Source organism: Panthera leo, chromosome A3 (genome assembly GCF_018350215.1).
Source record: "Panthera leo isolate Ple1 chromosome A3, P.leo_Ple1_pat1.1, whole genome shotgun sequence".
Classification (NCBI taxonomy): domain Eukaryota; kingdom Metazoa; phylum Chordata; class Mammalia; order Carnivora; family Felidae; genus Panthera; species Panthera leo.
The window spans coordinates 114,712,216-114,982,942 of record NC_056681.1 but is presented as its reverse complement, the minus strand read 5'-3'; the positions used below and the strand labels follow the sequence as shown (position 1 = coordinate 114,982,942).

Below are 270,727 nucleotides of genomic sequence, written 5' to 3'. Positions count from 1 at the left end.
AAATTCATAGAGACAGAAAGTAGAATGGATGTGACCAGGGGCTGGGAGGAGGGAGCAATCAATGTTTGATGGGTACAGAGTTTCAGTTTTGCAAGATGAAGAGTTCTGGAAAGGATAGTGTTGGCAGTTGCACAACCATGTGAATGTACTTAATGTCACTGAACTGTACACTTACAAAATGATTAAAATGGCATATTTTATGTTATATATGTTTTACCACAATTTAAAAAATTACTTTTACAGGATTTGAATTAAAATCCAGGTAATACTAGGGTCTCAGCTAAAGTGATGAAGTTAACAAGTTGGAAGGCAGTGGGCCAAACTGTGGAAGGTCCTGACAGTCCTGCTGAGCTGTTAGGTTGGAGGAGGCATGGGGGAGAGAAGAGTGAACTGTGGGAGAGCCAGCATAGCAGTCATGCCTGGCATGGACCGAGCTGGAGTAGAAAGAGAAGGGAAGGAAGCCAAAAAGCCACCTATATCCTGGATGCTCTACTTATGCCTCCCTATTTACGTCTAAAGAGATAAAGCCAAGAGAAGTGACTTGCCCAGGGTCCCAGAGCTAGCAGGTGGCAGACCCTTGTCCTGAGTTCAGATGTCTCAGACCCCACATCTCTGCTCCTTCCTTGAAACCACACTATCTTCATATATTACAAATGAAATAAAGGAAGGTCTGTGGGAGAGGAGAAGAAGACAGAGGAAACAGGAAGAATGTAGGGAAAGAGAAATGAAAGAGAATGTCAGGAGACCGGAAGATGAGATTCAAAGCTGCAAACAAGAACAAACTTTTAAATAAGGCCCTGAGTCTGCATTGAACTTTTGACAATTATGGTTTGTCAGCATGGTAACTGATTCATAATTATTTTATGGGAGTTTAGCAACTCTGTATGTAACTGGCTCAGAGCAGTTGCAGAGCTGTTAATCCTGAGTGTTTATTACCCACCATTCAATAAATAGCTTAATAAATCTAAAGAAGTCCAATTTATGGGGATGGTTATGGCGTGCTATTCAAATTCCAAGCAATTACAATAAAACCATGTATATTGAGGGTAATGTAGGTTTTTTTTTTTTTTTTTAATTTGATATTGGAGGATGCTGGTACTTGACACCCCTTTGAGCTATTCTTTGCTCTCTCTCTGGGCCATAGGGGGCCAGAGCAGGACAGAAGTCAGAGGCTGCCATTTTGCTGTCTGCCAGGGTGACAGCAGGGTGAAGGAGTGAGATTGCCGGGGTGATGGAGTGAGATTGGACATAGGCTTGTCATCTTCCATGCTGAATAAGGATCTAGGTTCCTGGCAACAGTGACATTACAAGGCTGTTGGATTTCTTGTCCAGGGCTCACCTCTGACCTTGGTGTGATGCAGCATGTCTCAGCCAATGAGCTTTGGGCATCTTCTAGAAGGTGAGTGATTTGGGAAGGGTCAGGAGTGATGACTTCTTTCGTCACGGCTCCTGTCAAAATCAGGGACTTCTCTGCTCCCTTCTAGAAGTCTAATGAAAATATACAGAGGGCTGTGGGTAGATTAGAAAGTAGACAAGAAATGGGGTGCCTGGGTGGCTTAGTTGGTTAAGTGCTCGACTTTGGCTCAGGTCATGATCTCACGGTTTGTGGGTTTGAGCCCTGCGTTGGGCTCTGTGCTGAGAGGTCAGAGCCTGGAGCCTGCTTCAAGTTCTGTGTCTCCCTCTCTATCTCACTGCCCCTCACCCACTCATGTGCTCTCTCTCTCTGTCTCTCAAAAATAAATACACATTAAAAAAATAAATAAAAAAGAAAGGAGACAAGAAACTACATACACACACAGACATACTTCATGTCATTACTTACACTTGGCCTGTGAATTTCCTCTCATTCCCTGACATTTTTGCCTTGTCCCCCATTAGGAAAGCAACTGGTTGGAAGTGATGCAAAGTGGAAGTGATGCAAAGAAAGATACTAGCCTGAAAGAAAGCAGATCTGGTCCTGGCCTTGGCTCTTACCCTTACTGTGTGGCCTTGGACAGGTCACTTCAATGATGGGGCCTCAGTTTCCCCTTCCAGTTCTGACACTGTGGTTTGATGCTTCAGCGAAAGAGAATTGTAGGTGAACAAGAGAGACAGTCCGAAGAGGTACTCTGCAGAGGAGGATTCCTGTCCGAATTGGGAATGAGACTTTATGTCATCCAAAGGCAGAAGTCTCAGTCCACCTTCTTTCAGCTCAAACATTTATTCTGATTGAGTACTTTATTCAGTATGAAGTTCGGTGCTTGAAACTGCCCATGAATGAGACTCATTGCCCTCCCTGCTAAGAGTTCAGGTCTAGTGAAACAGAACTATGAAACATACTTAAATAATTATAGTACAAGAGGTAAATGCTAAACTGGCATTTCGGAGAAAATGTTTTAGGAGCCCAGACAAAGAAAGTCATTCATTTTGAATTGGGGAAGGATGTGTTTAGGTCAGCCTTGATGGAGAAGTTGGTATTTGAGCTAGGCCTTGAAGATAGGGAAGAGACAGACACTCACCACTGAGAAGATGTGGGAAAGGGCAGGTAAAGGGAACAACAAAGGTGAAGAAGTGTGGAAGTGCATTCATTCACTTGCAACCTGCCTGAAATGGTTTGGGGGCACTGAGGATAAAACAGTAAATAAGACAGACTCTCTGATTTCATGGAGCTTGCAGACAAGTGGACAGGTATTAAACAGCCAAAAATATCAGTGAATAATATGGTCTTAAGAAATGGACAATCCTGTGTGCCTGAAGTGTGGGGTGCATAGTGAGGAAAAACTGGGCATAAACTTGATAAGATACAAACTTAAAAGATTGTACAGGGTCTTAATTGTGGTCCTTAAGAGATTTCACTTTGTCCTTTGGGGTAGTAGGGAACGAACAAAGACTTTTTTTAGTGGAGAAACATTACCAGATTTATGTTTTAGAACTAAAACAAGAACTAAAACCAAGTAAAGAATACATTAGCGTGAAAGAGGCTGGCTGCTGAGAAAGCAATTAGAATGTTATTACTGTAGTCTAAGAAAAAGATGATGAGAATGGACGCAGGGCCATAGCTGCGGTAATGAAGACAAGGAGACAGATTTGAAAGGCATTTCAGAGGCACAAACAAGATCTGATGACATGAGCAGTGAACGAGAAAGAGGCAAAGATGTACCATTTACAGACTGAGTGACTTGAGAACTATTTAAATCATTCTCAAAGACAGAGAATACAGAAGGAAAATCATGCAGTTGGATATGAGATGCCTATGGGACAGCTAGTAAGTTCAGTTAGCAGTGTCAGCTTCGATCTCTAAGATGAGTCCAGGCTGGGGCCAGTGGTTGGAGAATTGTCACCCCAGGTATATAAATTGAAGCCATGAGAATGCATGAGTCCAATCATAAAAAGAATGAAGAAGACTAAGTCACACTGATGAAAATCATGCAGAAGGAGACAAGAAATTCAGAATGAATGCTCGGGGAGAATGATGTCCTAGAATTGAGGGAAGAAATAGGGATATGGGGTATAAAGGTGATGTAGCTTGGAAGAAGAAAAATTTGTTCCATCTGGTGGAGAAGTCAAAAAAACTTTCCACAGGGGTGCCATAAAACTGGGTTTGAAAGACCAAAGATTTTTTCAGGTGGAAGAAGATGGAACATTCATTCCAGACACAGAATCGTACATGCAATAAAATGAAGGCAAGAAAGAGAATGTAATGTATTTTGGGAACTACAAGCAATTTGGTATTGTTGGAGCATGAAGTGTGTTGGGGAGTGCCAACTGATGGGGCTAAATGGCAAATAGGGAACAAATCATAAATGACTTTAGGTGCCATGCTCTAGTCTAAGAAATTGGTCTTCACCTGTAGGTAGAGATAGAAGATATAAGCAAGGAAGACTTGGTATTTTGAAAGATCTCTTTGATTTTAACTTTTATCTTTATTCTTTTTTTTCTTCTGATTGGTTTATTTCATGGTTCTTCTAGTTTAAGATGAGTACTTGGTTTCATTTTCTTTTTCAGTGTCCTTCGATAATTAAGTTCTGCTTGTATAGTGTCTTGTATTGCATTGTTTTTGTATAGAGTGTTCCATTTTTCATCGGTATGAAGGTAGTAAGTAATTTCTTGTTTAATTTCCTCTTTGAAATCACCAAACTGGAAGTTTTAAAAATAGAAAGAATAAAGAAATCCAAAATCTGATTTTTTGAGAAAACCAATAAAACAGATATACTTCTTGCAAGCTTGCTAAGGGAGAAAAGAAGAGAGTATAAAAATAGACAAGATTAAAAGTAAAAAAAGGAGACATGTGCTGCCATTACCCATTACATGCCTGGATTGTATACTAACAAAATTTAAAGCTTAATTTTTAAAAATTTTTAAAAATTTAATTTTAGAGACAGCACAAGCCAGGGAGAGGGGCAGAGAGAGAGAGAGAGAGAGAGAGAGAGAGAGAGAGAGAATCTTAAGCAGGCTCCACATTCAGTATAAAGACCAATGTAGGGCTTGATCTGACAACCGTAGGATCATGACCTGAGCTAAACAAGAGTCAGATGCTCAACCTACTGAGCCACCCAGGCACCACAAAATTTAAAACTTAGAGTAAATGTATTAATTCCATGGAAACATATCATATTAAAATTGATTTAAAAGGAAATGGAAACCTTGACTTAATCAACTATTAGAGAAGAAATAGATAAACTGATTAGTGAGGGTTTTGTTTGTTTGTTTGTTTTGCTTTTTAGACAGAGAGAGAGGAAGAGAGAGCTAGGAAGAGAGGCAAAAGGAGAGAGAGAGAGAATTTCAAGCAGGCTCCACACTCAATGCAGAGCCTGACACAGGGCTCAATCCTCCAACCCTGGAACCATGACCTGAGCTGAAACCAAGAGCCAAACATGTAACCAACTGAGTCGCCCAGGTGCCCCTGATTAGTGAGTTTTCATTGAAAAAAGTCACCTGGCCTATAAGCTTGGATTTTATATAACATAAGAATAGGTAAATTCTTACTTAACTACTCCAGATGCTAGAAAGAAGCTTGACAAAGACAACAAAGAAGGAAAACCATATCCCAATATCACTTAATTTGTAATACCTTAATTAGGTGCAAAATTCCTAATACCTTAATTAGGTGCAGATTCTAAATGAAATAGCAAATAAAATTTGGCAGTGATCTAAAGAATAATTTATTATGATTAAGCATATTTTATAGTAAGGTGGCTTAATATTAAAGAATCTATCAGGTGCCTGGATGGCTTAGTCGGTTGAGCATCCAACTTCAACTCAGGTTATGATCTCACGGTTCATGAGTTCGAGCCCTGCATCAGGCCCACTGCTGTCAGTGCAGAGCCTGCTTCAGATCCTTTGTCCCGCATCTGCCCCTCCCCCCCCCACCCTTCCTCTGCTTGTGCTTTCTCAAAAAAAAATGAACATTAAAAAAAAATCTATCAAAACAACCCACTATATCAATATATATTATTATATCAACAAATTCAATATATGTGTATGTGCATGTGTGTATATATACACACATATATAATATATATGGTATTTATCTATATCTATAAATATTAACGTAGGAGACTACAATGTAAGGTTGAAGAGACTCTACTAATGCAAGTGAACACCCTGAATTAAGAAAGTACAGCATAGACATATTTGATTATATATAAATTAAAGTCATTATATGAAAATACAAATTAAAAGTAACTTTACATGAAAAAAAGGCTACAATAGAAATATCAGTGAAAATGGTATAGAGTAAGACCCTCTAAAATTCTCTCCTCGATCAAGGCAATAATAACACTAGTAAATGTTCAGAATCAACTTTTTCAGAACTCTGAAAATTAACCAGAGGCATACAGAAATTCAGTGGGCATCTATATAAGAAAAATGGCTAAAATTTAGTAAGAACAGCAAACATTTAACTTGTCATATTCTCATCTCCCTCACCCCATGCAGCTCTCATGAAAACCAGCAGCCCACTGTCACAGTGGAACCCAATAGCCTGGCAGCCACCAGGGTAACTACTCTGAAAATAACTACAAAATATATAGTGAAAGAAGTGACAAAGAAATGAAGGTATGCAAGGAGATATTTATTTAGTACAAAAGGACATAGAAACGAAGGAACAGAGTAACAAAAAAGACATGTACAAAAAAAAAATAGCAGAGTGGCAAAAATAAATAATACTTTATTAGTAATTAATGTAAATGAATTAAATATTAAATGTAAATTATTAAACTCCAATCAAAAGGCAGAGATTGGCAGAATAGACAAAAAAAACACCACTATATGCTGCCTCTAAGAGACATAATTTAGATTCAGAGATATACATGGGTTGAAAGTATAAGGATGGAAAAGTATAGCATGCAAACAGTAACCAAAAGGGCTGTAATGGCTATAGTCATACCAAAAATTAGACTTCAAGACAAAAATTGTTATTAGGACAAATATAAACACATATACACCTAACAACAGACCCAAATACATGAAGCAAAATCCATGACAAATTGAAGGGAAAGTAGATAACAATAGTAGTTGAGCCCTCAATATCTCACTTAAAATTTTTTTTTAACGTTTATTCAGTTTTGAGAGACAGGGAGAGACAGAGCATGAGTGGGGGAGGGGCAGAGAGAGAGGGAGACACAGAATCCGAAGCAGGCTCCAGGCTCTGAGCTGTCAGCACAGAGCCTGACATGGGCCTTGAACTCACAAACCATGAGATCATGACCTGAGCCCAAGTTGGGTTCCCAGGCCCCCCCATATCACTTTTAAAAATGGATAGAACAACTAGACAGAAGAGGAGTAAGGAAACAGAAGACTTCTATATAGAGAGCAACACCATGAGCCAATTAGATCTAACAGGCATCTATAGAACATTCCACCCAACAAAAGCAGAATAGACATTCTTGAATGCACTTGAAATATCCTCCAGGACAGGCCATATGTTATACTGTAAGACAAGCCTCAATAAGTTTAGAAGGATTGAAATCAACAAAGCATGTTCTCCATCCACAATGGAATAGGATTAGAAATCAAAAACAGGAGCCGATTTGAGAAATTCACAAATAGTGGGAATTACACAATATCCCTAAATAACTAATAAGTCAAGGGAGAGGTCATAAGGAAAATTAGAAATTAGAAGCAGTTTGAGAAAAATGAAAATGAAGAAATTATTTTCTAAAACTTATGGGCTACCGTAAACACACTGTTTAAAGGAAAATTTGTAACTGTAAAGCACTATATTAAAAAAGAAGAAAGATTTCAAAACAAAAACCTAACCTTCAACTTTTTAATTAAGAAACTAGAAAAATAAGAGTAAATGAAATGCAAGGTGAAGAAAGGAAGGAAATAATAAAGACTAGAATGGAAATAAATGAAATAGAAAATAGGAAAACAATAAATAAATAAATAATAAATAAATAAGTAAAGTTAAAGTTGGTTCTTTGAAAAAAAATCAACAAAATTGATTAATCTTTAACCAGATTAATTAAAAAAAAAGAAGACTCAAATTATTAAAATTAGGAATACAAAAGGGAGCATTACTATCGACCTTATAATCAACAGGGTTATGACGTAATTCTGTGGGGGCGCCTGGGTGGCTCAGTTGGTTAAGAGTCCAACTTTGGCTCACCTCATGATCTCATGGTTCACAAGTTTGAGCCCTGCATCGGGCTCTGTGCTGACAGTTCAGAGCCTGGAGTCTGCTTCAGATTCTGTGTCTCTCTCTCTGCCCCTCTCCGACTTGTGCTCTTTCTCTCTCTCTCTCTCTCTCTCTCTCAAAAATAAATAAGCATTAAAAAAAAATTTAATGGAATTAAAATAAGGTAATTCTGTGAACAATTATAGGCTGAAAAACTGAATGATCCAAATAAAATGGACATATTTCTAGAAAAATTCATGCTGACTCAAGAAGAAATTAAAAATCTGAAGATACCTATAACAAGCAAACAGTGAATTAGTAACAACAACAAAAAACCCTTCCTACAAAGGCAAACCCAGGACCAAGTAGCTTCACTGGTGAGTTCTATCGAAGTTGTAGAGAAGGATTAGCACTAATCCCTTTACAAACTTTCAAAAAATTAGGATAGTGTGGGAATTAGAACCCTCATACATTACTGGTGGGAATGCAAAATGATGCAGCTTCTTTCGAAAACAACTAGCGTGGCAGTTTCTCAGAAGTTAAATATAGAGCTAGCATATGACCCAGCAGTTACACTCCTAAGTATAGACCTAGGAGAAGTGAAAAACACACGTTTGTGCAAAAACTCATATCTGATGTTCACGGCAGCGCTATTCACAATAGCTCACAGGTGGAAGTAACCTAAATGTCCATCAATTGATGAATGAGTAAGTAAAATACAATGGAATGTTGAGATGTAGAAAAGAAATGAACTTTTGACACGTGCTGTGTGAATGGACCCTGGAAACATTATGCTAAGTAAATGAAGCAGACACAAAAGGCCACATATTATAGGATCCCATTTATATAAAATATGAAGAATACACAAATCCACAGAGAGAGCAAGCAGATTTAGGACTGTCAGGGTCTGGGGGGAAAGGGAAATGAGGAGTGGCTGCTAATGGATGCAGGGTTTCTTCAGGGTGATGAATTAGGTATTAATTAGGATTAGGTAGTGGTGAGGGGCGCACAACCTTGTGAATACGTTAAAACCAGTGAATTATGCCCTTAAAATGTATATGGTATACAAATGATAACTCAACAAAAAATCTAGGTTATGCGTTTTGACAAAAACAAAGTAATAAGACATGCAATGTTCAGAAATGTTTGCAATTCAGATGGTAGGTATGGGGTGAATTCCTCTACTCTGCAGAGAGAAATTCTAAGTTGACAAAAAAAAACTAAGTCACAATAAAGAGAAGAAATTGTAGCAAAATTACAATTCATAGAAGGGCATATGCAAATGGCACCAAATATACTCAATTCACTGATAGTCACAGAAGTCTAAATTATAATAACAATGAGGTATCTTTTTGCACCCATCAGACTGGCAAAAATTAAAAAGAACTATCATATCTATTGCTGGCAGGGATGTGGGGAACAGAGGGTTCTCATATATTGCTGGTTGGGATAGTGATAGAGCTATTTTGGAAGCTAGCAAGCAACAATTATTAAAATTCAAAGTACATATATTGACCTAGCAATCGTACTTTTGTTAATCTATCCTAGTAAATAAAAATAATATTTTCTAAGGGCATAGACATAGAGATATAGATATAAATATGTATAGAATATAAAAAATACATACATAATATATATAATATATAATTAATAAATTAAAATAATACATAAATAGAAATAAATATGAATATATTAATAAATTAATATATTAAATATATATAAGAATATAAATATAAATATATATAAAAATATATATATATTTGCTGAATTGGCTATTGATGTTTATAGTGGCCCCAAATTGAATAGGTTGTGGCACATTATATTGTGGAATATTATGTAATCACAAAAAAGTATAAATTGGAGAACCACCAGCAGACTTAGAGGGAATTCCCTGGATTTTATTGGATGAGAAAAGATACAGAAGGGTGTGTATAATATAATCAATCCCCTTTCAATAAAATAATTACAAAGAATAGTATATGTATATATTCATACATTGAATACATAAATCTATATATGATTATACTTTAAGTTTATTTATTTTGAGGGAGAGCGCATGCACGCACGAGCAGGGGAGGGGGCAGAGAGAAAGGGAAAGAGAGAGAATCCCAAGCAGGTTCTGTGCTGTCAGCTCAGAGCTGGATGCGGGCCTCAAACTCACGAACTGCAAGATCATGACCTGAGCCGAAATCAAGAGTAGGACACTTAACTGCCTGAGCCACCCAGGTGCCCTGATTGTACTTTTAATATACCTGTAAAAACAGAGCAAGGGAAAAAGATCACTCTGGTGACAGTGGTTGGGAAGATACTTAACAGGAAGCAAAAATGGGTGGTACAGAGACCAGTTGGCAGGCTCCTCCAGGAAAGGCATGATTAAGACCCTGACTAAATCAACGTCACAGCCCAGAGAATCGAGCACCTCTCAGAAGTTCCACCGGGACATCCTTTCTGGGGCTTTCTTTTGGATGCCAGAGTCCCTGCTTGCCTCTACTCCTGCAGACGGGGTGACAGGCCTGCTGGTTTACTGTTCCACTGTCAACACCTATCCCTCCATCTTGGATTCTCTCCTTCCCACAAGGCCAGGACCAAATGAAACCATCTTCACAGTTTTACTATACCCGCAGGCTTGCCCCAATCATTGTCCTGACTGTCCTCTTATATCCTTTGACATTCTCCATGAATTCGGATCATGGAATCCCCAAAAACAGACCGGCTCAATGAGACATCTGCAATGATATCGTCATGGCCTTTTGCTATATTTATTCCTCCTCTATATGGATAACAAGGACATCCAGCTGTGGCCTTCCTTTACCTCCGCATGTTTTCTGTCTTCATCCTTCTTCTGGGAGTCAACTCCACTCCTTTTACCACCATATGAACTTCCAAGTTCTCCCAGAACTCCATCTCAACCCAACTCTCTTTTTAGACCTAGACTAGCGATTCTCACATTGTAGGTGGGTTAGTATATCAGAATCCTTTGGGGAGAGATTTTCAAAATACATATGCCTGCCACTCTCCACCCTGCTCTCATCCCCAGTGTGCCATGGGTTCTGGAAAAATGAGCTTTTCTTTTCTTTTCCAATGATAGCATTAAGATGGTACCATGTACTATCTTCATTTTGCAGACTACGAAATTAAGGATCATTGAAATTAAGTGATATTGCTAGGAGCTTCTGACTCTAGAGCACATGCTATTTCTCCTGCATACCCAGCTTTTTAGGAGAACTTACCAAAGGCTCTGGGGAGGTGCTTTACTTAATTCTTTTTATGTTTTATTTTTAAGTTATTTTTGAGAAAGAGAGAAAGAGACAGAGTACGAGCAGGGGAGGGACAGAGAAAGGTAGGGGCAGATTTCAGAGACATCTGAAGCAGGCTCCAGGCTCTGAGCTGTAAGCACAGAGCCTGATGTGGGGCTCAAACTCGTGTACCTGTGAAGTTGGATGCTTAACTGATTGAGCCACCCAGGTGCTCCTGTTTTACTCCTTAGAAGAACCCCTGGGGTCTACTGCCTAATATCATGGTTTAGTTTTTACTTTTCTGCAAGTAAGCATTGAGCTTGTAATATATGCCAGGAATAATGGGGGTGAGGAAGCTGAATGATAGAAAGGGAAACATAAAGATAAACAAAACTGGCCATCTACTTTTTGATGAGCGCACAGCAAGTAAGAGTAGACCAGTGAAAAGAGGCAGTTCCAATCAGTGTGACCGGTACCTTTACAGGCTAGAGGAATCGGGGATTTATCTTTCCTGTGAAGTCTCCTGGGTGAGCAGGTGTTTAAGACACACGTAATATAAATGGGTCTATTTGGGATTAGCTGTTTCTAGGGGCGCCTGGGTGGCTCAGTCAGTTAAGGGTCCAACTCTTCATTTCAGCATAATATCACAGTTTGTGAGAGGGAGCACAGCGCTGGGCTCAGAGCTCAGCATGGTGCCTGCTTGGGGTTCTCTCTCTCCCTCTCAAAAATAAGTAAATAAACATTAAAAAAAATAGAATTACCTGTTCCTAAAAGGGAGGAATCCTATCCCTCCCTCTGAACATATGAAGCCTACAGTCTTAGGGGCCATCATATTTCACCCTTAACCTGGGAGCAACTAAAAATAGAACAAAGTCTACTATTTCCCTGTGATTTCTGAGGCTCTGCATGAACCTGGCTGCCATAAAGCTTTAGCAGCAGGGCCTTCAGATACTTCCTAACCTCAGGCAGATAAAACACATGCATGAATGAACACACAAAGTGAGTAGGTCTTTAAAGTATTTAAAGAAGTGAGTGTGATCTTATAGGAAAGAATAGAGGTTCAGCAAATGAAAAAAAAAAAAGAAAAGCTCATTCAGAACAGATCGGGAAGTATAAGCAGAGGCAAAAGTTCAAAATGCTGCCTGAGTTGTAGATCATGGACTGTGGAGCTAGCCTGCCTGGGTTCGAAGCCCAGTGCTGCCACTCCCTACATGTGTGGTCTTGGGTCACTTGTCCAAAAAGAGCAGGGCATTTCTGATTCTGAAACAGAAGTTTGGGGAGGGAAGTGGGAGGCAGTGGTGATGCTCAAATTATAGCTTGGTCTAGGTTATAAAGGATCTTATATCAATTTGGATGTTAGTTGGGGAGATTGGGAGCAAGGGTAGATTTTTAAGGTGAGTGTTGCAAGGTCAAAAAGATTATTCTTGCTCATTTCTCCACAACTCTCCAGTGGCTTCCCTACCTGGCAGGGACCTCTGTGAAGCATCTGAAGAATGCCTCTGCCTCTGAATGGAATCAGCCACAGAGAGATGGCAATGTCCTGCATCGTGTATCTCTTCAAAGCCGAGTGGAATCCTGGGAAGGACGGGGGTGTCCCAGCGTTGGGGGCAGGGATGGCTGTAGAGCCAAATGTTTCTGCAGCTTCTGCCTTTTGGGCCCAAGGCTTCTGAAACATCTGCTCTCCCTCTGTGCTTTCAAACTATAAAAACTGCCGCTTTGATCCAAAGAAAAAATGGATTCAGCCTCTGGGTTAATGCTGTTGGTTAAGGATTTCAGAGAAGCAGGACTGGAGCCTGAGCAGAGAACCAGGGATCAGAAGAAGCTGTGGAAATAAAGTCAATCCACTTAACCTGAATGAATCACAGGTGCTCATTTATAAAGTGGGTGAGGTAACCCTGTTCCACGTGCCATTCCAAGGAGGGGACATAGGAGGTCACACAAGGCAGGTCTCTTCATCAGATAGAGTGATGCTTAACCAAACCCTCAAAACCACAGTCGCATACAATGGCAAGCACTGACTTAGCTCCAAGTCTGGGGGGTCCAGCTGATCTGAGCTTAGCTGCTCCTGTCTGTGTGTCCTCATGTGACTGTGGTTAGCTACAGGTCACCTAACTGGCTCTGCTGAGAGGGACTCTCTTTCATATGACTGAGAGTCAGTCAGGTATTGCTGATCTAGGATGGCCTTGGGACAGTTGGGATCCTTGGCTCTGTTCCACAGGCATGTTCTTCTTGTGGTGACGGCACAGGGAAGGATGAGTAGAAACCCACAGGTGCTTTTCAAACCTCTGCTTATGTCACGTCTTCTAACATCCCATTAGCTAAAGCAGATCACATGGTTAAATCTTGCATCCGGGTGGGAGGGAGCTGCAAAGGTACAATGGCATAAAGTGAGGGTGGAGGGAACCGAAGTGCAGAGTTAGGGCTATTTTTGCCATCTACCATGGCCTCTATAAACTGTAAGCTATGCAAATAAATGTAAGGTGATATTACTATCCAAAGGCAATTTAATCCTTGTATGCTTGTTGAATTGATTTACATGGGCATTGGTCTGTCTCAGACCTGATTACTTTCACAAGTTTTTCCAATTGCCCCATGGTTGTTCATAGCTAAAATAAAACTCCATTTAAAAATGATCTATAAATTTTCCTCGGACAGCTGAAGCTTTCTTCTTTCTCTCCATCTGATATGAGAGTGTGTGTGTGGGGGGGGGGGGTGCGCTATTGGTGGTGATTTTCTGTTTCCATCTAGCTTAAGTCATCAGCGATAACTTTAACTTGGCAGTTTTCATCAGGGCTCTTTCTAAATGTGCTGACATTTCAATTAAATGTCAGTGGCATCATTCTGTTTACCAGCTGGAAGATTTGTAATGGAGAATACTGGTAGTGCCAGAGACTAGAGATTTCCATTTGGTGAAATGCCAGCAAACGCCTTTTGTCTCTACTACCCCCTGAGGGTTCCCTGCATGTGTGTTTTGACAGACTGACTGTCCCTTCAATATGTCCCTGGTGCTCTAGGTCAGGAATTTTCAAATTGTTCCCTGCATCCTAATGGGGGTGCTTCTGGGGTTAGGTTATTGATTTATTATTTGTTTAGGGCACAAATAGAACCCCTTCTGCCCTCCCAGTTTAATGAAAGAATAGCCTGAGTTTGAAGGGCAGGCAGTTAAAAGTTATCATTTGCAACTACATATTTAGATGTACAGCTGACCCTTGAACAACATGGGTTTGGACTGCACGAGTCCACTTATAACTGGATTTTTTTTTCAATATAAGACAGTACTATAAAAGTATTTTCCTTCAGACTTTCTTTAAATTTTTTTTAATGTTTATTTAGTTTTGAGACAGAGAGAGACAGAGCTTGAGCAGAGGAGGGGAGAGAGAGAGATGGAGACACAGAATCCGAAGCAGGCTCCAGGCTCCAAGCTGTCAGCACAGAGCCCGACGCGGGGCTCGAACTCACGAGCTGTGAGATCGCGACCTGAGCTGAAGTCGGACGCCCAACCGACCGAGCCACCCAGGCGCCCCCCTTCAGACTTTCTTAATATTTTTTCTCTAGCTTAGTTTATTGTAAGAATCCAGAATATAATACATATAACATACAAAATATGTGTTAATCGATAGCTGACGTTGGTAAGTCTTCCAGTCAACAGTAGGCTAATAACAATTAACTTCTTGGAGAGTCAAAAGTTATATGTGGATTTTTGAGTGTGCCGTGCCCTAAACCCCCTCCCCATTGTTCAAGGGTCAACTCTATTAGGCTTTTAATTGGGAGCCACAAGAAAATAGTTAATCCAATCATGGACAATGGAGCAAGTCAACCTGGCCACACCTGGCCCAGCTCTGGCCACACCCCAGCTGTGTGATTTGGGGCCACTTTCTCCAGGTCTTTGGGCTTCCACTTCCTCATACGAGCATGAGAATATTATCTATTAGAGTTCTGAGGCTTAAGTGAGTTAAAATGTTTGAAGCACTCAGCAGTGCTGAAGTGTTAGTTATTATGCATATTAATATGATACAAGCAAAAAAAACTATAGATATAAATCAGATGCTGAAACTAATATAAAAAAATGCAACTGTCATAACCTGGTTCATGATCTAATCTTATTTGTTAATCAAAACAACCTCATTATTGTCACTGGTTGACTGTCAAAATAAATATTATTAATTAGAAATTATACAATAAACACATAAGTTTCAGATGAGATGTCATTTGAGGAAAAAAATGTTCTGCTGCTTAAAAAATTTAAAAGCCACAGTTCTTAGCTATCTCACATGATTCTGAATTAGGGGCTGAAAAGGCAAATCAGATAAGGGTCCAGCACCAAACCTACTTGGCCCGGGGGGAGAAGGTTCCAGGCTAAGTGTTTAAGCACAACAGTACAGAGATGAAATCATTCCCCAACATTTTCTACTAACACATCCTGTTGAACCCAACAACTTGTGAGAGCATTTGGTGATAGTAATCTTCCATGGAGTTAGTAATTGCCTTGTGCATTGACCAGGGTCTGGGAACAGTCCTATGAATGGTTGCCAAAGCCCCCCGGGTTATGTGTGGCTATTGCCATCATTGCTCTTAGGCTCTGTTCTAATATTCTGGTCCAACAGAATCCACAAATGCTGCAGGGATCTAGGGGGAGCCATGACAGTTTTCCTGCCTCTCCACTTCTACCACCCTGTGTACAGACTGCTGCAAATCAATTTGATTCAAGTTCTAGAAGAGCCTGATGGGCCAGCAAGTCCAAAGGGAGTGGTGGTTGGCTCCATCTTCTGCTGGGGTGCCACGGTGAAGCTGCCCTCACTCTCCCTGTGCTTGGAGGAAGCACGGAATGGTGTTTCTTCTTCACCAAAGACCAGCAGGGGGAAATACTAGTGGGAGTGCCACCTGCTGCCAGTTTGTGCTCAACACAGTTGCCTGCAGTGGATAGAATCCTCCCCGTTTTACAGATGGTCACACTAAAGTCTCAGTGACCCTGCTGGGCCTTCAGCTAATGGTTTCTGACTCCAAGTCCATTGTGAGTTTTATTCTCCCAGCTAACCCCAGGGACTGCTTCAAGGAGGAGCTGGCAAGGGCTGGAAACTTGAACTTCTAAATTAATGCGAAGCTTGATTAACCCACATTATCTCTCTTGTTGTTATTCAGCCATTTCTGGTTTTGCTCAATGTCATATATGCCCAGGAGGCCTCAGGGAGATATGATCTATTCTCCTTCAGCGGTTTCCATTGTGGGGAGGCAAATGCTCCCTCGTCATGGGCTCCTACTTCCATTTTAGTGGCTTCATATTAATCTACAGAATAGAATTACTCTATTCTTAACATTTCTGTTGTAGTTGACCATGTACATTGTTTTTATTTTGCACTTTTTACTGTAATGCATATTTCTGTAATAAACATCTTTGGGTTTTGGGTTTAATGCCAAAACATCTTTGTCAGTATACAGGTATGTAATTCATATATATATATATATATATATATATATATATATATATATATACACACACACACACACACACACACACACATTTTATTGTGGCAAGAAAAAAAGCTCAATTCTGAAAGTGTTGAAGGAATGTAAACACCAGGCTTGCTGAGGCACCTCCCTTGACTGAGTGGGGCTGGGGGCTGGGGCAGGGGAGGTTGGTACCAAACTGTGGAGGGGCTTGAATGGCAAATGAATGTATTTCAACATTTTTTTTTTTTTTTTGGTAAAAGGGGTTTGCTAAAGAGAAATGTGACATGTTCAAGTTGAGTGTGGGGTTATACATCTGAAGTCGAAGGCTAGAACTGAATAGAGCAAAAAGATATGAGGTCAGGCCCTGACTGCTGTGTGATTACAGCTCTCTGGGTTTCTGTATCCTTATCCATAGAATAATTGGAAAGCTCAGAGCACAGAGGAAGAGTCCCAGTTTCAGAGCCAGCCAGACCTTGATCTAAATTCTAGGTCAGCTATTTACCTACCTGTAAAATGGGGGAGAGTTTTACATACCCCAGAGAGTCATGGGGACGACTACGATTATGGTATAGAGAACATGGTCCAACAGTTGCATAAGCTTGGATAAGCAGTAACTGTTTCATCCTCATTAATTTTACAGACTGGAGATTGTCTAAACTATCCTCCAGCTCACATGTGCCATGGTTCTATTATGTGACAAGATAACAATTTAGAAGAATGAGGGTCCAGAAATTAAATCAGTGGCTAATGGATTCATGGTTTAATCCATCTTGAAAACAAAAAAATCCTCTCCTGGAAAGAACCCAACAGAAAATAGTACTAAAGATCCGAACATTTCCCTGAGGAAGAGCGATGTTGCCCAGAGAGGTTACCTTTAAAGTGTGTTTAATTCACATGACTGGTGTCCAGGCCTTCCGGGTCAGCTTCTCCCCGCTCCCGGGTGAAGAATGGAATGACAAGAAGAATACACCTTGAAATTCTTGGATGGTAAAAAGGATTAAAAATCAATAGCCTTTCTGCTTCAACTCTCCCAATTTTGTTTTCATCTCCCTTCTGTAGATAGAAGCCTAGCTACTGAAGAATGACTTGGTGCATCTGGCGGGGAGGGGCTGCTGTGTTTTGCCAAGGGATGTGGGGAAGTTTCTCTGAGAGCCACTGCCAACAGCATCAATGTCTGGCAGAGATTGTGGTGCTGGGCCTTGGGGAAGGGAAAACGCTAGAGCTGTGCCCTCCCACGTGGTAGTCACTAGACAGCTCCTCAGTGACACCAGCCACATTCCAAGTGTCCATAGCCACATGTGGCAGGTGGCTACCGTATCCGCTCAGCTCTACAGCGTTCCTATCACTGCAGAAAGAGTTCTACTGCACAGCACTGGTCTAGAGAAGGATTTGTGGAGTCCCCAAATATTAGAGAGCACAGAGGGATGTTAGAGATTGTCTAGTCTTGCCCCCAACCAGACCAGGAGGCAGAAGGCCTAGTTCCAGTCCCAGCTCTGCCCAAACTCCTATGTTGCCTTGGCCTATCAACTCACATGTCTTGGTTTTCTCATTTATAAAATGGGTCTAATCATTCATTCAGTCTGTCAGCTCATTATTTTCTAATGCCTACTAAGGTTGGGTACTGTGCTACAGACTATGAACCTGAAGACAGGCTCTACTAAATTTCTGGCAGCATCCCTCAGAGCTGATTGAAACACACCAGCGTGTCACAGCCCTGGCGGCAAGAAACTCCCAGATAATGTGCACTGAGTGCCTTCCACTGGGCTTTACCAAATTCAGGAGGGGCTCAGTATGCTAACTGTGCTGAGAGAAGCCACTGGGGACAAAGAGCTCCTTCCAGAGAACTCCTTTCAGGTTTTCCTTTCACATTATGCTGGTCTTTGGCACATTTTTTGCAAGATGAAAATGGCTTAGAGAAGAGACAGAGCAGGGATATAGAAGCTCTGTGTCTGGAAAAAGAGAGATTAAGGTACATTTTGTCCAGACACAGAACTTCTACACCCTGCTCTGTCTCTTCTCTAAGCCATTTTAATCTTGCAGTGAGGTTACAGGCTGCAGGAACCAGTGGAAAGAAGCAGCCGAAGGGGCTCCCACCCTACTCAGATGCCCCTTGCATATCCGCTCTGGAAGGAGAAGCTGGAGGGATTGCCTCCACAACACATCTTGGCCGTACAGCCTCTTAGCCATACCAGCACCTGCTATTTACAAGACATACAGGTGAGGAGGTGAATGGAGGACGTGAAGCCCAGACAAAATAGAAGACCAACCACACTCATGGCTGCTGGTACTCAGCCTCCTTCAGGAGCCAGCATGGGCCATGAAGACCACACTCCAAGTGCTGAGCCCCATGTGGTCCTTCCTGCCCACATCTGGGTGGGTCTGCTTTTGTCATGTGTATGACCAAATGAGGACCCCTCAGCCCCACAGTTGGTGCCTCCAGAGGAATGTTCTGGGCTAGAGGAGGGGAGACCCAAGGTCCCATCTCAGCCCTACCAACAACTTAGCTGTGTGATCTGGGAACAAGGCAACCAACCTCTCAGGTGTGTGAATCAGTTGCACACACTGATTAAGCCCCAGGCAAAGATATTCATATTTTATGACCAGGAAGGATGCTCTAGAGAAAAACTGCCAATGCCTGGGGTAATATCCCATGTAAGGAATCCGAAGCTTCAGGACCATGGAGAAAAATACAAAAGCTAGGACAAGGCACTCAAATCCTTCCTCTGTTGCTAATCTGAAGCCTGCTTTAATGTCCCAGCTTCCTTCCCTGACCATCTGTAGCCACCGAATCTCAGGGACAGTCGGGCCCCAAATTTACCTGTGATCAAATCCCTATGACAACATCTTTGCACACAGGTCACATAGCCTGTGCTTAAACACCACCAGGGATGAAGAGCTCACTATCTCCTATGCCTGCCAATGCCATCTTTGGGCTGGCCTAGCCAATAGAACAGTTTTTGAGATCTGTCCCTAATTTACTGTGAGTGACTGCCTGGACGACCAAGTTAAGGCAGAGGCTGGGGCTGTCCAGGCTCAGTGGTAGATGATAGACTAATGAACTATGTTCGTCATTGGTACTGAAATGGGCAGCTGTATCTGCCCCCTCCCCCTCCCCAGTACTAGAAACTTTTCTTCTGAGACAACTGCTTAAAACCATTGGTCCTTGTTTTTCCCTTCAGCAGCTCCATGTTAGGACACAATCATCTAACCACTCAAAATAATCCCGTCTTTCCATACTACAACGATTAATTTAGAAATGAATGTGTGACCCAATTCCAGCCAGTGAGATGTGATCAGGGATGTTAGCTGCGAGCTTCTATGAGCTTTCCTCATTTTTCTTAGGGTTATAGGAGGCCAGTTCTTGCTTTCTTACTGGAAGTGAACAAGAGAGCAGGTAGCCCTTATTGCTACTAATGGCCATCACAGGCATGCTACCAATGAAGGATAAGGCTGACACAGTGGATAGCAGAGTGGAGAAATGAAAAGAATCTGAGACCTAGATTATATCACCGAGCCCCTGAATCAATCAGACCCAAAGCGCATCTACCTCTCGTCCTCCAAGTTATGCCAACTAGTATATGTTCTAGTTATTTAAACCTATTAGGGTAGGATGTTCTGTTATCTGCACTAATTGGGCCATGTGGATGTAACAAGTCTAGTTCATGTTGGAATGTCTAGAGATAGCCACCCTCTGTTCTTGTGTCTTCTTACTCCAGGTTTCACTTTTTTGGTCGCTTCAACTATTCCTTATACAGATTGGCTGGGAATAATTTAGTATTTTGCAGGCTCGCTTCTGAGTATACTCAAATTATTTTAAGTCACTCTATAACACCTGATAATAGTTTCTATTTTCCATCTAAGCATCTGGTGAGGTCTGTAGAAAAGTGAATACCAACTGTGTATTCTGCCACCCAGCCGCCTGACATTGTTCCTGGAATCCATATGCTGTTGATGGTCGCATGGGGTTTCTCTTTCCCCAGAATGGCCAAGGCAGCCGAGTTCTTCCTGGCTTCTGGGTAAATAACTCATGTTCTCGTCACTGCGTGTCACAGATAGAGAGTTTTCAGTGGGATTCAATGTAATTGCCACCATCTATCACTTTAATAGCCTAATGAAGGTGAGATGTAATTAGAAAGGGTGTCAGTGGAATATGGAGTTTGTTTTACAATTATCTATATAGCCGGGGGGACCATCAGCACAGAACATTGCCTTTTAAAAGCCCAAGAAACATGTGGCATAAATGTTCATCTTTGAATGACTTAAAGGGACCTGTGGTCAAATTCCACTGGGCTATTTTGTAGGTCCTTTAAATACTTATGCAGGTTGTTTGTGTTGGACACTAGGTGGGCTCTGAAGAAAGTCTCACAGATTCTTGTTTCCTATTGACTTCTGGTGACATTGCAGAGCTGTTTCTCTTGTCACTACTTGAGTATCTTTGGCTGCCCCTTCCTTGATGAACAGTTAATGATTTCCAAACAAACATTATAATCATCCTGGACTCGCTAGTGAACAACATACCTCTTCTTCAACTGAAGAATTTCTGCCTGAGGGCTTTTTTTATTGTAGTAAATATACATAACATAATATTTACCATTTTAACTAATTTAAGTGTATAGTTCAACGGCAAGTATATTCACAATGTTCTGTAACCATCACCACCATCCAGTTCCAGAACTTTCTCACCATCCCAAACAGAAACTCGCTTCTTGTTAAACAATAACCCCCATGTCCCCCTCCCCTCATTCTGGGGAACCTCCATTCTACTTTCTGTCTCTATGAATTTGATGACTGACTCTAGGTACTTCAAGTCAGTGGAATCATACAGTATTTATTCTTTTGTGTCTGGCTGCTTTCACTTAGCATAATGTTCTCAAGGTTCATCTACATATGGCACGTGTCCAAATTTCCTTCCTTTTTGAGGCTGAATAATATCCCATTGTAAGTATATACACATTTTGTTTATCCATTCATCCACTGATGGATACTTGGGTTGCTTCTTTTGGCTATTATGAATAATACTACTGTAAACATGGGTATATAAATGTATGTCTCAGTCCCCTTTTAATATTTTGGGTTATATCCAGAAGTGGAGTTGCTGAATCATGTTTTAATTCTATGTTTAACTTTTTGAGAAACTGCTAGACTGTTTTCCACAGTGGCTGCACCATTTCATATTCTAACCAGCAATGAACAAGAGTTCTAATTTCTTTTCACATTCTCACCTGCACTTGTTATTTTACACTTAAAAAAAAATAACTGTGCTAATGGGTGTGAAGTGGTATCTCATTGCGGTTTTGATTTGTACTTATCTTTGGGGTTTTAATATCCAAATCCTTCAAGAGGAAAATACTTGTCCTACCACAATATGGTAGCAAGGCCTCCAGAGATGGGGCAGAATCCATAAGCAGGAGTTTCCCAGAGCCTCAACTGCCTGGAATGTGAGCCAGAGATTTTCATTTCTCCTTAGAAATGAGTCAGAGCACCAGATTTTACTATAGTTGAGGTGGGGGAGAGAATTCTGAGCTTGGGAATAAACAGATATGGCCTTCATCACTATCTTGCCATTGCGTTGTTCTTGGGTGGATCACTTGGCTCCTCCAAATTTCCATTTTCTTATCTGTAAAATGAGAGCACTCTGTACTCAGAATGGAGTGTTAAATAATATGATGATGTGGAAGCACCTGGCAAAGTTTAGCACATGTCAGGCCCTCAATAAATATGATCCAACTACAGAGATATTCATAATTGTACCTTGGCTTCTTATTGGGCTCAATTTGTCCAATAGAACCTTATAAATCCCATGAAGGCACACAGACTAAATCATATATTTCTCCCAACTCCTTGTAGCCTAGTACACCCTGGCTAGATAGGGCTCTATAGTAGCTGATGAACACATTGTTTGGACTGTAGTTTTCAGTCAAGATCATAAGAGGTAGAACAAGAGAAAGAAGGCTAGTCTCTAAATCAGGAGGACTCAGGGTGACATTACAAGGGCAAACCACTTCAACAACATCAACAAATGCCATAGACATAGACAAGACAAAGGTACCTTACATGTGGAACATCCTATAGTCAACACAGCATTTCTGATGTATTATTCTCTTTTCCAATTCTCACAACAGCCCTGTGAGCAAGGGGTCATTCCCATTCTCATTAGATGGATGAGCAAATCAAGGCTCAGAAGTTTATGTCCAGGATCCAGGACCTAATTCAAGGTCCTGGTGGTGTCTGGACTTGAACCTAAATCTTCTGATACCAAGTCCATCAAAGCTCTGTGAATCAAACCCATTCTAGATCCGGTTTGATGACAGGAAGAAAAGAAACAGAGATCAAAAGCCACAAGAGGCTTTTCTTTTCACCTTCTTCACACCCAGAACTTCATCATCCAGGTGACTTACTGGATGCTCTGTTACATGTTATCTATGATGGTTTGCCAAAATGGAAATAGAAATTCTCCTTAGTATTGATTTCCATCTTCTCCCAAACATGTGTTCAACAAATATTTCTCTGAACCAAAGCTCAGGCCAGTTTCTTTGGCTCAACTGTGGAAGGACCACCTTCCCTGAGCACCTTCTCTCTTCCCGCTCCCCTGCCCTTGTGCCCCCGCTGCCGTGGTTGGAATGTGGTTTAGTTCACAGGAAGAAATCAACAGCAGACAGACCGCTGGATGGCTGACCCTTATTTAGAAGATACTGTCAGTGGGAAGAACACTGCCACCAGATAACGATCACTTGCTGCTAGATAAATGCCAGGGCTTATCTCCTGATGGATGTTTTGCAAAGAAATAACAATTATTCACCATAGTTTTGTTGGATTGCTGTGGTGTTCACCCTTGCCAAGGGGCACGGGCACCCTTTTGGGAACTGAGCCACTGGGGACAAAGCACAACCTCAGTTTAACACCCAGTGTCTAGACCAGGAGGCAGGAGATGCTAAATGGACAAGGAAGAGGGAGATAGGAGTCTCCATCTCCAACCTGCTGTGTGACTTTGGGGTACTTGATTTATCAATGCCTCAGTTTCTCTAGCCTAAACTATGGTTGTTACTTGCTACCCTGGGCTGTTTTAAGTGCTTGGGAAACACTTGAAACCAACATTAGGATGTCAAATGGCATTTTCAGCACTGTTGAAGTGCCCACATTAGCTCCATTTTCACGGAAAGGGGAAAGGAGGCATGGCAACAGGAGAGTTGGAAGGAGAGAGTATGGGGTGGGAGGGGGCCATGAAATGGGGCCGGGTGGCAGGGGGAAGTTTGAAAGCTCCGCAGCTGTGAGGACACTGGAAGTAAAGGAACTCTCACTATAACACTGAGCCCAGTTTTCCCTTCTGGTCAAAAGAGCACTGGATTTGGAATCAGATGGTTCTGGACTCAAATCCCAGTGCAGCCATTTATTAGACATGATTGTGAGCCAGATGTGAGCCTGCTGAGTTTTAATTTCCTGATTTTAAAATGGGAATATGACTCTGTCCAAACCTGAATTATTGTAATATCCTTCTGACCTCCTGCTTTTCCCGTTACCTTTTATCAAAGCTTAAAATTATGACACTCCTATACTTCACCCCCTTCAATGATTTCCATTTCTTTCTTTCTTTCTTTCTTTCTTTCTTTCTTTCATTTATTTATTTCACATAATGGCTTCCATTTCTCAGAGAAAGTCTGTCTTCATGATGGCCTAAATGGCCCCCCAAGACCAGATCCTTGTTCCTTCTCTGATCTCATCTCTACTCTGCTTGTTTTCCTCAGCCTTCCTGGCCCCTCAGGACTGCAGCTCAGTCCCTTTGCACTGACTGCTCCCTCTGTTTGAAACACTCTTTGCCCAGATATTTGCCTAATTTACTCCCTCATCTTCCTCAAGTGTTTTTTTTTAATTTATTTTTATTCAAGTATTATTAACACAGTGTTAAATTGTTTCACATGGACAATATAATGATTCAACAATTCTGTGCATTTCTCAGTGTTCAAGGTAAGTCTAGGCTCAATCCCCTTTATCTATTTACCCACCCCCACCTACCTCCCCTCCAACAATCACTCTTTTGTTCTCTGTATTTAAGTTTGTTTTTAGTTTGTCTCTTTTTCTCTTCCTTTGTTCATTTATTTTGTTTCTTATGTTCCACATATGAGTGAAATCACATGGTATTTGTCTTTCTCTGACTGACTCATTTCACTTAGCATTATATCCTCTAGATCCATCTATGTTGTTGTGAATGGCAAGGTTTCATTCTTTTTTGTGGCTGAGTAATATTCCCTTGTGTATATATACTGTATCTTCTTTATCCACTGATCTATCAGTGGACACTTGGGTTGCTTCCTTATCTGGGCTATTATAAATAATGCTGCAATAACCCTTCTTAAGGAAACCTACCCAAATCATCCTTTTGAAAATTGTAAGCTCAACTCCCTCTGATCTTCCCAATTTGCTTTATCTCGCTGTTTTTTTTCCCCTCTAACATATACCACCTTCGACCATACTAGATTCTTACATTAACTACTTACTTATCCTATAGGTATTTGTTATTTTTGTTGCCTGTCTCTCCTCATGAGAATGTTTGACTCCTGAAGGGCAGGGATTTTTGTCATTTTTATTCAGTGGTATATCCCTAGAACCTAGAAAAGTGGCTGGCACATAACAGAGGATCAATAAATATGTACTAAATAAAATACAAGTTGAGTTATGTCTGTCTGTTAGGGCTTTGTGGAGGATTAGAAATGATACATAGAAAACACCCAGCATAAGACTCTGTTCCTGGCAGGTGTTCAAGCATCATTAGTAGATGTGCCTGCAAGGGATGTGGTGTGTGCGAGGTTCCAAGTTCTGCTAGCTCCACTGATGGACACACAAGACTTTCTGGGACCCACACAGGAATATGTATATCAGCCCAGAGGGACTTACACATGCTAACAATTACTCTTTGCAGAATGTATTATTATCATAATTTTCATCGGAGATGAGGTGAAAGCCTCAGAAAAATTAAATATCTTGCTCAAAGTCACACAGCTGGGCTTCTAATGGAACCACTCCCCGCTTCCAGTAAGAGGAATAATTGCACTCATTTTGCACAACTGGTGGCTCACATTTTAAAAAATGTTTCTTGCAGAAAAATTTGAAAATAAGAGCCTAAAGAAAATTAAAATCACCTACAATACCACCACCCAAAGCTAAGTACAATCAGAATTTTGGTATGTATCCTTTCAGGCTTTTATTTTAAATATAAATTATAAAGAGCTTTATTTAATAAAAGCGGACTTGTACTATAAGTATCATATATCAATTTTTTTAAAGAACTATATTATGGACATTTTTTCATGTCATTGCATTCAGATCAAATTCATTCTTTTGAATGGCTATATAGTATTGTATATAGCATGATGGAAAATTCTATTGCTAGAATATGATTTTTCTCCAGTTTTCCCCCCATTGCAGATACTGCTGCAGTAATCATCCTTGTACATATTACTGTTTCTGTGGGCTAGAAACCTAGAAGTGGATGTTCTAGATTGAGGGCATGAGCATTTTAAGTTTTGGTTAAGTGATCTCATTGTCCATAGTAGTTTCTCAAAAAATGTTTCTGTCCAAACTCATTTCTATACTGTATCTCTCTCTTCAGTTTGAAGAAGAGGCAAACACTTCAGCTTGAGAACATGATTTTAGAACATTTCCTCCTGAAATCCTAAATAATCAATTGATGACTGCCCCATGGCCCACTAGGGTTCTACTGGAAATCTCCCTGCAGAAACAGTAGACTCTTTGCTTAGTGAGTATCCAATGTCTACCATTAAGTATAAGGTAAACCATAAAAAAATTGTATATGTATTTTATTCAGTGGAAGAATTTCCTTTTCCTCACTTGCTGAGTATTTTAATCAAGAATGGGTGTTGAAGCTTGTTAAATTCTTTTTCTGTATCTATTGAGATGATCAGATTCTTTTTCTCTTTTATTCTGTTTAAGTGGTGAAATAAATACATTGCTTTTCAAAGGTTGAAACAACCTTACATTCTTGGGACAAAATGTACTCAGTCATGATGGATCATCTTTTTCTGGATTTGACTTGCTATGGTTTGCTTATGATTTTAATATCCATGTTCATGAGGGATATTCATCTGTAATTCTCTTTTCTGTAAAGGCTTTGTCAGATTTTTGTAGGAGGCTTATGGTGACCTCATACAATGTAGTGGGGCATGTTTCCTCATCCTTTACTTCCTGAAAGCAATTGCAAAAGATTGACATTTCATATTCCTTAATCTTGATAAACTTCAACAATGGAAACATCTGGACTTAGAGGCTTTTTGTGGGAAAACTGGAGATAAATCCAAGGTCTTTAACCGATAGGGCTATTTAGATTTTCTATTTTGTTGTGTCAATTTTGGTAAATTTTGTTTTTCAAGGAATTTTTCCATTTCATCTAAATTATCAAATTTATCAGCATAAACTTGTTTATAATATGTGCTTATCACTATTTTAAAGTTTGTGTGATCTGAAGTGATAACAGATCCCCAGTACAGATTATTTGTGTTTTCCTGATATAGTAACTTGTGTTTTCTCTCTTTTTTTCTTGATCAGTATTGCTAGGGGTTTTATCGATTTTATTCATCTTTACAAAGAGCCAACTTTTGGTTTTGTTAGTTTTCTTCATTGTTTTATACTTCATTTCTTTCTGCTCAAATATTTATTAGTTTCTTTCTTCTATGTGCCTAGGGTTTAATTTGCTCATTTTTCTTATGGTAGAAACTTAGATCATTAATTTTAAACCTTTCTTCTTTTCTTTAATGTTTACTTATTTGAGAGAGAGTGGGGGAAGGGCAGAGAGAGAGAGGGAGAGAGAGAATTCCAAGCAGGCACAGAGCCTGATGCAGGGCTTGATCTCATAAACTGTGAGATCATGACCTGAGCTGAAATCAAAAGTAGGATTCTTAACCAAACTGAGCCACCCAGGCGCCCCTAAACCTTTTTTCTTCTCTAATAAAGACACTACAGTGGTAATTTCCCTCTGGTGCCACTTTAGATGCATTACAAGTTTTGATATGTTGCATTTTCATTACTATTTAGTATGAAATATTTTCTTTTTTTAAGTTTATGTATTTGAGAGATAGGGAAAGTGACAGAGAGAGAGAGAGAGACAGAGACAGAACATGAGTGGGGGAGGGGCAGTGGCTTTTTGTTTGTCTGGAGTTTATAAATCTACCTGGAGAGTGGTTAGTCTAAGATGAGATACTCTACCATTACCAAAACCAAATACCAGTGGCACAAATTGCCTGTTTTACATCTTCCACCCTTTTGCTATTGAGATGTTTAGCTTTTCTTATTAATTTATAAACTCTTCCTCCTGAGCTCATTTCTGCATCTGCTCTGTTCATGACCTAGTTGAACCGGCTGGTAAAATGGCTCCTATTTCACATTTCTCAAAGAGATCATAAAGGATAGCCTAAGAGAACATTTACAAATGGATCAAGAACAAATACAAATACGAAATTAGAAATCACTTCATGGTGGTATCTACCAACACACTGCTATATAATCCTCTGCATTTAGAATTAATAGTGCCCTCACTGCTGGCTACACATGACACAACTTTTCCTGTCCCCAGACAATTTCATTTAGGCTATTTTTTCCCACTGTAATGTTCTACACATGATTTTAAGGCAAACAGACTTTACTCACTACAATGTCTGTAGAACAAACATCACTGAGCATGGAGTCAAGAGACCTGGATGTTAGTCATGGTCCTCACAGTCACATCTGTGTCACATCACATCACAGTCACTTTCCAAGAATCAATTTCTCCACCTTGCAAACAATCATAATGAAAGAGTATTGTGTTGTAGATAGAAGGAGACAGGTGCAAATACCAGCAAGCTCAAGGTGTGGTGCACAGGAAGAGCTCAATGGAAACTGAGTTCTTTCTCGAGTTCTGACCTGTCCAAAAATGGACAACAGAGGTGAAGCTTCTTGGCTATGGGTGCTGCAGATTATACCATGGGAAAGATGTGCATGTGGGCGGAGGTAGCAGCCGGGCACGGGTACAGGAGAGAGCAAAGGGGATGGGGAAATTGGGACCAGAAATCTCTAACCACTGGGGTTTGCACTTGCTCACTGGAACGGTGTCAAATAATTACTGTCCTAACCCATTACATTTCAGATGGTCTACCACGAAGAATTATTGTGGGAATAACAAGCAAATATAGGTGACTTGAACACAGCTAGTACGGTGAGCCTTGGGTTCAATTTCTGGCCTATCTTATCCACGATGCCAAGCGTTTTCACACACATGGATATTCCTGACAGTGTACCTGGTTTATAAGACGCACTCCATAAATCCTAATATCTGAGTCTGAATCCAACCTGCTTTGCAAGTATCTTCCAATGAGCCACACAGAACTGAACCTGGGACTCTGGACAATCTCAGCCACAAGGCTACCATGTTCCTCTGCACCTGCTGAGCTGAGTGCTGCCTTGGATGTGTGCGGTACCTGGGTACTGGAAACGAAATCCACTTAGGTGGGAGATTTAGAGCCAGCTCTCATCTCTACCTCTCCCAGCTGTCTGACCTCTAAGGTACTGGGGACAGTATGGGATGGTGTCTCCGTCTGCTTGAGCTGTCATAAAAGAACACTATAGACAGTGGCTTAAACAATAGAAACTTAGTTTCTCACAGTTCTGGAGACTGGAAGTCCAAGATCAAGGTGCCATCGGTGTTGGTTTCTGGCAAGTCTTGTCTTCCTCACTTACAGAGGGCTACCTTTTCACTATGTCCTCACATGGCTTTTCTTCTCTGTGTGCACAGAGAGAGAACGAGAGAGTAAGAGAGAACTCTGGGGTTTCTTTCTCTTCTTATAAGGCTACACTCTGATCAGATTAAGGCCCCACCTTTATGATCTCATTTAATCTTCATTACCTCCTATAGGCCCTACCTCCAAATACAGTCATTTAGAGGTTAGAGTTTTAACATATAAGTTAGTGGGGACACAATGGGAAAGTCAGAGCCATGAAATGAAGAGGAGAGGGTCAGAGGTGGCCAAGAACAACAGAAAGAACACAGCAAACCACGGGCACGGTGAGCATGGCAGCCTGATACAGGCAGTTCTCCAGGCACTGGGCCAGTCAGTTCAGAAATAGGCATTTGGTTTGTTCCAAGATGCTGGCTATTTCTCTTGACTGAAGATCAAACCAGGCCTCTCCAGGGACCAGAGAGGCCCCCTCTGTGGCCCCAAAGATCTGGCTGAAAAGCCCCCTGCCCCACACAGGGCATAGCAATCTTAGAGGGAGGTTTTGCTTTCTGCTTGGAAGAGATAAGGGAACCAACAGAGTCTGGAGAAGGGCAGAGAAGAGTGAGACATTTTAATAAAGGGCCTTTGGTAACCTCTAGTCCCAGCAAGGTAGCATGCCTGTGTTTTCACAGGCAAGAAAAAAAAATACAGGGAGCTGAGATCATCTTATGGATCCCCCAAAATACACAAATGGGTTAATGACCAAGTTCTTCAGGGTCTAACAATCAACTGAGCAGGGCTGAGGACACCTGACATCTGAAAGCTTCGAAGAATGTGCACAGACATATAGGACAAACCTGATCCAGCTTCCAGAAATCCAAAATTAAAAATGAAAGGATAACTAAGGGGGTGATTCTCTCTCTATAGTCAGACTCTCCATAGGGTTCCCTTAAGCAGTGAGCTCCCCTACTGCCATTAAAATATTATTCAATTTACAAAATGTTAATTATATCTAACTTTTTCCTGAACACGTCAATTGTGAACCTAGCTGCCCTGGTTTGACATAGATTCATTTCCTCACGTTTATTCGAGCAATTTTTGTCAGGCACTGTGCTAGGCTCAAGCATGTGGGGTGAGTAAGTCTCTTGCCTGGCCTCCAAGGGACCAGCGTTTACTAGTCAAGCTGCTGGGTGTGCGGCCAGCTGGAGCGCCATAATAAAAATGTCCACAAGTGCTCTGAGGACACAGAGAATGAGGCAGTGACTTCTGTGATGGCGATGGTGAGGACACATATCCTGGGAGCCTCAGCAGTGGAGGCAGTGCCCGAACTGGAATTTCCCCACTTGACCATTCGAGTCACAAATATTTGGTGAGCGCCTACCGTGTGTCAGGCATTGTGTTTGGGTCTGCAGTACCACAGAGATGACAGGCAAGGTTCCTGCTTTCATGGAGCCTCCAGTCTAGCCACAGAGATAGTGAACAAAAAACAAGATAATTATAGATTGTGAAATGTGAATTAGAAGAAGAGGGCAGGTGGTTCCTACGTGGGGGAGGCTTACTTTAAATCCAGTGGGTGGGGAAGCGCTTGAGGAGAGTGCATTTGGACTGACAGTTGAGGGATGATAGTAAGTCTCTTTCAAAAAAAGCTGGTAGAAGCTCTAGATACAAGAATTGGTAAGTGCAAAGGTCCTGGTGTGGGGAAGAGATCACATGTCCTGGGAACAGAAAGAGGTTGCTGTGGCTAGAGCGTGCTGGGCAAGGGCAGAGGCAGAGCTGCATGGTAAAGGGCTGTCTTGCTGCTTTGGGGAACAGGGCGGGGGGTTAATTGGGAGAAGGAAACTCAACTGGGTTTTATGGTTAGAAAGATGTGCATGTCCTGTGAACACCCTTACCTCTTCCCATCTAGTTTGGGGCAACTCTCACTATCTGATTGATCCTACTGATCCCATCTTTATTGACAATGTTCATTTTTTGCTCATCATGAAGTTTTGCATGTGATATTCCTCTAATATTAATTAAAATATGATTTATCTTAATTACTGAGTTCTTGGCACCCCCCCTTAAATGTTGCACCTGAGGTACGCACCTCACCTTCCCCATCTCAGCTGCAGCACTGCCCCCCAAACCCCTTACCCTCTTCCTTCAATACTGAGATGTGGCTCAAAGGGTAGAGGGAGTTGGAGATGCCTCAGCTTTTCTTTTCCTGCCAAGAATTTCAACGCCCCTCTCCCACCCTGGGCACTTTTCTCAGTATGTCACCATGTGCACACAAAGACATGGCTCTTCTCCATCATCTGATCTCAGTTGGGTACAGAGGAGACCGATGACCACAGTCATCCGGGGAAACCAGCAACCAAGGAAAGCTTCAGAGTAGACAGAGTGAGAATCCAGATTCTCAGATGCCTGGCAGCAGAGGCCCCGTCTGTGGCCCCAAAGATCTGGCTGAAAAGCCCCTTGCCCCACACAGGGCAGAGCAGTCTTAGAGGGAGGTTTTGCTTTCTGCCTGGAAGAGATAAGGGAACCAACAGAGTCTGGAGAAGGGCAGAGAAGAGTGAGACATTTTAATAAAGGGCCTTTGGTAAGCTCTAGTCCCAGCAAGGTAGCATGGTAGGCAGGCATGGATTTTGATGTCTACGCCTGGCCTCCTCTGAAGCCTTGGCACACTTTCCAATAAGTATGTAAGATGCCCAGGTGAATACAAGCTCTGCATGAGAGGCTGTGCGAGGGAGGAGCCTCTTGAAGGGGAGCTCCGGCTAGGTCAGGGGACTGGGGCTCAGTTCTGTCTCACCTACTCGGCCACACCATTGCACACCTCTGCGTCTCTGTGATAAAATCCCTATAGATGCTTCCTAATTCCCTACCAGACACTGGCTCCTTAATGGCTAGGATTTGTCTTAATGCTCTTAAAAAAATTTTCAGCATGCAGTATATGCCTGTACATAGTATACCCTTAATCAATTTTGATGAAATGAAATGTGGAATGATGTATAGGAAAAAACAAACCCAGCAATGGTGCAGTGAAGTCCTATACCAAGGATGGACGGGCTGAATGCACCCTGGGGCCCCTTTAAATTGTCCCTAACTCATCAATCCTTGTCTACTACTTTCTACCTTCTCAACTGGATTTCTTACTAATAAACTCCTTCATCCCATCAGAGGCTAAATTGGGAAATTCTTCTTTGTTCTTGAATAACTTTGAATAATGTCTCACATATATTTAATATACTGGAGGGAAGGTTGGATTTAGAAAAGAATATGGATTTCATGCACAACAGACCTAGACTTGGAAATTGCTATTATAGTTTTGAAGTATTATGTCACTTTTGAGTGCAAGGGATGTGTGTTCCTCTTACTCTTGCCATGGTCAGTGGGGACCTCTTTGTGGGAAATTCAGCACACAGATTTTGTGCAAACTCTTGCGCGTTCCTCATTTTAGGAGTCTTCTCTGCAGGATGTGGCATCCTTACACTCTTTTTCTGCAATTCTCTCCTCTCCTGGCTTCCACAATTAGAACTCTGATTCTCTTTCTTCCACTTGAAGTGGTTCTTTGATTTTCTCTCTTGGTCTGCTGTCTCTGTTCCCTCCTCCTGCCCCAGGAACACTGGCATTCCCTGGGATCCTCCCCCAGGTAGGCCTCACCTTCTTCCTGCCCTGGTCTGTCACTGATCTGCCCCTGACTTCCACACCTTTCCCTTCTGCTCTCGCTTCATCCTGGGGCTCCAGGTTCATATTCCCAACCTCCTTGGACAACTCCATGCGGATTCATATTGTGCCTAAAATTAAATTTGACTGAGAAAAAAAATTGTTTTTCCTCTCCACCTTCTAACCTTCTCCCAACCTAGATTTTTTTGTCTCAGTTGATGATTTTGCCACCAATTTAGGCATCCGGGAGCAGTCTCTGATGCTTCTTGCCTGCTCATCTCTTCCAGATGGGCTATGGCTTGTTCTTGAGAATATTTCTAATCCGTCTTCCTCCTTTCCATATCCATCAGCTCTGCTCTCTTTTTTCTCTTGCAAAAACTTTGCAAATCCCCCAAATGAGTCTTCCTCCCCTAAGCCTCCTACATTTCCAATCTGTCCTCCACAGCTTGGGCCATTTCATTGCTGTTTTACCATTTAAAACCTGCTGCTAGGATCGCTGTCCTTCCCTGGCCAAATGAATGGACATGTGCGGCCATGGAACCAGCAGGTGGCTGGGACAGTGCTGCCCCCGCACCCTTGTGCAACTCAGACTGAAGCTCCTTTACCCTTCCTGGGGAGGTGCAAGGAGGATGTAGCCTCGGTCCGCACTGCTAATGGCATGGCAGGAGCTGACAGTAAAGCTTCCTTTATTTTGCTAATTCCCACTGTAAGCTCCCACTTGAGTGGAAGCAGAAAGCCAGCTCTTAGAACCAGCGTGAGAACTAGATCTGAAAATTTCAGACACGTATGGAAATAGAAAAGTATAATAAACCCCAACGAGCCATCACGTAGCTTCAACAATTTTTAACTCATAGCTTCTCTTGTTTCTTCTCTACCCTGTGCAATCCCCCTCTCCCCACTCTGGGTTATTTTGAAGCAAACAAAACTGAAGACATTGGGTTTTCACAGAGCAAAACATCAGGGACGCAGACCCTTCGGTGATTGACAGCCTCAGTGCCCGTTTGTCCTCAGCACCTATCTGTGGGCTGGCTCTTGCGGGGAGGGCTCTGCAAGGGACTCTGGGGCTGGGCTGTGGCTAATCATAGCTCATGACCCTCTCTCTACTGTCATCTATGGGTGATACCACTCCCTCCCCGTGGGAGCTGAAGGGTAGTGGGGGCCACATGGCTGGTGTCTCCGCACTGTGGCCAGGTTCCCCACCCAAGCCCCACACCTGCCCTCTGCTGGAGGCATCTGGGGCAGCCGGCAAAGCACTACCCACCACCTCCCCAAACCAAGGTCTCATCAACAGGGTGCTCATCAGACTTTCCAGCCAAAGTTAGAATCCATCCTTGAGCTTAATGGGAGGCCGAGGGAGAAGAAGTAGCAGCACAATAAAGGGAAGGAACCCAGACTGTGAAGAGTTAAAGTAGAAAATATGGTATCTGGGTTTCTAAGGACCCCTCGGAGGGACCCAACAGTGTAGTCTGGGGCAGGAACAAGGGTGACCAAGCCACAGGTGGCATAGCGAGGGGATACTGCGCTCAGGCAGCTGGAATGCAAGGGGGTTGGGCCAGAAACTGCAGTGGTTCATTTCCCTGGGGCCTCGGCACAGCCTTTTTTGTAATCAAAAACATTTGCAGGGCTCTGGGCTCAAGATACAAATTTGCATATTGCTTTACATAAGTCAGCATATGGAGTTCGTTCACCCCTAACACCAAGAAAGGGAAATTAAATTCAATTAGATTAATTAGTACAACTGATTGCAAATTGTTTTCAGACCTAATATTAAGGGTGCCACATGCAGGAAATACAAAATAGATGTTTTAATTGGGAGAGGGGGGAGGAAAGGAGGGAGGCAGCTTGGGCAGCCCAGCCAGGTTCACCAGAGAGGAGTGAGAGAGAAACATGAGCTGGAAGGAGGGTGCCTGAACTTCTATGGGACATCTTAGCTCCCACCTCTGCCCCCACCTATACAATTGCTACAGACTGGGAAGAGGCTGACTTCCTGAGAGGATCAAGCTTAGGCTTGGCCGCTCTCTTGCCGTTATCACTTGCAAGGCTCAATACTGAATGCTGCAATTGTAATTTCTTAAGAGGGCTTACCCAATAGTATACAAGTCCTGAGATGTCCTGAGACGTCCTGAGAACTTACAACCACCCTTGCCGTTCTTCCACAGTTCTCCCCTTCCTTCCTTTGCTGGTTTGCTTCTCTCCCTTGCTGCTTTGTTTCTTGAAATCCAGGGTAGGAGAAAGGGGCTCCAAGGAAAAAAGGTCGTGGGGGTGGGTGCTGCGGGCAATCCCTGCTTTTGCCAGCCCTCCAGATCTGCAGCCCCTGTGAGCATAAGCCTGGCCCTGTGCGAGCTGAACTAGTCCTAACTCCCAGCCAGCCAGCCAGCCTCAGCTGCTAAGTCCCCCAGGTCGGGAGTTAACCAGCCCACCCTTATCAGATATCTGCCTGGGCTCAGGGCAGATCCTCTGCCTCCCACTGGCCTGCTGGGGTCACTCAGTTGATGAAGTCGATGAGCAGCTGCCTTGCGTCCTGTGCTGAGAGGACCCCCATCAAGAGTCCCAGCTCACCCAGCTGGGGCTCCAATATCCTGCAAGCCATTCCCTTGCCCCATGGACTGCCAGCTCCCCCTGGCTTTCTCTTGCCCCCCCCCCCCCCCCCCCCCCCCCCCCCAGACAGATGACAGGAAGCGTGATGGTGCTGTGACTGGTACTCCTGCTGCTTGCCCTCATCCCACCTGCTCCTGGCTCCCCTCCCCTTCCCCAATGGCTTATGTAACTGAAGTCCCAGCACACCTAGGACTAAGGCAGCCTCAGTTTTAATAAAAAGAGACTCATCCACTCCATTTTTGCTTTCCAGTCCAGGTCCCTTTGGTGAATTAGCAGAAGGCCAGAGTACTCCCCAGAGAGATAGAGGAGCGTAAAACGCTCTCAGTCAAATGCTATAGATGGGTTCTCTGCACCATGAGTCACAGCTGGGGCCAAAGGGATTCCTGCATGGGTCAGCAGCATCCCTGAAACTCTTTCACCTGACTCAGGTTGGAAGGATTCATTCACTTATATATTATACTCATTCATTCAATCACATATCATCTCTTGTGTGCTAAGCCCTGTGAGATAACTCTGAGGTGGACCCATACAGCCTACCTCAGGGTGGCTAGACAAGTCCAGAAATAACTAGAATGTGAGACAGAATAGGCTAAGTCTTCAAGAGAGGCATAAGCAGGTGCTAGGTTATTTAGAGGTAGGGAGAGCACTTCTGGGTGGGCAATCAAGAAAGACTTCAAAATGGTGACCATGTAAACTGGCTTTCCAGGTGGGGTAAGATGGCAGCAAGTGGGGATAGACAGAAAGGCCCACCATGGAGGGACCAGAGCAGTCCCAGGAAGAGGTGGGAGGAGTCTCACCACCCCACCCCTTCAAAGGGCAGCATTCAATTTGGCTTTAGAGTTTGGGCAGAGAAGAAGTTGACAATTTTCAAGAGCTTTGTGGGCAAAAGGCAGCCTGAGGGTACACCAGAAGAAGGAGTGGCAGAGGAGGGAGCTGGGGAAGGAGGGAGCACAGTGTAGGGGGTGGGTAGAAGTGTCAAAGACCTATTGTTCCTTCTAGAAACTTCCTCCTCTTTCCTGCTACTCCCAGCTGATGGCCAAGAGGAAAGTTAGAGGGGTCCCACTCACTGCCCTCAAAAGCCAGGCTCCACTCAGTTGTGGCAACTTCTATGCACGTTTCAGGCTCCACTGGGTCCTTGCCAGCAGCTAGGGTGCCGCAATCCGGCCTCACCCTTCGTGAACCCGCTGCCTTGAGCCTCCGCGGGAGAGCAGAGGCTCTCCATCCAGGCAGTGGCCTGTTCTGCGTAATGATAAGCACGCTCCTGACATTGCTAAACGGCCGTCTACTTCTAATAAACCCCATGCTGGTGGGTGCAGCGCGAGAGGTAATAATCGCTCTTCCTGGCTCACTCAAACGGTAGTCAGGATTATAAAGGCGCATGAATCAGAGATGGCAGCCTGTAACAAAAGCTTTACCTCCAGCTGTTTTGTTCATTTTCTAAACAACAACAGAACATTCCCTCCTTCACCACCCCTCCCGCTTGTTCCTTTGTGTCTGGGATCCATTATCAGCCAAATGCATTCATCTAAACCTCCAGGCTAATACAACTTGAGGGAGGGAGGCCAGAAATGCCCCGTGTCCCATGGTTACGCACTCTTGCTCTCCTTGCTGCTGGTACCTCCCACCTGGAAAGGGATCCCAGGTTCCTCAGCTGGGCACAATTCATCTCCCCTGCTGGCTTTGTCCTTCACCTTCTTCCAAGGCTACACCTGCTCAGGAGCCCTGGCCCTATTCCTGAGGCTTAGCACCAGGCTCCCTGGGCCTCCGCCTTGTGGCCAAGACTTGGTCCCCCATCTTTTATACCTCTGTTCAAGTACCTGGGAACCTGTCTTGGTCCCTGCCTGGTGTCATGGTTGTTCTAAGGGCCTAACTACTACTACTACTACTACTTTCTTCATCTTCGTCTTCTTTTAAATTGAGGTGAAATTCACATAACATACAATTCACCATTTTAAAGTGAGCAATTCAGTAGCATTTAGTACATTCATAATGTTGTATAACCACTACTATCTTGTTCCAAAACAGTTTCATCGCTCCAAAAGGAAACTCCATGCCCATTAAAGCAGTTACTTTCCATTTTCTTCTCCCCACAGTGCCTGGTGGCCACCAATCTGCTGTCTCTATGGATTTACCAATTCTAGATATTTCCTATAAATGGAATCACACAACGTGAGAACTTTTGGGTCTGGCCCTTTGCACTTAGCATAATGTGTTCCAGGTTCATCTATACTGTAGCCTGTATTCCTTCTTCTGTCAGAATAACATCCCAATGTATACAGACAACACAATTTGCGCATCCATTCATCCGTTGGTGAACATTTGTATTCTTTCTACTCTTGGCTATAGTGAATAGTGCTGTTTATGATTATGCATATGTGTATATTTGTTTGAGTAGCTGTTTACGTTTCTTTGGGGTATATATCCAGGAGTGGAATGCCTGGGTCATATGATAAATTCTGTGCCTAACTTTTTGAGGAATCACCAAACTGTTTTCCATGGCATCTGAACTTATACATTCTCACCAGCATTGTATGAGTGTTCCAACTTCTCCACATCCTTGTCCGAACTTGTTTTCTGTTTTTGTTTTTGTTTTTGTTTTGATCCCAGCCAATCCAGTGGGTGTGATGTGATTGCTCATGGCGGTTATGATCTGTAGTTCCCTAGGGACTCATCATGTTGAGCATCTTTTCATGTGCTTGTTAGCCATTTGTATGCCTTCTTCAGAGAAAGGTCTATTTAATTCCTTCATCTATTTTCTGATTGGATTGGTTGTCCTTTTGTTGATGGGTTGTAAGTGTTCTTTATATATTCTGAATACTAGGCTGTGAATACTATGATTCACAAATACTTTCTCCCATTCTATTGGTTGTCTTTTCACTTTCTTGGTGGTGTCCTTTGATGCATGAAGGCTTTGAATTCTGATGTAGTCCAATTTATCTATTCTTCCCTCATGTTGCCTGTGCTTTAGGTGTCATATCCAAGAAATCATTACCAAAATTGAGGTCATGAATATTTACCCTATGCTTTCTTCTAGGAGTTTTATGGTTTTAGCCTTTATGTCATTGATTCATTTTGAGTTAATTTTTGTATATGGTGTGAGGTAGAGATTCCTAACTTACTCCTAACTCTTGCTCTCAAGCCCATCTCAGCTCAGGATCCAACCTGGGTCCTGTAGCCTGCTGGTCATTGTCCCTGATGGCAGCATAGTTCAGTGTTTCTTGCTCTGGATTATGTGTTGGTCCAGGACACCCTTCTATTCTGTTCAGCCTCCATGCTGTGGGTTGCTCGTCTGCACTGTAACTTCTTCCCCAGGATTGGCCACCATGAGAGAGGACTTCTTGGCTGACCAGTGAGGTCTGTTCCTCCAGCTTCAGTCTTGTTCTTGTTGTAGGTCTAACCCAGGCCCTCCAATCTCTCCCCTGAGACTGAGCAATCCTGCTATTGTATCAGATTGCTCCAGCAGTCTCTTGTGACAAAATCAAGTTTCTCCAATAAAGTGCAGTTGCTAAGGGTATGGACTGGAACTGTGACCATATCCCAGCCCAACCACTAACCACAAGGGTGACTACAGAGAACTAACCTTTCTGTGCCTCAGTTCCCTCATCTGTATCCATTTACTTCACAGGGTTGATAGGGCCTTTATCTGAGTTCGAATATAAAAAGGGTTATGAAAAGTGGCCAGCCCTTGATAAAACCTCCATGAGTGTCAGCTCTCCTTAAGAATGTCTAAAAACACCACTGGTCCCTGGGCAGCACATTACAACTGACCAGAATGACATTTTAGCACGGATGAGCTCCTTGTCCTAGGTCCAAGGTCAGAAGGAGGTTACCTACCTGGCCAAGGAGGACAATAAACCTATCCATGTCAATAGCCACAGAGAACAACCACACACAAGGAAGGAAGGAAGGAAAGGAGGAGGAACTACAGGGCCCCAAACCAATTTGGCTGGTTGTGAAATTCTGTTGGTGCCTCCAGGTTACATGAATCTACAACCACTTCAGATGCATCATACCTGTGATCTAATAAAAGCAACAGAAAGCAGGAACTGATTTTGCTGAGCTGTCCTGGGTTGTTCTGGTTCCCCCCCCCCCCCCCCCCCTGATTTGCCTGCTATTGAGTCCTGGGGGAATCTTGTTATCCCTGATGTAATCTAGTGGCAGGTTTGTATCCTGGGGCCAGAATCACAAAGGTCCCCTAGAGTCACCTGTAAGGAAGCCTGGGAGGAGGACCCTTCCCCATAACCACCCTCCTGGCTGTGTCCTTTACAGAGTTGCAGATGACTCATCCCCAGGAGGGAGGTTAGCCACCCGGATTTATTATCTGTCTGAACAGGCTCTGTGCTGCACGACCAAAATAAAAGGGGAAAAAAATAGAGGTGTCTCAGCAAAATCGGCTGAATCAGAGTTAACAAGAAAATCTTGTAACTAATGATCAGAAATTAAAATGTACTCAGGAGCTTTACTTTTAACTGAATCGCAGGGTGGCAGGGTGATACTGTGCAGAATAGCGCAACTCTTATATTTTGCCGGCAGCTAAGGGCAGACTGTTCGCAGCTTGTCTAGGTGGGAGGCTGGTGCCCCATCAACCTGGGCTATCACTTCCGGACGAGAACTTCCCTCTCCCCTCATCCCAGCCCTCGACTCCTCTCAAGTAGAATGTGCCTTACCTTTCCATGCACCTCTGGGGTTACAGTCTGTATCTCATTTGATTCTCACGACAGCCTCACGGTATCGGTGAAACACCTTAATCCCACACCTCTCCATTTTACAGAGGTGAACGCTGAGGCGCAGAGAGGTTCTGCAAGTGTAGGGCCTGATGAAGGATTCGGGTTTCTGAACCGTTAGAATTCCTGTACAAAGGCATCCTTGGAAACAGTTAAATAATCTCCGGTAGTTTCACTTTTCCATAAACCTAGATTTTCATGTACTTCGCACTTAAAAGGCTATGCGCTGCAGCAAGCTGGCAGATATGGGAGTCTGAAGTGCAAACGCATGGTTATTTTCTATATTTTAAATGTTAACAATGGCTTTCATTAGAACCGAAGTCAAATATTTTCTTGCTTGCCTAACTCTAAAAGCACTTAATTTTTACAAAGTAATTCAGATCTGGGGCTGCAGCGAACCATGAATATTTTCAGTCTCTGAGCGAATGCCTCAGAAAGCTGTGGGGGAAGAAAAGAAAGGGTGTCAAGTGAAATGGGCTTGTAGGCTTGACACTTCGCCTTTCACACAACTCTCCTGGCCACCCAGTTATCAATATCACGATTAGCCACACTTCACCTACCCGGATAATGGACACCCGCAAGGGAGGAGCTTGCAGTCTACATGCTGGGGGAGACACAGAGTGATTTGATTTGAGTTTTATTTGCAGATGTCTCCCTGGGAAGGGGAGGGGGCGCTCCTCTCTGATTCTTCAATTACAAGGAAGCAGCAGGACCTCCTGCAAGGAGAAAAGACACCCGTCAGGAGACTGGGACTCCGGTCCGCCCTTTAGCACTTACAAGGCTTGAGGTCTTGAGAGAACAATTCTCAGTGCCTCATTTCTCACATCTCTAAAATGGGGATAATCATCCCTCCCATGCAGGGTTGTTGAAAAATCTCAAGTTTGGATCGAATCAGGGGGAAAAACACGAATACCCATGCATATATGTATAGATGCAGGGCTTATCCTAGAGTCGGGATTCAATAACATAGGTGAATTTCAGTAGGAATAGGAATTACAGTTGTACCTGTATTGCAATAGCATAAGGCATTTGGTAAGTATTCTCTAGGTTTGACTTTGCTCTCCTCTGTGAATACACAAAAAGTCTGGCTGAAATCCTATTTCAGTGACACATCCCCTGCAATGCCAACCTGAAGCCACCTCTTCCTCCTCGGTGCTCATCGTCTGGATCTCTCATTAGACTGAACATTGTAACACCCAAAAGCATTCTTTCTGTTTATGGGACCTAGGGCAGGTCTGGATGTTCTGGAGTGGGGCAAGATACCAGGATGTGAGTGTATGGGTAGTGGTGGGTTGGTGGGGAAGGGTGAGGGAGGACATGAGTTTTGGCAAAGGCAAGTAAGTCCATAAAGCCAGCCTGAGATCAGGAGGCCAGTGTGAGGGCAGAAAAGAGTCAGAATGGGAGGACCATAGTTGGGTGGTCATGCAAAGTTTAGGGCCTGACATTTAGGCCCTGTCAAACCAGGGCAGTGGATTGATAGAGGTTCAAGTGGCCAGGTAGTCTGTACCAGGGACAGGTGGCCTAGCACATCAGAACTCCATGCATGAGTCATGACAGGCAAGAGTATATAGATCCCTGTCAACACATAGGTCACCAGAGTCGCTTAGGGGATTTTCTCAAAATACAAGTTCCCAGGCCTCAGCCACTGAGATTCTGAGAGGAAGTCAGATGCACTGTTGAAAGAGCTCATGGGCTTTCCCGCTCTGCCAGGGCATGTGCTCACCAGGTGATGACCTTGAAACTTAATAGAAGGCTTAATGAAGGTTTACCAAGAGGCAGGAGGTCTGCAAGGCATACAAACCAGCTCAGAGCGTGTGATGAGCTCACAAACACTTTGTGAAGAAAAATTTTTAAAGAGAAGGGCAAATACCACCTTGAGGATCAAGAAACCAAAGTCAGATGACAAAAAAGAAAAAGGAAAGCAGTCATTTCCTTTAGAAAGATCCATGTGGGAAGGTTGTCACCAGACCCAGCCCAGGTTCTCTCTTAACAATGTCCTGCACCTGAGTTTCCCCATCAGACCCACAAAGACTGGTCATGTCTGTGTGAGAAAAACACAGTTGGTGTGAATCAGTAAGGATTCGAATCTTACCTCTTGCTGATTTGGTTAATTTCTAGCTAATTTCCTCTACACCATAATAAGAGTCCCAGGCTCTAAGCTAAGGTCCACTCCTTAGTGGGGATGTGGGTAGGACCACTGTGAGAACAAGAGGATCATAGGGAGTCGGTTTATCACACGTATGTCTTTCTTTTCTTCCTTAAAAATTGTTTACGGAAATGTGGTAGCCTCAGCTCTCTTCCCCTGTCTTATGTCCGGAAACCCAAGCCTGACATTAGATTGTCCTTTAGAGAAACTAGGGGAACCAAGAGAAAACACCTACTAATATTGACCATTGGGATCCCCCCACAATGAACCGGCAAGGTCACTTTTTTTTTTTTTAATTTTTTAATTTTTTTATTTTTTTCAACGTTTTTTATTTATTTTTGGGACAGAGAGAGACAGAGCATGAACGGGGGAGGGGCAGAGAGAGAGGGAGACACAGAATCGGAAACAGGCTCCAGGCTCCGAGCCATCAGCCCAGAGCCTGACGCGGGGCTCGAACTCACGGACCGCGAGATCGTGACCTGGCTGAAGTCGGACGCTTAACCGACTGCGCCACCCAGGCGCCCCGGCAAGGTCACTTTTGATCATGCCATGGTTCAGCTCACCAGGTGGCATATCCTATCCATGAACACAGAATGTCTCATTGTTTAATATGCCCGTACATCCACAGTTAATAGGAAATTTGAGGACATCTTCCAAACTGAAACAAATTGAAGGGAAACTAGGGAATTCCATAAGGGAGATCGAGGGAGAAAGAAACCACTGAATAACCAAAGAAATAGTATAAGAAAAATCCCCAGAAATGTAGGATATAGAATCTCCAAATTGACATTAGGAAATAATCAGAAGACCAGGTATAAGGAAATGGCCCAAAGCCTTGCAGAGAGGGGGGGAAAAAAGGGCAACGAATGAAAGAAAATGATTGCACTGGTATCAGTGGAAGCTCAGGAGTGTAGTGGAAGCTTGAAGGCAAGGAAGCAATTTTTGGTGGATGATTTACCTTGTGTATTTTGCATTTCTGGATATCTTGTGAGAGCGGCACTGACAGCCCCTTGTTTGGGACTATCTTTTCAAGCACATTTGTATAGTGAACAGTTTTTGAAGGCAGCAATAGTGTTTCCCTCCAGAGCAAAAATGCCCATTATAAAAGATTTAGTTTCCCGAAGCTCAGGGTTCATCTGTGGTAACACAACACACTGTGTGTGGGTAGGTGTCACTTGGCCCTGTCTCTGCCACCTGTGAGAACTGGGGTTAGGAGAACCAGTGTCAAAAAAAAAAAATGCTGATATTCTACCTTCTCCCATTACTGTGAGTAATAAACTCTCCTTTAGCTCTGACCCAGGGGTCTTGTGTCTTTTACCAGCTGGTGGGCCAACTTGTCAGCTTGCAAGTAGGGCAAAACCTCAGACTCTTCACAGTTCTTGAGAGCATTGCCTTCAGAATCCTGAAGCAAATGACTTTCACCTTAGAATTTTATACACAACTCAAGTAGAGAGCCAATGTGAAGTAGAATAAAGACATTTTTACCATTCAAGAATTTTACCTTTACAGATGCAAATTCAAAAAGCTTACCTCTTACCTTAGGAAGGTACTCTAGGATGCTATCTAGAAAAAAAAGAAAGGAAGGAAATCAAGAAATAAGATCTATGATCCAAGAAAGAAGTGAACCAAAATTAGAGATTGGAGAAGAGAATCCCCAGGGTGTCTGTTATGCAACCTGCAGAGAAAGCAACCAGTAACATTGGGGCATTTGAACAGAGAGCCTCTTGAGTGAATTCTTAAGGAAGGAAAAAAAAAGGGAATAAGGATTTGTTTGAGATCATGGCAAGTATGTCACATGGGAGAATTTGGAGAAAAGAGTGAGAGAGTCACAGAAAATCAGGGAAATGAAAAAGGTGAAGCAATTGTTAATTCAGGGAAAAACAAAAGATTGTATGAGAAAGCAGGTTGGTCGTAATTCACCATTTGGCTCAGTGTATAAGTGCTGATTATTGATTTTGCCAAAATTTATTTTATAAATATGTCACCGGGATAAAAGGAGAGAAATGTGGGCAGTGGTGTGGAAAAACTAAGTCCTTATCTCCCATGGCACAAAGTCAATAGATAATGTCTAAAATTGATATTTCAAGAAACAGCTGTATAATATTCAATTATCGAGGTAAATGCCAGGGGAAAGCCCTATAAGCGTGAAGGATGGTTACCTCTGGGGAAAGGGAGTATATTTGGAATAGGAGATTTCTGTATGTAAACATTGCTTCAAACAAGTATTACTTTGATAAAAGTAATTAAATGCAAGTTTGAGTTTTTTAACAAGACAAAGATAACTGGTATAGCCCTTAGTGTCCTGGATCTCTTTTTTCTTGCAATCCGACTGGCATTGCCTTTATCAGTTCAAAAACCTCAGCTTTTTTCATTGTGAAAAGACAATTTTTAAAATGTGTTACATTTTGGGGCTCCTGGGTGGCTCAGTTGGTTAAGCGTCTGACTCTTGATTTTGGCTCAGGTCGCGATCTCACAGCTCATTGGATCAAGCCCCGTGTCCGACTCTGCTCTGACAGTGCAGAGCCTGCTTAGGATTGTCTCTCTCTCCCTCTCTCTGACTCTGTTTCTCTCTCTCTCTCAAAATAAATAAATAAACAAAAAAATTTAAAAAATAAAATGTGTTACGTTTTGAACTTCTTAGTTACATGACGCATAACATTGTTCTCATGTTTTTCTTGACTAGATTCTCAAAAGGTAAACTTTCTTGGGGAAAAAAGGGAAAAGAACAGGAAGGGGCCTGGGATCTGGAGCTGAAAGAAGTGGGTTTCAGCCCTGCTGCGCTGGCCATCAGTGCTCACACTGTGCATCCTTGGACAAGTTACTGCACTGCTCTGAAACACGGTGTCTTGCCGTGTAGGTGAGGAAAACAACGCCTTCCTTGCAGGGCAGTTATGGGCAGTGTGTGGGTGTTTTAGTTCCCTGCAGCCTCAGTAGACCTGGCTACCTGCATGGAGGAAGCACCTGCTAAGTACTGATGTGAGCCATTAAGAGCAATTTCTAAAGACATTTGGAAATGGAAGCAAGTGGCCCCTATGATTTAGGTAGACGTTTGCCAAGAAGCTGGAGTTGGACTGAAAGCACTCTTTCAAAGTTCTGTTCATGCTCAGTAGTCTGGACTTTTCTTTCATCCTAGCCAAGATATACAGAATTCAGGCCATTTCAGCTGTACTGCCACAATGAGAAAGGATGGATAGAGAAGAACAGAGCTAAGCAAACCCGTTCTCCACGGAATGACTTTGTTTTATAACAAAGAGAATTCCCATCTGTCCACACTGGATTCCCATCAGATGCACGTACCTAGTCTTCAAGACATGTTCCCACCCTGGAGTTTCTGGTTCTGGAGTGTGAACGATGTTCTGTGGTTTGAATATCTTTGCTAGGGCTCACCTCGCCTTCTTATGGGTTCCCCTCCCTAGGCCCCACTTCACAGGTACTGTTACCCTGAAGCCGACTTGGTCGGGAAGTCCCAAAGCCAATTTCAGCAGGCCAGGGCAGCCAGTGGTCATCCCTCTGGATGCTTAGCCCACAGCCCTGCCATTCGCAGATGGGCCAGTCTGAATGCTCTTGGTTCCTGTTAAATTTGTGTTGTTGATTCCCCAGGGCAGCAGGACAGAAGCACCAAGTATCCCTCATCTGTTGATGAGATCCTCTCAGCATTAAGGCCATTCTCCCACCTTGTTCCACCTGCTCTCGTCACCTTCTCCTCTCCTCCGTGTCCGCTGCCACAATCACTGAGGATCATCGTCTGTCTTCCACTCTGACTGACGGTGACATGGTTTAGGCCTCATAATCTCTCTTGGACTATTTCTGGAGTCTCTAATAGGCCCCTTGTCACAGAATCTCACCTTTGAAGCACCTTACTTCCTGCTACTTAATCCATCTCTGTCCTCTTACACTCGGGTCAGTATCATTCACTTGCTCCAACACCTTCAGTGGCTCACAGCTACCTCCCCTAGGTCCCCCTCTCTGACCCACACTCTTTCCATGTCTTCTATGCTACGCTCCACATTCCCTGAAAAAGGCCTGTCCTTTCCTGCTTCTGTGTCTCTGTTCTGTGGCTGCTGTTGCCTAGGACGTGTCCCCATCTCCAGCTTTTCGAAACCTCACTTATGCTTCAAGTTCATCTCACATGGGGTCTTTTCTTCCTTGGAACCTCCAGAATTCTCTTTTTGAACTTCCTTTCTGAACTCTGTCTGAACTGCTTTGGGTCCTTAACATCCTATCTCCTGGCTCAAGCCCGAGTGTCCTTTAAAACCACCAATCCATCAGTGGATCTAGAACTCCTGCCCTCCATTTGGTGAGAGACTGGCCCCCAGCTCCTGAGCAGGGGACCCCACCGGAAGGCAGGCAGAAGCCCAGGGCACGGGGTGCTGGACGCAGTGTTCTCACAGCATCCGGGGGTACCTCCAAACCTGAAAATCATGCAGGTGCCAGGCTGGTGAGTTGAAGAGAGGCAGGATTCAGGTACGAGAGCTGAGCATAGGAAGCAGAGCTGAGATACTTCCTGGGGTGTGGGGTGTGGTGGGACTGTCTCTGAGAGGGAGGGCGGAGCTTCTGGGGTACGGGCCAGACCAGACTTGCTCTGCCAACCTCTGTTCCTCCCGTGCTTGTGCTCTGTTCTCCTGGACTGTGACACCACTGACAGTGTGGCTTCCCCGCAGGGCTCAGCACGGACCGTGGCACACCGGGGGTAGCACACAGGTGACAGACCCGATCTGTGTGTGGGTGGGGAATGAACACAAGGGCCGAGGAAACACCCAAGTGGGCGAAATGGCAATGAACTGCAGGCAAGGAGGGGCCGAGACTGGCGACAGGGACCGCTCACCCTCCCTGCTCTTCTCTGCTTCTTCCCCCTCCTGGGCTCCTCACCAATTCCCAACCGAAGAGCAGTGTTGCTGGGGATCAGGTTCTCCGTGACCCCGGGGGCCTCAGACCCAGCCTGACCTCTAAGTGACCTCTGGATCAGGGTCAGCCTTCAACACTCCAGAGCCCTGTCCTCTGCTCTGGACACTGATGTTCAATCCTCACAATAAAACTATAATGACGACAGACATTTTCGAAGACATAATATGTTCCTGGCTCTCTGCTGAGAACTCCACATTTCATTTAATCTCGCACCAACATTATGAGATAGCTGTGACTATCGCCCCATTGACAGAGTCGGAAATTGAGCTCAGAGAAGTTAGGTAATGTGTCCCTAGTCACAGAGCCAGTTACTGGAGGATCTGAACCTACATTATCTGACCCGAGTCCACGGGACTAACTACTGTGCTTTAGAGGAGCATGTTGGTCAAAGAAAAAGTGGAACGGGGCTCAAGGGAAGGCTTTTTTTCTACAAGTCAGGGTAGGAGAAATTGAGATACTATTCAGTTAATGGGGAAGGGTTGGGTGACGGGCCGGCATACCTGTAGGAGCAGGAAGGTTAGAGGAGGCCCAAGGCACAGGTGAGGCTTGGCCTCAAAGGAGGCTTAAGAGGGAAGAAGCAGCTCATTCCACGTGGCCTCAAACTCCTGCGTTCACAGAGGAGAAAAGTTATTTTCAGTAAAAGGCAGGGGAGGAACTGGGTTTGGGCGAAGGGTGGAGGGTGGAGGGCGGAGGGATTCGGTCTCCCTGCTGTGGGGACAGGCCCGGGGCATCTCCTCAAGTTGAAGGACAGGCCGGCAGAAAAGAATAAAAGCCCAGTGGAGCTGGAGCCGGCTGCCTCCCTTGATCTCACACCGCAGTGCGATGAATGGGAACAGTTTGGGAACAGAGCGTGTCCTCTCTGTTGTCTCCTACATAGCTTCTGGCTGTCAGTGCACCTTGTTACGCCCAGGGAGCACCCTGCAGAAATGGAAGGGGGCAGGGACTCGCATGCTCCGTCCTAGGGATCTGGGCACCCCTGCTGGGAAGCGGTCTTCTGGAGGGGAGGGAGGCATCCCCCCCTCCCCACCCCCATCCCCCCATCCCACCATCATGGATGGCACACCCTTCATCCCGGCACCACGGCTGGCCCAGGGGGGATGTGCCCTGAGAGGCTGCAATTTCTCAGAAGGCCATGCGGTGAGCCTTCCGCAGGGGATGCACACAGCTCCTCGCTGTGCTGGACAGTGAGTTATTGCAGCCTGTTATCTTCAGCAGCAGGTGGAGGCATCCTGGGCCGCTCCTTTCTGCAGAGCAAAGCCAGATAATATTTACTGGCTCAAATGAATAACGTAACCAGCCCTGGTGCAGCACAGAGGATGTGTCTCTCACCCAAGGTTTTGGTTTTTTTTTTCCCCTCCTTTCTTCCTTCATTATGTTTGTAATTCTGTTTTATTATTTCCCATTGGAAAGCTGTGAAATGAAAATGATGCAAATCTACTGCTGTGAAATAATGTCGTGCTCCAGTCCTTTTCCAATATGCCCTGAGGTTTGCACTGTGACGGCTTCATTAAATTAGTCGGCTCCATGGCAAATGGAAAAGCGCTCGGAGCTTCGGGGTGTGTTAATCCGAGTTAGGATGCCTGAGACCTTGGACCACCAGGGAGCCCGGGAGGTTGGCTCTGCGTGTTGGAGAGAAGAGGCTCCCATCATCACCTGTAATGTCCCAGAGGTCTCCACGTTCACACAGCTGCTCGACCTCTCACGTCACCCTCCAACCTGCACTCTCTCCTCTGTGAGCCAGATGTGCCCAGCTCTTGGCACAAGTCAAGGGAAGAGACAGGTTAGGGCACAGTCTCTTCAGGGGCACAGTGGGCAGTGGCTTAGTGCGTGGAGTTGGGGGGCAGGGAGGGGACTTCAATCTAGTATAGGTAAACCACATAGACCACAGGTAAAAAGTAAGCCTCCTCTCGAAGGCCAGCCAGGACTCACGTTGCCAGATGCCGGGGAATATGCCTGAGATTCCTGCAGATGCAGTGCAAGTGTGGCCATGTCCTCTTCTGTCACCATCCCCCAGAGTTTATGAGAACAGATTCTCCTTGCTGGGCTCTATTGCAGTATTAAAGATTTCCATTACTGATAGTTCTTTCCAGTTAGCACTTTCAGTATTAAACTCTGTCATTATGAAGTAAAATATGCATGATCCCTAAATCTATGGGTATTATAACAAGATTTCATTGTTATAAATTTGTCTTCTTGGTCCTCCGTTTCTGTCTTTGCTGTCTTTTTAAAACTCTAATGTCTGATAGCTATAGCCAGGAGGTAATTAGAAAGTGGTACTAAAGAATCACAAGCTTATTCTCTCACTCATTCACAGAAATTTATTGAGTGTCTACACTAAGATATGGTCCCGCAGCCAGTGGGAAAGACAGCGGTGACAGCTAATCATAATACTAAGGAATTTTGGTCTGAGGTGATTTGGGAAGCCCCCTCTCCACCACACATGTAAATATTGTATGAAATAAAATAAAACAATTTGAAACCACAGCTGCACTTGAATGGAAGGGGGAATCCTAGATTCCAAAAATGAGTGTGAATTCAAAGCTGGAGTGATGAGTGTGAGCTGATAGGGGAATTGAATCCAGATGGCTAGAGTTCGAACACCCAAGAGGCCGATGTGAAGACTGTGGACACCCGGGTGGCTGGGATCAGAAACAAGACCGTACATATAGTTGGTTCCTTAAAAGGGCTAAACAATCCCCACCCACCAGCTGGGTGAATGGTGATGGCATGGCAGCAGGCCAATAATTTGCGCAGAGAAATGATCATTTGCAAAAGATGGAAAACCAAGCTTGTGCTAAGTGTAGATGCGGGGTCCAAATTCCCATCGCTTCCACAGAGTGGAAACCACAATCAGAGGAGAAATCAATGTACCAAATGGTTTAAAGTCAATGGGACCCAACAGAGGCAAACTTGAACCTTCCCTGAGGCATGCCTCCACAACCTGGGCACCTGGGGTGTGCAGAGAAAATGACTCCTGCTGAAGATGAGCTCACACAGAGGATTTACACAGCACATAAGGAAACAAACTGGCAAGAGAGAAAGGCTCAGATTCAATATAGCACCCGACTTGGCCACCTATGCTGCTCCTAGAGCTACTCAAAACCTCCCATTTCTGCCCATTCTCTCAATTTCATCAACCCTCCAACTCTAATCCAGACACTTGGCAGTGCCTGGAGCCCCTGACTCTCTTCTTTCGAGTATATATATAAAAAAGGATGTATAAATTCCTTTCCACTTAATTTGTACACCACACCCCTAAGATACTTAGGAATCCTTATTGTTTGTATCTGAGCCCACTAGTCAGATGTGATCCCAGTACAGGGGGCTTCTGACACCTCCTCACCTGGCCGTGTGGTGAGACTGCTCCAGGGTAGTGACTCCAAGCTTGGTTGGTGGTTTCAATCTTGTGAGCCCTTAAAATGTGAGGAGTGTAGGTCCTTTCTGTTTTCATAGGCTGATGTCATTTGACCCACTTTTACTTTCACCGATGACTACTGGTGGCCTTCGGAGTGAGCCTTTCCAGGATACTGAAATTTGGCACTTGGACTCAAAGATCAGAGTTGACTAAGGACTCTGACTCAGCATTCACTGAAAGACCTGACTGCCAGGCAAAACTTGGTCACACTCACTCTGCTGTGCAACTGCAGGTCGAGGCATCCCAGGGCAGGTCACTGTCCCATCAGGGCATCATCAGCTTTGTCCTCAGTTGGTGGAGGTGTGGAACTGTTGTTATCTTTTTTTTTTTAGTTTTTAAAAATATTTGAGAGAGAGAGCATGCATGAGCAAGCAAGGGAGGGGCAAAGAGAGAGGGAGAGAAAGAATCCCAAACAGGCTCTGTGCTGCCAGAGAAGAGCCCAATGTGGAGCTTGAACTCATGAAACATGAGATCATGACCTGAGCAGAAATCAAGAGTCAGACACTTAACTGAGTCACCCAGGTGCCCCGGAACTATTGTTATTTCTGCCTTCAAATCACAAATTACTCTTGTTTTGGCTTTATCGCTATCAGCAAAAAACGTTTGTCCTCCTGGGGCAAAGGCCTCATTCTTGTTTCTCCGTTTCCTTGGGTGTTCAAGAGGGACTGAGAGCCACCTACACTCTGTGACTTTATGGGAGTAGTAAAATATAAGTTACTTTACCTTGGACAAGGAGGAGTTTTTCCAATCATCCATTTAGGAAAACATTCACTGAGAGCTTGATGTGCCCAGCCCAGTGGTGGGGATAAGGCAAGAAAGAGACAGCTTTCCTGCCACCAGGGAACTCAAGGTCAGGTACAGATATATAGAGAGACCAACAATAGGTGAGGACGTTGGCTCCTTGAGTTATTTTAGTGCAGGGCCCGCTTCCCCTACTCAGGGGAGAGGGTACTGGCAAACCTATCTGATCTTTCCTTCTCTGCAAGGCTGGTTTAAATCCTGCGGACACAGCTCGAGGAGTCATCAGAGTATCTTCTTCAATAGGCGGCTTTATCTATCCCATGGCTTCCTCTCCTTTTCATAGTGAAGAATGAAAGTACCACAAAAGAGCCAAACCATAACTAAAGAAGGTAAGAGGGGCATTGTATAAATCGATACAACCCCCGGAAGAGATTCTGGGTGTGTGCACTCAGTCCTTGACCTCCTCTACCTGCAGTAGTCCTCAGCAATGATGAGCTTGAACCATGGCCCTCACTGAAGGCTTTCTGGATGAAGGGGAGACAGACACCTGTTTAGGGCACAGTTCCTGCGGCAGCCAGAAGCGAAAATGGCCCCCAATGATCCCCCCACTCCTGGCATCAGCTTTCTTGTGTAATTCCCTCCCCGTAAGTGTGGGCTGAAACTAGTGACTTGTTTCTATCACACAGAATGTGGCAAAAGTGACAGATGGTCACTCGTGAGATTAGGTTCTAGAGGACCTTGACTTCATCTTGCTGGCACCTTCGACTCGTGGGTCTGCTTGGTGAAGTGAACTGGTATGTTGGAGAGGCAAGGACTGAGGCAAGGACTGTATGGCAAGGACTGAGGGCGGCTTATGGCCAATAGGCCTGTAGAACCAAATCCTGCCAACAGTCAGTGAGTGAGCCCTGGAACAGATCCTCCTGTTTGAACCCTGAGAGGACCAGAGCCCTGGAAAACACCTTGACTGTAGCATTTCCAGTCACTCTGAAGGAGGGGACCCTGTGAAGCTGAGCCTAGATTCTTGATCCACAGAAACTGTTCGATAACAAATGTGCGTTGCTTTAAGCTGCCAGGTTTTGGGGGTAATTTGTCATTTAGCAATAGATAAATAAGACCATTACTAAACAGCTTGTGGTGGACTGACCTTGGCAGAAAATGTATGGGACTATTTTGGGAACTTCTTTTTTTTTTTTTTAAGTTTATTTTTGAGAGACAGAGCACGAGCAGTGGAGGGGCAGAGAGAGAGGGAGACACAGAATCTGAAGCAGGCTCCAGGCTCTGAGCTGTCGGTGCAGAACCCGACGCGGGGCTCAAACCCACGAACTGTGAGATCATGACCTGAGCCAAAGCTGGACACTTAACCGACTGAGTCACCCAGGTGCCCCTATTTTGGAAACTTTTAAACAATATGCATTGGTTCTTTTCTTAAACCCTAGTTAATAAGCATGAACAAAGGTGCATCTTGGTGGCTCAATCAGTTGAGCATCTGACTCTTGATTTGGGCTCAGGTCATGATCTCATAGTTCATGGGTTCGGGGTCTGCACTGGGCTCTATGCTGACAGCATGGAGCCTCTTGGGCTTCTCTCTCTCTCTCTCTCTCTCTCTCTGTGCACCTCCCCTGCTTGTGCTCTCTCTCTCTGTGTCTCAAAATAAATAAATAAACATTAAAAAGATAAGCACGGACGAACATAGTACCCAATTCCTAGGGCACATTGGGGATTTATTAGAGTAAGAAAGTCCTATGCTAGTGGCCACAGACTATAAAGCCAGGAGGGCCCAGAGCAACATCTAGGGCAGTGGTCTCAACCAGGGAGGAGAATCTAAATCACCTGAGGAGCCTGGACCCCACCTGGACCTCCCAAAGCAGGATCTCCACAGCTGGAATCTGAGCCCCTAAATAGACATGATTTGTCCGGATGAGAGAACATATCCCTGGGTAAGAACCACGGATCTGCTCCTGTTCCCCTACTTGACATGTTGGGAAATGAAGCAGCAGAGCATTTGTGTGTATGTGATTTTTTAATTAAAAAAAATTTTTTTAAGCTTGCTTATTTTGAAAGTGAGTGAGCGAGCAGGGGAGGGGCAGAGAGAGAGAGAGAGAGAGAGAGAGAGAGAGAGAGAGAGACTGTCAAGCAGACTCCACACTACCAGCACCCAGACCGAACCAGGGCTCAAACTCACGAACCGTGAGATCATCACCTGAGCCGAAACCAAGAGTTGGATGCTTAACTGACTGAGCCACCCAGGTGCCCCTGTGTGTCTTTCAAGGTCACACAGGCTGTTGGTGGCAGCCCAGGATAAGAGCATGGGTCTCTCATGGACCTGTTCTCTTTGTCTGCTCTGCCCAAAGACCCTGCAGCCTCCGCCCCGCCGCGTGTTCCCTCTGAATGAAGAACTTAGCTTAGCCCAGAGCTTACATAAGTAGAAACAAATAGATGCACAGAGAAAACATCTAAGGTTCCTTTATTTGTTTTGAAAACAACCTCCATTCTTCATCTCTCAATTTAGTCCTGGTCCAGTGACAAAAAAGGCTTTTCTCTCTGGCTTCCTTTGTAAGAAAGGGAACAACATAAACACTTCCCATTAAATCTTGGTCGCCAGATTCCAGCGAGGTGAAGACTGGGCCAGGACTGGAACTCAGCAGCATGGAGAGCACGTGAAATCTGTTTCTGAGCCCCACGTGGCTTACAATCCTTTCCTCCATCCTCCCTGAGACACCTGCTCCTGTCCAGGGGCTCTTCTCTACCTCCCCATGCAGGGCATCTACTACAGTAGTTGGGAGCTGCTGGTGGCCTGATTTCTGGTCTGCTTCTCATCTGGGAAACGTCACCCACGGCCCCGCTGGCTCAGGCACGGGGTCCTCAAGAGCTCACCAGGTCCCAGTGCTGGCTCATAAGTGACGACTCACATGGGTTGACAACGATTTCCCTGCCATTCTCGGAGCCATCACCAAACATGTCCGTGTCTAGGCAGAGGTGGGATGCTATGTGCTCGATGCGGGAACCAGTCTTGGTCCACTGCTGAGAAGACGGAGAGGAGAGAGAGTGAACCGGGATTCTCTGGCTAAGGCCCCAGGTCCTATCGACAACACCAGCAGCTCCAGAACAATCAGCCGTGTTTACACCACACGGCTGGGGTCACCCAGAGACTTGACTTCACGGTCTCACGGAGGAATAAAATTGCAACTAATTGCTTTGCAGGTACTGTTGGTTTTTCTGGTTTTGTTTGTTTGTTTGTTTGTTTTTTCCCCTCCAGATAAAAAAGTAAAAGCAAAATCAATATGTTTGCTAGGAAAACTCATTAGAAAGCAGTAACTTTCTAAGCCACAGGCCAGAAAACATGAAGCACGTTAGTCAGAGGAGCACCCAGAGAGATGATGTGCCCTCAGTGTCTGCACGGCAGGAAGATGTGGGAGCGAGCTGGGGGATGGGGTGCAGGAGGGCAGAGAGGCTTCTGGGCAGCACCTGATGCCACGAACCTGTGCTCCTCCAAAGAGCTCCAGCACATGAAGGGCCCAGGCAGAGAGGAGAGCTCATGCCTCTGCTCCCCAGACCTCCTCTTACCCAACAAGTGGGGGGGATGGACACGTTTCGGGGAACCACCATTGAGCAGGCACCATGGACCACTTCAGTTCATCGCTCTAAACAGCTGCCCCATGGGGGGAGCATCATCAACTAACTTCACAGAGGAAGAAACCAAAGCTCAGAGAGGTCCAGTAACCTGCTGTGGGTCACACAGCCAATGAGTCATAAAAGGGCATTGGAATCTCTGTCTCTCTAATGCCAGTACCCAGTTGGCAGGAAACTGTGTGGGGTTAACAACTTGGGGTCAGCTGGGCACATGGCACATCCAGAGTGCTACGAATCTTGGTGGACATCCTGCCAGAGCACAAGGCTCCTGAAGGCAAAGTTCGAGTACTGCTCATCCCCGTGGCCCCGAAGGCTTTGCCCCAGTGCTCTCCGGCTCCGGGGTGCCAGGTGGGCATCAGAGCTAGGCAGGAGGGTACAAGATGCACATGCACACTGTGGTCTGCCGAAGTCCACAGGCATTCAGGGGCAAGCCGACCACCTCTCCTAACCAGGAGGGTCTCTTTCTGATCAACCCCTCCTCTTCTACAGTTTCTCTCTTGTCTTGCACACGAGCCTCCGACCTTACTCAGGCAGTCTGCAAGCTGCAGGTGGCCACGACCCTGTGTACCCACTGAGCACTTACCTGTCTCTCATCTCCATTCTTGCAGAGGACAAGAACCACCGGGGCTCCAGGGAAGATGGTGATGACGGACAGGCACAGCTCCTCCTGGAGGATCTGCTGGGTGTATGTGAAGGCCCATATCTGGAGGAGAAGAGGCCAGAAGGTTCACATCAGGATCCTCGGAAGCCTGGTGGGGCACTCCCAGGACTATGTGTGATAATTAGCGAAGCCTGGTGGTATAAAGCACTGGGGGACCCAGCAGGAACGATGGTCAACAAAGTCACCTTGAACAATGGGACTCAACACCCAGAGGCTCGCAGGTCACAGCCCCACTGAACTCTCCATCCCCACACCTGTGAAGGGGACTGGCCTGGGCACGCAGGCCACCTCTGAGGGGCGCGAAACAACTCTGGGCTTGAGGTGGCGAAGCCTGAACAGCACCGCAGCCCAGCTATGTGGTCAACAGTTTCTCTGTCAGATCCAGGTCTGTTCCCCACACTTGACACCGTGAGCAGACCTGGCAGGGAGGCCAAATCGGTGCCCTGAAAGCCTGAGTGTTCCAATAAGAGGCCCACGGCAGGACAAAGGGAACAGGGAGTGTGCCACGGGAGGGAGCAGAAGGGCAGAGGGAGTCAGGAGACAGAACATCGTCACAGCAGGGGTGTGAACTCCAGCACTCCAGGAGGAGATGGCTTAGCAGAGCTCCTACAGGGAGGGGAGCTGAAAAGGCGAAAGGACAAGGAGGGTGGGGAGAGGAAAGGGGCATTCTGGGAGAGTCCTTACAAGGAACATGCCTCACTTATTCCATGCAATGCCAGAGATCAGAGAGCACCTAAGTGCTGAAGAAGCCCAAGCCACTCCTGTTTCTTAGGTCAGGGGGACGCAAACGTGAAACTCCACAAGGTCCTACCCAGGCTGCCAAGTGGGGGACCAGCTGCCCTTTGCCCTCATCACGGAGCAAGGGTGACCGGTGAGTTGGATGCTTTGAGGGGAGCTGCTGAGAGAACCCATCAAGGACTGAACTCCTTCCCTGCTGCACCCCTGCAGTTGGCCCTCAGCCTCTGGACCAGGCCACTCAGCAGCCACTTCTCCTTGGCCCGAGAATGGAGAAAGGGTCCTTTAGCTGGCTGGCCTCCTGTTCTAGGTCCATATGCCCCATAAGCTGACCCGGTGCTCATCTGTTCCTTGTTCCGCACCTCCCCCAGCTGATGGCAGCCACTCCCCAGCCTTGGCACCTCTCCTGACTTCTGCTAGCTAGTGACATCCTCAGCGTCTTTCCTGTGTTCTCCTCTTCGCTCCCAAGCTTGGGTCCTTCTGCTGCCCCATCAGACACTTGGATGCAGACCACTGCCTCTCCTGATCTGGAACCTTCCCTGTCCCTGATACCTTGATGGGGCCACTAGTTCAGTGGGAGCCACCGTCCTCTATGGTTGGGTTCTATGTGTGGATTCCCTTTTCATTAAAAAAAAATTTTTTTTAATGTTTACTTATTTTTGTGTGAGAGAGAGACAGAGTGTGAGCAGTGGAGAGGCAGACACAGAATCCGAAGCAGGCACCAGGCTCTGAGCTGTCAGCACACAGCCAGGTGTGGGGCTTGAACCCACCAACTGTGAGATCGTGGCCTGAGCCCAAGTCGGATGCTTAACCGACCGAGCCACCCAGGCGTCCCTCCTGCGTCCCTTTTCAAATTGCTGGTGTTGGGAGAAGATCTAGACCAGGGGAGTGTATGGAAATACGGATGAAAATAGACTGGCTGTGAATTGAGACTTCTTGGAGCCTGGGCAAGGGTCCAGGGGATCCTTTATACTCTTCCATCTATTTCTAGACCTATATATATATTTAATTTTTTAAATAATAAATGTTACGGAATGTACTCCTTGGAACACATCAATAAATTCTCCACCAGCCTTGAACATCACCATACTACACACGCCATGTGCTTCCCTCCAGGGTAAACTGAAAGGGAAAGACGTCTGTATGCACAGAGGTGAAACAATAACCATGATGACATTGTTACCGATGACTAGCATTTGCTGAACACTTACTGTGTGCGAGACACTGTTCCGGGGGCTTTCCACAGATTAATTTAGTCTTCATAGGAATCCTACTAGATAAGTATTATTATTATTATCCTCATTTTACAGATGACGAAAGGCTCACAGAGGTTATCCAAAGTCACAAACTGGTCAGCGGTCCCGGACCATCTCCAGCTTGTTTATTGTTGCTGTTGCTGCCACAGTCATGGCTCCTTCCAGCGCCCTTCTATTCAAGTTTAATCACAGGCAGTGTCTGTCCCTGAGATCCCTCACAAATATAGAAAACTGTAGATCAGTTCCACTCTGACAGCACAGAGCTGGTCACTTCCACTGGAAACAAGGGTCACACCCCATGTTGGGGACTGGGGATCGGACCAGACAGTAGGCGCCTCCCTGACATTGATGGGAACTGGGGAAGTGCATGAATGGAGGCCCACGTTCCCCGGACTCCATGCCAGGGCAGGTGGGTGGGGTACACACAGTGCGACCTACCAGCCTGTGCCTGTTCCCCTTTTCTTCCCACCCCGGCTCTGTCCCCTGCTGTGAACTCCTGCACCTGCATATGCGTGCTCGGCTGGTCACCCCCTTGGACCTAGGTAGCGTGCTAGGGACACAGGGTACCCCCAGGAGATCCATGCAGGTCCTCAGTTCAGGCTTCAGCCATTTCGGTGGGGGATTCTGGGGCTCCAGACATCTGCAGTGTGATCTAGAAAGTGGAAGCAGATCATGGGTGTGTGTCCAGAGAATTCTGTACGAGGAGGGGAGGGTGGGGAGAGAAAAGCCTGAAGCCCAGGCCCAGGCCCAAGCCCAAGGGCAGGAATGCCAGGGAACTACTGCCCAGGCCCACCATACAACTGCCTCAGCTTTAGATTTCTGCCATTGTCGGGAAATGAGGCTAAACACACAGTCAGTGATGTGGAAAGAAGATAAGGTCCATCCCCCTGACCCATTACCCACCCACACAGCTTGCTGTAAACCATGAATTAGCATTTTAAAAATAAATCCTGTAATTATCTTGATTACCACAATACACTGACTTTGTCTTTGTGTGTGTGTGTGTATGTTAAGAGCATTAACTAATTAAACATAAAAACTTGACATATACCACAATTTCTGAAAGCTTATCTTGGCATTTCTTCTTTTTTAGTATCCCAGGGGCTTCTAAACCTGGAAGTGCTAGGGAAGGCTTGAGGGTGGGAGGGGGGTGGTGTTTTTTTTCACATCAGAGACACCCCATCCACTAATGCCTTTCAGGAAGGAAGGCATATGGTGACCCCCACAGGGGCCAGGGCTGGGCTCAGAAGAGATCACTCAAGACCCCCAAGGGGAGAACGCACATGCACAGACAGGGTATGGAAGCCTTTACACTGAGTGGACTTTCCATTAGCTGGTGTTTACTGGCACTGAAATAATTCAGCCTCATGATTTCTCGGAGGAGCCACATCTGCGAGGGAGGAGGGAGGGAAGCAGAACACGGGAGCAGGTGGGGCAGGAAGCGAGGAGAGGTTTTCCGATTCCCGTTCTGCAACCTGTCAGCCTTCCAGAATGGCCGGTGATGAATGGGTTTATTAAATGAACCTCGGAGTCAGAAATGGATTCAGGAAGGTAGCCGTGGTTGCTCAGGCTGGCCTGGCCTAGATCGGTGTGCGCTGAGCCGTCTCCTGACAGCTCCATTTGGGGGTCTGGCCCAGTCATAGACACTACCCCCTGTCCCTGCACCCCGGTGCACACAGACATGGCCACACCTACAGAAGGTAACTCAGAGGTGGTGTGGGCAGCCTCGCCTCCTTAAGGATAGGCCACTGAGGGACTGAGGAGAGGGGGGTCCACTCCTGGCCCTCCAGCCCCTTTGCTCCTGCCCTGGAAGAGGGGAACGGATGATGGGTCGAGGTTGGACCTTAAGGACTCTGCGCTTAGAGAGCCTCTGGAAGTCAGCCTCTGCATGAGGAGAAGCGAGCAGCCTGGCAGGTGGGAGCAGCAGACTTCTCTCTGGGTGATGCCCATCCGGCCGCAGCTGTCAGGGCTGGGACCACACGGGCCGCAACACCCAGCCCGGGTTTCATGTCTTGTGTTGGATGGAACAGCAGAGGAAAGGGGCTCTTAAGAGGACATGTCTGGGGGCGCCTGGGAGGCTCAGTCCAGTTAAGCATCTGACTCTTGATTTCGGCCCTGGTCATGACCTCACGGTTGTGAGATCGAGTCCCGCATCAGGTTCTGTGCTGAGCATACAGCCTGTTTAGGATTCTCTCTCTCCCTCCCTTTGCCCCTGTCTCCGACTCGTGCTCTCTTTCTCAAAATAAATAGACATTTAAAAAGAAGAAGAAGACATGTCTGGAGGAGCCAAGGTCCAAAAGAGGCAGGCATGAGATGGGTCGGGGTCCAGGCCCAGGGCTGAACTTGGAATGGCTCAGGGCCACCTCCAGGAGGCAAGAAGGAACCAGCCTGGGGCAGCAGCTCTCGACTAGAGTGATCTCACCCCTATCTGTCTGCCCAGGGGACATACAGCAGTGTCTGGAGGCATTTTTTGAGCACTAGGACTAATTGGAGGGTGTCACTGAAACCTAGCAGGTGGGGCCAGGGATGCTGGCAAAACCTACAGCGTACATGACGGTCCCCACAACAAAGAATTATCCGGTACTAATGCAAACAGTGAAGTTGAGACACCCCAGCCTTGTCTGAAGGGCTTGGTCCCTGGGGACAGCAGGCCCGGCATTACTCGTGTATGACCTGAGAGTACTGGTCAACCTCTCTAAGCCTCATTTACCCCATCTGTGAAATGGGGGGATAACAGGACACGGTTCACGGGGTCGTGTGATGACCAACCCAGATGATGCCCATGGAACACGCAGCCGGCGCCTGGCCCTGACGTGGTCTCCGTGAACAGTACTTTTGTGCCACGTGGGAGGAGCGATGGTTGGGTGAGGACAGAAACATTCACACGTGGAGAGAAGGCAGGGGCTGTGTCGTCATCAACGCAGAAGCCCGCGTCAGTTACTGATGGTGGTGAGCTCCCCGTTCAAAAACTCTTCAGCGTGGGGAACAGTAAACAACGGAGAAGAGACCCCACGTGCCAAGCAGCATTGCTGGTTCTGTTGTGGTTAGATGGGCAAATAGCTCATTTATATAAGGACTCTGGCTCTAGGTGCTTCACATTCATAGTCTATTGATGCTCACAGTGGCCCTGGGATGCAGGAACGGTTTTATGGAGGGGGACAGAGGTCAGTGGTTACTCTGGGCAATGCCAGGTGCAGACCGCAGGGTCGACTTTAAATGTGGGGCCTCTTTGGTGAGAGTGGATCTGAGCCAAGGGCATCCAGAACCACCAACTGGCCTTGAGTAGGCCACTCTGAAGGCTGCACATACACACCCTGAAGCCTTCTTCAGACAAGGTGTCTGGAATGAATGCATGGGCTCAAGTGACACTTCAGTTCAGCCAACCTCTCGATGCACCTAGGTCCCTGAAGGATCACCCAAATGCACTGACCGGCCGTGTTGGGGACACCTTCTTCAGCTGCACAGACACAGACCTCAGCCTCTCCCTGGTGACCTGGGAGGCTCAGAGTTACAGTCTCTGCCTTCGATTAGGACCTTCACCAGACTCACTATTAGAGTGTTTTCTTTATTCCCAGTCCATCCTGTCCCTTCGTCCTGAGTTGTAAGAACATAGTTTATGTTCTTAAACGTGACTAAACGTGTTCTTAAACGTGACTAAAAACCCACAGCCAGTGCATCTGTTGTTGGGTCATGCTGTTGGGCCCAAGAGTGACTGCTGGCTCCTTGCTTGTTACTCCTGCGAACGTGGGCGACATACTGAACTCTGCAGCTCTGTCCCCTCTACGGGGAATGAAGATAATGTGGGTCCCTGCCATGGAGGGTCACTGTAGGGAACAGATGGGTTTCCATGTGTATGTGTTCAGAACGGGGCTGACCACAGAGCAAGCGCTTCATCTGTGGACTACGGTAACGGAGGAAGCCAACAGGAAAAGAGATGGGCCCAGAGAGCTTCCTTTAGAAAAGTGCCTTGCTTCGCCTCCCAGGAGAGATGCCGGAAAGGCAGCCATGATGGGGCTGATCCCAAGGGTGTGTTCCCAAAGCATGGGGAGGAATGGTGGGATCAGACAGGGAAGACGACATACTGGCCACCGTGCCGTGGGCAGATTCACTTTGGGTACCAAGGGGAGTGCAGGTGCAGGGGCAAGAGTTTCACCTTCTCTCACCCACCTGGGTGTCCAGCTGTCTACCGTGTCCTTCATAAGCCAGTAGCCCAAATTGCCAGGAACACAGGGAGACGGACACACTGAAGAGTTTTTAGGTTTGCTTCCCTTTTGAAAAATTGGGATAGTAAACGAGATTGGTGCATCTGTCTTCCTTCTATTTTTCAGACAAATATTTTTCTAGAGAATCCAATAAAATTAAGGGGGAAACTCGTTAACCTGGAGGGTTCTTGGGCTTCGCACGTCTGCAGACTGATGATGTATTTCTTGTGTACTTCACCCAAGGCATCAGCTTGCTGACATCTTCAATATACTCTCAGATTAAACATTTTGTTCCCAAGGTTGACGAGCCGGTCAAGAAAGAGAGGTGAGGCAGGGTGGACAGATGGGCTGGGGGTGGGGCAGGGACATGAGCCAGTGTCAGAGGCAGAGGACAACCATGGTCTGGTTGTTTCCTTTCAACAACGGGGACACCCATGTGCCTGGGAACCCACCCCTGGAGAGCGTGTGGCCAGCTGGAAGCAGAACTCCAAGCTCTTGTTACCACCCTCTGCTGTTCTTTTACTCCAGGAGTCTGGACCCTGGAATCATCTACCCCATGGCCTGAGCTTGGTTTCAGGACCTGTAGAGATCTTACCCCAGGTCTCTCCTCCCAAGGGTAGACTGAAGCCGGACTACACACAGCCAGGCCCAAAGGGAACCATTTAGAGGGGAGTGACCAAATGTGGATTTGCCAGCAGGGAGTTCATAGCGGGGGACAGAGCCGGGGCGGGCAGAAAAGGGGAATAGGCACAGGCTGGTAGCCTGTGCTAAGTGTACCCCATCCCCCTGCCCTGGCATGGAGTCCGGGGAACATGGGCCTCCATTCATGCACTTCGCCAGTTCCCATCAATGTCGGGGAGGTGCCGACTGTCTGGTCCGCCCCCCCACCCCCACCCAGTCCCCGACATGGGGTGTGACCCTTGTTTCCAGTGGGAAGTGACCAGCTCTGTGCTGTCAGAGTGGAGCTGATCTACAATTTTCTATATTTGTGAGGGATCTCAGGGACAGACATCTCGCACAAATGAACTTGAATAAAAGGGTTCCAGAACCATCTATGACTCCGACAGCAGCAGCAATAGCAGAGCTATGGCATGGTGGCTAGATTTTCCAAATCCCGCCATCACTACTTCCTAGCCTATGACTTTGGATAATCTCTCCAGGCCCTGGTTTCATCTGCAAAATTAGGATAATAGTGATACCTCCTTAACAGGACTCTTGTATCCCTTCCTTGCTACGGCTTCTCACAGGCAGAGAAGGCGGCAGCTGCAGAAAGGGCTGAATTGAGTCATGAGAAAGGGCCTGCGGGGCACATGGGACCCCCCTCTGGACAGGCCAAGAGGCAGCAAAAGAAGAGAAATAAAATGTAGGAGGGGAGAAGAGGCGAAGCAGGGTCAGAGGAGACAAGCTCGGGATGTCATAGCACATTAGCAGAAAGGGCTGGTGGGCAGAAAGGGCTGGTGGGCAGAAAGGCAGGACTATCTCTCCTACGTAGGAAGGACGGAAACATACTGAAAGGAAGAGAAAGGTAACCCAAGTCAGTCCTGCAAGCGTGTAGCTCCACATGTGTGCACGCATACACACAAAACTGGGGATTATTCTAGCTGAATTAGTTATGCGGATTTCTATCAGTCCAAAGTGGGTTTACACCTTCACAACACTTGGACGTGCAGCCCAGTCCTGCTGTTGGCCGTGGGCCCCCTCTCAAAGGGGGCTGTGTCTGATGCAACCTGGCCCCACTATGCATCCAGCATGCAGCCTGATGCCTGGCACACTGTGGGCACTCAGTGTTGTCCGTGGAAGCAGACTGAATGTCTATCTTAGAGTCTTCTTCCATTTTCCTGAATTCACACTGCTGCTACACAAACTGTTCTCTCCAAAGTGGGGAGGAGTGATAGCTTGGCACTCTCTTCTAGAAAGAGTTCTTGGCTCACTCCAAGCCTGTTACTATGATCGCTCTTAGTTTCCCACAGATCACTGCTTTTCCTCCCCTTCTTGTGCCAATGGAAAAGGTCAGCTGGAATAGGTACTATTACCCTCCAGTGAAATCTTTCACTGGGGCTGGGCTAGTGGGGAACCCCTCCTCGAGACCGCAGAGATCCTGTGGCTCTCCTCCTCCCATGTCCTTATGGAGCCGAAGACATGAAAAGCCACTGCTTTGCTGAAGACAGATCAAGCCAACTCCTGTCCCTGGAAAAGGCGGATGGCAACATTCAGGCTGTTGGGAACCCCGCGGACGGGGCCTGCACACAGAGTCAGAAGAGAGGCAGGTGCCTCACCTATTTTCAACAGTTTACAAAACAGTCACTTAAGCAAATGGTGTCATTCCCAGCCAGGCTGCCATACCTAAGGCAAAACCAATACCCCTGCTTCCTTTCCCCTTTCCTGTCTAACTCAGGCAGCCCCTCCCATGTCCTGCTGGAGCAGAGAAACGGGTCTTGGAAAAGTCATTGCAAGCTGGAGGCCGGTGGTGAGATGCCTCAAACATAGGTATAGACTTTTGTGGCAGACGGTGTGGGGAGACACTGAAGACTGTATTGAGATGGGGAACAGAGGTGTGATGGTGACATGTCTGCTGGGGGATGAGGGGCAGAGACAGGAGACTGTAGCCGAAACCAAACACAATGGTTCCCAACCCAGGTGGTTTTATGCCCCAGGGGGGTCTGGTGTAGCTTGGAGAAAGTTCGATTGTCACGACTGGTGTGCGGGACATCTGGTGGGCAGAGGCTGCTGCTAGGCAGGCTGCAGAGCACAGGACAGCCCCCACTGGAAAGAACCATCCAGCCCCAAACGTCAACAGTGCTGAGGCTGAGGAAGGCTGAAGGAGTGAATGCAGGACGAAGAAGAAGAGCTAGCTATTCGAGGGGAGATGGGAAAGGATCTGCGGGAATGGGGACGCGGGGAAAAGAGGAGCCAGGACAGATGGACAGGACTGGAGCCTGGAAGAGGGTAGTCACACAGAGAAGGTGTGGGATGGGTGTGTGGCCGTGGTGCCCGGCAGCCGCTCGTAGCCAGCTGTTGACTGGAATCACGGGCACTGTGTCATCCAGCCACAGCCCAGGCCTTCACACATGCTTCCTGGGCTGCCCCTTCTCCCTGTCCTGACACGGCCTATTCCTACTCCTCTCTCAGGATGCAGCGCATTTTCAAGTCCTCTGGGAAGACGTCCCTGATCCTTATGCATATGGCAGATACCACCCTTGGTGACTGAGCTCCATCCAGGACAGGGTTTACAACAGAAGGGCTGCTTACTTGCCGCTTCCTGCATTAGATCCCTTGGGGGGGGTGTGGCCATAGAGACCAGCAACCTAGTCACTCCTCACCTTGTCTTCACAGCACGGAAGAGCGGTTTGCTGGGTGAATAAATGAGTGAAATGTCCAGAGGGATGAAAACTAGAATTTGTGAATCAATGAAACGGGATGTCAAAGCTGGAAGCTTGCATAGAATCTCTAAGAAACCATTTACAGAGCAAAGGACAGTGCCCTGAGAACCTGGGTGAATACTCACCATTAGCATATGAAAGCAGAGGACAGGAGCCGGCAAAGGAAAGAGGAAGAAAGAATCTGGATCCTGCAGCTCTGTGGGAGCCAGGAGGAAGCTACGTGGCTAAAGCTGGATGTGCTTTACTGTATCCACCTGACCCAGCCCACATTTACTGCCAGCAGGTAGGACACCAGTGACGTACGTACTCATTAAATCCTGCTAATTTAATGGCAATTTCCTATAGGCACGACGTTGCCCAGTAAGAGGTCTTTCAGAGAAACTCTACACATTTGGAAAACTAGTGGAGTGAATTCAGTCCCAGAATGAGGAGGAATCATACTTCTTCTCCTCTGTTGCTAAGCTCTCGGTATAACTGGACCCCTGGTGTCACAGAAAAGCAGGTGACGGAGGCTAAGTCCCTGTACATGTTCTCATATCCCCAGCCTGTTGCTCACCTGGGATTTTGCATCCTCGCCTTTGATCTTGACACAGGGGCTTAGCCTGAGGTTGTAGATCTCAGTGTTTCTCTGCCTTTGAGACTCTAGGCACTTCTGCCTCTGTCGGATAGTGCCCTTCTGGATGGAGGAATCGTTGGGGACCCTGGAGGAAAGTCACAGGAATGAGGACAACCAGCCGCTCTTTGGCTTAGTAACACTAGCAACTGGAGAGGTCAAGGCAGGGTTTTGAGGATGACAGGGGCGTTTCATCCTGGGTGGTATTACCATGACCTGTGCTGGGGTGGGGGCTGCCACTAGGAACAATCCAGCAAGGAGAGACCCAGGAGCCACAAGGGTAAGGAGCCTGACATAGGACAGCATCAGCGAGCCCACGCCCTCCGATCAAGTGGGGCTCAAATGCCAGCAGTTGCGAGAGACTGCTGCTAGCTAACCTCAATCCCTCACGCTACTGATTAACTTAATTCCTCTCCTGGTTTCAGGAAGGAAGGGGAGCTGACTGGTCTTCTCAGAGCTCCACGCACTTCAAAGTCCTGATCCAGTTGGCCACGGGATGTCCCTTCTCTGGACCAAGTCAGCTGAGGGCCTTGCCCTGCAGCCAGCAAGAGGTAGGGTGGATACCTGAGCTCTGGATAGACATTCTCCAGGTACCACTTGAAGCTCTGGCAGTGCAGATTCTTCCTCAGCTCCAATCTGCTCTCGACGCTGGGGGTGATGGGGGCAGGGGTAGACACAAAGACAAAACACAGCTGTGTCACAGACAGGTACCGAGGCCGAGGCACAAAACACAAGCTGTTGCCCACGCTGCACCCACCTCTCTCCGGAGGGTGCTGGAGAAATTACCCGAGACAGATTTCGAGAGCTCCAGACACAGCTATGGAAACACTTAGCAATATCTCACAATGGCGTGGTAATGACACGCACGGAGGGTTTGTGTTTTTACTTGGAAATGGGATCTGGGGGTGTTTTTTACTTTTCATTAAAAACAAGGCTACAAGGACATTCAGGGTGTTGTTGCTAATTTACTGCTAGGCCTCTGAGTCTACTTATCCACAAATCCCTCTTTGGATTCTGTAGTCAAAATATCATTCCTGACCACCTCTCCCTCAAAGAATCATCTTCTTTGGCTGGTTCTGGTGCCTGGTCATGACTTTATGCATCAGACATTTATTGAGCGCCTACTGTGTGCCAGGCGTTGTGCCCCATGTGGGAAATGATGGATGGCGAGCTTTTGAGCAATTGACAAAGGTAATGAAACAAGCAACCACGACCCTGTGGGGACGTGGGGCGGGCATGTGGGGACTGTGGGAGCCCCTCAGAGGTGTACCCTTGCTTGTTGGGTCCGCACTCGCCCAGGTGGTAATGGTGAAGCTGGTATCTGGAAGGAAAAGTGGACGCTACTGAGACAAACCAGAAAGTGGGTGAGGCAGGGACCCCAGGTAGAGGCAGGGGAATACCAAAGGGAGATTGGTCTGGTGGCAGGGGCAGCGTGCGCACGAATGTATGCACGTGGGGGTGGCGGATTGGAAGTAAATGGGATAAGAGATGATGAAACGAATGGTAAAGGGTCTGGGGGCCACTGGGGAGGAGTCTAGACTTTGAGGCAACGGGAGGCAACTGATGCGCTCTTAGCAGAGCATGACACGGCGACGTCTGCACTTTCAGGGCATCTTACTGGTGGCGAACTGGTCTGACGGGGCCAAACTGGAGACAGAGCGGGCAGGGGGAGGCGGCCGCAGAAGCCCAGGAGCTACTCACGCTCTCAGGTAGGAAAGTGGGGAGTGGAATGGAGAGAAGGGACAGGTCCAAGCCCCTCCATTTCTCCCCAGCTGCACTGCCATCACTCTCCTGGGTTCCATGGACACTTTGTTCTTCCTGGGTGACCATAGAGGACCGACCCTGACTGGGCCAGCCTCCCCTCCTTCTGGCCCTGACTAGACCAGGTGCTTTCACAGCCAGTACGCATACTTAGCACTAAGCACATCTCCTCACCAGACCCAAAGTAGGGTGAGCAGAGGAATGATGTCACTTTTTTTTTTTTTTAAAGCTGAATGTTGAGTGTTCAAGCAAAGACCCAGGCGCTCAGTGTGTGAAGGGCACAGGATCACGGGACTTGGTGATTGCAGGACATGGGAAGAGACGGGGAGGGAAGGGTCAAGGCTGACACCCAGATTTCTGACTTGGGCAGCAGGACACAAGGAGGAGTGTTCGTGCAGATGGGGGATGCGGGATGAGGAACAAGCTTAAGAGTGAAGTAGACGAGTTCTCTTCAGGATTTGAGTTAGAGGAGCCTGGGAGGCATCCAGGTGGAGATGTCCAGTTTGTACTTGGAGAAGGCGCAGTACGAAGACAGAGAGGACAGACCCTTGTGGAAGACCACATACAAGGTGGAAAAGAGGAAACTGAGGCTGCAGATGGGACCAAGAAGGGGGAGTGGGGGCAGAGCACGAGACTGCAGGTACAGAAACCGTGGCCGGAGATATGCTGGAGGGGCTGGGAGGGAGAAGACCGATGGGTTAACACAGAGGATGTATCGGGCCCAAGGGGGTCAGGGTGAGCCAGGTGGGGGCTCTCAGGAACAGGAGGTGGGGGTGGGGCTCACATCACACTCAGGAGAGGAGCAGGGAATAGCTGCCCACAGCACTCGCAGGCAGGAGCTCATGACGCGTGGCCCTGAAGGAGCAGACAGGGCTGTAAGGGCATGAGTGATGCTGGATTGAAGGGAAGTTTTTGTAGGTTTTTCCCCGCCTCCTTCTCTTCCTTTTTAAATGGTTTAAGTTTTAAGCTTTACGACACTGTCTCAGTTTAAATGCAGATGGGAACCATGCGGTAGGGAGGAAAGATCAGGGCTGAGGAAGAGTGGAGACCCCGCAGAGGACAAAGTCCCCCAGAACAGTGGTTCCCACGCTGTCTGCACATTAGAGTCATGGAGGTGGGGGTGGGGTGGCTGCCTCTTAAAAATTCTACAGCCCAGGCCATACCTCAGAGTAGGTCAACTCTCTGGGAGTGGCAGCAGTCATTTTTGAAGCTCCCCAGGTGACTGCAACATGCAAGCTAGGTTAGGAAGCATTGCCCTAGAACTTGGCTCTTTGAGGAGAGGTCCTCAGACCGGCAACATGGCACCACCCAGGCGGGAGCTTATTAGATATGCAACCCTACTGAATCAGCAACCACATTTTAACAAGATCTCCAGGAGACGTGTGTGCACATTAAAGTTTGAGAAGTCCTGAGCCAGGAGGCAGGAGAGAATGAATCCAGGTGGAGGGAGCTGGATAAATGTTGACTTATGAATGAATGCAGATGAAGGGTGGATCCCGAGTACAGGTGGAGGGCTGGCTAACACGGAAGGAGGCACACCTGTCTTTCGAGATGAACTAGAGGAGAATGGGGCAGATACAGCAAAGTTCACAGGTCATTTGTCTTGGGAAGTTGAGGCCATCTATTTCATCTATAAAACAGAAGGTGTCATCTGTTGTGAGTGACGGGTGAACTCAGGGGCTGGGGAGACAGAAGAGGTTTAAATGGAGATTGGGGAGAATGGTACCCAGGAAAGGTGGCAGGACTGATGGGTCTGCCAAGGGCCTCCCTGAGTCTGATGGCCACAGTGTGTTAGCAGCACCGGCTGATACTTTCCAGAACCTTCAGCAGCCTGTGCGCAGGGGAGGGAAAGGCAAAAAGTCGGGTTCATCCAGGGTTGAGAAAACTTTGCCTGGGGTGCTGATAGAGGCACAACAGGGTAAAAGATCTGAGGACAATATCTTTTAAACCTTCTCTTTAAGCAAGAGAGTAAACCCAAGCTGGGGAGGGCAGGAGGTAAGGAAGGGGGAGGTGCATGGCCACAGACAGTGGACCGGAAGTTTGAGGACTCAGGACAAATGCCCTGTGAGGTCCTGCGCAACTGCCCTGGAGGGACAGCATGGGTTTATAACCTCAGAGACACGAGCCATTCTGGCTGGGTCCGATGTAATCCTCCTGAGGGGTGCAGGCAGCAAAACCCACCCGCTCACCAGCTTTAGTCTGACTGAGGGACAGCAGTGTGACAAAAAAAAAACCACAAAAAACAAAACACCGGCTGCTCCTCAAAACAGTCAAATGACAAATATAAACAAACATAAACATCCCATTTTTCTTCTATCAGCTCTGGGCTGGAGAATTGCACCCTATAGTTTTGGGATCAGACAGGTGTGGTTTGAGCCTCATCTCCCAGGTGATTTGATTAGGGCAAGTCACTTAATCTGCAGAAGCCTCGGTGTCCTGTCCCGTAAAATAGAGGCAATTAAATCCATTACTCAGAGTTTGGGGAGCGCTAACAGGATAGCCTTTAGGGCATCTGGCACAGAATTCCTTTCCTGTCCTTGTCCACTCCCAGGAAGCTAGAGCAGGGTGCTAGGGGACACCTGTCTGATACTGCTCCTCTGAGAAGAAGGGCAGTTTGCGTGTGGGTGACTCAGAATTTGGAGGAGGAGCTCTGACCTCTAGGGACTAAGGCCGTTGTGTCCCTCATCCTACTTCTCTGTAAAAAGCTATAAATATCGCCCCATTGTGTGAAACACAGCTCACTCACTGGGGCGGTGGTCCAAGTTGTCAGTCATTCCATAAGAGCTACCAAGAGCCCTGCACACCCAGGACAGGGCAAGAGCAAGAAGGGACACAAAGGAGAGCAGCCACAGCCCGGGTCCTGGAGTGGCTCAAAGGCTGGGTGACCAGCTAAGTGGACAGGCTGTCAGGAGCTGGGGATCGTCTCAATCCTCTGCACGAATCAGCCTGAAAGGACACTTACTTTCCAAAGGGCCTCTCCAGGGCGAATGGCCGGGCAGCATAATAGTACTGCTTGTATTCATCCATCCACACTTCAGCTGTCCTCTTGGTGTTCCTGGGGAGGTGGGGTGGGGGTCACATATCGGTTAAAATGCACATGTAAACAACATTACCCAGCTGGGGGCCCCAAGACCCAGGAATAGCATTCTTCCCTGGGCACTGAGCCCAGCCAAGTCCTACCTGCTCTCCAAAGGGGCCTTTCCCCCAAGACCCAGGACATTAGTAGGAAGGACAAACTCCTCCCCAAAAGGTACACACCAGAAAAATTATGCCAGAAATAGAACTTATGTGGCTCAAAAATGAATGAATGAATGAATGAATGAATAAAGAGAAAAGAACCAGGAGAACCCACACATGCCAGTGACCAAGAGCAGAGAGGCAGGACCTCCAGCTACCCTCAGGACCCCTGGTCAAGGAGCTCCCCCTTTCTGCAGGGAAAGTGGTAGGGTCCCAGCTTTCGGCAGGAAAGCCAATCGCACATGGCTTCCTGGAGCCCGTGTGCTCAGTGTGGCACAGGCATAAAGAATCAAGGAATCAAGCCGTCTGTCAGACATTTGGCCAGCACACTAGTCTTTTCCAAGAGTTTGCTCTGAGTCTGACCTCACAGGGCACAGAAAAAGCGAGAGAAACTGACACGGAGAATGTCACCATTCAGCAGACAGGGAGGCAGAGGTACGAGGAAGAGCCCGCAGAGCAAGACCGAGGTCATCAGAAAACAGTCAGATGCCAGGTGCAGCAGAGAAGCAACTCCCGCCAAGGCCCACGGAAGTGAACTTGGGGTCTCACTACATGGGGATGCTCCTGCAGACTTCTGGTTCTGTCTGCAGCAGAGGCATTCCATATAGGGGTCTGTTACACTCTTCCAAGTTGGTGGACCCAGAATGAGTCACGCACCCGCAGTCCATTCTTGGTGCACTCAAGTTACCAGCGCTTTGCTGGCGCGTTCCCCTGGGCCGGTCATCAGCCAACTGCATGCCGCTTAGGAAACACCTGTGCCACTTTTCTCTCACCACTGACTGACCCACTGGCCAGGGCTCAGACTCAAAGACAGTGCCTGTTCTGGAGCCTAGGGCTGCCCCCTCATTCCTAGGCTGGCCCCCTTCCACATCATAGCCCCCTGGCTTTCCTACACCAGGTGTCACCCACTCACCTTTTCCTCCTGAAAACCCGAGGGCCCAAGGCAGCTCTCCCTTTGTGCCCGCTGGGTTTCTCACCGCCCCACCCCTGTCCACCAAGTTCCTGCAAAAGGTGTTAACTCTTCCCCTGCTCAACCCCATGACGGCCCTGAGACCGTCATGTCAGGACATGACCTGTACCTGCTCATACATGTGAAAACTGAGGAAGGAAAAACACCGATGAGGAAAACGATGCCCCAGATGAAGAAAAGCACCAAGAGGCACTTAGCTTCCCCCTCTCCCAAATGGACTAAATGACAGAAAAGAAAAGGAAAAAGGAGAATAAATGGAGAAGTGAGGCTGTCAGATGACAAGACACGAGAATAAGGGGAAAAGCGGGAAGACGGAGGAAAGATAAACACGGGGAGAGGGGTACACAGGAATTATTTCTAGAAGGAATCACAGGAGAAGCGTGTACAAAGGGACAGAGCAGGAATAGGTAAGTGCAGCACCGGGTCACTGAGGCCCAGGGATCTTCATCCTGCCCTACCCCTTCCCGCTGCAGGAGGTGCAAACACCCTCTGCAAGAAGCCCAGGGTCGCAGGGCTTCCCCAGCCTGGACCCCGTCTGGGTGCTGGCAGGGCCCTGGGGCAGGCACGTGAGCTGTAGCCACTTGTGCGTCCCCAGTCTCAAATCCTTCCAAGGACCTTTCCCCTGGTGACCCAGCCTGAAAGTGGGAGCAGTGGATCTTCCAGAACTCAGAGGCAAAATGGCATCCTCTTCCCCCAGCCCAAATGCCCCCAAATACCTGGAGCCCTGCAGGATGGTGCTGCCCAAGGACATGTGGGCCTTGTTGAGCCCTGGGCAGTCAGCGGTGGGGAACAGCCCCAGGCCTAGTCCTCAAGCTGGGTGGGCAAGCCCGACCTTCCCAGCTTAGGCAGAATCCCAGGGAGAATGATGTGTGGCTCCAGAGCATCCAGAACACTCAGGAAACTTACCAGAGAACATGGTACAGCCACAACCCATCACTGGGAAAGCCCTCGGCTTTCTGTTGCCCCCTTGAAGCCCCTGGGATGTGCACTTACTTTATATATGTGTTGGCATTTCCATCTGGGAAAACATACGGGTGCTTCTTCCGGAAGACGTGGCCCACCCGGCTGCAGGGGACGATCTCGAGGCTGCCCCCGCACATCCACACTCTGAAGGAGATTTCTGTAAGACAGCCGTGCCCCCTCATCACTGCGCTGTGTCCTCAGGAGGGGAGGGGACCCAGGATGACAGCCCTGAGGACCAAGGACGTGGTCAGGGCCCGCTGCATCTAGCCTAGGGCTTGGGGGTGAGGAGCTGGCTTCGTAGTCAGACTGTGTGCTCTGCTGGCTGGGCAACCTCAGTTTCCCCATCTGCAAATGGGGACGACAATAACTCATAGCCGGGAGGATGACCGGAGTGAATATGGAAATAGTGGCTGGCTTGGAGAGGCACACTAAGTTTAATTAGCCCCTGTTCCCTCCCCTCATGGAGGACCACAGAGGGCTGGAATCAGGACCAAGAAGAAAGAATCTCCAGTCAAGAATATAGGAGAATTTCCCGACAGTCAAGGCCCAAGGAACGGCTGTAATGGAAGTAGTGTTTCACACTCTCACAGGCTAGCAAAATACAGGGGCAGGATTCCCAGGAAACCCCTGGACGAGGTGTCGGTCACCTCCCAATGGCCCGACTGCAATTCTATCATTCTGTAAGGGTGCCTGAATCATAGCCCGGGAGGAGGAAGTCTGGCCAGTAGCTGAGAGCAGCTGTAGAGAATGCTGGAAGCCTCTACACTTGCTGGGGTTGCTCCCTAGGGCGGGGATTTTGCACACATACCCATTTCTTGCTGGTTGGCTGCCCGCTCTGAAGCTGCGGGTAGAGCAGAGTCTGCAGAGGCGGCTGGGATGAGGCCGGGGTGTGCATTTCTCCCCTGGGGCTGTGTCCTAGCCTGGTGCTCCCGCCCCGGAAGGAAGCAGGGGAACACCAAGGTGGGGGAGGGGAGTATCTCATCACCGCTAGTGTTTAGAATTGCTGAACGACCGTCAGGCAGTTTTGTGATTGCTTTTACCTTCTCTACGGACAGTGCACCTCCTTATTGCCTACACCCAGGGTAGGCTCCCCCGTGCACCCCACTGGCCAGGCCACTGGTGAGAAGTGCCAATTTCCCATCTGGGAATTGCCGCCTGCTCCATGCTTCTGCAGTCAAGCTCAAGTGGGAGGAGGGCAGGCTGAATCGTATTCATGACCAGGCCCATGGGTGGCTGCTCTTGGGGGCGGGGCACGTGGAAGCAGACTGCGGTCCAGGAGCGGGGAATGAGGATGTGAGTATTCTAGTGCCTTCCCATCACATACGTGCCCCACACCCTCCAGTACCTTGGGCCCTACCTCCCTGGGTTCTTTCACCCTGGGTCCTCTCTTTCTTATCTGCTGCCCCTCCACTTCCTGCTCTCTGTCTCCTCCCATTCCGGCTTTCCAAGCAGGTGCCTGGACACGATTTCTCCATTGTGATCCTCACCTGCTCGGTCACTCACCTGTCCTCAGTCACCCTTTACCTGTCCCTACTGCCTCCTGCCCCTGTGCCCTTGAATTGCAGGCAAGGCTCCCTAGATACCAAGCCCACTGCCACCACCTTCCCCACACCGGCCCTTCTGCTTGCCCAGGTTCTGGTCCCAGTGCGCTACAGCTCATTCCCAGGAAGCTCGGGGACAGGGTGGGGACAATGCGCACACTCAGATGAAGAAAGGGCTTCTCAAGATTACTTCCAAATGGTGGCAAGAACATGGAATGAGGGAGGAAGATGAGAAGAGCTCGGCTTTGGGGTTGGCAGCCCCGAGTCCATGACAGTCCCCCAGCCGTATCCCTGGGGGAACCCGCTTCATTCACCTCGCTGAGGCTGGGTTTCTTCACATGCCAAACCAAGATCACAGAAGTACTCCACAGGATTGCCATCCACATCAAATGAAACAGAGGTTTTGAGAATATAGCGAAACGTCTTTAGTACGACAGGAAGATCAGCCATGGCTGTGATCAGATGCCCCTGAAGCCAGTCTCTGAAACATGGACCCCATTAGCACTGCCCTCCCTACCTGCTTCCAGCTTCCTTCTTCTGCCACAGCAGCCACTTAAAATTTGTGGAACTAACACTTTGGGGTTTTGACTTTCCATCAAGGTCCTCGATACGCAGCAATCTGACGTTTGGCTGGAGCACAGTGGGATCACGTGCCCCAGCCTGGTGTTTGTGGGATGGGGGGACACGAGCAATGAGTGAGCTCAGCTGACTGCCAACACCCGCCTCCCCACCCTGCAGTGAGCGCACCGAGGGGCTGCAGGGGCCGGGCCCTGGAACTGTTAGCACACGTGTGACTCTGGCCTCAGGACGTCTTAACAGTATGCTCCAAAAGTCTACTGTGCTCCCCTCGTTTCCTCTCCAGCATCACAAAATACGGTCTGCTCCAGTTCCCAAAAAGGAAAACCCTCTCATCTTGCAAAACTAGAGACGGAGATCTGGTTTACTAGATATAACCTACAAATTTTGTGCCAGCCCTCCTCTAAAAATACGCATACGTTTTGGCTGTGGTCTCTTCCTTTCCATGTATTCAAATAAGACATATGTCCCTCCTCATTTGCAAAGCGAATCACTCCAAACTTTGCCTTAGTTCCATCCCTCGCCCTCCCCTGCCCCCCCGGACCCCTGCAACCTGTTTCTGCCTCCGTGCTTCCCATGCCCAGGATCTTGTTTCTCTCTCCATCTTTGTCCCCCCGTCGGCATGCACAGGCCCCCCACCTCGGAAAGCAGTCATCGGACCCTGGTTCTTCTCCACCTTCTTTCTGGTCTTCTGGCATTCTTCCACCCTGAGGCTGTCTCTTCGGTGTCTTCCTGACACTGCTTCCTCAGCTGGCCCCATGGTTCACGTGATGCTGAGGACTCCCCTCCATCCCACCAGCCCTAGCTTGCTCCTGGCTCCTGTGCCAACTTCCAAGGCTGTCTGACCCTTTGCCAGGGAGTGCTGGACACCAGCAGATGCGTTTCATCTCCTACCCGGTCCTCGCCTTCCACAGCCTGCCACAGCCTGTCTCCTCTCCTCCACCTGTTAAACCATCCCTCCTCCTCCTCCTCCTTTTCCTGTGGCTGCTGCTTTAGCCTAAAATCACCACGCATCTCAATTCTGCAAACGTGAGCCATGGGAGGAAAATGACCTCTTCATCTACCCCTGGGCTGTGCTTTGTTCTGTCCTCCCTCAGGTGGTAGCTTATTAGTCATCCTAACAACCCTGCTCCTGGTCACGGATGTCCTTATTTTATGATGCAGAAGTGGTTCTGACCTGACACCTGCCAGCGGGTTCCTGAGGACTGAAGCACATCTCCCCACTCCTGAACTCCGCTCTCACCCTGCCTCCACCTGCCCTCAGCACTCAGCAGCAGCCGTCGGCCAACGCAGGTGTGGTGGGTGCAAAGACGCTGGCTTCAAGGCTTTTATCGGCCAACAGGAGAGGCTCACCTATGACCAGCCACCACACTGCATTTCCTCCACTCACTCATCCAATCGTGACAAATGTCCGTCTTTGCGCCCCTTTGGTCCGGCTGATGCTGCCTGTAGTGCCTGAGGCCCAGGATGCGCTAACAGCTTCTCTGCTCTGGAATCTTGAGTGTTACAACTGGGGTGAAGGGAGACACGGGGCCTGACCTGCACTGCGGTACTGCCCCCAGAGTCGGGCAGCCTGGGGGGTGCAGATTGGTGTGATGTTTCACAGGTGTATTGTGTGGGATATTTAGCACCCAGGACATGGAGTCGCCCTGTCCTTGTCTACACCACTGACATCAGGATAACCGTCCACACAGATACGTGCTGACACCTGGGAAAGTCTCGGAACCCAGAGGCCCCACGCAGCGGGGGCTCGTGCGTCAGAAGTGCTGTGGACAGAGGCGTGGGGCAGCGGGCCCTCCAGGCACCGCCTAGACCCTCTACTTTCCACGTCTGCGGCTCCTGCTCCTGCAGAGTCATCACTTTCTTAAGTGGGGAGGCCGAGCAAAGAGATGCTGTAGGGAATCTGTAGGGGGTTCTCGCTGAGTCAGCGCCGGCACCATCTCCACGGTGATGAATGTCACGCAGGCCCTAATATACTCTGAATTCCAGGGAGGGAGACGTGTCATTATTCCACCCTCATGGGGGGGGGCGGGGTGGGGAGGGGACGGCGCTGGTATCTTATTTTCTTTAGGCATCAGACTCATGCTTGACGGAAAGCTGCCCTCCCCACCCTCCATTCTCACCTCTTTTCTTCTGTCTCATCAACCCACTTACCAGGTCTTACCAGGTCCCCATGGCACCCCTGCCCTCCCCCAGACCCACCTCTGCCTGACAAGCCCATGACTGGCTGGATGGGAAAGGGGACGCTTTCTCCCCAGACAACAAACCACAGCCATCCGAACACCACTGCTCGGCCAGACCCGTCAAGGCTCCAATTTCATTTCATAGTCGGGTTTCTAAACACAGGTGGAGGGCGCTTTAGACACAGGCTCCGCCGACTTCAATGATCCTGTTTTACATGGAGCTGCACATATCGTATACAGACACGCATTGTACACACAGCAGGAGGACCCGTTCTGCCTTTGGCCAAGGGGAACCTACTCAGGACAAGGGGAGTGGAGTGAGCTGTGGTGGGCACTTACCTGGCTACTGTTCTCCACAAGTCCACGCATACAAATGTGGCCATAGAGACCCGGCTCCTTTTAATGATCTTTAAGTTCTCAGGACCTTCTGGGCCTGGAAACTCTGTTATTAGTTTTTAATGAATGCATGGACTTGAGTAGAGATCATTTTCTGGTCTACAAAACCACACCTCATACCATCTGGGGCCATCTCGCTGCATCCAGGCCCCTAGCTTCTGAACAGGCACTAGCCACAGGCCCACCATGGTCACGCAGAGCCATAAGCCTGCAAATGCCAAGGTGGCACACTTATCTTTCCATAATCCCTATGAAAACAAGCCATGTGTGTCGTCTCTGCTGGGCCCAGGGTAGACGTGGGGAAGTCCAGGGGCAGTGGGAAAGGATGGTCCTGGGGGACTTCATCGGGGCATGGAGCTTCGGCCCAACGGCCCAGAGAAGGAACTGAGCTGTGACCTGCTTTAGTTTAGTTCCCTGTCTGTGGGGAGAGGACTTTTCATCAGACGTGGATGCTCTTCTCAGATGAGGCCATCTCCGTCACCTTGAGCCATCCAGCATGAAGAGGGAGAGGCAGAAAGAGAAGGTTCCAGGGAGAAACTAGTCCAGCAGGTCAGATACATGCTCCTTTAGCAGGTGCTGTCCACCCCCCACCCCTGAGTCTGAAGGGGTAGCAGGGGCATTAGCTTTATCTACTTACAGCAAGCTGCCCTGGGGCAGGGGAGGGTAATCGTCACTTTTGCTGCCATAACAAAGGCCACACAAACCTGGTGTGTGGGTTTGGCTGGGCCCCCTGCTGAGGGCCTCCCAAGGCCCAAATCCAGGTGTGCAAACATCACGTTCCATGCTGGGGGCTCTGGAGAAGACTCCACTCTCCAGCTCCCAGTCCCTTGGTTTGGAACACTGGTAGCCAGCACTTTCCAGTGTTCTAGGCCTCTAGGACTAGAGGTTGGAGGCATATTCTCGCCTCGTCCCGGGTTTAGCGGCAGGCAGGCGGCAGGCACAGGTGAATGAACGCAAATACAGAGAGGGCCCAGGCCTCGTAGAGAGGAGAACTGGGTGCGGAGGGGCCCAGAGTGAGTGGGGTGGGCGGGAGAGCGGGCGGGGAAGGTGTGCTAGTCCTGGGTGAGGCCGCCCTGGAGCTGTGTTGTGCAGTGGAGTCCACACTCGGTGGAGGAGGGAGGCCAGGTGGTTGCAGAGGGCCGGGCATGTTGGGGCTGTGCCTCTGGACTGATGGCTGGAGAGGTGGACACACACCAGGAGGGACTCAGCTGAGGGGTGTGGGCCTCGTCCTTAGGACAAGAAGCACCCACGGTGGCCGCCACGCCTGGGAAGTGGGAGAGACCTGCATTTCAGTGCTCTCTGGCCCAGTGGGAGGCTGGCTTTGAGGGGAACAGAATAGTCCTGGGGCTGGAGAGAGGGGTGGATGTGAACGATGATGCTTCGGGTGCGGATCCCGGGACTTGGTGAGCTGGGCTGTGGGGAGGCCCCCCTGCCACACCCTGGAGCCAGAATTCCTTCCCTCAGCACCATCCCTGAAGCTTAGAGAGCTCCCCGACCCCACTAAACCCCCGATCATCATCCCCATCCTGATGGGCTCTTCCAAGTGCCCACTTGGGTGCCTACCTATGTTCGCATGCAGAGTTGGGGTGCCCCATGTGACATACGCACCGTTGGAGAAGCCCTGCATCCTCTGGCATATAAAATGCTTAAAAAAAAATAAAAAAAAAAATCCAGAAATGGCTTTCAAAGTGCTGAGAGCCGGCTATAACATAACGGGATGCTGGGATGGGAGAAAGCGGTGTTTCCTGGGATAGCTGTCTGTAGTGCTTTTTTGTGGATTGTAAAATTAAAAAAAAAATTTGTGTTGGATCAGAAAATGCCTCTCCCACACCTCTGCAGAAGCTCCTCCCTACTTCCCCAGTGGAATCAGCACTTGTTAATGTCCCACGACCGGAAGCAGCTAGCTGAGATTGCCACTTAATGTGGGCAGATGTGTGTCAACATTGCTATAAACAGAAGGTACTGGAAGGTTGGGCCGGAATGTGCCATCATTAAAAATAACGTGCTGCCTGAATCCCAAAGCGACTGCCACGTGGAGGAAGGCTCACACTCACTTTGTAGGGTTCAAGGGGGCAGAACAAGTCCCAACAGACAGAGGCTAGAGGGAGATGGGTTACCACCAAGGAGAATTTTCTAACAGTTTAACACAAAAATTCACAACAAGAGCATGTGCCGAACTGTGAAGCAGTGAATGTGTTGTCATAAACAGCACCTGAGCAGAGACAGGATGTCTGTCAAAAGCGCTATAGAAAGGATTCGTTTGATTGTAGCAGGAAAGGCCGGAGCACATGAGAGGATCATGAGAGACACCTTGAGCAGCACGATGTCCTGGGCTCTGGGCTGCCCAGAAAGACAGAAATCTCATCCCCATTGGGATCGACAAGGGTCTACCCGGTTCTGAGCTCTTCTGGGCCCGTGCAGGCACAGCTGATCTCAAACCCATATCCGATTTATTTCCCCAGGCTGTTCCAGGGGACGGGTGCCAGGAAGGGGAGGCAGTTTGGTTCGTGGGATTGGGGTTTTCTGCTCGTTTGTTGAGCTTCCAATCTGGCCCCTGATGGCAAGAGATGTATACTTTTGATGGGTTTCTCTACACTGCCCAGTTTGGGAGAACAGATGCTGTGGGTCAGGCCAGCAGCCATAAATTCCTGGAAAATAACTCTTAGTGACTGAGGAAGAAAGCCATAAAACACTCTGGAGGCAGGGACAGGAAAAAACACTGGCAGAGGACAATGCATGAGATTACTGCTAAATGCCCAGACGAGCCCCATGGGTCATTCTCAGGCCACGTCACTGCTCCGTGAGCCTGTGCCCAACGCTCCCCGGTGACACTCTGGCCTCTTCCTCTCTTTCTCCAGTGTCTTCCTCAACAAGTAGTTACCAAAGCCACCTTCAAGGTGGCCACTACCATAAGCACTAGAGACAGCTGGGAACAGAACAAAATCGAATCCCAGCCCATATTCTGGTCACTTCCTGGATCTTGGAAACCAACACAACACCTGCTGGCATTGTGTGCAGATGGCTCTGGGAGTTTTACAGACCCGACTCTGTGGAGTTTCACAATAACCGCAAGGAGCACCTTGGTGTCGCACTTCTACTACATGAGGCAGCTCCGGGCTCACTCAGTGCTACGAGCTACACGAGCAGGTCCCGGACTGCTCTTTCTCCCGTAGCTGCAGAATGCAGGCCCACACCACTGCAGCCAGACACGCTTGCACAGTTTTGCACCCCTTCCACCCACACCCCTTTCTCTCTCACTAAAAGACAAGGGCCAGATGCTCCTGGGCTTCTGTGGCGACGACCCCAGACCCTCTTCATTACCCTGGTGCTGAGTGCTGTGTGCACAGAGCAGCCAACAGATGTTACCCAAGTCACGGGGTCACTGTCAGCCCTCTCCATCCCCGGGCCCCTTCCAAGACCCCCAGTTCAGAGCTCCCAGCTCAAGCCTCCGGCTTGGTATTCCTCCTTAGTCTTCCTGGCTTTTGCATTTCAACTTGCCCCTAACGGTCTTCCCCGGGAAGGCTTTCCTGGTGCTCAGCGTCCGTGTGGCCCCACAGAGAAATGCCTTGTTACCTCCACCCTCCCAGCAACCACTCCTCCGGTGCCCCCACTGGCCTTGCTCCCAAGGAGTGACTTACTGGCCCCTCCCAGGCCCTCACCCCAGGTACACGTGGTTCCAGGACACAGAGATGCCACCCGGCCCCAGGACGCAGAGACAGTGACTCACCGAAGTTCTCTCCACCCCAGATGTCCATGTCTGTATCATATTTCCCCAGGTATTCGAACCAGGATTTGTCCATCACGAAGAGCCCTCCAGCGATGATCGGAGTCCTATGCATTTGGAAGGAAGGGAGGGAGTTACGAGAGAGAGACCGCCGTCACATTCATCTGCCCTGGCAGTGCAGAGCTCAATACAATTTTCTCCCCATTTCTCTTCCTCTTCATAGGGCCAATGCATTATTACCTAAAACAAGAACATGCTCTGGAGTTTTTTCTTTTGATTTTAAATCTCCCGGCCTCACAGACAGGCTAATTTACTCATCAGCATGCCTTCCGTTGGGGGAGCTGGGATTTGCTCAGAACACTGCTGCTCTGAGGGCCTGGGGATCCTTCACTGGCCTCTCCCACAGGCCCTGCCCAGCGTGGCTCTCTTGGGGGGTTCCATTACTGGGAACCCGGGCAGCGAGCCACTGACCAGGCAGGGAAGGAAGACTGAGGCAGCACCTGTTAACAGCACGTCCTAGGGCACCTGGTTGGCTCCGTCAGTTAAGTGTCTGACTCTGGCTCAGGTCATGATCTCCCAGTTTGTGAGTTCGAGCCCCGCATCGGGTTCTGTGCTGACAGCTCAGAGCCTGGCACCTGCTTTGGATTCTGTGTCTTCCTCCTTTTCTCCCCCCGCTCTCCTACCGCTTGCACTCTGTTTCTCAAAAATAAATAAATATTTTTTAAAAATTGCACATCCATTTTTTGAGATTGTGTTCTCCTTTTCTTCCCTCTTTACCCCTCTATCATGGGTTATGTCACCTATGTTGGGGTCCTAACCCCCAGTACCTCAGAATGTGACCTTATTTAAGGAGCGAGTCTCTATAGAAGTTAAAACGAGGACATTACGGTGAACCCCAAACCCATGTGACTAGTGTCCTTAAAAAAAGGAAACACAGAGCCAGAGAGACAGATGTGCCTAGAGAGCATATAATGTGAAGAGACACGGAAATGAGAGCCCCATGAAAGCCAAGGAGAGAGGCCAGCATTGGCCTCAGAAGGAATCGACCCTGTCGACACTTTGATTTTTGACTTCAAGCCTCCAGACCTGCAAGACAATACATTTCTGTCGATAAGCCACTCTGTGTGTGGTACTTTGCTGCAGGAACCCCAACAAACTAATACACCCTCATCTTTGTTTTTTCCCGTGGGATCCCACCCCACCTTCCCCTGCCTCTGGTGCCTGAGAGAGATGCCAGAGAAGCCACTTGGAAAGGAAAAGGTTGCAGAGGAAGGCAGACAAGGATAGCAGAGTCCAACCAAATAATCCAGCAAGTTTAGGGACGTGTGTCTATAAGGATCGGTGGCTGGGAGAGGTGGGCAAGCCCTCAGGGACCTGGCCCCTCATCCAGCGTGTCCAGAGGGTGAAGGCAGTTTTCACCCACGTCAGTTAGTTGATGGAGAGGAGGTCCAGAAACCAGGTCTCCCAAAGCCACGCCCCCCTGCTATTTCCTGCAAACTGACCTAATGCTGGGAAACACCCATTCTGGGAGCAGGGATATTCCCACAAGAAAAGAGCCCACCCTAAGAAGGCCACCACTGGGACAGAGAAGGGTAATACCAGGAGGTGGCTGCACCACCGCCCCCTTTGTCCTTGATGTGGTCCACCACCATATCATGTGCTGCCACTGTTGGGTAGCTGAGAAGCTGATGTGTGCTGCATGGAGCTCTCAGTGTGGGAAGAAGGTTCTACTCTCCCTTTAGAAATAAAGGGCAGGGGGTGCTGGGGTGGCTCAGTTGGTGAAGCGTCCGACTCTTCGATCTCCACTCAGGTCACGATCTGATGGTTCAGGGGATCGAGCCCCTCATTGGCCTCTGCACTGACAGTGTGGAGCCTGCTTGGGATGGTCTCTCTCCCTCTCTCTCTGCCCCTCCCCAGCTCACATGTGTACTCTCTCTCAAAATAAATAAATAAATAAACATTGAAGGAAGGAAGGAAGGAAGGAAGGAAGGAAGGAAGGAAGGAAGGAAAAAGAAAAGAAAGAAAGAAAGAAAGAAAGAAAGAAAGAAAGAAAGAAAAAAGAAAAGAAAGAAGAAAGAAAGAAAGAAAGAAAGAAAGAAAGAAAGAAAGAAAGAGAAAGAAAGAAAAGGCATTAGCCAGCATGCCATCTGGCTCCAATCTCCCTCTTGGCATCACTTCAGATTATGACAGCTGGAGGAGGAGGGAGGAGAGGCCAGCAGGTAGGTGAGACAGAGGTCCCTGGTAGAGCTCTCCTGAACACACACGTCTCTCTGGAGTGTCCCCATTTGGCTCTTCATAGCTCCTTGGTTCACAATCTGAGTTATGTTCTTAAGTTAATTCAGTGCAAGTGAGCAAACGTTTACTCTATGGCAGGTCCAGAGATACGGAGATGCCCATGAAGAATGTGGGGCATCCCTAAGTTACCGGCCAGAGAAACTGCATCCTAGTGGTCTTGTCTGTATTTCTCCAAGCACTTTTATCCTCCTGACACCCCACCTGAAGCAGACAGCTGTCAGCTTGGAGATTCCCCAACAGGTCTGGGACACGTGCACCAGCCTTAGGTAGGAACATCCACACCATACGTTCTCAGTGCTCAGGACACAGGCTCCCCGCTGGGTGAACACCATGCTCTGTTCTACCCCTGGCCCCACGACAGGTCCTGGGCCCCAGGCAGCCATCCTGCCACCATGTGCAGTGAATCGTAGCAAGGGCCTAAGGAGAGAACGCCCGCAAAAGAGCCTGGAGTTGATGCCACCATCTCATTCTCAGACAGGACACAGCAGATGTGTGTTTGTTTGTTTGTATATATTTTATTTTCAGGGAGAGAAAGAGTGCATGCACGCAAGTTGGGGAGGGGCAGAGAGTGAGGGAGACAAAGAATCAAAGCGGGTTCTGCACTGACAGCACAGAGCCCGATGCGGGGCTAGAACTCATGAACTGTGAGATCGTGACCTGAGCCAGAGTCAGACGTCTAGCTGATTGAGCCACCCAGGCGCCCCAGACGTGTTTGTTAACAAGCAGCAGTGGCCAGGCCTTGAGATCAGCCTCTGCTTACAGCACTGCTGACCTGACCTTTCCTGGGCTGAATCCTGCCTGGTAGCTCAGCTCTGGCCCTAAGGAACCATCTTTTCCCCAGTCAGAGGCTCAAACAGGACCATCTGGTCCCAACTTCCCAATGTTTCGCGGGAAGTGTAAGTACGAGGCACATGTGTGGGAAGGGTGACACCGGGCAGCTCCTCAGCACAGGCTTTACCAGGCCCCTGTCCCCTCAGGAGACGTCTCCTTGAAGACAGAAACTCCTGACGTAAGGGGAGAGGGGGGCTGGCCTGGCAAGGGTTCTCCTGGTATCTGCCCAGTCCTGAGTGTCCAATGTGAAATGCCTCCTACACTCTGTGGCAGCGGGAAGGACCGAGTGGTGACAGATCTGCCCAGCCACCCCTGCCCTGACTTACCTGATGGGCTCGGTGGGGTCCAGGCGCCGAGCCTTCTGCTCTGGGGAGAGCTGCTCCCACTGGAAGTGGAGGCTCCAGTCAAACCCTGGAACACAGCACCGAGTCACTTGATTTGGTCTCTCACGTGCCCCCGCAGAGCCTGCGCAATGTGTCCCTTTTCTGGAAGCTCATGAACGCATCCGGGGAAGCTGGTCCCAGGCTGGTCAGCAAGAAGGCCGCCAGATGTCCCTCCCACAGCTTCTCTTTCTCTACCTCCTACTGCCTCTCTGAGCCTTCTCTGCTGGGCAGTGAGAGGATAAAGGGCAGACGATAGAGTCACTTGTGACAGAGTCTAAGGGGGACAGGATGGGTAGTTACAGGCGTGGCCCTTGGCCAGGAGCATTGGGGAGGCGCCAGCAGGTTTTTGTAAGGGGCTGAGCTACCTCAAATCAGTTTTGGGGAACCAGCACTAGGCCCTGAGCAGAACCTTGGTGGGCCTCAGAGAGAGCGTGGCGACCAGTGCTGAGGTGACAGAACAAGTCAGGCCCTGCCTAGCTGGGGGGTCCTTGCCTCCCTCCTGTTCTCAGGTCCCAGAGCGAGCCCATATCAGAGCCAGGGCTCTGGGGGCTGGAGGCATCATCCTACATACTCCCCTGGCCGTTCCATTCGTGGCCTCAGTGGTAAGGCCACAATGGAGCCACCATCATTATAGGACTCAGGGCTGGACGCTCCAGACAAAACCACCAGCAGACGCTTCCCCACTTTCCCCCTTGAATGCAACAACCAGGAGGAGCAGCAAGTCCTTGCTGGGGAGGGGTGCTGGCCCTACTCACCGCCCCTGAGCTCCGCGGCAGACTCGATGTAGTTGAAGTTGTCCAAGCTGATGATGTCAATCACGGGGCACACCACCCGCGTGTAGTCCTGGAAGACAGCAGACTCCGGGCTCAGCCTGTGGTGCCAAGGAGCCGGGCTGGGAATCAGTGAGCTTGGCAGAGCCTCGCCCTGGTAACGCCAGGCTGGTTTTGTGGCCTTGACTAAGCACTGCCAGCTCTGGATCTTAATTTTCTCATCTAGAAAATGGGGTACCGCGACCTCTCTGTTTCCATTGCCTAAAACGCCAGGAGCCTTTCTCTGACTCCTGGAGTCCTTCTCAGCCACAGTGGCCTTCGGAGCATGGTGGGGACACGGCAGGGGCCGGCTGGAGAGGGATGCATACGAAGAAGGGGGAAAGCAGGAAGAAGGGGGCTCTAAAAGTCCTTCACCATCAGTGGGGTCTCAGGAGGCAGAGGCCACAGCTAGCCCGGAAGGTGACCTCTACCTGCAGTCCCATGAAAAGAAGCCACACACCCACAGGAAAAGCACTTTGGAATTTCCAAATACCTTCATTCTATGCCTATGTTTACGAATAGCATCTCTAGATATTCCTAACTTCAGGTGTCACTTGTGATGGTCACAGATCGGTGCCTCCAGTCCTGACTCACCCCCTTCCTTCCAGACTCAGATCCGGTATGCCACTGGCCACCTCCGTGGATGCCCTGTGGGCTTTCAGTGATGACTTCATCATCTTGTCCCCAAACATGCTCCTTTCCCTCGGTTGCCTATTTCTGCTAACAGAACCATCGCGTATCCCTCTGTCTCCCTAGCACAAAGCAGAAAGCTTCGCCTCTGCCCATCACCCGTCGAATCTAACTCTGAAACTGCTCGTCTGAGTGTGTCCTGCCTCCATTTTTCCCCCTCACACCTGGCGTACCGCAGTGGACTCCTACCTTATCCCACTCTCTTCCCTTCGGCGGCCGCCGAAATTGTCATTACGATGTGAAAATCTCACTGTGCGCTCAACAGCTAAAAACCTGAACTGCCTGCAAGATAAGGTTCCAACTCCTTAGCCTGGCATTCGAGACCATCAAAACCAGGCCTATATCTCCCTTTCCGGCTTCCTCGCTTGCTGTATCCCTCAGGCTCCCGTGTCTATAGGCATCAAAGTCATCCAGGAAACATTCTCAAAATATGCAAGACAGAGGCACCAGCTCCTGGGGGCTGTCAAGGTGCTGCATATATTTTTAAAGCCTTCCCTGCTCTGGGTGAACACCCTGTACCTGGCTTGCGGGAGGGGAAGCTGGGGGCAGTGTAAAGGAGATGTGAACATGGAGACTCCACAGCCAAATGGAAACCAAGCAGCCTGGGAGAGCCAGCAGGTCGGGGAAATCAGGCGGGACCACATCTCCAATCCTCCACACCTACCACCTGCCGGCACAGGCAGGAACCTCTGCTTCTCCTTGTCGCCATTTCATTTCCTAGTTCAATCTCTCTCCCAGATGAGGCTGTCTCCTTATTTTAAGCTCGGACTCACCAGGTGCCTGTTTTTATGTTCACAGACTTCATTTGGCCCTCAGCTTCCACGTGTGACTCATCCTGACAGTGACAAGGTACCTCGGAAGGCAAGGGGCCCATGTGGAAAGAAATGCTCATTTTCAATGCATTGCTTCTACCTCTGGGCCGCGCACAGATGCTCCTTCCACAGTCGACACAGCACCTGCCCAGCTGCCACTGCTCTCCAGGCACCACTCAGGCTCTGTCACTGTGCGTCTCTGAGTGTGCACACGCACCACGTGCCCACGCACGGCCATCCACACCAATACCTCCCCATGGACACAACCTCAAAGACATCCTTGTGACTTGAATTCTGACATGGTTGCGGAAGTTCGGAGACTGAACTTCTTCTGTGAGTCTGACAAAGTCCTCATTTTGCCTTGGCTTGTTGAGCGTTTGGGTCTTTACAGCTTCACTAAGTCCTTATGTCAATGCTTGTGCAGCAGAGAATTACTCTTGCCCAGAGATATGTTTGGCCCTTGCCCAGCTTCTGGGCAGTAACTCCTAAGCCCTCAGAATGCCCTGCCTAGAAGAGTGTCTCTGTTTACCTGGGAGATTTGAGATATACCAGACAGTCTATGCTAATAGTGTGACTTATTATGATGAGGGCCTTGGGTCATGTGGTACCAACTCAACCTGACCTTCGGAGGGGCATGGAGACCATGGGGGGGTGGTGGTCAGCCACATCTAGGTGACTGACCCCCAACAAAAAGCCCAGACACCAAGGCTTGGGTGGGCTTCCTGTTCTGAAATGCTCTGTACACATTGTTATACATCCTGCTGGGAGAAGTGAGTGCCGTGTGTATAATCCCACTGAAAGAGGTCAACTAGAAGCTTGTGCCTGGAACTCTCTATGCACCTGTTCCCACTGCTGAGTTTAACCTGTCTCCATTTGCTACACGAAACAGTAATCATGAATATAATAGCTTTGCTAAGTTCCAAGTCCTTCTAGTGAATTACTGAATCTGCGGGTGGTCTGGGGACCCCCACACCGCAATCCTGGTGTTTCAAATCTCTCCTCAATATTTGGAAATTGAAATGCAAAATAAAATGCTGGTTGCTTGCCTGGGAAAATGCTGGTTGCTTGCCTGGGCCACAGCCTTCCCCAGAAGCCACCCAGGGGCTCCGCCTCCAGGGTGCGTCGGCTCTGGTGCACCGTCCCTGTACGTTCCAAGGGCTTCTGCCCTTCTATTACTCCTATCACAGTTCATATGTGGTGTCTGCTTAGAGTCATGGAGACCAGGTGGGTAATGAGGGATGTTTGGGGCTCAGTGCTGTGTGAAGCCATGTCCTTAAAAAGAGGCTGCACGAGACTTTAAACGTGACCCTTAAAGCCAGGACGCAAATCTGAGTGACCCTGGGGGTCAGTATCTGCTCCACTTGCGCAGCACTCAGCCCCAGCCCACGGCCTGCTGGGCAGCAGGTGTTCATCAGCGTCGGCTCAAGAGGCTGGCTGTTAACTCGCTCTGAGGGTACTATGTTGATGGCTGGTAGCAAAGCGGATGGGTCAGTTACAGTTGAGAAAAATGGCCTCTCCTCCTGCAGGCTCAGGGACGGAAGGACTTCCGGTAAAGATACCCAAAGCCACCACAGGTGCTGGCCCGTGAGCTCCAGTTGGCTAGTCTTCAAGGCTAGGCCCACAGGTCGGCTTAAGCAGGCAGCTGGAGGAGTCACTGGCAGGCCCATGGCCTGGACCCTGTCTCCCCCTCACCCCCCCCCCCACAAGTCCATTGGCAGCAATGACAGAGGCTGAATGCACCAGCCAATGGCCATCGATCACCTGTGTGGTACACCTCTCCTTCCTCCACCCATTCACGTAACTAAAACTATACTGTGATGAATGCGCACTCAGAAAGCTAGAGACATCAGTCACTCACTTGGTGAACCAGCTTTACTGAGCACCTCTTATGGTTTAGGAATTGTGGCAGGTGCAAAGATGGATACGGCCTCACAGTCTAGGGAAGGCAGAGGACAGGCACTGGAGGATGACGACGGAGCCTCTAAGGTAGGCTGGAGGGGCGGGGTGGGGGAGAAGGAAGGGGTCCTCGAGGAGGGGACAGAAGACCTGGGTTCTCGTTCTGACGCTGCTATCTAGAATTCACGTCACCTTAAGCAAACCAGCACACGCTGAGGAACTGTTTCTTCATCTATAAAGTGAAGACAAATTATTATTTGCCAAACCATCTTGCCTTCCTAACAGGGCTTTTGGGTGGAAGAAGAGAGGGAGGCGTGTGAGAGGCTTTGAAGCAAATGTAAGCCATTATTTACATAAATTTACCAAATGCTAAAGGGATTGAAATTTCTTAAAATCTTTTTTCCTACTGAAGAGATATGCAGATAAGGAGCGGGGAGAAAGAGGCTCCTGTTAAAAGAATTAAAACCAACCTGGTGCTTGTTTCAAGTATCCTCGTGTAGCTGAAGGGAGGAGATGGGACGCGAGAGAGTTCCTTGTGGAAAAGACCAGCTGAGGACGGTTTCTGACAGCCCAAACTTGGCCTCTCTCTTATCTCTTTCTATTTTTGAAAATCCCCAACTCCAATTACAGCTTAAAATTTCCACTTCTACTCACAAGATCAAATCACGTTTTACTCTGAGACGAGACACAATACAAAGACGTGTGGAAACACAGGCTGACACACGCCCACATTCCTGTCCTGGAAGGGATGTCTCAGTGGAATGTTCTAGCAACAAGAGCCAGGGTCTGGAGAAAACATCTGCAGCCCACAGAGGCTGCTGTGGTGCTCTGCAAGGGGTAGAGCCAGACCACGGCCCCAGGGTTTGTCCGGCCAGTCCCCTGCTACCAAAGCTTTAGATCAGACAGCGGTGGGGATCCGGAGCTCAGCCCGGGAGGATGAGCTCTATTCGGGGCCAAGTGACTGCCACAGGAGGAGCACTGGGTGGCAAGGAGCACTCACACGCAGGAGGAGGAAATGATGAAGGCTTCTCTGCCCTGCAGGTGAGGCTGACCAGGGATGCAAAAATGAGAATATTTTTCAGAGAGGGCTTCTGTGATGGCCTCACAGGCACTGGGGTGGAAAGGGTTCATTAAGGTTGTCTGAGAAAAGCAAGGCCCCCTAACATATCCTGCAGGGCCGCATCAGCCTGAGGGGGGGTCCTATAGATCAAACACTGAATCGCCACATGATCCCACAATTCCACTCATTGGTATCACCCCAAAGAAGTAGAAGCAGGCACTCAAACTTGCATACTAATGTTCACAGGAGCACTATTCACAATAGTAAAAAGATGGAAACAACACAAATGTCCATTAGCAGAGGAACGAATAAACAAAATGTGGTACGCAGGCAGTAATTTCTCTGACACTGGACATAGCAACTTTCTTCTCGATATGTCTCCCGAGGCAAGGAAAACAAAAGCAAAAATAAACTATTGGAACTACATCAAAATAAAAAGCTTCTGCACAGCAAAAGAAACAATCAACAGAACTCAAAGACAAGCTACTGAATGGGAGAAGATATTTGCAAATGACCTCCCTGATAAAGTGTTAGTATTCAAAATATATAAAGAACTTTAAAACTCAACACCAAAAAACAAAAAAAAAGAAAGAAATAAACAAACAAAAAAACCCAATCAACTAAAAAACGGGCAGAGGACCTGAATAGACAGACATTCTTCCAAAGAAGACATACAGATGGCCCACAGACACATGCAAAAATGTTCAACATCACTCATCACCAGGGAAATGCAAGTAAAAACCACAATGAGGTATCACCTCACACCTGTCAGAATGACTAAAATTAAAAATACAAAAAACAATTGTTGGTGAGGATGTGGAGAAACAAACGGGAGCCCTCATGCACTATTGGTGGGAATGCAAACTGGTACAGCCACTCTGGAAAAGAGAATGGAAGTTCCTCAAAAAGTTAAAAATAGAACTGCCCTACGATCCAGTAATCACACTACTAGGTATTCAAAATACAAAATACAAAAACACCAATTCAAAGGGATACATGCACCCCAATGCTTACTGCAGCATTATTTACAATAGCCCAACTATGGAAACAGCCTGAATGTCCACTGATTGATGAATGGATAAAGAAGATACGCTGTATACATACAATGGAATATTACTCAGTCATAAAAAGAACGAAATTTTGCCATTGGCAACAACGTGGATGGATCTAGAGTATATGTTAAGCGAAATAAGCCAGTTGGGGAAAGACAAATACCATGTGATTTCACTCAAATGTGGAATTTAAGACACAAAACAAAGGAGCAAAGGGAAAAAAGAGAGACAAACCAGGAAACAGAGTCTTAACTACAGGGAACACACTACACTGATGGCTACCAGATGGGAGGTGGGTGGGGGGGATGGGGGAAATAGAAGAAGGAATTAAGAGTACACTTATCATGATGAGCCTTGAGTAATGTACAGAATTGCTGAATCACTATATTGTACACCTGAAATTAATATATAACACTCTATGTTAACTATAATTGAATTAAAATGAAAAACTTAATTAAAAAATGTGGTACACTGTGATATTGTGATATAAGAAGAAATATATACCTGGCTTTTGATCTTGGTTCACTGCACAAGAGCTTCTTTTTTTTTCTAATTTTTTTGATGTTTATTTATGTTTGAGAGAGAGAGAGAGAGAGAGAGAGAGAGAGTGGGGGAGGGGCAGAGAGAGAAGGAGACACAGAATCCAAAGCAGGCTCCAGGCTCTGAGCTAGGAGCACAGAGCCCTACATGGCTCGAACTCATGGACCATGAGATCATGACCTGACTGACTGAGCCACCCAGGCACCCCTATTTCACTAAGAGATTCTAAAACCCTTGGGATTTCCTGAGAGATGGGGGGACAGGGACGTCTTTGTTATTCATAGCAATCCCCTTTCATGGAAACTGAGTTTACGCTAATGAGATGACTGGTCAGCTGGGGAACCAACCACTTGATTAGAGGGTTGGTACTTTCAGCATCATCCCCGCCCCCCTCACCTCTGTGACCGGTAGGATCTGGAAGGGCCTCCAGGGCCAGGCAAAGCCCTGAAATTAAAGGGTCTGTTCATAACCTACTATTTCTCAATCCAGACCTCTTCAGCGGGATTTTGCCAGAAAAAAGGGGGAGAGAGCATTTTCTTAAACAGCGCTAAGTTCTGAGCTCTCCCAGTCTCAGGGAAGGTGGTCACAGGATGGGTATTAACCTCTGGGCCCACGTGTGAGAACTCTGCAAGGCCACCGAGGTGCTCTCGTCGGGACGAACGAAGCCGGGAAGGATTTCCCACTTTTCGGAGTGGTTCACATATCCCAATTCTTTCAGCCTCAACCCTGTCATTTTGCACAGGGTAGATGGTGTGGAGGCAACACGGAGGGCTCTGGTGCAGGTGGCGCTGGCCAGGGAATATCAGCCCAGGTCACATAATTCCCCCGACACTGTGTCCTCATCTGTGAAATGTGTATGTGAAAAGTAACGGACCTCGTACTGCACAGAGCGGCCATGGGAGTCAACTCAGGCAGAAAATGAAGGGCAGCAACGCTAAGCACTGATGCTGGTACCTATTGGTGACTTCTGGAGATCAGGATGGGGGTGGGCGGACTTTGGGGAATATAAAATACCAATGGGAACATTAAAGAAAGTTGTTTTTTTTTTCATACTTTCCAAAGGAGTAACCGAGACATAGAAGAAACATACAGAATTCCAGAGTAATCTAAAGGCAGACAGAGGCAAGGAATAAAGGTTTCTCAGCATCCTGCCCACCTGCCTTGGCCTGTGGGCAAGGGTGATGCATGGCTGGAGGAAAGACAGAAGCCTCAGGAATTGGGTGACAAGGCCCAGTGAAAGTCTGCTGCCTTCTTCTCACAAAAGGCACTCATCAGGGCTCCCTTTCTGGAACCTTCTACTGTCTGGGAGAAATAGTTCTGGGCAGTTCTCTTGCCCAGGAAACTGCACGTGTCATGTATCAGCTGCCGTTGGCAGCCCCATTTGCGGGCCTGCTGTGGGTCACAGTGTGATACAAAGAACTGGTCCCGGGCCTTGCCCTGCCGTGTGACCGTGGGCAGGCCACTCTACCTCAGCTTCTCCATCTCTAACGAGGGGACAGCAATCTGTCCCACCCCCTCCCAGAGGGCCTGGGGGGCATATGTGAAGTACTGGCCTGAGAGAGCCAAGAGGTGGGGGCTGTGGAATCCTGGCCTCAGTCAGCCTCACTCACCTCTTTGACTCTGTGCAGCAGGGGCTGGAGCCAGTCTCTGTTCACTTCACAGTGGCTGTCAAGGAAAGTCAGAGTGGTGCCCTGGGCAACACTGGCGCCCCGGATCCGGGACCGGACCAGACCTGCAGTGGGGACAAATGGGCAAGTGGATGCCCCCATCCTTCCATCTTCCGGCAAGCTCGCGGGGGGAGCCACATGACACCCCCTGCACACTGAACATAGACCCAGATGTGCACACACACACCCCAATCCCTGACACTCATGCTCCAAGGTCCTGCCCAGCTGCACGGACCTACCTTGCCGCTCTGTGTTGCGAATGCATTTCACTTTGGGCAACTTGATGAGTTGACTGCAGTCATCAGCTGTGAAGACAGAAGGTGACGCGGGGTGAATGCCCTGGGGTGGAGGTGAACCCGAAGAGTAGGTAAGTAAGGCAGCCCTACCTACTGTCCCTGCCCCCAGCCGCAGAGCCCTGTTCTGCCCCCAGGGTGTTTGTGGGTTTTGGATGAGGCTGACTGATTGCTTCTATCAATATACAAACATGGCCCAGTCCATGCAAAGTGGCCTCAAGGGAGGCCGCTTTGGAGCAGGTCACATAGTAGTACCTGTATGCTTGCTGGCAAGCACTTCCAGATGGGAATTCTTGGGATGGCCACCTGGAGACTCTTCTCCGTTTCTATAGACCATGAAAAGCAGGAGACGAGACTCTTGCTCACTCTGGTGGGGTCTAGCAAAAGCTGCTGGGAGACCACACAATGGATGAGATGAACTGTGGCGTTTCCTGTCTGATACCGGAGACCTTATCTGTCAAGTGATCTGTCCAGTGTATCCCATCACAGAACTGGCTTACCTCTCTCTCTACCATGCAGGGGAATGTGCCGGGATGGGCAGGAGACCCCGTCTTCAGCATCACCCCAGACCTGTCCTCTGGCTTGCCTGCCTGCCCCATTGCTTCCCTGACCCACCAAGTCTCTGAACTCCATATTGAGACCCCATCGTGTTGGTTTTGCTTCACTGTTTTACCACTCTTAGCCTCTCTTTGGCTCTGGACTCTATAGAGTGACAACAGAGACTCATAGAAGCTTCCTCTGGGCCAGGTACTGTTCCAAGCACTTTGAATGTGTGAACACATTTACTTGACTTTATTTTTTAATGTTTATTTATTTTTGAGAGAGAGAGAGAGAGGGAGAGAGCGAGCAGGGGAGAGGCAGGGAGAAAAGGGAGACACAGAATCAGAAGCAGGCTCCAGGCTCTGAGCTGTCAGCACACAGCCGGATGCAGGGCTCAAATCCACGAACCGTGAGATCATGACCTGAGCTGAAGTCATGTGCTTAACCATCTGAGCCACCCAGGCGCCCCGTGTTAACACATTTAAATCCTTACATAAACTGTATAATTATAATGATCTCCATTTATAGTCAAGGAAAGCAAGGCACGTGGAAGTTACTAATTTGCCTGAGGTACGTAGCCAGTGATTGAGTAAGTGATAGGTCTAAGATTTGAAGCTGGGCAGTCTGGCTCCGTCTGTGCTCTAACCACAAAGCCACTCCGCTTCTGAGTGAACCCAGCAGCATACCCTCCTCCAGCTCCAGTGCCAGGTGACCTGGCAGGACGAGTTTCTCCCCACCTCCAACTGCTTCCTCACTAGGAAGGGAGATCAGCTCACCAAGTTTAAGTACTGAGAGCCCGATCTTATTGTTCTGGACCCAGTGCACAACTCACGTATGCATTACTCCCAGGGTTCTGAGGCCGTGCGGTGGGTGTGGGTGATAGCCTTCCCACAGCAGACCCCAGGGTGGTAGTGGTTCCTAAGCCAGCTGCCAGCATGGGCACTCGGGGGGACAGATTCTACTCTCCTAGGACTTGGAGCTGTTCCCAGGGCCATTGCCTGCTTCCCCTGGTTTGTCACCAGAAAGAGGTGGCTCTGCCTGGAACTGCACCCAGGATGCTGGGATGATGGCTCTCATAGGAGGCGGCCCTACCAACCCTTGAAGTCTGAGGATGCTTCCCCAACTGTCGTGCCCATCAAACTCAATATACACATGTCTGAGGACACCTGCATGCTCTTCTGTGGGCAAGAAGATATTGGGGGGGGGGGGTGACCCACGTTCTTTGATAGGACAACTTGGAAACGGAGATGACCAATGGCTGGAGGGTCAGAGGGTAGCTGCTCACTGCGTCATGGCCAGGTGGTGGGATGCCCTACACGGCACCCTGCAGAGCCCACCCAGCACCCCCCACAGGAATGCAAGGAGAGGGTGCTGCAGCCTGTGCTCGGGCTAGCAGATTGTCACAGATACGAGTCACGGACCCCAAGCGATGGAAACTGCTCTGGGTCCCAGGGTCAATTCTCTGAAGTTTTCTATGTCCAGGATAGGGGACAGTGACATACATGTGTGTGCACACCTCCATGTGCACACGTGCACACACACACACACACACACACACACACACACACCCCAACCCAATCAAGGATCGACTAAATATACTGTGTAGGTCCTCAAAGACCCACAGCAGACGACCCAACAAATTGTTTTTAAACGTAAGGTTTATCTCCCTCCTGAGCCCCACATCAACACTTGAAGTCTTCTATACCTGCTACAAGCCTAGGCTTCCCTCTATCCCCAGACAACCACGGGCAGGGAATAGAAACCTGCGTCTCCAAAGCAAGGGAGCACTGATACTCACGGTCATTGCTGAAGTCATCCACCAGTATGATTTCCTGGATCAGATTCATAGGAGTGCGGTTCAGTACGCTGTGAGGTGGAAGGACGGGAGATAATTAGGACTTCTAGCAGTTAAAAGTATGCACTAACCTGAGCTTTAAATAGACACCACTGCATTTGAGGAATGAAAACTGGGAGCAACCAAAGGGCTTGTGCAGTCACGCCGCTCCCCTGTGCGCCCCTGGGATACAGCCCTGCTTTCCCCTAGTGAATGCCACCGCACCCACCCAGCACCCAGACAGAAACCCAGGAGTCCTCCTCAGCGATATCCCGAGACCCCACACCGAGTCAGTGATCAAGACTTGCTGGTCCCGCTAGAAAAGGTCGCTCAAACCACTTCCACCTCTTCCACTTCTGTCCTGGTTCAACCTCTCTTGCCGGATTTTTTGCAGCAGCCATGACCTGCCCGGGCTGTCCTCTGGGGGCCTCCAGAGTGAGCTTTCTGAAGCCCGGAGCTGACGTCTCATCGTGCGACTTTCCTCACCAATGCAAACAAGTTAAGTTGACAAAACCTTCACTGTCTAGACCCAAATCCTCAGCACGCTCTTCACTGTCTGGAGACGGACCCCATTTCCAGCCTCCTCTCGCCTAGGGCCCTTGTCGGGTGACATCCTGCTGGTTTGTAACCGAGAGCTGGGTCTGCCACACTGCCATGGCCTGATATGCCCCTTCTCTGACGCAAGGACCAGTTTAACGTACTTCCTCCCCTAAGAGCTTTCCAGCTACTCAGTGAGAATGGATGGCTTCAGCTTCCTGAGGCTTCTATCATGCCTAACTCTGAGGGTTGGTTTTTGCTGGCCCCTCTGGGCAGAAAGGTCAAGTCTAGCCCAGGGGATCATGGTCCTTGTCAGTACTGTGCTGCCAGAAGCCAGCTCAGAGCCGTGGCCCGCCATTCCCTCCAGGGATGTGTACTGCACACCTACTATGTGCTCAGCATTGCATTGGGTATACGAGGAACAGAGGGAACGTCAGCTCTGCCTGCCAGATGCTCAGAGTCTAGGAGCTATTTACTACAAGCTGTGTGATCTTGGGCAAGTTACCTTACTGCTCTGTGCAGTAAGTGGCCCCATCTGTAAAATGGGGATAAGAACAGTAGTACCTTTTTCACAGGGCCACTGAGAGAATTCGAGAGAAAATGTTTCTAGAGCATTTAGCACAAAGTCTGGCTTGGAGTAGTTGTCTGGCACTATTTTTGTGCGGCAGGAACAATTCTGGGATTGACTTCATGTGCTGGTCTGTGCTGCCAATGTGCACTCACAGGGCAAGGCTGGATTTCTGGGTTCCCTCGGGGTCTCGGGCCGTATTCCACTTCTGAACACCCCAAACCACGCAGTTCCTCAGACACCCTCGGGGCCACACCACCCACTGGGGGGTGCCCATGGCCTGGTGCGTGTTGGGGAGGGGGTTCAGCTGGTGCTGGGGGGGGGTACTGTGTGAGTCCCTCCTCTCAGGAGGGCCAATCTGAGCCCTGTTTTTGGTGAGCCGCCCTGTCTAAGCAGGATGCAGAGACTCTCCAGGAGAAGAACTTTGCCTGGAGCTACTTTTATTTATGTAGCCTTAATTCTCACCATGGCAACTGGTAGAAGGTGAGAGAGCAACCCCGACTCCAAGCCCTGAGCTGGCTGTTGGGAGGTGGGGACACAGAGGGGCAGGAGGTGGTGGGAGGAGACCCTTACCACACAGGATCAATTGACAGTCCCAAAGAAAACACACGCCAACCCAACGACCAGTCTCCTGTTCAGACAGGGAAGGGGGGAGGGAGGCAGAAAGAGGGGGAAAACCTGCTTGAAGAATACCCTCTAATGAGGTTTGATTAAGGCTGCAGCTTCTTCACGTGATTCCCCCCAAATCCCTGCCGGCTCTTTGAAATTCAAGAGTTCTCTTCTGTGAACATCAAAAGGTAAATCGCATGCAGCTCTGGGCTGGTTGAACTGAGAGATGATTAGCGAATAAAAAATGTCCAGGGTTTAAAAAAGAAAAAAAAAAAAACAGAAATCGTCAGCAGTAAGTGCTAATTAGACCATTTCCTGGTAACACCTGGCTTGTTTTTTGCTCCCCTAATCAGAGCAATTGGAGTGATAGCGGGGGCTCCGTGAACGTGGCCCTGGATTGGGAGAGCCTGAGGTGGCAGGTGCTCTGGGCTCCTGGGGTGGCTGGTGGAGAAAGGTCAAGTCTAGCCCAGGGGCTTGGCCTGGCCCAGCTGGTCCCCCAGGGGCCCCCTTTCTGAACCACCGCTGCCATTCCCACCATCCAGACCCTGCTTGCTCCATCCCTGGAGAGCTGTGCTCTTCCCAGTCCGTCTGCCAGGAGGCCTCACCAGTCCCTCTGCCACCAAGCCAACTGTCCCTTTCCTCCAGCTTAGGAAAAGCCCGTCCCCCACTACGGCATTCCATGCCCTTTCCACACAGCCTCCGAATGGGAGTGAGTGCTCACCTCACTGGCAGGCCCAGATCACACCCTGCCTGGGAATTATTCTAGAACTGAGTCTCCTACGCACGGCTCACTTCTCTGCCAGAGGGCAGCTAGGCAGAGAGCAACTACCTACACCTTCCACAATCTGCCTGCCGAGCCCTGACGGCGGGGGCCCCCACGGAGCACCCTGGGAGGCGGAGGGCACGGCGGTGTGAACGGCGTGGGAGGCCGGGCGGCCCCCAGCATCTCCTAGCTGTGCCATCCTGAACAAGACGCCAGGCCGCTCCCAGCCTTCGTTTTCATCTGTAATTACATTTTCCTTGTAAAGGCAGGCGATATTAATACTTGACCTACTTCACAGGCTCTTGTGCCTTATGAAATGAGGAAATGTATTTGAAATTGCTTTGTGAACTCTACGGTGCTGTATGCAGGCAGGGTTTCTCCAATGTTCCCTAAATGCCAGTGGGATGAAGACCTGAGGTGGGCTGACCGTTGAGTCTGGACCTTCTGGAGTCAGGCTGACTTGGGTTCAAGTACCAGAGCTACATATCCACCATTTGCTGGCTTGAGAGCTTCAGTAGGTACTGAGTCTCCAGCACCACAACTTCCTCGGCTGCCTGAAAGGTGCTCAGCATGGAGCGTGGCCCAGGGGCTGCTTTCAGAATCCAGGTTATTGATAATAATGATGATCCTGGTTCTCAAAGTGTGACCCCAGGGCAAGCAGCATCTGTGCTGCCTGGGCACTTAGAAATGTGAATGCTCGGGCCCCACGCCAGACGCACTGGGTTAGAATACCTGGGGATGGGACCCTCTCAGGGAATTCTGATGCCTGCTCAAGTTTGAGAGCCCCTGAGTAACAACACTGCTGCGTCCCCAGGCGGGAGAGCATCAGGACCCCTGCCACTGTCCATTGTACAGGACCCCTCTGTCCCAGGCCCTGCCTGAACCCACTCACTCTTCTCCACCATCGTGTGAGGCAGTTATTACCGGTAGTTCTTGTTTTGCAGAAATGGAAACTGAGGCAGAGAGGTACAGGAGCTTGCCCAGGGCCACACAGTTGGTATGAGCAGAGCGGGCAAATCTGGCCCCGTGTCTCTTTTCTTATCCACCTTAACCTAAGAAGTTGTTCCCTCTAAATCCAGAGTTTTACCAAAAAAGAAAAAAAAAAAAGCAACAGTAAGGAGATTCAGGGTATAATCATGCATGCTCCAGAGCCCCCACGGGCAGTGTCTGGTTGAAGGACACTCCAAAAAGAAGGGGACAGCTCTGGGTCTCACATATACACAGGGACCCACTGCAATACCAGATAAAGATAAGCCATTCCTTGGGGCTTGCTTCTGTCTCCTTAAAAAAAGAAGTCCCCTCACTGATCTGGGTTGTGACTCTCCCTGCCCCCATCACCCACCCCCATCATGCCACTGCCTAGCTCTGAGTACCTTCATGTACACCCTCCCAGCCCCCAGCCCTCACCCAGCTAACTCAGGAACTCAGGGGGCCAGAGAGCGAGGGCAGGGATGGGCAGAGGGGCGAAGGTTTAGTCAAGTGCTGGGGGGAGGGAGGGGGAGGAGAGGGTACATTCAGTCCTCCCCTTGAGCGTCTTTCCCTTGTGAGAGCCTGGCAGCAGAACCATCAGAATTCTAGAACATTAAAGATGAAAGATACTTTAGAGAAGATCCTTTCACTGATGACAAAGCGAGATAGGAAGAGCTCCTCATTCAGTCCTGTCTCAGTGGCTGGTGATTTATTTGTGCATGAAGATAGGGAATGGAAGGAAGAGAATCCCAAGGCAAATAATACCTGGCCATGGAAACTTCTAGAAGTAATCTTCCTTGCTTCCCTCCCTCCCCTAAAATTCACTTTCACCGTGCTTATGATATAAAAGCCTGTCTGTTCACACAGTTCTACCTTCATTCTGCTGTTTTCATATATCACACTTGGGTGTTATATCAGAAGTTCCTCAGAGGCAGGAAACAGGTCCATGGGCTCTCCTGGCAAAGTGCCCAGGAGTTTGGTGTGTGGTCTGGCACTTCATGGGTGCCTTCTGAAAAGTATGGTGCTGATGCGCTGGTCCTAAGCCCTCTTTCAGAACACAGGGCACCAGGGCCTCGGAGGCAGTGCTCATCAGGCTGGTGGACAGAGGCACTGGGTTACACCCTTAGCTGCCTCCCAACCTCCCCCCTTGAGCCAGAAACCTGAGTCTTGGCTCCTGCGCTTACTAGCCCGGTAGCCTTGGGCCTCTGTTCACATCAGGCACCCCTGACTTCAAAAGTTCCAGTTCTGGATGGGACTCTGACTGGACTGAGGCATGAGGTGTTCTGGAGACCATAAAGCCCAGCATACATTTAAAATATTAATGATATTATTATAAAGTATCATTATTACTATTGTAAAAGAGCAGCGAGAAGAAAAGAAAAACTGTGTCTTAGAGCTGAAAGGGAGGAGTCTACAGGGAGCACCTCAAGTGACCTCGAGAATATAAACACGGTGTTAGGGAACGATGGGGAGCCTGGGAGCCCCACAGGATAACACCCCCAAATGTTCCAGGTAATGTCTTCTTGTGGAAAATGTGGTAGAACTGGAAACACGAGGGATATTTTCATCTCCATCCTCAGAGATGTGGTCAGTGATCTGCCCAAGTCACACGGCCAGGAAGCAGCAGGGGAAGGACTTACTTGACCCCAGGTCTTGTGACCCCAGGTACCCGACAGCCTCTTTTGAGAGCTCACTCACCGTGCAGATATGGAGATAGCTAATGCTGCTCAAGCACCGACTCTATGCCCGCCACAGTTCTCGGTCCCTTGTCTAACCCAAAGCAGCACTATGCGGTAGCTATGGTTATTATTCCCATTTTCTTGATCAGGCAACTGAGCCACAGGGAGCTTTGGTAAGGGGTGAATAAGATGCAGTCTTGCCCTAAAGGAGTTCACTGAAGATTACACCTGGGAAAAATGCATTAAGTGCTAGAGTAGGGATTTGTAGTAAGAAGTCCAGAGGAAGGCTCTAATGGTGTGTGTGCATGCGTGTGCGTGTGTGTGTGTGTGTGTGTGTTAAGGGGGTGGAGGTGCGTGGTGTCAGAGGATTCCTAGAAAGAAGAAGAGAGGCCAGCCTGGAAGGTGAGGACTCTTGCTGATCCCAGTGCCCTCGTGGAAACATCTGGCAGACATAGTTTGTTCCAGAAACCCTGCCTACCCTGCCCAAGCAGACCGTGATGGCCATGGGGCTGTGGTCTGGTGTTTTCAAAGTAGTCACCTTCGTTCCACCATGTCCCTGCTCAGCCCAGAGGCTGAGAAACAACGTTTCTCCCTTCACCAGAAAAGACTCAGGTAAATCGGATCACCCCATACCCCTGTTCCCCCCCATATGCCCGCACTGGTTTACAAATTGGAAAGGTACTGACTCCTGACAGTGACTCAGGACATTTTCTGGTCAAGAGCTGAAGCCTTGTTGGGAAACCAAATGCAAACCTGGGGGCCTGGGGGGCGAATACAGAAGCCAGGGCAGAAAAGGCAAGCAGCTGGCAGAAGGAAGCAGCCAGCCGGTTGCCAAGGACATCTGGGCAGCAGACAGAGTTGCCCCTGTAGACAGGGGGAAACAATACATACTCGGGCAGTTCCCTCCTTGCGTTTCTATGGGATGCACTGACCCTGCAAGGCAGACATTCATCGTAAGTGACAGGTGGCACCGAAGACTTGGTGCCCGCCATCAGGGCGAGCCTGTCGCTGACTCCCTCCCATCACCCGGAGCTTCCCTACCTGCCCACAGCCAGGCACAGGAAGGTGTGGCTTAGTGATGGAAATGACAAGAGATTTCACCATGTTTGGTCATCCTCTCCTTGGCCCTCCCTCTCTGTGGGATCAGGTGACCATGTGATGCGCTGCCTTCCAGATAGGGATGGGCTCAAGCAGGCCATGTGTCCCAGGGGCATGGAGGTATCGCAGGCACTTTATCCCAGGGCCGACCCCAACACCTCTATCAGGGATGCTGAACACCACCACCATCTACAGCCTTGCCTATAGAGGCTGCTAAGAACTGAGGTCAGAGTGCAAGGGTTTGAGCCCTGCTTCACCACTGTTAGCTGAGCAACAGCGGGCTTTGATTCAGTACTTCCAAGTCTCAGTTTTCTCAGCTGCAGAGTGGGTACAGCAGTGGCCTCCCACCTACCCAACGGACAGCATGAGCCAAGGCACGTCTGCACACGAGGGCACCTCATGATCAATGGCTGCCATTACCACCTTCGAAGATGCCAATGCTGCTGGAGACTTGAAAGAGGAAGGGGGGCCGGATGGTGTTGGGGGGAGGGTGGGCATGGGGAGAGGGCTCCAGAGTTATGGGAGGGACATGGCATGGGGAAGGGAGGCAAAACAACCAGGGCCAGGTCTCCAGGGCCCTGTCTGTGCTCTGAGGGCAGTTCTGCTGGGAGCTGACGCTGGGGCTTTTGCAGGTCACAGATTCATGCAGGCCACAGGCCAAAGTAAGGATGCACCTGTTAGAGCAAGAGCAGACCCAGACTAGGAGCTGAGGGTGGGTGGAGAGGCGGAGCGGGGTTGGGGCTGCAACAGAAGATACACAGAGGGGAAAGCAAATATCAGCACTACCTTCGAGCTGCTCTGCCATGTGCCGTGGCTCCTGGCCACATGGAGGCTGTGGAGAGGCGTGGACTGGGACTTGCAGTGCCTGGCAGACCCAGGTTCTAATCCCAGCCCGATGCTGGGGTGGGGTATTTACTCAGCGTCACCCCTCGGCTCCCTTGTCAGCTGTGGAAGTTAGAGCTCATGTTCCAGAGACAGTCTAGCACGATGGTTAAGGGCGAGAGCTCCAGATCCTCTGTGGCTGCCACTGACCTCCAAGTTACCGACCACCTGGGGCCTCTGGCTATCCCCCTATAAAATGGGGTAAGAGCCGCCCTCACAGGAGGATGAAGAGCGACAGAATGGATGCATAACATGTATCAGACAGCACCTCCATGGAGTGGGACATGCCTGACATTCTTATCACAGGGCCAGCCTGCCAGTGAGCAGACCTGGTCTTCCCAAGGGCTGGGCCTTGAAGGGCTGATGGATGGATGGGGGAGGCTGTCTTACCTGCGGATGGTTCTGAGCAGGGTGGAGCGGGCCTCGTTGTGGAAGGTGATGATGATGCTGGTCGGGGGCAGGTCTGCACAGTACACCAGCAGGGTGCACCTGGGGAAGGAAAGGCAGGAGCACAGGTAAGACCTTTGGGGGCAAAGCAGATCTAAAGGGCTGGCACCAAGGGGCCAGGTGACTGGCGGTCACCGGTATAGACAGATGGCTGGCATCTGGGAGGGCTGACCTGGTTGCACGGTGCAGATTAAGACCCCAGGGCAGGAAAGTTCCCAGAATGACTGAAGTTCAATTTCCTACCACCTCAGGGGAACTTGGGCTCACATCCAAATTAAGTGAACGTGCAGAACAGAAATGTGGGATTTCTCACATGCCTGAATTCATGCATGGAGGTTCCTGGTAGCCACACAAAGCCACCCCAAGTCCTGGGCTCTGCTCCCTGGTCTGTGTCCATCCCGGACAGAGCCCCCACCATGTCCTCGGCCGGCAGCTCCAGTTGACTGCACCAGGCTGACCCCTCACCTCCTGCCACACACAAACATGGAAATCTTGTGTGTTTAACAAGGCAGAGCCCTAAAACCCTGGCGCAGAGACAATAAAACCCCATCTTAAAAAAACATTCATTTCCACGTGTCCAGGATCATTTCGTATGACAATTACATCTGGGGTAATTTCAATTTAATACCTCGCTGCAAGTGAAAATTGTAGCCCGCAGCCCGAAAATTACTATAATAATGAAAATAAACCCGCCAAGTGATGCCGGTGCCACCAGGGACTATCCCTGGGTAAGTGCTTCCTCCTGTTTGTCGCTCTTTCGGGGGCTGTCCAATTACGGGGAGTGGTATTAAATGAGGAAGTAAATAACAGACATTTGGTGAGTCAAACATGTCTTGTCTTCATTTTCCAATTTCGTCCTAGGCTCAGGGCTTTGCATTTGGGGTCCAGAGATCCAAGGATGGACTCACAGGGGACCGTGAACCCCCTGAAATTGTTTGCAAAGTCGAGTAGGCAAAGGTGCAGGTTGTAGCTTTTACTAGATTCGCAAAGAAGTCTGTGGCCGAAGATGCTTAATCTCAGTCCTAGGCCAGAGAGCCTGACGCCCCTGTGGCCTCCGTGATACGTGAACACGTTCCTCCAAGAGCAAACCCTAAACAGAACAGAGAAGGCTGGGCCCTTGTGCTCAGGGCCTGAGCAGATCTGGGTTTGGGTCACCCACCAGGAGCCAAGAATTGGGAAAGGAAGGCCCCAGGGGAAGAGACAGTGAAAAAGGTAAGTCATGGCCTTTAGGCCTTCTCCTGCGGCTTCCAGAGAGACAACTCCTCACCACATCACGTCAGCTGTACCTACTAAGAAAACCCCCTGGAATTCACCCCTTCTCTGTCATCCCTGTGGGCCTGGTTCCGAGAGTCCTGCACCTTCTGTCCCTGCCAGTCACGTCCTGTGTGCCACACAGCTCCGCCCATGCCTTCCTCTGGCTTGAAGCCCTCAGTGGCTCCTGATGCAAAAAGTCCAAACTCCCGACACAGCCCTCAAGACCTTCCACACTTGCAGCTCCCTATGTTGGCAGAACTCTCCACCACCACTCACACTATGACTTCCGCATGGAGCAAAGTCCTTCCTCCCTTCTTCATCTAATGAGACCCTACTCATCCTTCGAGACCCTGAGCAATTTTCCCTTCTGCTGTGAAGGTGTTCCACACTCCCCCAGATAGGTAGTGACTTGTTCTTCGTGTATATGTCTCTCTTCTAGAGCTTCCTGATGGGACTGTCTCCTTCGCTTGACTATAAGTTCCTCTAGGAAAGGACCCTTGTCTATCTCCATGGCCCTAGAACAAGAGTTAAGTATACTAGATGCCCATTCATGGGGAAAGGGAGAAAGAAATCCAGGAAATGCATTTCTAGGTCAACTGATGACTTAACCTTTGATGTATTTCAAAGGTGTGGCAGCCAGCCTCCCAGAAGGCTTCCAGAAACTCTCACCTACGGGTCCTTGTGCCTTGTGTAGTTCTATCCCCCTCACTGAATCAGGGCTAGCTCCTATGACCAGCAGAATATGAGTGACAGTGGGTGACTTCCAAGGCTAAATCACCAAAGCACTGCCACCTGGAGGGAAGCCAGCTGCCGAGGACGTTCAGGCAGCTCGGCGGAGAGATGCCTGCATGCAGAGGAACTGAGGCCTCTTGCCCACAGCCGGCACCAGCTTGCCAGCCATGTGAACGAGCACCCTGGAAGTGAATCCGCCAGCTCTGGTCAAGCCTATAGATGACAGAAGCTTCAGCAGCTCTAAGCCAGAACCGCCCAGCCAGGATGCTCCCGATTCCTGGCTCACAAAGACTAGGAAGGTACACCACGCTTCCTACTGTTTTTAGGCTGCTAAGTTTGGGAGGGGGGTGGTTTATTTATGCATTTGTTAGCTATCACGAAAAGAGAAGGAAAATGCCGTGACATGGTCCGTGGATGAGAAGAGCCCTTGACGCGGCCTATGTTTGTATACAGAGCTGAGTTTAAATTGGGAGCAACAAGGAAGGAAGAGAGCAGGCGGCTGGTTGAGGTGGACATGGTGGGGGCCCTCGGTTGCTGTACTGCAGGGTCCGTGAGGGCACAGAGAGGATGGAGATACCCAGGCAGAGGGGGAGGAGGCAGTGAGCATGGGCGGCACTGTAAGGAATGAGGTGGATGTCAGGGAGAAGAATAACCATCTGTCTTCTGCAGGAAGCTAACAGAGCTGAGAGCTTCGCAGGACCTCCTTGTCTCCATCAGAGATGGGGAGAAAGAGAGAGACTGAACTAAGTGACTCAGAAGGCCACTATTGCCAGGGCTGTGCCAAGGGTCAGGTGCTAGAAACTGCCCTAGGGATGGCTTTCCCTTCCACAGCCTGGGAGGCAAGGGGGCCCCAAACCCTAGCTTTCGTGATGTAAGTTATTTAAGGACAACTTGGTGCGGGAGGGTGATAGTGGGAACAGCTGCTCAGAGAGCTTTTGGGGACAGAGACCCTTTCTCCTGCCTTGGCGACATTCAGCCCAGAGGCAGTCACGTTCATGTGCGACAGCCCAGCAGTATGGACACACACAATGCTTGGAGGGCAGAGAGGCAGGCATCACTCTCCCCGGCTGGTGAAGTCTTCATGGAGCTGGAGGAGGAGGTAGGGACGGACCGAGGGACATGGGGTATGGTGTCCCAGTCCCGGCACGATTCTGGACCCTCAGACTGAGTGCTGAGTGAGACAGGTCATAGAATACTGGCCTGGGGGTCATACGCTACTGACCAACTGTGGGACTGTGAGCAAACCCCCTCCTCCCCAGTCTGCTGTCTACTCATCTGTAAGACAGGTTGGACCCCAGGTCCTCCTGCTTAAGGTCCCCCCAGCATCAGTAATCAGAAGCTGTGATTGTCGCTGACAGTGAATAAAACACAGTTAATCTGAAAGACCGTCAAAAAGACCATTTTCAGCTTAGGCTCAGCTGTGTTGCTGGATATTGAATTTTCTTTTCTGAACTGTTTCCTCATCTGGAAAGTGGAGACAATGATTTTTTAACTTGTAGCGATCCCCCCTCCCTAGATTATCACTATGTTGTTAGGTAACAGTCCATGCTTGACAAAACGGTAACTATCATTATTTTCAACGTCAAGTTCAAATGTGCGGACAGCTCCTCCCATGGGGTAGTTCTGTCCTGTCTGACAGAGGGAGAGGGGCGCTGGGAGGCAAGAGGGGGCGAGAGAGCAAAGAACGTAGCATCAACGTTAGAGAGAGGAACCTGGGCTGTGATGTCAATGCGAATCCTGGATCTGCCGAAAACTGGCTGTGTGCCCTTGGGCACATCATTTGCCTTCTCAGAGCCCCAATTTGTCACCTATACAATGCAGACAAATACCTCCCTTGCAGGCTTGTGGTGAAGAACCCAGGCTGCAGGCAAAGCAGCAGGTGTTTAACAGATGCTGAGAAGATGGTAGGTAGAATTATCATGACTACAGTGGCTGAACCTGCCTCCATGCACTGGTCCACGCTTATGGACCAGAACCTTGAACTCATGGTTCAGAAAAGGAAGGGGCCTTGGAGACGAGTCAGTTCAACCTCTTAAACTGGGCAGAACTTGGTGGTGTGCCAGGCATTGGTGGGAGCCTGGGCCGTTGTGCTCCTGGACCTCACTCCCCTCCAGCCTCCTGTGCCTGCAGGATACAGGACAGGGGCTCCTCTCTAGGTGGGGCAGGAATCCCCTAAGCACCCCAGCATGCACAACCCAGGGAGGGTAGGCAGCAGGGCAGAGCCTCACAACATGATGGCACGGGCAGCCTAGCCTGGCTGAGGGGACTTCAAGGCATCTTCCTTCTGCCCCTGGTCGCAGCACATCCACTGTCTCATCTGACCCTTGCAACAGCATCTGAGAACCTCCACTCCACACAAGAGGAAAACTGGGGCTCAGGCTTTCCCTCAAGGCCACACACCTGGTGAGGGATTCAGAAGAGCTGAACCCGGGTCCCGTGACTTTTTTTTTTTTTAACGTTTTTTTTTTTTTTTTTTTTTTTTTGAGACAGAGACAGAGCGTGAATGGGGGAGGGTCAGAGAGAGAGGGGGACACAGAATCTGAAACAGGCTCCAGGCTCTGAGCTGTCAGCACAGAGCCTGATGCGGGGCTCGAACTCACAGACCGCGAGATCATGACCTGAGCCGAAGTCGGACGCTTAACCGACTGAGCCACCCAGGCGCCCCCTGGGTCCCGTGACTTTTAACTGCGATTTGTCTCTAGCGTCCTGCAGCCCGCTTAGGGACAAGCACTAGGCACCGGCAGCAGCAAGGCAGAGAGGCTGAGAAAAATCCTTCAAACTGGACGCTGTGTGGAGAGTCAGCTCAGATGGTGGGCTCTCTGGGAGAGGGATCTAAAAGATTAATCAAACAGCAAGATCTATCAGGGACACCAGAGGAATGTCAAAAGCTGCAATGCTAAGATCTGGTACCCACAGACAGACAGGAAAGCTTGTTTATAATTTATTAAAGATTCAGGGGTTTTACTGGAGGGAAGAGTGAGTGAGCCGGAAAGATCGGGGCGGGGGTAGAGCCGGGAGGAAGGGCGGCCCATGCTGTGTGGGGAGACTGACGCCAGCCCGCCCGCCCGGGCTGCTGTCCCCATGGCCCCAGCACCTCCTGAATAACGTATGCTCCACTGAGCTCATTTCCCATGTGTAGTTTATTCTCTCCTGTTCCTCTCTTTTCTTTCTGAAAAATTCACCTGAGATTCTTGATTTCCCCAAGTTCAGCTGTGTCTCCAAGTGCTTCCTGAGCCATCAACTTCTTGAGTGTTCAGGGCACTTACAGGCTGAGGACGCCTCCATAGTGGTTCGGAGATGCCGGCCCCAGGACACAGGTAGGAACTTCTCCCTCTTCCATCCCTTTCCATCACCAGTCGCTGCTCCCTTGCTTGCCCTCCCCTCCCCACCCCTGCACCCCAACAGGTGCCAATGTGGCTATGCCAGAAACGTACTAAGCAACAGTCAGTTACCCCAGAAATATAATGTACACATGCCTTCTATTTTATTGCACAAGCTTGTGACACCGGCACTTACAGCTGCCTGTAAGTGATGTGAGGATATCAGCATCATCCCCATTTTATCAGTGGGCAACAGAGGCTCCTGGTGGTCCTAAGTGTGCCTGCTATAAGGCTGGGGCCAGTCCTCCTGAACATACACCTTCTCCTACAGCGTGCCATCCTTATGGAAGAAAAGACATGGTCATAAATGACAAACATTTGGGGTTTTATCCTGGAGTGTGGAAACAGGAGGGAGTGATGGAGAGGCAGATGCAGTAACTCTGAAGCAGAGACATAAGTATTTTTACCCAAATGTTGATGGAAAGGAAAAGCCACTGGACTCCCCTGCAATGGACATTGGCACCAAGTGTGAGAAGACAGACTCTTGAAGGCGGTCTGGTGTCCCAGAGGGGAGACTGAGGACAGTTAGAGAAAGAGGAAAGGTCACGCAAATATGTGGCTCGATGTAATGGAGATCAAACAAGCCTGTGGGCGGGGGGGTGGGAGGAGTGGGGGTGGGGTGGACACCCAGGGTGTGTCACTTATTTGGGAGCTTGGAACTTCACTTCTCTAAGCCTTAACTCCCAGTTTACAGGGATGGCCTATCTACCTCAGGGAATGTTTTTAGACTACTACGTAATGACCCCTACTGCCGGGCATGTAGTAAGTACCCTGCATAGTTAACACTCACCAAAACCCTCTGAGGGGCCACTGCTTAACGGACTCACTGCTTAACAGCTGAGGCACAGGGGGGTTGAGTAAGTCGCTGCAGCCAGTGCAGACATTTGAACGCAGGCCTGCCAGACGTCCTTGTCACCAGGCCACTATCATCACCATGCCATAACATCTCCTGGCCAGTACTCTTCCAAGCACAAGGGTATCCATAAGCCTCCAGCGGCTGCTCAGGTCCCGCCTGCGCCCTGTGCTCTGTGTGGACCCATGTGCCCCCAATTCAAGTCACCAACCCAAGAAGCAGTTGCTACTGAGCTGGGACCTAGCTGTTGCAGTGACCTGCCCAGAGGAGAGGGACAGACTGCCACTCCTGGGCCAACTATTGGTTGGGCCACCACAGGGGAATCCTGACAGGGGCTCTCACCGCCAAGGTGAAGCCCGTGAAGGTGTGATTTCCATGAGGCTCTGGGAGGGGCAATTCGTGAATACGTGTTCCTAAACGGAAAGCTGCTCCCCTCCCTCTGATTCCTTCAGACCCACACACACTGCAGAGGTCAGACTGAGGCAGAGAAACGGAATGGGCTGTCTTCTCTGTATGTTCCATTTCCTGAGCTCTATGGCCACAAAGGCCAAGGGAAACACAGCTGTAAGACATAAAGTGAGGGTGGCACCAGTTTCCTGGGGGAACACTGTCCCCGAGGGAGCAACAGTCTGTGGATTCTCAGGTGCAGGGGCCTGTGGCACATCCTCTATCCCTCCCCAACCTTTGTCTCGACTCACCATGTCATGGCTCCAGCCCCGAAGAGGGCTCAGGGAGAATGCCATCTCTCCCCCTCATTCCCCCAGACGCCAACACCCACCCCAAAGCTGGTGCGTGTGAGGAAGAATGAGGAGGGCAAAGCTCTTAGCCAAGGGAGCTTTCCAGAATGTCAGCTGCCTAACGACAGCGACAGGGAACATGCCACCAGCGTTTACGATCACAGATTCCGTTTTCAGAGCCGAGACCATCCAATACATTCCTGGCTCAGTTCTACATAAGGAAGCCTGCTCCCAGGCATGAGGAGAAGGAAGATGGCCCGAAAGGTATAAAATGCCAAACCTCTGCCTGGCCTCTAGGTCCAAGCCCAAGTCTTTAGAAGAGAAAAATGCAAGCAGTATGAAAAGTATGACAACTGTAAAATCAGAAATTCCTTTTAATCTCATTTCATGGGTAACACTGATACACTGTAAGGCATGAAATTTTTATTTCATGTCAATTTCACTGGGATTTCACATGCAGATTAATTTGTTCATCCACATAAACATATACTGCTCCTAGGTCTTGCCTCAGCATCTGTCCTTACTTAGTATTACAGAAATCCTGCATCGCATTAAAGGCACTTAGAGTCACTGCGATCTGCTACTCCATTATGCTGCCACATTTTAATTGGTGAACACTTTATTAAGTTCCTGTATTCTGGGAAGGGGTTTCGTGAGCCCTTAGGGCAGGGAAGCGAGCTGCCTAGAAACGTGGCTGGGTGCTGTGGTGGGCAGCAGATGGCCTCCACTCCCCGAGTCCTTGTGTAGTGCCCTCCTCTGGGGAGTGGGCTGACCCTGGGGACTGGCTTCTCAGGAACAGAATACAGCTAAAGTAACAGGATACCGCTTCTGTGATTAGGTTAGGAAAGACTGGGCATCCATCTTTCTGGCCTGCATACTTTGGTGAAGGAAGCTGCCATGTTGGGGAGTCCCACGTGGCAAGGAATTGAGCGTGGCCTCTGGTCAATGGCCTGTGAGGGACTGAATCCTGCCTACAACCACACGAGGGAGCTTGGATGTGGGTTCAGCCCAGTTATGCCCAGTTATGCCAGCGGCTCTTGCTGACTCTTGATCACTGTTTGTGAGAGCCAACAGTCAAGGACCCACCTGGGCCATGCCTGAATGCCTGGCCCGCAGAAAATGAGATTATAAACATCCTTTTAGGCCACTAAATTGTGGGTAATGTGTTATGCAGCAATAGGCAAGGAATACAAGTACCCTTAGCTACCTGGAAAAACAAGTTCAGCAGCTGTTTGTCAGTCCACTGGGTTCAAAGGCAAATTCTCTTGGGTAGTTGGTGGAAGAGTTAAGCCATTGCATCATGATTCTCCCCACAAAGTGCTCCCAGAGCCCCCACACCTCCATTCCACAGGATGATCTAGGTGTGGGTGCCCAGGAGACCCACATACAGAGAGACGTTCTCCAGTGGTACCTTTTGGGGTTCTTCCAATTTTTATAGATTCAGCTCCCTCAGGGGTTCTTAATATGAACCATACAATACATAGAAAATTGTTGACTCTCTTCTCACTTCTCCCATGGATGGTACATAATAGTAGCCTTCCACATGCACAGAAGAGAAGTTAATTCAGTTCATACAATGGATGTCCTGGGGCTTTAAGGCTTAATTCTCGGCAGAAAGGTTGACCTAGATGGTGTCGTGGACACCCCTCCATGAGCATAAGGCCATTTAACAGAGGACTTGATCTCGGGGTGAGCCTACTTAGGCCAACAAACACTTTCCCTTGCACCAACATCACCATATTCCTGGTTGACTCTACCTGTCAGGCCAGCTCAGGGCCTGCAGTTCACTTCTGCCTCCTCAGAGTACCCTCCTTGATTTCTCGGCCACCTACTCCCAGCACAATCAGATTTCTAAGAAAACCTACATCTTGACCATTCTAGGGTACTTCCACCATCCGAATCATTGCAGCCTGTAGATCAGAACAGTGTTCCCAGAAAACAGCACTGCAAGCCCATTTTCCTGGCAATGTAAGAGGGCCCCATAGGGTCTTTGCTGACAACTGGGAAGCTAACTGGGGAAGGAGAGCACTATGATGTAAGAGGCCAGGATATCTGGACTCCCCTAGAGTCTGGTTCAGTCCTGCTTCTACTTTATTTTGCAGCCCTCAGCAGCTGGAAGACCTTTCTCTCTCTCTCTCTTTTTTAATATGAAATTTACTGTCAAATTGGTTTCCATACAACACCCAGTGCTCATCCCAACAGGTGCCCTCCTCAATGCCCATCATCCACCCTCCCCTCCCTCCCACCCCCCATCAACCCTCAGTTTAGTCTCAGTTTTCAAGAGTCTCTTATGGTTTGGCTCCCTCCCTCTCTTTCCCCCCCCTTCCCCTCCCCCATGGTCTTCTGTTAAGTTCCTCAGGATCCACATAAGAGTGAAAACATATGGTATCTTTCTCTGTATGACTTATTTCACTTAGCATAACACTCTCCAGTTCCATCCACGTTGCTACAAAAGGCCATATTTCATTCTTTCTCATTGCCAAGTAGTATTCCATTATGTATATAAACCACAACTTCTTTATCCATTTGTCAGTTGATGGACATTTAGGCTCTTTCCATAATTTGGCTATTGTTGAAAGTGCTGCTATAAACATTAGGGTACAAGTGCCCCTATGCTTTTTGGCTCCAGACAAACCCCTGAGTTCCTGCAATGCTAGAGAGTACTTGCTTAGGCACTCCCTACACCACGAGCTGTTGGACAGTGTCTCCAGGAGAAGCCCATGCATGCTCTGTGAATAATGTGTACACAAGTCAAATCAGTTGGGCAAATGAGAAATACTGGAAAAATACTAGATCACCTTATTCGTGATCCATCGATGAACATGAACATGGTAAAGGCTCTGAAACCTCTGCGAGCTTATTGTTTACCAAGCTTTGACCTCAGAACCTGACCTCTCCCCACCCTTGCACCTCCCCCCACCCCCATCCTACAATCCCTTTCCCAGAATGAGAACTCAACTATTTACCAGGTATATGGTGAGTAAAGCATAGCATTTAACATCCTACCAAAGAGAATTCTGTGGGACACAGGTTTAGAAAATGTTGGTTCCAGCTCCCTCTTTTTTCAGATGAGGACACGGAGCCCCAGAACAGTACACTGACCTGCCCAAGGCCACCCTGCTAGTTAGTGGTCAAGCTAAGATCTTCTGGGCCTTACTACTGAACTTGCTGTTTCCTTAAGGCAACCAAGATTGAGGGGGGGGGGCTGTCAGATGATACAGAGAGGCCCAAGGCTCCAGTCCACATGGGTTCACTATCCACTTCTGCCTCTCAGTGTCCTTTAACCACCCTCTCCCTGCCAAATCCTACCACCAAGGTCCCTAGTACATCTCTACCTCTAATGGAAACTTTTTAGTCTTTACTTGTTATCTCTGTAGCACCTGACACTGAGGGTCACACATTTTATTAAATACTTGGTTCTTTGCTCTTGGCTTTAGTGAAATCACCTTAGTGTGGCTATTCTCTTCTTAGGCTGTCTCTTCTGGATTCTCCTTTTCTTTCTTTCCCTCATCTAAAATTCTAGTGTTCCCCCCCCCCCCCCAATTCTCTTAAACCGTCTTCTCTTCAGGCTCCTCTTTGGATTACTCAACTTTTTTCTAAGGCTTTGATTTCCTATCTGTTTTCTAATGACCCCAACCTTATCCCTCATCCTGATGAGCACCTTCTCTTGGATGTCCCCATGAGGTGACCTCTTCACCCAGCCTCTGCCGCCTCCAGCACCTCGGCCAAGCCTGCTGAGCCCTTCATGTTCCCCAGATCACCATCTACAGTGTGCCCAAACCCAAGAGATATTCTTGAATCCTGCTTCTCCCCCACTCCCCAACCTAATTAAAGGCCTAGTTCCACCAATCTTTACTTAACTCTCCACCTGGCTGTTTCTCTACATTCCCATCATGTCTTCTCTGGATTACTGCAGCAACTTCCAAGCTGGCTTTATCTCCTTCCAATCTATCCTGCATGCTGCAGCTAGAATGATCTTTCCATACTGCCAACTTTTAATGCATTTCAATGCTGCCCTACTGCTCATGAAATAAAGTTGAAACTCCTAATCACGGCTTGCCATCCCAGTGACCCAGTACCACTTCTCACTCCTCCCCTCCATGAACCTAGTTTCTGCCATGTTCTTCTGCCTGACCCCCTCCTTCTCTCTCTGGACTTCTCTGCAGGCATGGCCTCCCTCCTGCATGTCTGAAATGTACTCTCCTCTCTTCCAAGGCCAGGCAGTCTTCTCTTCTATTCTTGGCTTGGAAGTTACTTTCCCCAGAAAGCATTTCTTGATCTCCCAAGGCTTTTCCAGTGTATGGAAGTATACTTTTTTCCCCCCTAGGACACCTCTGTAATTTATTACCAAACACTGCGAACTTACTTTTCTGTCCCCTGTACTGTCAGCTGTAGCAAAAACAAGGACACATTTGTGGTTGTGACCTCAGAATGTAGCACAGCGATTAAGCACAGTAGATACACAATACGTGTCTGAAGAAATGAGTGGATGCGTGAGTGAGGGAGGAAGTAGGTGGGCTCCCACCGGGGCAAAGCCAGAGGGGACACTGTCCCTTGCCAAGTTATGAGTGACACCAGCTCAAGGGAACTGCTGAGCTATAAGATGAGCCAGGTGCCAAGGTCAGTCATAAAGAGAAGAGATACCAGACAAGTCACCAAAACTGAAGCTGGAGTATGCAGCCACAGTGGCAAAAATTGGGAGCCTCAGGCGAAGGCTGTCCTGGGACACAGCTGGGACAGTCATCTGGTGCCTGTGCAGAGCTCTGGCGTGTTCTGTGTAGCACAGGAAATACCCAGCTGTGTTTACAGGGCTGGAATGTTCCTCTTGGTTACCAAAGTCTCAGGGACGAGGAACAAGGCGTCCACAAGGGAGATGGGACAGACTGACTGCTACCTGACCAGGATGCCAGATATGGCCCAGACACCCTCTTCACCCGGACTCATGCTGTCCAATGTGGTGGACACTGGGCACTAGAGTGTGAAAGACACACGAGACTTCAAAGACTCTGTACGAAAAAGAATGCAAAATAGTTCATCACACTCATGGCATGTCAAAATATTTGGGTACACTGAATTAAGTAAAACATATCATTAAAGTTAATTTCACTTGTTTCCTTTGCTTTTAAAATGGGACTACTAGAAAATTTTACAGTACCCATGTGGCTTACATCTATTTCCATTGGACATCACTGTCCTTGGTATTACTGAACCTTAGCTTGTATGCAATCCAGTTTCAGATTTTAGTATTAGTGTCAGGCAATGGTTTCTAGATGATGGGTTCTTTTGTAGGAGTAAAATAAAACTCAAAAAATTATAAAGACCAGGATGCCTGGGTGGCTCAGTTGGTTAAGTGTCCAACTTCAGCTCAGGTCGTGATCTCACGGTTCGTGAGTCTGAGCCCTGCAACAGATTCTCCGCTGCCAGCACAGAGCCCTCTTTGGATCCTCTGTCCCCTTTCCTCCTCTCTCCCCACTTGTGTGCTCTCTCTCAAAAATAATTAAACATTTAAAAAATTATAAAGATCGTTACTAGATTTGCAACATTTTATTTTGCAGGAGAGGATATCTGTTAAAGACCCCATCCTCTAATATCATTTCATAAAAGAAAGGGGGTTTGGGATGCCTGAGTGGCTCAGTCAGTTGAGCGTCCGACTTCGGCTCAGGTCATGATCTCGCGGTTTGTGAGTTCGAGCCCTGCATCGGGCTCTGTGCTGAGAGCTCAGAGCCTGGAGCCTGCTTCAGATTCTGTGTCTCTCTCTCTCTCTCTGCCCCTCCCTGCTCATGCTCTGTCTCTCTGTCTCTCAATAATAAAGAAACGTTAAAAAAATTTTTTTTAAAAATGAAGGGGTTTAAACACTAAGGCTGCTATTTAATTTAAAATTAAACACTATTTAATTTCATAATAATTAAAAACTCTTTAAATTGTAAAATTAAGCTTTAAGAAAATCTTTCTCATGGCCTCCTCTCTCCCCCAACACTGACGATCAGAGTTGCACTGATTCCCATGTGAAAGTACAGCTCAAAGATCCATCCACTAATTTATATGAGGCTGTGTTTGACCACCCCCGCCATGGCATGGACACCAGACACTGAGGACAGGCCATCTCCACTCGGCTCTGGACCCAGCAGCCCCTGCTCCGTTCTTGGGGGGTGCTGATGCTAATATGTCAGTATGGTTTTTCCAATCTCCTATCCCAATTTTTTACCTCCTCCCACACTTGTGCTGCCCTTACAACCTGGGCTCAGGACGACCCCTGACTGGGAAATACAGCTGCCTGGGGCTGTATTTAGGCCTCGTAGAAATGGCCACTGCTCCACTCTGCACAGGACCCCTTTCCTTGTTTTTTCCAGACAACTGATTCGGCTGTGTTATGTTGACCAGCTCCTTCGAAATCACTGGGACCCTGCGGTTTGGGGGAAACCATGGGTAGACAGAAGTGCCTTCTCTCCAGGATGAGAAACTGCTCTCGGGAGGCAGCAAAGAGGCCTCTCTTGGGTTGCTGCCAGGATCTGTGTTAGCTGGTAGCGGGCACCACCCAGATGGCAGCTATGTGCGTGTGTGTGTGTGACTGGGTGTGTGTGCATACGTGCGTGTGCACACACATAGGGGATAATGTGCTCAAAAGGCAAGTGCAGAGTGTAGCTGGGACCAGGAAGTGTGGAGGTGGGCCAAGGCCTATTTTTGAAATGTTTCTGGAAAAGATTCCTCGGTGTCTGGGACGAGGGCTCCTTCAAGTCTTATTTTAGCCCTGCTTGAATCACATTACACAATAGTAATAACAGACAACACCTACTGAACCCTGGCTCCATCTCAGGTCTCCTTCCAAGAGCTTTAGATCTGCGCAATGATTCTCAGAGGTAGGTGCTGGGACTCCTCCTCTCTCGTTCTGGAGGGGACTGTGAGGGCAGGTCAGTAAGCAGCAGAGCCTCCATCTAAAACCAGGTGGGCTGACTCCCGGCTCTGTGCTCTCACAGGCTCCACTACGGGACCCTTGGATGGTCATCCGACCTGCAGGCTCCCAGCCTTTATTTCACACTGGCCTTTCTCTCTGTCTTTGGTCTTGAAGGGCACATGCTGGAAGGTTCTGGAAAGAGGGAAAAATAACAAGTATCTCCCCTGCTAAAGAATGGTATCTCCCTTTGATGTTCCCTGAGCTATTATTTCCTGTTATTTCTCAGACTTTCCAGCTAAAGGATCAGAGAATAGTCAGTCCTTCATTTTACCTTTTGCCTTCAGTCCTCAGACTGAAGTAGCTGAGATAAAACCTGTGGTCTAGTGATTCCAGGAATGTATCCAGGCCCAGCCCACCGAGCTCAGGAACGGTCTGGTTGAGGGCCAAGTGTCCCTTACCTCTTCTTCTCTGGTGGACTGACAATGGTGTGCCCCTGGAAGGTCCGAGGTAGGGAGGTAAGCAGCAAAGCCTTCCCATACCTTCCCAAGCCCTCCTAGGCAGTCCATTCAACCATCCCCAAGTCAGCCCTGCCCCACATTCTGCCTCCACCCCACCTTTCATTCTCACTTCCATCTGCCCAAGCTGGGTCCACACCCTTGCAGCTCCTAGACTATTCTTCCGCCTGTAGAGTCTCCCCTCCATCTCCTTCCTCCCTGCTTTCCACGCTAATGTCCCTAACACATGCTTCACACACCACTGTCCCTACCCTCACTCTGTGCCTCGAAGCCAAGCCCTGACTGCATCCCAAGGTCTCCCCATCGGGCTAACCCCCAGGCTTGCCCCACAGTTCCCCTGCCTGAACCTTCCAGCCCTGCTAACCTGGTTCACTCACCCACCTCCAGCACAATCTCCACACGCCTCCCCATCCCCAACCCCCACCCCCATCTTCCTGTCCAGGGCTGCCGAAATTATAGTTTTGTGCCACCCACGTCAGCCCCTACCACCACGCTTCTTGTGGGAGTTACTCTGTTGTCTGCAAAGCTATACTGTCTCCTCCGTGGGCAGGGCCCACTTTTCTACTTCTTGTTCTCAAGGCAAGTTAGTCAACCGACCAGAGTCAATGTCCTCGTCTCTAAACCCGAATCACAGCAAGGTGGCTGGGAGGCTTAGCCGGGAGAACATATACAAGGTGCCTACCATGTGTCATGGGAATAGTTTGATCAATAAACATTGGCTGTTTGTGGTCCCGGATTTATGTGCTAACACAGAGAATCCTTTGTTGAGTGAAGGTGGTTTTAAATTTCCCGTGATTTGATTTCCTCCCTCTGTTCCGGAGGATTCTTTCCCGCACCTGCACTCCCAACCCTCATGTTTTCAGTAGACAGTTTGAGAGTGAATCCAGTGAGATGCCCTTTGAGTTCACAGTCCCTCAGCGGGTACCGATGAAAGGCTGAGTGCCGGGCACTCTGCTGGCATACCCGCCCCAAGTTGCTCTAGGTCACAGGGGGGAGAGGATGTGTGTCTCTCAGGGTAATGAGTGCTCAGAGGTGAGCACGGGAGTGAGAAGGAGCCTCTGAACTTAGCCCAAGAGGGTGAGATGTCTTCCTGGAGAGCACTCCCTGACCCCATAGAAGGATGCCCTGAGCAGACAGGGCAGCAAAGACGAACAGGAATGAAGCCTCGAGCACAGTCGGGCAGCCGCGAGCCCTAGCTGGCTGGGGAACAAGTGAGCTGGCAACATTTGAAAGATCTCAGATGGGGAGCAAAGGGTCTGCATTTGGAAAGCTCTCCGTGGAGGAACAGGAGAGGATGGACGGGTGAAGAGTCAGCGCCATGCTGGAGGGCGGTAGGCAGCTGCTGCACTCACCCAGGTGAGAGGGGACAGCCACGGAGCATGGCAGCAAGGCCAGGGCCCAAGGGCTGTCTAGGAGACAGAGTCAACAGAATGAGGGCAGACAAAGCCGGGCTCCAAAGGTTTGGGCGTGCGTCATAGGTAAACAGCGGGACCTATCATGAGATGGGGCAGGTGAGAGCAAAGCGGGTGCCTGCTGTCTTGAGAGATGGTGGCAGTGGGCTCAGCGAGGCTTGGGGTAAGGAATAAGTGTGTCCATTTGACAAATCAAGGAGAAATGCAGAAGAGCAAAGAATCGGGAGAGCAGATACTGCTCTCGTTAGCATTAGGGTCATGGTGGGGGCAGAAGGTGACAGCTGTCTGGATACATGTGTTCCAGTCAAACATCAGGGTTCCTCCTGCTGCATCAGGGATACCAAGGATAACTACAGCGGCATTAGCCGATCCTGCCCTTGTTACTCCAATGGAACTCTGGCCGCTACATGACTCCGTGGGTCCCCCTTCTTCTGTCACATCGTGCATCCTTCAGCTGCTTTTCCAGCCCGCTGCTCGCGTCACTCCATCCCACTGTCTGTCACCCTGGCCAGCACCAGCTTTCCACAGCCGCCTGCCCACAGCTGTCACCTCCTCTGCTCTTTTCATCTCCCGTCAGACACGGTTCCACTTCCTGGCCCCCGGCCCTTACATCACTCCCTCTGCTGGCCTTGGCTTCCATTCCCACTATTTTAAAAGTACACATTTCACCAGACGGGGTGTCGCGATTGCCTCATTGCTTATTTTGCGCTCTGGTTTTTAAAGTAAGTTTGACATTCAGGCAAGCGAAGTGTTTTGGCGCCAGGAGCCAAGGCTGAGGCAGGAAGTTCTGTGCAGAACTTCTCTGCCTGCACCCTCTCCACCCCCGCACCACCTTGTTCTTGGAGCACACCCCAACTCAGAGGTGGAGGATGGGGCGCGGAGCCAGGACCTCTCCAAACTCATTCCCGCAGCTCCCTGCTCCCTCGGGGCTGGCACCCTCTCCCCCCTGCTTCCCAGACCTGCTGCGGAGCCTGGAAAGATCACAGGGCCTGGGTGCTAATGCTGATCCTGGTATTAAAACCATTCTGGCAACTCATCACAGCTAACAGTCACGAGTGCTTACTAGGAGTTGAAGACCATGCTCAGCATTCGACGTGGATTATTTTGGCTCACCCTGACAGCATCCCTGGGTGTGGTTATTATTCCCATTTCACAGATGACAAACTGAGGCTTGGGGAGCTTGAGTAACTCACCCGAGGAGCAGCTAGCAAACCGGCAGACATGCCGTAGCTCAATGCTCACAGGGCAAGGAGACCTAGCCCTGCCACTCGGTCCACCAGTTACGGTGCCTGGGCTCCGTTTCCTCCCCTGTGAGGTGGCGGTGTCCCCTTCACCCAGGCGCTATTAAGGTCATGTGACAGGGATGTGAGAGTGCTCGGTGAAGTCTCCTAGAGAGACGAGGCGCGGCCACTCTCGTTGTGAGGACTCGCCGAGGTTCCAATCTTACTTAGGAATGGTGCCAGCTGCCCGAGCCTCCCAGGATGTCCTCGAGCCCGTTCTGCTAGGCCCATTTCTTCCTGGCATTAGAGGCACAATGGGGTACATCACACCAGACGATTGTTCTTTGAAGTGCTGGGAGGTAATGGTGACCGAACACAAGAGTGGCAATAAAGGACAGCTCTAAAGGTCCTGCAGGCCCTCTAGTCCCCTTAGGAAGGGAAGTGTGTGAGGAGAAGGATTTATCCCCAGGGGGAGGGGAGGTGCTGCTGAGATGGAGGGAGCCGTGCTTCTGGAAATAGCCTCCAATCAGATTTAGTTCCTAAGTCAGTTTCTGCACATTCTTACCAGAAGTGTTTTCAACCAGCAAACAGGCTGGAAGTGACCTTAATAAGCATCTCTGAGCTACTTCTCTCTTCTTTCCCATGAGGAAACAGATACCCTGATAGCTGAAGAGTTGGCCACTATCTTGGACAGGACCCAGGGCTTCCCACGCTCAGTCCAGGGGCTCCCCTCCATTTTCTCAGACTGCCACGGTGTGCGAGAAAATGTCAGAAAACAATCAGAAGAGAAGCAGGTTATTGAGAATGAACTAAGAATCAGGCTTCGTGCTTGGCTCTTGGCCAAAGGGCCGAGAAAGGTGAAGAGAGCAGGTATGAAACACTTGACCGGGTAGTGGTGCGGCCCATGACCTTATGAAAGGTGGTCCACGTCACTGATCCATGGGGACAGGCAAACCAAAACCATGGTAAGATAGCACAACTCAACCTCTTAAGGCCTCAAGTGAGACTGACCGCCAATCACTAGTGCCTCACTGCAAAGACGCAGAGCAATTGGACCTCTCATGTGCTGCTGGTGGGGTGGAAACAGGTGCGACAGTTTCACTGGGGGTTTTGCAGCATGTACCAATGCTTCTCGGGACACGTCCACATGTTCACCAAAAGACAAGGACACGACTAACCAAAGGAGCATGGATCATACGAGCCTCACACTGGAAAAAGCCCAAAGGAGCATTCAAAGCAGAAGATATATACATTGCAACATACAAAGAAATACTATACAGCAACGAGAAAAAACACGCCGTGTCTCGCAAAATGTGGCTAGATTTCACGCATGTAATTTTGAGGGAAGCCAGACACACAAGAGTACATACCGTGGAAGCCCATTTTTATATATAAAGTTCAAAAACAAGCAATGCTAGACAATGGCATTTGAAGTCTGGATCGTGTTACCTATGGTGGGGAGTAGGCGCGGGGACATATGGGTGGTTCTGGATGGCTGAAACTCAGTCTTCTTTTTCTTTTTCTTTCTTTCTTTCTTTCTTTCTTTCTTTCTTTCTTTCTTTCTTCTCTCTCTCTCTCTCTCTCTCTCTCTCTCTTTCTTTCAGATTTGATTTTTAAGTAATCTGCATTCAACATGGGGCTTGAACTCACAACCCCAGATCAAGAGTCCCACGCTCCACTGACTGAGCCAGCCAGGCACCCCAAGTGTCTTCTTTTCCTTGAGGGAGATATTTGATGTGGGAATGTGGGCATGTTCTCTCTGGAAATTTCTTCAAGTGGTCCATGTATGAACTGTCAGCTTTGCTGTATACATGTGCTACTTTGATTCAAAGTTTACTTAAGAAAAGATGGAGAGAGGTTCTGGGTCTTGGTGTGTATTTTGGTCTTGCAGGGATATTTCAAAAGCTGCAGAAGTGAAAGAATTCAATACAGCCTATGACATAAGCAAGAGCCACAGCCAAGCTCAACAATGCCTTCTATTTCCCTCAGAACTCTAGCTGTCTGGGTGCCCATGACAGCACTAAAGAGAACACCCCAGAATGCAGAGTGCAAATCCAGGGTCTCCTCCTCAGCCTTCTGCCTTCTTAAAAGGGTACACCCCAAAAACAACTAGAAAAAAAATAATTTGGAGGAGAGAATGATGTCACCTTCCCCTTGGTGTCACTGGCCCCTGCGAGCACAGGTTGCTTGTTCTCAAGGCTAGCTTAAGGGAGAAGTCTTCCGGGGGGGGCAGGGGGGGGCAGGGCCCACTGCTGAGAAGGTACTGGTGGCCTGTGGAAGATACTAAGGAATGTCAACTTTTGTTCAGAATGACCCTTCCCAACCTCCTCCTTTCTTCTACAGAAGGATGCTCCCAGCTTAGCGTTCCAGACTTGCCTGTGGTTCCCACGGTTTGTATGTCCCAAATGGCAATGTCTCTGCTATTCCTGAATAAGCTCATTTGTTGCTGGATAACCTTTGCTGTTTAACTTTTAAGGCTGACACCTAATAACCTAAGACTCGATAATCTGTAGGATAAATTTTTCAGGGGCAGTATTTTCATTCCAAATCAGTTTCCCCTCCTGGGTCCTGAACACACTTCTCCGTCTCTTTCCACATCTCTTTCCATCACCTCCTTCCCCAGGCAGCATGCAATAAGGGAGGCAAACCCAGCGGGGAGTGAGGGAAAGGTGGGCTCCAGAACCAAAGCCATTTAGTGCCTTTCAAAGGCACACAGGTCCTTCCTAGTCTTGGTGACAGAACACCAGAAGAAATTATTGACTCCGTTAACTACCTGAAATATGTTATATCTATGCCTCCAAGCAAAGCTAAAATAGAGACATCAAACTAATTGGGAATTGGGAAACAGAGTCCTCAAGCATCATCTCTTCTCCTTCTCCTTGTCCCACAAGCACCAGTAAACACACACACACACACACACACACACACACACACACACACATATACATATATATACCCCAAACATCTTAAAATTTGAGTTTCAGCCAAGCATTGACTAGCTGTATGATCTTGGACATGTCCCTTAAGCCTTCTGAGCCTGGATCTCTTTAGCGAGGTATAGGCTTTATCTGGTATTCTTGCTCTCCTGCCTAAGTCTTCATTACCAGGACTGATGCTCAGTCCTAAACCTAGCAGTCAGATGGGGGTAAAGGACAGACTCCTTTTCCAGGTCCCCATCAACAACTTTTTCCTCTGGACCAGTACTCACTTCTCGCCTCTCCCACCTCACCCCAGAGCAAACTCCCCACCCCAGGGGGATCCTCGCCCTGAGGATCCCACATCACACTCCACCCGCCTTGGATCAGCCCCAGTTCAGGCCAAGTTTGGTTTTGGACATTGCCTACCCTCCTCTGGGGCTGGGGGGCCGGGGGGGGGAGGGTGGCAGTGGTGGTCCCGTGCAACACTGCTGTCTGGCACAGTTCTGCTCAGTCCTACCTTGGTCCCCCTTCCTGTTGGCAGGAGCTCGGCTGACCCCGTACCAGCTAGGGCATCTCCGGGGGTTGCTGAGATGATGAGGAAGTGCTGAGACAAAAGCGAAGGCACCCCAATGTTGACTGGATTAACACTTTGCTACAATGCAGCCCCACGCTTCCCTTTCAGAGTTATTCTCCCCTCCATCACCCCCACTCCAAGGAAATTACGCTGACTCACACATAACACTGTGGCTCTTCCAACCAATCTCCTTGTCTTCACATATGTTGTTCCCTCAACCTGGGATGCCTGCTGCCCCCTACCTGTCACCCTCCATCCCAGCTTAAATACCATTTCCTCCGAAAAGCCTCCACCTCTCATCCACATGTAAATGCCTTCTCCTGGGTAGGCCGGCTTCATGCTGTTTTGACATTCTTACAGGAAAGCTCCTAAACTTGTATGGTTTGCTCCATGACCAAGACAGTAATAGCAACACCAAAACCAGAACAGGGTGGGAGATGGGCACGTGGGAATCAAGGACAGGAAGTCTGTGCATTAGCTCCAGAATCAAAAATATGGCCTCAGAGCAATCCACAGTTGAGTATCAGGAATCAGTCCCATGTGCATTTCCCCCATAGACCATGAGCTCCCTGGGAGTGGGGACCAACTTCTAGGGTAGAGCTTGGCATGTGGTTAGTGCTCAATGAATGGGTCAAATGGAAAAGAAAGGGAAAATGAATGGATGATTGAGAGGCATAATGTCAAAGCTGGAATGGGCTTAAACAAGGTGTGAGAACACATTAGCTAATCCGGTTTGTTCAGAGGAATTCTCATCAGCAAGTTTTCTTGACTGGTCCCCTTTCAAAGGCTGAGATGCTGCCTCTTCAGGAAATCCACCTGAAACTCACAGAGCAGGCAATGATGGAGGGACAGGGGCAGCAGGCAAGGACCCAGGGGACCAGGAGTGTAAGGAATCCTGGCCCAGAGGCACCTTCTATCTCTGCCTGTATGTCTTCTCTTCCACTCCTACCCTGGGGAGAACCCCTTCCTGCGCCCAGTATCTGGTACTCAAATTGCCACCCAGGGTAGCAGATACTGTTCTCCTGAAGAACCACTTCTAGGATATTCAGAAACTCCTTCTGCTACCACTCTCCAAGGCTCCCTGGGACTCCAGGATGCTCTGGAGTGAAGCACACTCAGAGATACTATCCACAGGCTCACCAACTCCTATATTGAAAAATGGTGCACAGGAGGGATCAGAACGTAGCAGATGGGGAGAGCATGTTTGCAAAAGCTAAGTGGCTGTGATGGGTTTCCTCTCTCCTCCTCTCCGCCTCGATGTAGAATCACCAACTCTGTGCTAAGCTAGTGGAAGAGGCTTGACTCTGAGGGAATATGAACATTTTTTATGCTTAGCTGTTCCAGCCGTAACGATTTTTATCCTATTACTGCTAAGTGACGAGTACAAGGAGAGAAATGATGATGATCTTTGGCAGCCATTCCAACCGAGTAAATACAAGGAGGCGAGAAACGCGATCCCAGACTGGGCCACTGCCCCTTCATTTCCCAGGATGAAAAGGAGCAAGGAAAAATGTCTTCCTGGTGAGATGTATCGAAGTGTGGAATTTTCTCTCCAGGCAAGCGATGGGTATCCCACTGTTTGAACCATTTAGCACTGCACTGGACAAAGGCTGGGAGAGTATGCTGAGGGGAACAATCAAACCAGCCGGCCAGGAGGAGGTGACCTAATGAGGCTTCCCAGCTGTAACGCCTTGCAGCTCACGGCTCATGGGCACAGTCCACCCTGCCACCTGCTCCCTTGCAATCAAAGCAAACCCATAATAAGTATTGCTAGGCAACAGCAAAAATACACGTTTGCTTTATCAAAATATTTCCTCCCATCTTGAGGGGTGTGCCTCCGTTTAATGGCTTCTTGTCTGCCAGATGTTTTATGTGCTACTTGGATGATGGCAAATCCAGCTGTTACCACCAAAATGTGGTATGTGGTGACAGCGGGGGGGGGGGGGGGAGACCTGGAAAATGAGGACTATTTGTTGGACCAGTCAGTGCTTGATAAACAGGAGAGCTCCCCTGGGAAATCTTTTCAGGCTCACCCCAGCTAGCCGCTATCTCTTCCTTACACTGAAATAGTTACTCATGGCACACTACCCCCACCCCGGTAAAGGCAGCCACGTCTTTATCCTCGTGACCCCGCAGGGCCTAGGAAGTGTCCTGGGAGTTAAGGCTCTTGTAGGCATTAACAAGATTTTGGGTCTCAGGGGGGAAATGTGGCAGTAAGTTGCTCCGATGCAAGCACAACTTTTGGGTTCCCACAGAGGCGGGTGGGAGAGGCGAGTGCATGTATGCGGATACATCTGGAAAGAGAAGACCAAGCATAGAAGAACGCACTTATGTACAACTGCAGTGACTTGTGCACTGATAAAGCATCAAGGCCACCTAGTCTGAGTGCAATGAGAACACAAAGCCAAGAAAGGAGCAGGGATGTGCGAAAGGCCATTGCTGGTCACCTGGTCCCCACGCCTTTCACAGGCCCTGGACCAGGGATGGGGAAACTGAGCTATGGCCAAGACATGTCTAAAGGCTGATGACAGCATGTTTCAATCTCAAGACCGTGAAGACTGCATTAGGTTAAATGTGGGTGGGCATGGGAAGGTTAGGCTGTCAAACTCAAAGGGTGAATGAGCAAAGGATCCACTTGAAACCATAGTTACTCATTTTCTAAACTACCCTGGGTGTGGACATCACTCACTGGCACCCCCACGAAGCCCGGGAATGGGGAGCTCCAAGCCTGCCTGCTGGCCTTGGTCATTCCATTCTCCAGGGCAACCCGGCCATCTCCACAAAATACCCTGGGCTCCCTGCCTCAGAGGACCAAGAGAACAAGGTGACTGTTCCATCCTGTATGGGGAAATGAAGCCCCCAGCCTCTCTGGGGCTGCCTTCCCACGCTGCCCCACCACGACGTCCTGGTCAGGGGTTCCACGCTGTCAGCGCATTTGGCTTTTCCATAGGCCCAGCTGCCTGTTGGGTGAGAACTTCGGCAGCCTCGTCCTCCTCCCCCACCCCACCTGCTGCCCCCCTCAGTCTCACAGCATCTTTGGATTCCTGAGTGATGCCCCCCAGTGCCCGCCTCTCAGCAATGCTTGCTCTAATGCTCAGCTAATAGTTCTGTCTCAGGCGCTGTCCGCACGCATCCTATAAATCAGAATCCAATTACTGTGGTAAGAAAATTGGAAGCAAATTTAATAAGCTCAGGCCACTCCCCCATGCTGTTTCTTCACTCTTCTCTTTCCAGTAATGAGGGAAAATGCCTTTTTCCTTTCACTGAATCTGTTCTCCTGTCCCCTCATCTAAAGCCCCCAAGCATGGAAGGAGTGGACGAAGGGGGCTTCTTCTTGGCCCTCTTTCCCTCTTTGCACATGAGGCAGATGGGAGGAAATAGTCAAGTGTCTCTGCGGGCTTAACCCCCCTCTCATTTGTTCAACAAATGTTTCTGGAAATCCTAGCCCACACCAGGCTCTGTAATAGGTGCTAGCAAAGATGGGTCTCCCAGAAGGCCAAAGGCCTTATCCTGCTGCTGGGGCTGCTGATGCATGTTGATGTTTCCCTCTTGAGAAGTCAGCTAACAAGTGGGGCTGGCTTAACAGCAATGGCTCTCACTGCAACTTTGCCCCTCAGGAGACATCCAGCGATACCTGGAGACATTCTGAGTTGTCACACATCGGGGCTGCTCCTGGCATCTAGTGGGTGGAAGCCAGAGATGCTTCCCACCTCCTACAATGCACAAGACAGCCCCCACAACAAAATATGATCCAGCCCCAAATGCCAGCCACTGATTGAATCCCTGGTCTATAGGATATTGGCCACCAGAGGCCACAACTGGTCAGAGCTGTGACAGGCAGGGCCCAAGAAGGGCCCCAGGCACTGCATCCGGACAAAGTCAAGATACAGGGAAGCTGGACTCACAGGATTAAGGGACTTAGCTGGGGGTTTTAACCTGCTGGACACAGGCTCTGTGGGAAGCAAGGGCTGGAAGTAGGAGATCCTGGAGACAGAAGGTCACCCCCCCCAGTGGGGCCCATCCGAGGGAAGAACACTGGGCTTTGCTGGTAGTTGCCGGAATTCTCATTAGCACAAGAGTGATGTGGTCACAGGGTCAGCCCCATACCAGACTTAGCCTGGAGATGGCCTCTCCTGGTGCTAGCCTGGGGCTGTGCATACAGTTGGAGCTTAACACCCCTGCCATGGCGGCCGGGTCCCTTGTGCTGGCCTTCATTCCCAATCACTCATCCTCCCCCATCCCTGGCCCTCATTCCCAACCACCTGTCCTTCCCTCTTCCTGCTCTTTCAGATCAGGATCCACAAATCTGAAATTCTCTGCTCCCAGAACCCCAGCTCCCACAGGGCAAGGTTAGTGCCCTGAGGCAGACATATGGCTGATAGACTTTTCCCCTCTGTCTTCCCAAAGGGGGCCTGGATTTCATCTAAATCCTCTCTCCTCCTCTTGCTGCCATGCCAGCAGATCACACTCAACAAATGCAACACGCTGCAGAGGGCCCTGAATAGGACCCAGTAAACATGAGTCCTTGGCAATAGTCTCAGTTCTTCCCCCACAACCAACACATATGTCCGGCCTTGTAAACCGCTTTCATTTCTGCCTCTCAGATCGCAGACCAGGGTGAATGCACAAATTCATCCTATTCAACGCATCCCCTCGAACCTGTCTGGTTAGTGAACCCCCACCGCCTGCCCTCCTTCTGCGGGTTAGGGTACAGCTCTCACCCGGATGCATCTGCTCCTTTCCCGGCAGGAAGCATCCATTTGTCCTTCCAGAGGGTCTCGCCATCTGGACTCAGGACAAGGAGGGACCTGTCTGGGACCAGTGGGGCTTCTCAGCCTTCTGTGTTCTATTTGCTCTTCTCCTACGTGTAGTCTCTACTCGGGGAAATAAAATGATCTAATTTTTAAAGAAAATTATAGCAGGTATCAGGGAACATGATACGTGCTGGGGAATTTTAACAGCAATAATACAAGACTCTGACTTTAAGAAGCTTTCAGGACGGCAGCAGGGAGTGTTCGAGGCACAGCCGGTGCCCTGGATCTCTGTCTGTGGGGGTCTTCCTGCTGCTAAAGAAGAGTCTCGTGGGTACCATAAGAAGAGAGTTAAGTTTACAAACCCTCCAAGTTAGAAGCCACAGATACCTTATAGCTCATCGCTCTGGCTTTTATTTATGTGGGGCAACCAGGTCTCCAGCTCTGTTTATGAATGACAGTCACTGACAAGGCCTGGTTGAGCTGCTCCATGGGAAACATGCTATATAAGTCAAGGTTTCTGAGTTGTATGGCCTTGTTGGGGAAACTGAGTCTACCAGCCTTCACAGACTGCCAACTTAAGCACCACCAGACTGACCAGCCTCATAAGTCATGAAAATTCGTACTGCCCCGGTCATAAACCCGTGTCCACAAGTGGGTACCCGCAGACCCGAACAAAGGTAGAAAGCTAAGAAGCTCATGCCAGCCATATAGCTTCTCAATTTAACCATGCCTTCAAGGCCCTCTACCCCCAACAGGCCAGTCTGCCATTTGAAGCTGGTGCAAAGTGAAATTCTTGCAGGAGACACAAACTCCTGCCCGTGGGCCATTAGTGCAGCTGGGTCTCTCAGTTGTGGGCTAGGAGGCCAGCACAGGGGAGCTGGGGTCGAGGCTGACCTGCTGATTCAGGCCTCATCAGGAAGCAAAGGGCCGCTTCGACTCCAAGAAGGATTGGTAATGAGGCAACGTGCCATCACAAAGGCTCTTCTTGTTTAGAAAGAACCTTCCTGCATTGTTCCAGGCCTGATCTCCACAGCCCATCCGAAGGTGTGGCCTGACCAAGGACATGGCAGACTGGAGGCCGTGTGAACGGGCTGCTCTGAAGCAGACAGCAATGGCATGTAAAGAGGCCCCTCTGATTTTTCCATCTCACAGGACGAAGTGCGCCTGGGCTGTCAGAGGAAAGGACCTCCTCCAGCGACAGATGAGGCCACCAACCTGACTTCCCAGGGATCTGCCCATCCTGCCCTCCCTCTGTTTGAAAGCCAGGCCAGGCCGTGGGACTCTGCCAGGGACAACGGGCCCAGGCTACAGGGTCTTTAGTGCTCTGTGACTTTGCGCTGAGGAAGGCAAGGTGCAGGGGGCTCCCCCATTCTCCCTGCAGGCGCTTGGGGATGCCTGGCAGCAGTGAGCAGCACAGAGAGGGTAAACTACCACATCACAAAACTTCAGCATCCAGCCGGCTACGGATGGTTTGCCTGCCCCCATTGTTGGCATGGGCACCGCGCAAATCAAGCCTGCTGTGGCTCTGTCATGACCTCAGGGAAGGGCAGAGAGTAATAAGGGGAAAAACAGGGAAGTACCTCAAATGGCGAGTGTCCGGGACGGCCCGATTGCTGGAGATCCGCTCGCTTTCCCGCTGGTTGAAAGCATACAGCTTATAGGGATCGTCACCAATGCGCCACTTTTTGGCGTTCAGATACCGCCGCTCATCAAACTGGTCCCACGGGTCTTCCCAGTCAGTGTCCAAATTCTGTGTAGCACAAACGGGCAGTCCGTGAGAATGGCTCCCAGCCCTCCATCAGCCCTCTCTGTCAGCGCCCAACTGCAGAGAACGGAGTTTTCCTGGCACAGTCCAGCCCAAAGATGGGGCCAGAGGTAGGACGTTAGTAACACCCCCAGCAGCAATAACAGAGAACAACACAATGAAGACAGCTACCATTTGCTGAGTGCTATGTAGCAGGTGTTGTACGAGAACCTTTACCCACTTCTTATAGTAGTTCTAAGAGGTGGACAGTTCTCACATTCCCATTACACGGACAAGAAAACGGCCTGAATAAATTAAGTACCTTGCTCAGGATCCCACAGTTCGGAAGTGGCAGGGCTGGGACTTGGGTCCTAGAAGCCTGACCCCACAGGCCAGCTCTCCAGGGTAATTTGAGAACACCTGGCTGAAAAGTGCCAACACACAGCAGGTGCAAAATGAGTTTCATTCCCCCCTGTGCCACAGGAAGAGATGAGTAGTAGGCGCTCCATCTATAATGGTGTGCTACCCACCAGATGGACCCTGGCGTGTTCCTTTCTTCCTCCAACCCTGGACTCTGTGGTTATTTTTAAGAAGCATCAGTCCCTCACCGTACGTGGAGACAGCGCTTGAGAATGCAGAAGGTGGCTTCTGTACTCAGGATCTTGTTCCATCCTCCCTAAACTCTCTGTGCTGAGCTGGGAAGACACGTTTTCACAAGGCTTACAGGCTCGTCTGCACAGGTAGACAGTGGCAGAGGCCCAAAGCGGAGCGCAGTCTCCTGGGCCCTCCGGGGCCTCCACACAGCAGAGGAGGCGAGGAGATTTACACAGGGAGGGGACAGCTCCTGCCCAGAGCCAGGCCGCCTCGTCTGCCCTGCCCGCACCACCTCTGCAGCCACGCGGAGACTCTACACCCAGCCAGCAAGGTGCGGGCTTCTAGAGCCTCCACAAGCTGGATGCTTCCCTCGATGGCCACTGCCCAGTGGGTACTGACACCGTCACCTCTAGAGGAGAGCCACTGAGCCCTTTCAGGTTCGCCAAAGCAAAAAGCATTCTGTATCTCTGGAAAGAACCTATTGACCGGACTGTGCCCTGGAATGTGGGAGCTGGGGCTCTGGGGCTGGCATCATCACCAAGGATGAGATGCTCACTTATGTGTTTTGACCCTAGTTGCTGTGCAAGCGTATGAAAAGCTGCCTGGGTACTGTCCATCCCATCACCGACCAGGATGCCCTCCTGTACGTGGGGAGCCTGACAGGAAGGCCCCGGGGCAGGCCCCACACATGCTAGGGCAGGTGCCCCACCCACAGAAGGCAGCTCATAGGGGCAGCTCGCCAGGGTACACATTTATCTCAGATACCACTTGATTTTATCTAGTAATTGATCTCTCTCTCTCTCTCTCTTCCTGTTATCTCCTTTTGAAACAGCATTCTCCTGCTAATAGCACAGAATGAAGCTTAGGAAACCAGCGATTTTTATCCAATAATGGATCTTATTAATGTCTTGGGATACTGCTGCTATACAGGGGGTGGGGTGTGAGATCCTTGGCCTGTGCTGTGCAATGTCACAGCCTGACAGCTGTCACCCATGCTTGGGACATCACTACAGAGCGACCCTGACATCCTTCTCTGCAGAGAAGGGCCATGGGGCCCCACACCACCTCCCACTGGCTCATTCCCTGTTAGATTCTCTTCAGTTCTCTACATGGTAAGTTCCTACAGAGCTCTGTGCCACAGAGGGGAGATGCAGAGACAGAAGGCTGCAGAGGGGTTGCAAGACCACAGAGAGACATGCACGAAGACACCCATGACACCTATGCCAGAGGGGTGAGGGAAATGGGGAGGGCTTCCTGGAAGAGGTAGCAAATGAATTAGTGCTTGAAAGAGGAGCGGACAGTTTGCTTTGCTTAAGAGGAAATGGGAGGGGAGATAACAGGCATACTGAAAACCCAGATATATGGCAGGAAGACCCGGAGGAGGGGGAATCCGGTCAGGGAATGGCTAGCTCAGGGATGGGGAGGCCCAAAGCGGAAATTGCAAAGAGCACACGAGGGAAAGAAAGCTCTGAAACACAGCTGGGTCTGTATGAAGCGGGTCCAACGGAAAGGTCTCTGGCCACATGTGCAGGACGAAGTGGAGGGAAGAGACTGCCATAAGGAGCCCAGTTGGCAGGGGACCTCAGTAATCCAAGCTGGTGGGAAGGGAAGCCTGAACTGGGGCAGTGCTGGGGCATGGCTGGAAAGCTCCATGAAGCAGTTGGAGGGGCAGGCCCTGTGGAGAGGCACCACGGCTGGAGAAAGGGCAGGTAAACACCCCTTGGCCTCATCCCCTACTCTCTATTCACACCAGACCAGGCCCAGGACCAAGAGGGCATAAGACTGGGTTGTTTGCTCCGCCCGGCGATCACCACCCTCTGGGCAGCAAAGCATCTCTGATGTCCCCTCCAGGATCTGCCTCCTTGGGGTTGGTGCCATGGGAACTCAGCTGGGATTCTGGCCCCCAGAAAGCCTAGAGCCAGAGTAACAGCCTGGCTGGCGAGGGAAAGTGTCTGAACAACCAGTCAGAGGCATCCTTGGAGGGGACTGCTCCTTCCCATGGTCATATGTACAGAGCCGGTTCACACTTTGCTGCCCTGGGATCCACTCTGGGGGTGGGGGGGAACTCTCTGCACCAGGAGCTTGGTTTTCCTATAATGATATCTGGATGTATTAAATAATAGCGAGCCTGTGTTTAAAATACTAACACTACCATCTGAATAGCAATTTCTATTTTACAAGGCAGCTTGCACATATTGGCCCAGAACGCATGCACACACAACCCCATCTGGACAGGGAGGGATGGGTATAGAGAGGCTAGCTGGCTGGCTTGCCCAAGCTTGATGGCAAAGGGACTGGTGACTGAATCCTTCCTAGAACCTCCCAACACCTCGGTCTGTTCTGTCTTACCATGGAAACAAGCCAGGGGTATCTCCTCTGCTGAGAGTGAGTGGGCAGAGAAACCACCCCCCCTTGAGGAGTGAGGTGGGGGGGCAGACCCAAAGGAAGGGCCAGCCACTCTTTCCCTGCCTGCCCCCATATCAAAGTGGCTGTAGCCCTCCCAGGATTTTTGAAGGGTCCCAGACTCCACCAGATATTTCCGGAACTAACTTGGAGTTGGTTTCCAAGCTCTTCAATGCATGAGTCCCCCTGCTCAGTCTCTGCGAGTCCAGAGTGCAGCACACGGTATCCAGGTTTTGGATTCCTTGCTTTTTGGCTCATGTGACCATCTGGGACAGTGCCTGAACACACACTTTAACCTCCGCAAACTTTCCTATTACAGGAAGAGATAACTGCTCTCTTAAACAAGAACACACACGAGCCCCTACGAGACCCCACTCCAGGACCGTGTCCCCTCCTGTGTGGCCCTCACCACCATCCAGCCGCCCCCCAGAAAGTTCACACTTGACTTTCTGACCAGAATTTACTCAGTCTGGAGTGTGTGTGTGTTTCTAACGGTAAGCCCGATGCCACACACAGAAAACAAAAGACAATCTTTTCTATAGAATATACCTGATTAAGTCAGCCAAACCCAGCTTAAATAATTTGGCACCAAAGACGAAAGCTCAGAAGAACATCCAAGTGGCTTCATTTCTTTCCTCCCACCATGCTTTCATGAGACACCCCCAACCCCCTTACCTCCGTCCATCCCTGGCCTGCTCCTTCTGTTCTACTTTTACACTGATTATTTTGCACTAATACTATTAGAGCTGATTATGTGGCTATTATTTTCCACTAATGCTCTTGTCTCCTCTCCTTTCCCAAGCTACCAGTTCACTTGTTACCCTAAGTTTCTTCCTTTTCGCCATCAGAACGTCTCTATCACTTGATGAGGCCTCTGTCCCATTCTGAACTGTGCTGATTATTATAAAACCTCTCAAACTTACCCTATGACAAAAGGACTAACATTCTGGGGGGACCCCTATCACGTGTCATTTACATCTAATCCTCACAATCACAGATGCCAATTTGACCATTCCCATTTTACAACTGGGGAAACCAAGGCAGAGACAGATTCAGTGACTTGCCCAATGTCACATGGGTAGTATGTTCTAGAGCCAGGATTTGAACCCCTGTAGCCTGGCTCCAGCTCCTATGCTCTCAGCTATTAGGTGACACTGCCTTATCACAGCCTCACTGCCATCTTCTTGGGTCATCTTCAAAGACTATGTGTGTGTTTCCCATCATTTTTCTCAGCCAGCTTCTTTCTCTGCATGGGGATCTTCCTCCCTCAAAGGGTCTCTGTGCCCCCTTCACCATCACCCCACCCGTCTATCACTCTCCTTTCTGGGCACCTAGTCTCCGCCCAGCCATGGCAGGAAGGGTACAATTCTGCAGGCAGATTCCTATGGGAAGGTTGGAATATGCTAGGCTAACACATGGGAGATCAGAATTGAAAATAATGATATAACTTATTATTTAAAGATGAGATCATTCATCTATCCATCCAATGTTTGAAACTCCAGCATAACATTCCATTGCCCAGTGGACGTCCCTCCTGGGTCCAGACAGGGACACAGAGGTCCCAAGTAGCTCACTCCAAGCTTCAAAGGACTCCAACTTCTAGAAGTTTCCTTCTAATATTGAACCAGAATCTGTCTCCTGGCATTATCTCCCTTCTGGGTCTGTTTTTTCCCCCAGGCTATTTGATACAACTCGAATCTTTCTCATACCTTTTGGATATTTAGCTATATCTACTGCGTCTTCTAGGGCTTAACCCCTGGTACCATCATCATAGTGTCAAAAATGGACACAGAGGAGTGCAAAACATATAATAAAGGGTCCAGGAGAACAAGACCAACTAAAAGGTTTGATAGGGTTCATCGAAGAATTCAAACACTCTGGAAACCTTTCCATACATGTAGTAAGAGAAGAGGAAACACTGCTCACAATGGAGTAACTTTTCTTTTAAAAAAAAAAAAATTTTTTTTAACATTTATTCACTTTAGAGACAGAGAGAGACAGAGCATGAATGGGGGAAGGTCAGAGAGAGAGGAAGACACAGAATCTGAAACAGGCTCCAGGCTCTGAGCTGTCAGCACAGAGCCCGACGTGGGGCTCGAACTCACGGACCGCGAGATCATGACCTGAGCCGAAGTCGGTCGCCCAACTGACTGAGCCACCCAGGCACCCCTAACTTTTCTATCCAGGTTTGCTACATGGGAGCTGTTCTGTGAAAATGCTGTACCTATGGTAATGTCTGCCATTTATCAGAAAACCAAAATTAATCCCACAGCCCCCCTGTCAGAACCTTAGAGGGAAGCAGTGAATGAGGGGTGCCCCAAATTATTTCTAATTCACACAGACCTAACATACAATGACAACTGTATTCCCAATTTCCAAATGAGGAAATTGAGGCCCGGAGGATAAATGGTCTGCCCAAGTTCGCATAGCTGAGAGGTGTCTATGTCAAAGCCGGTAGACCCGGGCCGGGTTCCAAGCTCACTACGGACACTGAAGTTCCCACCTTCACATGTGGACAGCCTCGGTTTCCCAGCACCAAGGCGAGCGTCCCTGCATTCCGCCCCCGGAGGTTTCTGCTTTCCGCACCTCAGCAGACCAGACACTCACGGGGGCCTTCATACAACCAGATCCTGCATCAATGACAACAAACTGTGTTTTAAAAGTGTATTTCTGGGCTTTCTATAAGGAAAATCTTCCATATGAGAGGCGGGGTGAGGCCAGGGGAATATACAGGGTGTTGAAACTAGAGTTGGGAGTTGAATGGGAAGCAGACCAAATGTGACGCTGCCCTGAGGGTAAAGGTCATTGAGAAAGTAAACCTTGACCCCCAAAATGGAGAAACTGAAGCCACATCTTCCACAGTTAAGGCCAGGAAGAAGGACTAAGTGGTCCCAGATCAGTTGTAGCCCCGGCTCCCAGCAGAAGCAAATGTAATCCTATTTAGAGAAAAGCATCTCCAATTTAGGTCCCCAGGATTCCCACAAAGCTCATCAAAAGGTGAAATCACAACAGAAGAGCAGACACACAGGGAAACAAGTCACTGTTAGTGAGAGTTAGTGGAAACTATAAACAACAGATTTAGATCTTCCAAAGACTTCAGATGTAAGAGTTGGGGATACAAAATAAAGCAGAACTGTAGATAAAATGGTTAAAAAATGGAATAAAAAAAATGAGCCAAGAACAAAAGCTCATTGAAAAAGAACCGAGCATAACTTTTAGAAAGAAGAAAGTATAATAACGACTGAAGGGCAATATCAAACAGGCCAAAGAGAAACGTTTCTCATTAGCTGCAAAGCTTTTTCGCTGGAATGCTGCACCTCCCTTACCCCCGTGAAGCAGGCAGGCCAGTCGTGTTGTTCCCATTTCACAGATGAGAAAACAGGCTCAAAGAAACAAAGGAGCCTGCTTAAGACCACATGGATTGGGAGTTCACTACGAACACTCGAACCCAGGGCTGTTGGCTTCAAAGCTTGTGTTCCCTCAACATCACCAGGACATGTTTTTCATCAATCCAGGACATGTTTTACCCCCTTGCTGAGCAGTCCTTAAAAATGGAGGAGTATCTGGTCACCCCAGCACTGTTCTAATGTCCACCCAGCTGGGGACTGACCTTATTTTTCCAGCAACCAGTCCAGAGAGTGAAGAGGACAGAACAATCTCTAAGTCCTGCCTAGAGTGAATCGTCTGGGAAAGGAAGGACCCTGGGAACAGACTCCTCCCGGTGTGCAGGACAAACCCCAAGAAAGAAGGAAGGGCCAGCCGGCCCTCCACTCACTGGGGCTCATGGCAAGGGAAAGAGCTGGAAAATCCTTTTCCCTCATTTAGGGACAGCACATCAATTATGGATTATTAGATAAGATCTTCATTTTAATATTTCCACCATGTATTATCACCTCTTCCTCTCACTGGAATTCTGTCTTGGGAGTTATTTAACTGATGTGCAGAAATCTAAATTTAATTTATTATGATCTAACTCACTTTAGAAGCCAAATTACCCTGCACTGGAGAAGGATCAAGTCAATATCCCACTTGGCTTTCTATTTATCTTCTGCAGGGTTTTCTCTCCTCTTCAGGATTCATTTTATCTCGGGTGCCAGTAATAAATTTAAATTTTCCTGTGAATTAGGCAATTGCTCCTTCAATGTTGGAGTTTAATGGTTAGTATTAATTACACAAAAGTCACTCCTTAAGGAATGTGATAGATGGAATGGACATATAATAGAGGGGGAAAGGGCTATTTCTCGGATCAAATGAGGTAGCATGTAATCAGCAGGAATGAGTTTACTCTTCTATTCTAGGTCTTTCCATTTCTTCCCCAATTTCCTTTCACAACTCACACCCTCCCTCCCCCTCCACCATAGAGCCAGGTGATTAGAAAATGAATCTGCTGGGAGCTGCTTGCTGTGACTTCTCGGAGCCCCTGGAGGGCCTGCCAGCCTGGATGCCAAGCCTAGAACCCTCTCTAATGCTGGCTTCTTTCTCCATCTGCTTCCAATTACCCTCACCAAACCTCTGACAGCAAGAACCGCCACTGCCCAGCTCTCTCCTCCCTGCCACTGTCCCAACATCCACATGCCGCCTGTATCCCAACTGCACACCACATGCAAATACGACTTTGTAGCAGGCTTCGAGCTTTCTGGAAGCAGAGAAGTTCTGATAATTATTTTAATTGCCTGGAAACTCCAACTGAGAAATATAATATGATTAATGGAATGGACAGAAGCCCGGCTTTTGTTTCTGGAATAGAACAAAGGAAACGCACACAATTTGGACTGTATATGGAGATTAATTTGCTTACTAATTAGCACGAGAGGGAGGTACCAGGGAAGTGTAAGTCTGCGTGGCCGGGGAAGAAGGGCTGGCTTCCCCGCAGGTGCCTGGGTACGTGAGCATTCATGCTGATGTGTCTGCTTCCTTCCTACCCAGAGTCCTATAAATTCGAAACCCAGAGACCCTTTACGTGGACAGGCATCCCAAATTGCTTATCGCTTGCTAAAAGAATACTCCCAATTGTTGGTGGGCATGAGGCCAGAGAGAGAGCCGGCCCTACTCACATGCATTTCTGCATCCTCTCCTGCGGGTTCAAAGACTGCAGCAGTAAGCCAGGACTGGAACACCAAAAGCCTCCCCCCTTCCAGGTCTGGAATCCAGAGAGCAAGAGATCGGGGAGGGGAGATAGCCAGGGACCCCCGCGGGGCTCAGGAGAAAGAGGATTTGGTGGACTGCACAGTGGCACAGGCAGATGGATTTGTCTGCCACCAGGAGGCCGATGCTGGAGGACAGCATGCACGAAGAGATGCAACCAGTGCCCAGGGGAGACTAAGCAAAGCATCTGGATGTGGGACGAGAAGAGCTGGAAATGGGCTTAGGAAAGGAAGCCTCCGGCTGGACACAGCAGGACGCTGCAGCACACTGTCTCTGGCGTGGACCGCTGAGCCATCTTGGGCGCATGGTCACCTCATCAGACCGAGGGTGGGTCTGCAAGGGCAATGCTGTAGCCATCTTCCAACGTGGCCACAGGGGCCTCCGGCAGGACTGAGATGGGGCCTTGAGGTCAGAGCCTCACCCTATGGGAAGCAATTTCTAGAAGGAACTAATAAAGCACTACAAACAAGATTCGGATTTCTCAGGGACAGAAGAAATCTCTTTCCCAAAGTCCGGCTCCTCTCCCCTCCTTTGCCTGAACAGGGCTGGGAAATATCTTCAGGCATCATCACGAGGCCCTTTTGCCTCAAGGAACACTTACGGAGCCAAGCAATTTTCAAGGGGCCCTACTGAACCTAAGCATCTAGCAGGGGTCACAAACGAACGTGCCTTCAGGGTCACTGAGAACAGAAATGCCAGTGGATACCTTGTAAGTACCTCAAAACACCTGCCTACTCACACTCCTTAAAACTACCCTTTGGGTGAGGCAAAATATGCCTATGGGCTGAATTTGGCCTGAAGGCCATCAAACCGTGACCCTGGGGCAGGAATGGAATAAAAGGAAAAGGGTAAAGATAAAGGAGGGAAGGATGACTTAAAGGGAATAGCACTCACATTACCGGTTCTGTTCTTGTGACTTCTTTTCCCCTTCCAGGGGCCCCTTGTACATCTCAACCCAACTCCCCTGGTCAGATCTGCAGCTGCAAGAGTGTCCATGTGTGGGAAGGTGGCACACACCTTGGGCAGAGAAGGGGTGCACCGCACCAGGGAGGATCCTGTAATCTTCCACGGTTCCTTCGATGTCATAAAGAGAACGCAAGTCAGGAAAGCTGGATCCCGAGTCTGGCTCTGCTCCACACAACCTTTCAACTGCGTGTGGTCAGTTTCTCCCTCCGTCCTGAGAGCAGTACTAACCCTTACCCCGCACAACTTTACAGGCCCGGATTAGATCTTCAAAATGAGATACGGCCGGAAAAATTGCTTGGCAAAACATAATGCGTGTGTAACATATTATTATTGTCAACACTGCTGCAGTTACTATTATTTCTTTGGGGGACTGAATGCTAATGGAGAGAAAAGGCAATTTACAGCCAGCCACTTTATGTTTAGCTTCGTCCTTCTTTGTGGCGGAAACGTGGTCTCTGACAGCATCGACAGGCAACTGACCGTATGCATCACCTGACCAGCTGTGATGAAAGCAATAGGTCATTATCGATGCTGATGTGTCCTGGGACCTGGCAGGGCTGGTCTACCCAAAAGCTCCATCTCAAATATGGTTTTGAGCTCAGAGCCACTCAAATGATGAGACAGAAAACGATTTTAAGAAGTGATAGTTAAGGTTATCTCCAGCTTGGCAGGCTAGAAGCTAGCATTATGGGACCTCTGAGCTAACCGCCTTTTAACAAGTGTGGAGGTGGGGGCTTGGGGCCAGCACAGAACCTGTGCGGGCGACTCTGGGGAGAGACCTAGGGAATCTTGGGGGAGAGGTCAGAAGCCTGAGCCTACTTGAGACCCCAAGTCTCCATCAGACCAAGGAACCTGAACGTCAGGGCTCCTGCTCGACTGTGGGCCCCTCTCCTCTATCAGACACATCAGCTCTGGAGGGGCTCCTCTGGGCCTCCTGGGACTTGGCTTCAATGGCCAGTCCTACAGCTGGACTCGCAAGGAATGTGTTTAGTGAGGTTTGTGGCTTCCCCACATCTCCCTCTGGGTTCTTCCCAGACAAAGGTGACCTTGGCAAAATCAAGATGGAGATAGCCTTGGGAAGCCAGGGAAAAGGACTGATGTGGAAAGGTGATCAATTCTCACACCGGACACCGCTCAGAACACCCACAGCTAGTAGTCTGTAACATGTACTGCGCCCCAGGATCTGTCCTGAAATAGTCACTTGCTGCATACTCAGGACAAGCCCGAAGCAGATGCCATCGTGAACCCTATGTTACTGAAGGGGAAACTGAGGTTTGAGAGGCTAAAGGGACTTGGCCAAGTAAACTGGGATTAAACCCGGGCAGGTGGGCCCTGTTGTTCCTTAAGCATGACCTGCCATAGCAGGGGGTCGTGGGTGGAGGGCTCCTGACCCAGCACCGGCCTGGAGAGGGACAGGGAAGAGGAGGGAGGAGGCACTGCCGTTCTGCCAGGTAATCCTGGAAATACCTTTCCTAATCCGCACGCTAAACTCGACTCTGGCTAGAAAAGGAGTTTCCGAGTCAGGTGTCCCATAAGCCCTGTCATTCATTCCCCAAAGGTGACGTTAGCAAGAAGCCTCAAGCTCTCGGCTGAGAATTTGTTCCCTTCCCTCCTATGCCTCCGAGGTGCAGGCTAGATCTCCCCAGATACTGTGTGCGGCGAGGGCCCAGAGCTTAGTGCATTTTCTATCTGCTCTGTAAATAAGGTGACTTCCAGATACCCTCTAGCTCCCTCAAAACTAGGTCAGCTGCTGAATATGGAGGTGTGGGATTGGAGCGAATGACTTTGAAATGACTTTATCTGCAGGACCCCATGGGGGCCGCTGGCTGGCTTTTATGAAAGGGGCTCTTTTTATGTCAAAAGCAGACCCACAGTACCCAGACGACATGCCTGCTGAATCTGGGTGGGGGTGGGATGCTCGCCTCTGCCAAGGGCAAATTTAGTGCTGCAGGCGACACAGCAAGTGATAATGGCAGCGAGCTGAAAAACCAAGAGAGATCCTTCTGAGCCTGTCCTAAATACTGGCCATCTTTATGACACAGTGAGAACGTGAGTCACGCCCTGTCACAGAAACGATAAAAAAGAGGTTTATGATGCACCTGCTTGTAAAGAAGGCCCCCCACTTCCCTCACTTTAGGAAGCACAATAATTGCTCCCCAAAGGACATGCTGGTCACCAACCATTCTTGTCCATTCATCAGAGTGCCTGGGGCATGATCCCTTCTGCAGGTGCATCCTGAACTGTGAGGGGGTGGAAAGCGTAGGAACACTGTTTAAAGCCCCTCTTACACGCTAACTCAACTTTGTTTAATCCACAGTGGCCTTCCCTTCGCTGTTTCAGAATCAGGCATACTCTCCCTTTAATCACATCCGGGACTCTATGGGAATCCAGATTTGCAATTCAGATACATTGGGAAGAGATTAATCACTTGCCAGAGCTGTTTGGGTTTATGTTTTACTTTACAAGAGCACTCATTCGCTTTATTTTATAAGAGCACTCATATATAAAATTCCTTTAAGTAATCCATTTTCTTCATGCATTAAAATTAGATTCTGGTGACAAAGAAAATTCAGTATCTGAAATTTTCCAGAGCACTCTTCCGGGAAACGAAGTCAAAACTATCAAAGCTCTATTGCCCTGTGCCTCTCTGCCCAGCCCACCCACTTCTCATCCTGGACACACGGTGGCAGGGATCCAAAGCCCTCTGGTCCACAGTCCCGGAGCAGGACACTTTTCCTCCTGTGTTGTGTTATGCTTGTGAGTGTGACCACTATGTCTCTGGTTTCCGCTCTGCTTCCCAAGGGGGCGGTTCAAGCCAAGGCCCAAAGCTGCCTTTTCAGATTTTCAACACCACCTTCTTTCTTCAACTTCCCAAGGATCAGCTTCTCTCTGAGGGTCCTTCCATCAGGAACTTAGCTCTGTCTCGTGTGCCTTCCTCTTGTGTCATTCCCTAAGTGGCTCAGTGCTGGGCTCCCCTGGCCTGGCTGTCTTGCGCCCCGTCGAAGAGCTTCTCCCAGCACATTAGACATCAAGGATTTCCAGGCAGCAAAGACGACAGAACGTACCTTCTGGTGTGCCTCTGAAATCGAGGCTGGGGAAAGAGGCAGCCGAGTGGGGGTGGCAGGAGGGCGTGGTGTGTAGAGAAAGTAGGTCATTAGTGGTAAAGACTGCAATTTTCAAGTGGTTGTTAATGCTTTGTTTATATGGATTTCTCCAAATGTGACATTTTAATGGCATCATAATTGTGTGATTACAGTGCAGTCGACACTGCTCGGGGAGGAAAGGCGACAGGGGCTCCGGTGACCTGCTGGGGGAGGCGGCTCCCTGCACGGGCAGCCAAGGGGACTGGCTCAGTCCTGCTCAGGCCAGGATGCCTGACAAGCATGAGAAGGAGCTCCCCAGAGGGCCTTCTGCTAGACAGGGCCACGGGTTTCTAGGAAACTCGCACCCCGCCCAGTCCCTTGGACAGAATCAATGGCCAAGAAGGGAGGAGGGAGATGAGGGCAGTTACTCGTCACCCCAGAGGCCCACCCACAACAGCTGCACCGCTTCCTTCACTCTGTGCATGTGTCATCCATTCATTTACTCATCTCTTCGGTTCTTACTGTCACCGGAGGTTAAGGGCCAAGAGATACTGAGAAATAAGAGACAAAATTAAGTAAGAAGGAGAGGGTGGCAATGAAAAGGAGCCACACTGACTGGGTGCCTACCACTCACCGTCCCTTGGGTTCCAGGAGCCCCGTCTTGGGCTCTCCCACAAGCTTTGGCAACTCCTCAATCTCCTTTGCCGGCTCCCTCTCCTCCCTGGCTTCTAAATGTTGGGATTCTCATGGATGTAATCCTGATTCCTCTTCTTTTCGTCTTACTTGCTTACCACAGGCAAGTTCTAGTCCTATGCCTCCAACACCTCTCACAGGTGGCAAATTTCCCACAGAGCCTTCCAGCCTGGGTCTCTTTGCTGAGCTTCACCTCTGCACCACCCAAAGCCCCACCTAATATGCCCACTGGGTTGTCTCACCCTGAGTCCGTTCCAAATGGAACGCTCCAACTTCCCATCCCAACCGGCACCACCTTCTGTCTTTCCCATGTGAGGAGATGGCACCAGTATCTGTGCAGTGGCTCAAACAGGAGTCTGACGGTCATCCTGATGCCTCTTTCTCTCTCACCTTCACCTTCAGCCTGGTCACTCGAATGCCCCCCATATATCTGACCCATCACCCATGCCCTAAAATGGGTCTCCATCCAACCACCTGCCCTCTTCTGTCTCTACAATCATGCCCAACCACCACTGACTGCCACAGGCCCCAACTCGGCATTTCTACTCTTGGCCCCAACCATCCATTTTCCAGAGTCACCTTTTTTTTTTTTTTTTAACGTTTTATTTTTTATTTTTGAGACAGAGAGAGACAGAGCATGAACGGGGGAGGGGCAGAGAGAGAGGGAGACACAGAATCGGAAGCAGGCTCCAGGCTCTGAGCCATCAGCCCAGAGCCCGACGCGGGGCTCGAACTCACGGACCGTGAGATCATGACCTGAGCTGAAGTCGGACGCTTAACTGACTGAGCCACCCAGGCGCCCCCAGAGTCACCTTCTTAAAAGTACACCTGATCCTCTCTCTCCCATTCTAGCTCCAAACATCTCCAGGGGCTCCTGCTGCACTCAGAATACTGTCTCCACTCTACCATGGGCCCCCAGGCCCTGCAAATTCTCCAGCCTTGTCCCACTTCTCCCTTCCTCTTTGTTCATTATACTCCAGCCACACTGGCCTCTTCGGCTTTTTTTTTTAAAGATATATATATATATAATATTTATAATATGTATATATATGTTATATTTTATTTATATTTATTTACATTTTATATTATATATTTTTATATACATTTATATATTGTAAGGATATATATATTTATACATTATATATTAAGGATATATATATATTTAATTTTTAAAAATGTTTATTTATTTTTGAGAGAGAGAGAGAGTACGAGTGGGAGAGGGAGACACAGAACCTGAAGCAGACTCCAGGCTCTGAGCTGTCAGCACAGAGCCTGACACGGGGCTCAAACTCATAGACTGAGAGATCATGACCTGAGCTGAAGTCGGACACCCAACCGAATGAGCCACCCGGGCAACCTTTAAGGATATGTTTTTAAAGTTTATTTATTTAGAGAGGTGGGGGGGGGGGGGGACAAGGGCAGAGAGAAAAAGAAAGAGTATCCCAAGCAGGTTCTGCACTATCAGTGCAGAACTTGAACTCATGAACCACAAGATCATGACCTGAGCTGAAGTCAGTTGCTTAACCAACTGAGCTACCCAGGTGCCCCTGGCTTCTTCAGCTTTTAAAACAAGACCAGCTTTTTCCCATCTGTTATGGGCTGAGTTGTCTCTCCCCAAGATTCATCTGTTGAGGTCTCCAGGGCCTCAGAATATAACCACATCTGGAAATAGTGCCTTTAAAGAAGTAATTAGGGCTAAATGAGGTCATGGGGGGGGGGGGTGCTAATCCATGTGACTATTTGGAGATAAGGCCAATAGATACTTACAGAGATGATTGGGTTAAAATAGCCATCAGAGTGGAGCCCTAATGTCACATGACTAGTGTCCTTATAAAAAGAGGTAGAGGTACCAGGAATATCCTCACACAGAGGAAAGGCCAAGTGAGGACACAGGGAGAAGGCGGCCATCTGCAAGCCAAGGAGAGAGGCCTCAAGAGAAAACAACACTGCTAGAACTTTGATCTTGGACTACAGGCCTCCAGAACTTCAAGAAAATAAATTTCTGTTGTTTAAGCCCCTGGTGTATGGTATTTTACCCTTAGCGAACAGGCCTCCATGCCTGCTGGGCTCTCTCCCCAGAATATTCTCTATCTGACCAACTCCTACCTATCCATCAGCCTCAGACTAAGTGCTGCATCTTTAAAGGGGCCTTCCAGGAACTTTAGGTTGAATCAGTCTCTCCTTACACTTTCCTAGAACTTTGTACTTCTCCTTCAAGGAATCTGGAAGTCCCAGTCTGCACCACGTAACTTTGTCTAAGTATATATTTCCTGTCTTCCTCCCTGACCAAGCCATTGCATTCTTTTTCTTTTTAATTTTTTAATGTTTATTTATTTTTGAGTGAGAGACACAGCATGAGTCGGGGAGGGGCAGAGAGAGAGAGGGAGACACAAAATCTAAAGCAGGCTCCAGGCTCCACGCTGTCGGCACAGAGCCTGATGTGGGGCTTGAACCCACGAGCCATGAGATCATGACCTGAGCCGAAGCTGGATGCTCAAACAACAGAGCTACCAGGCACCCCTAAGACCACTGCATTCTTGACAGCAGAGACAGCCTTCTCCATACTCACCACCGACATCACTGGCACAGCTGTTGGCACATGGTATATTCTCAAGTATTTGTTGAATAAGTGACTCAGCAGACAAGAATGATCTCATTAAGAGCCCCAGGATATGGATACCATGATTCTCATGTCATATACAAGCACAGGCTAGGAGGGGGAGAAGGAGATAGGCCCAAGGGCAGCCATCAAGGAAGGAGCAGGAATGGTGAAGAAACCAGGCCATCTTCCTACAAGAACTTGTAACGGCCCCACCTGTCCAGAGAAGGGAAGGTCAGCAGGGGCTCTGCCTGTCACAATACTTCAGGAAGCATGCCAGTCTTGGTTTGGGTCTATAGGGATGGGCCAGGCTGGCAGGAGCCTAATACAGAGGGAACAGGGGGGATGGGAAGAGCGGATGTCCAATGGGGCTGGGTTTGCCATCTCTCTCCTCCAGTTTCTATCTCTGTGACCTTGGCAAGTGATTTAACCTCACCTTGGCAGCTAAGAACACCACCACCACAGCTGCCTATTCTGTGAAATCACGATGCTATTTTATGAAAGAATGGAATAAAGTAAGTAAAATATTGAGCACTGTGCCATGCATACACTAAGCACTCAATAAATAGCAGCTACATGTTTATTTGTTAGTAAAGAAGAAAACACCGTGTGTCTGCAGGGCAGGAAGTGATCTCACTAATGAGGCAGCGAGAAGCGTCCTAGAGGGAGCCAGGGGATCTGGCTTTCAGGTCTGCCTCTGCCACTACACCTGGTCCATGGGCAAATCACTTCTGCTCTCACTTCTGGGTCTCTGGCTAGTCTCCCCACCCATCACATGTAGGAGTAAGATAGAGAAGGCATTCTTAATTATTTGATGAGACATGGCCCCCTTTCCAATGTGATGGAAGCCATGGACTGATTCCCCAGAGAAATGTCCTTATTTACATAGATGCAAATTTCTGCTTACAGCATCAAGGATCCAGTGCTACCCTAGTCCCAGGAGGCACCTGGCTGTCAAGTCCAGCACAGAGGAGTGAGTGCCTTCCTGAAAAGATGAGTTCACATGGGCAAACCTGTCTGATAGGGAAGAAATCAATGATGTCCTCCTTCTTCCCTTCCCAGCTACCCTTTAGGGGGTGGAAGCCAGCTCCCCAGCTCTTCCAGGCTCTGCCCATTTCATGCTGAGCACAGTAATGAGGCATGCTGTTCAGAGGGACCCCATAATTAGTCCCTGCCCAGTGCTGTGCTGTAAAAGGCAAAAACCTTGAGATATATTATCCAGATGTACAGCCCCCAGCCCTGGCTGCCATCTGGGCAGCCTGAGAAAACATCTCCAGAGGTCCATGAGGAAACAGCTCTGGGAGAGAACGTGGGGTGGTTTTCAGCAGCTGCCCAGAAGCTGAGGGTGTTTAAAATGGGGCAGGGACTGGGGCGCCTGGGTGGCTCAGTCGGTTGGGTGTCCGACTTCGGCTCAGGTCATGATCTCGCGGTCCGTGAGTTCGAGCCCCGCATTGGGCTCTGGGCTGATGGCTCAGAGCCTGGAGCCTGTTTCGGATTCTGTGTCTCCCTCTCTCTCTGACCATCCCCTGCTCATGCTCTGTCTCTCTCTGTCTCAAAAATAAATAAATGTTAAAAAAAATTTAAAAAAAAATGGGGCAGGGATAAAAAGAGTGGGGATGTCAGCCAGTTTCAGGAACTTTTCTACTCCTTGGTGCCTCAGCTCCAAGTACAAAACATACTTCCTTGGCCTTTTCGCAGAGCTGACCAAAAGATAGGCCTTGGGGATTTAGTTTGGGATCTGCATTTAATTTTTCACACTGCTGCTGGAATGACTTTTCTAAAATACAGTTGGATCCCATCCCTTACCATGGGCTGCAAGTCCTTCTCTGGACTTCCTGTCTCATGCATAATCCTGGTCCCCACACACTGGTATCCTTACCGGTACCTTTTCTCTTAAACTTCCCCCACCACTACTAGAAGAGAGTTGAGAAAATCTGACCCCAGCAGTCTAAAAATGTCCCCCCTCTTATTGCGACACTATAATTCCTTATTTATTGGGCCTTCCTGCCCCAAACTGCCTATGCCTTAGAAGTGGGAGTGTGGATTTTCTCTGGGGATTCTGGCATCTGGCAGAGGCTGGGTGTCCTCAAGAAAACTGCCTGCAGCCCCTGCCTCCCTACCACATTCAGGCTGCAGAAAGCAGACACAGAGCTCCCGGCCCTCAGACTATGCCTTGTGGAGGAAGTGAGCCAGGCTCAGACATGCTAGGAAAGCGGTCAAGAATTGACCCGCCCTGAGTCAGGGTCAGGAGGTCAGGCAAGATGTAAACAAACCCCATGACCATGATGCAAACGTGTTGCTGGTGGGGGACGGTGGGGGACAAACACAAAGAAATGGATCATAGCATGAAAAAAAAACAGGGGCACCTGGGTGGCTCAGTTGGTTAAGCATCTGACTCTTGGTTTCGGTTCAGGTCACGATCTCACCCTTTGGAGTTCGAGCGCCGTGTCGGGCTTTGCGCTGACAACATGGAACCTGTTTGGGATTCTTTCTCTCCCTCTCCCTCTCTCTGCCTGTCCTCTGCTTGCATGGGCTCTTTTTCTCTCTCAAAACAAATGAATAGACATTAAAAAAAAAAAAAACACCAGATACACACACACACACACACACACACACACACACACACACACACACCAGAAACCCCAGTGTGAAAGAAAACATGACCTAAGGAACAAAAGAAATCACCCAAACATGCTTCATGTTCTAGAACAACGTAAGAACATGAATTTACTAAGATAAGAGCTAAAAGATGAGATGATGAAGAAATGGCTCAAAGGGCTATACAGTTGAGAACCACAAAACACTTTTGCAGAACCAATAAACAAATGTAGAAATCCCAAGAAGTGGAGCAGGTGCAGCAGAGAATCTAGTTACTGATACCAACGAAAGGGTCGCAGTTCTGGTCTGCCACCCGCTGGCAGTGGGCCCTCGGGCGGGTCACTGTGACTGTACTGGAGAAAGGCTCACATTATTAAAGCAACCAGAGGAGAGAAACCCATGTAGAAAGAGCAAAGGTGAACCAACATCAGAAAACTGGTCACCATGAAGCCAAAACACAGGTGGAACACACAAAAGGTATTCACCTTTTTCTTAACAACAGCTCCCGAGGTGAATAAAGGATGGAAGGTGCACAACACAAGAGCATGCCATGTTCCACGAAAAAGTGATGCAGAACAATCAGCACAAAGACACTTCCTGGCTTAGGTACTGAACTTGGAAAATCAAGACAGAGATCACCAAGCATCCAGGCAGAACTAACAAGTTACCTACAAAAGGGAGAACATTGACCTCAGACTTGCTCATAGCAACATCCACCGGCAGAGGACAATGAACAGACGCCATAGAGGCGGACTCTCTGCGAGACCCGAGAGCATCTTAACCTGTTAGGGTGTTGTTCCAGTGTGAAGGCAAGAGGCTAACATTCTCGCCATCAGAGAACCCAGGGATTACAGCACCTGTGAGCTTGCTTTGAAGAATGTGCCAGAGGGTAACATCTGGCCAATGAAGAGACGGTTCAAAATGAAAAGCCCAGGAATGAAGTATAAGAATCAGCAGAGCACTGAATCTATTTAATTAGGAAACAAACCCAAACGGCTATGGGAATGGTGATCCAGAGCAAGCTACTTAATGTCTTTGAGCCTCAGTTTCCCTCACCTGGAAAATGGGAGAATCGTGTCCATCTCACAGGGTTTAAGGATTAAATGAAAACACCAGTTGCGAAAAGCAGTGACTTGCATGTAACAATTGACAAAGAGGCGAAGGTAACCGAAGATGAGGATGAAAACGAGAACGGAAGTGAGCACCCCAACTCCCCCCACCAGAAAAAAGGCAAGAGGAGGACCCACTGTTCAGGTCTGGAGAGCTCGTGGGGTGCTCTGGGCTCTCACAAAGATGCCTGCCCCAATGCTGCACGTCAAAGAGGGGAGAAGCCTTCCCCACAGAGGGGTGTGGGGCCCCCAGTTCCCAATCAGGCAGACAGCAGCCCCTTTTCCTCAGGACAGAAGTCGAGAAGCTCAAGACCAAATGGGAAACATGACTTCACTTCACATGAGGAGCCATATGACAGGTAGCAGTGCCTCATGAGGGCCTAGAGGGAACTTCCATATGACCAGCCCTGAGGAATGGAGCACCATGGGGAACCTGGGACGCACAGGTCAGGAAGCCGAGTTCTAGACCTGGCACTGGTTCCTCCAGACTCATGTGCTCCTCTTCACGTCTTGGGGTCTATCCTCACTGGGGAAATAGGGGGCTGGGGTCACTGGTCTCCAAAGTTCTCTGGGTCTACCATATGCCTAGAGTGCAGAGTTCTGAGCTGGCTGCATCCCTAGCAACTAATTCAATAAGCAAACGAAGGGAAGAGGGAGAAAGGCAAGAGACATAAGAGGTTGAGTATAAATTAGCAGGTGACGGGGTGAGAAATGGAAGCAGGATGTGAAAGTTCTGCAGGGCTATCAGGACACTCCCTGCCAGTGGAAACAGAGAGGTAGCTGCCTCCCCCTGCACGGGGCACCTCAAATTCCACTCCCAACAGGAGCGCTGAAGAAAGAAGTCAATACCACCTTCTGAAAGGGTCCATGGCATAAAAACTGCACCAGTCTATCTTAAAATCGGTGGGATAAAGTTTGAGAAGAAACAGGATTTTTGCATAGTTTCAAAGTACATTCCGCCAAGACTTTTATTAACTACAAAGGAAAAAAATGGTAATTTTAAATAGAGGAACCTGGCAGGCATCACCTTGGCCACGCGATTGAGGTGAACACCACAGTAATAAGACATTGGTATCATGCATCCCCCAAAATGATGCACTTGGAAGGGCTCATAGCCTTCTTGCCAAAAGCACATCACCTCAACCTAATCAGGAGGCAACATCAGACAAACCCAATTGGGAGACATTCTGCAAAACAAACAAAGTATCAAGGTCATGAAAGACAAGGAAGACAGAGAAACTGTCACAGATGGAAAGAGACTAAGGAGACATTACAATTGAATGCACCATGGGATCTGGAATTAGATGCCAGAAAAGACAAAGGGTGTCAGCGGAAAAACTGGTGAAGTTTTAAGCTGTAGTTGTGTTAATAGCCAGTCTGTAGCCTAAGGCTTTGTAGTAAGCCTAAAGCAGCCATTTGAGGCTCAGAACTATACAGCAGGGTATGCTGCTGGGCACTGGTAGAAACAGAAAATATTAAAACACAGACGCAGACACACACACAGACACACATCTCTAACCTTGGGATATCAAATAATGTGGGGCGCCTGGGTGGCTCAGTGGGTTAAGTGTCCCACTTTGGCTCAGGTCATGATCTCACGGTATGTGAGTCTGAGCTCCGTGTCGGGCTCTGTGCTGACAGCACAGAGCCTGGAGCCTGCCTTCCCGTTCTGTGTCTCCCTCTCTCTCTCTCAAAAAACAAATAAACATTAAAAAAAAAAAAAAAGAAAAAAGAAAAAAAGAAAAATCAAATCACGGGACATCAAGCAACGATATAGCCAGAACTACTCAAAACGAACTGGATAGTGTTAGACCTACCAAGCCATAAATTTGAGCAGGCCTGAGAGCAGGCCATCATCAAGCGGAACTAGAATGTTCAGAATCAGGCTTGGGCACATCCACAGAGCAAAAGAAGACTGTACAAACAGGTGGCTGAGACCTCTCCTCCACCTTGTCACATACAATCATTGTCTTGACACCTCTCAGCTCACAACTATGGCCTCACGAAGAGAGGCTTGGGGGCCCTCTACCGAGAAGGAAAACGTCTGAGCTTTGTTTGCAAGTTACTTGGGTCCACAGATGGGTGCAAACCACAAATGGACTGTTGTCGCTCTACAGCCATACTTGGATGTGGCCTTGAATTGGTGCTAAGGGAAAACCCCTCCAGTCGGTCGAGCTTCAGACAGTGCACCTTGTCACGCACGCACTTATATGGAGGAAGACGTGGCTCAATGTAGGGAAACACCCGGACTCATGAACAGTGGTAAATGGCTAAACTGGTCGTTCAGGGACCTGGAAGGAGCAAGATTAAAAGGCTGGAGACAAGGACGCCTGGGGTAGAGCCTTCTGGGAGTTGCACCATGTGTGAGGATCTATATCACATGTTAATGCCCACTGAAGAACATCCATGCCAGAACAGGCAGTGGCCATGATGACTCTTTAGAAGTCAGCCAGGCTCTGTCTTCAGCTACCCTAGTGCATACAACTGGCTCATGAATCAAGCAGCCATGGAGGCAAAGATAGAGGCTATGCATGGGCCTAGTGGCATGGGCTCCTTGTCGCCAACTCTGATGCAGCCACAGCCAGGGCCACATGCCAACCTGCCCACAACAGAGACAAATCATGAGGCTAATACAGCGCCATGCACTGAGACCAACCAGCCACCGGGTACAAGTGGATTACAGTGCACCCTCTCATAATGGGAAAGGCCATGATTCATCCTTCCTGATGAACATGTATTTCAGGTATATGTTCACATTTCCTGTCAACAGAGCCTCTGCTGGTACCACTATTTTGAGGGCTCACAGAAAGTCTGACCTGTTGGCAGGAATTCCCCATAACGTTGTCTTGTACCAAAGGGCCCATTTTATGTCAAAGAGGGTAAAGCAGTAGGTACCAGACCACAGATCCACTGGTCCAGAAACATACTATGCCATCCAGAGTCTGCCAGAGTGTTGCTGAGGCACCAGCATGGAGATGATGCCCTGAGAAGACAGGACACCATCCTTCAGGGAGCTGCTATGCACTGACAGCCAGTATGTGATGTTCTGTAGTCGGCAGGTGACGTTCATGGGGTCTGGGTACCAATGAGTAAGGGTAGGAGTGGACGCATTCACCGCTCCCACACTCAGGGAGTTTGTGCTTTTTTTTCTCCACAACTGAGGCTCTTGGAGTCTAGACCCCCTGGGTCCCAGAGAGGGGATACTTCTATCTCTCAGTCCCACCTAAGGGGACAGCGCCCCCTTAAACTTAAAGCTATTGTTGCCACCTCTTTGGTTTTGATTCTTCTCACCAGTAGACCAGCAGGCCAAGAGAACAGTTATCTAATAGAGAAGGATGATTGAGGTGAGGGGAGGGGGGGGGGGCACTGTGTAATGGGGACGGAAGGCACACGCTTGGCATTCAGGTGACTCTCTGGAGCATCTCCCGGTTCGGCCGTAACTGGATAACAGGCAGGTACTACAACCCCTAACTGCCAGAGACACAGTAACCAGGGCCTCGGGGATGAGAGTCTGGATCACCCCGCCCAGCAAGCCAGCTAGATCAGCCCTCAGTGCAGGTGTAGGTGTGTGTGTGTGTGTGTGTGTGTGTGTGTGTGTGTGTGTGTGTGTTTGGGGGGGCAGGGGAGGGAGACACGAAGATCAGTTTCAGCCCCGGGAACAACTACAGCAGCAGGAGCTGTAGTTGGTTATGTGAGCCCTTCCCTTGCTAGATTCCCTAGAAGCTGCCTGACCCGAATCCCAGAGAGGCGTGGATGGTATATGGATTGTACTGGATGCAGTGGTGGACGGCAGGGGGTGCCACTGGGGTCCCTCCCAGATCCCATTAACTGCACCTGTATCTCCTTACCCCGGAGGCTGAAAGTGCTGGCCGCCGACTTCCTCAGAGAACTGCTCTCCGCTGAGTGGGAGAGGCACGCCATGTGCCAGGCTCTGTGCTAGGAGCACCATGCTCATTATTCACTGACATCCTCCTAGCGACCCTGCAACCTGAATATCTGGATGACCATGTCATGCATGAGCAAAGGCCTCAAAGCTAACCACGGCTGAATGGCCCTTGGTCACCGTGCCAATGGCACTTCTGTCTCACGTATCAATTCTGCCTCCATATTTGCATCACATTCCTAAGACTCTAACCCCTTCCATCCCCATGGCCGTCAGCAGAGATGCCCTGAGCCTGGTACCTCGACAGCTGGGGTTTACTCTCCTATGGCCCACAGGGCCTGCCAGGAATAAGAGTGGACCCTCCGCATCCCCCACCTCCCATCCCTGTCCGCCGCAAGCATTTCTGACGGGCCCAGCGATGTGAATTCTCCAGGCTCCATCACAGCCTTAATGACTTCTGAAGTTACTACAAGTAATACACATAACACACTATCCATTTTTATAAATATTTGAGTTTCCTGCTGAGAAAACACAAGATTTTTTTATTGTTACCTGCAGGGGACCCAGGCTCTGGATGACACAAAAGTTTAAAGACTGGAATCTTCGGCCTCAGGAGTGGATCAGAGGTGAGTGTGAGGCAAGCAGATCAATAACCTGTTCAGTTCATGGCACCTGGGGTGGGGGCCCATTCTGCAGGAAGAGCATCCTGTTTAGGATCCACCCCAGTGACCCTGCAGTCACAGAGACCCCCCCCCCCACCCAGGGTAGATGCAGGGGGCCTGGCCCCCGTCACCTGGGAGTATGCCAGGGCTGCAGCACTGGGAGGGTGACAGAATGGCTAAGAAAGAGGGCACTTGGTGAAATTAAAAAGCAACCAATTTAAAAGAGATTAAGCAGGGAAAAGGGGATTTAATGATCAGCTTTTGCCACTGTGAACTAGCTGAACCCACTGGCATGGAGACTAATGGTTTAATATGTTGTTAAACAAGGGTGAGACTTCTGTGTGAGTAATAAGGGCATCTGTAGCCACAGCGATGACTAGGGGGACATTACCCTCACGGTGGGGTGGGGGGGGGAGGCCTGGGCCTCAGGGGCGGTGCTGTTCCAGGTCCTGACCGTGGACAGCGGCCTGGGGCACAGGGAGCCAGGCAGCTCCAGCACAATCTCCGCCCATCTGGGGCACCACAGAGCGTCAGCTCCGGAGGAGTAATGGCCCACATACTGTTCACTCTTGCTGACGAGTCTGCAGGGCCGGGAATCTGGCACAATAGACATCACACAAGAGGCAAGGCTTCGGGGACGGGTGGACGGAGGGAAGGACAGGTGGAAGCTACCATGCCTCCCTTCAGCTGAAACTCTCCCCCAACATAAAACGGTGCAATCTTACTTTAAATGCATTGTTTTAAGTGTATTTATTTATTTATTTATTTATTTTGAGAGAGACGGAGACTGCATGAGTGGGAGAGGGGAAGAGAGAGGGAGAGAGAGAGAGCCCAAGCAGGCTCCACACTGTTAGCTCAGAGCCCGATGCAGGGCTTGAACTCACGAAAGTGTGAGATCATGACCCAAGCAGAAACCAAGAGTTGGATGCTTAGTGGACTGAGCCACCCAGGCACCCCTGTGGTCTTACTTTAGAATGGGACTCAAGTTGAGAATTTGTTGACTCCAGAGCTTATTTTGAGTGGGTTTTGCTTTAAATTTTAATTTTTTTTATATTTATTTTCGAGAGAGAAAGAGACAGTGCAAGTGGGCAAGGGGCAGAGAGAGAGGGAGACCCAGAATCTGAAGCAGGTTCCAGGCTCTGAGCTGTCAGCACAGAACCCCAGGCAGGGCTCTAACTCACAGACCACGAGATCATGACCTGAGCTGAAGTGGGATGCTTAAACAACTGAGCCACTGAGGCTCCCCAAGTGGGTTTTACTCTAATTTTCATTGGTAAAATCCCTTCCTTCAGGAACTACAGAGCCCGGATGTCTGACACCTGACACATGTCAGCAGCACCCGTTGTACCATCATTACTCATCATTCACTCATTTAATGACCACTCATGGAGAATCTGGCTGTGTCCACCAGGGCCTGGTTGAGGCAGGAAGCTGCAAGGTTCTCCACACAACCACACAGTCCAGTCCTGTCACGACAGTTATGACCAGGCAGGTCCAAGGGATGCGAAGGTCTCTTGCTGAAGTTAGATGGCTACTGCTCCCTGTCCAGAGGCTGGTACCCTAGCCTGGAGCTCAGACCATCACGAGGATGGCAGCTTGGGACAGAGCAAAGAGTGCTGGAGTCTAGTCCCATCTATCTCTGCACCTGCTTCCTGTGTGACCCCAAATACTGAGCTTGGAGTCTCCATTCACCCCTCTGTAAAATGGAAAGCATAACACTTGACCCATCTAGGTAACAGGGTCACTGTGAGAATGAAGTAAAAGGATGCGTGTAAAAGTACCTTGACAACCTAACTGCCTTCTACACATACAAGAGACTATTACTGTGCCAGAACTACGGCACAGAGTTATACTAGAGCTTACAGGTCAGGTGACCTGTCTACCAGGTCACCAGGTGACCAGGCAGTCTACCCTCTGTGACACAGATGAGTGGGAAATGGCCACAGATTTGGGAACATACATGCTAGAGAGATGTGTTTTGCTACTATAACACAGCAAAGCAATGTTGGATCATTACCCCGGACTTGAAAATAGACTCAATCTATAGACCTGTATATTTTAATTGTGTTCATTAAAAGGGGATTGAACCTAAAGTAAAAGCTGATTTTTCTGTAACTGTTCTATCTAAAACCTGGCTACAGCTTTAATACCTTCATGTGGGTCAATAACACCCCAGGGAAAGAGAAGTTGAGAAAGAAGCAGGGGACCTCCAGCAGCCCCTGCTCTCCCTGCCTCGGAGTCAGATAGTCAGAACCCCTCTCTGGGCAGCACAAACCTGGGGGTTGGGCAGCTCCCCCCTGTGCCTAGAGTTCAAGGTGGCCTCGGCATCCCATAGGGATGGTCTCATCCACAGACCGAAGGCAGTGGCCACTGTCGAATTCCCCATGCTTCCACTGTCACGCTGGGTCCAGAACTGGCCTCCTGGGATGCACTTCTGCCCCTGTGAGTGGGGAAGTAGGTTGTTGGCAGGATAGGCCTCCGTTCTTCTCTGCCTTGCCCTACTCTGCCTCTTGGCTCCCAAACATCATACAGCTTATAGTGATCATTGGGGACAAGACAGTCCCACCTGCTGACCCAGAATTCATCTGGCTCATCCCCTTTCTGGGTGAGCCAGTCTCCACTGCTCTAAGGAGTACATGGTGGGCTTGAGACACAGGCTTTCCAGCAGCCCGAGCATTTCTGAAAAGCCAATTACATGCTTATTACTCCTCTCCGGGAATGAAACCCACGTCCCACATGGCCAGCCCCTTCCCCAGCACACACTCGCTTATCTCAGCCACACGGTCCCTCCTGCCAGCCACTGCTGTCAGAAATGTATAGCTGGACTCTTAATCACCTGCCAATGGGCCTGGAGGGGAAGGCAGGAGCATGAATTCCAAGAGATATTCAGCAAGAGCTGGAAAAACGTGCAGGCACGGCATGGATGAGCTGGTTTGCAGGCAAGGGAGGGACACTCTGGGAGTCATGTGAAGCGGTGGTCACAAAAGGGCAACAAGGTAAGAGGTAGCTTTGGGGGAGGTCCGAGGTCCTCTCTCGCAGACCTGTGGGCCAGATCCAGCCTGCCACCTGCTCTGATCAGTAAGGTTGTATGGAGACACAGCCACACCCACTCATTAACACGCTCTCCACGGCTTTCTCCTACAACAGCAGAGCTGAGACCATATGGCCTGCAAAGCCTAAAACATTTACTACTTGGCCCTTTCGATAAAAAGGCATAGTCGGAAGAGCCCTGGAGCCTGAGCCTAGAGGTGGGAGACTGGGGATAAAATGGGTACTATGTCCCGCACTTGGCTGTGTGCACCTGAGGAGGGGGTCTTCATTTCTCCACAGACCAGTGGATGATTTTCTCATCCATCAAATGGGGATATAATATCTACTTTCCAGGGTTGCTGCCATAATGAGTAAAAATTGGACAAGTGGTGTAGGCATTGAAGGCCTCAAAGGCAGGTGCATCAACAGAGAGGAAGAAGAAAGGTTATTCCTCTGGTTCTTAAATAAATCTTTGCATCCTATTCTTTGTGGCTGGAGTATCTTCAGAGACCATGCATGTGTTTTGCAAATATGTGTATAATTGGGAGGGGTGGGTCAGAAAGGGGAGGAAAAGGGGGATGAGGGGAGAGCCATTCTTTGTCACCATCTTGATGGACCAAGAGAAATACTGATAAGACAGGAGAATCAAACCCTGCTTCCTTTTTTTAATGCAGATGCTGTCAGACCCAAAATATGGCCACAGAGCCCCCAGAGGTCCCCACAGTGGGAGATGGTGGGATGGTGGGATGCTGTGTCCCAGTCCCGTCACACTACCTGCTTGGGGTCAGTTTTCCCTTGGGTGGAGTATTATGGATCTTGACCCCATTCTCAGCCTTACAGTCTCCCCTCAACCCCAGTTCTCAAATAAGGTCACTTTTTTTTAATGTTTTATTTAATTTTGAGAGAGAGAGAGAGACAGAGTATGAGCAGGGGAGGGCAGAGAGAAAGACACACACAGAAGCAGGTTCCAGGCTCTAAGCCATCAGCACAGAGCCCGATAATGGGGCTCAAACTTGTGAATCATGAGATCATGACCCAGGCCAAAGTCGGACATTTAACCAACTGAGCCACCCAGGCGCCCCAACAAATAAGGTCACTTTTCACCAGCACCCCACCTTCCTTAAAGTCAGAATACATGGGCCTTCAGTTGCCACATAACACTTCTATAAAACAGTGTCCTCACACTGAACCAATGTGGACTGAGGGGCTAAGAAAGTACCACAGGGGTCCCAAGACCAGCGGGATATGATGCCTGCTCAAGATGCTTATGGTCTTGGGGTAGAATGGGGACAAGCATGGCCAGGTAAGGAAGAATCTTTAGGATCTACACACAGAAAAAATTATGGTGCCCCTCCTCATATATAATTCTAAATAAAAAACATGCCACACTGACACACAAGCCTGAAGTTCTTTGTAGCTCTTCTAATGCCAGAGTTCTGGGTAGGTTCATGGAGCTGACCTCTTCCTCTTGCCCCACCACCTACCAGTGGCCCTTCTCTGCAGCTGTCCACTTAGTGGAGAAGTCAACACTAATGCTAAGTGCTCTAGAGAGCTTCAAGCAAAGGGCACCGATGGTCAAGAGGGACCACTTCTGGAAGCAGACCTGTGAGTGCTATGGCAGGGGCACATATGGGTCAGGCCTTGAAGAACAGGAAAATTTCAACAGACTGAGATGTGGGAGACAGTTTTCTAGTTTTCTAAGGGTCTGGCCAAAGTACAGAGTGGGGGAAAAAGACACGTTTGAAGGAAGAGTAAAATTCTAAATTTTGCCTGAAAAAGGTTCTGGTGGATGAAAAATAACGCTAGTAAGGCAGAGTATGGAGGCCCTTAACTACCAATTGTCTTATTTGGATCTCATCGCCTCTTGCCCCCTCGAGGAATTCTTTCCTGTAATTCTCCTCTCTGTTTTACATCATCACATCCCTGCTCTCTGCTGGATCATTCCCATCAATCAGCACGCAAACCTAGAACACTGTTTCCCATCTTTCAAAAACCCTCCTTTGCCATCAACAAAACAAAAGGTAACCTACTGAATGGGAAAAGGTATTTGCAAATGATATATCTGATAAGGGGTTAATGTAGTATGTCATGAACTTCTATAGCCCAATACCAAAAAAAAAAAAGGGGGGGGAGGCAAATAATCTGATTTAAAAATGGGCAGAGGGCCTGAATAGACATTTTTCCAAAAAAGACATAGAGACGGCCAACAGACACGTGAAAAAAATGCTCAACATCACTCATCATCAGGGAAATGCAAAACCACAATGAGATATCACCTCACACCTGTCAGAATGGCTAATATCAAAGAGACAAGAAATAACAAATGTTGGCGTGGATGTGAAGAAAGGAGGACCCTCATACATTCTTGGTGGGAATGCAAATTGGTGCAAACACTGTGGAAAACAGTATGGAGGTTCCTCAAAAAATTAAAAATAGAACCACCATAGGATCTAGTAATTCCACTACTGAATATTTACCCAAAGAAAATGAAAACACTAATTTGAAAAGATACATGCACCCCTATGTTCATTGTAGCATATTTACAATAGTCAAGATATGAAAGCAATCCAAGTGTCCATCAACACATGAATGGATAAAGAAGATGTGGTAAATACACATAATGGATTATTACTCAGCCATTAAAAAAATGAGATCTAGCCAACAACATGCATGAACCCAGAGGGTATTATACTAAGCGAAGTAAGTCAGACATGGAAAGACAACTACCACATGTTTTCACTTATACTTGGAGGCTAAAACACAAAACCAACAAATGAAAAAACAGAAAACGACTCATTAATAGACAACAAGCTGATGGTTGCCAGAGGGGAGTTAGGTGGGGGGATGGATGAAATAGGTGAAGGGGATCAAGAGGTTCCAATTCCCAGGTATAAATAAGTCACAGAGAGATGAAAAGTACAGCATAGGGAATATAGTCAATCATATTGTAATATGTTGTATGGTGACAGATGGTGGCTATGCTTACTGGGGGAAGCATTACATAACGTAGAATTCGATAGATGTTGAATCGCTATGTTGTACACCTAAAACTAACATAACATAACGTTGTATGTCAACTGTGCTGAGGTGATAAAATTATTTTTAAAAACCCTTCTCTGACCCCAGATCCCTCTTTCACTCTACAAACACCCCCTTTCTTGTACTGACTTTACAGAAAGAGTCCTGCCTTCACTGTCTCTTCCTCGTCTCTGTTGAATCCCAGCCCACCAGGCTTTCTCCTTATGTCTCCACTGAAATGGCCTTTATAGAGGTCATCCATGATTTATGAATGATCCTTGTGGAGGTCCTCCATGATTTATGAATGATCCCTATGGAGGTCATCCATGATTTATGAGTAGCCCTTAGGAAGGTCATCCATGACTTCCACTTGGTTAAAGTCAATCCACAATTCTGGGTTCTCTCATGCTTGACCCAGCAGCATCATTGCACAGTAGCTCCAGCCCTCCCACCAGGACACTATCCTCCTTTGCCTCTGGGCCACCTCTCTGTCCTGGGTTTCCTCCCACCTCTATGGCTGCCCCTTCTCAGTCTCCTCCCTGCTAAGCACTGAAGTGCCCTGCTATCTTCTCTGTATCTATACACTCTCCTTTCCTGATCTCATCTACTACCAAGTATTTCAACATAAAGATGACTCCTAAATTTCTATCTTTACCTCCAACCTCTCTCCCTCTTCATGTCCAATGGCTCCCCCAGCATCTCCAGTGGAAGGTCCAAAATATTTCCTGACGTAAGTCCCCAACCTAGGTCTCGATTTCCCCTCAGAACCTGCTCTTCTAAGTCTTTTTCACTCCGTGAGAGGCGAATCCATCCATCCCACTTCTCCAGCCTTCGGCGTGCATGTCACACTAGCTTCCTCGCTGTCTCACTCTCCACATCCTTTCTGTTGGCAAACTTGCAACACACCTCACGCGACTCGGTGCCTCCGCCACTACCCCTGTGCCTGTGCCCACTCCGCCCTCTCTTATCTAACCGGTCTTTCTGTTTCTTCCCTTTCTCCCTAGAGGTTATTCTCCACACAGCAGCCAACAAGGGCGATCCATTAACCACATAAGTCAGATAACATCACACCTCTGTCTAAAACTTTCTACTGGCTACACATCTCACTCACAAAGTCCTTACAATGGCCCAAAGACCCCCATGTTCTCTCCTCTCCCCTCACTCTACTCCAGTCATACCAGGCTCCTGGCTGTTCCTTTTTGGTGCCCATCAAGCCCCCACCTCAGGACCTTGGCACATGCTGCTTCTTCCAGCTGGAATGCCTTTCCCCCAGATATCTGCCTGGCTCATTCCCTCCTGCTCAGATCTTACCTTACCTCTTTAGAGGCCTCATCTGGACTACACTTCCCCTTACTCTGTTCTGTTTGTCTACACATTCACTCATATAGATTATATATCCATTTTCTTTCTACTTCTCTAACTAGAATGTGAACCCCATGAGGGCAGGAGCTCCAGCGGGTATCCCTGGCAACCAGTCCAGAGCCTGGTACATGGTCCTATGCGATAACAGTTGCTGACTAAGTGCCAGGCCCCAAAGTATAGGTTTTCTTTGGAGTAACAGTGGGGAGCGACTGAAAACCACTGAGGAGAGTGATCCCACACAGCAGACTCTGGGACCATCTTCCCAGCGGAGATGGAAGCTTCACAGAGCAATACAGCAGTTCCTAGCCTTAAAATCAAAATACGTAACATGTGGATCAGCTGTATCACAGACACTGTGCATAGCAGGCCAGACACATCATCAATTTGGGGCAACTTTTTTTTTTTTAATTATGTGATAATAATGAAATGAGGTAAAAGTGATTCAAGTACTTAGGTTAAATACTTTACATTTAATCCTTCTTGTAACTATTATACCTATTTCAGAGAAGGAAAAACTGAGGCAGAAAGATGTATAGTAATGCTAAGGATGTATAATAATGTTAAGATGGGGACAAGCCTAGGTCCCCATACAGGAAGTCTGATTCCAAAGTTTGCACCCCTCCCCACCTCATTCCGCTAGCCTGTGAGAGGGGCTGACATCAGGATCTGCAAGGAGTCCTCCCATCACTAACATTCTATAATACGGAGGGGGAGGGGGCGGGGGATTGAGATTTTAAGGCATTGGCTCCAGCAACAGTTGCTGTTGCAGTCTTGAGTCAGAACACTGGAAACTCAGGCAGGGTTTCTATGTTCCCATCTTGAGGAGAATTCCTTCTTCAGTGAACCTCACTCTTTGCTCTTAAGGCCTTCAACTGATTGGATGAGGCCCACCCACATGGTAGAGAGTCATCTGCTTGACTCAAAGTCTACTGATTTATTTTTTTTAATTTTTTTTAACGTTTATTTATTTTTGAGACAGAGAGACACAGCATGAACAGGGGAGGGTCAGAGAGAGGGAGACACAGAATCCAAAACAGGCTCCAGGCTCTGAGCCATCAGCACAGAGCCCAACGTGGGGCTCGAACTCAAGGACCGTGAGATCATGACCTGAGCCGAAGTCGGACGCTTAACCGACTGAGCCACCCAGGCGCCCCATAAAGTCTACTGATTTAAATGGTTATCACATGTTTACAATATCTTCCCAATAACATCTAGACTGGTGTTGAGCAAAAAACTGGGATCCACAGCACCCCCCCCCCATCCCCGCCACCAATGACACACTGCATTAACCATTGCCATGAGCTTGTCCTTAGATGTGCCCAGTGTGCAGGGCCGGCCAGAGACCCGAGTGGAACATCAGGCACTTTCAGGAGGACACTTCTCTCCAGCAAGGGGCTGGGCCACTGGCTTTTCTGCAGGAGGTTTGCAAAGGTCACAGTGTCCGTCTTGATTTCCCTTCTCCTATTACTTTGCCAGGTCCCCGAGGCCTTGTAGAAGCGTTTTTGATTCTGGCTATTATGGCTGTTGTTATTATCCTTCTTAATCTTGGCACCAGGATGCCTTGGCTGGCTTCCAAGAAGAGCTACTTTCTGTCTCCCTGACATCCTCCTGTTGCTTTTAACCGGATGCAGAGTATCTTGTCTTCTCTCCCCAGACAGACACTGGAGTGTGGCCTGTGACGGCTAAAGCGGCCGCTCTGTCCTGGCTCGGAGATGAATGAGGCCTCAAACGGGGTGACACTGGGTCATCCTGGCTGCCACATGGAGACGTTTGCTTCTAAGGGGATTCCAGAGGTCCCTGTGCCTATCACTTATCAGAAAGGGGGGCTTCCCCAAGAAGCACAAGGGGCTCCAGTCCTGCCTCTGGACTGTGACCTATCTTTCCCAATCTCCAGCCTTGAGTTCCCACAAAGGCCTGGAGAACCTCCAGGGTGTCTTCCAGCTCTAGTTTTCCACCATGCCATCACGGCTGGTCATTTCTGCCATGCTCACGTACAAAGAAGGGGGTCCGGCCTGAGTCGCGGTGTGCAAATAGGTGCGCAAGGACTTAAGGGCACAGCTGGGAATCGAATCCAGGACCCTCCACTCTGAGTCCACAGCCCTTTCCTCTCCAGTCTTCCCCATGCGGCCCGCTTTCCTGAATGTAACCCGAAGTGACAGATAAATGCCACACTGCAACCAGGACACCCACACAGCCCCACACCTACAAGTACGAGAGAAACGAACCTTTTGTGAAGGACACTCTCCCTTCCTGCTTGCATTGCTTTCTCATCGTGTCCTGCACCTTAATGATGTACCATAACCCATATTAAAAAAACACTCTGGTCCGCCTGATACCACCCAGGCACAGTGGAGAACCGGACCCCCACATACTCTCGCTGGGCCTTAAAGATGGACTCCGCTTTCAGTATTTTCTTACTCTGAGAAGTCATGGGGCCCAGTTCGAGATCAGGTATTCCATCTCGGGGTTCCTAGCACAAGGCACACAGATCCCAGACAAAAGGGGTAATGAGTGAGATTGGCCAACCTTGGCAACTTTAGGAAGAAACCTGGTGCATGGATACCGGTGGGTTAATAGTATTTCTAAGCATCCCCTTCGGCACTGGGATACAGTATTAGATGCCCGTTACCTGTGTTTCTATTCATCACCACAATTTCATGTGCCCCACATGCCTCTACACCTCTGTAAACGACAGTCTTTGCTTCTGGGAGGCTTTAGGCACCGACTGCTGCCTGGGGGATATGACGTGCAAAGACGGTCATGGCGTGTGTGTGCGCGTTCGTGCACACACCGCCCAGGGTGGCTGCATCGGTGGTATCTTTCTCGGGTGAATAAGGCTTGCTAAGTCCGCTGCTCATAAGCATATGTAGTCAGGTGCACAATGCGTATGAATATGCTTGCAAACTTGAACCCCTTCTTTAATAGTAAATGTTCCTGTTCATGACCCTCGCCATTCCCGTCGTTGCTAGCATGAACTGTTTCCTCACCGTCCTTTGGTTCCTTGGGGCCAGAAGCCTGACCCCATCATGCAGGAGGCTGCCCAGAGGCAGGTGTGAGGGTGCCTGGCCTCTCCTGAGGGGCACATTACTAAGTGTCACTTACTAGCCACTTATCTTGCCAAGGCTTCCACTGTCCTACAGCCACTTCCCTCCTCCAAGATGATGGCCCTCTACTCCCAAGACAGAACAGGCTGAACCGGCCACCTGCCCCAGGTCTCCCCACTCCTCCTCACCTCGACTCAGAGCCAGATCAGAACTCAGTCCCTGCAGGGCCAGCTCCGGGCTGAACACCAGGGATTCACCCCTGCTGGGTAAAGATGCCCACATTCAGAGCTTCAGGGCCACTGCCTGCGCCCAGCCTGTTAACAGGCCATCTTCATCCAGGTCAGAACCCAGAGCTGCCCGCCCTCCCCAGTGTCTCCCACATGTAACAATCTGTGTCAGAAATACTGCTCCTGTATTATAAATATGCAAAGCCGGAGAGGCAGCGGGCGACTGGGATAAAACACCCGGGATTATTTACGAGTCTCCGACTCACACACTGGGGCTTTATTTGCTTAATGAATGGCCGGGGCCAGCCATCAGCCCAGGGATTTATTTGTCACCGGGAGCAGGAGACACTAGGACGTGGAGATGTAAAAATGACAAATTCCCCGACTCAGCCAAGGTGGTATTTCATTGCCGCGATATCCAGTGGGGAAGGGAAGGTGAGCGGTGGGAAGGACGGCTCCCAGGCAGAGCAGCAAAGGCTGGGGGGGCCCCACAGTTGAGAGATTGGGCAGGTTAACACACAGACAAAACAAAAACAGAAGCACCGCTTTCCAGAACAAAGGCCAAGGGCCAGGAAGCAAGGCCGTGTTAGCAATCCTCCCACAGAGCTCCCACTTCTCAAACTGCCCTGCCCGGAACAACGTTGACACGCGCCCTGGGAAGAGAGTGGGCCCAGACGTGCGCACACTCGGATCTGAGTTTCTCCACGACAACTCACTGGGCAGAGTGACCTGAGCAAGTCACTTCAAGTCTCCAGAACTGTTTTGTCATTTGTAAAACAAAGGCAGGGGCGTCTGGGTGGCTCAGCCGGTTGAGCATCTGACTCTCAATTTCAGCTCATGTCATGATCTCACGGATCGTGAATTCAAGCCCTGCATCAGGCTCTGCACGGACAGTTGAGAGCCTGCTCAGGATTCTCTCTCTCTCTGTCTCTCTCACATTGCCCCTTCTCCACTTGTGCTTGCTTTCTTTTTTCTTTTCTTTTCTTTCTCCCTCTAGGCTCACTAACGTGATGAATGCCACTTTGACCCAGTCTAACCTTTGCATGTGGCTCTGCAAATTCTTGGATTAGCCTCTCATCTAGCAGTGCCGCTGCAACTCCCCCTACTTTGTTCACCCAAACTCACTGAGTTAAGGAAACCAAGTCCTCAAGCAGTTATAGCTTGTTGGCACACATTCATGACATTGGGATCTGTCCAAAAACATTATATGGAGGAAAAGGAAGTCTTTAAATGCCCTGCCTAAGCCTTGAAAAGAGCTGCCACCCTTAGACTCCCATAAGGAAATATGATTTGGGGTGAAGGATCTCGGCTATGGAATCCATTTTATAGGGAGAGATGGAGGTTTGCCCCATCCTCTCCATACCCTCCTGGAGAAGTAGAGCATGGACAGACACCCAGTAAGAGGGGAATGTGTTCTCTCTCCAGTAAGTGTCTCCCTGTTTAGGGCTCTGTGTCTGGCATTACTGAGCTGTGCCCTGCTCCCTCTGCCTATGTCTTTAGGAAGTCCTTACAGCTGCCGTTCTCATCTGCCAGCGACCTTCCTTCATTTGGAACAAGGTATCTTAGTCCTTTAAGAAGGTTGTGCTGAAACCAGGGTGGGATTTGGAGCAGAATGCCCAGGGATTCCTGGATACAAAGACATGCTTGAGGACCACAGTGATGAGGCCAGCTCCCCAAGGTGGGTGGCCAATCGGGGGCTCAGGTCCGAAGCCCTAACTTGTGTAAGAGTGGACTTTTCTCAGAAAGTTTTCTGTGCTCATGGTCCCTAGGGAAGTGGTGGGGATGGCTGGTTGTGGATTCACCTACTCAAGATATCCCCAGCCACTGACATCCCAGAATGTTCATCCTCACCTGGGCCCAGGGCTGAGGATGAGAAAGTCAGAATGGGGTGCAGGAGAACAAGAGTGGGCACAGGCACAAGGACTGAAGCACTAGGCTCCAGAAGATCCTGAACAGCAACCAAAGGCAGGGCTATTTTCATTTCCAAGAAACAGATGAAGTCAACCATTCTGGGTAGCTGGGCTTGACTTTTGCTGCTTTTACTTTTCTGGTGCCTTCTGAGGTCAAGTGTATTAAGAAGCATCTTGGGGCTGGGAAGTCACTGAAGCAGCCTGAGGTCTGTGCAAGCAAGTATATGACTTGATTCTGCAATCTTCCTGCCAGGGAAGCTGTTGAGAATATTCCCGCCCCCCTCGGCCCCCACCACCATCTCAAGATTCTCTCTCTTTCCCAGGCCAGGAAGCCCCTCCTTAGCACAGCTCAGCGGCACTACTGAGCGATGAAGGTCATATCAGCCTCCCCGAGATCTGCTGTGAAGAACACTTGAAAGCCAAGAAGCCCTGCCCTGAGCTGCACTTAGCTCAAGCCTGGAAAAACAGCTGGGCTCTGTGGGAAAAGGTGCCAGGGAAGGCTGCATCCCATCCCTTAAGGGGACCACTGGATCAGTCAGCCCCCAAAGCAGTCCTGCACTGGCAGGGACCTGGAGTCACACCCCACCCCAAGTTCAGTGCCGCACTGTGATCAGTGAACATCCTTGGGTTGGGGAACATACTGGGCATAATCTAGCTGGTGCTGCATGTAAAGGGACAGATGGCAGTGAAAAAAATCAGGTCTCAAAAAAAAGGGGGGTGCCTGGGTGGCTCAGTCGGTTAAGCATCCAAGTCTTGATTTCAGCTCAAGTCATGATCTCACGGTCATGGGATCGAGCCCTGCGTTAGGCTCCGGGCTGGGCACGGAGTCTGCTTAAGATTCTCTCTCTCCCTCCCCCCCACCCTGTCTGTCTCTCTCTAAAAAAAAAAAAAAAAAAAAAAAAAAAAAAAAAAGAGAGAGAGAGAGAGAATCAGCTCTCTGAAATGAGCTCTGCTGGCTCGGGTGGGCTGCTCCTGCAGGTGCAAAGGCTGAGTCACTGAATAGAGAATGAGCTCTTGAGGCTTTGGGATAGCTCTGATCTGCTGGGCATTTCCTTCTTGCTTCCATGGAGAGGGGTTCCCACCTATCTCTCATGCATGGCACGGCTCGTACTTGCAAAATGCAACGCACCAGAGCCAGGGGCAAGACGGGGTCCCCTGTCCTCCCTGGTGGCCTCCCTCGTGACCCTGACACTCCTAGCAGCACAACCACAACAGAGTTTCTATTTCAAACTAAGGAACCGTGAAATCTCAACACAAGACTCTGAAATTGCCCCAATTCTTTCTTTCAAAGCCAATCGTTTAGAATGAACAGGCTATCTTGCTGCCTCCCACTCCCGACCTATGATTCTCCAGCTAAATTCTGATAATGCTGCTTTGCCTGCTTGATCTTCTAAGGAAACTCCTGTGTAGAGATCACAGACATCGCTCAGCCCAGACCTGCTACCTTGTCTCCTTCACACTTCAGGGTTAATGGCAGACTGCAGCACCGGGAATCCTGTTCCGAGCTCCTGGTCCCTTCCTGCCCTGGCCTGCCTTTGTCCCTAAACGTCTGGATTGCTCCACAGGCTAAGTGCCTGTCCTGCCACCCCCAACCCACCCTCTCTCCACTCCTCTGCCTGAGAGAGGCAGGTGATGCCCAAATGTTCATTCTGGCATTAATTTCTCTGCAGAATTCCCTCCCGAGTTTCCAACCATCCGCACATTTCCACGGAGATGTCCTCATTGTTGAAAACGCACATCAGAACCTGAACTCATTATATGATAACAGCAAACAAGCCCTCATACTTGTCAAGAGTTTGAGCATTCTCAAGTGGCTTTTACACCTATTTTATACCCATTATCCCATTTAAATCATACACAAAGTCCTGAAATGTAGGCCAGGGTAAGCATTACTATTCTTATTTCATAGATGAAGGGACCAGGGCTCAGAACTGCCTAAGATCAAATGGCTAGTAAATTACGGAGCCAAGGCTACACTCATTCTCCTTCCTTACTTCTCAGATCAAAGATCCCAACAGCTATCAAATCCTATGAAGTCAGGGCGTGTGGCTGGCTCAGTCAGAAGAGCATGCGACTCTTATCCTTGGGGTTGTGAGTTCGACCCTCGTGTGGGGTGTTAGAGATTACTTAAAAATAAAATCTTAAAAAAAAAAGGAAAAGAAAAAAAAATCCTATGAAGTCTACTTTCCTCCCCAACCCCTTCTATACTGAACACATCCTTCCACGGCGATGACTCTGCTCTAGGCTTTTGTCCGCAGCAGCCTGGATTCGTGCAGCGGCTGCCGGCTTCCCCTTTGCAGATCTCATTCCTACACCCTTCTAATGCACTGAATGCCGCCTCCAGATTATGAACACTGACGCCAAATAATCCTTTCCAACACTTACTTCATGTTGTTACTCTTCTAGGAGCAAGTTTCAAGGACGCTTACCAGCCTATACTTTAAAATACAGTGTTTGGTCCAGCACCCGAGGCCAGCAAAAGGGCCCCACTGTCCTTTACAGCTTTGCTGGAGAGTTCCCCCGAGGGCCTGGGGCTATTTCAGTCATTGACTTTTGATCTACGGGATTGTTTCTGTGTTCGCTATGTGATAGATTTCTGCTCTAATCTTTATTAATTTCCTACCTTCTGTTTGATCTGGGTTTTTTTTCCTAATGTCTTAAGGTAGAGGTTTCTGTTATTGACTTGAGATCTTTCTTCTTTTTTAAATATAAGCATGTACAACCATAAATTCCCCGCTAAGCAACGGTGTAGAAGCACAAGTTTTGGTATATTGTGTTTTCTATTTTTTAGGTGGGTTTACACATTCTTTTAAGTTTTTATTTAAATTCCAGCTAGGTAACATAGTGTAATATTAGTTTCAGGTGTACAATATAGTGATTCAACATTTGCATACAACGCCTAGTGCTCATCACAGCAAGTGCCCTCCTTAATCCCCACCACCTGTTTCACCCATCTACCCACCCACCTGCCCTTTCATAACCATCAGTTTGTTCTCTATAGTTCAGAGTCGGTTTCCCGGTTTGCCTCTCTCTGTTTTATTTTTTTTTCCCTTTGATCATTTGCTTCTTAAATTCCACGTGACTGAGGTCATATGGTATTCATCTTCCTCTGACTTATTTCACTTAGCATACTATTCTCTAGCTCCATCCACGTCATTGCAAATGGCAAGATTTCGTTCTTTTTCATGGCTGAATAATATTCCATTGTATATACACAGCACATCACCTTTAACCATTCATCAGTCAACGGACACTTTGGCTGTTTTCATAATTTGGCTATTGTAGATAATGCTGCTATAAGCATGTATCCCTTTGAATTAGTGTTTTTTGTACCCTTTGGGTAAATACCTAGTACTGCAATTGCTTCATCACAGAGTAGTCCTACTTTTAACTTTTGGAGTCACCTCCATACTGTTTTCCAGGCTGGCTGTACCAGATATGATGTGTTTTCATTTTCATGCTTCCTAAGGAATTTTCTACCTTCCCTGTGATTCCTTCTTTAATCCACCGGTTATGTAAGAGTATATGGTTTAATTTCCCAAATTCCCTTCTGTAATTGATTTCTAATTTCACTCCACTGTGGTTGGAGAAACTACTTTGTAGGCTTTCAATCCCTTTAAATGTACTGAGGTTGTTTTATGGCCTGGTATCTGGTCTATCCTGGAGAATGACCCATTCTGCATTTGAGAAGAACATGTATTCTGCTTTTGTTGGGTGACGTATTCTACAAACGCTGTTAGATCCAGCTGGTTTATAGCACTCAAACCTTCTAGCTCCTTTTTGGTCACATGCTAACTTTCTCTATCCATTACTGAAAGTGGAATATTGAAGTCTCCAACGATTATTTTCAAATCATCTACTTCTTCTCAGTTCTGTTAGTTATTGCTCTGCTGTTAGGTGATTATATGCTTACATCTGTTATGTCTTCCTGATAAACTGACTCTTATTAGAAAACGTTCTTCTTGGTCTCTATTAAAAGTGCTGTTTTAGAGTCCATTATGTCTGATATTACTACAGCTCCTTTTGGTTATTGTTTACATGTTCTATTTTTAACCATCCTCTTACTTCCAACCTCTTTGTGTCTTAAATCTAAAATGTGTCTCCTGTATATACCATAGAGTTGGATATATCTATATATCTATATCTATATATATATATTTTAAATCCATCTTGCTGGGGGCACCTGGATAGCTCAGTTGTTCAGCATTCGACTCTTGGTTTCGGTTCAGGTTATGATCTCACAGTTCATGAGATCAAGCCCACATCAGGCTCTGCACTGACAGTGCGTTCTCTCTCCCCATCTCTCTCTGCCCCTCGCCTCCACATACATGCTCTCCCTCTCTCAAAACAAACATTTAAAAAATCCATTTTGCCATTCTCTGCCTTTTAACTGGAGTCCATTTAAGTTTAGTGTAATTAATAACAAGATAGGATTTATGACTGCCATTTTGCTGTTTTCTCTATGTCTTGTGTCTTTATTCCTCTATTTTTGCATTTCTGCCTTCTTTTGTATTAAATGGATGTTTTCTAGTGTACTATTTTTATTTTGTTTTTGTTCCTTAGCGGGTTTCCTGGAGATTACGACTCACATCTTAATTTAGAACCATCCCATTCAGATTAATATGAACTTATTTTCAACAGTATATAAAATCTTTGCTTCACTACAGCTCCATTCTTTCCCTCCTATTTTATGCTAGTGTTGCTATACAAATTACATCTCTGTGCATTATAAGCCTATCAACACAGTTTTATAATTGTTGCTTTGTGTAGCTGTCTTTTCAAGGAAATAGGGAAAAAAGGATAACAAATAAAATGAATTTACACTGTAGTAGCTTTTACTACTCTATATTTTCATATGGATTTGAAATGCATCTAGTGTTCTTTCATTTCAGGCTGAGAGATTCTCTGTAATATTTCTTGTAGGGCGGGTCTTCTGCCTCTCAGTTTTTGTCTATCTGAGAATTTCTTAATTTCTCCTTCACTTGTGAAGGATAGTTTTTACTGAAAATTCTTGGTTGACAGTCTCTCTCCTTCAACATTTTGAGTATTTCATTCCACTGATTTCTAACCTCTAAGATTTCTTATGAGGAGTCAGCTGTTAATCTTGCTAGGCTCCCTTGCATGTAACAAGTCTCCTCTCTCTTGCTGCCTTCAGCATGTTTGCTTCATCTTTGACTTTTGACAGTTCGATTATGGGGTGTCTGGGTGTGGATTTCTTTTTTTTTTTAAACATTTATTTAGGGGCGCCTGGGTGGCGCAGTCGGTTAAGCGTCCAACTTCAGCCAGGTCACGATCTCGCGGTCCGTGAGTTCGAGCCCCGCGTCAGGCTCTGGGCTGATGGCTCGGAGCCTGGAGCCTGTTTCCGATTCTGTGTCTCCCTCTCACTCTGCCCCTCCCCCGTTCATGCTCTGTCTCTCTCTGTCCAAAAATAAATAAAAAAAAACGTTGAAGAAAAAAAAAGAAAAAAAAAAATTAAAAAAAAAAAACATTTATTTATTTTTGAGAGACAGAGAGAGGGCATGAGCAGGGGAGGAACAGAGAGAGAGGGAGACACAGAATCTGAAGCAGGCTCCAGGCTCTGAGCTGTCAGCACAGAGTCCGATGCAGGGCTCGGACTCATGAACCACGAGATCATGACCTGAGCCGAAGTCGAGTTGGACACTTAACCGACTGAGCCACCCAGAAGCCCCGGGTGTGGATTTCTTTGAGTTTATTCTACTTGAATTTGTTGAGCTTCTTGGATGTGCAGATTAATGTTTTTCATAAATTCAGAGTTTCAGGACACCATTTCTTCAAATATACTTTCTGCCACATTCTATTCTCTCCTTCTGGGATTCTTATAATCCACATATTGGTACATTTTATGATGTCCCACAGGTCTCTGATGTTCTGTCCCTTCTTCTTTTTTCACCTTGTTCCTCAGACTGAATAGTCTCGATTGACTTACTTTTAAGTTTGCTGATTCTTTCTTCTGTGAGTTCAAATCTATTGTTCACATAGCGATAATTCTCAGGAGATGGGGCCAGGAGGGGAGCTCCAACTCCATTCTGACCTCTCCAGAGTTGCTAGTCTGCTGATTTTGATACCTACTGTAGTTGCTAGGATGTTGGTCAAGAATATTGCAGAGCTGAAGCAAATGGGAACAGGGCAAGTTAAAATGTCACTGGTTCTTACTAAGATTCAGTCATTTTTCTTGAAAGAATGTTCCTCAAATTGTTGGAGGTCTTTAATTTCTAGAATTCTGGGAAAATTGATTTTGACAATTTTTGCCAGGATTCTGTTTTTATGGAAGGGCAGATTTTTGGAGGTAACTACTCTGCCATTTTGAAAGTGCTTCAATGGCTGACTTTTTTTTTTAGTTGCTATTTTAACCATGAGAAAGAGCATATAAAATTTATCATCTTAACCATTTTTAAGTGTACAGTTCAATCATGTTAAGAATTTTTACCTGTTGTGAAACAGATCTCCAGAACTTTCTCACCTTGCAGAACTGAAACTCTATTTCATATACCCGTTAAACAACTCCCCCTTCCCCTCTACTCTCTATTTTGTTTGACTACTTTAGATACCTCATATAAGTGGTATCTTTTCCTACCTCTTCATGATGGATTAATTTATTTCAGTTAGCATAATCTCCTCAATGGTCAACCATATTGTAGCATGTGAAAGGATTTCTTTCCTTTTTAAGGCTACACAGTGTATGTGTGTGTGTGTATATATATATATATACACACACACCATATATATATACACATTCCATACATATATACACATTCCATATATATATACACACTCCATACATATATACACACTCCATATATATATACATACTCCATATATATATATATATATATATATATATATATATATACATGTACACTCCATATATATATATACACACTCCATATATATATATATATATATATATATATACACTCCATATATATATATATACACATATATATACTATATACTATATATACTATATAGTATATATATACATATATACTATATAGTATATATACTATATAGTATATATATACATATATATATATACTATATATATAGTATATATATTCCATTATGTACATTTTGCTTTCCTATTCATCTGTTGAACATCTGGGTTGTTTCCACCTCTTGGCTATTGTGAATAGTGCCTGCCATGAACATGGGTGCATAAGTATCTCTTTAAGAGCCTGCTTTCAATTCTTTTGGACATGTATCCAGAAATGGGATTGCTGGATCATATTACCATATGATCTATTTTTAATTTTTTAGAAACTACCATACTGTTTTCCATAGCAACTCCATTATTTTACAATCCCACTAACAGTGCAAAAGGGTACCAACCTCTCCATCCTCAATCACATTTGTTATTTTCTGTCTTCGTATGAGTTTTTTTTTTTTGTTTTTTCCTTGATGGTAGCTACCCCACTGGGTGTGAGGTGATAGCTCACTGTGGTTTTTATTTTAATTTCTTTGATGATTAGTGACTCTATCTGTTCACATGCTTGTGAGCCATTTGTATGTCATCTGGGGAGCATTGTCTATCCAACTCTTTTGCCCATTTTTAAATAGGGTTATTTGATATTTTTGTTGTTAAGTAGTAATCATTCTTTGTATATTCTGGATACTAAATCTTTATGAGATAAAGGATTTGCAATATTTTCTCCCATTCTGTAGGTTTTCTGTTCACTCTGTTGTGTCCTTTGATGCACAAGTTTTTAAGGCTAATGTAGTCTCATTTGTCTATTTGTGTTTTTGTTGCCTTTTTCATGTCATATCCAAGAACACATTGCCAAATCCATTCACGCCAAGTCATGAAGTTTTTCCGTTTTATTCTAGAGGTTTTATAGTTTGGGATCTTATGCTTATGCCTTTAACCCATTTTGAGTTAACTTTTATCTATGGTGTAATAGTCCAAATTCATTCTTTTGCAGGTAAGTGTATATTTTTCCCAATACTATTTGTTAAAGACACTGTCCTTTCCACACTGACAGGCCTTGTCACCATGCTGAAGATCATGTGACCACATACAGAAGTGTTGATTTCTGAACCCAGTATTCTATTCCATTCGCCTATATTTATCTTTCATGCCATATCATACTGTTTTGATTACTGTAGCCTTGTAATATATTTTTAAATCAAGAACCAGGAGTCATCCAATTGTGTTCTTTTTCAAATTGTTTTTGCTATTCAGGGTCTCTTGAGACTCCATATGAATTTTAGGATGGGTTTTTCTATTTCCACCAACAATGTCATTGGGATTTGGATGGGAATTGTGTTGGATTTCATACAACAGATTCATAGATCACTTTGAGTAGTACTGACATCTTCCTTTATAGAACACAACCTCATGTTTTCTACCCAGCAGCCTACCAGTTTTCATTGTCCTGACAGAATAGGAGTTCCCTGAATCACTAATGCATTATTAAGCCTATTTCTCTAGTTCTGTCACGTATGAGGCAGAAAAAGGTCCAGCGTGGAGGAACTCTTTTTCTCATTTAGCTCCATATCACTTTTGAAACACAGGAGAGTAACTTAAAAGATCATGTTACAAATAAACAGAAAAACAAGCATATTAACTCAACAACGACTTATTTAACATCTGTGAAAAGCCAGGCGCCATGCTTGGCATTGAGGATTCAATGATTCAATATAGAGTCCCGGCCCCTATGCTCAGAGATTTCAGCAGGAGAAAGAAATGGCCAAAGCTGTCAAAAGACCAAGGAAACATCAGGAGCAAAACCTACTTGCCCAAACCAAACATACTCTTCTATCACTTACATTATGATCTTTAGTAGATGTTTATTTCAGTCTTCGTTCTGCTTAAACTGTGGTGCATTTGTGATGTCAGGAATATCTGGCCATGTTTAGGAGTTTGAACAGGACATAAAGGTAGCAACAGTACAGATCAATGTATGTGGCCAATGCTCCTGTGTGCGGGCCCCCAGGCATACTTATCCTCACAAGTGATTATCGGGAGGTATAAGCAAGAAGAAACAGAGACCTGTATGCAATACCTTAGAAGGCTTTGTTTGATATCCTCTTTATAAAGCTTCATATGAGAAATTTATTTTAGAATCAAGTAATAGAGAAAGCTTTGCTTCTCTTGAGAAACTGTCTCTCCCTTTCTGATAACAGAGTTATGACACCACATCTCCCTTTTCACTTTAGCAACTCGGAAGCTTAGAGTCAAATGTGAAGCTTAACTGTAGCAATTCTAGTTCCTGAAACTTTGAGTTCTTTCCCCAGTCCGAATTCTTTATTTCTATCTCTCTACGGTCATGAATTTATGATGTGCACAGAGCCAAAATCATTTATTAAGATATGTGACAGGAAAATCGTTATATAATTAACTTTTTTGACCATACTGAAAGAGGCTAAAAGGAGTAAGTATTTTCCCCTCTTTCATCTGGAGGAAGTTGAGAATATCCTCCAAAGCCAAGATGGGGCTTGGTTTCTGTCAGTGCCATGAGTGGTGGAGATTGGGGCTTTCCTCCTTGCAGCATCCTGGGGATATAGCAGTGTGTCTCAGAAAAAACAAAACAAAACAAAACAAAACTGATGCTTCCAGCCTGGGCCCGCAAACTCTCTTAATACGGAAGCAGAGGAGACACTGGTCTGCAGGCCATGTGGAGTAGGATATGTCCAGTATGGATCCCCAACAAAAGAATCCTTCACCAGCTTTTCAGAACTGGTGAGACTCCTAATGCTTTTTTTATAATCCTCAGGGAGTGGTTGGGGGCGGTAGTCTCAAAAGACAGATTAGATTTCCTGCCAGCTCAGCAGGTGGAAGCTTGGCACCGATTAAATTTGACTTAGAGAAATAAAGAAATGTGACATGCCTTACACTCTACTGTTGTGGTCTGAAATGCATACCTGATACATGAGATATAAATAAACAAATGAATAAATAAACAAACCAGAGGCCAGAATGCCTGGAATGAATTCCTAATTTGCTGTGTTTCCATCATTAGGACCATGCAACCTTGAAACACAAGGGCTCATGAAGAATTTGGCATTTGGCACAATAAATGCCATCTGTGGGGACTGTATGGTAAGGGATGAAGATAAAAAAAATCCAAAGACAATTCCAAACTTCACAAAACTTACAATTTAATGTGGGCCTTCCATGTCAACAACATTAATAAGAAAAAGGACAGCCATAGTGTCACACTACATATTCTTATTATGCGCTCTCTACACATAAGGCATGAAAGAGAAAGGGGAAGATTCAGACAGCACCCAGCAGGCAGGAAGCACACATGTTGGTGAAGAAAATAGGGCAGGGAGAATGACAAAACAGTAGAAGAGGGATATGTGTTATTAAAGTGATTTGCATAAAGTACTATGGAAGGAGGGGTTGTTTCTGCCTAAAAGGTGAGAAGGCTTCAAAGAGGAAAGGGTGTTTGGGCTGGTCTTTGAAAATGGAAAGGATTTGACCAGAATAAGGTGGACAGAGGGGCACTGCAGACCAAGGGTGGTGAAGTTACGGGTCTCCACCTGCTCATCCTCAGGGCTGCAGGGGTAAAGGAAATGCCTCGTCATGGATGCCCATCGTGGTGCATGAGGATGGATGGATAAATGGTGGTGGTAAGACCACAAGGGTGCATGCAGGTTGGCCACAGACAGGGTTTTGAACAACCTGCTCAGGTGTTTAGACTGTAGGTTACAGGCAAGGTGATGGGGAGGCTACTGATGTCTGGACAAAGACATGGAAAGGGGAGGATTCAGACCTTGAACAGGTTCAAACCCTGAACAGGGTCATGGGAAGAAGGATGCTTTGGGCAGCTGACTTGGATAGCTGAATGTGGGAGGATGTCTTAGAGAACATGGATAGAGCAGTTGCAGGGTGAAGTGTTAAGAAGTCCATTAGAAGGCCTTAGGCACTTGAACTATAAGAGGCAGAGGGTCATGGACAGAATGCAGAAGATGCAAGAGAGTTCACAAAGGTGGAGCGGTGGTAAGCTGGGGGCAAGGGGAGAATGAAGAGAAGAGATGTCAAGAGAGGGCTCTGGGGTTTGAGGCCTGCATGAAACTGGGAGTATGAGAGCAAGATGATTTAGGAGGAAAATGATGAGCTCGGGTGAGAGTGCCCTGAGCCTGAGGTCCCAAGAGACCCTCTGATGAGCTGCTTAGCAGGTACCTCATGTAGAGAGACATATTACACAAGTGTGTGCTCAGTTTTATATGTTTATACCCTGATCTTTCATAACTGATAAATTAGTGGAGATCCATAGCCATCTAACAAAAGGATTCTTCACCTTGCAAAAGCATTAATAATAGGGTACTTTAAATAGTTAGCTCCCCTGGTGAATATAAAATAAGCCTTAATATTTTTTTGGAAAGGTGACATACACCTCTCTTTTCAAAAACCCATCTACTGTGTTAAGTAAAGCATATCTGTGTATGAATATGGAATGAACCGAGAGACTTCAGCCAGGTAAAATTAATCAAGGTAGATGTTGTGAAGGAGATGACGGATCTTAAAGGGATTACTGAAAGGGTGGTATTTGAATTGGCGAAGAAGACTGAGGGCTCAAAAAACAGGGGTGGACCGTAGTCTCACTGGCATGGACAGCTTTCTGTATTCTCCCCACTTCTCTCCCACCCCAGGCATGGAACCAGTGAAGCAGGCTGGGAGGTGGACAACTCCATCCATCTGTCCATTGAGGTGAAAACCCTTGGGATACCCTTCACTCCTTTCCTCTTTCTTACATGCTGTATCCAGCCCATCAGGAAACCCTGCTGGCTCTCCTTGAGAAGCACATCCAGTATCTGCTCTTCTCACCATGTCCACTGCTGCCGCCATCTTGAGCCAAACCACCTTTGGCCCGGATTATTATTTTTTTTTTTCAACGTTTTTCATTTATTTTTGGGACAGAGAGAGACAGAGCATGAACGGGGGAGGGGCAGAGAGAGAGGGAGACACAAAATCGGAAACAGGCTCCAGGCTCCGAGCCATCAGCCCAGAGCCTGACGCCGGGCTCGAACTCACGGACCGCGAGATCGTGACCTGGCTGAAGTCGGACGCTTAACCGACTGCGCCACCCAGGCGCCCCCGGCCCGGATTATTTTAATAGGCATCTAATAGATCTCACTGATTCTACCTTTCCCAGAATGGTCCTTTTTAAGTACAAGTCAGATCATCCCATTCCTTTATTCCAAATCTCCAGTGGCTCCTCACTTCCTCTGGATCAAAGCCAAAGTCTTTATTTGAGCTTATAAGGCCCTACTTTGACATGGTTCTGGTTACCTGTCTCATGTAATCCTCTCCTCTCCCTTCCGTCACCTGGCCCATCCACTTCAGCTATGCCAGCCCTCTGCTGGTCTTCAAGTTCCCCTGCACACTCTTACATTGGAGCCACTGCTTTAGTTTTTTCCTCTGCCTGGGACACACATCCTCAGATATCAGCAAGACTAAATCCCTCACCTCCTTCAAGTCTTTGTTCAAACCTCATTGTCACTCTCACCCCATAAATTCTGCCTCTCCTCAGTATTTCCAATCCCCCTCTTTGCTCTCCGGTTTCTTTTTTACACAGTGCCTATCTCCTTCTGATGTACCATATATTTTCCTCACTGAACATGATTATTTCCTGGCTATCTTCCCTTGCTAAAATAAAAGCTGTTAGTGTTCTTTATCTTGTTTTGTACCTAGTTCAATGTAGCTGTTTAAGAAATAACATAGGAACGAGTGAAGAAGAAAAGAAAAACCCACGTAGACAAACAAGAGGAGAAAAAAAACAACTTCAGCCCAAAACACTGCACTTGGAGACAGAAGGCAAAACATCCAATCCCTGCAGGGCCACAGACAAGGGATTAAAACTTTCTGGGGTCCTCCACCTTACCAGGAAGAGCTGGACCACGTGATTTTATTTTTAGGGCTTTGCCAAAATTATTTAACTCATACAACAAATACACATTGAGGACCTACTACACGGGAGGTCCCATCGTATAAAGATTAATGTAAGGGACCACATCAGTCCCTTCCCAGTGTCCAGAGAGACCAACCTGTGAACAATGAATGACAATACAATACAGCATCAGACGTCTACACAAGGTGCTGTGAAACCACAGACACAACAGTGATGAAATCAATGATGGGGTGGGCAAAGGGTGAAGGATGGCCAGGGAGTGGACTGGTCAGGCTGTAGGGTGCCTCCTTGCATCGTGGAAAGCGGTACCTGGAGGACCCACCCTCTATGAATGCTGTCAAGTTTCCTGATTGCCAGCTTCATATGCCGTCCTCTCTAACCAAAGAGCAGAGAACTAGCAACTTATTATAAGACTATTTAATCATTCCAAGATCAATTTTTTGCATGGAATTGTTTCTTCACATTCCCGTTAGTAAGCCCTTTAAAGCCACCCAGTGTGATGAAAAGACAGGACTGTTGTCCTCACACATCAGAGTTCCCAGAACTATCTGCCAGGACTCAGCACTAAGAGGACACAGTGCTCACTGCATGCAGCACCGGGCTTGTGCTTACAAACAACACGCTGCCCCCTTAAAATATGCACCCCTTGAAACTTGCAGAGAGCTTGCTTTCCCCTGAAAGCCCAAGGTTCACATTCAAATCAAGTAACGTTTTCTCTTGTGCATTCCCGATTATCATCATTTGCTGACAACACTACCATTTTCATCAGGACATTGATTTATTAAGTGTCCTTCTGTGCCTAGGATGTAATTCAGAACAAGATAAACAGATGTATGGTCTCTGTATTCTAGAAACTTTTTCCTTCAATATTCCATAGTTAACAGTGCACAAACCAGAAAGGAGTATTCTGGAAAGGACATCCTGGCTACATTCTATCCCAAGTGCATTTGGGTAGTTAGAATTATGGGATGTCGGACCCATCAAAGGCATTGGAAATGCAAGCCAATATGCTCACGGAAAATCACCACCTTGAAAACCTTCAGAAAGGGCTTCAAGATGGGAGGTGAGGAGGCAGACCTCAGGAGTTATGTGCATGCTGGGACGAGAAGAAGGACCAGGATGAGGGTTAGGTACGGGTGCAAGCAAGGATGGGGCACCGAGATACGTGAGCAGCACCCACGATCTGGGGCATTATTTAACTGAGAAAACTGGGCCAAACCTTGAACTCTGAAGCCACAGCCACGAGGAGGCCATTTCTACGTCCCAGCATCCAGGGACACAGATGCCAGCGTCATCTCTGTCCTGGACTGGCAGCTCGTCCAGCTGAGGTTCAACAACACTCGAGGTGCCAAGCTGGGCTCAGACACACCAATGAGGAAGTGCCAGTTAGCAAACTGCACACACCTGAGTTTTCCAGGTACATCCACAGCCCGATAATCAAGGACGAAAGACTTTCCTACCTCTTGAGCAAAGTACAAGCACGGATGCAGCAAGAACGTGCATGATCCCTCCTCGGTTTTGTAATTGGCCATTTGTCCCCGTTCCCTGTGGTTACCTGGACACTCCAAGTAAAAGGTCACACTTTCCAACAGGAAGCATGCAAGACCTCTGCATGATCTCTGCTCTCAACTTCCTACTCTCCACCTCCATCGCTTATCCTGTATCCTCATGCTGTTCCTGCAGCATACACCCCACCGCAGAGAGTAACATCACAATACAACAGTAATAAATAATAATAATGATAATAATAATAATAATAATAATAATAATAATAAACGTTTATTGAGGAGGTTAAGTTGCAAGCAGTCATTGGGTAAAGATTTTCGTGGAGTAGCTCACTTAATGCTCAAGGGATTTGAGGAATCAGGTGCTAGGATCATCCACATTTTACATGGAAAAAAAGAACAAAAGCAGAGGTGGCGGAAATAATGTGCCCGAGCACCGGAGACAGGTTTGAATCCATGCCGGCTGGCCCCAGAGCCGCACACGCTCACAGCCACCCCCGCCACGCCGCCCCTGGACAGGCATCAACTACTTTGTGGGGTCTTGTTCGCAGTAGGTCATGAATGTGACATGGAAATCCATGATGGCCACCTGGCTTCTGAATGACACTTAACAGCAGGAGTGAATGAAGGAGCCAAATTTGGTCCTTAAATGTGCATTACACGGAGCCTACAGTACCTATTTTTTCTAATCGAATCTAATTTTGCTCTGGAGTTCACTGCTCCCACCATTCTTCACCGCCCAGCCCACTTCTTTATGTCATGCATTTCAAGTTCACAGGCCCTGCTTTAGAATTTTCAAGATATGCTCACCTCTCTCAGCTCACTCGCGGTCTTTAAGATGCTTCTCTAAGGGAGGCAGGACAGCCAGCAAAATCCTTTTTTGCAAATGGAGAAAGGAAAGCTCAGGGCGGGGGAGCCCCTCCCCCAGGCTCAGGTACTAGGAAGCCGCCTGGCTGGAAACGGGCTCCTCCCTCCTGCAGGGCTAATCTCACAGCATAGACCGTCCTCCCGGTGGAACCCCGAAGGAGCAACCCTCCGGGAAAGGATGGGGTAGGGCCTGCCTGGCCAGAGGCTGAACTGCAGGTCCCAGGTGGGGCAGGAGCACGGAGGAGGCCTGCCTTGCCACCTTCCCTCCCCCCACCCCCCCAGTCAGACCGAGCAAGGCAAGAAGGGAGCTCAAGAGGCAAACATCTGACATGAAGTCAGCATGTGGACTGGTACAGGCTTTTCCATAGCATGGCACCATTCCCTGGGGAAGGAGGCAGAGGTGCCAGGGAAAGCCTAGGTCCACCCTAGGGCCCTGATCTTCCTTATGCTGCCCTCGACCTTACCACTTTACTCTAAGTCAGAGAGTCCCAGTGGCTGGACTGCCATTTGTAGCTGCTCACTGGGCTCTAAGTAGCTGTGGAATTGGCTCTTCCTGATGACCCTTACTCTGAGATCTGATGGGCACTACAAGGAACACGTCTCACTTCAGTATAACTAATAACAAGGGCCAGGAGCCCCAGGTATTCCCCCATCTCCCTTCCATACACAAATTCTTGAGAGCCTGGTCTAGGGACCTTTTGAAGGGCTCCTTTCTAGAGTGGAGGGTGGACCTAAACAAGGGATCCCAAATCTGGTTGCAGGACAGGATCACCCAAGAGAGCTTTTCCAAACTGCAGACCCCAGGGCCACAGTGAATCATAAACTCAGCAAGCAGGCCCTGCAATCTGAACATTGACCGTCTCCAGAGAGGAGTCCTGCACCTTAGGGGGACAAAGTTGTGATGGGAGCTGCTCACCGGCCACGACTGGAAAGAGGACACATACAGCCAGAGCTCACCCACCCACATCACCTCCAGGCTCACCTCCAGTGCCAGGATCCGACCTACTCTGGGAATGCAGGCTTGCAGCCAAGCGCCAGCCCCTTGGGGCTCCAGCTGAGGGTCTATAATAGGTAGATTTAGAACGCTTTATCCAAAGCTGCTGAGCCTGGGGGATGCCTCCAAACACCCAAGAATCAGCTCCCCACCCTCTGGGGGAAACAGCCCAGACATGAGGACCTTGAGACGCCTGCCCAGGGCGCAGAGGGGTATGCTCGGAGTAAGGGGTAACCTCCCTGCCCCCAAGGAGGACTTGTAGGCATATGTGCTGCCCCCACCAGGGGGTGGGGGGTCAGGGAACGCATAATGCTCTGTTTTTCTTGCTTTCTATTAGGAACCACAGGCCCTGCTGGCTCTGTGGCTTGTGGCTAGGGGACACGGGAATGCCCAAATGTACCTCAATCCAGCCACTTCTCCCCTAGGAGGGCCCTGATGAGGGAGTGGGGCTCTGCTTCTTTGTGAGCTGACAGCCCCTAAGGGGAGCTGGCTTGCAAGACCTGGTCTGAAAGCCCAAGGCTGAAGGAGGACCTTGTCCTGCCCCCATCCACTTCCAACACCTGCTACTGACCAGCCTCCGGAAACTACAACAGTGAATGGCTGGATCTTCAGGAGGAGAAATAAGAGAGAGAGTCAGAGAGTGCCAGGGAGGACCAGGCTCTGGGAGTCTCCCCTCCAGCTCCTGCCTCGTTCCCTTTCCCACACCATCTGCATCCTTCTGTGGAGTTCTGCCATCGCTCCCCCAGGCTGAAATGTCCACTATGAACTACGGTCTCATCTTCTCTCACTCGAGATACAAGAGCTTGGAGCTGACTCCTTCACTCTATGCTGCTATTATGACCCCCTTGACCTTGGGCCAGGCCAATGCCCTGCCCCAGACCCCAGAGAAGCCCCTCCTGCCCTCCCAGTCAGGACTGAACTCTACTCCTACAACTCATGAGAAGCCAAGTCCCTTCCCCTGACCTGCTCATTCCCACCAGGGCCCCTTCACCAGACAAATGCTCCCTCCAGTCCACAGGCCCCTCTTCCTCCCTTTCCCTCCCTTCCTCTCCCCCTGCCCGGCCAGCCCTCCCTCAGAGAGAAGGGAGGAGCACGGCCATTAGAAATGTCCCATGCTGTCCTCGCAAACCCTGCACGTTCTCATAAAGTGTATGTTACCCAGCAAGCCCTCTGTGGTGGGACACAGTCACTTGCTCACTTCCTTAACAGTCCTCGTTTGCCCCGCTCCGGGTGTCTGTCATCTGCTGCAGACCCCCCCTTCTCCGGTTACAATCTAGGTGTTCAGGTCATTCTCAGGTATCACATACACGAAACTCATGAAATGCTCAACGTGGGAATGATCATCATTCAAGACTGCCAAGAAAGAGGACCCAAGGTTCCTCAGAAATCCCCACAGTCCAGCCAAAGGCTCCTGAATGTTCCAGGCCAGGGCTGAGCTGGCTCCGGGCCCTGGAACCACATCAGCAGCTCACTCTTTGGCCCTCGGTCATGAAGGATCCCTGAACCGTGGTGTGTACGTGACAGGGGTTCCAGGGGGTGAGTGGGGGCACCGAGGGGGTAAGGGGATGCAGGGCAGAGGAAGTCTGTAGGCTGAGGGGGGGGCAGAGGAAGCAACAGGGTAAAGCAGGGAACACAAGGCACACGGAGCTCTCAGAGCGGTGTGCCAGGAGACCCACCGCAGACCTGCGGGCCTGTGAAATCCACATCCCCTTCATCCGAGATTCTGCTCAGACCTCCTGCACGGATTCCCTTCCGACGTCCCATTAAACTTTACTACAATGCACAGCTTGTAAACGGCATCAAAACAATTTACTGCAGCCTTTATATGCCTAGGTTTAAATAATAAACATTTTTGTCTCACCCTTCTGGGAAAGGGAACTCTTGGGGCGGGGGGGGCAGACTATGAAAAAGTAGAAGTGGGACCTAGAGTCGGGAAGGGCGGAGAAGGAGGAAATGCGACATGCAGTGATGCGGGGTCCGCCTCTCTAGCCACCACCAGCGGCCCGGTTTCTCTCTGCCTCTGGGCCACGTGTGGAGCATCATGCTTCTCATTTCAGATGAGAAGGACAGGTCCTACGGGCGAGGGGGCGTGTGGACGGGCACAGCTCACCAGGGCTCCAGCAGGGTACAGACATGACAGGTTCAGGATGTGGTCCACAGCCTCCCGACATCACTCCCCCCAACAAGGGACAGGAGGCAAAGAGTCAAGCTGAGGAGGAAGAAGCCAAGGGGACAATGACTTGGGAACGAGGTCTGCAGAGGGACATTAAGGGGCCAGAGCTGAGCAGGAGCCCACAAAGTCCCTAGTAAGTCTCAGGCTGCAAGAGCCTGGTTGCCAATCCCAGCCCCTGGGGCTTGGGTGGCCAGGGCCGCGCAGCGAGAAGCAGCAGAAGCCAATCGCTTCTGGGATGTTCTGCTGCAGGCGGGCACTAAAACCCCTTAAGTGGAAATCATTCAGTCTCCTAGGCCTCTGCCTAAACCTGAAGAGTCAGCAACCAGTAGCTTGTTACTTTCTTTAACTAATGCCTTTCTATTTTCTGCAGAGTAAACAACTTGATTCCATTAGATGTTGTAAAATATTTACCAAGTGGCCAGGGTGGCTTCCTTCCTCCCAGCGTGCAAGAGGGAAGAGAGCTCCGGTCAGGCCTCTGAACAAAGATCAACAGAGATCACCACGAGCTTCCAGTCACTGACCACTCAACCAGACACATGCAGACTGGGGAAGGGAGGAGGGCGGAACCAGAGGGAGGGGTCATGGTGAGAAGGAGCAAGTGGCAGACAGACAAAGCCTGCCCGAGCATTAAATGCAACATGGCATCCTGGATTGGATCCTGGGACCGAAAAGCTAGTGAAAGCTGAATAAAGTCTAGAGTTGGGTTAACGGGAACGCACCCATGTTGGTTTCTTAACTGTGACAAATGCTCCAATGAATGTAAGACAATAGCATTTGGGGGAACAAGGTGAGGGGTATACAGGAACTCTGTATGATCTCTGCAACTTTTCTGTGGGTTTAAGATTTTTCTAAGCTAAAAAGTTTAATTTTTAAAAAAGGGAATGCACAGCTTCTCTAGAGGTAAAGGGGGTCTCCCTTTCATGGGTGGTGGAACCTGGGGGCAGCCCAGCTCTGACAGGGACCTTCCCTGTGCAGGACCTCACCCTGGAGAGAGCCTGCAAGTCACAGGCAGATTGTGACTAACGAGGGGAGGCGCAGAGAGGGAGGGAGTGGGCAAAGTCTCCCACAGAAATGGAAGAGCAGGAATCAGGCGGGAAGATGCTGCGGAGAAACCACCTTCGTCCCAAGAAAAGGGCCCTGGATGGAGGGTGAAATGAACTGGGTAGAAAGCCTTGAGCCATGCGGAATACTCTGGGCTCACATCAGGCAGCCCATTGATGGAATCCTTCGGAACCTGCCTCCAGGGGGCTCATAGAAACCCTCGACCCAGCTGGGCATGTTTGGAATGCTCATCACCGGCCCACTAAGGAAGTGTAACATCCTTGACCAGGGTGGGGAGGGGTGGCAGTGATCCCCCCCCTCAGCCCCTCCCACTCCTGCTGCCGAAAGGGGCTTTGGGCTTTTCCAACCTCTCCTATCTTATGCCAGCCTTTGCCGGGTAGGGGCAGTGGATCAGGTGACCACTGAGGTATGTAGCCTCCCCATGTCTTGAGCTCCTGGCCTGCTCCCACCACTCCAAATCCCTGCTCTGGACACGGGTGGCCATACTCTTCTCATCCAAGGCAACAGGAGAGTCTCTCAACTGTTAGGATGAGGCAGAGGAAAAGTGTACAGTTAATTTTGTTTAAACCGGGCTAGGCTACAGGGCCCAGTTGGTCAAACACAAGTCCAGATGCTGCTGCGAAAGTACATTTTAGAGGTGATTAACATTTACAATCAGTAGACTCTGTGTCAAGCAGATGACCCTCTGTAACATAGGCGGGCCTCATCCAATCAGTTGAGGGCCTTAAGAGAACAAAGGCTGAGCTCTCCCAAGCAAAAAAGAATGTGACATCGTAATAAGAAAGAGAAGGGGAAATCAAGATGGACACTCTGACCTTTGCAAGCCTCCCGCGGAAAAGCCAGTTGCCCAACCCCGTTACTAGACAGAGATGTCCTCCTCAAAGTGCCTGCATTCCACCCAGGTCTCTGGCCGGCTCTGCACACTCAGGACATGTGGACAAGCTCCCCATGAGGTACAGGCTACGTGTCAGTGGGGCGAGGCTATGGTGCCCACTTCTTTGGTCAACACCAATCTAAATGTTGCTGAGAAGGTATTTTAAACCTATGATTAACATTGACATCAGTAGACTTTGAGTGAAGATTAACATTTAGCTCAACAGACTCGGAGTCGAGCAGATTACCGCCCACCCCTCCCAGAACATGGGTGGGCCTCACCCAACGAATTAAAGAACAAAGAGCAAGCTTTTGAGGTTGCCCCACAGAAGAAGGAATTCTCCTTAAGAATGCAACTTAGAAACCCTGCCTAAGTTCCCATCCCACCTGGCCTGCCCTATGAATTTCGAACTCAAGACTGCAGCATAAGCTCTCTGACCTGAATCTCCAGCCCTGTAGATTTAGTCTCGCTGTTCCCACAATCACATGAGCCAACGCCTTAAAATGAATCCCTCTCACAGAGATAGAGGTAGGTGTCGATATGTAGACACACACACATATACCAGTTCTGGTTCTCTGGAAGACCCTGACTAATACAAGGGAAGCAGAGGGTCCAGAACATCACAGAGAGGATCAGAGGCGCCTGCTCCCTTCACTGTCCTGCTGACATTCGTCTGTGGCTTTAGAGACCGTGACACCCCATCATCGGTGCTCCCAGAGCTGCGTCGTTCAGTCACTGAAATAAAGAGTTCATATTGATTGTCCTAAAAGGATGTCTTTCCCCAGACTCAAAAGTGACAGTAAGTGACAAACATTTCAGAAATAGCTCAGTGGACATTCCCCCACTGCCTCTCATTTTCCACTCAAAAATAACCACACATCACTCACCTTCCTACTCCCCCCACCCCGAGCCATGCATGCCCGGGCTGACAGAATTTCCTCAGTGAGGAGAACAAACACGCCACCTGCCAAGGAGATACACTCACTGAGGTGTCGAGTCGCCCAACAGCACACAACAGATGCACGGGGACGGGCTGCCGCTGGTCCTTCCAGGTCGTCGCGCCCACGATTCTCTCAGCGTGGAGGCTGCCCAGGGCCTGTGGGTGCGAAACGGACCCAGGAGTCCAGGCCTGGGCTGCACCCACAGAGCCCCCACGACACCGAGCCACTCACCTCCTCGTGCTCCCGTGAGCCTTGGGCCCCCCGCTCTGTGAAGCAGAGAAACTTCACCTGACAGAAACGCTGACCCACACAGCTGGGTGCGGGACATCCTGGACGTCACACCGTAGTGTTACCAGAGGATACACTCAAGGTCAAACAGAATGGAAAGCTGAGCATTTTCACTTCACTCCCTTGGTCAAGGGCGGGTAACGGCAAGGAGCTGCCCACTCTGTAGAAGCCTGGTACCCTGGGAGCCATCAGGACGCCCTTCCTCCGCTCGGCCAAGACACCCCTTTCCCTCTGCGAAAGCCCAAGCCACTGGGGCCCCTCCCCAGCTCAACTGCTGCCCCGAGGAACACCTGTTCAGGAGGTGGTAGGGACACACCATCTTCATCAACCTCACCTGCAGAGGACGGCCAAGCAGCAGATGCTTTAGAGAGCCGGGTTCCTCTGGAAGCTTCTGCCTTCCAATCACGGTTGCCAAATTTACCAAATCAAAGTACGGGATGCCCAATTCAGCTGTAGTTTCGGATCAACTGCAAATGCCATCTCATGCAGTATTTGGGAACATGTATAATTTTAATTGTTGTCAGAGAATCTAACTGGGCATCCTCTGGCTTATCTGGTCTTCCTACTTCCAATGGAGGAGAGCCCTCAGAGCTACAACATCAGCCCCTACTTGGCGCCAGCCCCTGGGCGTCTCCTTCCTGTTCCTTACAGCTGGGCCACTCCCCCGGCCCAGGCCCAACCCTAAGCTGAGGGACTGAGTTCGACACACAGGCCAAAGCAGAGACCCAGAGGTCCCAAACTGGGCTCCAAGGCTCTAGCCTCGCGTTCCACTCTTATAGTTCCACACTTGCAGATCCCTGCTAGTGTTCTGCCCAGCACCTTTTGGGGACCCTTTGCCCATCCTCTGGTCCAGTACAAACCCCAGCACAATGGGTGGAGGGCCCTGACTGCTGGGACCGTCAGCCACTTCATCTTGGGTACCACCAGCCTTCCTGGTGGATGTGCGACTGAAGACAACTACAGCCCCTGAACCCTGTGCCGGCTGCAAGTGTAAACTCAGCTACCAGCACCCACAGCTAGGGAAGGTGTCCACCAGGTGAGCGGGACTCTTCTCAGCCCATCTTTCCCCACCATCCTTGTCATGCCCTCCTGTCTGCCCAATTTCAACATCTCCTCCATGATGGCCATGGACCAGGTCTTAGCCAGGTGTGGTTCCTGACCAGGACCACCCTTCAAAATAAGACCCACAAAAATGCATCTAGGGACCATCCCACATCAGATATTTCGTCACTTCCCCCTGGGGCATCTTGTTCCATTTGTGACGGGAATCCAAAAACGATGCTTCTGATTAGATTGGCTTCTCAGCTACCGTGCTTCCTTAACAAGAGACACAGCAGGGCATTCATGTACTAGTGATTGTTCATGTTCTAGTGACTGCTCTTCCTGGAACATTTGATCGTGTATCACTAGAACAGTCATCTTTTTCTTCTTCAGGGCAGAAGACTATTCTAGTCTTCAGACCATAGTGCTGGGGCAACTAGCAAATCAGATCAACACTGGGAAAGCCTCTCTTACCTGTTCTGGCCCACCTTGGAGCTGCTGTTTCCCACTGAGTAAGAAGCCCCCCGCCCCCAGTGTAGTTATGTAAAGCCCAAGGAAAGTGAAAGTCAACACCATTCATTCCTTCAGCCTTTATCCACCCACCGAATTTGCCACAGTCCTCCTCCGCGTCAGGCTCTGTGGAGAGCAAGTCGGTGTCCTGCCTTCAGGGAAATCATACATGATTTAGGGAGAGAGACAAGTAAACCAGGCACTTCAAGGAAGTGTGACACATGCTTTGAGCCCCTGGAGGGGAGCTGTCTACCTAATGGCTGTTCTTTTTTTTTTTTTTTTTTAATGGTTTGGGGTAAGATTGAAGTTTCACTTGCCTATGTGTGGACTTCACACGGACTTGCCATTCCCTCAACCAAAAATATTCTTGGCGTGGCTGGCTCCTTCTTGCCATTCCTGGGTCAACTTAAAGGTCCCCTCCTTGGGGCGCCTGGGTGGCTCGGTCGGTTGAATGTCCAACTTCGGCCCAGGTCATGAGCTCACAGTCTGTGAGTTCGAGCCCTGTGTTGGGCTCTGTGCTGACAGCTCAGAGCCTGTACCTGTTTCGGATTCTGGGTCTCCCTCTCTGTCTGCCCCTATCCTGCTCACACCGTTTCTCTCCCTCAAAAAAAAAAAAAAAGTCACCTTCTCTGTGAGCCTCTCCCACCTGCCTGATATGAAGTGGCTCCCACCACTCTTCATCCCATCACCCCGTTTTATTGTCATTAGGGCATTTATCACTGCCTGGCCTCCCCTTACTTGTTCCCCCATCTCCCCCTAGATCAGAGCCTGGTCTGTCTCATTCGGTGCTACAGCCCCATCACCCTGCACAGTGCCCGTTGCACAGAAGTTTCCTGCATAAATGAATAACCACATGAACACAGAGAACAACAGCCCAGTGGTTCCCAACCTCCAGGGCTCCTCAGTGTAGTAACACGGCACTGTGAGCTATCTGCATAGATCCCAGAGCCTAACACACTTCATCTGGTCCACAAAGCCCCACAGGGGAAAGAAGAGGTCACATTTCTTTGCCTTTGACTAGAAGGAGATCAACTCAGCAGTACTGGCTCCCAGGCCAATCAGAAACTCTAAGTAGTAAATATATTTTGGTTAGTGAAAGCGGGGGGAAAAAGCATAATATCAGAGCCGCTCATTTGGCAGAGAACGTCCTCCAAGACAGGAAACCATGCAGCAAAATTAAAAGCACCAAAGGGTCCTCAGGGTGGAGAGACTGGAAGATCTGCCTATTTGCGGGGTGGCACGTCCGAGGGTCGAGCCCAGGCAGAACCACAAGCAGGAAGCTGGAGCCAAACTATCCGGGCAAAGGAGGAGATTCGGCCATGAAAATACTGCCCATAAAAGAAATCATGCTCTGGAAAAGGAGTAATTTAAATGAAAGCTGAAATTATTATTCACAGCACAGAGACCATGTATCTTCGGGCTCACTGTTATTAAATGGATCATCCACAGAACACCTGCAATCTTCAGAAGGGCTAATCAAAATTTGGGAAGTGGACACCCATTAGCAAGGTGCCAGCATACTGCTTTTCACTTCTTCTAATATTTCAAAAAGCGTAAATGACACAGGCAGTTATGCCTTGAAAGCTGACCTTTGGATAGCACATTACACGCTAGGACAAAAGGTGCTGGATAAACCACAGCCTTGTCATTGCACTTGATCAACGGACTGGCCTTTGCAATGCAAAGCTTCAGGGTTGGAACAGAACAGACCAGGTCAGCTGTGACTCCAGCTGCTGGAGGCCAAAGGGGCCATTATGCCATTATCTGCTCGCGGAGCCCTGGCGTGTCCCTGCCACTTGACTCTTTGTGTCACCCGTATGCAGTGCACTGGGTCTTGGGGGAGGGGCTCCTCTTGTAACGAGAGGACTTTGAGCAGACTCCTTGCAGAGGGACAGGCTCCCCACTGGCTAGCCCCTGGCTACCAGTGGCCACCTCAAAGACTGAACAGTGGCTTGGCTACTTTTCCTGCCTTGCAGTAGGGCAAGAGACCCTGATAGTACAGTGACTAGTGGCTTTATTTCTCTGAATAAGAGTGGCCCAGCCAGAGAGGACAGCAAAGAGCCCCAGCCTGGTCTGATGAGAAGTCCTCTGGGGATACTGGACAGGAGCCAGGAGAGACCTGTACACACAGTGGGAAAAGCCAGGATTCTCCTCACTTGCACGCTTTTATCTAGAGTATAGCTTGGTTGAAAGATCATATGTGGTTGTTTTTAATGTTTATTTTTGAGAGAGACAGAAAGACAGAGTGTGAGCAGGGGAGGGGCAGAGATGGAGGGAGACCCAGAATCCGAAGCAGGCTCCAGGCTCTGAACTGTCAGCACAGAGCCTGAGATGGGGCTCAAACTCACAAACCGGGAGATCAGGATCTGAGCCGAAGTTGGATGCTTAACCGACTGAGCCACCCAGGCGCCCCAATGTGTTCTTGAAAATTCAATTATAATTCTGAACATCAGGTCAAATTAAAAGTGCCAGGGCACAAGCAATCTAAAGCAGTGGTTCTGGGGCTCAAACGGCAGTGTGCCCCCCAAATCACCCAAGAAACATAAAATGCAGGAGACTAGGCCCTGCTCCCCCAATTCTGAATCAGTAGGTCTGGGGGGGTGGTCTTGGGAAGTGTTCATTGTAATTAGCACCCCAAGAGATTCTGGGGTGGGCAGGGGAGGAACAAAGAGATCCCATTTCGAGGAAACACCTATCTTAGAAGGTGTGGTTCTCAGAAAGGATCAGTGTTGAAGCCATGAACACAGACAGAAAGCGCCAGAACTACCCCAAAGCTTGGCCCAGGGGTCTCGACCTTGGGACTTGGGCAGGCCCTAGGACTGACAGCTTCAAGCTACCACCAACCACAATCCAGTACCTCCATAGGCAGCAAGGTCTGTCAGGTCACAACCAGCCAGCCCGGGACTTCTGAACCTTTTACGTGTGTGCAGGCCATGGGAAGCCCTTCTCAAAATAATGCTTATAAACTCATAAGATAGAGGCGCCTGCGTGGCTCATTTCACTAAGTGTCTGACTCTTGGTTTCAGCTCAGGTCATGATCTCATGGTCATGAGATCAAATCCCTGTGCTGGGCTCTGCAGTGACAGTGTAGGGCTGGCTTGGGATTCTCTCTCTCCACCCCTCCCCCATTCAGGCACGTGAGCTCTCTCTCTCAAAATAAATTAACATTTAAAATAAATAAACAGATGCATAAAGTGCATGGAAGGACAAAGGAAACAAATTATATTCAAATGTGGTTTTTCAAAATGTTTCTTAAAACTTAATATAGTAATCCCTGTATTTCTTTATTAATGCTTTCAGCAAGATCCCACAGTACTCTAGAGCTGCTATTATTTTAAGGTAGTAACAAGATGGAAAAAAGCATTTCAAAATACCTGTAGCAGTTGCATGTGTACCTGTAAAGCTGGGGCCAGCCAGGAGAGCCAGCTTAGCCAGAGAGGCATTGGGCCTGGCTCTAGAACCACAGGAGAAGCCACAGCCCTCTTTTTTTTTAATTAATTCATAAATTTTATTTAAGTAAACTCTACCCTCAACGTGGGGCTCCAACTGGAGTCGCACACTCCACCGACTGAGTCAGCCAGGCGTCCCACCACGGCCCTCTTTATAATGCCAGGAAGAACAATCACGAGGTGGTTCCCTCTTTTGTCATCACATGACAACTACCCCCCACCTGAGAACAGGTAATACTGGTTGGCTCAGTGAAATAGAAGGAGCCCCAATTTCGATGTCAGAGTCTGGGGTTCACATCCTGGTTTTTCTCCGTCTGTGCCCCCAGATATATCGTCTCTGATCCTTTCCATCCTGCTCTGCGCTCCAGCCAGCCTTCCTCTGCCTGCTGCAGGAACATCACCCCTCCCTTGCCCCTCCGGCCCTCGGGGGTAACTGCTTCCTGCTGTTGCTGGCCCCTGAGGGGTTCTCTGTCCTCTGCTGGCACCCTTTCTCCTGCCCACAGATCTTTAAAAAATTTTTTTCAATGTTTATTTTTGAGAGAGAGAGAGACAGAGACAGACAGAGCATGTGCAAGGGAGGGACAGAGAGAGAGAGGGAGACACAGAATTAAAAGCAGGCTCTAGGCTCTGAGCTGTCAGCAGAAAGCCCAATCCCCTGCCCACAGCTCTTTAAAAAGCCCCTTCATTAAGGTCCCTTCAGCCATACTCTGTGTGCACCAGCTGTTTCGTGCCAGAGCCCTCCCCCAGCTATGTGACAGTGAGCAAGGCACCCCAACAGGTGAGCCTCCCAGTCCGTGGAGGGGAAACCATGGCACCCGCATCATCATAGAGGGGCTGCGAGGGTTCAGTGGGACACTGTGTATAAAGGATGTAGCACGATGTCCAGCCTGTGGAAGCCAGGGGAATCACCTTCCATTTTAGAACTAGGGATGAACTCCAAGGACAGGTTACTCTGCAGCTTGCTGTTGGTGAACAGATCAAGAATAGCCCTTGTCTTGGCCAGAATGGCCAGAACCACTGCAGGGCGGGGCGGGGGGGGGGGTCTTTTTAGTGGCACGGAGGGCTCAGAGACCAAGCATCAGCAGCCAGGGGACCATTCCTCAAGGGACAAAGGAGGAGGTCAGGCTGACCCCAGGGGAGCCATTTGGTTGGGGCATGACCCCCCCCCCCTTGTATGTCCTCTTCATCTCCCTCATCCTCTTTGCCCCTTGGCAATAAATCCCCACACCTAACAGAGCACAGAGCTTTCACAGAGGATGTCCTGTCTGGTCTGTACAACATCATGAAGCAGATCTTACAATGCTACTTGTTTTGGGGATGAGACCGAGTTCAGAGATATTAAGAGACTTGTCCCAAGCCATTCATCTTCAAAGTACCAGAACCAGGCCTAGTCCTCAAGTCTTCTAAACGTCTCAATTTCTTTCCCAACAGAAAGACCTAAGAGGGCAGATATAAATGATTCAACAATCCCCGCTCCCTGCAATCGTCTGGGCTGGAGAGACAGGCCCTTCGCTAAAGAACAGATATGGCATGGAAGTCATCCGCCTACTTAGTCATTGAGCATTTTTGGTTTCATTGTGTAGTTTAGTGAAAATAACTCCAGGAAAAGCAGAAAGACCAAAGAAACACGTTTAAGTCAAAGGGCTGAAAAGCTTAACCTATTTCCTAGAAGACAACAGTCTCTTAACCTTTGTTTTAAAGGGGCAAGTGAACCAGCCCGGTGGCTTTGTCCAGCACCTGTCCTGCACCTGTCCAGCATCCAGGAGGAAAGTGTTAGTGAATTAAAAACAGAAATCATGGCCCACTTCTGCTCTGAACAGAAACAGCCCAACGCTTTAGGCACTTACCCTGGAATGTTACTTGTTCCGAATAAATACTATCCGAAATTCAATTTAATGTCTGCCTTGGTGGTTGCTGCAGACTAGGAGTCTGGAGTTCTCTCTTGTCCAGCAAGAGAGTGGACGCAGAATTGAATACGAGAGGGGCTAATATCCAGGAGGAGGCAAGAGCCCTGAACAGCCATTTCATCTCTGTATTTATTGAGTTCACAAGATGTTACCCACGTGGTGAACATGAAGAAAACAAGATCTTACACACGTGGATGTGGAGAAAACACTCAGAGAGTAATCATTAACTTGTGTGCGTAAGAAGCAAAGGGTCTAGTGGGGCAAGTGGAGTTTGTGATCAAGAAACATTGGTGTCAGACGGAAACCAACTTCCTGCAGGTGTATACCAAGTTTCTCATAATCCCATTACAATATCTCGCTAACTAACCTCGGGCACTTTCACCCCGTGGCGGTGGCTTTCCGCCCAAATCTTTTCTCTAACCCATTTATGTAAGTAGAACCTACTTCCCCACAATTGGTCATGCCAAATTATACTTCCACTCCCTATCAGTGGGAGTTCCTGACTCTCCTTGACTGCTTAGTGTGGACACCAACATGAGCCTTCCTTCTCCCAACCCTTGAAATGCTTCATGGCCATTAATTCCTACAATACACTTGAGAGGAAGACAGGTGTTATTAGCTGCACCTCACAGATGAAGAGACCAGAGGCAGAAAGGTTAAATGGCTTGCCCAAGAATGACGAGGAAACCAGTATCACAGCCAGGGCTGGAACCAATGAGGTCCCAGGTCAGGGTTTTTTCTACCAGGCTCGGAAGACTCTATTATGACCATGAAGCTTTTCCAGATTGTCTTTCTCTGCCCACCATAAACCAGCCATTCAGGTCTCCACCCTCCACACAAGATCCCCATCCCTACCCCAAATACACACACCCACCACCCGGGGCTTCCTCTGTAACTTAAACAGGTCCCCCTCTGGCCAGAAAGAAGGCCCTTTGGTGGAGGGAGGATGCTGATTATACACTCCTGAGCTTTCATAGGGGAAAGCTAATCCATTCCGAATAAATTGAATCCGCCTTCACGGAGCACGAGGAACCTGTTCATAAAACATTTGCTAACCATTAACTACAGTCCTGCTATTAAATGCTGTTAATAGCTGCTCCTCAAAACTGTGCTTCACCAGACTAGCTGCACCTTTAATGGGCCAGAGGCTGTCAACGTGACACCCGGGCCCCGCCACGGCACAGTCAGGGTGACGCGTTTAAGTTAAACAGCTCTCTCGATTAGTTTCGGTGCTTTGGGCCCAGCAGGTCACCTCTCTTCAAGGGAAGCCAGTGTGGCCCAGAAGACAGCCAATGCTGCACAGTGGCCTGGCTCTGCTCGCATCTCAGTCTTGACTGTAATGTCACCCAGCCAGGACTTTTCCGGGGAAGCCCCGGGGCATCCAGGGAGATGGGCTGCTCCCTGAGAAACACGGGACACTGTTCCTCCAGCTCTTCCTTCCGCGTTCTTCCTCATCCCCTTCTCCCTTTCAGTTTTAAGTGTTGGATGTTTCTCTTCCCACCCTTCAAATGCTCCCTGACCACTCACCTGCACCCAGTCAGCCTCCACCCCGAGGCCAAGGGTCCCAGACTCTGCCAGACCCCCTCCCGGGCACCCCACGGGGATGTCCCACACACCCCGCAAACTCAGGCCACCTCACGGGCACCCCCAGTGCCCCCCCCCACCCCCATGGCATCCTTCTGCATCTGATTCCAATCAACACCACCTTCCTCCCTCCGCCCAGTTTCTCAGACCAAACGTTTGGCCTCTTTCTTAATTTGTCTTCTCAACCCTACATCCATTGATGGGCTTATTAACTCCACTTACAGATATCTCTGGCACCCATCCCCTTCCTAATGGAAGTTGCCTTTTGTAGCAACGTGGATGGAAATGGAGAGTGTTATGCTAAATGAAGTAAGTCATACAGAGAAAGACAGATACCATATGTTTTCACTCTTATGTGGATCCTGAGAAACTTAACAGAAGACCACGGGGGAGGGGAAGGGGAAAAAAAAAGTTACAGAGAGGGAAGGAGGCAAACTATAAGAGACTCTTAAAAACTGAGAATGAACTGAGGGTTGATGGGGGGTGGGAGGGAGGGGAGGGTGAGTGATGGGCATTGAGGAGGGCACCTGCTGGGATGAGCACTGGGTGTTGTATGGATACAAATTTGACAATAAATTTCATATTAAAAAAAACCCACTCTGACAAAAAAAATCAAATGCAAGCATCCCTTCTCAGTCTGGACTCCCACCAACATGCCCAAGAACAACTGAGTCCCCCTTTCTCCTCACTCCAATATACCTCCTCTAAAATACCAGCGTAATCTTCCTATAACAGCAATGACCATGAATTTCTCCTCCTGGAAACAAACTCTTCATCCGGGGTATATGTGGCCTTTTCCACTTGGGACCCAAACTCTACTGGCCTCCAGTAACTCTCCCCAGCAGACCTGATATTCCAACTACCCCAGACCACCAAGCAACCCTAAGAAAACAGATGTCAAGGGTTTGCTCATGCTATTCCCCCTGCCTAGAATGTTTTTTCCCTTACCCCTTTCACCTTAAGCATGGTTCCCTGGCCCTTTCTGAGCAAAGCCCTGCAACTTACTCTACACCTGCCTCTTTTCTGAGTACTGATCATCTCATCTTACACCACCGCCATCTGCCCCGAGGTACCTCCTGTCACCACCCACTCGGAACAGTCCTTGAGAACAGGAGCAAGGCTGAAGTTTATTCATACCTCTAGCATTTAATGCAGTGCCTGAACCAAATGGTTTCCATAAAATCTTGAGTATGAACTGAATCATTGCCTGGTAGTGCTTAAGAATAATTTTGCCAGAATGGAAAAGATTTGAAAAGACAATTCTGCAGGAGCAAACATCCAGGATGAGGATTTTGTTCTTATTTTCTCCCTGTCGGGCAGAGTTGGGAGCAAAAGGAATATGGCAAGCCTCAGGCCAGCTCCTCCAGAACTCACGAGGAAGTCACGCTGATGGGGAGTGGCTCTTTCTTTCGCCCAGATCCCCTGCTGCAAACACTTGATGTTCCTGAGAATAGAGACTGAAACTCAGCTGGGTGCAAATCTGCTCTTATGTTCCTACTGTGTGTGAGGACACAAGGCAAATGCAAGACAGTGTCTCTGCCTCTACAGCTTTCCCTGGATTCCCACACTGTCTAGACACAGGCACAAACCCGAGAGGAGAAGGAGGTAAGATGGTCAATTTCTAGAACATTAGAGCTAGAAAATAACCTCCGGGGCAAACTCCCCCAGCACTTCCCTGACCTGTCTCAGAGCCCCGGTCCTAAGGTGGTACAGAGAGGAGATCAGGGCAGTAGATTCCACTGACGCCCAAACCCTGGTCCCGCAAAACCAGAGCTCCTCTATATCCAGCTCACATTAGCAGCCTGGCCAAGACTTCCATTGCACTAAAAGGATGCCCCCCGGGGGAAAGAGTTGGAAGTTAATGTCTATTCTAATTCTCCAGGTCATTCAACCAGCTTATAGAATAGCCGAGACTATATTTACACATCCAAATATATGATACAGAGGATACTGATTCCTGTTGGGATTGGTACACTTTAGACTGTCCTTTGGATCTTGCCAGACCCCCCCACACCTTGAGACCTGACGCCAGAAGAACACCTATGTTTCCTTCCACACCCACCAGGGGTTCCTCTGCCTCAAGAGGGCAGCCCTCTCCTGCTTCTGGCTCAGAAAGCAAACATTCCTGTCTAAAGGGAAGAGAGGAGCTCCTTGTGTTGGGTGCCCGTGCAACCTGGGTGTCCAGGTCCTGCCGTGGCCCAACCAAGGACCAGGCTGCAGCAGCCAGAGCTCCTAGTTCAACATCACTACTTGGTATCACTTTCCAGAAGCTCTAAATAAATGCAACGGGGGAAAGACGAGGGGGCTGGCTCTGCTCTAAATAAATGCAACGGGGGAAAGACAAGGGGGCTGGGAAAGAAGGACTAAGGGTATTTTCTTAAACAACTACACAGCCAGGTCCTTCCAGAGAACAACTTTTCCTTTGTCTGTATCGATCTCCAGAATAAACAGGGACGAGAGTAGAGAAAGCCATGAAAAACTGTTAGCACGGTTAAAGAGATTCATCTCCTCCTCCATTGCCGGCAGATTAAGCGCTCACACTCCCAGGCTGGCTATGCTTCAACTCGAGGAATGAAAAGTGGGGGTGAGGAAGGAGGCTGGAAACAAGCCCCAAATCGACCTCTCCCTTCCAGATCAGTCCTGAAGACCTCCCTGCTCTGGACTCCCACAAAATCTGTAGTCTATGCATCTCTCCTGGTCCTTTATCACCTTCTCTTTTGTTTTATTATTTTAACATTATTACATGGATGCTCTACCTCCCCAGGGCCCTGAGGGCAGAGCGGAGACCTGATGTTTTACACTCTGTCTTCAAGCCTCCTCCGTCGTCCTCTATCCTCCCTCCACAGAAGGCTAAGATATCACGGGGAAAGTGAGTCAGTCCAAAGCCCTCCCTTCTATTTAATAGCTGTGTGAACTTAGACAAGTATTTGACTCTCTCCGAGCTCCATTTGCTGCATCGGGAAAACAGGGAGAATACTTTGCAGGAAAGTGGTAAGAATTATACGAAAGGTAAAACAATCAGCTCAGTGTCTGGCAAATCCCAGGGGACAGGACGCGGGTGCCATTGGCAGAGTGCTGGCTGGGGTTAGGCAGGACCAGTCAGGGGCCAGGAGGAAGGCCCTGGATGAGTGAATGCTGCTGTACCTTCCAGCCCCATCAACTCAGTGACGGCCCCTCCCGGGTCTCAGATTTACAGATCCAGCTCACCACATCGGATTTTAAAAACCGTGTGAACTGAAGCATCGCGAAATGAATCACCCTCCAATTGCCCTGGGGAGCCTCCCGCTTTGAGAATGACTACAACAAACCCTCCTGCAAATCCTCCCCAGGTGCCCAACCAATCTTGGGCATCCAACAAACCTTCTCTGCGTGCCCAGGGAAAGAACAGCAGGACCAAAGGCCAGAGGCCGACCTGGGTTTGAGCTCCAGCTTTGACACAGTTGTGCCTTGTAACTTAACTAAATATCCCCACAAACTGCCCCCCAAATGCAACCCAGTGGTAGTCAGTAGAGCACAATGACCAGAACACAGGAACGCCCAACTCAAGGTTCAAATCCCTGCCCCAACATCTCCCTCGCTGTGTGACCTAGGGCAAGCGGCTCAACGTCTCGGAGCCTTACTTAACCTTGTCTCGCTCCCACACTTGGTATGTGGGAGAGGAGCTCATTGGTGACCGGTGCCGAAGCCAGGGGGGGGACAACGCACAGCAGGTGCCCCCTCCCTGTGACCCCATTTCCCTCTTTTCATCAGTCTGGAGGTTTCATTCTGTGTGTGCCCCCTGTTAGCTGCTTTTCACCCGCTCCCCAGCTAAGCTGTTTTTAGGCCACCCTAGGGGCCAGAGCAGCACTGGCAGAGGGAGACCAGGAAGAATTCATGGCACCCTCCCCTGCTATAAAGTACCTAGGAGCCTGTCAGAAGCCAGAGGAGCAAGGCTGTGGCTTGGACAGTGGCCATTACTCACCTGCTCTGCCCCGGGGACTCAGGGAGGGGGGCTGCCGGGGGCGGCCAGCCACCTTTAAGGGTCTCGGTTTGCTTGTGAAAGAGAAACAAGGGGTTTATTTATGTCACTCCGGCTGAGCAAGGAGGGAGGAGGCCGTGCGGGGAAGCCTTTAATTAGAGCTCTTCACCTCAGAAATGCTGACACGGGTTGGACAGCAGCTACATCTTGGCCAAAACATCGTCATCCCAACGATCCCGCTGGAAAGATAAAATTGGCCGCAAATATTGGTCTCTGCAAAGAGCGGAGTGTGGAGCAGCCCGCGGGCTTGGCTGCAGGTTGGGTCCTGCCGCTGCCTCAGACACCCGCGCTCGGGCCACCTGGCCCCCCACCGCACAATGCCGGCCCCTAGGCTGGGCCAACTCTCCAGAAACAGATGAGAGAAATCAAGTCAGAGCGGGAAGCCTCAGGGCTATGGAAATCCAATTCCCAGGTCCAGTGAGACCGAGAATGGGGGAGACTGGGAGGGGCACTGGTGGCCCCTCACCTCTCCCACATCCCTGCTGAGGGGCTGGGACACCAGTCCTCACCCGCTCGGGGCAGGGATGCCTGCCCCGGCAACACCAGTGACCCAGCGTGATGGTGCAGGGTCCTGAAGGCCTGGGCTCTCTGCACCGCATCCAGAGCACAGACAGTGAAGCTTCTCCAGAGTCCTCCTTCCAGAGTCCTCCCTCCAGGGGCTTTGGTGAAGGGCAGACACCACATTCGCTCAGAAGAGCAGGGTCTCCACAGGTCACTGGATCTGGTGTGAAACCGGGCAGGGTCTCCCGCTATCCCCAGTGGCTCTGAGACAGGCTGCTTTCCGTGCCTCAGTTTACCAGCTTTCCCTTTTGCAAAGGGAGGGCTTAGGAGTCCATGCCTACTCGTGCAGTAACACCGACCTTCACGTTGACACCATTCTCTGCTTCCAGTGCTGGCAGCGCCCTTAACTTTCACTAACATTTCATGAAGTGGGCACACCTCACCCCGTTTTTTAGACCAGGCCTGGGGCTCAGATGTCCCCCTGTGGCTGAGGCGAATCCAGGCAACATGGACGTGTGTGGTATTACCATTTGTACGAGCCACCATCCCGGGGAGAGGCAGGCACAAAGGCTGGGGACGCCCCATGGCTGCTCTTCCCTTCCGTGGGTGTCGCTTCTCCCCCATCAGCACCAGCCACAAAGCTCAGGAGTCCCCACTCCCCTCCTCACCCCAGCTCTGCCCAGACAGGGACTCCAAGTCAGTCCCCAAACTGGAACCTCTGGTCATTACCATGGGGCCCCTCTCATAGGCACCCATATTACAGTTGCTTCTGGAGACATAGAAAAGGCTGCACCCCAAGCAAGGTCTGTAACTGATGACAAACTTGCTTTAAACAGTAACAATAGAGGGGCACCTGGGTGGCTCAGTCCGTAAAGCGTCCGACTCTTGGTTTCAGCTCAGGTCATGATCTCACAGTTCGTGAGTTCAAGCCCCACATTGGGCTCTGTGCTGACAGTACGGAGCCTGCTTGGGATTCTCTCTCTCCCTCTCTCTGTCCCTCCCCTGCTTATGCTCTCTCTTTCTCTGTCTCTCTCTCTCTCTCAAAATAAGTAAAAAAATAGTAACAATAGGTGTAGAGTGACCCCTGCTCCGCTCTCAACCCCCAAGGATCAAAACTCAAAGAGGGGCCACATTAGCATACCACCAGCCCCTGGCAGCCCAGGACAGCAATGGGGCCCCTGGGGATTTAAGACGATGCCGGATTATTCGTAATGAAATGGAAACAAGCCAAACGTCCACCAGCTAATGGATGGGTGAACAAAATGAGGTATATCCACACAAGGAAATACTGTTTGTCAACTAAAAAGAATGAAGGACTGATTCAGGCTACAGCATGGATGGACCTTGAAAACACTATGCTAAGTGAAAGAAATCTGTCACAAAAGGTCACATGTTGTGTGATTCCATTTATATGGGATGTCCAGGAAGCGGCAAATCCATAGCGACACGAAGTAGATTAGGGGCTGGGTGGGGGGCACGGGGAGTGAATGCTAATGAGCACAGGGCTTCCTCTCCGGGGAAGAAGATGCTCTAAAATTATATTATGGTGATGGTAGTACAACCCTGTGGATACACTAACACTACCGAGCTATGCCCTTTATGTGGGAGGATCTTAGGGTATGTAAATTATATCTCAATAGAGCTATTTTTTAATTAAAAAAAATAAATAGATGCTAGAATGATTCCCCCTTTATCTTCCTTTTGGGAGAGCGGTAGGGAGATGGTCAGTATCTCAGAAAGAGCATCAAACCTTCTCACTGTTATTTACCTACCCGGAGGCCACATAAGGAAGGCAAAGAGGTCAGTGTTCGTTAGGGGGTATTTGTCTAGGAACGGGCTGGGCCGCCCGAATCTGCCCGATCGTCACGCTCCTCACTGACTGCACCCTAGCTACGTCCTGAGCACTTTGCTGGCAGTCTGTCACTCATTCTTCACGACAGCCCTGTGACGTAAACGCTTTTACTGTCCCCATTTTAGAAATGAACAAATGGAGTCTCCGAGAGATTAAGTGAATATAATTCCTCGCCCAAGGACAGGTGGACCCCGAGCGCACGCAGTCTCCAGAGCCTTCCCTCTTCCCTCTGACCAGAGAGTGCACTGGAGGCGATCCAGGGTCGTGCCAACCAGCAGGGGCTCAGCCCGGGCTCCCTGGAGGCTGACCCCCAGCAGTAAAAACGGAACTCGCAATAGGAAGACATCTTTTTCTTCCCAAGAGGCCTCGGGCAACAACAAGATGGATGTCCTTTTAAATGACTGTCCACCGTTGTGTGTGATGGCTCTTTGGTTTTATCTAATCCTCCTCAGTTCATATCACTGCTGTCATTTGTCTCCCCCGTCCCAATGGGGTGATGAACCACCCTGCCTGGTGAAAAGCAGGCGGTGTGTCAGGGAAGAGAGAGACCCATCAATGCTGGCCCAACCCTGGGTAAGGAAAGGGAGCCAATCAACAGCGAAGCCACAATCTTCCCTCCATCCACCTACACCTCCCCTCCGGGCTCTGCAAAGCATCCTCCAGGAACCTCTGGGAGGAAAGGCACAAACCATAAGCCACAGTCCGAGTGAAGTCCCAGGGAGGACACATACTCTGACCCCACGTTCAAGGCCTTCTTCCCCATGTTAACCAGGGGCGGCTCCACACATGCGTTCATTCACCAAACACCTGCTATGAATTCGGTCTGGGCCCAGCACCTGTCCGGGGTCATTAAAGGAGCCCATAAACAGACCTAGGAGTTTGGGTGTTAGGTCCCAACATTCCCCGATGACAGAAGGAACCTAGAAATGGCAACACCATGAAGGCCTTACCCATGCTGTCCTATCCTCAAAAACAGGGATGCTTATATACCCCTGTGGGCCCCTATTTATTTTTTTAAATGTTTATTTATGTTTGAGAGAGAGAGCGAGAGAGTGAGCATGAACAGGGGAGGGGCAGAGAAAGAGGGAGACACAGGATCCAAAGCAGGCTCCAGGCTCCAAGCGGTCAGCACAGAGCCCGACGCGGGGCTCGAACCCACAAACCGCGAGATCATGATCCGAGCAGAAGACAGATGCTTACCAGACTGAGTGACCCAGGCGCCCGGGTCCCTGTTCAAAGGTCATCTTCTTCCACCTGCCCACTTTACAGTGACCTTAAACAAGCTTGCAGTTAGGCTCCAAAAGCCCTGTGATTCATCCATTCTCTGGCAACCCGAGAAAACGCTCAGCAGTGATTTATCAAGTGTGCTCCAGGGGCGGTGGCTGACAGCCATGAGCCCGTGCAGCCGAAACAAGCAGTGTGCTGTGAGCCACACTTCTCATTTTAATTTGAAATCCTACATCTTGCATTCTGATTTTTTTTTCAGGTGCGTCCAAATTCCAGTGTGTGGGCAAATGCCCAAATCACTGAGTTGGCAGGGCCATCCAGACTCCCCTGTCCCATGGCAAAAATGCCGATGTGTGAGACTGGGTGATTTAATGATTAAGGGATGGAGAACGGCAGGCCCTGCTCGGGGCTGAGGGCTGTGCCTGCAGGCGTGGGAAGGGCTGTGTCTGTTAGCACAGAGATCCCATGACCTGCTTGGGCTTGGGAGAAAAGCAGAACCAGACTCAACCAAGGAGGACCATCATGAGTCTGCATTCTCCCTGCCCTTGACCTTCTGCAGCTATTTCTTGAACAAAGTCCAGAGGACACCAGAGCACAATGGAGAGCCAACAGCACTGAGGGCAGCCTCTCGGATCTGAAACTCACAGTGGACAGAGAACCTGGTGTTAAGTGACACCGTTTCCCTCATTGCACACATCCTAGCTTGTTTCCTTCCCCACCCGCCCTGGGCAGGGAGTGGTCCACACAAGCGAACCCACAGTGGCAACGCTGCCTCGGTGGTCGAGGCTCTGTAGGCTCCCAGTCTGTGTGCCCCTCGGCGGCCCTTCCTGCCCTACGGGATTTCCTGGTCCCAGGAACCTGCCCCCAGCTTCCCAGCTGCTCCCTGGCTGCCCTCTCCCCACCTGACCAGTTATGTCTGGGCCTCCCTTCCTCTTATCTCTGAATTCTGGGTATCTCTCCGTTCCTTCAGGCCCTGCCGTGGGTGTCTGGGCGTGGAGGCAGGGCTGGCTATGTAATTGGCAAGGCCTACTGCAAAATGAAAATGGGAGCTTCCCATTCAAGACTCATTATGAATGTCAAAAATGGCAACAGCAGAGCATGAAACCAAGCAGGGCCCCCTGTGTACCCTCATGTCACATCCCGGGACGCCAGCTCTGGAGGCTGCCTGATGCAGGCGTCTGGACTGGAGGGGCTGATTAGCAACCCAAGAGGAGATATCAGCCAGGGGACAGTGAGGGCTGCGGTGTGGAGACCACCTACCCACCCACGTGTGCAAGAAAGGAGAGAGCGAATCTGGAGGGGCCAGAAAGGGAGGTATGAGAGAGACAGGTGGAAGAACAAGCGAACCCAGGCAGAGGGCATTTCGGGATGGAGGGACTGAGACCTGGTCTTGAACCTGTGCTGTGCAGAGCGTGGGGATGGTGGGGAGCGGCGGTGGTGGGCTCAGGCTGGAGGAAGCTTATTCCCCTCCTTCCTTCCAGGCTCCTTCCTCCTCCGTGTTTCTCTCCCCCACCAAATCTCTCTTTCTGTCTCCCCCTTCTCGCCCCCTCTCCTCCTTCTCTCTGCCCCCTACCTCTCTCTCCCTTCTCTCCCCCCTCCCTCTTTTCCTCTCTCTCTCTCTTTCACACACACACACACACACACACACACACACACACACACACACAGCAAATCCATATCTACTCCCCTGGCCCATCCCCTCTCTGTCCTCCTCCTGCCCTGCTTCTTGCCCTCTTTTCCTTTCCATTTCACAGCCCCTTGATCTCCTTGGGAAATTCTGCCTTCCTCTGCTTGTTCCTCACTGGACCGGCAGACACGGATTCTTAGAGCTGAAGGAGACCTAGGGAACACCTGGTCCCCCTACAAGCCCAACAGGTGTGTCCCTCCCATGGGAGCCCTCACCCCAGTGCACAGGAACAATGGGACTTGCCCCTGAGCACTCTAGATGGGGCAAGAGGGCAAGGGAAGCTTTGCACCCTAGGACACCACGCAGAGATGTGTGGGACAGGGTGACATGGGCCACCAGACTCTAGCCCGGTGTTCCTGCCACAACCACATTTCCTGCACTGGGCTTGCAAACCGTCTATGTGTCCTCTTTGAGCCCTATGTTTTTAACACACAACGATAAACTGGCTTTTGCACTGGAACAGCTAAGTGTCGGGTACATGGAAGATGTGGGTAAGGAAAACACCCACGTTCAGAGGAAGTACCAGAAACCGCAGGGCTCAGAACACCTTTGCTGGGCAAACCCCTCCCCCAACTGCTTGCGTGATGGCAGCAAGTGGCCACCCAGTGATAGTGTCTGAGGGCTCCCTCGCTAACCAGCTGTAGGATCTTGGGCAAGCTGTTTAACCACGCTATGCTCCAGAGTCCTCGTCTGCCAAACGGGGATATTTATAGGACTCACTCCATGGGGATTTTATGAGGTCTGAATAACATAAATAACTTTGCCCTGTGCCTGGCATATTACATGCGCTCAAAACATGTTGATTATAAAGATGGGACTTAAAAAATACACGTGTTGCATGCTGGCCGCGTGCCGATGTTGGTTTAGGCACAGGAGATACAGTGGTCGAGAAAACTGACAAAGACTCCACCCTTTTGGAGCCTGCATTCTAGGGAGAAGATAGGCAAATCATAGATAAGCTGTCTGTGCTACGACAAAAACAAAGCAAATTCGGAGACTCCAAAGGAAGGGAAAAGCAATATCTGGGATGGAACCTCTCTTTCCATTGCCACATGGGCCCCTCTGCCTTACCCTAGACTACTTGTCTTCCTGTGTGTTATATGAGCCCTGAGTTCTCTGCACATAACAATAATCAATTGGGGTTTACACTGCAAACAGATCTAATGGAGACTGGTCTAATGGGGGTTTTCTGCTCACAGTATGCTGAGCAGAGAACACAGCAGAGCCAGCACTGGGTCCAAATGTCAGCTCGGTGACCTTGGAGAAGTCACTTGACCTCCCAAGTCTTAGCTTCCTCATCTGAGAAATGAACCTAACTAGGGACAGCTGCTGTGAGCACGACACCCAGGGTGGAAGTGACAGTATAACCAGGACTTGGCACGAGATAGGACTCCACCATCCCCATACATCTTTCACATGCAAACGTGTCTCACGCATCTTTGAGCCTCTACCCACCCCCCCTCCCCCCCCCCCCCCCCCCGCTCCCCAGAAGCTGCTCCATCCATAAAGGTTTGTTGACTGATCTGGAAATGATCAGAAACAATCTCTGGGGCCTGGAGACATAGGTTTGAAAAGTGATTCTTGACGGGTGCAGAATACGTGTCACAGTGGGGTACTACAGCTCCTCAGAAACAGAGACTCACATCAGGGAGAGGTTAGGCCGGACCGGGCCCAACCCCGAGAGTGACGGCGTGTTTACAAGAGCTATTAGGGGCTGCGGTGCCTCACGTGCTTACGGGATGATTTCTTCTGCCGGGACTGGAGAGGAATGTTTGAATGTTTGAATCACAAACATCCTATTTGAATAACATGATTTACTCCAAGTCAGGCAAGAAGTTCAAAACCTGTGGTAGAAGACTCCTCCCAGATGCTGGGTTCTGTGATTCCGGAAAGTTCTACCCATGCATGAGTTAGGGAAAGAAATCTTTCTAAAGCCTCCTACAAATAACTCCGACAGTCACGAGTTCTGCAAAACCAGGGACTCTATCGGGTAGAGGACCAGGGTGTTCCCCATGCCTCGGACAGTGCCCGCATGCACCTTCCATAAACACTTATTGAATGAATGCACTGACCCATCCACCCACCTGGTCAGAAGCTGCCTGAACTTGAGTATCCTCAGGTCACCAAGGCCCTGGAAACCACGATCAGCTTGGAGAGCTGGAGAAAGGAGCCGAACGGGATCAGGCAGGGATGCGAGCTGCCCACGTACATTCAGAGCAGTGTCTTGCTCGAGGGTTCCCACCTGTTGGGCACCCAGTTAGGTGCCATGCAATGCCACCATTCTAACAAGCCTTCAAGGTCTATTTTGTCACTCACATTTTCTGTATGAACCAACAGAGACCCCGAGAAGCTCACTGACCACCCAGGAGCAGGTAGCTTCTAAGTGGCCAGTGAGGATGCAAACCATGGTCTGTCCGCGGCTCCACGCTTTAGATCCAGCTCTGCTCCTACGGACACCCTCCCTCCACCCCTCCTCTGAGCCCGCCATCCCCTGATGACCGCCTCTCTGTGAGAGGTGCACGGAGCCATGCAAGAGGGAGGGGATCGTCCTGAAGGATGATCCCTGAAGGAGGAGGTCACCACATGGCTCTGAGATGGTCTCCGTTAGAAGCACTGATGCAGATACAAAAGAAGTACAAGAGGGATGTGTGTATGTGTGTGTGTGTGTGTGTGCATATTCACAGATTCACACATACACATATGTACAGTGGCCTCAAGAAACTCATAATCTCTTTGAGAAAACAGGAAACAATGAATAATGCAATAATACTGCCTTACTGATTTACATAGTAAGAACCACACGTGGAGTAACTAAATGACTTGTCATCCAACTGGAACACTTAAGGAAGAAAGGACGCACCGCGAATAATACGCTAGGACACCAGACATAAATGGGACCGGCCAAGTGACCCAGGACATAAGATCACCTGAGCTAGCTAGATAGTCCTAAGCTCCAACAAACTTATGCAGAGCCAGCTTTCAAGGGTCCCATAGGAATGTGAATTCTGCACAATGGCACCCTATCCCTTGTGACAAGAGTACTAATGATTACTGTTATTTGTATTACTATAGTAACAGCCTTTATAACAAGTGCAGCTTCTACTGGCTCAATATGCCAGAGGCGGTGCTAAGCCGTTGCCAACTCCATCTCATTTGATTCTTGCGACCACGAGGGGTGGGCATTACTAGACCCATTTCATAGGTAGTAAAAGAGGGTACAAAGAGTTTGGGTTAAGTGACATGCCCATGGCCACAAAAATGAGTGCCCAAGAAAATCTCTGAATTTAAAGGGCCTCCTCTTAATCATGAGCTGTGGGTTTCTCCGTTCTTCATTTTCTCCTGCCTTCCTCAAGGAGGCTACGGAATCCAATATACACGCCCATCTCTCACCATCCACAGCTCGGCTCCCGGCATCTCGGATGGTTTCCTAGTCTCCATTTTAACATCTGCTTCCCTCCTTAACATCTGTCCCCTTTTTCCCTTCAATTATCTCAGCAAATACTTTTTCATTCTCTCTAAATATTTCCCCATTTCCATTCCTGTTACAAACCTCCAAAGACACCAGCTAATCTTGTCTGATGTCTAAGAGTTCCTTTACAAAAGCGAATGAAAGCCTCAGTTGTGAAAGAAACTTTAAAATAATCAACAGATCTATCATCTGATAACATCGAAAGTGCCCCAAAGTCCCCTTCTGTGATCCCCAGAAATCCTGCTTTACCTCCTTCTCTGTCTTTAATTAAACCAGCTTGTCCCTGAGTACCAGCAAACACACCACACTTCTCACTTGATCTCCTCACCTCTGGGTTTCATCCCGTGATCAGCAGGACAGCTGCACCACGGCCTACCGTCCACCACACGTGCCTTGCTGTTCAGTGACAGTCTAGGGTGAGAGGCCACGGTGCACTGGCCCAGGAGCCTGATCAGGACTGATCGCGCTGGGTCCATGGGGGCCCTGGGTACGGGACAGACCGAGAGGCTGGGCAGCCCGGAAGGAGCCAGGAACATCGCTATGTCACAGCAGAAGTGACAAGAAGGGAGAAGTGAAGGGCCAGGGGGAATCTGGAGGAGCCTGGCTCCCATGGAGGCGGGGCTGGGTCTGAGATACAGAGGCTGGAAAAGGGCCAGGACCACTTATATGCAGCAGTCACCCAGGGCAGCAGCCGGAGCACTGGCAGGGAGAACTCAGGCTCGGGAGGAGAAAACTTCAACAGTAATGATCCTACTCGACAACTTGCCAAGGGGGAGCAAGGCTTTGAAAATAGTAATGAGGTTTGATAACATTAGTCGATCATAAGCTCACCGGGTCTGCTGCCCCAACTCAGGTCTCAATCAGCCCTTCCCTCACTAAAGGAACATAGATGGATAAGAGACCCCATCGTTTTAAAAGTTACTCGAAAATTGTGTCTAGAGTTAAAGCCAACTAGACGACTTTAGGATAAAAGGTCCAAGTCTGAAGTTCTCATCAAAGCAATCCTGAAAGGGTCTGGCCTCCCTGGACCCCCCCATCGAATCAGTCCCATGCACCCTGCATCTGCCCCCAACTGATGCAAGCTTCCTGGGCCCAGCCCTGCATGGTGCCTGAACCAGGAAGGTCTCGGGCCCTGGATCCTGAGAGCCACGCTGCCCACTCAGGACAGGCTGTTCACTCACGACAAAGGTCCAGAAGCTGGACAGCATGGTGACACAGTAGGGAACAGCACTGCCACAGAAGACCAAGGCTGGGGACAAGATTCAGGCCTGAGAGAACTCATTGTGGAGACAGAACAGGGAGTAGGGTTGCCTTGTAGACCAGAGGAGCAGAGGGCTGCAAACTCAGGCCCCTTCGGGGGCCCTGCTGCACAAGCCCATCTCGGGGCCTGGGAAGGGGAGCAGGGGAGCTACACCAGGGGGGCTGGGCTTGGCTTCTGAGTGAGATGGCTGGGCCCAGGCCTCAGGTGCAGAGCATTTTCAATTCGAGAAAACAGAGAAGAAATGAAATGCATGCCAGGATATATGGCTGAGGTGTCCACACCTTAGGGAGAATAGCTCATCTGGACCCAGAGCCATAATGGCCCGGGCCCCACCTCAGGAGGGAAGACAGATGGACAAGTGGTGCTCCTCCAACGAGAAAGCCATGCATCTAGTGATACTCAGCTTCCAGGCGAGCCTCCCACCAACTGGCCGAGGGAATGTGTCCGCAGGAGCTCTCCACAGGCTTCTGCCATCACCGGGGTCTCGATTTCCTGTTCTGGGCTGAGTGAGCTTCGTGTCACTCAGCCCCCATCTCACCTGTTCCCTCTGCTGGTCACTCCAGCATAGAACCTCCTGGTGCTCCCAGGGAAGACCAGGCAGCGCGCTCAGGGTACCACTCCAGCCTCTGGCAGTCCTGCATTTGGCCAGCCCCCTGCAACCTGGTGCACCCCCCCAGGCTGGCGTAGGCAGAGGATGAGCTCTGCAAGCATCACGATCCCCTCTCAAAGGGATGCAGTGGTGCACATTCATGAAAATGGTGCCTGGGGTAAAACCAGAGCTGACCAAGATGATTTCTTTTTTTAATGAAACAACACAGAAGAGTAGAGTGTCCGGTGAAAATATAACTCGAGCACGTCTGGCCACCTGTAAGGTGGATTATGTGTGTTAGCTGGCACCGTACAAACATCATGGGAAACCAAACGAAACACATCATCACCCTGAATAACAGGGAGAATAGGATTACAAGATAGCATACAGGACGCCTAGTTATGTTTTTAGCATAAGTATGTCCCACGCGATATTTGGGACATACTTACCCTAAAAAAGTATTCATTGTGTAGCTGAAATTCAAATGTAACAGGTGTCCTCTATTTCTACTTGCTAAATCTGGTGTCCCCACTAAGAAACCAGGTGGTGTCCATCCCACACTTAGACTCTTAAGTACAGTCCGATAAAGGACCACTGTAAGTGAATAAAAGTTAGATGTTAGTATATGAAGAATAGTTTTAAAAACTCATTACTTTCCAGAAGAGGAAGACTAAGGCGAGAAATTATTCAAATCCAGGCATGATTTATTACAGGAAACACCCTGTTCCAAGAGACTCAGAGGACATGGTTTCTCACCCCAGGCTTGTCACCTGTGTACGTCACTGAATTTTCACAATTAAAGACTTAGTTTGAGGATGGGACTAGGAAACCAGTCACTGTGTTCTTTCCAACTCTACCATGTTATGGTTCTATTCAACTAGAACTATGTGAAAAGGATAAACATAAATGCATTTATATTCCAAGTCCTAAAATAAATAAATAAATAAGTAAATAAGTAAGTAAATAAATAAATAAATAAATAAATAAATAAAACTAGAGAGCTTGGGAAATACAGATCCTTTTTCTTTCTTTTTTAAATATAATATACCATCACTTCACACAGTTGTCTTCCCCCACCCCCCCGCCCCACTCCTGCCGGTGAGAACAATTAGGATCCACCATCAGCAAATTCCAAGCATATAATAAGGCATTATTAAGTATGGTCATCATTCTGTATATTAGGTCACCAGAATTTATGCAGTCTTCATAACCGGAACTTTGAATGCTTTGGCCAACATTTCCCCATTTCCCCTCCCCCAGTCCTTGGGAGCCACCATTCTGATCTCTGCTTCTAGGACTTTGACTTAGATTCCACCCATAAGATCGTGTAGATTTCTGTGTCTGGATTATTTCACTTAGCATAATGCCCTCCAGCTTCACTCCTACTGTCACAAATGACAAAAATCTCCTTTTTCATGGCTAAATAATATTCCATTGTCTATTTATACCATGTTGTCTTTACCTATTCATCTATCATCAGACACTTGATTTCCCAGCAGGTAGAAAATGCATATGGCCGTGTTCTAAGAGATGACACCATGAGTCGAAGCCAGAAACAGGCCCAGAAAAGACAGAGATAAACTTGTAAACCCGAGTAAGCGATCTGGACCTCTAGAGCTCTATGTATCCCAAACATTCTGATGAGGATAGAAGGGAAGTAGCCCTTCCAGAAGACAAGTCTCTCTAAGACTGTGTCTGACTCCACCTTCTTAAAATAAAATCCACTGATCCCTATAAAGAATGTGCCTCAGATAGGGTAAAGCCCGATTAATCACAAAAGACGTTGGTAAGTCTTTCTGAAGACCACACCAATGGCTGGCCGAGTCTCAACAAGGATGAAGAGGAACATCAAGTTTGTGTGACCACAGCTATTTCTTCTCTACACATCCAAGAGAGTCTTCCAAAGAAGATGAATTCGATCCAAATTTAAAAATCATTTGGAAACAACAAAAGCACACCTTTCTCTTCTAACACGTAAATAAGCAGAAAGGAAAGGCAAAGATTGAGTTAACTCCAAAATACAATATGATAAGTGTTTGGGGTTGGGTCTGCCCCAAACAGTCCAATTCATCTTGGCAAAGACTCATTTTTACATTTACAGCAAAAAACAGTTAAACATTCAAAAGTGCACATGCTTATTTTGTTGGGAAAATTATACACATTTGTTTGATTAGCTTTGGTAAATAAAATAACTAAGTCATCACTCAAGACTCAGAAGTGGCTGCAAAATTGATTCAACGAAATGTCAAAATAAATCATAGCTTAAAAATGCATGGTATGTAACTTCTAAAAATGAAAACCACATCTATCTCTGTCAGAGTTGTGAAGCCTATGCATTAAAATTATATCAAAAACGAATGCAGTTTTGAAAGGAAAATATTGATTTAATCGACTCTTCCTGACTAGTGATTCAAATCATGATTTGAATCAATTTGCTTTTAATCGAGCCCACCCTATCCAAAAGTCATTTATACATGCCTCTGGAGTGCATCATGTTATGTTCGGTGGGTACCGACCGGCCTACTTATAGGACGCTGAGGCTGATAACGAAAAGGACTTGTTCCCCATGCCATGCAAACAGGACAAGGAGAGATAATCCCAGGAAGACCGGCCAAGCACCGACAACACACAGTCCCCGATGTACAATGGTTTAACTTGCGCTTTTTTTTTAATTTTACCAATGTGCAAAGTGATTTGCATTCAGTAGAAACCACACTTTATTTTTTTTTAATTTTTTTTTAACCTTTATTTTTGAGACAGAGACAGAGCATGAATGGGGGAGGGGCAGAGAGAGAGGGAGACACAGAATCGGAAGCAGGCTCCAGGCTCCGAGCCATCAGCCCAGAGCCCAACGCGGGGCTCGAACCCACGGACCGCGAGATCGTGACCTGAGCTGAAGTCGGACGCTTAACCGACTGAGCCACCCAGGCGCCCCAGAAACCACACTTTAAATTTTGAATTTTTATCTTTTCTCAGGCTAGCAATATGCAGCGCGATACTCTCGCGATGCTCGGCAGGAGCAATGAGCATAGCTGCCGGTCAGCTGCGTGACCACAAGGGTGAATGACCCCCAGACTTACAAACGCCCTATACCCAGGTGGCTCAGTCGTTTGAGCGTCCGACGTCAGCTCAGGTGATGATCTCGCGGTCTGTGAGTTTGAGCCCCGCGTTGGACTCTGCGCTGCCAGCTCAGAGCCTGGAGCCTACTTCGGATTCTGCGTCTCCCTCTCTCTCTGCCCCTCCCCCACTCATGCTCTGTCTCTCTCTCTCTCTCTCTCTCTCTCTCTCCCTCTCTCTCTCTCTCTCTCTGTCAAAAATAAACAAACATTAAAAATATATATATATTTTTAAACAAACCCCCTATACCCAGACAACCACTCTGGGTTTTCCCTTTCGGTTCTGTATTCCATAAATTACATGAGATATCAACAATTTTTATACAATGGACTTCATGTTAGATTATTTTGCCCAACTGCAGGCTAATGTAAGTGTTCTGAGTGCATTAAGTTAGGCTAAGCTATGACATTCAGTAGGTTGGGTGTAGTAGATACATTCTCTACCTATATGTGCAACTTACCGTGGGCTTATGGGACATAAGTCCATCATAAGTTGAGGGACATCTGTATAAATACTAAGCAAGTGAGCAGACACAGGTGAAGACAGCCATGTGGGGCCAGAGTGCAGGTGTAAAGGCCAAGCCTGGGGACTCAAGTTCATGTGTGACACTCCGGGATCCTACAATTTCTGGGATGGAGGTCAGGATCAAGGCTGACTTCGGTCACAGGGGACTGTAGTAGCACTCACGGGACCTCGGCCATAGGAGAGGCTGACAGCCACAGACCAGAACAAGGCAGAAGGTAAGAGGAAACCAGCTTTTAGAATAAGAGGATTAGATGGGGCCCACAGGAAGCTGACTAGATGCTCAACTCATGAGTTAGGGACTCAGGGAAATGCGACAATTAACCAGATAAATTAGCTGCAACGTAACTTCAGCTTCCTAAAGGGGAGTATCAACCTCCCAAAGATCTAGAATGGGTGGCACAGTCAGCTGGGTATATGGGAAGCGCTCAGTATGAATTATTATCAAGGAGAAGGAAGATGAAATGTTCCTTGCTAGCATAACCCAACTGTCCAGCTTGCCCAGGATCGATGGGCTTCCCAAGATGTGGGGGGTATCCAGTGCTAAAGCCAGAAAGAGCCAGACAAACTGGGATGGTTGGTACTTCTCTCCCTGAGAAGGACCCAGACTGATCACTGAGCCTGGGGGTGGGACACAAGCTGCAGGTGGCTCCGAGTGCCTTTAGCTGTGGGCATCAAAGGCCAGCTGAGTCAGGGAGCCAGGCACCGTCTTCCTACAGACAGAGCAGGGTTTTCTTGTCCGAGAACGATGCTCGGCTTATCCCTTCAAGGCACCTGGTGAAGGGAACGTAGCGAATCGATAACTGTTAATGAGCTGCCTAGTCTAATCATTTCCTCCTGACGGTTCCTGTTAAAGAAAACAGAGCAGGGGGTACAGGGGGTAGGAGGGGACTGTGAGGACACGGGGTCTGGATGTGCCTGGGATCACGGGGTTTCAAGCGGTCTCCCTCCCCTCCCGAGTGGGAACCTCTACCCAGTGCCTCACTGCTGGTGGGCACTCAGCCAGCGCCCACTGCACAAGCGAGCTGGGTGGCGGGGCTGCGGTTCCCGTCTGCCGCCTCTGTGGATGTGCCTCTGCAGAAAAGCCTAGGCTCTTAGCTGGGAATAACCTCAGGAAGCCACAGTTCTGCTCTCCCGTGTCAAGCAGCCACGGCCCCATGTGTGACCATGACCCCAGGTCGCCAGACCCCATGTGTGACCCGAGGGAAGGGTCCTCACAGGGCCATGGGTCCCCACTCCCTCTCCCGCTGCTGGTGAATCTTCAAACAGCAGGAGAAAGGAGAGAGAATCCTGGCGACAGACTGTTGCCAGGGAAGCTGCCAGGGACTCCTCGGTTCACTGAGGGACTTGGGGATGGATTTAGGAACACGATTTCTACAGGCTGCTGATCCGCAGTACAGTGGAGGAGAAAGCGTACTGGGTTCGCAGTGCAAACCTCCAGTTCAGCCTCAACTCATGCGAGCCGAGCCTGCACTGGTGCAGCTGCTGCGGGAGGCACGTCCTCAAACTTAATCCAAAATAAGCATTATTAGACCCCCCTCCTTTGTTTTTCTTTTGTTTTGTTTTGTTTTTGATGAGAAAACAGTCTCAGAGAAGTGGAATATGAGGCTAAGAGAAGAGGGCTGTTCAAGACAAGGAAGCTATTAGGTGTTCTGTGAGTTGGCTGAGGCTCAAACAGTTGATTCTGGAACCCAGAAGATGAGGATCTGGATGGAGACTGGGAACGCGCACCAAACTAATGATGGCTGGTGCAAGAAAGTAGAAACCTCAGGGCCAGAAGGAGAGTTCTCTGTAGGCCAGCCGTCCAGTGTGGCATTTGAAGCCCTGTGGAAGATGTGTCTAACTCCTCCATGTTTTTTTTTTTAAGTTTGTTTACTTGAGAGAGAAAGAGAGATACAGAGAGAGAGAATCCCAAGCAGTCTCCACACTGTCAGAGCAGAGCCTGATGCAGGGCTCAAATTCATGAACCAGTGAGATCATGACCTGAGCGGAAACCAAGAGTTAGATGCTTAATGGACTGAGCCACCGAGGTGCCCCCAGCTCCTGCACATTCTGATGCTCAGCCTGCCTGGGTCATGGAGGTGGGAGAGGTGTCCTTCTCAGCAGCCCTGTCCAGGCAGGCCGGTAAGAGAGAAGCGTGGGAACGGACACCCCACACATCGGGACTGTTACAATGGCTTTGCTCCTTCATAACGTAGTAGCCTTAAGCAAGCCACTTAACCTCGCTGAACTTCAGTCTCTTCACTACAACCTGGCTCGCCCAGAGCTGGGCCGAGCATTAAAGATAACAGGTGTGTTATGCTTAGCACTGCACGGGGGACAGCACAGCCCTCCATACATGGCGAACATTACTTCAACCAGATATTGGCCAACCTGCCAGGGTACCTGACCCACAAGACAAATAGAAGAGATCCCACTCCCTGATTGAGGGCATCAAATAAGACCGGACTGACTTATTGAATTAGAGGCCTGACTTGAAGTCTCCGTTCCTTGTTCCTCATCTTCTGGGCTTCCAGAAACGCAGTCCAGGATCAGGACAAAGACTTCTAGGGGCGCCTGGGTGGCTCAGTCAGTTGAGCAGCATCCAACTCTTGATTTTGGCTCAGGTCATGATCTCACGGTTCATGAGATCGAGCCCCACATGGGGCTCTATGCTGACAGCATGGAGCCTGCTTGGGATTCTCTCTCTCCCTCTCTCTGCCCCTTCCCCACTCCCTTTTGCTCTCTCTCTCTCTCTCTCTCAAAATAAATAAATCAACATTTTTTAAAAAAGACTCCTAGGGAAAGGATGGAGCCAGTACTCAAGCATGACCTTCAGAACTTTAAAAAGATGCTCCCAAGAACAGCCACAGAGGAGTTCAAGTCTGAGCCAAAAGACAGTGAGGGAGCCTTAACCACAGAAAGGTCACAGGGATGGAGCAGGGGGCACAGCAGGCGAGGCAGGGAAGTCGGCCTCTGCAGCACCCTGGCCTGGGTGCTCACCAGGGAGCCCCAAGTCCCACACCAGACCCTGCCACCTCTGTCACACCTCCCCCTTCTCCAACGTTCCCTCTACGCCTTCCAGTGTGCTCACTGCAGTCACTTCGTTTCCTCTCTGTGCACTGCTGCAACCCCTCAGCTCTCTCATGCTTTTCTGATGCTGCTCTAACTGAAGTGCCCACATGTGACATTTGCTCTGATACCCCACCCCCTACCCGGGCCACCAGGCCTTCACTGCATCCCAACATCTCTGGACTCACCTATTCCAGGCTAACCCTTGGTTTTTAGGAACAAAGAGTCACCAGCTCTTCGCCCCTTACACCTGCTACTACCCTCCAAGGCACAGCCTTTCAACCACACAAACCGGCTCAGGCCCATGGGCATGGGACCACCCCGCTGAAGCAGGTACCCTCAGAGGATGTGCCTTACAGCCGTGCTCTTAATCACCAGGCTATACAGCTCCCCAGGCCCTTGACCTTTCCTTTCCACCCCCTCCAGGCCTTTCTACTGCTGAAGAATGTGACCTTGAGCAAGCACCTTCATCCTTCTGCAGCTGTGGTTACAGCTATAAAGATAGAAGTTATACAAATTATGTTCACAGGTGAGATAAAATAGCCCTATGAATTTAATAATCCCTTCAAATGAATTTGTACTTTATTCATTACAATACTATCATCTGAAAAACAGTAGTATACCTGTGAGTGAGATTTATTATTTGGTTGTCCAACAGCAAAGCAATGATTGGTGTACTACGGATCCTCGGACCCAGGGTAATAATTCCACAGTCCTCCAGGGGTCCACGGCCTGCAGGCTGGCAAACAGTGAGCTAGACAATCTCAAAGGGCCTTTCGAATTCATTAATTCAACAAATATTTACTCAGAGCCTGCTAAGAAGTGTTCGTTCTACTCAGGGAGACAGAAAACACCCAAGAGAACAAACAAAAGAATGACCAATTATGCTAACTGGTAGGAAACATTAAAAAATGAGGCAGCATGGAGAATGCGGCCTCATTCAGAATGAATGGTGAAGGAAGGCTTCTCCAGGGTAGTGACATTTGACTATGTGGCCAGGATGATGACCAGACACCAGCCATGGGAAGCGGTGCAGGGGTCAGGAGAAGAAAAGCAAAAAACATTTCAAGCATAAGAAAGAGACTTTACAAAGAATCTAAGGCAGGTGCCAATGTGGTCTGTTTAGGACCTCTACAGCTGAGGCTGAGGACATTGAGGGGCAAATAATAGAGGGAAAAACAATTCCAATTGGATGTGTTGAGTTTGGGCATGATCATGGCATCCAAACAGCGATGTTAAGACAGCTAAAATAGTAGAGGAGGCTACGACTCAGGTCCCTGTGTTCAAGACATACATTGAGGAGTCACCATCATAGAGGTGGTATTCAAACTCTGTGAACAGCAGTGGGGTTGAGAGTAAGCAAAGAGGAGCTCCAGACCACCTTATCAGAAATGCCACCACTAAGCGGGGGGCAGAGGAGGAGTCAGGGAGGGAGGAGGAAAACCAAGTGCTGCTGAAGGGGTAAAACCCAAAAGAAAGGAATTCCAGAAAGAGAGAGTGACCCCCTCAGCGGAGGAAGTAAGACAAGGGTGGAAACACATCCACTGGCTTTGACAGTACAGATGATGTGGGTGACCTTGACAAGATGGGGCTAGATGGAGTGGTTGTGGCAGAGCCACTGGAGATGAAGAGAGCAAGGGACATGAGGAACTGGGACACCGTGTGTGGGCAACCCTTTTCTAAAAGTCTGGCTATCCAGAGAACCAGAACAAAGGCACCAAAGAGGAAAGAATATGGTATTTTAATCTTCAGCAAGTATTTGCTCCCTCTCTCAATCTTCATGCTGGGAGGGAGTGTTATTTCCCACCCCACTGACGTTGGGCTTGGATATCTGACATGATGTGGCCAATGAGAAGTACAGCTGTGCCCTCAACAAGGGCTTGAATGTGCTTGCCTGATTGGGCTTGCTGTCTTTGGTTCCTGTCTTCGTCCACAAGGAGAACATACTTTGGGCAGCCTCTGGATGATGGAGGATGAATAATATGTGGCACAGACTAGAGTGCAACCCATGACGTGGAACCCAGCCTGGATCTGTGGAACCCTAGCCAGCCCGCAGGCCAATGAGCAAGAACACAAATACTTCTTGTATGCCCCTCGGATGCTGTGGTTATTTGTTCCGCAGCATCATCGTGGATGTGGCTGACCAACACAAGGGGGAATGCTTAGTTAGACAGGGTTATTTTTAAGATAGGTGATACCAGACATGTTTGTACACTAATGGGAAAACCATCTATTGAAATGAAAGAGGATTTGGAGGGCTGGGAGAGGTGAGCTAGCTTTCGAAGGGCAATATCTACGACAAGAGCAGGAGGGGATGAGATCCTGAGAACCAATAAAGGAGCTGGCCTTAGGTAGGCGGTGGGGGTGGGGTGGGGACGTCTTTCATTGTTATAAGAAGGGAAAAGGTAGATGTAGATGCCAGAAGGTTTGAAAGCCTGGGAGAGGAAAGATGAACTCAGATTGAACAGGCTCAAACTTCTCAAGGAATGATGAGGCAAGGTCATGGGTGGGGAGTGTGGATGGCAGTGGGGAGGGGTACCTTGTGGCCAGCTGTTTGCTCTTCCTTAAATCTTTTTAATTTTCTCCACTGATTTAAATTCTAGGAAGTCCCCCTTTCTATTTGAAAGCCTCTGCTAACGACTCTAGGCTACCATGACCCCTCTCTTTCCCTTCAGCTTCTGTAATCTCAACCCCAGCCCAATACTTGATTAGCCTTCTCATTGTCTGATGCAGGACTTACTGATCCCTTCCCTCTGCCAGACTTGAGCTTGACGAGCCACAGGGGCCATGCTGTCTGCTTCTTCTGAATCCCCCACAATACCAACTGGCACACTGATGTTCATGTCAAAGAGGCTTAATTGCTTGCTAACTGGCTCAAGAAGAAAAAAGTATTTATAACTGTCTGCTAGAATAGTCAGCCTGGACCAAAACAAATCAAGCAAGATCAGCTGTTAAGAGTTAGCCACCAGAACCATTGTTTTTGAAGACAGACACGTTCTTTGGTTCAGTTTTTTCTCCCTCCTCACTTCTTATGCCAACTTCCCTAAAGCCTGATCCATTTTCTTTTCTTGACTGCTTCTAAAATTCTTTCATCAATCCTGCCTTGGACGTACTGACATCTTCCCTGGGAAAGTAGAAGGGTTATTTTCCAGATGTTCTTTAATGCCATTGCTTAGAGGGCTTTCTGTTTTATTTTTAATGAAACAAAAACTGCCAGATCTGACAGGTGATGCTAGGGAGCCTGTATTTCATGCAAGGGGTCCCAGAAATAACAAGCAGCCAGCATGCTCCTTCCATCCCAACTATGCAGATCTTATTTATACCTGAAAAAGAACAGAGAGAGCTCACTCTCAAGGGCCTTCCCAGCCTGAGCCGGGGTGGGGGGGAGGGGCGAGCTGAATATACCTTGAAGTCTGTTCAAGGAACCTGACCATCTCAGGTCCTGCACTGCCCTCTTCAACACCCGCCAGTTATATGTGGAGAAAACAAGTCTGGTCTAGAGAACACCTGCTTGCCAACAGGGATGCCACGGGCAAACTCACGAGGCAGGTAGGGGTGCTCACCCTCCATCCCCTCACGGCCTCCAACCTGTCTTCTCAAGTTGCCATCATTTCCAGATACCAAGATCTCGAGCCTACCCACCCCTCCTCCTCTGTTGGAGCAAAGGCTTCCTCCTCATCTGTGAAGGTAGGTATTAAAATATCTACCTCACAGGTGTTGGGAGGACAGAATTAAATAATGCATGTTTTACAAACTGGCAAGTGTTTTACAAAGGGAAGTCATTAGTACTAATTCATACTAAAGTTGCAAAGACTGTTATTACCTGTCCCAGAAGTATTTTTAAACAGATCTTCTGGCCTCCCTTCCCCTCTTCTGCAGAGGGCAATGTTTTCCTCCCTCAGCAGTGGTGGTATTTCAGGCTTGGGTAAAAGGAACTGTATTTGTTTTGACTGAGGGACTTTATTTACAGGACACAGACTAGAGGCCAGCAAAATGTGGCCCACCACCCAGACTTAACCTATCACCTGTTCCTATGTGACAGATAAGCTAAGAGCAGTTTTTACATTTTTAAATGGTTCGGGGAAAAAAAAGTCAAAAGAAAAGTATTTGGTGACACATGAAAATTACATGAAATTCACATTAGAGCATCCATAAATAAAGATGTATGGAAACACAGCCACACTCACCTGTTTACATACTACCTGTGACTTTTCATGCTACACCAGAAAGCTACTTGAGTAGCTGCAACAAAGATCATATGGCCTGTAAAGCCAAATTATTTACTAATTGGTCCTTTAATGAAAAATTTGCCAAATCTTCATATAGACCATCTTCCACCTGCCCCAAGGCTACTCCTAGAAAAAGATCTAGAATGAGTAGGGATTTGATGCTAGGCTTGGAATTCCATTTTAAGAGAGATACAGACAAAATGGATCATATTCAGGAGGGCAACCAGGAACATGCTGGGTTTCAGACATGTGTCAGAGGAAAAATGGTTAGAGAGTTAATTAACAGGGTGCCTCCAAAGACCCGTCATGAAGAAGAAAGATAAAGATCCTGCTGTGGCTACAAGGAGTAAACTTAGGGTTGGATGCCTATTTCAGCTCAGTATAAAGAAGCATCCTAGCTGTCTGAGCTGTCTCAAGCAATGAGTCTCCTAACACTACATATATTCAAAGGAGTGAATGTACAATGTCATGAATATAAAACATAAGTTATCAGTGACCAGCATCTGGTCATCTTTTAGATGATTACTCATCTTGCAAAGACCTCCTTAACTACCCCACAAGCATGCACAGGGCAGGATGTTCTGGGATGTCATGTTTGTGCCACATGATTCAGCCATGGCTTAGGGGACTAGGAATGGCTCTTGTCTAGGGCTGGACCCACTGGGGTCTTTTACCTTAGAACTTAAGAGCAGGTCAGGGACAAGGGAGAGGACAAGGGAGCCCTGTACAGCTGGCAGTATAACTTTCCTGCCCACTATGTGAGCTGAGGAGCAGAGAAGGCTGATCTGCTAGGAAAGCAGAATAAAGCCAAATAAAGCAGAGAAGAAAAGGAGGAGATGGAGAAAGCACTGTTCCAGGGCTCCCAACTCTGCAGGAGGCCTGGGTTCCAGGACCACACTTCTGGAACCCTGCAAGAGTCTCATTTTGCAGGAGCCAGTTTGGGATGGCTTCTCTGACTTACAGCTCAAGCAACTGGAAAGGGAGACGCAACACCTGAGAGCCTGGCCAGGCTCTTCCAGGACCAGGGACTTAAGATCCTATTAGCCAGCCTGGAGGAGAGGCCACACCACCTCTCCAAGCAGTGCCGAGGGAGTCCGGAACTGCACATCCCCAGCAGAGAGCAAAGATGTGATATGCCGATTCCCACACACCGTGCCTGTGTCTCTCCTCTTCAAGAGGAGGATAACGTGAGTCTATCACACCATGCTGCTGCAAAGAATAATGAATAGCACTGTTAACAAATGACAAGTGCTGTATCTCTTATTATTATCTATCATGTATACATCATTTTATTTCTGTAGCATTCAGCAGGTGTTGAATGTAAATGGCCTGAAAAACTTCTGCAGACTTGCAGCCTCTTATAAAGAAAAACATCTGTGAGCACAGAACAGTAAAGCTGCCAGGTTATTCCATGTCCAGGGCTCAACTACCCTGAGCAGGACTCGAGAAACCCCTCTCAAGCACGCTGATTGTCTAGAAACCCACTGAATGCAGGCAATTCACATCTGTTTTTGGAACAATAAGATCTACCGGGCTGTGGGCTTTGACCTGGCCCCAGTTGTAGGCCAAAGCTATTTGTGTGATCAGAGAGCCATAGAACATATGCACATGGGCAACTTGTGGCCAGGTGCCCTCAATCACCCTCTCTACTCTGGCAAATAGGATGGCCTTGGGTCTCCCTTGATCCATTTTATTCCACATGCCAGACTTCACCATTCTCCAGGTGTCTCAGCTTCTTCTCTGCTCTATTGAGCATACAGAGAATAGAAATTCATGATTAAGTAATTTTCCCAAAGAACACGTGGCTGGTTTTGAGACTGGTCCAGCAATGATGTTCCTACACAGACTTGCAGTAGGGGATGTGCTGGGTGGGGGCAAGGGCGGGACTGGGAGAAGGTAGGCTCTGGCCCCCTTGATGCCCAGTGATATTGGGCCCCATGCAGGCTATTTATCCTTTCTAGCCTTAGTGGTTTGTCTTTCCGGTGAGTGGATTGGACCAGGTACAAGGTCAGAGCCAAGGAATAGCAATATTAAAATGAGGAAAAGACCAAGAGCTGATAAAAAAAGAGCCACCAGGCAAATGTCAAGTCTCAGTGGAATCAATGAGTATATTCTAGCTGAGTCACTAAGAGTACAAATTGCGTGCTGACTTAAAGCAGCATAAATAGTTGAGACAACACAGAGGTGACTCAATCTTGGTAGACATTTGTCCCCTTAATAGCTTAATGTCATCAACACAGATACAACCAGGAAGAGTGACCACTAGGGCCCCACCCAGCATTCAATGTCTATGAATTGCAACCTTGGTCCAGATACACTAACAAATACGTATCAGCCCCAACAACAGAAAAATTGCAAGCTGAGTATTTGACACAGCCGTGGGTTCTGCATTAAGCTACTCCCTTCCTACCTAGAGCTAATTGGGCACAGGGGAAATCATCCTTAGAAAGGAAAGACAACAAAGTGTCCACTTCCATTTATGCAAAAAAAAAAAAAAAAAAAAAAAAAAAAAAGGTTTGTGCCCTGACTTTATACTTTTTACTCTCCCACTAAAATGTTCTTTGGTCCTGGGGGGGCTGAGGGGGGGCGGGGGGTAAAAAAAAAAAAAGTCAACCTGCCTACTTATCAGGACAATAATGATTATACTAGGTCACTGGAAAATAATCAATTTTAAAACTCTTGACCCTCTATGGGTAGAAAGCAGGCTAGCTAGAAGGAGGGGAAGGTGTCTTTCCAAGACCATCTATTTAATATCCTAATCTCCTCCAGACTATCTCCCATAGCAGTTATTGAATACACTCGACACACCAACTCCTTTCTCTAGAAAAAGTTCCCAAAGTAGCTGAGATTTATGACTTAGAAAAAGTCTCTACCTTTCTCTGTCTCGTTTTCTCATTTGTAAAATAAGGGAAATGGTACCTGTACTCAGGGCTGCTGGACAAATTACCACAAACTTAGTAACATGGAACAATGCAGGTTTATTTACCTACAGTTCTGTAGGTTAAAAGTCTAACACAAGTCTAGGTAAAGCTAAATATCAAGCTGTCGGCAAGGGCATGTTCCCCCTGGAGGCTCTAGGGAAGAGTCGGTCTCCTTCCCTTGTCCAGTTTCTAGAAGCTGCTTGGCTTCTTCCCTCCCTCTCCACCTTCCAACCAGCAGCGGAGGGTGGAGTCCTCACCCTGAATCACTCTGAGCCCCTTTTATGCCTCCTTCCTCCACTGTGATTACACTGGACTCACCTGGGTAATCCAGGCTCCTCTCCTTATTTTAAGGTCAACTGATTAGGAACTTGACTCCCCTTTGTCATGTAAGGGCACATATTCAGTTTCTGGGAATTAGGAGAGGACATCTTTGGGAGGGGAGGGAGGGAAGGTCGAGGAGAGGGGGCATTTGTTTCCTTACCATAGTACCTGTCCCAGAGAGGCTGGGAAAGTTTTCTCTCAGTAGCTAAGCATAGGACCCTGACCAAACCTCTTGTCACTTTGGTTCCTTCTAAGTCTAAGAAGATCTTTAAGATCTACAACTTTATGGAACTAAAACAAGGTCATGAAAAGGTAGGCTTCTGTGTATGCTTTGCTTCATGTAATGCTCGCATCAATCCTGGGAGATACACAGGGAAGACAGGGCTATTACCTCGTAATCTGAGAGTAAGAAATTAAATGATTCACCCAAGATCATCACACAGCTAACCAAAGACAACTGTGCTTTCAAATTAGAGTCTGCAAATAACACATGCCCTGCATGAAAACCTGTCTGAAAACCATCCAAATGTACACACAGGGAAGATGGTAACCACCACCACCATTAGCCAAGGCACAACTTGACCTAAGTGGAGAGGTGTGGCAATGGTAGACCCTGGTCTCTGAAGATAATTCAGGATTCTGGATCTCCCACATTGGATTCCTGTCCTATGTCTGTCTGTGTCCCATTGAAAGCATCTTCCTAAAACCATATTTCTCCTTTCTTACTATGAGACCACACATAATCAGCATTATCCTCATTCTAAACCAAGAAGAAGCAGTCATGATCCTCTAGCTGGGGAAGGATTAGGGGAAAGTTTCCTGTGCTCTATACAGGGCTGGGTGGTCTCAGGGCCCTTCTGGTCATGTGAGACAGGATAACTAATCATAGTTACGGAAGCTTCTCCCTGCCTTCCTGTGTCAAATCCAGTGGAAAGGAATACATGAATAGTGAAGATATCTTCTAGGAAACAAGAGAAGAAAGCTAAAGACTGAAGGTCTCTGAGGTGCAGTGGACTCCAGTTTTTATGGCCCCTAGCGTCCATTGCCACATCAGTGTCTTTTGGGAGACTCAGACCTTGCGCATACTCCCTGTTCCACCTTCCATCCCAAGGGCAGAGAATTACCTCCCACAAGTATTTACTGAACAGCTAAAATGTGCTCTAGGCATGGGAAATACAAGAATAGACAAGCCAGAAGAGGATCCTGCTGTCATGGAGCTACCAAATAAATAAATCCAAGGAGACACCTTTGAAGAGTGTTATGGGCTATGAGAAAATAAAATAGGGTTTTTGTTACAGAGAGAAACCAAGGATGTTTACTGGAACTTTCAGCTTTGTCAGCTAATTCCTCCTTTGTGTAAGCCCATACGGGTCAGGTTTCCTGTTGGTCATATCCGAGCATACTAACACAAGTGGCACTCACCCCCTACTATGAGACTCTCCAGTACTGTGCTGTGCACACAGTAACACTGCATTGACCGAGCCCAGACCTCTGTGATCATGGGAAACAGGCAGATGTGAAGAACCCAGAGCTGGCAGGTCCCAGGGAACAGCCTCAGGTTCTAGCTCCAGCTCACCACTGACCAGCCGAGTACCTTCTACCTGGGCTGGAGTGTTTCCTCACCAGTGAAATGGGGGAGTTTCACGAGTCAGTCTCTATGATCCATTCACTTCCACCATGTTATGTCCTATGCTCCATATGTAGGAGCTGCTCAGACTCACATAATAGCCAACTGAGTAATCTCAAGCTGGTATCAATCACCGTTCTACATCTCTATGAAAAAGCTGCAAAACAAGCATCTAACACTCCATCCAGATCCATACCAAATCGTCAAGGGAGATGGAAACTGCACACTCAGCAAAGGCACTGCATTCTGCAAACAAACGCTCCAGTGCCTAATAAAAGTTAGTGATTCGAGATGATGCTGATTTTACCTAAAAAACTCATAGTGGACTCTGAGGAGCTCTGCCTCTATCCTTCATGGCTTATTAAGGGAGGAAAGGATTTGAACAAATTACATTTGGCATTTGTACCCTTTTCTGTAGGTGGTGGACAAGGGGGCATGCATCATCTTGTGACATAAATATATCAGTAAATATGTCGGAATCCTGTCACTGTAATAATCCCCTTTTTAAAATGCATTTACATGTTTGTTTGTTTTTTTAAAAAAGGTAGGGGCGCCTGGGTGGCGCAGTCGGTTAAGCGTCCGACTTCAGCCAGGTCACGATCTCGCGGTCTGTGAGTTCGAGCCCCGCGTCAGGCTCTGGGCTGATGGCTCAGAGCCTGGAGCCTGTTTCCGATTCTGTGTCTCCCTCTCTCTCTGACCCTCCCCCGTTCATGCTCTGTCTCTCTCTGTCCCAAAAATAAATAAATTAAAAAAAAAAAAAAAACGTTGAAAAAAAAAAAAAGGTATACAATGAAAAGTCTCTCTTCAACCCTAGTCCATCACCACCCCTAAAGACAAACCATTGTTATTTTGCTGTATAGCCTTCCAGAACTCCTTATGCATATGGATGCAAAATTAAATACATTCTAATTCTGCCCCACTCCCGCTCCATCATCTTTTAGTAACATATACACATTGTTCTACATCTTAGCTTTTTTTTTCATTTGGCAATCTGATAGATAAAATATGGTATTTGCATCCAGTTTTAATTTGACTGTTATGAGGTAAGACTGAGCATATCTCTTAACATACTTAGGACATGAACATTCATATTTTTTTTCTATGAATTGTCTGGTTATATCCTTTGCCTATTTTTTTTATCAGGCTGAAATGCTTTGAAGCTGAAATGACTGAAATGACTCTTCGGAGCTCTTTATCTACTAAGACGATTAGTCCTTTGTCATTTTTCTTCTCAGTTTATATAGATTTTTTTCTTCCTAGTCAGGGTGATTTTGTTGTTATTTTTTTCTTTCAATTCTTATCGAGTCATATAATACCAGATTTTTCTTTTATGGATTCTGGATTTACATTTGGTTAGAAAAGCCTCCTCTGTGCTACCTTCTGGTACTTTTATAGTTTTGTTTTTACATTTAGATCTTATTTTCATTTTGAATTTTATCCTAGTGTATATACAGTGTGAGGTATGGATCCAATTTTGTTTCTACCCCATAGAGCAACCAGTTATCACAATACTACATATTTAAACTTTCCCTCCAGTGATTTGAAATGCCATCTTTATAGAATACTAAATAATCATATGCATTTGGATCTATTTATATATTTTGTTGCTGTTAACTATTTGTGTATGTCCCTATAACTCTTTTTCAATAAATAAGGCACTATAATAAGTTCCAGTATCTAGTAGGACCACTCTTCCCATATTGTTTTTCTTTTTCAGAATTTTTTTGACTGTTCTTTTTTTTTTTTTTTTTTTTTTTTTTTTAGTATAATTTATTGTCAAGTTGGCTGACATACAGTGTATACAGCATGCTCTCAGTTTTGGGGGTAGATTCCCATGATTCATCACTTACACACAACACCCAGTGCTCATCCCAACAGGTCCCCTCCTCAGTGCCCATTATCCATTTTCCCCTCTCCCCCGCAACCCCCCCCCCCACAACAACCCTCACTTTGTTCTCTGTATTTAAAAGTCTCTTGCAGTTTGCCTCCCTCCCTCTCTATAAGTATTTTTATCCCCTTCCTTTCCCCCATGGTCTTCTGTTAAGTTTCTCAAATTCCACATATGAGTGAAATCATATGGTATCGGTCTTTCTCTGACTGACTTATTCTTATTTAATTTTTTATGTGAAATTTAAAATAAACATACCTGATTTTCTTTTTTAAAAGGACTTCTGGTACTTTTATTTAGATTGCATTCAATTTACGGGGGCGCCTGTAACTGAGTCAGTTAAACATCTGACTCTTGGTTTCAGCTTAGGGCACCATCTCACGGTTAGTGAGTTAGAGCTCTACGTCAGGTTCTCCGCTGATGGCACGAAGCCTGCTTGGAATTCTCTCTCTCCCTCTCTCTCTGCTGCTTCCCTGCTTGTGTACTTGCTCTCTCTCTCTCAAAATAAGTAAATACGCATTTTTAAAAAAGAAAAAAAAATAGATTGCATTAAATTTACAAATTAAAGAGAATGACATCCATCCATTGTTTTTCTATCCATGAACATGATATATCGCTCCATTTGCTCACAGCTCCTATCCTTCCATAATGCTTTTAAATATTCTTACATGTCCTACTTACATGTTCTACATATCTTTTTTTGCCAAATTCATCATTGTTTTATATTTTTTATGTTATAATAATATGTTATAATAACTGTTATGTTTTTATGTCTGTATATACAAAAGGTATTCATTTCTGTGTACTAATTTTTGCACTTTGTTGTTTTTGGGGATTCTTTTATTATCTGAAATAGTTTTCCAGTGATTTCTCTTATGTTCTCCAGCCATGCAACCTCAATACCTACACATGTAGTGGCCCTCACCTCCTCTGCACTTCTCTCTCCGAACTGATTTCTCTTGTCTACTGTATTGGTAAGCATCACCAGTGCAAGACAAATCCTAGTACTAACAGTGTAGATTCCTGTTCTTTACTTCAATGAGAATTCTTTTGCTGTTTCCCCATTAAGCCTGATGCTGGCTTTTAGTCTGAGGTGGATGTATATTTAGCATGTTAAGAAAGTACCCAGCTGCCCTGTTTTCTTATGTGTATTTTTTTTTTACTAAAACATGATCCTTTAACTTTCTCAAAGTCCTTCTCAGAATCTATGAAGGCAGCCATTATTATTTTTTCTAATGTTCACTGCTGCAGAACCATACCTGCAGTCTAGGAATAAAACCCTCTTGATTATGACATATGTATTCAAATGTATTGCTAAAGGTGTCTTGCTAAATTTTTTTTTGAATTTTGAATTGATATTCATAATGGTAATGATTAGTCTTTGGTTTTCTATTTGTGCCTTTTTTGTCAGACTTTGGTAACTGTTTCTTTTTCTTTGCTTATGCTCTGAAACGTATTGGAATTGTCTGTTCCTTGCTAGAACTTTCCCTGTAAAACCATCTAGAACGGGGATTTCTTCTCTGGGGCAGGGTATACCTGTTTGAAAGTTCGGGGGGGGGGTTGTTTTTTATTTTTTAATTTCCACTTTGGAAATTTTGGATTCTTTACTGGGGTCAGTTGAGTAAAATATATTTTCTTGGAAAATAATCTAATTCGTTTAGCTTTCAAATGTATTTGCATAGGGCTGAGTCAAGTAGTCTCTTACGATTCCTTTAATTTCCTATTTATGTCATTTCCCACATGTCATTTATTTTATGTATCTGTATTTGTTCCACATTCTCTTGATTAGATTAACTGGTTGTTTATCTATTTCATTGTTATTTTTCCCCAAAACCAGCTTTGAAATTTATTTCAACTGCCTTTGTTTTCTAACTCATTAATTCTTACTTTTATCTATTTCTTTCTTCTGCTTTCCCTCTGCTATAATCTGTTTTATTCCACTATATCTCCTCAGCTTAGATGATTAATTCATATTACCATTCTTTTGTGTAAATATTTAAGACCACCATTTTTCCTCTGAGTACTGCTTTAGCCATAGCACATCTGTTCTGACAGTGTTTTCGTTAATCATTGTTTTCCAGAAAATCTGCAATTTCACTTTTTATTTTCCTCTTTAAGCTATGCATTAAGTGTTTTGGTTTGTATTGTTTTGTTTTGATTTGATTTTACATTCAGCGTAATGGTATTTTGCTTTTCTGATTTAGTATTAATTTCTAGCTTAATTGTATCAAAGAACACTGCTTGTATTTTTTTTTTCTGCCTGCTGGGATTTACTGAAGTTTTCTTTGTCCCCTAATAGATGGTCAATATTTGTGAGTGTATCATGGGCCCTTGAAAGATGCATTCTCTTCATTTAGTGCACAGGATTTGCTATTTATCAAATGGATCTTCTTTATTATGTTAATTAGGTCTTCAATATTGATTTTTATTCTTTGTCTAGTTATCTGGAGATTGAAACATGTAAATGAAAGCGATCTGTTACAAGTGTGCTTTGGTCTATTTCTTCCATGCATCTCCTGAAATTTGTTCTTTCAATGTTGCTGCTTTTTTTTTCCATTGTGAAATGTACACATTAGCATTAAGAAGTTCCTTTATGTCATTTAATGCATTTTAACCTGAATTCTCCTTTGTTTGAGGCAAGCTCCTAATTACTACTTTCTATTTCTGTATTTTCCTCACTTTCCTTCATTTATCCTTCCTGTATTTCCAACCTTCCTGCATCATTTTACTTGAGGGGCATCTCCATAAACAACACCGGATTGGGTTGTTGATTTGTGATCCAATCTGAAACCCTTTTTAAAAGGCGAGTTAAACTCATTTATATTTAGCACCACGACAAACAGGTTTGCTCCTAGTTCTCATTTTATCTTATGTTTCTGGTTTCTTGGCATTATTTTTAGTCCTTCTATGATTGTTTCTCCTGTGTGACTGTTTTGGGAGGGTTCATGTTTTTATTCTGGTGGTTGCATTCATAACTACAACATTATATAATAATCTTAACCTATGTCTTTAGACATGATTTATTAATCCTGTACTGGAAGCAAAGATAAAATTGGTAGATTTTCTCTTCTTCCCCCTCACTTCTTTCTATAGAGGCAAAGAAAAGGCATGGTTGGGGTGGGGAGAGAGAGACACACACACATCCCTGGATGCCAATTTTGAAAGTGCATGGAAATGTTAACACAGTGGCAGCTGCACGCAGGGAGGGAGACGATGAACACATTACATAAGCAAGCCCCTGGGCACCATTTACTCTGGCTACTCTATGTCTCTTTTCTACCACCTGATTTTGGTCAATAATATTATCTTTCCTAATGTTTGCCATTTATTGTTAAATATAATTATGCTTATATTACTTCTTTTGTCAGCTCTAAATTATATCCTTTGAGTCCCTGTTATTACAGAATGAGGCATTCAGGGAATTTACTCTCCCCCCACCTCCCATATTTGTTAGTTGTGCCATTTTGTCATCATCAGAACATTTACATTCTCCTCTGTCGCTCTAACGCTTCTATTTATTTTAGTCTTAGTTTTAGTGTAGATTGGCGGTTGGAAATACTCAGCATTCACCCTCAGTCTTCTCTTCGCTGGCTGAAGTTCATCCTCTACTAGTTTGCTCAGTAGGGGCTCATGGGAACAATATTCCCTGAGTTACCGCATGCTAAAAACTCTTTATACTTAAAAGACAGCAAGGATGGATATAAATTTTGGCTCACACTTTCTTTCCTTGCTTATCTTTCAGATGTTTCACTGTCTTTAGGGTATTAAATGTTGCTGCAGAGGAAACTGGGACCAGCCTGATATTTTTGTCCCCCTAAGTAACTTGATTTCTTTGCCTCTATTCCCAACAAATTCTTTCTTTTTACTTACTATTCTTTTTTTTTTTTTTTAACTTTATTTTAGAGAGAGAGAGAGCACACAATCAGGGGAGGGAGCAGAGGGAAAGAGAGATAGAATTTCAAGCAGGTCCCATGCTCAGCATGGAGCCTGATGTGGGGCTCGATCCCATGACACTGGGATCATGACCTGAGCCAAAATCAAGAGTCACTCAACTGACTGAACCACCCAGGCACCCCATCTTTTCATTTATTATTCTTTTTCATGATCTTTTTGTTAATTTTTGAAGCAATTTGAACCTAAAAAAAAAAGTTGCAAGAACAATACAAATGTTTACACGCCCTCTATGCCAAGTCTTGAGATGATGACATTTAACTGTATTTTCCCCATTTTTGGAAACAAGGATTTTTCTTTTGGCATGATGCCTATCATCTCTAAACACTCCAGTGTATGCCTCCCAAAGACAAGGACCCTTCTCCTATATGACCACTATACAGCTCTCCAAGTCAAAACATAAACACTGGTCTAGCACAGTCCCACACACAGACCCACTCAAATTTCCCCAACTGCTATAACAATGCCTCCTTTCTCTTCCTGGTCTGGGATCTTATCCACTGACACACATTCCATTTAGCTGTAATGTCTCATCAGTCTGCTCCAGTCCGGAATGGCTCCTCAGTCTTTCTCTGTGTCTCAAGTCCTTAAAGGTCTCAAACAAGTTATAGGCCTTCATTCTGTAGGGCCTGGGCCCCTCCTACATTTCCTCATGACCAGAAACAAGCCATGCATGCTAGGCAGAAATACAACAGAAACGATGCTGTGTTAGTGCATCACATCCAGGGCACCCTATGTCAAACCATCCTAACACCAAATGATGTTAAGTTTGATCACCTGGTCAAAGTGGTGCCTGCCAGCTTTCACAACCAACAATTCACCATCTTTCCATTGTAGTTGATTACAGTTTTGTGGGAGGCTATTCCAATAGTGTACCAATATACTGATGCTCGTAAGAAACCTCCACCCCCATGACTTAGCATCCTTGGACAACTCCTGCCTGTTTCAACTACCATTATGATAGATGCCAAGTGGTAAATATCTATTTCCACCATTCCGTCTACATTTATCATTGGCACTCTACTGTAAGGAAGAGACTTCTCTTCTCCCCACTTATTTATTTACTAACTTATCTATTTATATACTCATTCATTCATTTGTAACAGTATGAACTCATGGATTCCTATTTTAGTCAATAGATTGTAATCCGATATTCATGCTCTTATTGTTCTCATTTTGGCCCATGGAAACTTCAAGCTGACTTCTGTGTCCTTGACATTTTCTTATCTTTTCCTGACTTTCTGGTAAAACAGAACATTTCAGGTTCATTTCTTACTCTCTCTGCCCCACCCCTTAAGTCAGCCATCTCTCTGAGGAGCCCCGGTAATTTTTAGTGGAGGACAGTATTTATAAACCTCAGTGGGCACTCAGGACTACTGTAGTCCCACTGCTTCTGGGCCATCTCACTGGAATGAGTTAGGAAGTGTATGTAAGTATATTCACACATATTGACGCTTCAAATTCCAGTCCAGCATCTCAGGTTCTTTCTAGCCTTCCTTCTTTACATGTTTATAAATCTCTTCTCAAACAGTGAAAAACATGGGTCCTACTACCCTCTCTATATTTATTTACTTGCTCAATAAATTAACCTATTTGTTCCCTGTAACTAGTCTCCAGGTCATTCTAGCCACTTTCTATGTGTGCCCCCTCCACATTCACCCTCTACCCTGCTGGAAAGGGAAGGGAAGAGAAGGGAAGGGAAGAGAAGGGAAGGGAGGGGAAGGGAAGGGGAAGGGAGGGGAGGGGAGGGGAGGAGAGGGGAGGGGAGGAAGGGGGAAGGAAGGAAGGAAGGAAGGAAGGAAGGAAGGGAGGAAGGGAGGAAGGGAGGAAGGGAATTATTCCCTATCTTTAATGTATAAAACTTTGCAAGGCTATACCTTGGTGTTAACTTCCCTTAGTAACATTTAGATTTAAGTCTTCTTTTATATCCTGAAAGTTTTCCTAATTTATATTTTAAATATTTGTTCTATTCAATTATTTTGTGTTTTCCTTCAGGGACTAAATTTACACTTATGCTAAATTTCCATTTCTTGTCTTCTAAATCTACCATTTTCTTTCTAATCTTTATGAATGCTTCCCTTATTTCCATTGCATTTATTCACCTTTCTTATTTCTATTGTCTGTGTTCCACACTGTATTTTCTGGTGTCTATTTTCCCTTGAGATCCTTCCAACTTTATCTCCATTTCTGAGATACGTTTGCCTTTTTTCTCCTCTTTCCTCCTTGAGTACTGACAGCTCACATTTCCCTACCTCTTACCATCCTGTCATCCCTTCCAGAATTCTTGTCTCTGCTTTGTAGTTTTTCTTCATAGAAATGACTGCTTCATTGAGTTCTTTAAATTCATTGTGAAATAACTTGATTGCAATTTTCATCTGCTCCCTGAGAATATTTTCCTGGGAATGTTCCCTATTTGGGGGTTCCTTAATTTTTGTGACTACTGCTGACACTTTTTGCTATAATATCTTTGCTTCTATTTTGCCAGCACTCTCCATTTCTCTTTTGTTACTCATCATTGTGCTAGGTGGACTTTCTTGAACCAGTTTTTTGCAGGAAGTTCCTGTAGGATAGGAGGAAGGACCAGGACAGCTTTTCGTTGTTAAAAGAAAGTTCCCTTTGTGGGGGTAAGGACTGGGAGGAGGCACAGGGAGACTTCTGGGGTGCCTAAAACACTCCAGATCTCAATCTGGGTGGTGGTTACACAAAGGCACATGTGTACAAATCTTGGCAACCTAAAAAATATTTGTATACCTTACTGTATGTATGTTATACCTCAAGAAACATGTAATGGAAGGAAGGAAAGAACGGAGGGAGAAATGATTTTTTTTCTACTACCACAGATATTACTTCCTACAAATATCCCTCCCTGGAGGATTCTTTGTATTAACCCACCTCCTCTGCTTCTTTGAAGCAAAAGAGACTTGGGAGGCACCTTTCTTCAGTTCTGCTCATGCCAATCCTTGCCCAGTATTTGCAAATAAGGGACATGGCTGGGGTTCATCAGGATGCCCCTACACCTCCAGGTCACGCACTTTGCTGGCACTCTCGGCCACCTGCTGCCCAGAGGCCCTCCTGCCACTCTTCTAAGCCTCTACACACACACACACACACACACACACACACACACACACACACACCTTCAGTGGTCTCTCCCAAACCCAGCTGCTCCGGCAGCCAGCCCTTGCAGCACATACTTCAGATTCCACAGATTATTCTCTAATTCCACTGAAAATGACATTTTGAGATTTAAAAAAAAAATGTTCTCCTTGTTGCTCTTGTATAATATCCAAGAGCAGAAAGCAAGAGAGGTTGTCTTGCACAAACTATATCATGCTGCAAATCCTGTTTGCCTGTTCTGCTAGCTGGCCACAACATTTCAAACCAGTCGCCCCTTAAGCTTCAGTCTCCCATTAGCAGAAGTGCCAGAAGAAACAGCTGTCCTTCTCCCACCTCCTTCTGAAGATTATCAACAGAGTATGGAAGGTACAAACAGGAGGCAAGTCTCCCTGCTGCTAGGATGGCTTCCCTAAACATGGTGCTTTCCATGGTGCTGATCATTTTACCTCTCCTCCTATTTCTCCTTTAGCATCTGGTCTTCCATAACCATTAACCAGGGAACAGCTGGTTCTTTAGGATAGAATCGTACCCCACGCCTCAGACTCTCACCGCCTCCACAACAACACCCACACTCACACCTAAAGACAGAGCAGATTCTTCAAAATACCAATTTGTTGGCTGCCCTGTCTCATTTCTCTTGCTGGCTGCAAAAGTAACAGTAGGAATGTGCCACTACTTGGCACCATCCGTCTGGCTGTGAGCAAACACAGGCTCTCTCAGCCAGGCGGTGTTTCAGGAAATACCAAACCCAGACTCCTGCCTCTGACCCCATGTGAACCCCAAAGTTTCAAGCTGCAGATGGGCAACATTAAATCACCAAGGCCTCAGGACTCCACCATCACCACATCAGTCACAAATATCACCCTTACTAATAGAAGTGGCAGATGGGAACGTAAATTCTTCAAAAGCAATTCGCTTGCCAAGGACTAAGGAACATATGAATGAAGTGTGAACAGTAAATTTTTCCAACTTTGGGAGGCTGGACACGTCACCCTCTCAACTATACCAACGGGCTCTAGAAGACCCAACCTAGTTTTCCATCTGGCTGAAAACATTTCAGGCTGACTTAAAGGCAAACACAAAAGTTTGTTCTCTCCTCCCTCTCCTAGGTGGTCAAAGAAAGCCCAGAGCTGTAAGAACAAAACTCAGCCAAGGCAACACTGGTAGGAACACTGGGCGTTCAGGTTTTCCAAACGAATGAGGGTAAGAACAATCTTTTGATAACATAATCCTTTGAAATCACATGCCCTCCTTCAGAAGGCTCTTTGGAATGGAAAGGGTTTCCCTAGGGAACAAGCGCTATACAAGTGTTAATCATTTGCAAGTTCTGGGATGGTTTTCACAGCTGGAGGGTCCAGCAGGCACCCAGCATCCCTGCTGGCAGCTCCCAGCTCCCTACTGAGTTTGTATTTCGCCACACAAAAGAAGCCAGTTTGGAACAGATAGAATGCAAGGAATTTGGATTAGGGGCCAAGAGGCCAGGTTCCAGATAAGCTCTGCCACTAACCACCTAAGTACTCTTGAAAGGAACTTCCTCTCTCCAGGGTCAGCATCCTCAGACCTAGGGAGCAAGCAGGTCTGATAAACTCAAAGGCTCCCGCCTCAACAAATGAAGGCTCTGCTCTGTCCCCTGAGCCTGGCTGTGCTCTCCCTCCCAGATCCCAGACCCCCAACACCATAAGGGAAGGCCTTGTGCTTTGTGAATCAGCCTCCACCCCACCCAGGCCTGGAATGCAGCTGTTACTGTGGCAAAACGCGGTGATTACTTCCAAACCAGCAGCAATGGTAAATGGCAGAGAAAATAAAATCCAGCAAACTCTAACTGCAAAACCAAACCAGCAGAGGAAAAAGTGGAGAAAGTGAATGCCTAAGTAACATTTCTCTAAATTGCCCACCTTTTGCCTCTCCACGAGAAATAGATAACAGAAAGAAACCACCCATTGAGTCGGAAAATGAATCATTCCTTGTTCGCAGATGAATCCAGGCTGCTAATAGCACTGATGGGTTTAGAAAACCAAAGACAAGGAATGTGAGGCATCAAAGGAGCCTGTCACAATGTGAAATGATGCCCTTTTTCCTTCCTTGAAAGTATAAACTGGTTTGGCTCAAATTATGTCTAATTAGGACTCAATGAAAATGAAATGCTCATAAACACACATACACAGAGACACTCACACACAGGAAGTGGCCCCTCTGTCCTACGGCAGTGCGGACAGATTGTAATGGACGCGATGCAGTACAATCATTAAACATCTCTCCAGCTTATCTGCGTGCGGTGTGTCTCAATAATGTGTTATGAGGTGTGTTTGTAATTGGCTACTGCTGATAGTGGTCCTTGAAAGGGAAATGGAGTGTGTCTAAATGCAGACAAAGCTACTTAGCGCGCCAGGACAAGATGAGATGCTCCTCACAAGGTCCAAATGGGATACTCAGGGCTTCTTCCACCCATGGCTTGGGAGAGAGAAAAAGGAATAATCTGTCTCAATTTTCTCAGCTCCAGAAACAATATTTATAAAATAGAAGGTGATTTCAGAGCTCATTTATTTTCCTGGTTCACAGTCCCCACTCTCTGCTGACATCATTTTCTAACCAATTTTATTTCCAACAATTGCAGGAACAGCCTCAATTCTACTTGAAATCGTTAAAAACAAATCCATTCTTTCCTTGTCTTTGAGTCCCATCTGTCAAAAAAAAAAAAAAAAAAAAAAAAAAAAAAAAAAAAAGGTTTAATTTCTGTATTGCCTTTCTTTGAAACAATATTCCAGGTCTCTGAATAGCCAGACAAGATCCTTCTTTCCTCCCTTCTTACCTTCTGAATACCTGTATTCCCCATCAGTGCAAAAAGCACACCAGTTCCTCCTGGCTCTGTGTCTAGGCACTCCACTCACTGGCTCGTCAAGTGAAAGGCTGTCCCACTCCAGAGAGATTCTGAGGGACATGTCTCGCAAACACTAGGCATCTCAAAAATGGAACAGGCCAAGGATTTAAGAGTCACAAAAAGAAAGAACCCTGTTTCTTACCCAGAAGGCAATCTTTAACAACCAAAATCAAAGCGTGACAGGAGATGCCAAGCATGTGCTGGCTTCCATGAAAACCGTGGACATATTCTGGCTGAGGACAGTTAGAACAGTCTACCAGAGCACGAGATTGAGGAAGGGAGAGCGAGCGCGCCTGGGCCGGGTGCTGGCCCTATAGTGCTACGTCCTTCTGCTGACCTCCCATTGGGACTACCCCAGGAAAGAAAGCTTTGTTCAGTGGGGAGCCACGCTAGCCCTGGCAATCACCCCATTTTTTTTCTAAGTGCTCAGAAAACCATCTGTTCTCAAATGCAGGGGAATTAATGTCAAGCTGATTGTTCTTTTTCTCTGAGTGAGAAAAACTGAATCAGCGAGACTTATAGCAACTCTCACGTAGGCTCTAGATTCATAAAAAAAAAAAAAAAAAAAAAAAAATTCTGGTGCACCTGGGTGGCTCAGTTGGTTAAGCATCCAACTCTTGATTTCAGGTCAGGTCATGACATCACTGTTGGTGAGTTCGAGCCCCATGTTGTGTTCTGCACTGTCAGTGTGGAGCCTGCTTGAGATTCTCTCTTTCTTTCTCTCTCTCTCTCTCTCTCTCTCTGCCCCTCCCCTGCTTGTGCTCTCTCTCTCTCAAAATAAATAAATAAGGTTAAAAAAAATTCTTGGGCAGATTTTCAAAAATAACACTCAACTTGACTCAGGTAGGTTAAGGGGAAAGGTGGGATCCTGGACCAGACCTCCACATCCCTTACTGACTGGAAGGGATGTACCCAGTTTATAAGACAAGAGTTAGACAAACCATCCCTCATCCCAGTGGTCTTCCAACAGAGCCAGAGAATTTAAAACAGCAGGCACTCCAGAGCCTCAAAGACAGCAAACCAGAGTGAGGCAGAGAATAAAACGCTGCCTCTTGCTTCAGCTCTGAAGCCCCAGGGAACCTTCTGGATTGTGGGTGGGGAAATGCCACGGCTGAGCCACCCAGCAGGCAGGCCCAGTGATTCCACATTAGCAAGCCCCAAGGACACCATGACAAGGACTCCAGGCTGGCTCCCCTGAATATGCCACAAATTTCCAGGGCAAAGGGCCAGCTTATACTTTTATTCCCACAGTGTGGAGTTCAGCAGTGGTCACACGGTAGATATTTGCAAAACATGTGCTAAACTTAATTTGTTCACTGAATCTACAGCAGGAAAGCCAAAGGCAGGGGCAAGGAGGACCGTCTGCTTGTTCAACAGACTGATTTGTCTGGGACATCTTTTGTGGGAGTCCCACGTGTGGCTTTCAGCCAGGACTTCAAACTACAACCCATCAAACCGAAAGTAAACCATCACAATATACCACAGGCTACACAAAGCTCACCCCTGAGCCCAGCCCTCTGGAGAATGCTGGCTGCGTCACTGTGAGTGCCCTTTGCCTCTTAAAATGAAGCAAGATGATACAGGTGAACAGGGACCTACTTACACTCTTGCTCCAAATGGAGGTCCTCACCTGACTTGACTCACATTTTCTAGGCACAGTGAGTTTCCACTCAATCCTTTCCTCCTCCTCCTCCATCTATTTTGCTTCTTTCTTAGAGTTAATTTATCTTTCCCTTTGTTAGATAGGCCACCAGAAGCACTGTTACCAGCAGGAAAGTCCCACAGAAAGCTGTTGCCTTCAACCACAGGGCTCGTGCCTCCTTTCCTTCAGGCTCAGTGTTATTTGTTTTGCTTCTTTTTCCTTCTACACATCCCTTTCTGTTCTACAGAGGACCTGAGCTCCCATTTCAGTTGCAAACTCCATAAAAAATTGCCCTTTAGAGAAGGCCAACAGTCATACTCCTGCCCACTCAGCATAAGTGTGCCCCGAAATGCTCCCCCCAAGAGCAATGAGCTGGCCCCTGGGCTCAGGAGAGCAAGCATAGGGCCCTTGCTCTCTTACACTGAGGACTGTTGGAGCAAATCCTGGACCAAAACCTATGCTTTTCAACAACACTGTCACATCTGAGTCAGGCCTCCTGATCAGCTCATAAAGAAAGGCATGCCACAGGCATTTACCGACGCATGACCTTGAATAAGGCACCTTGAATGAGTCTCTGCCTCATTCTTCATGTAAACTGTGAAAATATTGCCTCACTTAGAGTGTTGGATGGAGATCAAACGAGATGTATGGGACAGCACTAGGCACACAATTGTGTATGGAAGAGATGCTTAGTAAGTTTTGAAAAAGGTGAGGATCTCTTGAATTCTTCATGGGCTAATCTTTGTAATATGCCATAGTCTTCAAAGAAAAATGGCCAATATTCATGATCTGTTCATGACCATTCAAGTTCTCCTCACTTGAAAGGCCATCTGATAACATCTTGGCCAACTAATTCCCCAGCAATTCAGGCTCCACTTGGCACTCTGTCCACCCTATGGAACAAGGTCTGATACCATGCTCATCGGCCTGCAACACCATTGAGTTTATCCCTGATGTTACTTTGAATCTTCTCATTCTTGCCATCCCCAGGTTCTTCACTTTGATGCCCATCTTATACCAAATCCTCCTTTCTCTGGTTACAGAATCTCATCACCATATCTTTATGGAACTCTTACGTTGTGACGGATTAAGCCTGGAAGTCCCAAATGACCCCATAAGGAAGCCATTTCAAGTCAAGATGAGTTAGGCCTATCCAGTGGCGTTATATGCAGCTGCTATAAAATCACAGTAACATTTCCCAATGAAAACTGAAGCATAACCCGTCTCCCAGAAGGTAGCAGAATATGAAAGGTAATGCAAAGACTCCACCTTCACATTTTCCTACCAGAACTTAATTAGGTTACAAAGAAACCTAAATCTTAAAACAGAATTTACTTGGAAATTTCTGAAAATTCACTATTGAAAATTCAGAAACTGATGAAGCAATTTGGGACAACGGTGTCTTGAACGTGCCCTCGTGGACATGTGGAGTCATCTCTCTCAACTCCAACCCAACTGCAGGGTGCTCTCTTGAGCCTGGAAGACCCTGAGACAAACACAGGGGTATGGTCTGGAGTCTGTGAGAGGGACCACAGGTCCTGCAGAGATGGATGGAGGAAGCGGATGCAGGACTGAAAGACAGCATGGAGGACAAGAGCAGAGAGGTGCAGAGCAAGAGCAGAGCTACCAAACCCCACGAACAACTTGGCCAAGAGTGAGACTGAGCCCTGGGAAGAAGGCAGCATTCCTGGCACGAGCACACTGAGGGGGCCTTCCATTTCCCTGGCTCAGAGGAAGGGCTGGAGGCTGAACAGACCCACCAAGTCCTCTCTGACCTGGTGCCAGAGCAATTTAGGTGGTTCCTCCTGGTGCCTCAGGGAACTGACACTAGCCAAGTGGAACCACTCCAAAGCACAGAAGTCGAGACTACACCACCATCACCACTCTCTGCTGATCTTACCTGATACAGTCAGACAGCTGGTCCTAAGCCTCATCCAGGAAACAAAGGGAACAAGCCACCCACAGAAGGGGCCAGAAGCCAGAGAGATGAACAAGCAAGACACTTAGAGAGGGAAGCTGTTGATGAAACAGAGCTGCTGGAGGAGCCAAAGGGCAACACAATCAAAAATAATAACAGCATCTAATGATATTCATTCATAGCACACACATACAAAAAGACCTTCTGGAGCAAAAATTATGATTTTCAGACTAAAAAGCTCATCAGATGAGTTGACAAAGGGGATCACTGCTGTAGGGACTGAATTAGTGGTTTGGAAGACCAAATGGAAAAAAAAAAATATATCACAACAAGAACAAAACCCAAAAGACCTAAAAATCAAAGGCAAAAAGAAATTTGGAGAACATATCCATCTGTGTGCAGAGCCCGACACAGGGCTCGAACCCACAAACCGTGTGATCATGACCTGAGCTGAAGTCGGACGCTTAACCGACTGAGCCACCCAGGCACCCCCAACCTATCCAAGAGGAACACATAAAGAATAGACAAGAATTAAATTAATAAAAGTGGAGCATTTCCCTTGAAGAAAGACCTGGAACTGAGCTCCTCATAGGAGTCATGGAAAAGGACATACTCCAAGGCATGTTCCTAAGTTCCAAGGATAAGGAGAAAATCTCACCACTACCCAATAAGAAAGAAAAGGTAACTTACATGGGAAAAGTAATTCGTCTTCAAGTAAACCTGCATCTGCAAAACTGGGATCAAGAAGACACTGTATCCACAGAATGGCCAGTAGCCAAGCCAGAAGTCACCCAATCTTTTTTTTTTTAATTTTTTAAATGTTTATTTTTGAGAGAGAGATAGAGAGAGAGACAGAGCACGAGCATGGGATAGTCAAAGAAAGAGGGAGACACAGAATCTGAAGCAGGCTCCAGGCTTTGAGCTGTTAGCACAGAACCAGATGTGGGACTCGAACCCATGAACCGTGAGATCATGACCTGAGCTGTAGTTGGATGCTTAGCCAACTGAGCCACCCAGGAGCCCCCCCAACCTGTCCAATCAGCAGAGTATTTGTGGATATGCAAGGGTTCACAGAAAAGATAACCTACACAACCCATCTGGGAAAAAAAGCTCAGATCAAAAACATGAATGAATTCAAACAGAAATCTCAAGATGGGTGAGATGAAGAGAACACAGCGGTGAGTGTAAGCCTCATGATTTGTTACATCTAAATAGTAGGAAAGTGTTTGGAAAGTGTAATGTAAGTCACAAATAAGAGTACTTGAAAAAGAAGAGGCATTCTGCAAAAACAAAAACAAAAAAACCCCTGACATTTCATTCTAGAAGTGTTAAATTATCTCAGTAAAACCTGGAAATTAGGGGTGGTAGAAGGTGAAGTGAGTAAAAGCCTTCGAAGTTCCACCTGCTTTCAGTGTAAGCAAGTGTAAGGAAGTAAAAATGTCCCCATGAGGCTCAACTCATCAGGTTGATAATGAGTGGATGAGGAAAAAAATCTTGGCAGGGAAAACTCACTGATATCTTGTTTTCATAGAAATAGGTATTTAAATACCCTGAAAAGAATGGTAACAGTCAATGTTGATGGCACAGGAAGATATCCAAATGGAAAAAGGACAGAGGAGTTGAAATGGTCATTGGCCAAACTAATAAAAGTAACATAAAGGAGAAAGATAAAAATAAATAGTAAATATTCAATCTATCAATGATTCCATGAATTATGATATGCTGAATATTCCTATTAAAATACAAACATTATCAGATTGGATTGAAAAATAAAAATAGCTATGCAAGGTAGTCAAGGCCTACCACTAGATTAAAAAAAATCTTCCCAATTCACTTTATGAAAGCAGTCCCCTCTTAAATGTAAACACTGATAGAGTACCAAAAAAATTATACATGAATCTAATTCATGAATACAAATGTTAAAATTCCAAATAAACACCAACAAATAAAATCCAGCAGCAACAATGAAAATAAACCATTACTATATAGGGTTTATTCCAGGAATGCAAGGATGGTTTGAGGAAGGAAATCAAAATAATTAATTGCATCAATAAAAGGGAAACACATAATTCAATCAAAACATAAAAATTCAAAAATATTTCTAATTAAAAAACCTTGAGGTAAAACAGGAAAAGGAAACTACTAAAATACAATGAATAATATTTCAGGGGTGCCTGGATGGCTCAGTCAGTTGAGAATCTGACTCTTGATTTTGGCTGAGGTCATGATTCCAGGGTCATGGGATCGAGTCCCACATCAGGCTCCATGCTAAGCATGGAGCCTGTTTAAGATTTTTTCTCTCTCTCTGTCTCTGCCCCCTCCCCCACTCACACTCTGTCTAAAATTTTAAAAAAAATTGTTTTTAAGAATATTTCATAAAAGTGGACAGCAAATTAGCAAAACATTACAACCATTTGCATCAAAATCAAGAAAAAGTTAGCATGGTTTTTCATCTTAAAGTTCCCATGAATGTGACAAAACAAGATAGTGAAATAATCAAGAAATATTCAAACAGGAGAGATAAATTTAACTCATTTTGATAGTGATATGATTTTATATCTAGGAAATCCGCTGGATTATTCAAGTAACCCCTGGATTTACTAAGAAAATCCTAGTAAAAGTATGATATTGGCACAGTAGGAGATAAATAGGTCAAGGGAACAGAATGGAACTCCAGGAACTAAAACTCAGTATTCTGGGGAAACAAATATAAGACAAAGGTAGTATTTCAGTCAGTGGAGGAAATGATGGTTTAGTTGGTGATATTGACACAAATGACTACCCATTTAAAAGAAAACAGAGTTGAACCCCTACCTCAGATTATATGTAAAAATTAATTCCAGATGGACTTAAGATTTAAAAATGTGTAACTCATGTAGAAGGGGAAATTTAGGCTGTTCTATATACAACCCAGATGTTAGGAAGATCTTTTTAATAAGACAGAACACTCATTAGCTATTATTAAAAAGACAGTTAACTATGAGAAAACAAGCAAAAACACTATATGGCAATATATAAAAAACATAAACAAAATCAACAGTATAACAATTGATTAGAAAAAAAAAATCTGCAATGCCCACGACCAATAAAAATCTGTCTGTAACATACAAAGAGCTCTTATAATTGACAACAAAAAGATAAACAGCCCACTGGAAAAACAGGCTGAGGATATGAATAGATACATCACAGAAGAGCAGATCCTTAAGGGCAGTAATGTACAAGAACACATCCAACCTCTCTGAAGTCAGAAGAATGTAACATTACAATAGGATCCCGTTTTCTACCCTTCAGATAGGCAAAAGGAAAATGACAACATTTATGCTAAAGGGGATGCTGGGGAAAGGGTTCTCATACTATGCTGGTGGAAATGTGGATTTTTACACTGCTTCTAAAAGCAATATTACTATACCCATTCATATAAAAATCAGACTCCCTTGGATTCAGAATTCTCATTCCTCAAAATCTATCCCATAGAAGCAAAAGCCCCCATGTGTGAGAATACGTGTGCAATATTTACTGCCGCACTGGGTTTGATAACAAATGTTAAGAGACAAGGTGGAGTCCCACTAAATGGAAACAGGTGAATGAAATCATAGAATATTATGCAGTCATTAAAAACAAGCTGGCTGACCTGAGCATTTCCAGGATATGTGATTAGATGACAAGTAAGATACAAAGACATATATACAACATGATCAACCTCTCTCTCCTGTTTAATAAGGACCACAGCAGATCTGTAAATGCTTATCTACGTTTCTATACTGATGACAGGTGCAGAGACAAGACACGGAAGTTTATATACACAGGTTGCTACGTTGCTTATGTAAAAGTGGGGGAAGGGAGGAATGGAAGGAGCTAGGGAGCAGGGGAGCCTAAATCAATCAATCAAATAATTAATTAATAAGCAGCAATGAGATAGCCTAGACAATATCCCATTTGGGCAAATCACCCATTTTGACGTTCTAAGATTTTTTTTCAATATACATCTTCTGTTAAACAAAATAAGGTCCTACTATGGACACAATTTTGAATCCTACTTTTTTTTTTTAACATGCTACATCATGAGCCTATGTGCATGTCCGCTGCATTAGGTCCTTTCCTAATCTAGCTTCCCAAACGGGTAATCTGGAGAGAGTCTCCATGGATCAGCCACACATTGCAGGTAACACAAACAGGCCATCAGCCTTGGGCTACCTGGTATATGTAAGAAGGAGGGAAGCTTCTAGAACCTCATTGTGATCCATCCTCCCAGTCACAACAGCTGGGATGTTGCCACTTCATTCCTCCAACTAATGCCCATGGACTCAGGTCTTCGGGACTCAGGACCCCAAGCATACGCCCTCAGTTCATGCCTTTTGTAGGTGACTTTTGGCCACAGCCCCGCCAAGGCTTCATCGAGGGGAATGTAGACAAGTGAGATGAATTTTCCAGAGGAGCATTTCTCTAGGAAGCAGCCACATGAATTAAAGATGAAAATAGGTGGTCAGGAGAAACCAGAATCAACCTCGGTGAGAAATGAAAAGCATACAGTCTCATTTAGGCCAAAAGTGTAAAAGAAAGGGAACATCAAATTCAAATTTCACTGAATTGCTACCTTAAGAGTAATTAGCATACTCAGAGCAGTTAAAACACTTAAACCCAAAACATGTACTAAACAAAGTCCCCAGTGAGTAGGGTATAATATTCCCAACCTGGGAGATCTGTTTACTTTCAGACATACTTGCGTTTTAGAACAATAAGCAAATGACTTTATTTTCAAACTCTTCCACATCTGGCTTGCTCCTGGTTTCCACTGACCTCTGCTCACTCTTGCTGGAGGCCTAGCACCTCATAAGACCTCCCTTGCCCCTGCCACCCAGACAGTCTCCCTTTCTGTAAATTCCTACAGAAGTTACCCCTTGTTCTACAGGAAGACAGTCTACATTTGCTACTGCCCTAGATTACACTGGTTGTCCCATCAACTCCATCGTAATATACTGCAGGTGTGGTAGGATCACATATTGAGATATTCATTATATTTCTTCACATTGCATTCTACCTGCTCACTCCCACCCCAAGCGGTACCCCAACCCCTAATCTCAACACACAACCAGGACTTGATGCTCCCTTGCTTCCAGGAAGGTGGTATGCAAAAGCCCGTGTTGCTGAAACAATAAGTAGCACAGAGGGTGATGGAAAAAAGGAATTCCTCTAACTTGGAAAAACAACGGAGGCAGCCAGTCCTAAGAGTGCTGGGTGCCCAGGGTGTAGCAAGATCCAAGAGGGACGCCTCAGTGCTGCCCCTAGGTAGGCGGGACCCTGAGTGTGGGGACTCAGGGCATCAGAAGGAACCCAGCCCGGAGGTCAGCACAATGACGAGGGTTTGGTCAATGATGTTCCAGCTGAGACCACAATGCCTGGAAGATTCAAGGCCCCTCCCGTGTTCCTGGGAGCACTGAGGAGGCCTCCTGGATCCTTCTGCAGCTCTAAGTAGAAGAACCCCCCCAGTCTAACTGGGTGAACGGGACTTTAGACTTGAATGATCCAATCCAACTGAATTCACTACAAATAGGGAAACGTGCCACCAACTCTAGACCTCAGTTTGTCCCATATAAGCTTTTTGTAAGAGTCAGTTGACACCTCAAACTTTAATTGCACGGAAACCATGTGGGTGTTTTGCTTCAGCGAGGATGTGAAATTGGTAGGTGTGGCCTGAGGTTTGGCATGTCTAACAAACTTCCAGGTGAACAAATACCTCCACCCAGGAATCACACTATGAGAACCAAAGGTCTGGGGCAGGGATTAGCAAACTTTTTCTCTAAAGGGTCCCGTAAAATGTGAGCTTTGTAACCCAGCCAGTCTCCCTCACCATTCAGCTCTGCCAGGGCAGTGTGAAGGCCGCCACAGAGAACACATAAAGGAGCCAGCGTGACTCTGTTCCCGTAAAACTTTATTGACGGACACTGATATTTGAATCTCCCACAGTTTTCATGTGCCACAAAATATTAATTTTGTTTTGAGTTTTTTCCCAAACATTAAAAAATGTAAAAAAACCAAAACCAAAACCATTCTTAGTTCCCAGGCCGTGCATAAACAGCAGGAGGAAGGGACTGGATTTGGCCCATGTGCAGACCCAGGTCTTGGTGCCCAAATAAGTATAGAATCACAAGAGGCACCCCGGGCAATTCGACCCACATGGCTTGCTCAGCCACCTTATTTTCTACCCTGAAGTTTCCCTATTTTCTAGTGCCTATTTTCTATCCTGAAGTTTCCTGTCTGCCTTCCACTAGGACTATGCTTTTCAAACAGCACACACTTCGGGGACAAGTAGATCCCGACAAATGCCCTTCTTCAAAAATCACCGAAATGACTTTAAAAGACCTCCCTAAATGCTTTTTCTTCTAATAAGAGGCATAGTAGAATAACAGGTTCCTGTTTTAGTGAAACAGCTTTTCAGGATGAGACTGACCTTCAACTAGAACTTTCTGAGCTAACGGGGGAGTGACATGATCAGGGGAAGAAAGTCACCCTTGCAAAAATGACTAGTAAATTCAAAAGCAATCTTCTCAAGCCTTTATCCTGTGAACCCGAATTAAGATTCTCTCTATCCCCTTGGCCTCATGTTCCACTTTAAAAACTCAAAAGAGAGGAAAGACGCCTCTTCATCTTGCGGTACCTTTCACCATTAAAAAACCATCCTAGAGATACAGCCGTATCCTTCCAGTAATACACAACAAATGTAAAACCCAGGAGGGAGGTAGTTTGAGAGAAAAAGTGGCCAGGAGCCAGCAGACAGCCACAGCTCCACGCTCCGTTACTGCCCCAAATTTGCCCTGGACATGAGGGCAGGACCCCAGCTGGGACATCTCCTACATAGGGCTTCACATAGAGCAGTGCCCCATAGGGGCTTGTGGGATGAATTGATGGGCTTGACCTAGTGGCAGGGGAATTTGCCTGCTCTGTCTCCCCATGCTGGCCAGCCACTCAAAAGGAGAAACTCCGAGGAGCTCACTGCCCCTTGTGAACCATCCCGATGACACCCCAGCATGGGCTCCAGAATCACCCAGACCTATCTTAGCTCTGCCACTTACTAGCTCTACTGATTTGGGCAAGTTATTGGAACTTCATGAACCTCAAGTTCCTCATCAGTAAAATAAGGCTATTCAATGTCATCCAGAGATAATATTTATAAGAGAACATTTTAACAACCTGTATGGCTCAGGCACTGTTTAATCAGAAGGGTGTCAGCCTTTTTTTTTTTTTTAATTTTTTTAAAATTTTTTTTAACGTTTATTTATTTTTGAGACAGAGAGAGACAGATCATGAACAGGGGAGGAGCAGAGAGAAAGGGAGACACAGGATCTGAAACAGGCTCCAGGCCCTGAACTGTCAGCACAGAGCCCGACACGGGGCTCGAACTCACGGACCGTGAGATCATGACCTGAGCCGAAGTCGGACGCTCAACCGACCAAGCCACCCAGGGGCCCCAGAAGGGTGCCAGCCTTAACACCACCCAGCATGACCGTACTGGCAAGCACCAACTAACTCTCAGCCTGCCAACCTCCCAGGCAGCCCAGGGAGCTCCCAAGGGCTCTTTCAGATGGAAGAGGACCCATGGAACTCCTAGCCACCCCAGGTGGCTAGGACTCTCACACTGCTAGGGGACACGCAGTCAACCTACATGGCTGACCTGGTGGGGAGTAGTGGGGAGTGCTGGCACCTAAAACACCCAAATGTCCATCCCATTTACCTTGAATCCAGGGTAACAAAGACCAAATCTTAAAATGCCACACAAAAAGCAACGGGGTCATCTCTTTGACAATTAAGTCCAGCACTGATCTCACAAAGAAAACCCCATGATCCCTAACCCCTTAAAAAGACACAGTGCCACAGTGCCATGGGAAAGATCCAGACACTGCTCTAGAATAGCCCGCCTTCTTCCCATAAAAGACCTGACACACTTCACACTTCAGGGCCTGACATATGGCACTCAATACATATCAGCTCTCCCAACCCCACTTTGGGACCAGAAGGAAACAAGAAAATGACCAGATTACAGCTCAATAAACAAACATGCTTAGTACGACTAAGCATAGTCGTACTAAAATTGGAGAAATTGGAGGTCTTGGCCCTGAAAGAGAAAAAAAGGAAACTGCACATTATAAAAAGGAATATGCATTAAAAGTAGAAAGTATCATAAATGCAGCTTATGTATTGTATTAATAGCAGGTATTTGTTTTTCCTGCTAATAATCTAATTAGCAGTCAATCCGATGCATCCTTTATCATCAGCTGATCCATAATTACTGCTCCATGCTGAGTATTTTCCCGGCACACGATAGCTTTCAACTCCTCAGCACAAACAACCAAATAATTGGTGCTATTATGCTAGGGAAGGAACTACTCTCCGAGGGAGGGATGATGTTGGGAGTGGGTAGCCATCCACTATAGCCTTCGCATTTTTGTATCTGTTGGTCAGTTCTCACTGTCCCCTCTCCAATCTGTCTTGAGGCACACCTAAAGCACCTTAACACTCGCAAGAATGGGATACCTTGAGGACTTCCTTTTTTAAAGTTTAACCCTGGGACAAGAAACATTCCCAGTCATCTGCCGGAGAGAAGTGTTCGTAAGGATGTCAAATGGTCCAGAAAGCACAATATATCTCCCTTTGAAAATGTTGTAAAGTTTTTTCTTTGATTACTGTTATAAAAGGACTCGTCCTAGAAGAGCCAGCTTCTGATATAAAACTACTTCATTCAATAGCTTCTGGTGTAAACAAGAGGTGTATAATTCCAGGAAGCAGAGCAAAGGCTGCTATAAAGGCTGGCTGCTAAGGTAAAGAAAGATCTATCCAAGTCATCACTTCCAAGACAGCACAGGGGGTGCGAGGGTGAGGGGACAGAAGGAAGCACGGGGTGAACAAGTGATAAGTGCAAAGAGGTAGACTCAAGGGCCAGACGGGTCCCTCTTGGAATCCAGCTCCTCTACCTGTGAGCCGCATGACTTTGGGAAAGTCACTGAACTTCCCTAAGCCTTGAGATTCCTCCTCTGAAAAGTGAAGCAAATAATACCGACTGTACAGGGTTGTTATGAATAGACGACTACACACACACAGCACCTGGCACTTACTAGGGGCTCAGATTGTTAGTTCTTTGCTTTCATCCTGGATACACCCACCAACAGCTGGTTTTCTGCAAGCCAATAGTTTGTGCCACGTAATTCCATTCTCTGGAATTAAACCTCCGCCGCTTACCTATAGGCATAAGCAGGTTTTAGCCTGGATTCACCACGGGACAGCTACACCAGCCAAAGTCCTATGCATGGTTCCCACTGTCCTGACGGCCCTCCCCCAGCACCCACTCTCCTAGAATCCTCCCCATCCTCCCATGATCCAGCAACTAAGGGGTTAACACGCAGCACATACTTTGGTTCGCTGGTACCCTTGGCACACCAGTTGTTAAAGGTCTCCCTGATTATTTATTATTATTATTATTATTATTATTATTATTAAAGGGAATAAGACTGGGGAAACTGGAAAGACAGATCAAGACCTTTCTCCAGAGACGGTCTCATCCAGGAAACAGGAATCAATAGCTATAAAAAGAATGAAAACTACATACTCTGACCCCAAGTGAGGTGCTGAAATCTGAGTCAGAAGCCACACACTCAGAGGTTTTTGTTTGTTTGTTTGTTTGTTTTTGAACTTTTTACTGAAGTGAAATACACAAACAGAAAAGAGTGTGTGTTCAGTGACTTTTCGCAAAGGGAACACATCCAAATAACCAGCACCCAAATCAAGAAACTGAACAGAACCAGTTCTCCCCAAGCACCCCTGTCCCCTTCTTGTCACTAACCCCATGAAACTGACTTCTAACACCATACATTTGTTTGGCCTGATTTCGTGCTTTATACAAATAGGATCTCACAGCCAAATCTGGCCTGCCTCCCACCTGTTTCAGCACACCCTGCAAACTAAGAATGCAGTTTACATGTATAAATATTTGAAAATACGCAATACTAAAAAAAGACATTTCATGAGATGTGAAAAATACATGAAATGCAAATTTCAGTGTCCATAAATAAAGTTTTATTGGAACACAGCCATGTTCCACTTGCTTACATTATTGTAAACTCTATAATAGCACTGTTGAGTAGTTACAACAGGAACTGTATAACCTAAAAAAAAAAAAAAAATACATACAGTCTGGCTCTTTCCAGAAAAAGTGTGCCAACTCCTATTCAGGTTACATGACATTCACCGGAATACAAATATATTTCTCTGGGGTTTCTAGCTAGGAGCAAAACTGCAGGGTCAAAGATATATACATATGTTCAGCTTTTGTAGACACTACCAAGAAGCTTTCCAAAATACACGCTCCATTGTAAGAGAACAGCTAAAACCTGGAGCAGAAACCATAATGCCAGTTTTAAGAGAGGCAGGGAGAATTCCAGGGAGTTATGTGATCCAGAATTGGGCAAATATGATTAGAAAATCAGTAGGGCTTCCGAGTAGAGAGGGAAAATATCAGACTTCTTAGGTTTACATTTCTTTTTGTTCTGACTCCATGCACACTTGTTAAAAATATAGTTCCCTTTAATGTTGCCATGCTCCATGAAAATAGACAAGAGTGAAAAAACCATGTTTCCGTTTGGGATCTTGGAGTAGACACTGACTTTGTCATTCAGGCCACATAACAAAAGCACCACCATAAGCCCTTCAGTAGTTAATCTGAACTGCAGACAAAATATCCAAGAAGACATTAGCAGCTCCTGATTTTCTGCTTTCGTAAGTTGAAACGTACACACGGACAGCAAGTACGTTAGTAACACCCATCCTCCCAAGCAGCTGTGAAGAAGCTGAGCCTGGTACTGGGTGCAGCCGGCAGTCAGTCTGACTACAAGGCAGGACTGAGCAGTCATCAAGGGGTCTTCAGGGCTAAACAGCACCACACAGGCAGGGCGCCCTCTGCTTGGGGACAGAGGCACTTCCCTGGAGTCATCCACCACATACTTGCCTTGCATTTCAAACAGGACATATTAGGTTCTTTCAAGTGACATTTTTCCTCTTAGAGGGGAATTGCTTCTGATCGTCCAAACACCACATTCATCAGGAAAGGGATTCAAATCAACGGTGTCTGTCTTAATTGCACAATCCCGTTGACTTTTGAGAGGAACAGCCTCGTGAATGACAGCAAAGTTTCATTTCCGGCTGTCAACCCTGCCGGCCTAGGAGGGACGTCCTCACCGACACTTGGACGGAGCCACTCTGGCCCAGCATCTTCCCACAGCAGAAGGTAGCATCCTGTGGAATGTTTCTCTAGGGCCCGGGGGTAAGTCAAACCTGGCCGTTCCTGGAAGAAAACCCAAAGTCTTCCTGGACCTGCAGTTGTCCTTCCTAGATGGGCTCTCTGGTGCCCCTAATTCACTCCTCAGTTCCCTTCCACATGCAGAAAAGCAACACTGGTCTTCCATCAGAGGTCGGGAGTCATTGCTCAGCAAGAGCGCTAACCTTTTGTCCATATGAAAATATACATATAACATGTACCTACATAAAATAGATTTCAATGCTAAGCAGAAGCTGAGCATGACCATAATAGAAACAGCATGAGCTTTAGAGTCAAAAGAGTGAGTTCAAGACAACTTACTGGTTGGGGGTGCCTGCCAGAGTCGCCTCCCCCTTCTAACCTCGGCTTCATCATACTTCAGAAAGTGAGAGTGTTACTAACTTCCAGCTCACGTGGTTGCAGGAAAGATCAAAGGAGGCATTTGTGAATACAAACACCGTGTAAACTGTAAAACATCACAGGAAGCGGTGGAGGAAAGAAGCTCCCGCTTAACATCCTGTTCCTGATTCACCTTTAATTAATCAAGTCTTTGAGCCAGTTCCCCCACCGATGAAGACCCCAGCCCCGCCATAAGCACCTTAGTCAATTCCGCACCCATCTGGCAGCCATCAATTGGCCGTCTATTAACAGCCAATTATCTGGGCAGCTTAATTAATCTGTGCACCACGTGCTCTGATCTCCCCGAGATCCTAGAATACAATGAGCCTGAAATATGGGCGCCAGCTAATTTTTCAATGGCCATCAAGGAATTTGGCGTGCATTATTCCTGTGTGTTGCAGCTGCGAGTGATGGGCGCATAAATATTGATTGGACCAGTCTCTCTGTGGCTGGGGGGAGGTGGGGGGGGGGGGTGGTGCGGGTAATGAATGACTGAAGTGTTCTCAGAGGAACAAGAAAAGCTACATAAATCTCCAGTCCCAACCACAGGGAAGAAAATCCTAATTTCTAAACCATAGTGAGACAAGGAAAAGGGACAGTTAGCCTCTTTGGAGAGAGCTTGTCAAGATGGGGCAGTCATACCCGTTCTCTAGATGCTTCCCTCTCTCTCCTGGCCTGGAATGAGATGCAAATTGGGTTTAAACAACCAGGATCATTAGAAAGGAGGCAGCTGGGTGGCTGTTCCCTTCATCTGGGAATTCAAATCCAATGGCAGGAACATGTGAGCATACAGCTCTCCCCTGCATTTCCTTGAAAGATCTCTGTAGTGCTTACAGTTAAGAAGACAAGTGACATGAGGAGAATTTAATTATTTTTTTAAGTGCCTAATCTTGTCTCTGGGAATGGTATGCAGAAGAGACGTTGTACTTGGAAGCGGCGTTGTCCGGGACGCTGTGGGTCAGATGGCTCCTCAATTTCTGCGAGAAGGGCTCACGCTGCTCCCAGGGCATCCTAGCGAGCGGAATGGCCCGGGGTGGCCCAGGGCAAGGCAGTCACTTCCCTCCTTCGTTAACAACTGCTTTTTCATCCAAGGCATCAGGGACACAGGCTGCTCGAGACCTTGGCTGGAGCCACAGGGAAGTCCCAGGCCCTTGTCCCCTATCCCAAGACTTCTTCCAGGGGCTCCTGGCCGAGTGCCCTGGGGCTCTCTGCTCTAGACCCCACCAGCTTTCCAGGAGACGCAAATAAGAGGAGGGAGAATGTGGTGGAGGGAAGAGGGGATGGTGTGAAAGAGAAGCAGGAGGAAAGAGGACCCCCAGCTAACACCGCAGAGACCTCTCCCTCTCTCTCCCCTCTCAGCTTCCGAGTGTTCGTTCATTAGGTCCTGTGATGGCAGCAGCTGCTGCCAAATGCAAACACTGCTGCCCCAGAAGGTCACATCAGGCCATTTATTCTGAAATACCAAAATACCAGAGCCAGCAGATTTCAGGAGCTTCTGCAGAATTCCCCAGGGTACCCGAGTACGCGTGTGTGTTCTTCCATATCCCAAAGGGGTTCTTTCTTAATCAGCTCAACATCTGAGGACTCAGAGACTGATTTATTTTTTTGGTTAATCTAGCGTTTCTGGTAAAATAATTAAAAGATAAGTAATAGACACGGAGTATCTGTGGTGTAATTATTTATAGCCACGAGGTCTTACTTTCGGAGTCATTCCCAAATTACCCGAAACGACTGAGACCTGCTGGCGGGGCGAGGGCGAGACAGGCAGGGGGGCCGTAGCCACACTGCCCCCATTTCACAGCTGGGGAGACTGGGTCCCAGGAGAAAGGACCGGAGTTCCCTCCGGCACGGCCAATGGACAGCCACACACACACAAGAAAAGCCAGAAGGTGAAACCACACGTGATGATGTGACACGAGCTGCCAGGGGAGGGTCGGGCTCTCAGTCTCCTGACTGCAGTGAACAGTGCGAGTCTCTGAGGCTCCTGTGAGTGGGAAGGCTGACCACCCAGGGGCCCTGCAGCCAGCTGCGGCGGGCGGCGGGCACATTCACACTCACGGCCCCCCGCAGATGGTGGGTCTCTAATGTTGCTCTCTGGGGTGGCATGTGCAAAAGCCATGGCAGGCTTCGCACACTGCCCCGGACGGAGGAGCAGGGGATCTGTCCCTGCTTTCTAATTCAGACACTCTTTCACAAAGTGCAATGGGGACTTTGAGATGCTCTCTGGAGGAGCGACAGAACTGGACACGTTAGACACTAAACAAGGGCACAGCAACACATATCTTCAAATGCGCCTGACAATGGAGAAGACGGTTTTGGAAATGTGCGGTGGAAGGCTGCGGGAAAGGACGCAGGCGAAGGAGGCAGACGAGCTATCCTGTGAACCAGGCCGTGAACCAGGCCGGGTGGAAACCCTGGGCCTCAGGCATCAGCCAAGGCAGCCTCATTCTGTCCCTGTTTAGTTTATAAATGACCTCTGATGAGTGGAAATTAACACTTTGAAATGAAGCAAACACACAAGCAACCTTGAAAAAGGGTAGTCTCTAGACAGGCTGAGGGAGGCTTATGACAGGAACATTAATTTCTCTTTCCCTCTTGGTTTTGGCCCTTTGTCTTCCCTGACTTGAGCAGGTATCATTCTATGCCTCCAGGAACATTTGAGACAGGGATTCCTGGTCTTTGTTTCCAAAAGCAGGAGGCCACTTCGGTGAACAAGGGTTTAGTGAGAGAGAGAGCTCCCCACACTGACTCAAAGAGAGTCCCTCAGAATGATCCGATCCATAGGTCCCTAGACAGGGCCTCCCACCTGGCCCTGAAGGGGAGTGCTTTCTTAGCCAGAAAGCAAGCTGGGATGTGGGTACAACCCAGTGTGGGCAGACTCCCACCAGCCTGATGGGCTTGAATTTGGCTGCAGGGGAGAGCTCAGGGTAAAAAAAAAAAAAAAAAAAAAAAAAAAAAAAAAAAAAAATAGCTTGTTGATATCTACAAAAACAGGCTATTTCTTGAATATCTGAGGTTCCAACCTGCTACTTTCATATTTCTCAGCCTTGTACAGCAGCCGCTACTGGACCACGAAGCAACACTATCCTCCACCTGCTTTGGGAACCACAGCGGGGGGGGGGGGGGCAAAGAGCCCAGAGCCTGGCACCAGCACACGCAGGAATGAAGGAAACAACGGACGCTCATCTGATGGTGGGCTACTTCTGGTCACGCCAGGGTCAAATTCCTTGGACAGAGTCCAGGATGCATGCTCCAAGTGTCAGCAGATTAACAGGGTCTCTCTCTAAAATTCATGATTTTTTTTAATGGGAGAAATGATCTACTAAATGGGGAATAAAATAACAGTGTCATATACTCAAGGCATTTGTGGCATGCAAATACTACCAAAAGACAAGCTCTTTTCTAATAGCGTTTGCTATATTTCTAGTAGAGCACAAATACATCTACATGGGCCCGAGGCACTTTATTCAAAGCCTTTACATCTCCAATACCTTCCTCAAAAAGTACCCTCAGGCCTCAAATTCTTTTGCTTTTACTAAGCCCTAAGCCCCTGGACTAAATTTAGTTTCTTGGAAGAGACAAATGTGCTGCTTTTTTTTTTTTTTTTTTAATTCTGTCGGTTATTGTATAATTCTCCAAATGGCAAACAAATGATACAGGAGAGAAGAAATGAAAACATTTTCCAGGTATTTTTACTGGTATAGTATTTATCACTAAAATACAGTTTGACTTAAGACATCAAACTTGTTACACGATTTTCAATTAGGAATTGGAGCTCAGCAGAATTTGGAGGGGGGAGGGACCCAGTAAAAGAATCAAATCAACATTAAGAAGTCAAACTTAAAGAAATCTTTACTTGAGCTATTAATAGAGCCAGCCCTTCTTGGAACTTAAAAAAAATCCAATTAATTTTATTAAACCAGGAGTGCAGCGTGCCTTCTCTACATCAGTTGGATTGTGACAAGGCACAGGTTTTATTTTATTATCAGGTCCACTTTAGAGATCCCATCCCCAGGCCAATGAGGATGCTTTCCAACACTGGGAAAAAAATGTAAGGGCCTGGGAATTACAGCCTGTAGTGGACTCCAGGGAAGGCAACTTGCCGTGGAAAGTCTACGTGGAGGGGTCCCTGGCCCAGGAGCCCCAGCCCCAGTCCTCTCCTCTCCAGTTTCTGGGGTGTGGGGGCCGGGGGGGGGGGGCGGGAAGGGGAAGCTCAAGGTTAAAAAAAAAAAGAGTGCTTGTTGATATTCTGACTTCTTTTTAGAGAAGTCCCCTGACTTCTCTAAATATTTTTTTTTAATTTTTTTAATGTTTCTTTGTTTTGAGAGAGAGAGAGACGGAGTGGGAGTGTGGGAGAGGCAGAGAGACAGGAAGACACAGAATCCGAAGCAGGCTCCAGGCTCTGAGCTGTCAGCACAGAGCCCGACGCGGGGCTCGAACTCACAAACTGCGAGATCATGACCTGGGCCGAAGTCAGATGCACAAACAACTGAGTCACCCAGGGGCCCTTCTAAATATTTTTAAGTGAAGGGCACCCACTGCTTGTGCTTTGGGAAATAAACTGACCCCCTCTACCAAGGTGGGAAGGAGTCCAGGAAGGACAAAAACTTCCCTAAGGCTTCCTTTCAATGTGTCCAAGTCAAGAGCTCTTCAAAGGACCATGAATGAGCATTTCCTAGGAAAAGCTAGGATACTGAACTCACACAAAACTGAGTTTTTTTGCCTACAATAGACAAACATCCCAACCAAATTCCTACTATTGAGGAAATAATCTCTGCCTTGGAAAGGATTCTGCAATCATTGGCTGCAACCGGACCCTCCCCACCAGGGGGAGCTCTGTCCAGCCAAAGGAGCCTCCTCAGCCCCAGGTGGCCTCCTCCAAGAGCAGATCAGGATTCCCCCCTGAGGAGGTTCCCCCACAAATTATACCAACACCTTCCCCCCTCCCTGGAGCTCTTCAAAGGCAAGTGTCTAGGCACAAACCATGGAAATGCTGGAAAGGAGGTTGGGAAGCACATGCTGTGAACACCCCTAGCCTCACCCCATTACCCACAAGTGCAGATCCAGGCAGTCCACACAGCAGAGCGGCATGGAAGGAGCCTGTGGGTGGGCGGTGCCGAAAACGATCCCATTCCATTCTTACCCCGGATGCTGCCACTTAATAATAGCCTTGTTATCGTGGGCCAACTGTTTAACTTCATTATTCAGGCTTATCTGCATAAACGTATTATCTGCCTTATGTGGTTGTTGTGGAGATTAAATGAGGGAATACGTGTGAAATAGAGCTTTTGAATTTGTAAGACACCACACAAATGCTAGCTTTTGTTACTTCGCCTGAGTGCACATGCTCACACGAGCTTGGTCCTTGAGGAACTCAAGAAGAATGAAATCATTCGGCCATGTTTGCATGGGGCCAAACTACAAAAAAATCAACACACTTAATATTCTTCATCTAGCTCCAAATATCATACCCATCAATAGGCTGCTTCAGACTCACACGGAACACTTGTATAGACAGTGATTCTGGGACCTTCTCCCAAACCCACAGAATCATAGTCTCTGCAATAAGCCACAAAACTTGTATGTTAAACACTCTCCAGAGGATTCTGCCATGCCGTCAGGTTTGGGAACCAACCGCACGCCTTTGTACAGGATGCGCAAATTTCCTAAACAGGTCAGTCATGGCAATAACATTGTTTTGGCGCTCAGAAGGACTCTGTCTCTCCGTCTCTTTCCTCAGATACACATATCCTAAGATACGGAGGGGTGTTCATCTACCAGACACAAATACACTCACGAAGAGACACAACACATATACGTGGGCACACGAGGTCACACATACAGGCAAAAAACAGAAAGGAGAAATATACTAAGAAGGGCGCCTAATAATAAAAGGTATCGAGATTTTAAAAGTCTATACAATTTGTGCTTCTCAAGGACACAGAACATGGGAGGAAGAAGAAGTAAGATATTAAGACCAAAAGCAAGTGGCCAAAACTAGAAGCCCACCTCTTCCATGACTGCACACCACTATGTCCAGAATTCCAATATTAGACCACTCCCCCCACCCCACCCACTACTCACTTGTTTGTAATTCTGCCTCAACCAGGAACTTGTGAGAGCCTCCCTACCTCCCTGCAAAGGGCAGGGACATAGTATCTTCATGGCAGCAGCCTCCAAACCCAGCACAGGGCCTGGCATCTAGCTGGATTCAGTAAATGTGTGTCCAGCACATGCCAGGGCGAGAAGAGGCAGGTAAAGACGAAAGACAAAGTGCACAAAGAGGGATACGGATCTCTTGTCCCAGCTCCCTGGTGTAAACTAAGAATAAGTAAGCTTAAGGTAATGAGGTTCAATGCAAAACAGAGAGAGTTCACGTCCCTGCAGGCATCATTAACTGCATCACAAGGAGCAGAACCACCCTGGGGGAAAAAGAAGAAAAGCTCTCCAGATCTACAGGCAGGTCTGAGGTGAGAAAATTGATCCAAAGGCTTTTTGAAGTCACCAGTCTGATCTCTCACTCCCCTGCTTACTACCCCTCCAAGGGCCCCTAGCACCCCCAAGGTCCTACCCAATCCTACCCTTTCACACTTGCCTGCCCTTACTCCTGCCGTCAGCCACGTGGTTTACACTCAAATTATGCCAAATTCACACAACCCGCTGTGTCATTCCTCTAAGCCTGTTTGGTACAGTTAACCTCTACCTTGAATGCCCTCCCTACCTCCTGGCAAACCTACTGTTCATCCTTCTCAACTCAGTTCTGTCACATCCTCCTCCCCCAGGAAGTCCCCAGGCTCCCATGACACCCAGTACACTGAGCCCTGTTGGCGCTCAGCACTCTGTATGATCCTGGCACATTCCTGAGCAAAGCCCCTACCCCTAGAAGGTGAGATCTACATATTTGTACCCATAACACCTAGCACACTGCCTGGCGCACAGCAGACCGTCAATAAACGTTTGTGGGACTCAACTCGGCATTAGCAAGATTCCAAAACACAAGTGCCAGAAGACTTAGTTAAAAAGGGATCTGAAAGACACCTTGATTTAGTGGAAAGGTTCTGAATATCAGCGGTCTGAGTTCAAGTCAGAACCACCTAAGGCAAGGCACAAAGACTGAACCTGTTTCTTAATCTATGAAATGAGGATACCACCCAACTTACACAATTACTTATGAAGAAGCACCTATTGTTTACCTGGCACAAACTGGGCCTCTGTATGGACTTACTGGGGAGACCCCCTTCTCTCCCCATCCCCCCCCCCTCACTTTTTTAGCCTCCAGCTTCAGACCATACCCTCTTCCAAGGGCTTTTTCCAAGTCCCTGGAGGACTGCTCTGGACCCAGTTAGTAAATGTTGTCTGCCTGGTCAGGAACCCCCAGAGGCCTCCTTCTGTGTCCCACGACCAGGTCTGAGGAAGAGGAGACTCAGGAATGGGGACTCTGAATTAAAGGTAAATGTGTGAATGTAAATTAAAGGGAGAACCTTCTGGCTGGGCTTGGAGGAACCCACGGGGCAGGAGTTGGAAAAGCCACTTGGATTCTCATTTCCCCAACTCCCCACCAACATCAAGGCGTCTGGTTTTACAGGCTCCTCAGTGGTGTTCAGGGCACGTTCAACTTCCCACGCAGCTAAAGAGATCGGGGACAATTAGAAAGCAGGGGTAGCGACAGGCCGGCGGGCCCGGGCAGCCAGCGTGCGGGAGGCTGCACGGCGCTCGCCCGCGATGCACACGCGCGCGCGGCGCACCCCGGGCCTCCGGCCTCCCCTGGTCGGGCCTGGCAGCTGCGGGAAGGAAGGAGGTCAGCGCCGCGGCCAGACTCCTCGCGGGCGCCAGCACCGGCCCGCCCTGCCACCCGACCCCACCGCCCGCGACTCTCCCGCAGCGTCCACGGACCGCCACCCCTGGGAGGCTCGTCTGCAGCGTCCCCTCCGCCCCGGGACCCCAGCGCGCTGCCCAAGTTCAGCTCCCCACTCTGCCCGCGAGCGCGCTCCCGCCACCCACACCCACTCCCACTGCCACACTTCACGGGTCGGGAGATGCCTCGAGCCTTCCTAAATCCAGAAACATCACCCTGTGGCCGCAGCCGGCGCCCCGTTACCTGCTCGCGGCACCCAGACTCCCGCCCTGGCTTCCCGGGAGCCCGCAAACCCGGCGCGCGGGCTGCGCGCACTCCTGCAAATCAGTGCCCCGCGCCCACCACGCCGCCCAAGCCCGTACCTTGGGGGTCTGCACTTCAGGTCCCGGCGGCAGCTCGAACTTCTTCTTGGTTACCCAGAAGAACAGCAGCACGGTGATCCAGAGCACCCCGAAGATCGGCAGAGCCAAGCGGCGATTCAGGCGCCGCATGGTCCCGTTTGCCTCGTCTTCTCCGCGGCGCTACGCCCCTGGGGCACCCCCTGGCGGTCAGGGTCGGCGGGGCAGGAGTCCTGGAGAGCGCCGACCTCCGGATCAGGGTGCTGGGGCGGCAGGAAGCTGCTAGGTGCTCCGCCCGCTTCGGAGAGAAGCGAGCAGGGGCGGGGGGCGCGGGGCGCAAAGGGGCCGGGAAGGACCGAAGGGCAGCCAAGCTGGGCACACGTTCCCGCCGGAGAAGCGCAGTGGCAGCTGAGATGCTCCCTGCGCCGCCGCCGCCGCCGCCGCCGCCGCCGCCTCGCCCGCCGCCGCCGCCGCGAGGGAAACGGACTCGAGCTGCGGGGAGGGAGGAATCTGAGGCTGTGCCCGGCACCCCGGGAAGAACAAGAGGGAGGAGGGAGGGGAGGGAGCGAAGCGAGAGCGTGGGCCCGACAGACCGACTCCGAGGGAGCCCGGGCGGGAGCGAGCGGGGCTCTGCGAGGGGGGCGCTACCGCCGCCCGCCGACTGAGGCGCATGGTACGGCTCGGGGGCCGCCGGCGCAGCCGAGCCCTGGCCGCGGCTCCGGGGCCGTCCGGGGCTGGGCCGGGGCGGGGCAGGAACGGTACCCCCGCAGGCCCGCCACCCCAGCCGCAAGGTGGGACCTAAGGGCCAAGCCCGGGCAGGGTTGAGCTGTGTCTGGGAGGACTTTCCCGCTCGGCGCGGGGGCTGCACGTGGCGCTCACGCCCGGAGCCGGTCCCCAGTGCACCCGCCTTCCGGGAGCCGGCGCCGGGACCGGGGGACGCGGGCGCTGGCGGGGCTGCCGCCTGGACCGCGGTTCACTCTCCTGGCCTTTCAGGGCCAAGGCCGAGTTCAGCCAACTCCCCCGGGGTGTTTCTATGCCTGCCTGCAGGTGCCTGGCAACTTTTTCTGCTTAATGGAACGCTGAGCTGGTCTAAATTTAACTTTAAAGAAATCTTTTTAAAAATTAAGGCGCAATTATCTCCCTTAAGGGTTTTCTCTCCCTGTAAGCATCAGGGCTCTGCGCTTGCGGGGGGGGGGGGGGGGGGGGGGGGGGGGGGGGGGGCGGTGTTCCAAATTTGCGCCAACCACATGAGGTACTTGGGAATGACCCTGGGAAAGCCCCCTTTCCCAAATGCCCTTGGAAAAAATGCATTCTTCTCCTTTTTGCAGATGAAAACTACTTGGGTCTAGAAGCAGCGCAAATAACGGATTGGATTCGCACGCAGGCCTCAGTTAGACTAGAATAATGGTGCTGTCAGGGGAGGAGGCGTTCCTGGCCTGGGTCAGCCATACTGGCCATGGGAATACTGGGCAAGTCCTTCAGCTTTCCCCAGCCCTAGATTCCTCATCTGCCAAATGGGGGTGGTAATACCTCCTTGGACAAGTGAGTGAATAATTGTGAAAGCTGAATGCAGGGTGCTGGTGTTATTCGAATCATTTGACCCTTCGAAGAGGGGTGTTAAAAACTCTGTCCTGCCTGGGGAACAGTGGCTGCAGGAACTGTGCCATTTGAATGTATGCGGTCTTATTTGGAGGGGTGCTTATCTCATTAAGTTGCTCGGGGAGGTAAGGATGAGGTACCTACCACTGTAGAGCCACCGTCCTCTTGCCTGTCCCCACAGAGCTCAGTATAGGGGATACCCCATACCCTACCTGAGGCGAGCAGGGCTGTGGAATTCATTCTCTAGTAAAATGGAGCCCCCAAGAAGTGGAGTCACATATGGAGTAATCTGCTGAAAGCCCCCTATACTTGGTGCCTTGTCATTCAGCCACAGGGCAGTCCTGCCTCACAGCCCCAAAGAGTTCTTGGCCAGGCTGTAGGTAACAAGGTTTCGGTTGGGAGCAGAGGTGGAAATCAAACAGCCCAGAACAGCTGAGCTCTCTTGGCAGCCCATCTTAAGATTCAGCTGAGCTCTCAGACCGTCACACAGAACCCTGGGGGTAGGGGACTGGTGGTCCAGAATCTGCCTTTATTAGAACTCTATACGCTGAAAGGTTGGGGTAGGCTCCCCAGCCACCACTTTGGCAGGGCGAAAATCCAGGTAGATCACTGTAATGGGAGGGATGAGGGGAGCAAAAAGGGAACCCATCCGTGCAGCATCGTGAGCGCCCTGGGTCTCTGCCAGGGGCCTCACCCTGGACCTGCAGCCTTGGGCTGGCGCCCTGTTCTGCGGCAGGCTCTGCAGGGGACCCCCAGGCAAGCGGCTGAGATGCTGTCGGCTCCAGGCAGGAGCTGCAACACCGTAGTCCATTGCTCAGCGCTTTGTGATGCGGCTTCCGAGTAACAGATGGCAGACGGTTACACAATCGCCAGGCTTTAGACATGGTGCAGCACCACACTGCCTGCCGCCGAGGGGCTGAGGGGCTTCGTTCTGTTTGGCATCTGGGGAAACCGAGGCCCTGGGTTTCCCGTGGCAGCTCCATGCAGAGCCTGCAAGGGAGAGCAGGGATTGCCTTCCAAGGATTGCCTTCCAAGGGATTGCCTGCTTCTTGAATCGTTATTTTGCCCTCTACTCAAGTGGAGAAGATCCCCTGGTCCTCTGGAAGCTGTCAAGGGAATCCAGTTTTGCCAAGTGTCGTTACCTGATCCAGCCCAAAGGTATAGTAGTCTGGGTTGTCACATCAGTAACGGTCATCAGGATTGAAATGCACTTCAGTTGGGACTTCAAGCGTCTGGAAACCAAGTGGGTCCCCAGGCAGGACCCAGCCCTGTAGGTCTCTCCCAGGACCCGGCATGGGCCCCCTCACCCCCACCCCCACCCCGTGCGCTCTGGTGGATATTTAAAACTTTAATAACCAGCTTAAGTAATGCAGAGCACAGTTGATCCCAGTGGGGGATTAGCTATCACTGGCGATTAATCCAAGTTACTTTTTTCTCATCACAGCTTATATGGGGAGGAAAAGCTCCTAGCAAAAGATTTAACATGGCAGGAAATAAGATAAATTAAATAAGAACTCTCGTTAGGAATAAGGAATTAGGACTCTCCTGGTGCCCTAAAATGGATCTACCTCCCTGGTCTTGATATTCCCGAACAAGTTCCTCAGTTCTCTGGGTGGGTCTCCGTTTCCCCATCTGTAATGCCACGCCCTCTCAGAGGCCCTTCGAGCTCACACACACAAAGCCCTGACCTTCCTTGTCCCCGGCTTAGGACTCTTCCCGCCACTCCTATTGTTGGCAAGTTCTGTGCGAGCTGTTCTCTCCTCACAGCCGAAGACATTAGAGAGGAAATTGGGTATTGGAGCAGATGTGAGTCATTCGTGTTCATATAAAAACTATGGAATAAAACCCATTATGGCCCCGGAAAGCTGTGTAAAGCAGCATATGGAGCAAATGTGAGCTGGAAACAGGAGGAAGCTATGGAGTCCAAGGCACATGCTCTCCAACGGCCTTTGCTTTGGGTTTTCACCCTTGGCTTCCGGCTTCCTTTCGCTGTCCTCCTGTCACTGTCCGCGAGCTCTCTGCAGCCTTTTGCTGCTCTCGGATCCGAGTCCCTGTATCCGTCCTCTCTGCCCACTGCGTGACTTAAGTGACAGCGCGTGTGTGCCTGCAGTCTTATATCTGCATGCTCATTAGACCTGTCACCCCCAGCGAGACGCCCTGTGTGCCGACCTAATGAGATTTTACCCACAGGGGCCCGGACAGCTTGCTGTGGAGGGCTTTACCCCTTCTGGGCCATAGGGAGGGCTAAGCGGTAGCCGGGCAGATCGTAGCACAGCGGAGAGACGAGACACGCACACGGCCCAGCACTGGCAGGGGGCCCTGGCAGCAGAAGGAGCAACGGAGAATTCAAAGATGTCTTGTCTTTATTCCACAGTCGTACAGACCCAGGTCTTCGGGCCGACCCCTGCCGTCTGCTCTGTTCAAGTTCCCCAACTGTAAATAATACATCAGCCCTCTTCCTCGGTGCTCCTCTCCCTTTCCCCTGCCACAGTGGCTTCTGTTACAACCACATGTCCCAAGTCTCCTGCAAGGTCTTTTGATAAAGTGAGTGATGGAATAGTTTAGGCTGCGTGGTAAATGCGAATGAGCTCTTACCAAACTCCTTACCTCCTCTGTCTGCCAAACTGGTGTATCGTCAGAAGAATAAGGCCAACTGGTTTTTCCTCTCATCTTTGGTGAGTAGATGGGTGGCTTTATCTCAGGGATCTGAGAGTCACCGTTCTGGACTGCTCTCTATCCATTAAGCAACTCCTTTCACTATCCCACTACCCCCCTCCTCCCCCACCTCTTGTTTTCCCTCGGTACCCCTCTATAATTTGCTTCCTAGAAAGGGATTTATAGCTTTGCATTTCAAAAGCCTGCTTCTCCCTTCATTACTTGTGCCCCCCAACTTTCTCTGCTCCTCACCCAAATAGCAAGTGGAAAACTTACTATGGCTGCCATGGTGTCTTTGTGGGTTGTAGAGAGTGATTTGATCTTGTGTGTTAATGTCCTGCAGCTACCTGAGCCATGAACCATCCACCCCCACCAGAAAATGCAGAGTTCTAGTTGCATGAAGGGGTGACCCAATTAACTTAAAGAAAAGTAGAGGAAGATTATTTAATAAACAGAATTACCTAGGAGCGTCTCTGAAAGAGGAGAGCACACACAGAAGAAACCGAGGGACCCAAAGACAGGTGTCATTTGCTCCCCAGGTCCCAAATTTCCAATAGCCAGGTCTGACAGCCACCTGCATGATCTCCGACCATCAAACAGTCCTTGGTAGACTCAAGCTTAGAGGCATCAGTGCAGGTAGAAGGGAGCAGGAGAGCTGGGAACCCAGAAGGAATACAACTGTGGTGGGTGCTTTCTCATCCGGCAGGAACATCAGCAGTGAGAGGAACCGACTATGCCCAGGGGTGGAAATAGGACAACTCTCCTTCCCAGGACACCTTCCAGGGGCCATTGGCAGATTCTGTCATCAAGTCATTCGTGGATGTTGCATACTGAACAGGGGGAGCCACGTGCCCGGTTTGCTTGAGAAAGTCGGTTTATTCCTATTTTCCTGGCATGATTATGAATAGTGCCCTCTTCAACTTTTAAGAAATTCCTATATTAGACAATAAACTAGATGGCCACTCTAATGGACAGGACGACTTCCAATGATGTTGCTAAACACAACATTGACTTTCTTAAGTGACTAAAAATGCGGGTCTTTGGTGTTAAAATTTCTTGTGTGTTTGTGTGTGTGTGTGTGTGTGTGTGTGTGCGTGCACGCGCGCACTGGGCTCAGGATAAACTAAGTGTTCATATGGGGTGCTTTTCTGAGTGACATTTAAGATATTTATTCAAAGATGAGACAGTATAGACAAATCGAGCCAGCTTTAAATAGGAAATTATTATATTGCCCACACCAGTCAGTGTCTGACCCCACTTACCAGCTGAAGGCATTTTACCCACCTAGCAGCTCACACATCCCGGAAAGCAGTGGATTCCTGGCACAGATGTCCCTTCAAAGGGCACGGGCTCTTGACATCAGACTCTATCCCTCCAACCATCTCGTCCTTTCGCCCACGTACCTGCACAGGCCATGAAAGAAACATGAATAGATAGGGTCAGGGAAACAACAGCACAAGCACAGTGGTCACGATGGAACTGACATTCAACCTTCGTTCTGAGGTCGCAGTGCTGGGGGTGCAGGCAAGACTCACAAGGAGCCAACTGATCATTGCCAGTGTAAAGGGGTGCCAGAGTTTCCCAACTTCTCAACAGAAACAGAAGTCCAGACTACCATGTGAAACCTCCTGGATTTTAACTATTAACTGATTTAATTCCCATCCTTCAAAAAAAGAGAAAGTTCAGGTGGGCGATAAACTAAACAGGTCTGCCGTCTGGATCCAGCCTGCTGCCTGCCAGTTTACAACCCATACTTGAGCCATAAATGTCTTACTAAGCGCTGATATGTCCTGTGTACCATCATTCTATTAACTTGAACAGATATACTCAGACAAGGCAAAGGGGAAATAATGAATTGGACTATGTTAGGGTCAGAAGGGGCCTTGGAGAACATCTAGTTCAACGCTCCCTACTTTGTAATTAAGGAAAGTGGAGCCCAGAGAAGCTACATGATCTACTTACAGCAAGAAAATAAGTTCATTACTAAAGCTTGGGTTATCATGTATCTATCCAGAGACACCCGTTGTCCAAGTGATGTCCCTCAAGTGAAACGGAGCTGTGACACTGGGTGGGGTGGGGGAGCAACTAGGCCCAGAGGTTTCCAGGTAATCGGCAAAGCAATAAAAAAAATACATGGTGATTATAGATTCTGGGCAATTGGCTGTAAGGAATACAAATAAATATAAGGCCTGTTTCTGGTTCTTCAAGAAAGTGTAAGCTGGTCATTAGGACGCAGGCTTTAGTGTTCAAAGATCTGGTTCCTCCTCTCTGTTGAGTTTCCATGGAGTAATAATACGAGTCCCAGGTAGAGGCACTTCAGTCAACCTAAGAAATAGCTACAGTGCAACAGGAAAATTATTTTTGTAGCCATACTCTGCAACTCTCTTCAGTTCCTCTTTCTAAGTGCTGTACAAATATTAATTAAACATAGATTATTTGAAAAGTGCTTTTAGCATTTGAACTCGACTGGGCTGCATCAGAAGATGGTATTAATATCATCCCCTGTTGGCAAAATGCTATTTTTTAAAATAAAAACTCCTTCCCTTTTGCAGTTTCCCTCCACATAGACAATTTATTTTGCCCATCCTCCGGCTATTTCACCTTTTGTGTCATCATTTTCATGAGACAAGTGAAAATAATATTTCTCTTGTGCTGCAAAGAGCCAAATACCTTTCTCTAGCTTGATCCGAGGGAGGCGGGTTTGCACGGTAATGGAAAGAAGCCTGATGTACAGTCCAAGCACAAATCCCCGGGGAAAAATAATGCATCTCCTTGAAAAAAAAAAAATAGCTTCTACTTATGAGGAAGGAGATTTTCAATTTATAAAGGTTTCCTATTTCCGTCAATTGCCGGGATAACTGCGTTCCAGAAAGGTTAGGCTCCTCGTCTGTCCGTAAGGCAGACCTGCCTCTTGGATCTGGAATGTAGATTCTAAACTGATGAGTGGTGATGAACATTTCCTTTCCATCCCTGCACCACCATCCCCGGGGATTTGGAGGTGCTGAGGACCCAAGGGTTAAAATCCATTACCCTGAGGGGTAGCAAAGTTCCTTTCAGTGATTTCTTCCCCCATCACGGCTCTCAGGCCTGACTTCCAAATTGATTTCCTTAATAACTATTAAAGATCTTTTTAATTAAACCAGGCATCCTCTTCCTTGGCAAACTTTTCTTGATGACATCTCTGGTTAATTAAAGGTTTAAGCTGCAAAGACGTAAGAACAAGGAAGCTGCTTTATGGAGTTTCTGCTGCAGAAGCCTGGGTTCGGCTGTTCCCCCATCTTCCTTTACTGCGGCCCAGAAAATGTTCATGATAAAGACGGTTGGCTGAGGGGGGAGTGGTTAATCATTCTGTTTCCCGAGGTTCAATTTCTCCTTTCAGGCTTGCTGGGTAACTCTTTATCAGGTACTTTTCATTAAAAGCATCACTCATTTTCATTATAATTCACTGATGCTGGCAAAACATTTTTACCTTTTCATCCAAAATTCCTGAGGCAGTTGATACACTTGATAATCCGAGAACAACAAATAAAGGCCTCTTTTCACCCATCCGTAAAATGCAGCCACCTCTACAACTGAATGGAGCAGGTTCTCAGAAGACAGAATTGGGGGTGGGGGTGGGTGGGAATAGTATATGTATATGCAATAATAAATTGTTCTGATCCACTTACCTTCTTTATCCTGGTTCTTTTTTTTTTTTTTTCCATTTCTTCCACCAAAACCTTCATTTAAAGATGGTGGGTGGGTGGCACCTGGGTGGTTCAGTAGGTTAAGTGTCCAACTCTGGCTCAGGTCATGATCTTGCAGTTGGTGAGTCAGAGCCCCATGTGGGGCTCTGTGCTGACAGTTCAGAGCCCGGAACCTGCTTCAGATTCTGTCTCCCTCTCTTTCTGCCCCTCCCCTGCTCACGCTCTGTCTCTTACAAATAAATAAACATTGAAAAAAAATTTTTAAGTGGTAGGATAGGGTAAGGTGTGCAGGATGTCATTAAGGAACAGAACTTTTCTTCGTGCAAAGTTCAACAGCTCATAAGGTGGAAATCAAATCAGTGACCTTGGCTTTGTGGTCATCATGGTCTAAACTATGGGTCTCAAACCTAGATATACATTAAAATTACCTCTGATTGCTATTAAATCAGATAATTGTGTCTTACCCTAAGCATGCTGAAATTCTA

General features: G+C 48.1%; 1 protein-coding gene across 3 annotated transcripts; it reads right to left on the bottom strand.

Moving 5' to 3' along the window:
* Positions 1–53,624: 53,624 nt before the first annotated feature.
* On the bottom strand, positions 53,625–262,480 carry GALNT14 (polypeptide N-acetylgalactosaminyltransferase 14). Of its 3 annotated transcripts, none has more exons than XM_042933316.1 (15): positions 262,327–262,480; positions 130,060–130,229; positions 103,182–103,280; positions 95,651–95,718; positions 93,259–93,324; positions 92,963–93,084; positions 85,249–85,336; positions 84,437–84,521; positions 80,988–81,091; positions 72,595–72,721; positions 70,357–70,449; positions 66,198–66,281; positions 65,577–65,721; positions 55,370–55,489; positions 53,625–54,177 (listed from the first exon to the last, which is right to left on the bottom strand). In XM_042933316.1, the coding sequence occupies exons 1-15, from the start codon at positions 262,453–262,455 to the stop codon at positions 54,019–54,021; spliced, it is 1,659 nt and encodes a 552-aa protein (XP_042789250.1). In that variant the 5' UTR covers positions 262,456–262,480; the 3' UTR covers positions 53,625–54,018. The 3 variants fall into 3 exon arrangements, with proteins under 3 accessions (XP_042789250.1, XP_042789251.1, XP_042789252.1); XM_042933317.1 differs by having other exon boundaries at positions 53,625–54,174; XM_042933318.1 differs by lacking the exons at positions 65,577–65,721; positions 66,198–66,281 and having other exon boundaries at positions 54,141–54,177.
* Positions 262,481–270,727: the final 8,247 nt, after the last annotated feature.

Excerpts from the sequence above, each read along its gene's own strand:
- GALNT14 (XM_042933316.1), bottom strand. The coding sequence starts at position 262,455 with ATGCGGCGCCTGAATCGCCGCTTGGCTCTGCCGATCTTCGGGGTGCTC. Across the intron at positions 130,230-262,326 it reads CTGAAGTGCAGACCCCCAAG|AATTTGGACACTGACTGGGA; the intron begins GTACGGGCTTGG and ends TGTGCTACACAG. Across the intron at positions 66,282-70,356 it reads CTGGAGAGGCCCTTTGGAAA|CGTCGAGAGCAGATTGGAGC; the intron begins GTAAGTGTCCTT and ends CATCACCCCCAG.